The sequence below is a fragment of the Syngnathus leptorhynchus genome, chromosome 12 (genome assembly GCF_054491065.1).
Source record: "Syngnathus leptorhynchus isolate UIUO chromosome 12, UIUO_Slep, whole genome shotgun sequence".
Lineage (NCBI taxonomy): Eukaryota > Metazoa > Chordata > Actinopteri > Syngnathiformes > Syngnathidae > Syngnathus > Syngnathus leptorhynchus.
In genome coordinates this window covers 1395431-1683788 of record NC_141206.1, presented here as the reverse complement: position 1 = coordinate 1683788, position 288358 = coordinate 1395431, and the positions used below count along the sequence as shown (strand labels likewise).

Below are 288358 nucleotides of genomic sequence, written 5' to 3'. Positions count from 1 at the left end.
ACAACTGGAATTATAGTCACATGCTCTCAGTAGTGGGAATTTGGCTTTGGTCAGAATAAGTGAGTGAGTGAGTGAGTGAGTGAGTGAGTGAGTGAGTGAGTGAGTGAGTGAGTGAGTGAGTGAGTGAGTGAGTGAGTGAGTGAGTGAGTGAGTGAGTGAGTGAGTGAGTGAGTGAGTGAGAGTTTATTTAGGATCAGTGACCCATCAGTCACATGACTGATAAATTGAGACCAAAATTCAGGTCCATTGCATTAGCAATTTCCTAATTGCATTAGCAATATCCCCCTTCTCGTCGACCTCTTTCCTCCTTGGAATGGTGTTAGCCACTTAAATCAATGCAGTCATTGTGTGCAATATGTTATGCCATTTGTGCAGTATATCGTTTATGTAACTAATTTTTAGAGCTAGAAATGAGCAGATTTTAAAACCAACAGTATTTTAATGTGTTTGCTTGTTTTTTTCCATGGTCTCAGTGTGAATGTCTGAATAAGTAGTCTTGTGTCAATATTGTGACTTTACTTCACTGTACCTCACCCCAACGTTTGCTCGGATAGGCTCCTGTCCATGACCAAAAAAACAATGAAGTGAACCTCAGGAACCTCTAAACCTTAATATCCAGGCAAAAATCACAGTTTAAGGGTGTATTCAGATATGACTGTTTGGTCCACTTTAAAAGGACTAGGTTTCGTTTGAACGCCTTTTGTGCAGGTGTGAATACACGCAAACGAATCCTGGTCCGGATTAAAGAACCGGTTCGGTTCCTAACGGACTCTGGTGCGGTTCGCTTCAGGTGTGAATACAAACAGCGTAGATCCGAACCAACTCCATGTTGTGCAGCATGTGGGTCAGGGCACGCAGACCGCATCGTCTCCTTTGGATTGCTGCGCGCTTTCGCCGACGCTGTTCCAAAATTTGAAACAGAGCGTTGCGAACCCTGCGTTGAATGAGCTGCTCTTGACACTGAAAATGATTTTACAGCTCTAATAACAGCACAAATATGCAGAGCGGGAATGCAGCACGTGGGACTCGCATGTTTTCCTCCATTTCCAGGTCTGTGCTCTGTGCCACCCGGGTCATTGCTGTCCAATGGGAGCACAGATCGTCACAAGCGTGGATGTGTTTACAAAATGTACTTCACTTGCAAAATGTAGTTAATTGGGAACTGCACCAAACGAAAGAAATTAGGTCCGCTTTTGGCCCGGACCAAACAAACGGACTAAAGGACTTGATCTGAATACACCCTAAAATGTCTTTTTTCATATAGATGAGACTTGGGATTATGTTTCTTTTATAGAACACCAATGACATTTAACAGAAACCCAAATTAGCACACAATTTGATAATGGTGCGAATATGTTGAAAAACAGCCTTATTGTGATGTTTTGTTGACATCAAACAAATAAATCTGTAGGTTCCCAAGAACACGGTTTTAATATATCCAGCACGCAACTTCACATACACCGACGGCCATTAAATATCCCCCTTCTCGTCGACCCAAAAACTCTTAACATTTCCCATACTCGCGATAATTAACTGTGCGTGTACTTCAGGTACCATAGAAATTTCCATACATTACATCTCCCCCTTTTAAAGTCATGACATGCTTTCAGTACAGACCGTATAACAAAAATCCCTCGACTTACTCCATGCATCAAAATCAATCCTATTACTTATGTTGAGTTTACATCCAGAGCAGATAAATGTAACTATTTTCTTTTCATATTCTGGAAAAATGTTTCAAAACATATTTTCAATCATTCATTGTACAACCAGTTCTGAACATTTTTTTTCTTTTTTTTTTTTTTCCAACATCAACAACGTTCTCATAAATCCAGTCTGTTGGCTGGTTTACTCACTCTTCCTGAACAAGTGATGGTGACTGTCTCTCGAGTGGGTGAAACTGATGATCCAGTGGCAGGTGTCTCTACCTGGCTGGGATTCATACTTACATTTGTCCCAAAGTCACCAGTCCCTTCAGCTGTGAATTGTTGTTGTTGTTACGCAGAGATAATGTAGGTGCTTTCTGTAGATGACGTCTGTTCCATCTATACTGTCCTCCATCAGTAGACTCCACCAAGGAGGACCTTGGAGTAGAACTGACTTGTACCACCGTACCATGGGTTGTCCATTGTCTCTCATCATCCAGTTTCATGAGGACCTTGTCCCCTGGACTCAGCTGCGTAAGATTCCTCACTCCATTCCTGCGGTTGTAGTAATAAGCTTGCATTTGCTTAGCAGCTGCATCCCTTCGTCGAACTTTGTCTTTGTCCGGCCATCCTGGATCTAGGTTCTTGGACAAGGTTGGGACAGTTGTTCTGATCTTTCGACCCATCAACAGCTTGGCAGGACTCACTCCTGTGGATAATGATGGTGTAGCTCTGTATGTCATCAAGGTCAGGAGAGGATCTTCCTGTTTAAGAATAGCTTTTGCTACCTGCACAGTTCTCTCTGCCTGTCCATTACGTTGAGCATAATGTGGACTAGATGTCAAATGGATAAAGTCATGTTCTTTACTGAACTGCTTGAACTCCTCTGACACTAATTGACGTCCATCATCGCTGAATAATACTTCTGGATTACCATAGCATGCAAATATGGCTTTCATCTTACCAATGACTTGCTTGCTTGTGATCAACGGCACATGTAAAATCTCAATGTGCCTTGAATAGTAGTCAGTCACAACCGAATATGACTCCTTCCTATGCTCACACAGATTGTTAGGATACGGATTTTAGCTATTGATCTGACTCCAAATTGCGATCAACACTTAACACAAGTTTCTATGTCCCAATCCACACACTGGCGCACCTAACAATTTTGCGAGTTCGTTCTGTCAAAGAGAAGACCAGTAGATCAATCAGACCAAATTTACCAATTGTTTATTCCTAACAAAGCGCACTAATACAGGCCTGGGTCCCGGGTCCCTCACACTAAAACTCGTGCGTTTTTGTGACCACCAAAAGACGACACATTCTTCCGGGTTGCCCAGTTTTAAAGAAACACAATATGAATATTAAAGCATGCAAAATATTGTGCGATGATTGGTCGATGGTCATCTCCTCCCCGTCGAGGTGTCATCACTCTGGTCAGGGGGTTGGGTTTTTCCTCTCGAAGCCCAACCACCTGGACGTGGTGTTGTTCTTTGTTCTCGTTCCTCACCGACCTTGAGGTGTTATCGTCCGGTACTCCCTTCGTCCCGTACCATCCCGTACTCCCTGTCTGGTACTCCCTTCCTGGGCCTCCCTGTTCCACAACTCTTAGAAGAAAACAAGTTCATGCAGTGTGCCTGCACATTCCTCACCCCCCACCAATCCACACAAGCACTCCAATACTAGATATTATATTGATATGATTATATGTTTCACACAACCTTAAAAAATATGTTTGCAAACCGCTGAAAGCACATTTCCCTTTATTCCCTCTCATGACCTCATTTATGAGGTCATCACCCGCTACTCTAGCAAATAGCTACCAGCGCGCTATCGGTCCTTCCTTCCTCCCGCGGCTCATGTTGAGCCACCAGGGTATATTGGCCCATCGGTGGCAACGGGCCAACGGTTTTCTCGATCAACCGGACAGTGAGTGATCTAATACATGGAACACAACAACAACCGCATAACATCATAATTGTAGTAAAAATAGCCACAGCAACAAGCACAGACATGATGAGCCCTTTCCAGTTTCCGAACAATTTCATTCAATCAAACCAAATATCGGTGTGTACACCTGAATGATCTTTCATCTTTTTATTCAGTGTTCTTAATCCTTCCAACGCCTTGGTCAGTCGTCCCCCTGGTGCCGTGTTGTTTGGGATGAAAGTACAACATGCATCACCAAACGTTCCACAAACACCATGTTCCTTAGCCAATAGCATTTCCAACGCAATTCTATTTTGGAACGCCATTAATGACGTTACGGCCAATTGTTCATGAACTGCGGCAAATGATTCAGCTGTATAATTACACAGTCGTTGGACATTGTAATGAACGTAATTAATACGGTCTACATTTTTATTGGGGGTGATCCATAGGAAGATACTTTCGAATCCCGAGGCCACTTGATTAACAAGTTCATACTCATCTGGTACACCTCGGGGCACTCCTATAGCGTCAATATATGTTGGATCGTCGTCACTCAACCACGGGGGCAAAACGTCTCTTTTGGCTCGCTTCAGGAGCTCCGCCAATGGGGACTCCAAGTCCCAATTGAGATTCTGTATTTCAATGGGGACAACCACCACAGGCATTATCAAAGACACAAGGGCACAGATACCTGATGCATTCTTTGGCAAGCGATCATATAATTTGTCTTCACCACACCACAACCAGATGTCTGCACGAGAGAGAGGAGAGGTTACAGTCAGTGACAAATTGAATTTGCACCATGTGGAATCTATTGTCCCAATACTTATGCCGGTCCCCTTTAACTTTAAACATGTCATATTTTGTTGAGTCACATGGTTGTCAAAAACGGGCTTTCTTTTTTAGTGAATAATTGTATGCCGTGACTCTCCAATGCCCTCTCAACCAAGGACAAACCAAACTCATTCCCTAAGCATTGAAAAACCATAAATAAAATAAACAACCACATTTTTCCATATGTTAACTTCTTTTGTCCTTGATATGAAGCAACTACAAACCGTCCATCCTCTTTACATTGGTGAATACATGTCCCTTCTCTGTCTGGTGGGGCTAAATCCAATACTTCCCTTACCTGTTCAATTTGCTTCCTCCACTCCCTTCTCTGGTACTTTTCCAATTTGTCCTGTAACGTTTGGTTTGTCTCTGTCCAATTAAACAACGTGACATGCATTTGCCAATTTCCGCTGTCACATCTCTGTCTCAAACCTCCCTGTTCTGTTGTGTTCACCTCAGCCTCATAAACTACTTCTCCTTTGCATCGGTATTGTTTATAGGTGGGTAAAATTTGAATCTGGGACGTTTTCTGCTGGATAATCTCATCAATTGTCATCAATGTCCACACAAAAAGACAACTTAATAAAAATAGCACTACTAAAATTAATTCTGAAAAATCCGAAAAACGTTTCGAGCCCTCCCCTTTACTTTTCCGTATTGCTGCTCCTTCTCCTTCTGTCTCCCCCCTCTTGGCCGGGTCCGGGACACGGCCAAACAAGAATACCTTCATCCTGACGGAACAAACTCTGGGGGCGGACGTAGGTGTGAGTAGTGATACCACCGGCGTCCTTTGAAGTCGCTCTGGGCCGCGTGAGACGTCCTGGCCAAGACACGAAAGGGGCCCTTCCACCTGGGCTCCGTCCACTTTCTGGAGACGACTCGTACGGTGTGAGCTGTTTATCCACCGACGCCTTCCTCCGCCACAGCTGCAGCGGTTTTCTCTCCAATCTGTGCAGAAACACTGGACACCAAAGCAGACAAATAGGACCAGTATGCTGCATGAGACAAATTGGGTACCGTAACATCCTCCGGCGGGACGAGCGTTGTCGCTGGTCCCGGCATTAGACGACCTGTCATCAATTCAAACGGTGCGAATCCAGTGTGCCTGTTAACGGATTGGCGCACAGACAACAAGGCAAGCGGAAGCGCTTGGAGCCAATTCATTTTCGTTTGAGCCATAATTTTGGCCAGTTTTTCCTTCAACGTCCGGTTCATTCGTTCAACTTTGCCCTGGCTCTGAGGATGGTAGACACAGCCGAATCGATGCTTCAAACCCAGAATTGATTCCACCTTGGCCAAGGCTTTGTTGTTAAAGTGTGTACCATTGTCAGAGCGGATCAGGGCGGGAAAACCATGCGTGGGGATGTAATGGGTGATCAAAGCCTTGATCACAGCAGTAGAATCTTCCTTCGAGCACGGATATGCCTCAGGCCAGCCTGAGTAAGCGTCAACCAACACAAGCAAAAAGCGTTTACCATTCACTCTTGTATTCATGTCGGTGAAATCAATGATCACCTCGGCCCCCGGCCACGGGGCCAGCTGAAACAGGCCGGGCTTAGGCTTCAACGTAGGACGTGCATTAAATTTCTGGCAGGACTCACAATCCTCAACGAATCTCCAGACCACGTCCGAAAGTCTGGGATGCCACCAACTTTGGAGATGGACCATCATGGCATGGGGACCCACATGGGAAGGTGTGTGTGCCTGTGATAGGACCTCTGCCATTAGCCTTCCTTCCGGAAGAGCGGGCTGGCCTTTGGGTCCTACCCACAAGCCATCCGATCGTTTGACAGCCTTTGCTGCCAGCCAGACTGATTTTTGTTCCTGGGACGTGGCATCCTGGGCGGCACACAGATCGGCATGTGAGAGCGACAGAGGCAAACAGGAGTCGGGGTGTTCCCCGTCCAGGATTACTGGACCGCGGGACACCATCATGTCCGCTGCCCCGCCATACCCGGCCGTCTGTTTGGCCAATTCATCAGCCGCTTGGTTTCCCCTGGCCACTAAGGTGTCAGCTTTGGAGTGACCAGGCACTTTGACAACGGCTACCTCGCTCGGGTATTTCAACGTCTCGAACAGCTGCATCATCAAGTCCTTGTGTGCAATCTCTGAGCCTCTGGCCGTTGTGAACCCATTCTGTAGCCACCCTACCAGATCGATTAAGGCCGCCGACACCGCATAGGCGGAGTCAGAGTAGATGGTCACGGCCTCCCCCTTACACTGCTCTAAGGCTAATACCAATGCAAAAACTTCCGCCGCCTGGGCCGATGGGCGGGCGGTGAGCTTCATCACTTTAAGGGGTTGGAAGGAACCATCCCTCCACTCGACCGCAGCCGCGGCCGCATGGAGGGAGCCTTCTTTGTCTCTCCAACAGCAGCCATCTGTGAACACCACCCGACCGTGCCCGAGCGGAGTGGAATAGAGGTCAGGTCGGACTTTCGCCACTGTCTGGACCTTCAATGCACACTCATGTGAACCCACCAACAATTGATCGGCCATGTTCACTCCGGAATGGACATAGTTGACATTTGGAGCAGTCAATATTTTCAACAACCGTGTTTGTCGCAGCGGAGTCAACGTGAATGCTGCTGACGCGACAAATGAGGATACCGCATGATCAGTCAACACATAAATGGGATGGCCCATGACTGTGTGGGCTGTTTTGAGTAAGATCTTTGCCAGGCCAGCAGCATATCTGGAACAGTCGGGTTGTCGTTGCTCAATGTTGTCCAAGGGGACGCTGCAATACATCAGCACTGCACGTCCATGCTGCATTTTCTGGTACAGAGCTCCATTCACAACTTTTCCTGAAATGGAGACATCTAAATGGAAAGGCAGAGTGTAATCAGGAGTGGCCAAAGCCGCAGCAGAGGCCAGCTCCTGCACCAGTGATACAAAGACCTCGGCAGCCTCCGGTGTCCAAACCAGGCAAGCCTTGAGATTCCTGGCTCCCTGTTCACGGATCAGGGTTCGGAGGACACCGGTTTTGTCGGCAAAGCAGGGTATGTAGTGTCTGCTATAGCCGCACAACCCCAGGAATGATAGCATCTCCTGCACAGTGGCGGGCCGTGGATGGCGGAGGATGGAGTTTCTATGCTCAGGCGACATGGCGAGGCCACTAGGGGTCAGCACTCGACCCAGAAAAGTGACCTGTTGGCGACAGCATTGCAGTTTCTTCCTTGACACCTTGAATCCTTTCTCTCCTAACCACAACAACACTTTCTTTGTTCCTGCAAGACACGCCTGCTCATCCTTCGCTGCAATCAACAAATCATCAACATACTGCAACAACAAAGTTTCATCCGGCATTTGGCATGGTTCGAGGAGTCCCTTGAGAACCTGATTGAACAAACCTGGCGAGTTTTTGAATCCCTGCGGCATGCGAGTGTATTGCAATTTTATCCCATTGTAGGTTAATGCGAACACGTGCCGCACTGAGGGGGAAAGCGGAAGACAAAAGAAAGCATTGGCCAAATCAATCACTGTGAACCACTGGTAGGCAGGATTCAATGACGCTAGGATCCGGTGCGGGTCCAGCACAGGAAGAACAGGAGTGTTAGTGACATCATTTACTGCTCTCAGATCATGTGCCATGCGCCATGTTCTCCCATCTGCTTTCCGCACTGGCCTCAGCGGGGTGTTCCATTCGGAACACGACACTTCCAACACCCCTGCGTCCCAGAGGCCACACAGAGTGTCTTCCATGCCTTCCGGCCAACGATATTGAGGCCGTTTGATAAGCTGCGTCTCATCCATTTGGAGATCAATAGGGGCCACCGAGTGACAAAATCCGACATCAAATGGACCCTGGGACCAAAGTGTGTCGGGCAAGGCCGCCAGCATTACTTCAGCGTCCTCATGGTCAGTTAATTCCCTACCGTGTGTGCGGGACACTATCGTCATCTCCAGCAATCCTGTATCTGACATGGGTTGTTTAATTTGGTATGCATGCTGAGACCTAGACCAGTATAAATTAGGAATGTGAGTTTCCCGCCAATCGGTCTGTTGCAACAACCGCTTGACCATTGAACCCAATTGTCTGGCCTCGTGTCCTGGGGCAAGAGCTAGGGAAATGTGTGGCACCCCTTTTTCTGTCATTTTGAACCACTGCATTTGTTCATGTGTCAGTTCAGTTGCCGCTGCAACTCCCTCTTTACCAATCAAAATGCATGATGAAGTTAAATCCCACATGTGCCCTTCAACTTCTTCAAACAAATCCCGATATACATCATCACTTTTTCGGTCATAATATAGAGTGCAATGCAAAGGATCAACAGGTGGGTGGTATGGCGTCAGTGAGCAGATCCAGGGTTTCCACAGTAGGTAGGTCGAGAACACACCACCACCAGTCTCTGGCTCCAGCCTGGCCCAGTAGATGGTTGCAGTTTCTGCTTCTGTCGGTAGGGGCGCCATCAGCCACTGACCATGTTGTTGTAGTTGTTGTGAGCACTGGATGCTGACGCCATCTGGAAATTGAATAATCACTCCCTCTGGCCCACACAGAATTCTGGCTTCAACGGCTGACAACAAGTCCCTCCCCATCAAATTGATCGGAGTGTCTGTGGAATGGATGTATTTGTGCCACAGTCTACACCCCGTCCGGGTGATCACAGTTTCAAGTGGTTTGGTAAAAGGCAGAGTTTGTGGTTTTCCCGAGAAGCCGACTAAAGTTGTTGTTTTCTTTGACAGTGAGGATACAGGAAGGGCAGTGTTTATTGATGAATACGTTGCTCCTGTGTCCACCAGCATCTGCACAGGTTTTCCCTCCACTGTCACATGAAGCACTGGCTCCGCCGGGCCGCTGCTTCTCTGGCTCCCCGGGCATCCCTATTCGAATTGTCCACACCAGAGATCATCATGTTGATAGTACTGACCTCCGTGTGCTTGTGGCTGTTGCCAGGGCCATTCACCAGAGGGAGCTGTTCCTGCTTGTTGCATCGGCGCCTCGGGTTGACGTGGCGGGCCTCCGGCTGGGCGGGCGGCTCCGTGCGGTCGATGCTGCGGGCATTCTCTTGCCCAGTGATCGGTTTCGCCGCAGATGAAGCATGCGTTGGGCGAATGGTTTTTGTATGTTGCCCTCCCCGGGTAAGCACTCCCTCCCCGGCCTCTGTATCCGCCCCGGAACTGGCCCCTTCCGCGTCCCACCACCTGAGGAGCCTGTGAGATTTGCATTTCCTTTTTCTGTGATTTAGACTGTCTAGCTTCACCATGCATTTTTGCCAACTGTAATTTCGACAACTGTTTGGATAATGCGTCTGTCTCGTTATCAACTTTAGCTTGTGACTCAGTAAACATTCTGCAGTGATGCAAAAGATGACGTTTAAATCGTTCCTCGGCACAAACCAGAATGTCAGGGTCTGACATTAGCTGCTTCTTCACATCTGGCGGAAGTCCATCCACCAGCGCCGTCCGGAAGAGCACCTCTGCCTCGTGCGTGAGAGCCGGATGGCGACCTGTGGTTTCAATCCAACTCTCCACACATGTTACATAATGTTGGGCAGGTGACATTTTCACATCATAAGGAAACATAGTGGGGGCCAGATCGGTGGGTTGTGGGAAAGTCATTTTAATGTTTTCAAACAGGGGCGCTGCTACTTGTGGCAAGGGCACCTCCCTCCCCAGTCTCGCTGTGCCTGCTGCTTCCTCAATCGCCTGCAATTGCACTAGGGAGCATGCTCCTGCCAACATCTGTCGCATGTCACCAAGTGTACAACTCTGTCCACTCATTAGTGCCAAAAACTTGTTCAGCCACACCTTGCCTCCTCTGTGTAGTGGGGGCATCTTTTCCATCATCGCAGTCACATCACGGAGCACCATGGGCTCGTAACGCTGACCGTCCGCTGTGGTCACCAGCGGACACATCAACTCATTTTTCTGCACCTCTGCTTGTATCATCTGTCCATGACCACTCTGCAAATTATATTCTCTCCGTGTCTGTCTCTCTCCCTGCCCGCCCTTTTTTCTACCATTCAGATTCGCGTACTCCAACATTTTCCTCTGTTGCATCACAACATCATCTTCCTCCTCACCTCCGCTGCCGTCCCGCTGTGAATGCTCTTTCTGTCTCCACTCGCTCTTCGCGTCTTGTCTTATTTTCTCCGTTACCCATTTTAACATCTGCGCTTCCTGTCTACGCTGCTCATCAACTTGATCAACTTTCTTCTTTAGCTCCTCGTTCTCGGCACTTAGTCTATGCCCACCTACTCCTTTCGTTATGTTGGACGTTTGAGGGCTCGGAGCGGGGGTGGAAGTGTCCACGCGGGACGTTTCCTCCTCCCTGATCCGTCGCCTCTCTCTATTTACTGCTTGTTCAATCAGTTGTACAATACTTTGATCCGCCCTTTCGCCTTCCCCTTCGACATCCACTACCAGTCGGCCACCCAACGTCACCACTGGAGCCATCACTCCGGGGTCGCCGTATGGCGGCGGTCCAACAGCAGTCACTCCGAGTGTGGGGGCACTCGGGGGTGTTACATCATGCAAAGATGGATAAATGCCCTTGTATTCAACTCCTTTCTTATCTATTTTCACCGCTTTCTCTACCTCCTCCGCTTTTCTCACATTAACAACACTTTCTACGGGCAGTTTCTTCTGAGTGGCAAACAAAGCTGTTGCAGCTGTTGCCATATTGTGCAAAGAGCGTCGCTCTTCCTCTCTCTCCCAAATGTGCTTCTCGAGCACCTTGCGCTTACGCCAGCCGGCCCCTTTCTGCTCGTCTTCTAAGGAGAGCTTTCCTTTCAGCACCTGACTCTCTTTTTGCTGCAATTGCCGTGAGAGACGTTCCATGTCCCAAATTGTTGAAAAACCCTGAAACAATTTGTCAGCTTCCAATTTCGCCAAGACTTTTCGGTGTCTCACACGCTCCTTTGCCACTTTCTTTCTGTCAATGCCACTCACAATTTGCGCTTCCACATCAACATACATCCTTTCAATCTCACTCCATTCATTCCTCTCAGCACACACACTTCTATCAATTTGGTGCATTTTGGATGTTTTAGCGGTCTGATCTCTCACAGAAGGAACTGTTACCACCGGATGTTTTCGGGAGGCTTCACTTCTCCCAGGATCTCAAAAAAAACCTGGCTATTTGAATACGCTCGTCAACGTACCCTTGTCCGCCACGACTAAGCTAGGTCCCGGACCTATTCGTAATACGCGTAAGTCCCTGACTTTACCGTACACGTCACACACGTAAGTTCCAAACTTATTCGCCGTATGTATCTCTTGCACACTTTATTTGATCTGAACAACAGTCTCCTCTTAAATTTCCTCTTTCAATTTGCAGAATTTCGACTTATAGTAACAGGTATTCTGCTTACCTTATCAGTGATGAGCGCTCAGGGTTGAAGAGACGTTGTACCAGCTCAACGTTGTGCACTTTATTCTAAACGGTTCGCCGACCGAGAGACAGCGTCCCAGACGCTGTCCGGTGTCCTGGATACAGACCACGAGTTGTCAATTACCCTTCTCTTGACATCACGTCAGGGTCACCAAGAAATTGTTAGGATACGGATTTTAGCTATTGATCTGACTCCAAATTGCGATCAACACTTAACACAAGTTTCTATGTCCCAATCCACACACTGGCGCACCTAACAATTTTGCGAGTTCGTTCTGTCAAAGAGAAGACCAGTAGATCAATCAGACCAAATTTACCAATTGTTTATTCCTAACAAAGCGCACTAATACAGGCCTGGGTCCCGGGTCCCTCACACTAAAACTTGTGCGTTTTTGTGACCACCAAAAGACGACACATTCTTCCGGGTTGCCCAGTTTTAAAGAAACACAATATGAATATTAAAGCATGCAAAATATTGTGCGATGATTGGTCGATGGTCATCTCCTCCCCGTCGAGGTGTCATCACTCTGGTCAGGGGGTTGGGTTTTTCCTCTCGAAGCCCGACCACCTGGACGTGGTGTTGTTCTTTGTTCTCGTTCCTCACCGACTTTGAGGTGTTATCGTCCGGTACTCCCTTCGTCCCGTACCATCCCGTACTCCCTGTCTGGTACTCCCTTCCTGGGCCTCCCTGTTCCACAACTCTTAGAAGAAAACAAGTTCATGCAGTGTGCCTGCACATTCCTCACCCCCCACCAATCCACACAAGCACCCAATACTAGATATTACATTGATATGATTATATGTTTCACACAACCTTAAAAAATATGTTTGCAAACCGCTGAAAGCACATTTCCCTTTATTATCTACGCCTACCTTTTGCCATGGCCTGGATGGTAACTCACTTGGAATTAAAGGCTCTTCTCTCTGTGTGGCTGTTTTCTCTGCAAAAGTTACATTGAATTACTTTACTTTTGTCCTGTGAGATTCTCGGCCACCATACTGACTGATTCGCTCTTTCTCTACATTTTACCAATCCTTGGTGCCCATCGTGAATCTTGTCTAAGATCTCATTCCTCATTGATTTGGGAATAACAATACGATTTCCTCTGGTGATCAGTCCTTCTACCAGTGACAGTTCTCCTCTCACTTGGTAAAATTCTTTCAGTGACTCCGGTATCTGCTTCTCATACTCAGGCCACCCCCTTTTTATAAACTCTCTCACCAGCTGAAGGTGGGAGTCCTCACCAGTGTGTTCCTTTATCTCATCCATTCTTTGTGGGGGGAGCTGGGAGATGCCTCAAGATGGAGTCGATGTGTGCAGCAACATCATCATTGTACGCATTATCACCCTCACCTTGAATAGGGCCTCTGGAAAGAGCATCTGCCACAGCTAGTCTTTTTCCCAGAGCATATACAGCTTCTGCATTAAATCGCATCAATCTCATGAGAAGCCTCTGACATTATGGGAACGTTATCTAAGTCTTTGCTGTTCATGAGTGGTACTAAGGGCTTGTGATCCATGATAAGCTTGAAATGGTCCAATCCAAACAAGTATTTATCAAAATGTTCGCATGCCCACACACTGGCAAGGCATTCTTTCTCTATTTGTGCGTATCGCGTTTCAGCATCTCTGAGTGTCCTGGAACAATATGCAACAGGTTTCCAATCCTCACCTTGTTGAAGCAGAACTCCCCCCAGCCCATAACTGCTGGCATCGGCTGACACCACTGTCGGTCAGGTTGCATCATACAAGGTGAGTACAGGTGCTGACGTTAAAACCATCTTCAAATTTTGGAAGGCTGACTGTTGTGTGGGCCCCCACTACCATTCAACTGTCCCTTTTAGCAGCCCATACAGTGGTTGACCTCTGGTGGATAAGTCTGGGATAAACTTGGCCACATAGTTCACCATTCCCAAGAACCTCTTGAGCTCTGACACATTTTGAGGTTGTGGAAAGTCATTAATGCCAGCTATCCTTTTCCGATCAGGTCTGACACCATTCTCGTTGAAAATGTGTCCCAGAAAACAAATCTGCCGCTGTTTAAACTTGCACTTGGCTTTGTTCAATTTAAGACCTGATTCCTCAATCCTCTTCAGCACCTGCTCCAGGCGTCTGTCATGGACCTCCTCGGTTTCACCATGAACGAGGATGTCATCCATGTAGACTTCAGTTCCAGCTAACCCCTGCAGGGTCTCTGCCATTTTCTGTCGAACATTTTCAGGAGCACTTGTTATCCCAAGTGGGAGTCTTCGAAAGGCGTAATGAAGGTGGTCAATTTGCGGCTTTCCTCATGCAACGGGATCTGATAAAACCCACTTGCAGCATCCAATGACGAGAACACCTTTGAACCTGAGAGCCTTGGCATAATTTCCTCGACTGTAGGCAGCACGTACTTTTCACGCTTTCCGGTTCGATTCAATCTTCTCAAATCTGCACAACATCAAACCTCCTTTTTGTTTGGCTTTAGGACTGGAACCATGGTAGCATACCACTCTGTAGGCTGTGTTACCTTCTCTATGACATCTTCTGTTTCAAGTCGGTGCAGCTCCTTTTTCACGAGCGGTACTAATGGCAGTGGTACTCGTCTTGCGCAATGGACTGCTTAAAGCTGGGCATCCTCATTTAGTATGATTTTCATAGGTTCCGTCTTTAATAGGCCACTTGTTCCAAAAACTGTCTTCACTTGGTCTACTCTTTGAACAAGACCCATTTCCACAGCTTCTCCCTGGCTGAGCAGACAACAGCAGTTACCTTTCATTACATACACAGGAAAAGTGTATTCTTTACCCTTGTATACTGTTTTGGCTATGAACCACCCCCTACATCTGAGTCACCCGCCTGGACCGACAAATGGTCTCTCTGCTTTATTTAATTTCAGGGATGTGGGGAGCTTCACGAAAGTAACTTCATTTATAACAGTCCCATCAGCCCCTGTATCAATTTTAAATGAAAGTGGCATCTTCTCTATTTCAAGTGTTAACAGTCCAATTGTCTGAGTTGGCCTCCTTGCTGACCTCACCCAAATACTGGAACTGTCCCGTTTTCTCAGTGGCTTCATTCACTTCTTTAGTATGACACACTTGTGCCCAATGTCCTCTTGTGTTGCACTTTCTACATGCACTTATGTAAGCAGGACATTATCTTTTATCCTGATGCTGAGTGCCACATCTGCCACAGCTCTTGTCCCTTTTCTGGCCTGTGGCGCCACCTTGTGGTCTTTTCTGTGCCTTTTGCTGCGTCCCCCTCCGACTACCGTCAACAGAGACTGGAAGCCAATTTGTATTGCCACCTCCTCCACTTGACGCACCTGCTGGATGACTTGTAATAGCGTCAGGTCTGCCGTGGGCTGAAACTTCTGATATAATTCCTTATCTCGAATGCCAACAACTAGTTTATCCCGGATGTGTTCATCTCTCTTGTCACCGAACTCACAGTTCTCCGCCAAATCGAATAAAACTCTAATGTATGCTTCTGCCTTTTCCCCGGCCAGCTGACTTCGCTGATAAAAGCAGGCTCGTTCGCCTATTAAGTTCCATCTTGGAATGGAGTAATCATCAAACTTCCTTAGCACGACGTCATAGTCTTTCTTATGTCCTTCTTCCTCAAACCCGGAGGAGCTGAATATTTTCTCCGCCTCACGTCCGATGGCGTGAATGAGCGAACTGACCTGGACCTCGCCGTCCTCCTTGTTCAGCTTTGTCACCGTCTGAAAGCGCGAAAATCTCTGTTTCCACTCCGGCCACTCTCCTGGGCTTGTGAACTTTAACTCCTCCGGTGGACTAAAGTTCGACATTTTAATCGCGTTCTTCCAGTCGAGTCACTTCTGACACCATGTGATGTTTTCCTGACATCAAACAAATCTGTTGGTTCCCAAGAACACGTTTTTAATACACTGCTCAAAAAAATTAAAGGAACACTTTGAAAACACATCAGATTTCAATGGTGAAAAATAAAAGTTGGATGTCTTTCCTGATATGGACAGTTTAATGTCTCAGGAACAAAAGGATGCCACATCTTTTGATGGAAATAAAAGTTTTCAGCCTACAAAAGGCTCAGTATATAGACACCCCAAAAATCAAAGTGAAAAAATGATGTGGCAGGCTCGTCCATTCTGCCTAAATTCAATTTCTGCAATTCAAAACTCTTTTCAATATCTTGTGTAGCCTCCACATGCTTGTATGCATGCTTGACAACGTCGCGGCATGCTCCTAATGAGACGACGGATGGTGTCTTGTGGGATGTCCTTCCAGATCTGTCTAAGGGCATCAGTGAGATCCTGTAAAGTCTAACGAGCAACCTGGCGGCGTCTGATGGACCGAAACATTATGTCCCAAAGATGTTCTATCGGGTTTAGATCAGGTGATCTTGAGGGCCATTCAATTGTGTCAATTCCTTCATCCTCCAGATATTGTCTGCATACTCTTGCCACATGAGGCCGGGAATGTCGTGGATCAGGAGGAACCCAGGACCTACTGCATCAGCGTAGGGTCTGACCATGGGTGCAAGGATTCCATCCCGATACCTAATGGCAGTCAGACTGCCGTTCTCAAGCCTGTAGAGGTCTGTTCATCCTTCCATGGAAATCCCTCCCCAGACCATCACTGACCCACCACCGAACTGGTCATGCTGAATGATGTTGCAGGCAGCATAGCGCTCTCCTTGGCTTCTCCAGACCCTTTCACGTCTATCACAGGTGCTCAGGGTAAACCTGCTCTCATCTGTGAAAAGCACAGGGGGCCAGTGGCGGACTTGCCAATTCTGGTGTTCTATGGCAAATGGCAATCGAGCTTCACGGTGCTGAGTAGTGAGCATAGGGCACACTACAGGACATCGTGCCCTGAGGCCACCCTCGTGAAGTCTGACTGTTTGGGCAAAAACATTCACACCAGTAGCCTGCTGAAGGTCATTCTGTAGGGCTCGGGCAGTGCTCAACCTGTTCCTCCTTGCACAAAGCAGCGGATATCGGTCCTGCTGATGGGATGAGGACCATCTACGGCCCTGTGCAGCTCTCCTAGAGTAATGCCTGTCTCCTGGAATCTCCTCCATGCTCTGGAGATTGTACTGGGAGACACATCAAATCTTCTTGCAACAGCACGCATGGATGTGTCATCCTGGAGGAGTTGGACAATCTGTGAAACTTCAGGAGGGTTAAGAAATCGCCTCATGCTCCCAGTCGTGATAATGACTCTAGCTAAAGCTAACGCTTGTGGAAAAACAGTTAAAAAACATCAATAGGGAGGAACTTGAAATGGCCTCCACCTGCAAAACCAGTCCTGTTTTGGGGACCATCTTGTTGTTGACCCTCTAGTGTACCTGTTGTCAATTCCATCAACACCAATTCAGCTGAAAGTGATTAACAACCCCCTCTGCCTGACCAAAACCTTATCAGAAAAGTGTAATTGAATTCATGCCATACCCTGATAAAAAACTGTTCCTTTAAAATTTTTTGAGCAGTGTATATCCAGCACGCAACTTCACATACACCGACGGCCATTAACTATCCCCCATCTCGTTGTCCCAAAAACATTTCTTATACTCGCGAGAGTTAACTGTGTGTGTACTTCAGGTACCATAGACATTTCCATACATTACAATTATTCTCATAAAATGTTCCTTTTTCCTTAAAAAAAAAAAAAAAAAAAATATATATATATATATATATATATATATATATATATATATATATATATATATATATATATATATATATATATACACATTACATAAGGACTAACACCGTGGGGCTTGTATGCAAACCACACTTTAAGACAGATGGATTTAACTGGTGTAAAAGCAACTTGAGGAAGTGAAGGTTTTTTTCACTGAGGGTTGGCGATTGACATAGATACATATAGTTTTAAATGTCACAGAATGATTGGAGTCTGTGCCAGTTTATGTGGGCAGCAACACTTAGAAACAATGTTTGAGCCCCCACAGATATACATACACTGTATGCATTCTTGGGGTAAATGTAGCAAACTACTTCAGTAAAACAATGCACCATTCTGATGTACAAATTCTTATAGCATTGTAATGGTGTAGGATGAAAAAGCCTTCAAATGGAATAATTGACAGCTCCTCTGATCTCAGAGCATCATTCCTGTCTGAATTTAAACCTAAGTAGAGAGTACTCGTTAAACATACTTTACAAGAAGAGAGAAATGAAGATTGTGAAACGAAATAAAGTCATCTGGCACTTCCTGAATACTAAGCATGATTTGGTCACGACATGACTGACTGACAGGATCATGGTTTATTCGAATGTTTAATTTATGTAAAATGCATAATTTTATTCCGTTTTCTGTCAGAAAGTAAGGACACAATCTTATGTACGTACTGAACGTCACTTTATTTTTTAATTTTCTCCACAGTAAAAGTCATCTTTTCGAACTGCTTATCCTCATAAGGGTCATGAGCATGCTGAAACCTAACCCAGTTGGTACACCCTGAACTAGTCGCCAGTCAATCACAAAGCAAACAAAGACAAACAAGCATTCACACTCAAAATTGCGCCTACTACGGACACTCTGGAGTGATCAATCGGCCTATCATGCCTGTTTTCGAAATGTGAGAAAAAAACTGGGTGCCCGGAGGAAACCCACGCAGGCACGGGGACAACATGCAAATTCCACACAGGAATCAAAGCCTGAACCTCTGAACTGTGAGGCAGACGTGCTAAGCAGTCAGGGATACATGTAAAATTGTCGCCTACCCCCATTTGATAACCACTGCTCTACAAAACTAGTGAATTACAATTAAATAGCAAAGTAGGTTTGATTTATGGATTTTGGAAAATGTATTGCACTAATATCAAAGACAGATCTTTCTGATTGTAGTTGTGGAAAGAGGTCATCTCCCAAGCCTCAATTTCATCAAACATCTCACAGTATCCTTGAGCAAGATACTGAACTGTCATTTGCTTTCAGCATTGATTAGGAATTATTCTAAATTGAGGGAACATGCAAATAAATAGAAAAGTGCTGTATATAGTGCATTAAATCTATTGATTGCTGCGTCTTAGTTTTCTTTGATCCAGTCGATCTTTACTTTTTACTGCCATAATGTGTTTCTTTTTTTTCAGTTGTTCTATTGCTCCCTGATTGGTCGTGACATGTTGTTCAGTGTTATCAGAAAAGGGGGAAGTTAAAGCATCCATTTGTCAAGGAAGTCTCTGAAATAAGGAAGCTTCAGAGTGCCTGTGGTCTTGTTTCAACTGCAAAGATCTTGGTTGTTACTAGCCGAATTGGACCAGTGTTGGTGTTGGATTGCCTGAAAAAGTGAAGAGGATCCATTCTTATTGAAATTCCTCACAACTGGACATAGTGTAAGTAAAAAAAAAAATCTGTTTATTCTATGTTTATATGATTCAAGCTTGTCTTCATCAGTTTCATACACCATATACCAATCATTCTGCGCAATGCTGGGTAGGAGATATCATTATACTTCCTTTTAACCATTTGTTTCTGTTATTACTGTGTTAGAAAACTACAAAACTATATTGATATTTAACTGTTATTGATGTTTCTTTTGCTAACCACAAATGCATTGAATTTCTCTCCATTATAAGAAAGCCAATGATTGTCCAGCTTTTTTTGCTTAACTGTCTTTACTTCCCATGACAAATATTGTTTTGATTCATAATTCTTGTAATGTTTTACGTTACGTTATACGGACACATTTAAGAAATGATTGTTTTATTAAGGAAATCCAATCTGGATTTTGCAACCTGCTATGGGCTGCTTAAATTGGATTGGATGCTATTAGTCGGGCCCTTTTGTAAACAATAACTTCTGCTCACAAGTTTAGTGACCCTTTTGTTAGGCCTCAAAGATGTCATGAAGTCACCCACAGGAAACAAGCTTTGTGTTCACCTGTGCTGGAGACACGTGTTCTTTTTCTTGAACGTTTATTGTTTCGGATAGGTTGCACAACAAAATAAATCTTTTGCGACTGTATTATAATAATAATAATAATAATAATAATAATCGTAAGAAATAAGAAATTATTGTTTTACCAAGGAAATCCAATCTGGATTTTGCAACCTGCTATGGGCTGCTCAAATTGGATTGGATGTTATTAGTCGGGCCCTTTTGTAAACAATAACTTCTGCTCACAAGTTTAGTGACCCTTTTGTAAGGCGTCAAAGATGTCATGAAGTCACCCACAGGAAACAAGCTTTGTGTTCACCTGTGCTGGAGACACGTGTTCTTTTTCTTGAACGTTTATTGTTTCAGATAGGTTGCACAACAAAAATAAATCTTTTGTGAATGTATTATAATAATAATAATAATAATAATACCCCAGCCCTGCACATACTCTATGCCCGTGACTTGTCAACTTGGCTCGGTAGGACAGCCACGGTTCCCACTGATGACATTCCTTTCCTTTGCCAGCTCCATCTGGCTTTGTTTGAAGGGCCAGGGACTTATAGTCCTTGTCATGCATTTGGTCAAAATTGATGATTTTCTTTTTTGAATGGCATGAGGGCAGGGACATTCAATGGAGACTCTGCATTAATGTCAAAATATCCAGTACAGAAATTTTAATGTGTGAATTTTTTGTGAGTATGAAGCCAGTAGCTCTCGGTAATTAATTTAATTACCAGCAGCATCTAATTTTGTTTAGTTTGGCATTTGTTTTCTTCATTTGATATAAATTTCAATTACCACCTATAAAACAAACTGTATTGCAATGACATTTATTTTTATTTTAGGTGAATTATTTTGGGAGTGGACCTTTTAAAGGCACCCGCCATCATTGAGCCAAGATGGCAGACCGAGTGACTAGCCTGCCATTCTTCTATGGCAACATTACCAGAGAGGAGGCAGAGGAGTATCTGCAGCAGCCGGGTACAGCTAGTGGCTTGTATTTGCTACGGCAAAGTCGAAACCATTTTGGAGGTTTTGCCCTGTCTGTATTACATTCTGGCCGCTGCTACCACTACACAATTGAAAGAGAATCCAATCAAACGTATGCTATTGCCGGTGGTAAAAGCCACAGCAGCCCTATAGATGTGATTGACTACCACTCCCAGGAGATGGACGGCCTTGTGTGTCGGCTGAAGAAGCCTTGCAACAGGCCTATGAACATGCAGCCTAAGATGGGGCCATTTGAGGATTTAAAGGAAAAACTGATCCAGGACTATGTAAAGCAGACCTGGAACTTACAGGTGAGAATACATTCATGTGAATATTTTTTTATTAAGGCACCATTTCTTTCATTAAAAAGAGGGTCTAAATCTTAACTTCTATGAGCAGGGGACAGCTCTGGAACAAGCCATTATCAGCCAAAGGCCGCATTTGGAGAAGTTGATTGCGACCATTGCTCATGAACGAATGCCCTGGTTCCATGGAAAAATAACTCGAGAGGAGTCCGAGCCAAGGCTTCAAAATGGCTCCCGTACGAATGGAAAATTTCTGTGAGTATTTTACTTATGTCTGTCCTGTTTGCTGTAAATGTGGAGAGAATATTTGATTTAAAAAAACAATCCAATTGGAAAATACAATCCTCTTGCCATCTAAAAGGGGGTTCAGAGTGTAAAATACAATATTGTGGTGAGTTATTATACTACGTAATTTGGTAAATGTTTGATCAACACTTGTTATCCTGTGACAGATGCAAACAGAAAGGCATTAACTTGGCCAATGTAGACAGACTTTAACTCCCTCAGAAAATCTCAACAGGATACTGCTTGAGATTTAGAGTATTTGGGGGGGGGGACATTGCTTACTTTGGACACTGGCATCATGGTTCAAATCCTGGTCAGGGCAGATGGCCCTATAGGTGGGTTGTGTCAAGAAAGGCATCTGGTATAAAAACTGTATCCATATATTACGTGAGTGACTTGCTCTGGGGAAATTTGTTTCTTCTTCCAAGAAAATGTTGGTCATAAAATTATTATTATTATTATTAGACAGACAGACAGACATATATTTTATTGCGCCCAGCGCTGTTATTATTAATTATTATCAACCACAGCTAAACTGATCATATGGTATTCAATTTCATGGTAGCTTTAATTCATCAGAATGGGAAGTTTTCCGCCTTGTTTGATCCAAATATTTATTGGTCAACTCCTCAACCCAAACGTTGGGTATAAATAATCAAGATGTCCCGTTTGAACCCAGAGTTGAATTAGTTATTTCACACAATTTCAGCTAGTTTTGACCCACCAGTTTTAAGAGTGCCATATTCTATTTGCAATATGATGTCATAACATCTCCAACAGCAACTAACCATTTCAAACTCAGTGTGATTGTAAATAGTTGTTTGTCCATATTTTGGACATTATATCAGCTGGCAACCACTCAAGGGTATATGCTGCCTATCGCCCAACAACAATAGTCACTGATGGTGGTGTGGTATATACGCCTGACTTCGGCGCAAGCAATTGACACTTGATGACGGCATGAATGTGAGTGAGAATAACTGTCTTTCTCTAAATGTGCCCTTTGATGGACTTGGGTTAAGTCAAGGGCGTCTGTGTGTGTACCACAACACCATCATTGACAGTTATTGTCATTGACAGTTGTTTTATATATTTGCCAACTGCAAGGTAATGTATCCTTGATTGGGTCCTAAGAATGCCGCAAATTTACATCTTGAAATTGTTCTTGGATTGACAAAGCACAAACTTCAGTATAACACGCTGTTGCATGTAATGGAGTACATTGCTTCCTTTTTTCAAGAACACAATGAGAAGTATTTTTTGCTGCTTGTGCTTTAGTTGAGGAAAAGGTTGTGGTTGGCTGAAGAAACATCACACAAACACATACAGGCGGACAGGCGGTTTCCGCTTAGTGCTTCCTGAAATAGCCATAAAAGAAGAAGAATGACGCTACGCAAAGATGTGACTGTTAGATCGTTTGTCACCCACTATGCAAAGCATTTTACTAATCTTTACTTTACCTATCCTAAATATACGATTTGTTTGAAACACATATGTCTTAATCCGACCGGCAATAGATTCAGACCAGAGATGTCATACTTATTTTTGCTGTGAGCCACTTTATAGTTCGGGGCCTCCAGCTTCCCTCCTTGAGTAATTATGAAGGTGAAACCAAATGAATGTTTAATTATCTCATCTTATTATTTTCAACAAATTGGTGGCTTACTCATTTTTAAATCAGAGGTCAAGGATTATAGTTTGCTTAATTTTTGTTCAGGTTAAAAGGCTAACAACCCGTTTTTGCATTATCTCAATGTTATCAAATTATTACACTCAAATTCCTAGGCATAGTGTCAAATAATTTGACGGGCGCTTATAACGTGCCATGGGTTACTTTTTGTATGTTGGAAATTGCTTATGGAAGTGAATGTGTGTGAACATTAAAAAAAAAATAGGGTGAAGAAAGAGGTTTTAGTCTGGGTTTTCAAAACATGCTTTACTATAACATTAATAGTCATATCTCCTTCCAAACTGTTTTATACAGAACCAAAAAAAACAAGACTATAAATTTGACATTTGAAACTGCTATCAAATAAAAGCTCTTTGGAGCAGGACAATACAAGTTTGCATGACATCCTAAATCTATTTGTAGATTTCACCCAAAAAAAAAGAAATCAGGAAAATTAATGACTTGCACTTGGAAGCCTTGGTCTAGTTGGTATGGAATTACCCCAAAGCTTATTTTGATTTCTTGTTCCATTTCTTCTCTTGATTTTATTCTATCTTCAGCATACGGCAGAGGGATGTCAATGGATCCTATGCTCTTTGTTTATTACATGAAGGAGAAGTGATGCATTACCGCATTGACCAGGACAGAGCTGACAAGCTCTCCATTCCAGACGGCAAGAAGTTTGACACCCTTTGGCAGGTTAAAACTAACTTTCTGATTTTGTATAATATTCTCGTCGATATGAAGGTTTTTAAATGTCAAAGTATTTCATCAATTCACAAATGAATGTAATGGAAATTGCATATTTTTTCATTAACATAAGAAATGTTATATTCCTTTTCAAAAACAGATGACTTTATTGTTAAGTGTTAGCCATCATGGAATCATACCAGTGGGAAATGTTTCAACATGCGAAAGCAAGCATTTGTTTTTATTACTTTGAAGAACCCAACAAATGTCATGCTCTTGTTGTATAAAATGGTCATTAGACTCTTTATTTACACCAGCTGGTGGAACACTACTCATATAAGCCAGATGGCCTGCTGCAAGTTCTCACGGAACCATGTCCACAACCTGATAGAGATACAGGTACAAACATACATATACAAACCTACTCTAAACACATCTAACAAATCATGATATACTGTTTACAAGTACCCCTGTTCCCAGATCTTTTAGAACAGCCGCTGCTACCACAGGATACATCTGGTTTTGCTTCTATATTTGTAAGTTTTATTTGTGTGCTGTGCATGCTTTTGGTGCCAAAGGGATACCAACTCAAAATGTTTCTTTCGAACAAAATAGTCGATGTGGCCCCCGCCAGTCTAAACACTGTTGTTAATTGATATTGTGTTTGTGGAATATAAATTAAGCAGCAAAACTCACCTGTTTTCTTTTGAAGTCATTTTAAAGGGCGGCCATTTTGCTGTTATGTCAACTGAAAATGACATTGCAGTGGCTTGGCGCAGGTAATGAACAATTATAGCTCAGCTTGCAGATGTCACATGACTGAATTTAGAAAACAGATGAGCAATAAATCGATTGTTACGTGAGCACCTTAAGCAATTTGACGTCATTTTCAGTTAACTCCAATTCTGGCCTCCCTTCACTGGCTCCCTGTTTATTTTAGAGTTCATTTTAAGATTCTTTTGTCTTTAAAAGTGTATATGGTCTTGACCCACCTACCTCTGACCGACTCAACCTTTATGAAACTGTCCCGTGCCCCGGGTCAGTGAATCAGACGCTACTGAATGTATTGAGGACTAACAAAGACTCAGTATTGAGCTTTTTCCATTGCCAGTCCACCCTTTTGGAATGACCTCCTGTTTAATGATAAGCCCCTGCGCTGTCCATCTTTTTGTCATTAAACACATTTTTATTCTTTGGCTTTTTTCCCAGCATGGGTGTCCTGTATAGTCAGTGACCAGCAGATGAATGTCAGCTTCAGTGCCGTTCTAAACGAAGGATCTGAAGAGATCCAGTATCTGCCACTGTGTTTTATCTGTTGATTACTCTGATGGGTTAAATGCAGAAGAAGAAAAAAAAAATCACGAAAATGTATGTGTTGATAACTTTGACTTTATGACACGCACTCTTTGTGTTTCAGCAAAATGCAGCAGGAGGATTTCTTGCCAAAATCAAAACTGTTTCCATACCTGGCCGACAAAAGGTGACACTAACCTCTCCTTGTGTACCTTTGTATGTGGAAAATTACTATACAATTAAAGCCTATCTACGATTTACAGAGCAAACATGAAGTGTTGACGTAATATTGTCGATCAAGCAATAACATTGGCTCAAAACTTTTAACATACTTTTTATTTGTTAAAGTATGCTTTGCCAGTAAATTGGAACCATACATAACAAATTCTGATACATTCATTGATCTGTATGAGATACAGAATCCAACTCTAGAAGTTCGAAAAGAAACCTGACAGAACAGTTAACTCTTTTCTTCACATACCAGAACATGTAATTTTTTTGTTTGTTTTTGTTTTATCTGTGCATATCATTCAAATCATATCTCATGACCTCAGAGCCGCGGATCTCGACATGAAAACAAGGAATTGAATAATTCCAATCCCTATGAAGCACAAGTGCCAATCAACAATTGGGTAGTCACCAAAGGTTTGTGTTTGTGTCTGTAAATTGATGCTTAGCTATTTGAAAAATGACAGCATATCATTGTACTGGTTATTTATACTGGTTATTTTGTTGTGGGGGGGGACTAAACATTTATTAAAAAACACAAAATGATTCCCGGGCACTGGGTAGCACGTCCGCCTCACAGTTAGGAGGATGTGGGTTCGATTCCACACCTCCCTGTGTGGAATTTGCATGTTCTCCCCGTGTCCGCGTGGGTTTTCTCCGGGCACTCCGGTTTCCTCCCACATCCCCAAAACATGCTTGGTAGGCCGATTGAGCACTCCAAATTGCCCCTAGGTGTGAGTGCGGATGGTTGTTCGTCTCTGTGTGCCCTGCGATTGGCTGGCAACCAGTTCAGGGTGTCCCCCGCCTGCTGCCCGATGACGGCGGGGATAGGCTCCAGCATGCCCGCGACCCCCGTGGGGACAAAGCGGCTCAGAAAATGGATGGATGAAAATGATTCCCTTGCTTTTATCAGTGCAAGTTACAATTCTGACTGTTCAATTGTTAATAGTTAATGTTTTTTTCTGTTAAGAGTCCTTGCCGATGGACACACCGGTATATGACAGAACGTATGCAGACCCAGATGAGCTGAGGAGTTCCACCGTGAATAAAGAACAGCTCATCTTGGAAAATGAAGAATTAGGTTCAGGAAACTTTGGTACAGTCAGGAAGGGCATCTACCAGACAAAAATGCAAGCAACATTTTTAATACACAATTGCTTTTCTTCTTTTGCTGTATCTCTGTGGCACTTCTGTGATGTATTTAACAATATGAAGATTATTAAGTTTTCAAATCTTAATAATTTAAAAATGTACTTACTGGAATATGTGGGACAAATCAAGGAATATTTTATTTTATATATTCTGTGTATGAAGGCACATGGACATCAAAGACAGGTGAAACAAAAAACAGCTTCCTAGACACTATTTTCTGCAAAAGGCTTCAACATACTTGTGAGCTTCGAGGATAAAGTGGTTCAGAAAATGGATGGATGAATTACCAAATGAAAATTATTCAATCCAAATCTAAAACGTATTGGCTGAGCTAGGATATTTTTTGCTTGGTGGGGCCATGAGGTAGTGAAGGAGCCACACGAATAAAAAAAATTACAAACCCTAAAAAAAATTCTTTTGAGAATGCTAATAAACAATCAATGTTCAGTACAGGGGATGGGATAAATAAGAAAAACGATTCTCAGAAATAAAAAAGTAAACTATCTGGGCATCTGGGGGGGTTCAAACTGAATTTTTTGAGGGGGGGTATTTGATTGGTAGAGGAAAGAGTCTCATTGCTAATGTATTTTTAATTACATCAGTCCTTACGATTTGATTTCTAAAGACCCTGGGCAGATTAGATTGACATGGCAATACAGAAGCTGAACTCTCATTGGAAGAAAAATAATAATAGTCACATACAGTAGTGAAAGCAGTCTTGCCAAGAGAAAATCCACTAAATTAATATTATTTCATGGAACAAATATTATAACTTAGGTCACAAATGTAGGCCAGTGATTCTGCTAGTATTAAGTAGACCAATCTTTCTTGTGTATTAGGACACAGGAGCCAGTTGCTGTCAAAATCCTCAAGAACGATGACAACAGCACATCACTGCGGGAGGAAATGCTGCGAGAAGCAAATGTCATGCAGCAGCTGGATAATCCTTATATTGTGAGAATGATCGGTATCTGTGATGTAGAGAGCCTCATGCTTGTAATGGAGCTAGCTGAGCTGGGACCACTTCACAAGTTCCTACAGAAAAACAAGTGGGTTTTCTTCTTTGTATTTTCATCTTGCTCATTCTGTAGACAAACCAGAGTAAGAATAAGTTCAACAGTTTATTTTCACATTTTGTTTTCATACAACATGATGAGCAGAAGAAACAGTTTACCCAGTGGCGAGCCGTGCATTTCACATCTAGGCCTTCAGTAGCACTCCGTCTGAATCAATCCAACCCTCAATAACTATTTTATGGCTATAAAACTTCTACTGCAGGTACAGCTGCAACACACATTAAAAAAAAGCTGAAAAAAATAACCTGATAAAATTGCAATAGTATTAAGGGATATAGCAACATTTTACTCACCAAAAATCCTGATTATTTGTACACAAAATCCATCCTCCTTTCTTTCTTCAAGAAAATTTCAATTACTCTGTTGTGCAGATTATCTGTGCATTTTCAGTTTCAACAAGAAGTCCTTTTCTATCGACAACAAAGTTAATGCTGAAAGTTGAGCCTGCCCTGTTGTGTTTCTGGCATAAGTGTAAATCCGTGTTGCTCTCAGCAATGAGAAAAAGAAGCTCCACATAGTTTCCTCTGTTTTTGGATCCGGCGCTTTCATCGTGCCCCCCAAAATGAAAGTTCCTGCTTGCCTAAAAAAATTACAGTCTATCAGTCTTTTTAAGATTTCCATATTTTTTCTTCACCTTTTCGATGTGGAGCTCCGTTTCCCTGCACACTTGCTTGCTCAGCTGTAGCTCCACTCTGGTTTCCCCAAAGATTTGGGAAAGCACCGTTACCCGACCTTACTTAACAATGTCCAGCTTTTCTTGAAAAGTCCGTCTTAAAAATGGCTTTGATAGTAAATCTGCAACCAAATCCATTTCTTTTCCTCATTCAGCCATGGTGGGTTGACAAAGCAGCTATTAAATCAAAATGCAGCTCTACAGATGCAGTTTGCTCGCTCTGGCTAGTACACTCTCGGACTATCCAATCATAGCGTGTGAATGTGCTGACGTTTCAATACGCCTGCTAGAAGGCCTTAGTGTCGCCAACTCAAAATCTGATTGGTTGAAGCAACAGTCTGATCGACATTTATTTTATGCTACAGGACCCGCAGAACTAATTGTGAAGGCCTCCAGGCAGATTTCGTTGACCCTGGCAACAAATAGTGGCTGAAATGTGATTGGTTAAATGATTAAATATGAAAATACACGTCTGGAAGCAGCGCAACCGGAGGTTTGCATTGAAAGGAAGCGGACAGACCATTTGGAATTATTTAATACGTATTCAATAAATTTTAAATACATTTTGAAAACATAGAATTAACATCAGTCAGTGATTCAGATATTTTTAGGCCAGCAGAGAAGGCCTTGCAGGCCCTGACGGCCCACCACTGAGTTTACCAGTACCTATTCCAAAAGATGAATAATCCTTAACATCGAGATCTCTTTGCAATTATTTTGGCAGACATACTAACCTCTATTTTCCCATGTTGCCCCCCCCACCACCCTCTGCAATCAAATCAAACCTGATGAATGAATGAATTTACCAATTAAACCTCATTTTGCAACTGTAATAAGTTTTGATTGTTCTTACACAGGCAAACAACCATTGCCAACATCACTGAGCTCGTGCACCAGGTGTCCATGGGGATGAAATACCTTGAGGAGCATAACTTTGTCCATAGGGACCTTGCTGCCAGGAACGTGCTGCTTGTAACACAGCACTATGCCAAAATCAGTGACTTTGGTCTCTCCAAAGTGGTTGCAGAGGACCAGAACTACTACAAGGTAACTGCTGACTATGAGGGAAATGAAAAAGAATTGTCTCACTTATATTGACTTGACTGACAACTATTTTTTATATTTTAAACAGCATTTAAATGATGGTGATCTTGGCGGGGAGGTTACTAGAAAAAAACTATGTACTTCATGCACACAATAACAATGCAATTTTTTTTAAATGTACCGTTTTACTATATTTTGTATGCATTTTTCAATCATTTGAAGTCATAACTAATAATAGTAATATTAACTATATTTCTATATTTTAATAGCACCATAGTATCAGATGCGCTACCCTGGCATGATTCAGGGATTCAGATTTTAAATAAATCTGGATACAAGAGAATAGCAAAATGCAAGGATTACAAATCTAGAGACACAACTCCAACATCTAAGTTAATCTTTTACTGTACTATAAAACCCACAAAGACAGGTAAGATAGGCTAACTTCAAAATTGGTCAAATGTAATGTAGCATCATAAGCAATAGAGAATGGTTTCTCAACTATTCATAAAAAAAAAAAAAACAATGACAATGATGTGTATGTTTCTCCAGGCAAAGGGACATGGGAAGTGGCCGGTGAAATGGTACGCTCCCGAGTGTATAAATTACTTCAAATTCTCAACCAAAAGTGACGTGTGGAGCTTCGGGGTGCTCATGTGGGAAGCGTACTCATACGGCGAGAAGCCATACAGGGTATGAACTATTGTATATTCATATTCCAGGTGCGAGGTGTGACATTTCTTCCCTGCTCACAGCAAGCCTGAAATCAATTCACAATTGCTTGTAATTCTGAAGTTTATTTTGCACAAGCATTCTGCTCCAAGTCACCGTTAGTCGACTTGATTTTCCCCCTTATAATCTGATTGTCATATTTTTCACAGGGAATGAGAGGAAATTGCGTTTTGCAATTAATTGAGAGTGGAATGCGGATGGATCCCCCATCAAATTGTCCAGAGGAAATGTACAGCCTCATGATGACTTGCTGGACATACGAGTAAGTGACAAAAAACTAATTTGACAGGTAATTTGAAGGTTGGAGTATCAAGAAAATGTGACAATGAAAATGCAGTAATTGTATTATGTCCACAAGCCCAATTTGTGCGCATCATGTGCAACTAAGAAACAAATTGTCTTAACAATTTTAAGAAGTTCCATGAAAAAAAAAAATCTTTTTTTTTTTACAGGGTGGAGAAAAGACCTGCATTTGCTGTCATTGAGCAAAGACTGCGGCGGTATTATTATGACATTGCAGAATGAAGAGAAACACAAATGTGCTAATATAGAAATTTCATCGACTTAATTTCAATTAATTTCTGTTGATTTCATACTGAACTATTTTATAGTAAAATGAGTAAGAAATAGATTTTCTGCTTCTGCAATAAAATTGAATAAAATCACAGCACACCTCAAATTTACCGTATTTTTCGGACTAAAAGTCATTAAATCCATAGATTGTTCTTTATGTAAACAATGCTGTGTATGCGCCGCATATGCGCCGCGCCTCTGACGTCAGACTGTAAATTGCATTTCTAATTATTCCACAGACCCATATAACGATATATAAAGTATATTTCAAATAACTATCATATTACAAAAATATTATCAAACCATCTGTGTCACTCCAAATCATTAAATCCATTGATCTCCGTCCCTGCCGATCGGTGTTTTTGTTCATTTAATGAGTGTTTGTCAGACAGTTTTATGTGTTTGTCTGCTCGCACCACGTAGCGCTACGAGTACGGCAGGCAGGTTCTGTTCGACGTTGGCAAAAGCGAGTTTTGCGGCGTTTCGGATTTTGATGCGGGGACATTAAAGTCACTGGGACTACAATGCCTGCATCATCGCTGGACTCGTCTGCTACTCCTTCCCCGGACCAGCAGCGTCTGAAGCGGTGTGCGAGGAGGCAGAAGAGGGGGAAGCGCGGAGGCGTCCGGGCCAGGCTAGCGGCGTGCCCAACTCGCCCGGCCGTGCCTACCATTCTTCTGGCGACTGTCCGGTCGCTGGACACCGGACTCTGCTGTGCTACTGGAGCGGCTGGCGTGCTGTCGAGCGGACCGGGCACTTATTACTTCTTCGTTGCTCTTGTCTGTTCGTTTTTACTCTTTGTGCTATTTGGTGCGAGTTTTGTGTACTGTCTAGTCACCGTGGGACGGTGGGGAACGTAATTTCGATCTCTTTGTGTGCCTGGCATGTGGAGAAATTGACAATAAAGCGGACTTTGACTTTTGACTTTGAAATTCCTCGTCCTTTGTCAACAACGCCGCACGTGTGCCCTGACGTCAGCCTCGTCGTTATTCCACAAATCTAGTATATAACTATATTGTAGCGTCAACAAAGTCGACTTCCAGGCGTGCGGCAGCGTGAACTTCCATCCCCGGAGGTGGCATTTCCAGCCACGGAGGTGGAAGAGAGCTCCATAGAATAGGACTGGGCGTGCATAAAAGCCATGTCCGAGCCCCATCCACCGTCCCCGGACAGCCAACCTGCCGAGCGCCGACCCCCGACTTCCATCCACGGAGGTGAAAGAGAGCTCCGTCGAGTCGGACCGGGCGTGTGTAAAAGCCATTATAGCTTTTCAAACCTGCTGTGTCACTCCAAATCATTAAATCCTTCAAACTCTTTGTCCTCCGTGTCACTTACAAACAAAGCCGCTAATGATGCCGGTAGTACGTGGGGCCCTTCGTCATCTTGTGATTGAATCTTTGTCCTTTATGTAAACAACCGCCGCGCTGCTGACGTCACTTGAAATTCAAATTACAGCAATCCCTTGCTACATCACGGTTCGTTTATCGCAGCTTCCTTTGTTTTTTTTACATTTTGAAAATTTGTGAAAAAATTCACATATAAGTCGGTCCTCAGTATAAGTCGCCCCCCCCTCCACCCAAACTAAGAAAAAAACGCGACTTATAGTCCGAAAATTACGGTAATTATTTATCTCTATTATCGCCAGAATGTAGCAGAAAAGCACAACAAATTCCATGCATTCTAAGCTTCATTTATTTAAAGGAGACATCTCATGGAAAATTAAAGTTTTATGCTTTTAAAATAATTTTCTTGTGTATTTGGAGTTTTCAGGAGTGTAGAAAAGTGTAATATTTCCCTCCAGATGCTGCAGAGATACTTTTATGATCTGTTTGGAGGGCTATTTTTTACACCGTTCTGATTTCTCTGTTTTCCATTATGTATTTCTATCTATTACATCACATTCGTTGATGGTTCAGTTCCTTCAATCTATAGACACGACGGACTCAGTAATGCGGTAAACTTGAGATGACACAAAAATAATAAACTGCATTTCACTTTGTCTATGCACTCATTCTTTCTGCTGATTTTGGAGTTGTGTGGTCTGTTTTTACTTCTTGTGAGTGTATTTTGAGTAGCTGTATCAGACGAATTGCATTGAAAGTGCTGTATTATTTGTAGGGAACACAATAATGTGTTAAATGCTTTGGTTAGCTTCTTGCTAACGCTCGTAGCTTGACTGCTGTTCGGGTTGATAGATTAGTTTGATCCTAAGCTTATGTTGGAATGTAACCTGTAATAATTAACCAAACGTGTCCTGTTTTAACAAAGTAGCAAAACAAAGTGCTAAGATCCCTTGAACTGATAGACCAGCTGCAGAGGAAGCAATCTAAGTTGTTCTGTTTACACAACATCGTAAAATACCCCCTGCTATGATTGACCTGAGGCCAGGGGTTCACCCCCACCCTCTCCACTCTCACCCTGCTTTCTCTCAATATTATCTTGCAAGAATCCAAAGTCAGACTGTATGCAAAGTGACGAACGAATTCTCCACTTGCAAGTGTTCAAAAGGCATACTGTCTCACGTGTGGTTCTTGCGAATAAGTTAGAGTGAGCACCACTCTACCAACTGCAGTGGTTTTTTGCAAGACGTTCATAAATATTGTGAGGGGATTTATTTTATTACGTGTTTTGTATGTATGGTCTTGTCTTCTGTCGACATCTTTTAATCAATCAAAAAGTTTGCGCTGCAAGTAAACACTACCTCGGCTAAAATAACGACAAATATGTCGATCGGAAAGGGAGACTCACATTTTACGGATTGGAGGGTGTGAAGTATCTCATTTGCATTTAAAGAGACTGCACCAAAACAGCTTGCTCTGAGCCGCACCTCAGAACAAGTAGAAAAGAGGGGCCTGTGATGGTATCAAAATGAGGAATTCAGACAAAAGCATCGCTGTCCCACTTTATGTAGACCGCAAACGAGTTAAACATAAAACAGATATGTGGGCTTTAATTGAAGTGCAAATCACAACATGAAAAGAAAAAAGCAACAACAAACGAAAAAAAAAAAGAATACAATAAAAACTACCAAATCATCCAGACTGCTAATAAACAAAAACAAATGGAAAAACACGAATGTACCAAAGGTCAATATGTGGGGGAGATGAGATTCATCGCTAATTGGTGTTTTAGTTTTTTGTTGTTTTGTTTAGATTTGTTTTTATAGTCTTTAATTTGCTGTAGTGAGATGTTTGTTTTGTTCTAGAGCCCCCTGTGGCTTTTTTTATCCTTCTGTCTCTGAGACTGTGGAAAACAAATGAATATTTAATTATCATTAATGACTGTCAAATTTACTCATGAATTAAAAGATGATGGTATTTTGTAATATTAAAATAACTTTTTTTTTCTTTACAATTGTTTCACTGAGTGTGCATCGCAGGTGCTTGATGTGTAACCAATATTTATTGAGCAATTCAGTAGGCAAACCAGTTTGCTGAACGCCACGTATACAGCCAAAGTTAGCTTGGGGAACGCTGGCTTCTGTCCAGCCAAAAACAGAGCTCCGCATTCATGCGGATTGCGCTCACTGAAATGACCGCTTTGAGTGTGTCAACTTCTGATAGACCTTGAAAATTTCAACGCACCCACAAACCTAGTGAAAATATGCAGTGTAGAAAATAAATAATGGCTGAATGGATGACCGTTGAAAATTTATCTGAGCTCCATTTCGGGAGCTGACCCTCTAACCCAGTGTTTCCCAACAACTGTGCCGCGGCACACTGGTGTGCCGTGAGAGATGTTCAGCTGTGCCGTGAGATTGTCCAATATTAATTACGGAGCGCATTGTAAACAGGATCACCAAACCACTGGTCAATTCGCACAAGGCCTGGTCAGCCACTTGCTAATCTTGCATGCGTGGAGAATCGGAGAATCTTGAGATTTCATGTTGTGTCGGTCTGATTGTATTGCATCGGCACATATTCTATTTATGTGTGTGTTACTGTGTGCTTTTGCTAACAGTGACAGACACTATGACGGTTGTGATGCGTTTGTGGTCCAATGGAAATCAGAGCATGCAGTTCAACCAGAGAACCTGGATTGTTAATTTTTTACCAACATAAAATACACAGTCGAGTTGAGACACCTCGACTGTGATAGCCACTCAGCTGCTGTCAGAACAGCAGAGCGTCTTTAAAAGTGACTGTTTTTATTTTCGTAATATTTATAGCGATAGTCTAAAACGGTAAACAAAGTCATGTTGATTCTTTTGGATTTTAATCACAATCACTTTCAATAGTTTATTCTTTACACTGTCTAAAACATTAAAAAAAACTCACTTTTATTTAAAAAAGAAATACAATTAGAAAAATATTCAATGTAATTTTCAGACTAAAAGTCGCGTTTTTTTTTCTAAGTTTAGGTGAGAGGATGACTTATACTGAGGAGCGACTTATGTGAATTTTTTCACAAATTTTCAAAATTCCAAAAAAAAAAAGGGGGAAACCGCGATAAACCGCGATGTAGCAAGGGATTGCTGTAGTTTGAATTTCAAGTGACGTCAGCGGCGCGGCGAATGACGAAGATGACGAAGCCACGTACTACCGGCATCATTCGCGGCTTTGTTTGTAAGTGACACGGACGACGAAGAGTTTGAAGGATTTAATCATTTGGAGTGACACAGAAGGTTTGAAAAACTATTATGGCTTTTACGCACGCCCGGTCCGACTCGACGGAGCTCTCTTTCACCTCCGTGGATGGAAGTCTGGGGCCGGCGCTCGGCCGGGTGGTTGTTCGGGGACGGTGGATGGGGTCGGACATTGCTTTTACGCACGCCCGGTCCTACTCTACGGAGCTCTCTTTCACCTCCGTGGATGGAAGTCGGGGGCCGGCGCTCGGCCGGGTGGCTGTCCGGGGACGATGGATGGGGCTCGGACATGGCTTTTACGCACGCCCGGTGCTATTCTATGGAGCTCTCTTCCACCTCCGGGGCTATAAATGCCACCTCCGGGGATGGAAGTCCACGCCGCCGCACGCCTGGAAGTCCACGCCGGTGCTTGGGGCCGCGTGGCGGTGAACTATTTATGTTAGTTATTTGATATATTTTATTTCGTGTAGCAACTTGTATATGTTTTTATCGTTACAGTTCAGTAGCCTCGTTGAACTCTTGTTTTGTTAAATAAAGAGCCGTTTACCAAACCCACGTCTTTGCTTGTACTTTGTTAACACTACAATATAGTTATATACTAGATCTGTGGAATAACGACGTGGCTGACGTCAGGGCGCACGCGCGGCGTTGTGGACAAAGGACGAGAAATTTGATCGATGGATTTAATGATTTGGAGTGACACAGATGGTTTAATAATATTGTTGTAATATGATAGTAGCATTAGAAATGCAACTTACGAGTCCGAAATCAGTATTGTTTACATAAAGGACGATCGATGGATTTAATGAATTGAAGTGACACAGATGGTTTTATAAACGTTTTATTTATGTAATAGTTATTAGAATAACTCTGAATGTTATGTCAGGCCCGTTCTCAGCTCTTCGTTTGTGTTTATGTCACGTTAGCATACCTATCGTTTAGCCTGTTGTTGCTCGTTCATGTCTGTTCTTGGTGTTGGATTTTGTCGAATAAATTTCCCCCAAAATGCGACCTATACTCCAGAGCGACTTGTGTTTTTTTTTCTTCACGTTATTGTGCATTTTATGGCTAATGCGACCTATATTCCGGAGCGACTTTCAGTCAGAAAAAGAGAGTAATATTTCTTTTTATTCAACTATTTGACTCTTCATACATATCTAGGAATGAGACTTCTCGTCGTAATATAACAGAATTTAATATAGAAGCTGGTGTAACACAACAGATTTTTGTTGGTGGTGTGCCTCGAGATTTTTTCCAATGAAAAGGTGTGCCGTGAATGAAAAAAGGTTGGGAAATACTGCTCGAACCAACTGTGGAGGCATAAGTTAAGGTGCATCATCTTTGGATACATGTTGGCGAGTTTACCCCTTGGAGGTGGACTTGAGAAAAAGATAAGTCACGCGTCGTACATAATTTCCTATAGACTGAAATTAAATACATAACGACCTACAAACAATGCAGCTTCCTCACTCCCTCATAAGTGAGCAATGCAGAGGCTCACCATCAAGATACTGTATATTCAAAGATTTCAGTGGGCATAAGTAGAGATGTCCACATACATTTTGGTGCTGACAGAGCTGTTTTTGGATATAATGAGCAATGTATGTACGTACAATGATCTTGAATGGACAAATTGCTTCACGTTCCTCTGCTGACTACCACCAAAACATGGGAAGACAGAATGGGTGAGGCCATATTGCTGAGAAGCTGAAGAAAACAATATATTTGAATTATCAAGAAAACTGTATCCAAGTATGTTTTTGTTTCACACTGGTTTGTATTAAAGCAAGTTTATAACTCTAAAAAACAATTTGTTGAAATGCCCCAGGGCGCAGTCATTTTGCCTGAAAGAGGGGGAGCCAGACGCAGGCGCTTTCTTCCACACTAAAAAGGACTGATAAATTCTAGAAGAAAATTATGAGCAAAATTAGCACGACGAATATTTTCAAGAGTACTTTGTTGAAAATGCATTGATTGGTATTTTACGTTAACGGCAGAAGTAAAAATAATCACCTTTATCAACCAATTATTAACATTGGGGCTAACACTGGAGTCCAGAAAACCGAGTGGCAGCCTTGCTACTGATGCTTTCTCGCAGACTGGTTAGCTGCCGTGCTTGTTAGTAATGATCAAGCGTTAAAACGTGTCATCTCACAGTACACAAGTGGTCGATTTCATCACAACTGTATGTGTCAGACCTTTATCCATCTGGGAAGTGGCACACTACAGAAGGATTACAATAGTAAACAGTCCAGATAAGTTTGAGATTTATTTACAGTAGTTATGAACAAAAACACTGCTACATACATAAATTAATAGATAGCACATAATAAAATATATTTTTTAACACGTTGAGTCGAAACCTAAATGTCCATGTGCACCCTTTCAAGTATAAACTAGTATCGTATTTTTCGGACTATAAATCAAATTTTTTTTCATAGTTTGGGTGGGGGCGGGCGACTTATACTCCGGAGCGACTTATATGTGAAATTATTCACACATTTTCAAAATTCTGCGATGTAGCGAAACTGCGAGAAACGAAACGCGATGTAGCAAGGGATTGCTGTAATTTGAACTGCACCCGACGTCAGCGGCGCACACGCGGCATTGTTTACATAAAGGACAAAGGATTCGATCATGGGATTTAATGACTGAGTGACAGAGATTGTTTGATAAAATTGTTTATAATTATATGGGCCTGTAAAATAATAACTGCAACTGATGACGACCGTCGTCCGCCGTCAGCGGTGCGGCGCACACGTGGCGTTGTTTACATAAAGGATGAGCAATTCGATCGGTGGATTTAATGATTTGGAGTGTCACAGATGGTTTGATAATATTGTTGTTTATATGATAGTTATTTGATATACACTTTATATATCATTATATGGGCCTGTGGAATAATTTGAACTGCAACTGACAACAAGTCCGCTGTCAGCGGCGCGCCGCACATGCGATGTTGTATACAGAAAGGACGACGAATTCGATCGATGGAATTAATGATTTGGAGCGACACAGATGGTTTAACAAACGTGTTATTTATGTTGTAGTTATTTGGATAACTGTTAATGTTACCTCAGGCCTGTTCTCAGCTTTTCGTTTGTGTTTGTCACGTAAGCATACCGTATCGTTTAGCCTGTTGTTGCTCGTTCATGTCTGTTCTTGGTGTTGGATTTTGTCAAATAAATTTCCCCCAAAATGCTATGTATACTCCGGTGCGACTTATCAAAGTCAAAGTCCGCTTTATTATCAATTTCTTCACATGTTAAGACACACAAAGAGATCGAAATTACGTTTCCCACCGTCCCACGGTGACTTGACACAGTACACAACACTTACAATCAAATAGCACAAAGAGTAAAAACGAACAGACAAGAGCAATGAATAAGTAATAAGTAAAAAAGTAAAAAAATAAATAAACAATAAATAAATAGACAAATAAGAGCAGCAAAATGGAGCAAGCGTGCTAATCGCAGACAGCCAAACCATAGCGTAAAAGAACAGGACGTTATGCAGCCGAGGGTGGAGGGAATTCAGGATTCTGACAGCTTGGAGTATGAAGCTGTTTTTGAGTCTGGTGGTGCGGGAGCGCAGGCATCTATCTGTACCTCTTCCCAGAGGGCAGAAGTTCAAACAAAGAGTGAGCGGGGTGACTCACATCACACACAATCGCGGTCGCCTTGCCGGTGAGACGGGAGGCGTAAACTTCCTTCAGGGAGGGGAGTGGAGCGCCGATGATCTTACTGGCAGTGTTCACTATGCGCTGCAGGGCCTTCATGTTGTACTCAGAGCAGCCCCCACCCCACACAGCGATACAACTGGAGAGGACGCTCTCAACGGTGCCACGGTAGAATGTGGTCATGATGGCGGGAGGAGCACTTGCTCGCCTGAGTTTCCGCAGAAAGTACAGGCGGCGCTGAGCTTTCTTCGCCAGCGACGCAGCGTTGGTGGTCCAGGAGAGGTCCTCACTGATGTGCACCCCCAGGAATCTGGTGCTGCTCACTATCTCTACCACAGCACCGTCGACGGTCAGCGGCAGGTGGTGGGTGTGACCCTTCCAGAGGTCAATGACATTCGCCTTGGTCTTGTTGACGTTCAGCAGAAGGTTGTTGTCCCTGCACCACGCGGCCAAAAGGTCGACCTCCGATCTGTATTGAGTCTCGTCGCCACCGGTGATCAGACCCACCACAGTCGTGTCGTCGGCATATTTCAGCACGCGGTTGCTGCTGTAGGTCGCAGTGCAGTCATGCGTCAGCAGGGTGAAGAGCAGCGGACTGAGCACGCAGCCTTGAGGGGCCCTCGTGCTCAGCGTGATGCTGCCGGAGACATTGTCGCCCACACGTACTACTTGAGGCCTCTGACAGAGGAAGTCCAGTAGCCAGTTGCAAAGGGAGGTACTGAGGCCTAGCTTGTCGAGTTTGCAAATGAGACGCTGTGGAAGTAGTACGTGTCGGCGACAATGTCTCCGGCAGCATCACGCTGAGCACGGGGGCCCCTCAAGGCTGCGTGCTCAGTCCGCTGCTCTTCACCCTGCTGACGCATGACTGCACTGCGACCTACAGCAGCAACCACGTGCTGAAATATGCCGACGACACATGTTTTTTTTTCCACTTATTGTGCATTTTATGGCCGATACGACGTATATTTCGGTGCGACTTTTATTCCGGAAACTACGGTAAATGTAATATAAACAACAATTTTAACGAACCATCAGTGTCACTTTAAATCATTAAATCCATCGGAATCTTCATCCGCTGTGTCATTTACAAAAAAAAAAAAAACAGCTGTTAACTCCGGAACTACGTGCGCCACTGACGTCAGCCTCGTCGTCAGCCTCGTCGTCAGCCTCGTCGTCAGCCTCGTCGTCAGCCTCGTCGTCAGCTGTGGCTCCAATTATTCCACAGATCTACGTATATAACTATTTTGTAGCGTTACCAAAATACTAGGCAAAACGTGGGTTTGGTAACCGGCTCTATATTTAAAAAAACTAGAGCTCAACATGTGTGTGTGCTCCAAGCAGGCGCCCTGTATGTGAGATTGCTGTTTGTGGAATTCAGTTCTGCATTAAACACCATTGTTCCACAGTGTCTCATTTGCAAGCTCGACAAGCTGGGCCTCAGTACCTTCCTTTGCAACTGGCTACTGGACTTCCTCTGTCAGAGGGCTCAAGTAGTCCGTGTGGGCGACAAGGTCTCCGGCAGCATCACGCTGAGCACGGGGGCCCCTCAAGGCTGCGTGCTCAGTCCGCTGCTCTTCACCCTGTTGACGCATGACTGCACTGCGACCTACAGCAGCAACCGCGTGCTGGAATATGCCGACGACACGACTGTGGTGGGTCTGATCACCGGTGGCCACGAGACTCACTACAGATCGGAGGTCGACCTTTTGGCCGCATGGTGCAGGGACAACAACCTTCTGCTGAACGTCAAAGAGACCAAGGAGATTATCATTGACTTCCGGAAGGGTCGCACCCACCACCAGCCGCTGACCGTCGACGGTGCTGTGGTGGAGAGAGTGAGCAGCACCAGATTCCTGGGGGTGCACATCAGTGAGGACCTCTTCTGGACCACCAACGCTGCATCGCTGGCGAAGAAAGCTCAGCGCCGCCTATACTTTCTGCGGAAACTCAGGCGAGCAAGTGCTCCTCCCGCCATCATGACCACATTTTACCGTGGCACCATTGAGAGCGTCCTCTCCAGTTGTATCGCTGTGTGGGGTGGTGGCTGCTCTGAGTACAACATGAAGGCCCTGCAGCGCATAGTGAACACTGCCAGTAAAATTATCGGGGCTCCACTCCCCTCCCTGAAGGAAATTTACGCCTCCCGTCTCACCCGCAAAGCGGCCGCGATTGTGTGTGATGTGAGTCTCACCGCTCATTCTTTGTTTGTACTTTTGCCCTCTAGGAAGAGGTACAGATGCCTGTGCTCCCGCACCACCAGACTCAGAATCAGCTTCGTACTCCAAGCTGTCAGGATCCTGATTTCCCTCCCCCCTCCACCCTCTGCTGCATGACGTCCTGTTCTTTTGCGCTATGATTTGGCTGTCTGCTATTAGCACGCTTGCTCCATTTTGCTGCTCTTGTCTATTTATTTATTTATTGTTTATTTATTTTGGTTATTTGCTTATTACTTATTCGTTGCTCTTGTCTGTTCGTTTTTACTCTTTGTGCTATTTGATTGTGAGTGTTGTGTACTGTGTCTAGTCACCGTGGGACGGTGGGAAACGTAATTTCGATCTCTTTGTGTGCCTTAACGTGAAGAAATTGACAATAAAGCGGACTTTGACTTTGGATCATTCTCCCCACCGCTGCCTTCACGGCCTCGCTAGACAATCAGAAACTACTGAAGTCTAACAACATACACGTTGCTACTCTAAATAAACTACATGTCAACTAACTATGACATAAATAAGTTTATCGAACCATCTGTGTCACTCCAAATCATTAAATCTCCTGACTCTAGAAGTTAGTGAATGGAACTCATTGTCATTGAGGCTCCAATTATTCAAGATTCATGAATTTTTATTGGCCATGTTTGAGCATGCCAAACAAGAAATTTGACTTCAGTACATCTCAGCCTCTGTTCAACATTTAGGTGACAATAATACTCAGAACATGTGTGAAAACTGACATGTATTCTCAAACATCCCCTGATCTTAAACTCCCAGGAGTTTCCACAGCCATGATGCGCCCTCATGCGGTTTAAAGTGAAAATAACATGTGAAGTGATCAACTACACTAGGAAGTAATGTGTTAATGATCAAGTAAAAAATTGCGAATAATTTCACATATGAATCGCTCCTGAGTATATATATATAGGTTATATATAGTTAAATAGGCCTGCGGAATAATTGGAACTCCAACTGACAATGAGCCACGTAGAAGAGGATGCGCCTCATCTCCTTCCGGAGTCAGTCAGAGTTGTTTATAAGTGACACAGAGGACAAAGAGTTCGATGGATTTCATGATTTGGAGTGACACGGATGGTTCAATAGTTATTTATGTTATAGTTTTTTGAATAACTCTTAATGTTACATCAGGCACTTTCTCAGCTCCTCGTTTATGTGTTTATGCGTTCAGCCTGTTGCCTATTCATGTCTGTTCTTGGTGTTGGATTTTGTCAAATAAATTTCCCCCAAAAATCTAACCTATACTCTGGTGTGATTTACGTCTTTTTTCTTCATTTTTATGAATTTCATGGCTGGTGTGACTTATACTCTGGAGCCTCCGGAAAATACGGTAAATACACGTTAGAGCTACACTGTTTAAATATGCCATGCAATAGTACAAAATAATCTTTTGTCAAAAAACATTCACGGACGAACGCACATGCGGAGGTGGTTGGGTGACACCCAAGCTGACGACGGCTATCTAGATTCTCATGGACCAATTCAGCATGAGGGAACTGCAGCGGATTACCCTCCTAGAGGACACTGCCAGGACAATAGAAGGCACCTCGGACAGCTCTTCACTTTGGCCTGGACAACCACTTTTTGATTTCCATATTATGTATTTTATGTGCCCTCTTTGCATCCATTGCAGCCTGGTGATCCTGAAAGGGGGATCCTTCCATCTGTGGTCCCTTCTCAAGGTTTCTCATTTTTCCCCTCGTAGGGGTTTTTGAGTTTTTCCTTGCCCTTTTGGGAGCCCAAGATCAGGGGATGCTTTGAGAATAATTGTCAATTTATTGTCTATGTGAAGCCCTTTGAGACTGCTTGTGATTTAGGGCTATACAAATAAATTTGACTTGACTTGACTTGCGCACATATTGAGGAAAAACTGCATCACAAAATGTTGGCTTTTTTGTTTCATGTCTTTTTTTTAATGCAGATAGTCAGTGACTGTGACAAAAAGTGTGGCACAAACTTTAAAACAGGTTACAGACAAAACAATTTTAACTTCCTATGACTCCATGCAAACGACATGCAAACTGTAAGGGATATGGTATGGTATGAGCTTACTCCAATACTTCTCTCTCTGTAGTGTGTTTGAGAGGAAACGTTGCATGAGTGATACCACAGTCATTTAGCAATCATTGTGATAACGTAGGCTTTGGTTTGCAAAATGGCTATGGTAATTCTCAGGTCACAGTGTTCTTGATAGCAGGGATGAGAATGGCAAATGTGAAAAAGCACGGAAAAGTAGCGGGCGGGGTGTGTGTGTGTGTGTGTGTGTGTGTGTAAATAATTTGTTCGAATACCTAATTGGCTCCACTGTATGTATGTACGTGCACGCACACACGCACGCACACACGCATACACGTACACACGCTCAAAAAACGGATTCGGTTGAAGTTGGGACATTCTGTAAAATGTAAATAAAAACAAAATACAATGATTTGAAAATAAATTTCAACCTGTATTCAATTGAATATATTACAAAGACAACATATTTAATGCTCAAACTCAAACTTTATTTTATTTTTCAAATCATAATTAACTTAAAATTTCATGGCTGCAACACTTGCAGTAGAAGTTGGGAAAGGGCATGTTTACCACTTCGTTACATAACCTTTCCTTTCAATAACACTCAAACGTTTTGGAAGAGATGAGACAAATTCTATTAGCTTCTCATGTGGAATTCTTTCTCATTCTTGCTTGATGAACCGCTTCAGTTGTTCAACAGTCCAAGGTCTTCCCTGTCATATTTTACGTTTCATAATGTGCCACATTTTCAATGGGAGACAGGTCTGGACTGCAAGCAGGCCAGGGGAGAACCTGGACTCTTTTACTTCGAAGCCACTCTGTTGTAAGAATGTGGCTTGGCATTATCTTGCAGAAATAAGCAGCGGCGTCCATGAAAAAGACGTTGCTTTGATGGCAGCATATGTTGCTCCAAAATCTGCATGTACTTTTCAGCATTTATGTTGCCTTCACAGAAATGTGAGTCACCCATGCCATGGAAACTAATGCACCCTCATACCATCACAGATGCTGGCTTTTGAACTTTGCGTTGATACCAGTCCGAATGGTCCGCTTCCTCTTTGGTTCAGAGGACACAACGTCCAATGTTTCCAAAAACAAAAAGTGGACTCATCAGATCACAAAACACTTTGCCATTGAGCATCAGTCCATCTTACATGAGCTCAGGCCCAGAGAACCCGGCGGCGTTTCTGGATGTTGTTCATAAATGGCTTTTGCTTTGCATCGTAGTTTTAACCCGCACTTACTGATGTAGTGACAAACTCTATTTACTGACAGTGGTTTTCTGAAGTTTTCCTGAGCCCATTTGGTGATATTCTTTACACACTCATGTCGGTCTTTAAGGCAGTGCCGTCTGAGGGATCAAAGGTCACAGTCATTCAGTCTTGGTTTCTGGCCGTGGCGCTCACGTGCAATGATTTCACCAGATTCTCGGAACCTTTTGGTGATATTATGGACTGTAGATGTTGAAATCCCTAAATTCGTTGCAATTTTGCTTTGAGAAATGTTGTTCTTAAACAGTTCAACTATTTTCTCACGCAGTTGTGGACAAAGTGGTGAACCTCGCCCCATCCTTGCTTGTGAATGACCGAGCATGATTGGGGAGGCTCCTTTTATACCCAATCATGGTACCCACCTGTTCCCAATTAGCCTGATGACGTGTGGAATGTTCCAAATAGGTGTTTGATGAGCTTTTCCCAGCTTTCTCAGTATTTCTTGCCACCTTTCCCAACTTCCACTGGACGTGTCGCAGCCATGAAATTCTCAGTTAATTATTATTTGGCAAACAATTAAGTTTATCAGTTAGAACATTAAATATGTTGTCTTTGTAGTGTATTCAATTGAATCTGGGTTCAGAAGGATGTTCAAATTGTTGTATTTTGTTTTTATTTACATTTTACACAATTTCCCAACTTCATCCGAATCCAGTTTGTATGCCGTCGCAGCGGGTGGACGAATGCTCGCGAGTCACCGAGGCTAACGTTGCCTGGCCAGCTGGCCGGCCGCTCCCCCCATATATAAAAAAATAATTTTCTCAACGAATTCACACGATTCACGAAAATGATCATTTCGATGGAAAAAAACACGAAAATCCGCAGATCCACGGAAAATTCTCATCTCTATGATAGACAGAAACCCAAGTAAAGAAAAAAAAATCCTATCAATACAACATTCAAGAAGCAATAACTAAATCATACAAATTTATGGCTTTTTGCATTGGGGAACTAAAATAAATCACTGGACATTATTTGAATAATATGCTATGGTCACTAAAACAAGGATCAAACAGTATCAAACATAATCCTGCCCTTTAAGTACTGTGCAGGCAAATGCACTGAAGTGTACAATTTCACCTCTAAGCATGTCGGAAGCAGTGGTACAAGGAATTAAGGCAAACGTCTTGAACATTCTGAGGGGCACAATGACTCACTCTCCCTTGAACTGAGGACGCCTCTTTTCCTGAAATGCAGCTAAACCCTCCAGTCGATCTTTGGTTGGTATCACCTTAGAAACAAAATTGCAACAATAATACTCTTCACTTATTGATACCTAGTGGCTTGTTTTGTTTTTAACATGGTGACAAGACATTCAACAAGATACAGACAATTGCAGAGGTTTTCAGCCCATTTGAAAATTGTTTACATTAACAAAAATGTATTTGAACAAGGGTGTATAGACTTGATATCCACACACCATGTTTCTGGCTATTTTTACAAAAAAAAAAAGAAAAGCACTTTAGTAGTTTACATTTAGTACAGAATTAAATATTAAAATCAACAGTAATTGTCCTTGATATAACAAACTATTCTCTCCCTGCTTTGCCTATTTTAACGTTATGAGTTATCCCTTGAAAAAGATCACCTTTCATCTTGTTTTACTTCCTCAGCCATTTATACCACTACAGGCCAAAGGAATTGTCTGTATAAGAATGTTAAAACAAAATAATTTTCCTTAAATAATTTTATATAAGTAATTCCCCTCCGTGAGTCGTCACCTTATCGTGGTGGAGGGGTTTGCGTACCCCTATGATCCTAGGAGCCATGTTGTCTGGGGCTTCATGCCCCTGGTAGGGTCACCCATGGCAAAAGGGTCCTAGGTGAGGGGCCAGACAAAGCACGGCTCAGAAGACCCCTCATGATGAAAAAGACAAACTGATCTAGTTTTCCCTCGCCCGGACGCGGGTCACCGGGCCCCCCCCCTGGAGCCAGGGCTGGAGGTGGGGCTCAAAGGCGAGCACCTGGTGGCCAGGCCTTTGCCAATGGCGTCTGGCCGGGCATAGCCCGAATAGAAAACATGGGTCCCCCTTCCCATGGGCTCACCACCTGTAGGAGGGGCCAAAGGGGTTGGGTGCAAAGTGGGCGCCTGCACATTGGGGTTCACCCTGGTGAGCGAGAGGGTACCCTCCCTCTGCCTTCGGGTGTGGGGGACGGGTCCTGACTCTTGTTTGTGTCTATGCACCGAACGGCAGCTCAGAGTAACCACCCTTCTTGGAGTCCCTGGAGGAGGTGGTGGAGAGTGCTCCTTTTGGGGACTCCATTGTCCTACTGGGTGACTTCAATGCTCACGTGAGCAATGACAGTGAGACCTGGAAGGCCGTGATTGGGAGGAACGGCCCTCTCGATCTGAACCCGAGCAGTGATCTATTGTTGGACCTATGCGCTCGACACAGATTTTCTATAATGAACACCATGTTCAAACATAAGGGTGTCCATGTGTGCACTTGGCACCAGGACACCTTAGGCCGCGGTTCGATGATCGACTTTGTAGTCGTGTCATCGGATTTGCGGCCGCATGTTTTGGACACCCGGGTGAAGAGAGGGGCGGTGCTGTCAACTGATCACCACCTACATGTATTGGCATCTTCCCCCACCATCGGAGCCAACCCACCATTGATGATGGTGGGTTGGCTCCGATGGTGGGGGAAGATGCCGGTTCGACCTGGCAGACCCAAACGCTCTGTGAGGGTCCGCTGGGAACGTTTGGCAGAATCCCCTGTAAGGAAGAGCTTCAACTCACACCTCGGGCAGAGCTTTTCCCATGTCCCGGGGGAGGCGGGGGACATTGAGTCCGAGTGGACCATGTTCCGCGCCTCCATTGTTGAGGCAGCCGACCGGAGCTGTGGCCGTAAGGTCGTTGGTGCCTGTCGTGGCAGCAATCCCCGAACCCGCTGGCTGGCCATCACACGATGGCGGCGCGTGCACACTGTCTCTCTGTCCCAACCGATCGGTGTTCATTTAATAAGTCTTTGTCCGACAGTTTTACGTGTTCGTCTAATCTTACCACGTCGTGCTACAAGTACAGCAGGCAGGTTCTGCTCGACATCAGCGGAAGCGGGTTTTGCGGCGTTCTGAACTTTGAAATGGGGACATTAAAGGCACTCTGACTACTCCAACCTGAAACAACGCCAGACTGGTCTGCTACTGCTTCCCCGGATGGAAAGTGTCGGAAGCGGTGTGCGAGGAGTTAGAAGAGGGGCAAGCGCGGAGGCGTCCGGGCCAGGCTAGTGACGAACCCAACTCGCCTGGCCGTGGCTTCCATTCTTCTGGCGAACGTTCAGTCGCTGCACAACAAAATGGATTACTTTCGACTGCTGAGATCTACGAACCGGACAGTGAGTAACTGCTGTGTGTTCGTGTTCACTGAGACTTGGTTGAATGTCAACATTCCGGACTCTGCTGTGCAACTGGAGCAGCTAGCGTGCTATCGAGCGGACCGGGCCATTGTAAATGGGGGAAAATCACGTGAAGGAGGAATGTGTGTCTACATCCGTGAGGAATGGTGCCGGGACGCTGTAGTTGTATGCAGACACTGCTCGTCACTGGCGAAGTTTGTGATCATTAAGTGCCGTCCTTTTTACCTGCCAAGGGAATTTACTGCGATTGTGCTTGTCGCGGTCTACATCCCGCCTTCCAACGATGGAAGCGACAGGATCACGGCCCTTAGTTAACTGTACCAGTCTGTCAGTGATCAGCAGACGGCGCACCCTGACGGTTTCACCATCTTCGGGATTTTAATCATGCTGACCTGAAGTCTGTCTTTCCAAAGCTTCACCAGCATGTTAATTTTCCAACACGTGGTGACAGCTTCCTGGACCTGGTCTACACTGCACATAAAGGAGCTTTCAAGACCACCCCCCTGCCCCACATTGGGCTCTCTGACCACATCACCGTTATGCTTACGCCCACGTACAGACAGAGTGAGAGCTTCCAGGCCGGTTCCCAAGCGGGTAAGAGTGTGGCCTGAGGGGGCCTCTGATGCTCTTCGAGACTGTTTTGGCACTACAGACTGGGAAATGTTTAAGCAGGCAGCCACTTGCAACAATCAGACCCTGTGCCTCTCTGCCATTAGCGTGAGGACGACGCTTGCTGCTGTCAACACCCGTAAGGCGGCGGGCCCGGACAACATACCGGGTCCGGCGCTGAAAGACTGCGCCGAGGAGCTGATGGATGTCTTCACGGACATCTTAAACATTTCCCTGCAGCAGGCCATCGTCCCGTCATGTTTCAAGGCTGCCACCATCATACCTGTGCCGAAAAATCCTGCTCCTTCCTGCTTCAATGACTACCGCCCTGTGGCACTGACACTCATCGTCATGAAGTGCTTTGAGCGGCTTGTCTTGGCGCACGTCAGATCTGTTTTTCCCCCCACCATAGACCCCTTCCAGTTTGTCTTCCGAGCCAATCGGTCCTCTGAGGATGCCATCTGCTCTGCCCTCCACTCTGCCCTCACCCACCTGGAGAACATTGACTCGTATGTGAGTCTTGCTGTTTGTGGACTTCAGTTCTGCATTCAACACCATTGTTCCATCTGCTCCCTCCTGCTTCAATGACTACCGCCACATGGCACTGACACCCATCATCATGAAGTGCTTTGAGCGGCTTTTCATGGCACACATCAGATCCACCCCCGACCCCACCCTTGACCCCTTCCAATTTGCGTACCCAGCCAAACGGTCCTCTGAGAATGCAATCTGCTCTGCCATCAACTCAGCCCTCACCCACCTGTAAAAAAGAGACTCGTATGTGAGATTGCTGTTTGTGGACTTCAGTTCTACATTCAACACCATTGTTCCACAGCGTCTCATCTGCAAACTTGACCAGCTGGGCCTCAGTACCTCCCTTTGAAACTGCCTACTGGACTTCCTCTGTCAGAGGCCTCAGGTAGTGCGTGTTGGCAGCAATGTCTCCGGCAGCATCACGCTGAGCACGGGGGCCCCTCAAGGCTGCGTGCTCACTCCGCTGCTCTTCACCCTGCTGATGCATGACTGCACCGCAACCTACAGCAGCAACCGCGTGCTGAAATATGCAGACGACACGACTGTGGTGGGTGTCATCACCGGGGGAGACGAGACCCAATACAGGTCATTGGTTGACCTTCTGGCCACGTGGTGCAGGGACAAAAACCTCCTGCTGAACGTCAGCAAGACCAAGGCGATTGTTGTTGACTTCCGGAAGGGTCATGCCCAACACCTGCAGCTGACCATCGACGGTGGTGGTGGAGAGAGTGAGCAGCACCCGATTCCTGGGGGTGCACATCACTGAGGACCTCTCCTGGACCACCAACGCTGCGTCGCTGGCGAAGAAAGCTCAGCGCCGCCTATACTTTCTGCGGAAACTCAGGCGAGCAAGTGCTCCTCCTGCCATCATGACCACATTCTACCGTGGCACCATTGAGAGTGTCCTCTCCAGTTGTATCGCTGTGTGGGGTGGTGGCTGCACTGAATACAACATGAAGGCTCTGCAGCGCATAGTGAACACTGCTAGTAAGATCGTTGGGGCTCCGCTCCCCTCCCTGAAGGACATTTACACCTCCCGTCTCACTGGCAAGGCGACCGCGATTGTGTGTGATGTGAGTCACCCCGCTCACTCTTTGTTTGATCTTCTGCCCTCTGGGAAGAGGTACAGATGCCTGCGCTCCCGCACCACCAGACTCGCCAACAGCTTCATACTCCAAGCGGTCAGGATCCTGAATTCTCTCCCCCTTCCACCCTCGGCTGCATAACGTCCTGTTCTTTTGCACTATATTCTGGCTGTGTGCTGTATGCACGCTTGCTCCATTTTGCTCCTCTTATTTATCTATTTCTTTATTTATTGTTTATTTATTTGGGTTTTTCTTATTTAATTATTACTTATTCATCGCTCTTGTCTATTCATTCTTACTCTTTGTGCTATTTGCTTGTATGTGTTGTGTAATGTGTCTAGTCACCGTGGTACGGTGGGAACCGTAATTTCGATCTCTTTGTGTGTCTTAACATGTGAAGAAATTGACAATAAAGCTGACTTTGACACCGGCGGTAAGGGATGCCGTCAAGCTGAAGAAGAAGTCCTATCGGGCCGTTTTGGCCTGCGAAACTCCGGAGGCAGCCGACAGGTACCGGATGGCCAAGCGGAACGCGGCTTCGGCGGTTGCTGAGGCAAAAACCCGGGCGTGGGAGGAGTTTGGTGAGACCATGGAGAATGACTTCCGGACGGTTTCGAGGAGATTCTGGTCCCCCATCCGGCGTCTCAGGAGGGGGAAGCAGTGCACGGTCCACACTGTTTACAGGGGAGATGGTGTGCTGCTGACCTCGACTCGGGACGTCGTGAGTCGGTGGGGAGAATATTTCGAAGACCTCCTCAATTCCACTGACACGCCTTCCATTGTGGAAGCAGTCCTGGAGACTGAGGCTTACTCTCCAATCTCTGGTGTCGAAGTCACTGAGGTAGTTAAAAAACTCCTCGATGGCAGGGCCCCGGGGGTGGATGAGATGCGCCCGGAGTTCTTAAAGGCTCTGGATGTTGTGGGGCTGTCATGGCTGACACGCCTCTACAACATTGCGCGGACATCGGGGACGATGCCTCTGGATTGCCAGACTAGGGTGGTGGTTCCCCTCTTTAAGAAAGGGGACCGGAGGGTGTGTTTCAATTACAGGAGAATTACACTCCTCAGCCTCCCTGGTAAGGTCTATTCTAAGGGTTCGTCGGGAGGTCGAACCTTGGATTCAAGAGGAGCAGTGTGGCTTTTGTCCTGGCCGTGGAACGGTGGACCAGCTCTACACCCTCGGCAGGATCCTCGAGGGTGCATGGGAGTTCGCCCAAGCAGTCCACATGTGTTTTGTGGACTTGGAGAAGGCGTTCGACCGCGTCCCTCGGGAGATTCTGTGGCGGGGTGCCAAGCCAACTGATAAGGGCGGTTCGGTCCCTGTATCACCGATCCCAGAGTTTAGTCCGCATTTCCGTCAGTAAGTCGGATTCGTTCCCAGTAAGGGTTGGACTCCGCCAAGGCTGCCCTTTGACACTGATTCTGTTCAGAATTTCTAGGCACAGCCAAGGCGTTGTGGGGGTCCGGTTTGGGGACCTCAGCATCGCGTCTCTGCTTGGAGTGGTTCGCAGCCGGGTGTGAAGCGGTCGGGATGAGGGTCTGCACCTCCAAATCAGAGTCCAAGGTCCTCAGTCAGAAAAAGGTGGAATGCACTCTCCGGATCGGGGATGAGATCCTGCCCCAAGTGGAGAAGTTCAAGTAGCTTGGGGTCTTGTTCACGAGCGAGGGCAGGATGGAGCACGAGATCGACAGGCGAATTGGTGCAGCGTCGGCAGTAATGCGGACTCTCTTCACCACGACGGACTGGTGAGCTGAGCCAAAAGGCAAAGCTCTCAATTTACCGGTCGATCTATGTTCCTACCCTCACCTATGGTCACGAGCTATGGGTCGTGACCGAAAGAACAAGATCCAGGATACAAGCGGCCGAAATGAGTTTCCTCCGCAGGGTATCCGGGCTCCCTCTTAGAGATAGGGTGAAGAGCTCGGTCATCCGGGAGAGATTCAGAGTAGAGCCGCTGCTCCTCCACGTGGAGAGGAGCCAGATGAGATGGCCCGGGCATCTCATCAGGATGCCTCCTGTACGCCTCCCTGGGAAGGTGTTCTGGGCATGTCCCACAGGTAGGAGACCCCGGGGATGACCCAGGATGCGCTGAAGAGACTATGTCTCTCGGCTGGCCTGGGAACGCCTTGGGATCCCCCGGGATGAGCTAGATGAAGTGGCTGGGGAGAGGGAAGTCAGGGAGTCCCTCCTAAAGCTGCTGCCCCCGCGACCCGACCTCGGATAAGTGGAAGAAGATGGATGGACAATTTTTTAAGACAAGGGCCTTTTTGGAAAACAGTATGTTGATTTCACAATATTTAATATGGTGCCCATTTTGGTAACATTTCAACATGAAAGGATTTTACATGTACTCACTTGGGCATAGCATGCTTCTTCAATAGCCAAGCCAGTAGACAGATCCACCTGAAAGACACCACACCAAATCTTGTAATCTATAATCTGAGTGTGATTTTAAGCAAATTCTATTTCATCCCTGTTGACCGCCAGGAGGCGTTATTTAAAGCACTGAATAATTCCTTTGCTCATGCGCAGTCCGAGTTTGCATACCAAATTAGCCACCTGTGACCCCTGGATGACTCGAGATGGGTATAAAATCCGGTCTCACCAGATGTTCGTTTCTGCTTTTCTTCTCACGTGGGTTGCATACGTGGGTGTTTTCGGCCCTGAAGAAAGTTGGATTAGTCTTCCGACGTCTTTTCCCCGCCGCTGTGGAGGCTTGTGACCTTTGGTCGGAGCAGCATATTTTCGCCCTCCTAGGCTGCGGCTATGCTTGACTTTGTGTATGGTGTTTCGGCGCAGTACTTGTTTGTGTCCCGGTGTGGTCACGTACTGGCCTAACCCTAACCTCTTTTCCCTTTGTTTCGTGCGTTTTGCACTTGCTGTGTGTCGGAAGCATTTGCGCTACCTTCTCTTAGCTTGTTGCTGCTTGGCCAGTCGCCCGCGACGTGCTTGCTGTTCAGGTAACGTTCATGTTGCCTTCCTTCAGCTTGGTCTGTCGCCCCGCGACGTGCATTTGCGCTTTCTGTGCAGGTAGCGTTCGCGCCACCTTCTCTCGGCTTTTCACTGGTCTGTCGCCCCGCGACGTGCATTTGAGCTTTCTCTGCAGGTAGCGTTCGCGTCACCTTCTCTCAGCTTTTCACTGGGCTGTCGCCCCACGACGTGAATTTGTGCTTGACGTCCAGGTAGCGTTCGCACCGCCTTCCCTCGGCTTGTCACTGCTTGTACTGTTGCGCCGCGGATTTGCGCTTGCTGAGCAGGTGGTGTTCGCGCCGCCTTCCCTCGGCTCATCGCTGCTGAGGCTGTCGCTTGCGATGTGCGTTAGCACTTGCTGTGTAAGTGGCGTTCGCTCCACCTACCCTCGGCTGCCCCGCTTGAGCTTGTTGCCGTTTTCTTTGGGATTGTCCTTTTTTCACAATGGAGGACTCCCATTGTTGTGTGGACTGCAGTGCCCTCTTTATGCCTCTGACATAAGTGCTGAGCGCTGTACGAGGTTCCTTGAAGCTGACGCCGTGGACATGGAAGGTACCCGCACTCGGGATCAGCTGTCTACACGCTCTCAGCGTTGTGCTTCGCCGGCTGCTGTGGCCCGTCCCCCCTGTAAGAGGGCGGCCCCAGATCAGCAACTTGCTTCTGAGGTGGGGCGCTTGCAGGCGGAGATGAGGTCGCTCTTGCACAGGTGCCACTCTACTGCCTCCGCGGGTTTGGGCGGCCCATTCAATGCGGGTGCTTTCTTATACTACTCTGGGCCGCCCTCCTGCAAGGGGGCGACTCTGCCTAGCCTGTGTGATAATGTGTGACCTTGTAGTCTTAACTGAGAGCGACTCCTACGTATGTGCAAAGTGTCATAGAGAAGGGAAAGCCAATCAAGCAAGAGAAATGTTACAGCGATATAACGGCATAGCTCAAGCTACCCAGCTAATCACAAGTAGTTCCTCCCCCTTAAAATACACATGTATATCAAATTTTCATCATAATATGACATGACATTGTGTGCCCGACAATTGGCTGGGGGACCAGTTCAGAGTGTATCCCGCCAACTGCCTGAAGACAGTTGGGATGGGTATGCTGTCATAGGGTTCTGCCATTTACTTGTGCCAGAACAGTGCTTTCACCTGTTTTGCATAATGCAAGAGTTGGTAGCACATATAGTGGATTGTTGTGCATTGCTGGCTTACCTCTATACCCTGATTGATGGCCAATTTCACCATTCTCACTGCAATTGGACCCTGTGGGAACAAAGGTCTAACAGGAGTATGACAGTATGAATAGAAAAAGAAAGAATGACAATCTTGCTTTCCTTGATAGCTTCTTGTAACTAGCACCCTCTCACCTGAGGGTTAATCTCACGTGCAAGCTCCAAAGCTCGCAGATAGGCAGCATCTCCACTCTTATTCTGCTCCACAGAATGACTGACCAGGCCCAAACGACAAGCCTCTGCTCCATCCACCACCCGGGCAGTGTACATCAGCTCTTTAGCATGGGACACACCAATCACCCTGGGGAGACGCTGAGTGCCACCTGCATTGGAAAAGGGCAAGATAAGAACATCCTTCAAAAAAATCCTTTCCAATAGCAACATTTAATGAGAAATTAAAATAAAGAATACATTCACCATCATCTAGATTCTAGATGAGTGTGCGGATAAAGCCTCTCAACCAAAGGTTTTTAAATTTTTTACAAGCCAAAAAATCTATTGTTCACCGCAACAGAAGACAATCTTACCTGCCCCAGGAATAATTGCAAGTTTAGTCTCAACAAGTCCCATTTTTGCAGAATTTGCTGTAGGGAGAGATAACATGACAATGAAACTTTTGAAGGTCCCACATCAATGAAGAACAAATGTGCAAAGGGACAAAAGAGTGAACTCATGCACAAAATGGCCAGAAAGTCATATGCATGTAACAGCAATAAAAATATAAAAGCAACCTCTTGCTATTATTCTCAAAAGCTAAAAGAATCTTACAGGCAACTCTGATGTCACATGCCAAAGCCATTTCCAAGCCTCCTCCTAAGGCAGCTCCATCAAGTGCAGCAATTGTGGGCATTGGTAGGTTGCCTATTAGTGGAAATACATTTCAGCAGAAACACAAGTACAAGTTAGGGATGTCACAATACCAGAATTTCAGTAGGCAGTACCAATACCTGTGATTTTCCACCATTCTCAATTCGGTACCACTGTAAAAAACAACAAAATCACTTACTTTTAAAATCACTAAATCATCTGCTATACACCCTCAACATGTGCCCAAACGTAATTTTGCATATTTGAGCCTTTGTCTGTGCACTTTGTCAAAATGTTTGACATGAAAAAAATTTGGTAACCGTATCGCCCCAGCTGACTCATGCCAACATGACGGCACATAGGCATATTCATACATTCATAACATATTTATAACTTAACGCGGCAAAACAGTGATAGTAAAAGGACGAATCTATAATTGGTCCGGTTGCATCAGCCTCGAATGCAAAATATTTCCGCACACGACTCTTTGAGCGACCTGGCTTCTTAACAAGACGTGTTGGACTTCCACTCTCACTTGGTGAAGCCATTGTTTTGAAAGACCGAAAGTTTTCTTCTTGTTCAGCGCCACTGATTACTTCTCCCTAATGCTCGCTTGCATATACTGCCCCCTTCAGTTCCGGCAGGAATCAATATAGCTCGCTGAGTGAAAAGTTAAATATTCGGTATTGCAAAAAGCAGGTATCAACGTATTTTTTGTGTGTTGGTACCGAATTGGTACCGAAAGTATCGGTTCTTGTGACATCTAGTACTATCTAGTACAACACACAATAATGTTGAGTAAATATGGGATAACTTATATACGATTACATCAACACTATAAGTCCGTTTTTTTTCATAGTTTGGCTGGTGGTACGACTTATAATCAGAGCGACTTATATGTGAAATTATTCACACATTATTAATAACTTGATCCTCAACACATTACTTACTTACTAGTACAGTGGAGCCTCGGTTTTCAAACGTCCCGGTTCTTGAACAATTCGGTATTCGAACAAAAAAAAAAGAAATTGAGATTTTTTTGTTTCGGATGTCGGACAAAATTTGGTTGTCGAACCTCACGAGATGAGCCAAGAGGACCCGCATGCCAACTGACTCCGTTCGTTATTACATTCTCCCTACTTTGAGGATTGTATTAACCTCTAATCATGCCTCCAAATGAAGCAAGTGGGAGCAGTAAAGCCATCCTAAAACACAAAGACGCTCCAGACTCGCCAACAGCGTCATACTCCAAGCTGTCAGGATCCTGAATTCTCTCCCCCCGCCACCCTCGGCTGCATAACGTCCTGTTCTTTTGCGCCATATTCTGGCTGTCTGCTGTATGCACGCTTGCTTCATTTTGCTCCTCTTATTTATCTATCTATTTATTTATTTATTGTTTACTTATTTGGGTTTTGCTTATTTGCTTATTACTTATCGCTCTTGTCGATTCGTTTTTACTCTTTGTGCTATTTGCTTTTATGTGTTGTGTAATGTGTCTAGTCACCGTGGGACGGAGGGAAACGTAATTTCGATCTTTTTGTGTGTCTTAACATGGGAAGAAATTGACAATAAAGCTGACTTTGACTTTGAAAGCAATGAGACAGAGTGCCCAGCCGTCGCGCTGCGGGCCGATGCGCGATCGGACCAAATTAAGCTCCCTGCGCACCGAGGTCCACATCTATTTTGGAAAGTCCATCAGGACTTTAAAAATATTTTCTAAATTTAAGCGACCGCTGTCACAATAATGCGACCAGTGCGGTGCAGTTGCGCCGTCGGCGGCGCGCTACGGTTGCGCGTTCGGCGGAGCTCTGCAGTTGCGCGATCGGACAAAATTAAGCTCCCTGCGAACTGAGGTCCACTTAAATTTTGGAAAGTACATCAGGACTTTCAAAATATTTTCTAAATTTGAGTGGCCGCTCTGTCACAATAATGCGACCAGCACGTGCAGTTACGTGGTCGGTGACGCGCTACGGTTGCGCGTTCGACGGTGCACTTCAGTTGCGCGATCGGACAAAAATGCGCAAATGAAAAAAATTACAGTTTTTTTTTTTGCTTGGAACGGATTACATTTTTTTCCATTGTTTGTAATAGGAAAACATGATTCGTAATTCGAATGATTCACTTCTCGAACAGCCTTCTGGAACGGATTGTGTTCGAAAACCAAGGCTCCACTATATAGTTGATCACTTCACATGTTATTTTCACTTTAAACCGCATGAGGGCCCACTAGGCCTGTGGAATAATTGGAACCGCAACTGACAATAAGTCTGACCTCAACCCCGCATGTACTTCCGGAGTCAGCAGCGGTGTTGTTCATAAGTGACACGGAGAACGATGATTCCGATAGATTTAATGATTTGGAGTGCCACGGATGGAAAGATGAAATTGTTAAGTTATAGTTATTTGATATATAGTTTATATATAGTTATATAGGCCTGTGGAAGAACTGGAACCACAACTGACGATGAGTCAGCGCCGCATGCACTTCCGGAGTCAGCAGCGGCGTTGATAGACACAAAGGACGAAGATTTTGATGGATTTAATGATTTGGAGTGACACAGATGGTTTGATAAACGTGTTATTTATGTGATAGTTATTTGAATAACTGTTAATGTTATGTCAGGCACGTTCTCAGTTCCTTGTTTGTGTTTATGTAACGGTTAGCATACCGTAACGTTTAGCCTGTTGTTCATGTCTGTTCTTGGTGTTGGATTTTGTCAAATAAAGTTCCCCAAAAATGCGACTTGTACTCCGGTGTTTTTTTCTTCTTTATTATGCATTTTATGGCTGGTGCGACTTGTACTCCAAAGCGACTCATAGTCCGAAAAATACAGTAATTCTATGAAAAATAATGAATACAAGATTGGTCGATATGTAAAACTAGACCCACATGGGGACAAACCAAATGTATTAAATTGAAGAAAATATGAACTTGACCAAATTTGGACCAGTTTTCACCAGACAGTGCCAATAGGTGACATCAATAGCCTCCAATTAAAATGGACAAATGTTTACCCAGTTCAGTGATTAGTGCTCTTGCTTTGGACACAAATGGCCCCACTTCACTTTGATGCATCTTGGCCCTTTCCTTAAGGTCTGCTCCTGTACACAAGACAAAGCAGTAAACCTTAAACCTCTTTAAACTTGCATTTCTTCATTTGAGAAATGGACAAAATGAAGACTGACCTGCACAGAAGATTCCTGGAACCAGACTGCAAAAAATTACACTGCGGACTTTGTTATTCTTTTTTATATCCCCTACAGCGTCAGACATCTGAAAGAAAGAATATATACCATATTTATTCTAATTATCACCCAGGGCCATAATTAGAGAAGGTTTATGTCCAACAGGGGGGTGGGCGATTAATAGAGAACACTTTTTGTCCGATCGCCAAGGGGCACTGAAATTAACAATAAAAAATTAATATTCAAAAAGCCATTCACCCCTCCGTGAGTCGTCACCTTATCGTGGTGGAGGGGTTTGCGTGCCCCTATGATCCTAGGAGCCATGTTGTCTGGGGCTTCATGCCCCTGGTAGGGTCACCCATGGCAGAAGGGTCCTAGGTGAAGGGCCAGACAAAGCACGGCTCAGAAGAGCCCTTATGACGAGTAAAATATATGGACCTAGTCTTCCCTCGACCGGACGCGGGTCACCCTCTCTGGAGCCAGGCCTGGAGGTGGGGATCGAAGGCGAGCGCCTGGTGGCCTGGCCTTCGCTCATGGGGTCCGGTCGGGCATAGCCCGAAAAGAAAATGTGGGTCCCCCTTCCCATTGGCTCACCACCTGTAGGAGGGGCCAAAGGGGTTGGGTGCAAAGTGACCTGGGCGCCGGCCAAAGGCGGGGAGAACCTTGGCGGTCCGAACCCCGGCTGCAGAGGCTGGTTCTAGGGACATGGAATGTCACCTCTCTGGCTGGAAAGGAGCCCGAGCTGATGTGTGAAGCAGAAAAGTTCCGACTAGACATAGTCGGACTTGCTTCCACACAGTTTGGGCTCTGGTACAAGCCCTCTCGAGAGGGGCTGGACTCTCTTCCACTCTGGAGTTACCCACCGTGAGAGGCGTCGAGCAGGTGTTGGCATACTTATTGCCCCCCGGCTGAGCGTCTGCACATTGGGGTTCACCCCGGTGAGCGGGAGGGTAGCCTCCCTCCGCCTTCGGGTGGGGGGACGGGTCCTGACTGTTGTTTGTGTCTATGCACCGAACGGCAGCTCAGAGTACCCACCCTTCTTGGAGTCCCTGGAAGAAGTGCTGGAGAGCGCTCCTTCTGGGGACTTCAATGCTCACGTGGACAATGACAGTGAGATCTGAAAGGGCGTGATTGGGAGGAACGGCCCCCCCGATCTGAACCCGAGCGGTGTTCTATTATGGGACTTCTGTGCTCGACACGGATTTTCTATAATGACCACCATGTTCAAGCATAAGTGTGTCCATGTGTGCACTTGGCACCAGGACACCCTAGGCCGCAGTTTATTGATCGACTTTGTAGTTGTGTCATCGGATTTGCGGCCGCATGTTTTGGACACTCAGGTGAAGAGAGGGGCGGAGCTGTCAACTGATCACCACCTGGTAGTGGGTTGTCTCCGATGGTGGGGGAAGAGATGCCGGTCCGACCTGGCAGACCAAAACGCTCTGTGAGGGTCTGCTGGGAACGTCTGGCAGAATCCCCTGTCAGGAAGACCTTCAACTCCCACCTCCGGCAGTGCTTTTCCCACGTCCCGGGGGAGGCGGGGGACATTGAGTCCGAGTGGACCATGTTCCGCACCTCCATTGTTGAGGCAGCCGACCGGAGCTGTGGCCGTAAGGTTGTTGGTGCCTGTCGTAGCAGCAATCCCCGAACCCGCTGGTGGACACCGGCGGTAAGAGATGCCGTCAAGCTGAAGGAGTCCTATAAGGCCGTTTTGGCCTGCGGGACTCCGGAGGCAGCTGACAGGTACCGGATGGCCAGGCGGAACGTGGCTTCGGCGGTTGCTGAGGCAAAAACCCGGACGCGGGAGGCCGTGGAGAATGACTTCCGTACGGCTTCGAGGAAATTCTGGTCCACCATCCGGCGTCTCAGGAGGGGGAAGCAGTGCACAGTCAACACTGTTTACAGTGGAGATGGTGTGCTGCTGACCTCGACTCGGGATGTCGTGAGTCGGTGGAGGGAATACTTCGAAGACCTCAATTCCACAGACACGCCTTCCATTGTGGAAGCAGGGCCTGAAGACTCTGAGGCGGACTCTCCAATCTCGGAGGTCGAAGTCACTGAGGTAGTTAAAAAACTCATCGGTAGCAGGGCCCCGGGGGTGGATGAGATCCGCCCGGAGTTCTTAAAGGCTCTGGATGTTGTGGGGCTGTCATGGCTGCCACGCCTCTACAGCATTGCGTGGACATCGGGGACGGTGCCTCTGGATTGGCAGACTGGGGTGGTGGTTCCCCTCTTTAAGAAGGGGGACCGGAGGGTGTGTTCCAATTACAGGGGAATCACACTCCTCAGCCTCCCTGGCAAGGTCTATTCAGGGGTGCTGGAGAGGAGGATGCGTTGGGAGGTCGAGCCTCAGATTCAGGAGGAGCAGTGTGGCTTTCGTCCTGGCCGTGGAACAATGGACCAGCTCTACACACTCGGCAGGATCCTTGAGGGAGCATGGGAGTTCGCCCAACCAGTCCACATGTGTTTTGTGGACTTGGGGAAGGCGTTCGACCGTGTCCCTCGGGAGGTTCTGTGGAGAACGCTTCGGGAGTACGGGGTGCCGAGCCAACTGATAAGGGCGGTTCGGTCCCTGTATCACCGATGCCAGAGTTTGGTCCGCATTTCCGGCAGTAAGTCGGATTCGATCCCAGTGAGGGTTGGACTCCGCCAAGGCTGCCCTTTGACACCGATTCTGTTCATAATTTTTATGGACAGAATTTCTAGGCGCAGCCAAGGCGATGAGGGGGTCCGGTTTGGGGACCTCAGCATTCCGTCACTGCTTTTTGCAGATGACGTGGTGCTGTTGGCTTCTTTAGGTTGTGATCTCCAGCTCTCACTCGAGCGGTTCGCAGAAGAGTGTGAAGCGGTCGGGATGAGGGTCAGCACCTCCAAATCAGAGTCCATGGTCCTCGGTCGGAAAAGGGTGGAATGCCCTCTCCGGATCGGGGATGAGATACTGCCCAAAGTGGAGGAGTTCAAGTATCTTGGGGTCTTGTTCACGAGTGAGGGCAGGATGGAGCGCGAGATCGACAGGCGGATCGGTGCAGCGTCGGCAGTAATGCGGACTCTCTACCGGTCCGTCGTGGTGAAGAGAGAGGTGAGCCAAATGGCAAAGCTCTCAATTTACCGGTCGATCTACACTCCTACCCTCACCTATGGCCACGGGCTATGGGTCGTGACCGAAAGAACGAGATCCAGGATACAAGTGGCTGAAATGAGTTTCCTGTGCAGGGTGTCGGCCTCTCCCTTAGAGATAGGGTGAGAACCTCGTTCATCCGGGAGAGACTCTGAGTACAGCCGCTGCTCCTCCACGTTGAGAGGAGCCAGATGAGGTGGCTCGGGCATCTCATCAGGATGCCTCCTGGACGCCTCCCTGGGGAGGTGTTCCGGGCGTGTCCCACCGGTAGGAGACCCCGGGGACGACCCAGGACGCGCTGGAGACACTATGTCTTTCGGCTGGCCTGGGAACGCCTTGGGATCCCCCGGATGAGCTGGATGAAGTGGCTGGGGAGAGGGAGGTCTGGGAGTCCCTCCTAAAGCTGCTGCCCCCGCGACCCGACCCCGGCTAAGCGGAAGAAGATGGATGGATGAAAAAGCCATTCATACAAGGCGTCGTCAACTTCCTCACTGTTCACTTTAAGACCAGCTCCCGGCAGCCTTGAAGAAGTTCGAGGAACCAGATCAAAGGAACCTGAAGCATTCTGGTCCCCCAACTCTCTGATTCTTTTACAATCGACGTTATATTCTTTAGAAGCTGCATTAATAGAAGTTGCATCGGCAGCAGCTGCAATTGCTAGCTTCTCTTCGACGATATATTTTGGCATTTTTTTAGTCGATCATTCAAATCCGTATGAAATCAAATATTTCCAGGAAAGCTTCGCGTGGTTTTGGGACAAGAAACAATTGGGCATGTTCCTGAGGGATTATGTCGGGATTACATTTTAGATTAAGTCAGGATAAAAAAAAAAAAATTCTGAATTGAGGCTGTAGTTACTGGCAAGCCAAAAGGAGCCAGCCAAGGAACATGGACAGTCGGGAGAATTATTGAAATACCCTGCAAATATATAGTTTATGGAGAAAAACAATTTAAAAGGGACATTCTACGTGCTGTCAAATCAGTCATATTTAAACTTGCGCAATGACGTCGACATGCGGTTTTGGGGGGAATTTTTAGCAAAATGGGCGATGATAATTAGAGGTATCAATGATTTTTATTTATGTCATTGATAACACACTGGGCGATTATTAGAATATGGGCGATAATTAGAATAAATACGGTATATATAGATATATACACTGCTCAAAAAAATTAAAGGAACAATTTTTTATCAGTCAGACAGAGTATGGCATGAATTCAATTGCACTTTTCTGATAAGGTTTTGGTCAGGCACGTAGCAGAGCGGGTTGTTAATCACTTTCAGCTGCATTGGTGTTGATGGAATTAACAACAGGTACACTAGAGGGGCAACAACGAGATGGTCCCCAAAACAGGACTGGTTTTGCAGGTGGAGGCCATTTCAAGCTCCTCCCTCTTGATCTTTTTTAACTGTTTTTCCACAAGTGTTGGCTTTAGCGAGAGTCATTATCAGGACTGGAAGTATGAGGTGATTTCTTAACACTTCTGAAGTTGCGCAGATTGTTCAACTCCTCCAGGATGACACATCCATGCGTGCTGTTGCAATAAGATTTGATGTGTCTCCCAGTACAATCTCCAGAGCATGGAGGAGATTCCAGGACACAGGCAGTTACTCTAGGAGAGCTGCACTAGTATTCATTATAATAAACGTATCGTATTTTTCAGACTAAAAATCCCTCCAGAATATAGGTCGCATTAGCCATAAAATGCACAATAATGTGAAAAAAAAACATATATAAGTCGCTCCGGAGTACAGGTCGCATTTTGGGGCAAATATATTCGACAAAATCCAACACCAAGAACAGACATGAACGAGCAACAACAGGCTAAACGATACGTATGCTAACGTGACATAAACACAAACGAGGAGCTGAGAACGGGCCTGACGTAACATTCAGAGTTATTCTAATAACACGTTTATAAAACCATCTGTGTCACTTCAATTCATTAAATCCATTGATCGTCCTTTATGTAAACAATGCCGCGTATGCGCCATGCCGCTAACGTCGGACTCGTAAGTTGCATTTCTAATTATTTCACAGACCCATATAACGATATGTAAAGTATATTTCAAATAACCATCATATTACAACATTATCAAACCATCTGTGCCACTCCAAATCATTAAATCCATCAATCAAATTTCTCGTTCTTTGTTCACAACGCCGCGCGTGCGCCCTGACATCAGCCGCGTCGTTATTCCACAGATCTAATATATAACTATATTGTAGCGTTAACAAAGTACAAGCCAAGACGTGGGTTTGGTAAACGGCTCTTTATTTAAGAAAACAAGAGTTCAACGAGGCAGCAACTACTGAACTGTAACCATAAAAACATATACAAGTTGCTACACGAAATAAAATATATCAAATAACTATAACGTAAATAGTTCACCGCCACGCGGCCCCAAGCACTGGCGTAGACTTCCAGGCGTGCGGCGGCGTGGACTTCCATCCCCGGTGGTGGCATTTACAGCCACGGAGGTGGAAGAGAGCTCCATAGAATAGGACCGGGCGTGCGTAAAAGCCATGTCCGAGCCCCATCCACCGTCCCCGAACAGCCCCCTGGCCGAGCGCCAGCCCCCGACTTCCATCCACGGAGGTGAAAGAGAGCTCCGTAGAGTAGGACCGGGCGTGCGTAAAAGCAATGTCCGAGCCCCATCCACCATCCCCGGACAGCCACCCGGCCGAGCACCGGCTCCCGACTTCCATCCACGGAGGTGAAGGAGAGCTCCGTCGAGTCGGACCGGGCGTGCGTAAAAGCCATAATAGTTTTTCAAACCTTCTGTGTCACTCCAAATCATTAAATCCTTCAAACTCTTCGCCCTCCGTGTCACTTACAAACAAAGCCGCTAATGATGCCGGTAGTACGTGGGGCCTTTCATCATCTTCGTCATCCCGTGATCTAATCTTTGTCCTTTATGTAAACAACCGCCGTGCCGCTGAAATCATTTACAATTCTAATTACAGCAATCTACATCGCAGTTTGTTTCTCGCGGTTTCCCTTTTTTTATTTTGAAAATTTGTGAAAAAATATATAAGTCACTCCTCAGTATAAGTCGCCCCCCCACCCATACTAAGAAAAAAAAAAAAACGCCACTTATAGTCCGAAAATTACGGTACATACATTATGCATTTAGGCGAAATGCAGTTCGGTTGACAAGCACACTAATTTACAGACATTTGAGAAATACAAGAGGCGAACATAAAGAATAACATACCATTTTTACCAGATTTTTGCTTATAGCATTTTGGGCTTTTGGTCGGTTTATCCCAACAACCACTATACCTGAAACACAAGGTTAAATGATGATTGAATGTGTTACTAACCAGAACAACACAGAAAATTCACAAATAAAAAACACAAAATCTGTGAACAGACATGCCAACAAAGACAGTATAACAAACTATTAAAATCAAACATTAAGATCACCATATAGAAAAAAACACTGTAAAACCAATTCAAAAAAAGTCACACCAAACATGGCTTTTAACTATTAGCAAACATTGGAGCAATTTTGGCACAAGTCAACATGTGTATTCCTACATAATTAGATGATTGTTGATCACCAATGCAAAATAAAACTTGAATGGGCATGCAAAAAGGTAAAGATCACATGCCTTGAATATACAATCAAAGGTTAATTTTATGACCCACTGCATATGAATTACTAAAGTACCCGATGTAGACTGATCGGAGCATTTTTTGTATGTTGTATATTTTGATGGTGTAAAGTAGTCACATTAAAGATGTGCTTGTGTTCTTTCATACAAGGATGATTTAATTTCTTTTTATCTCTAGTTGGGCGACTAGAGAAACTGTAAACAGCTCCACCATTGTTTGAAACACGAAACCAATTTGGTGACTATTTTGCCTTTGTCGTCTCATGAGAAAACGGCTTAATTCGCCTACTTTTATATCCAGCATTTTTTTCCCATTCATTCAAATTTGACAGGGTCATTAACTACTTTGTATGGTGTGCCAAATTTAAAAGGCATATTTAATATCCACTTTCCAGTGACCTTTACTATGACCACTTTAGTAAACTAAATACATAAAGACAAAATGAAAAATTTAAAACAATCAAAACCTTACCAACTAAAATACTTTTTCTATGTGTACATTTATTATGAGAAAATTACATTTATTGCTTTCACTTTGTGATACTTCATGACTAATATTCTCCGGGGTGAGTAAATGTCTAACTTTTACCTATTCATTAGCAAAAACCTTTTCCAGTATGTTACGTGAACTTTCACTGAAGAATTGCTTTCGAGTACACGACGGTCATGTTTCGACTAAATCTATGCACGATCCAGCCACTGTAGTTTAGCTCTCAGCGGAACTCTACTTCATATTTGCAGGCGTAATGCGACAACTATGCATGCATCGCATACCGGAGGTTAGCCAGAGTCTTTCACGGTCGCTATTGGGAGAGGAAAACATACCGTAATCTTCTCCGTCAAGGTACCTCACGAGCAAGTCGTCCTTTGCCTCTGAGCTATACTGTCGTGCAAGGGCACCAAAGCCAAACCGCGGGCAAAAGGATATAGCGGAGCCGGCATACTTTCTTGAAGAGAAGAAGGACGAACCGAGCTTGCATGCGTTGTCACTGTCTGTAATATGCAAGCGGCAAGCTTGTAAAAGCGCCCTACGTCCGACCAGGGCCGCCATATTTACGAAGCGTACCGTATGACTTTCAACTCTGACCTTAGTCAGGTGACATTATCACGTGACCCTTGTCACCAGTTCAGAAGTGATAACTAAACGAGTTGCAACAATGTAAGTGTAAAAAGAGAATAGGCTGTACCAAAACTCACTCGGCTACTTCTTTTCAAGCGTTAATGTTGTTGGAGCTGCCCACCAGCACAGACAATAATCTTGAGATTCCAGACAGATATGGAAAAATTAGCATTAACGAATAAAAGTGCAATAATTCGTATGCTTTATTAATTGTACAAGAAAACACGAAGGTAAAATATAAAATACTTATAGAAAAAAAGCTGGTGGGTAAGCATGGGGATTTTATACTGCATACAACTCCTTATATATACTCCAATTAGAGATGGGTCCATGAAGTGTACGGAAGAGTACGGATTAGGGCCAGTGAAGAAAAAAAAAGGAGGGGGTGACAGGATTCTGACCTTTTTTCTCAGAATTCTGACTTTAAAGTCAATAGAGTCAGAATTCTGACTTTATTATAAGAATTCTGACTTTAAAGTCGGAATTCTGACTTTAAACTTCTTTACGTCAACTTTAAAGTCAGAATTCTGAGAAAAAAAGTCAGAATCCTGTCACCCCTCGTTTTTTTTTTCTTCACTGGCCAGAAATTGGGAATTCTGACTTTAAAGTCAGCAGTCAGCCCTAATCCTCTTCCGTAATGAAGCGTCGTGTGTCGTCCCGACGCATTGGCAAACTGTATTGATACTGTGTCGCTACTGTGTCGCTGACTGCTGACACCCGGCGACACCCGCTGGACCTTAAAAATACTACAGGCATCGTAGTTGACAAACTCAACTGACACTGATTAGATGACCTAGTATTTACATTAATTCATTGAAGTAATTATATATTATATTGTAAAATATTAAATATATATATATATATATATATATATATATATATATATATATAGAGAGAGAGAGAGAGAGAGAGAGAGAGAGAGAGAGAGAGAGAGAGAGAGAGAGAGAGAGAGAGAGAGAGATAGATAGATAGAATTCATTTCTTTAAATTTAAAATATATTTTATTTCTTTGTTACAGTCAATCAAGCAAATGATCCTACCAGCAGACTAAATTTCGAGAGACGACGCCTGAGAGCCAAGTCAAAGAATCCTAGTCACAGTCCCAAAGCCGATAGCAAACAGCTTCAAGAGCACCTTGCGGTGGGACCTGCCCTTCGAATACTACAACTAAATGTCGAAGGCCTTTCTGCAGCCAAGTGAAGCCTCATTGAAGTCCTCACCTTCCAACACTCGATTGACGTTATCTGCCTTCAAGAGACTCACATTGGCACAGAGGAAGCAGGCCGCCTCACCATCAAAGGCTTTGACCTCCTGTGCCACACCCCACATGCCAAACATGGATGGGCCACCTATGTGCGCTCTGACATAGTTGAAGCAAACCACTTGACAACAACACATTTCTCTGACACCATAAATATCAGTGGTTTCAATATTGTCAATGTGTACAAGCCCTATCAACTGGGATCTGCAGGTCCTACCCACACTACCCCACCCTGCCATCTACGTGGGAGACTTTAACAGCCACCACCCTGACTGGGGATACCCAGCAGTGGATAGCGATGGAGAGGGACTTTCAGATTGGGCATCTAGAAATGACCATGCCCTGATACATGATCCCAAACAAAGAGGAACCTTCCACTCCGCCAGGTGGAAGAAAGACTATTCTCCTGACCTGTCTTGGGTCAGCTCCTTGAATGGAACGCCCTATCCTGTTCAGATCCTCATCCTTGACAACTTTCCACACAGTCAACATCGCCCCTTACTCGTACACGTTGGCCTACAGCTCCCAGTCATAAACAGCCCATGGAAGATGCGCTGGAACTTCCGCAAAGCCAACTGGAAGAAATACAGTGAAACTCTGGATAGGAGTGTTGTCACCATCCCACTCCACACCATCACTGTAGATGAAGCCTACAATCGCTTCTGCAACGCCATCTACAAAGCTACCCACTCAGCCATCCCACGAGGCTACCGACCCCTGTACGTCCCATGCCTGGACGAAGAAAGCGCTGCACTCCTACAAGCCTACAAAACAGCAGGGGACCCTGAGATAGCAGACCATCTCATTGAATTGCTAACTACAGCTCGGCGAAGGAAATGGGAGGAGACAGTTGCTGACCTGAACTTTACACACACTAGCAGGAAATGCTGGAGCCTCATCCGCCGTCTAGGAGCTGCACAAAACCCCCCTAGCCAAAACCGAGCACCCTTCACACCCAATCAAGTTGTATCACACCTACTGTCTATTGCAAAAGTAACTCAAGACAAACCCACCAGGAGTAGTTTCATCTGAGATAAAGAAACACCAACCAAGTGCTCAGAAAGGATAGAATTCCAGAGCCTTTTGAAGTTGCTGAACTGGAGAAAGTCCTGCAGGGCCTGAAATGTGGGAAGGCAGTAGGATATGACAACATCTCTCCAGAGTTCATGAAAGACCTCGGCCCCCGAGCCCAAACCTGGCTGACACAATTCTACACTAGGATTGTAAAAACAAACTTGATCCCAAAGAAATGGCGGACAGAAAAAGTCATTGCCATACCAAAACCTGGCAAAGACCACAAACTGCCAGCTAGCTACCGCCCAATCTCCCTACTCAGCATTCCTTTCAAAATCTTGGAACGACTACTTTTACGTGTTTTGCCAGGAGTAGAGGAACTTCTTTGTGTGGATCAGGCAGGTTTCCGCAAGGACCGCAGCACAGGAGAACATTTACTGGCCCTATCCACCTTTATCGAAAATAGTTTCCAGAGCAGACTGAAGACAGGGACTGTGTTCCTCGATCTCACTGCCGCCTATGATACTGTCTGCCACAAAGGCCTACTACTCAAACTCACAAAAGCACTCCCTGCGTGGGCAACGGCAATAATACAAACTCTGCTGACAAACAGAAGGTTCAGAGTTCACCTCGGTCAGAACACGAGCGCATGGAGAAGGCAGACAAATGTGCTACCACAAGGCTCAGTCCTAGCTCCAACGCTGTTCAACCTCTACATAAATGACCTACCCACTACCAAATCCAGGAAATGCGTCAATGCAGATGACATCTGACTGGCATTTCAAGCACCAGACTTTGACCAACTGGAACAGGTGTTCACAGAAGATCTTGTCAAACTGGACCAGTTCTGTAAAAGTCTGACTACATCACGGAAGGATGTGATCACAACTTCCCCATTGCATTGGAATTCATTGTAAATGCTATTGCGTAAAATAAACAAAAACAGTTATCAATTAGCACCAAAATCTACATGGACATGTCTACTAAAGACTACTTCAGCTTATCCCTCGGTGCAGCTGAAGTGCCGTCGTCTATTTCCTTTCACCAGTCACCAACATACGCAAACACAACACGTTTTCATTGCCCTGTTGTGAACAAAGGTTTTCCAGTAAGAATGCAGAAAATGCATCAATCACATCAATTACTGACAATTCTTTTTCTGCACAAAGTCCATGAGAAAAATCTGCAAAACTGACATTTGCTTTTTTACAAATTCAAAGATGTTGAAGTAGTCTGCTTTTAGGCTTAAATGACCGAGGACTTGGGCAGTTTAAAGTTCAACACAGTGACAGGTGACAATCAAAGTAGTTTATTTTTTTATTTCGGAAGCCCGCTGAGCAGCGTCAAGCCCATCGAATCCACGCTCTCCTCCAAACTTGCCGCGCTGTCGATCTCCACTGTGTAATCGTTGGCCTGCAAAACGCAAGGTGAGGTCAAGGTGACGTCACAGCGACAGCGTCCCACTTACCAGGTGAAGGGAGGCCAGCAGGAACCTGCAGGCTTCAGCGCTGTCCAAGCCGTGCACAATGGCCGAGAAGGTAAGACGCCGACCTGAGCCGCCCAATGCTGACACAATCTTGCTACCATACTCATGGATGTCTAATGGCGCACGCGCTTCCTATCGGGGGGGAAATAGCATCAGGCAGGGAAAGGAGTGGGAAGAGCAGCAGCAGGAGGAGGAGGAAGAAGAAGCGGCTAACCTGCCAAAGGAGCTTGGGACGGATCTGCTCCTCCCACTTTTGGACACGGTGGGACAAGGCAGTCTCTTGCGTGTATTCTCGACAGTTCCCCATCATCTGTTCCTAAACATGCAAGCACGCACATGATACTCATTTCATGGGAGGCGAGGGGAGGCATCATCACTTACCACTCGCAGCTTGACCAAATCCTCGTAAGTCAGCTCAGCTTCTGCAAGCCAACGTTTGCAAGTCACCAAGTCAGAAATCCGTCCATCGGTCCTTTCAACTCACCTCCAGACAAGTCATCTCCTGCCGCAGACGCTTCCTGCTCCATGTTGTCTTCATCTGCATCTATACACACATGTGCATAATGTACCACTCAGGTGTGCGTGTGTGCATGTGTGAGTGCTTGCGCATGTTACCCAGAAGGTCACACTCCCTCAGTCCATCCATAGGATCCTGGCGCTTTTCTTGGGTCTCTGCTTCCTCAGGCTCTAGAAGGTCCTCCTCTAAAGCATGATCTTCAACTTCTTCCCTGTTGGTTCTCTTGAAACAGCTCAGCTTTCTTTTTAGGCAATGAATGTAGCCAAGGTCTGCGGTAAAACAACGGCTCCTTGTTCAGATTTGATGTGACTTGAAGCTAAACTGCCATGTTAGCACATCAGTGGTACCAATGCAGGCGGGTCCTTCTCTGAGCTTGCATTCTGGAAGGTCATCTGCAAGAAGAAGTAGCAGTGTTGATGTGATGAAAAGACAAAAGATGACAGTTGAAGCCTCTGGGAAGTGCGTGAGTCTGACATATTTGTTTGAACCAGGTCCTGAAGTCCTGAAGGGGCAACGCAGCCTGACGCTTCCTCTTGCCTTTGTCGTCCAAACCGGCTGGAACCTTGAAGTTTTTTCCTGCAGCCAGCATAGGAGTAGTCAAGTCCACCTCTGAACTGAGCTAAATACCCCCATCCCCACCCCCTTGAAGGCATACCTAGCTGGAAAGGTGTGTATGCTCCCAGTGTGGCATACGGGTCATGAAGTGGCCACAAGTTGTGCTGAAACAGGACATGGAATAAAGGGAGGGGGGAGTTTGGGCACCATACAGCAGGGCGCCCTGCCGCATCCTTGGACACAACCTGCTGCTGTTCTCGACTTGGAGCCTGAACACAAAATGCCACACAGAGTAAAAAACAAAACACACACACTACTACATGCGGGGCGACCTGCTGCCTGTCGATGTGGTCGTCTACTTCCTGTTGTGCTTCCACTGCGGCGGCAGGAAGAAAGCTCTGCTCGGGGATGTCAACCATGCTCTCGTGATCGTCAGCCATGACTTTGTAATCACCAGTCACGGAATAAACCCCACCTGATGCTTGCATGTACAATTGTACATGGGATGGAGAAACATCTGAGGGTATGTATGTACAAAATAAGTGTGTGCGTGTTTGTGTTTGTGTGCGTGCATGCTTGTTACCAGCATCCTGGCGAGGCGTGCTCATGGCAGAGGACAGCATCAGATTGATCAAGTCCTCATGTCCTGGCAGGAAAATATTGATGCGAAAGTCCTTTTGGCTACACACCACCTCTCCTTTGGCACTGACAGCCACATATGCATATTAAGACCTGGAGGCCATGTGTTGTTATGAGGTTAAGACTTGCTGGCCCACCTGATGAGAGGATACTTGTGCTTGTCTTGACTTTCAGGAGGAATCAGAGACACCGGAGGGAGAGGAATCACCTTCACCGGCTACAATAACACCAACAGCCACTTTGACTGACAGCTCACACAAAAGCCACAGGAGTGCGTGTGTGCGTCTGCCATTTGTGCCCAGTTGGCTTTCTGTACAGGTTGTCTTTGAATATGTTCATGTACTGTAGATGCGTGTGTGTGTGTGTGTGTGTGTGTGTGTGTGTGTGTGTGCGTGCGTGCGTGCGTGCGTGCGTTCTGACCGCGCTGGCTTCCGGCTTGTCCACCCAGTCAGTTGTTTTATTGTCCAGTTCGCAAAACTGCAACGACGACAGCAGGTAAGAAACTAGATGCAGTTGTTGACATTCACGGGGTGCACTTCTTACGTCATCGTCGTCGCTGTCATCATTATGCCTTTGCACCACTGCTGTGCCGACATCCCCACGCCCTGCTTCTTTGCTTCGCCTATCACCAGAATTTAAAAAACAAACAAAAGCAAAACAATCAGAGGAAGTTGAAAAGCAGACTTGATGCGATGCTTACTTATTCTTCCTGTCTCGAATGTAGTCCAACGTTTGAAAGACCAGATTATGCAGCATCTCCACCTGCAACCACATCATCGTCGTCGTCATCAGAGTTGAGTCACATACAGGATAGTGCAAATTGTTTATTTCCTTGTCCAAGAAAGAGTGAGACGGCGGACATTTGCTAAAAAAAACCTACAATCCCATGCGGCGGACCAGACTGGATGTCAACTCCGTCTTCCTTGCCAATGCATACGCAGATACGCTGGTTAGTTGGATTTGCAACTACACTATATTCATAGTCTCTGACAGTGTAGTGATGGAGAGACTGTAAGCGAGTTTGATTTGAACATACAAACTTCAACAAAGAGAACTGGATTGCTGACTCTCAAGCACCGCAAATGTAAATGAATCCAACTGACCAGCGTATACAAGGAAAAGACAGAGTTGACGTCCAGTATTGTCTGCTACATGCGATTGCAGAATCTTTAGCAGAAGAAATGTCAAAACGGCCGATTGGTCAGGCTTGATTAATACAGGACTATTTCTTAACCGAATGTTTGTTGGTCTTTCTCATTGAAGAACACCTTGAAGAAAAGTTGGAGCCTGGGTGGACATTTTAAATATAACATCTCCAGCTTTCTGTTAACCTTCTTGCTGTAGATGCAGGCAGAACCTTGGATCAGCAACGCCGCCTCCGCAAAGTTGAGTTGGGTTTCCCCTTTGTCCAGCGTGATGCACATATCGTCCAGCTGAAACACAGACGCAGCTTTAGAACCACATTGTGCTTGTTTGTTTTGTTGGCCTGCGGTCAAACGTTTTCGACCTCTTCCAGGTAGTCGTTGAGCTCCGCTGCCAAATCCATGTCCCAGTTTTTGATGAGCTCCCTGATAGGCTGCAGCAGGTGAGCGAATCGGCCCTCCATGACAGCGGGACCACCAACTGACCACACCCACACCTGCGCGCGCACTCACACACGCACACACGCACGCACGCACACACGCACACACGCATGTACACACGAATTTCAAGACAGCTCGAAAAGAGGACTGATTGCCAGAGTAAAAAGAATATAATTGGTTGACCATGTAAATGATACATTGGAAAATGTCCATGCAAACCTACAACCCAGAGCCGAGGTTTTAACCGCAAACAAACGGATTAGTAAATGTTCAATGAAAGCCAACACTACTCGGATTTATACTACTATCACTGTACTAGTGTGCTGATATTGTATATTGTATATTGTCGTTGTGCCAAAGGTTGACGGATCCAGAGAAATGATAGAAAGAAGAGTCATTCGACCGACATTGTAGCTTATTTAAACCCAAACCTCGTGAGACTTTAAGACTAAACAATCATAAAGGCAAACCGCAACTCACCAACGGGACATATGTAAGATCTAAGGAGAAATTGAAGCGTCTACGACAGCGTCGAAGTTCCCGGGCGAATCTTCCTCGATACTATGAAGACGACTTCCGTTTCAAACATTGATATTGAGAAGTGCTGCCGCACAGCGGTCATTGTTGCGATGTCTGCGGAACAAATGAGTGATTGCAGAACGCAGAAGCAACTGTTTTGATTTGCTGCCATCCGTCAGGCAAATGCACACATATCCAGAAACCTGCACAACACACTCATAATACAAGCAGGATCAAGCTGAAATTAAATCATGGTTTCGCTCAGCTCAGTTTGCTCGATGAGGTCATTGGTTGAGCTCTCATCGTCTACTTCTATCTCACACGCTGATCCCCCTAGTTAACAACCAATTAGAGTGATCGAATTTTGCATACTGCAACTGGTGGCCCATTTATTCAAGCCCTATTAAAAAAAATCACAATGACACCAGAAATATTTTCGCAATTCTAAACATGAACTTTGACTTAGGTTTAATGCTTCTTCCAATACGTGCATTTGATGCCATCTAACTGATTGTGGATGGCAGGCAGATCAATCAGTTCTCAGCACTGTAACTTTTCTGACAAATACAATTATGCATTGAGTCATGGAATGAATTACTCCTGTATATTTTGGAAATATACACTTTAAAAGAAGATGGCAAAAAATCAAGTGAGCAATTGCATCCATGTCAAACTTTCAGGAAAGTCAGGCATCAGAATTAACCCTTGGTAGGTGGTGACCAGAACGGTGGCTCCACCCTGCCCTGTAAGGTCGCACCAAGCAAACAAAAGGTGACCAACCACTATGCTGGACTTGTTCAGCGTCTTTCATGAAACATTTCGATTCTGTCAATCATTATTAAGATTAGGAAGTCATCCTAAATGGAGGGCAGAGCGAGCCCAACATTGCCACTTATGTGATAGACCTCTATTAAAACATTATGTCAGTGCTCCAATTCCCCCCTGAAAAAAGCTTACATTTAACGTATTTTGTTAGAGAAATACACTTAGTCACGGCCACTTTGTCTCAGTAATTATAGGCCAGTTTCAAAATTCTTGAAAAAGTAGTAGTGCAGCAGCTTATTGAGTACATGTCACGTGCCGTGCCAGAGACGCTCGGCCGGCAATTTCGCTTAGCCACACCCTTTCATTACCGGTATGTCTCTCACCTGCTCCTTCTTGTTGTCTCATGTATTTAAGCTCTGCCCATGTGTTTCTCCCAGTGTCTACTGTTGTTTTCGGTTCCTGGCCGCGCCCGGTGTTCCTGTCGGCTGGGTTTCCCCCGGTCTTGTCTGGAGGTTTACGGTCAGAATTTTAACCTTGTCCAAGTGGACTTCGGTCGGTCGGTCGGTCTGTTTGCTGGTCGTGAGTCTCTCTCCCGTCTGTGTCGTCGGTTCCCCACCTGGCTCCCTTCCAACTCCCTTTACCTTCAATAAATCCTGGTTCAAGCTGCATTTGGTCGGCCTGGCTCAACCCATTCTTGACAGAAGACACCGACCATCACAGCGACCAGCACTTGGACCAACCCCACCGCCAGCGCCTATCAGCGATGCCGGACGCACGTGCGCCATCGGCATCCACCCCAGCGTCGCCGGATCTGTGGCTGCCATCAGAGTTCCTCCCGGCGCCATCGGACTCACAGCCGCCATCGGGATCCACCCCAACGTCGCCGGATCCGCGGCTGCCATTTGAGTTCCATCGGACTCGCGGCAGCTATCGGGCCCTGCCCCGCCGTTGCCGGACCTGCGGGCGCTGTTGGACCTCGATCCAGCGGCGCCGGACCAGGACCAATACCAGCTCCCACGGCTGCAGCACGTCTTGACTCCTCTGACCGCACGTCCCTGTTCAACACATTACAGTAAATATTGAAATTGCGTTGCGTCTTGCGTTGCAGGAGCCCAGCTCTGTGGCGACCATGCCGCAACTGCGGGAGCTGGTAACTGTTGGTCCAAGTGCTGGTCGCTGAATTGGTCAGATTGTTCTGTCAAGGAGTAAATGGAGCTGGGCGACCAAATGCAGCTAGGACCAGGGTTTATCAAACGAACTCAAATAACAAAGTATAGAGGCTCGACTAGGGACGAGAATAACTGAACACAAAGACAAGAAAGACGAAACAAGACGAGAACAGACAAGCGACTAGAAAAACAATAACAATCCAATGGGAAGTGACACGCAGACATTTTTTTTTTCTCTCCTTCCGCGGGACGCATTGTAGTCATAGCTTCTTTCAGAGGGCCATTATGACAGTCAACCCAAATAAATGTATGTCCACCTCATATATGCAATAAAAGCTGCAAAACAAACTGACAACTAGTTTACAAATCAGACGAGTAAAAACTTGTCAAATATTAAAAAAAATATATATTAAAAGTGAAGACAATTTGCAATTTTAGTAATGACCCGAATTTGACGCACAATTTGTCTTCGCGGGCCATATAAAATGATGTGGCGGGCCGTATCTGGCCCCCGGGTCTTAGTGTGACATGACTTAAATACATGACAGGTAATGAGAGGCAGGTGACGGCGATTACATAGATTGTGAGCAGACAGGAGGGGAGGGGCGATGCGAACAGAAACCATGGCAACATTATAACAAGGAAACGAACGGAGACGCACCGTGACAAACAAAAACCATGATGTACCTTAGACACACATAGAGATACTTACGTTCTGTAATTTACTGTATGCAAACTTCAAACTAACTTATTGGGGTTTTTTTTTTTACATTTTACATTTCCTCCCACATCCCAAAAACATGCTTGGTAGGCCGATTGAAGACTCTAAATTGTCCCTAGGTATGAGTGCGAGTGCGGATGGTTGTTCGTCTCTTGACTGGCAACCGGTTCAGGGTGTCCCCCGCCTACTGCCCGATGACGGCTGGGATAGGCTCCAGCACGCCCGCGACCCCCGTGGGGACAAAGCGGTTCAGAAAATGAATGAATGAATGAATGAATGAATGAATGAATGAATGAATGAATATTGAGGCTATGCACTAACGTCACAGATTGGGGCGGCCATTTTTGTTTGGGTGGCAAAAAGCCTCGTCCGTTGCCACAGGACTCATGAGGATGGCGGCCTGGGTGGGTGTCGTGAGTGATTATTTTGTCCAGTTGGACCAAGAAAGCCGCAAGAGATACATTAAAAAGTTGAAAAAATATAACATTTGTGTTGATTCGCTGATAAGGCGACTTTTCCGCCAGTAACATATCCAGACATTTACAACTACAGTGGAGCCGCGGTTTTCGACCACAATCCGTTCCAGAAAGCGGTTCGAGAAGTGAATCTGTTGATTTCCGAATCTATTTTTCCCATTACAAATAATGGAAAAATGTTTAATCCCTTCCAAGACTAAAAATACGCCTTTTTTAAAGCATTTTTTCATTTGCTCATTTTCGTCCAATCGCGCAACTGCAGCGCACCACCGAATGCGCAACCGTAGCGCACCGCCGACCGCGCAACTGCACCGCGCTGGTCGCATTATTGTGACAGAGCCGTCGCTGAAATTTAGAAAATATTTTTAAAGTCCTGGGGACTTTCCAAAATTTAAGTGGACCTCAGTGCGCAGGGAGCTGAATTTGGTCCGATCGCGCAACCGCAGCTCGCCGGACGCTCACTGTCGCATTGCTTTAAGAGCGTCTTTGTGTTTGAGGATGGCTTTACTGCTCCCACTTGCTTTCTTTGGAGGCATGAGTAGAGGTTAATACAGTCCTCAAAGTAACGAAAATACAATAACGAACAGAGTCAGTCGTCATCCGGGCCGCGTGGTGGGGTTTTCTCGGGTCCTCTTGGCTCATCTGGCAAGGTTCGACAACCAGAATTTTGTCCCTCATCCAAAAAAATCTCGAATTTTTTGTTCGAATACCGATTTGTTCGAGAACTGGGACGTTCGAAAACCGAGGCTCCACTATCTTTGATAGATCGTTCAAGTCCATATACCAAGGAAGACCTCAGAGCCTACAAGAGTTTGCAAGGATATCACTACCTGACTGCTGGTTATGTCCATTCCGTGGAGTACCAGCCAGTGGAGCGAAATGGAGAAGATGCCAGCCATGGCAGTACAGGCAAGAAGACAGAAAAAATAGTCATCCGTGGGAAGGTAAGCTTATTCTGAGGTTTGTCAGTTTCTGTAACAACCTGCAACATCACTTTTTGGTTCTTTTATCACAAACAGGGTATTTTAGGTTGCATTACCTGACATGTTTCGGCATGAACGCCTTCATCTGATGAAGTATGTGAGTGTATTTGCACAAAGGTTATTTGTGGTTACCTCACCACCAAAGAAGGGATGCTGAACTTTGGCCTTTTTTTTTTTTTTAAATAAACTCAAAAAATATACTTAGTAATTAATAGGAATGATCTGTGTTGAGTGTTTGAAGGTGACATTATGGTGTGACAAGGAAGCTCAAGACACGTCGTCTTTATTTCTTTTGCAAGATATGACACTTTGTCAAGTCACATTTGCCAATGGTCATTGAAAAGAGAGAGAAGAGTAACATAAAAGAACTGCAAACGAGAAATACACCGGTCTCACTTCATCTGATGAAGGCGGAAGTTCATGCCGAAACATGTCAGGTAATGCAACCTAAAATACCCTGTTTGTGATAAAAGAACCAAAAAGTGATTGAAAAAGGAAACAGAATGAACTTAGTACAACCTGCAACATGTGGATCTATGGATGTGACCCTTCGGAAGTCTTTGATCTCGTTACTTGTGCTGTCAAGTATGAGTAGGTACCTAATCTACGTAAGCCAATATCTTAAATGGTTTTCATGACAAGTTTTTAAATATTATCAAACGTTTATGTGACAATTTCATGAATTAAAACAGGCATCAGATTAATAATAGTTACCATTATCATGTGTACCTATCATTGCTTGTGCCAAATGCCACTACATTCATTCCAATTATATTTACATTCTGTTTACAGGTACACCATGGCCAGAAGCAGAGTGCACCACCTCTGGAATCATGGGATCTGGGGGATGAAGATGGCTGTATCCATACAGCCCATTGCACATGTATAGTGGGCCTTGGAAAAGCATGTTCTCACATCGCTGCACTGCTCTTCTATCTCATGGCATGCAAGGAGGAGCGAGAAGGCGTAGCATGCACCTCCATGCCACGCACATGGGCTGCTCCTGTAGGGAAAGGTTCCGTGGGAAAACCAATCAAGGATATCACATTCAAATCAGGTGAGAGCTGCTTCTGATGATTTCAGGACATAATAACAATTACTTTGGACATGGTGCCTGCATGTTGAGCTACATAATGAGGTTGTTCCTTGAAAATGGCACAAATTTTACATGTTGAAATGTTGTCACATTATCGCACATGTATTCAAAATCACAACACAAACTATGCATTAGTTAAGATATGAACAGTCCAGTCTTTTATAACAGTGTGTCACGCATGCTTTACTTAGCAACCCGCACTGCAATTCACATCAATGATTTCCTACTGTTTCCTCTTTCACAGGATGCGACTCCAAGCGGCTGAAGCCAGCCAACCCTCCCAGCGAACTGGAGCAGGAGGCATTCCTGAGGGGACTGGGAGATGCCTGTCCTGACGCTGCAGCTCTCAGGATTTCTCCTGGATACCAGCCACCACCAGCACCTGTTCTGCCTGTTTCTTTTCTTTGCTTCACTTTCTTCCTCACCATCTCTCGACTGCTTTGCAGAATTTTTAAAGAAAGGCGTTCCATCTCTTCCAGGGTGGAACCAATTCTGGACCAGAGCAGCCCGATGGAATGGGTGCTGCATTTTGAAATTAGCATATGCTTGCTTCCACACCTGGTGGATGCGGTTATTGAAGAGGGAGCAACAGCAATGTGTACATACTCTTATTAGTTTGTACAAGTTACTCTATCATTTCAATCAATGTGTAAATATTCCTATTAATTTTAATACTTTTTATGTCAATCAATGTGTAAATACACTTATTAGTTTATACAAACATAGTTGCTCAATCAGAGCACTGACACAGCACACAGAGCTCAGTTAATTTCCATGACAGACACAAAACATTCCGTGGATGAGTGATTTTCAACCTTTTTTGAGCCGCGGCACATATTTTACATTTACAAAATCTTGGGGCACACCACCAACCAAAATGACACAAAATCTCAATGCTCAATGCTCAAACACAGTAATACATATTGTTGGAGTAACCTCGGGAAAGCCTTGGCCTGCCAGACCAGGGGGGCTTATGTTTTACGAGTTGACGACTCTCCTTTGAACTAAGTACTCTGTATTTAGTTCAAAGAAGGTCTATTGATCCCCGTCAGCTTTATGGTTCCTTCCTGTCCTTTTGTGTTTGTTTTGTAAGAAGTTTTCAATGACAATGAGCAGGTCTTCTTTGCTTGCGAGATGTTCTTTGTTTAGGGACTTCATTCCTTTTAGTTAACTGTAGCTTTGATTCATAGATTGTAGATGATAGAAACTGGAGATATACAGTTTGAAGTAGTGACATTAAAGTTATCCCATATTTACTCAATGTTTCGTTTAAGGAACTGTATACCAGTTACCTTACATTTACTTAATATGTGTTGAAATGTTTAAGTAGGGTTAGATATTATTATGTGTTGTGTTAGTTTACTAAGAAGATAAACTTAGCAAGGGTTTAGTTGCATTGTTCCACAGGTAAGCGACATTCAACGTGCTTCAAGTTATCTGATCACAGTCAGGAGGAGTCGGCCACCCATGGAGAGGACAACTGGTTGGGGGAAGAAAGCAGACTCTGCAGTCCCAATGCGGGGGTCGACAAGTGCTAGATCACACTACACTACATTCCTTAGCTAATCAGCGTTGCTACAGCCACTATCTCCCCTCCCTTTAGTGTAGCAACGCCTCTGTAACCAGGGCAACCAAGACATTAAAAAGAGGAGCACGTGGAGGAAGAATTCAGAATTGGTGGAGATTGTAACTGAGCTTCCTTTCTCTATCGTTCTCCTCGCGAGTAAACTCATCCTGGTTGTCTTCTCCTCTTTGTTCTAGCATGAAATGTTGTCTGATGGTATTTAGACCCAACACATATAATTAATGTGTTTTTTAATGTATTTATACCCTCACTTAGTGTGAAACCTGGGCCTGTTTCGATGAACACAAAATGGATATCCTGGCAGGAGTGGTAGAAAGACACACACAAAGCTCTTGCTCAAGCGCGGTCAATCTCTGTTTTTAGTTTTTATCGCAGTCAAGTTTGAGGTTAGCTCACACAGATATGTGGTTGAAAACGGGAGCAAGAATGGGGAACTCCTTGGCAACAGATAACCAAAAACTGTCCAAAGGAACATCAGCAAATTTTAGCTTTAAACTACAATCTTGTTTCAGTTCAATGAATTCATCTTGCTCCTTTAAAGTTATGTCCTTTCCAGCAATAGATGCTGAGCTGTAAGGGTCTCTAACAGTCCAGACATTCTGTGAAGGCTTAATGGAAATAAAATGACAATGTCTCCTCAAGAGTTTTCAAATATGTGCCAATCACCTCGCACATTGCAGCAGTGTTGCCTTCATGCAGCTTTACGGTGAGTGGGAACAGCTCAAGGCTCCCAAGCTGCACATGTTGCTAGAGCTGCAACTTTAAACAGAATATGTTCATTTTATCAGTGCTTGTAAGCAGGTTTTCATTTCTTCCTTGCATCTGTGTGTTAAGTTCATTCAGATGATGGAATATCATCCCGGGGTGAGCGCTGAAGGACTGTGCTGAGGAGCTGATGGATGTCTTCACGGACATCTTTAACATTTCCCTGCGGCGGGCCGTCGTCCCGTCATGTTTCAAGGCTGCCACCATCATACCTGTGCCATAAAATCCTGCTCCTTCCTGCTTCAATGACTACCGCCCTGTGGCACTGACGCCCGTCGTCATGAAGTGCTTTGAGCGGCTTGTCATGGCGCACGTCAGATCTGTTCTTTCCCCCACCATAGACCCCTTCTAGTTTGCCTTCCGAGCCAATCGGTCCTCTGAGGATGCCATCTGCTCTGCCCTCCACTCTGCCCTCACCCACCTGGAGAACAGAGACTCGTATGTGAGATTGCTGTTTGTAGACTTCAGTTCTGCCTTCAACACCATTGTTCCACAGCGTCTCATCTGCAAACTCAACAAGCTGGGCCTCAGTACCTGCCTTTGCAACTGGCTACTGGACTTCCTCTGTCAGCGGCCTCAGGTAGTACGTGTTGGCGACAATGTCTCCGGCAGCATCACGCTGAGCACGGGGGCCCCTCAGGGTTGCGTGCTCAGTCCGCTGCTCTTCACCCTGCTGATGCATGACTGCACCGCAACCTACAGCAGCAACCGCGTGCTGAAGTATGCCGACGACACGACTGTGGTGGGTCTCATCACCGGGGGAGACGAGACTCAATCCAGGTCGGAGGTCGACCTTCTGGCCACGTGGTGCAGGGACAAAAACCTCCTGCTGAACGTCAGCAAGACCAAGGAGATTGTTGTTGACTTCCGGAAGGGTCATGCCCAACACGTGCAGCTGACCATCGACGGTGCTGTGGTGGAGAGAGTGAGCAGCACCAGATTCCTGAGGGTGCACATCAGTGATGACCTCTCCTGGACCACCAATGCTGCATCGCTGGCGAAGAAGGCTCAGCGCCGCCTGTACTTTCTGCGGAAACTCAGGCGAGCAAGTGCTCCTCCTGCCATCATGACCACATTCTACCGTGGCACCATTGAGAGCGTCCTCTCCAGTTGTATCGCTGTGTGGGGTGGTGGCTGCACTGAATACAACATGAAGGCTCTGCAACGCATAGTGAACACTGCTAGTAAGATCGTTGGGGCTCCGCTCCCCTCCCTGAAGGACATTTACACCTCCCGTCTCACTGGCAAGGCGACCGCGATTGTGTGTGATGTGAGTCACCCCGCTCACTTTTTGTTTTATCTTCTGCCCTCTTCGAAGAGGTACAGATGCCTGCGCTCCCGCACCACCAGACTCGCCAACAGCTTTGTACTCCAAGCTGTCAGGATCCTGAATTCTCTCCACCCTCGGCTGCATGACGTCCTGTTCTTTTGCACTTTTTTCTGGCCGTCTGCTGTATGCACGCTTGCTCCATTTTGCTCCTCTTATTTATCTATTTATTTATTTATTGTTTATTTATTTGGGTTATTTGCTTATTACTTATTCATCGCTCTTGTCTATTCATTTTTACTCTTTGTGCTATTTGCTTGTATGTGTTGTGTAATGTGTCTAGTCACCGTGGGACGGTTGGAAACGTAATTTCGATCTCTTTGTGTGTCTTAACGTGAAGAAATTGACAATAAAGCTGACTTTGACTTTGATATCAGCCAGGTATGCCAGCTTTGCACACCACTCATCACTTGTAAGCAGCTTTGAGTAATCGGACCTCTCGTTTGTCAGAAAAACCTTCCTCTCGCAGCTCATACACTCGGGCCAGTACTTTGCCTCCCTGTGGAGCAATAAGACTTTATGTTCCACTCCCATTTCCTCACACAAAGACGCAAATAACATTTCATCATCCAACACGGGAGCTAAATCTGTTGGTAGGGGCTTTGGCATGAGGGCTTCACGGTGCAAAAAACAGTGCATAACAGTAATATCTGGGGGTTTTTCTTTGACTGTACTTACGAAGCCTTTGATGTGCCCGACCATGGCTGCTTCTCCATCAGTGCAGACCCCTGTGCAGTTTTTCCCACGTAAGTCCGCTTTGGTCAAGATATTCCGACGTGACCCAAAATACTTCCTCTCCTGTTGATTTTTTTGGCAGTGCCTTGCAAAATAGGAAGTTTTCTCTAATGGCTTCTCCATCCACAAAACGCACGTTGGCCAAGAGCTGACAATGTCCACCAATATCCATCGACTCATCAAGTTGCAAGGCAAATTTCTGACTGATGCGTATCTTTTTTTAATACAACAGTTTCGATATCTGCTGACATGTCATCAATACGAAGGGCAATTGTGTTATCTGAGAGAGGCACTTTAGCTATCTCTTTGGCTGCATCAAGGCCGAGCATCTCATTTACATTGGCTTTACAAGCTGGCAGTATTAATGTTTCTGCCACAGTGTGGGACCTTTTTGATTTAGCTACGAGATCAGCGACAAGGTAGCTAGCTTTGAGGGCTCTCCCATTTACCTTTGTGTTTTTTCTCCCAAAATTTCCCTGTTTCTCATTGTTTGTACATAAGCGTACAAAATAGTCGGCTTGTTTTGAATGGAAGGGTGTTTTGTTTGGAGATGGGGTTTAAGATTGCTTGGCACCATGGCGCTATTGGACATCTCACCACACACATCATGCACAACGGAGTCGGTGCTGTGGCATCTCCGCTGAAAGTGAATCCAAATGAAAGACAGCATTCACTATATTGCCTCCATCTCACCGTCTTTTCTTTTTTCTTTTGTCCACCACTCATATTAGAGCCTTCATTTGTGTCATAATTTTGTCTAGGGTCCTGTTCGGCATTTGGATTTTCTCTTCTCCATCACGGTCACTCGCTTGTCTTGCTGTGATTCCAAATTGCCACTGTCACTTGGCGCGCACCTGCAGCACGAACTCTAACTTTGTTTAGTGACTGAGCAAATCCAAGATGGTGCGACCAAGGTGTGAAAATGTGTGTAGAGTTTTACAAATCACTGTGTAATGTTTTGCAAAAAGGGTGAAGTAGATATTGTGTGTAATGTTGTGCATATCTGTGGAGGAGTTTTGTACGTTGAAGTAGAGTTTTGCAAATTCTGTGGAAATTTTATTTTAGTGTTAGTGTGTCTGAAGTTGAGGCAGGAAAACAAAGATGTGGAGTGTAGAGTTGGTCCTTTATTGGCAGGATTTTGGGTTGTTCAATGGCAATCAGTACACATGGCAAGGCGGCACATTAACAACAGCTTTCGTGTCCAGGTCAGCTTGTTTTATACTGTCCGGAAAGGCGGGAACTTGTCACATGACCATTTGGTATCTGTGAGTGTGGGGGTGTGTGTGCCTATGTGTGTGTGTTTATACAGTTCTATGTGTTGTATTCATGTTCTGATTGAGCAGTCATGTTTATATATATTAAGGAAAATAATTGCATACATATTGTTGCGTGTTGTACGGGATGTCCGTTGTTGAGCCAGGAAAGCAAGGATGTGGGGTATGGAGTTGGTTCTTTATTGGCAAGATCTTGGGTTGTTTAATGGCGGTCAATACACAAGGCACGGCAGCAGATGAAACACCAACTTCTGTCTCCAGGTCAGCTTGTTTTATACTGTCCGGAATGGTGGGAACTTGTCACATGACCATTTCTTACCTGAGGCGGGAACTTATGTGACCATATCGTACCTGAGTGTGGGGGCGTCACCCCCCTGTGTGTGTTCATCCAGTTGTGTGTGTCGTATACGTGTTCTGATTGTGCAGTTATGTTTACATAAAATAAAAGAATTGTACATATAAGCATCACATCAGCTCAGTGGCCTAGTTGTAGAGTGTCTGCCCTGAGACTGGAAGGTTGTGGGTTCAAACCCCTGCCGGGTCATACCAAAGACTATAAAAATGGAACCCATTGCATTCCTGCTTGGCACTCAGCATTAAGGGTTGGAATTGGGGGGGTTAGATCACCAAATGATTCCCGAGCGCGGCACTGCTGCTGCTCACTGCTCCCCTCTCCCCCAGGGGATGGATCAAAATCACATGAGAATGGATTAAATGCAGAGGACAAATTTCACCACACCCAGATGTGTGTGTGTGTGACGATGATCATTGGGACTTTTTTTTTACTTTAACATTGTACAGACATTGTCTCCCCTAATAAAATATGTAGACATTGCTGTTGCTCCCTCTTCAATATGAACATTAAAACGTACATGAGATTGTCTAACCAAATAGAATATGTACACATTGCTGTTGCTCTCTCTTCAGTGTGTAACCAATCATGAAAAACTGGAAAAGGATTAGCCTCTCTGTGGCTGATTTAAAAGAATTGTGCAACCTCTCTGCAGCTGAAGTCCACTGTCACGTCTATTTCTTTTCAACAGTCACCAATATATGTTTGCCATATGGGTGCCAAAGCGCGTAATGTTCAAAGTAGAAAACGTCATAGAAAGAACGATGAGACAGCTCGCTTCGGTGTATGCACCACATCTACTCGAGTATTCAGTTTTGATGACTTCACACTATATGATTGGCTGGAAGGACAGTACAGCGATATTTAAGATATTGCTCTGTGTCAGGCTAGGAACAAGGAGAGGACTCGGATGCAGAGTGACCAAAAAACAGGAATTTATTTTGACAGGTGAGAGCCGGCAAAAATCAAAAACACCTCGAAAGGGAAATCAAGGTGGCAAAAACAAACTAAATAGTTCTCTGGGTAAAGCGAGAATAAAAGGGTTCTTCAAAAAATAGACAAGATATTCAAAAAGTATCTTTCAGCTTACGTGATCGCTAGTACTGGCACAAGACAAGGGGAAGACGCTGACTAAATACACACAGAAGGGTAAGGGCACAGGTGCACACAATTAGGAGCAGGGAAGCCAATTAGACTGTCACACAGAGGAAGGGCCCACGATTTGAAATGAGAGGAGAGTAGCTTGCCCAAATCCCAGGCGGACCTGGAGCATCAAGGTGATCAGCACAAAAATCGGTAATCAGATCAGTGTCCAAAATAAAACTCGTAGGCACCCATTCCCGCTTCTCCGGTCCATAACTCTCCCAGTCCACAAGAAATTGCCAGCCCCGACCTCTCCTGCGCACCGCCAATAGTTTCCTTATGGTGTAAGCCTGCCCCCCCTCCACTGTACGCGCAGCCGGAGGCAGTACGGGGTCTGGCACCATTCTACTGTCCTTGGCCGGTTTGATCTTTCCGACATGAAAGGTGGGATGCACGGAAAGGGACCTGGGCATCCTCTTGACCCTGTCCCCTTGGTGGATCAAAGTGGCTTGTGCCGCAGACCAAATGCGATGACAGCGGCGTACCAAGGCGTGCGCCGAGGGAACGGTGGACACAGGATCCAGATTGAACATGCGTGAAAGCGTGTCTGGTTTGCTGTTTTTGGCCCCCGGGCTGTAAGACAGAGAAATTGAATCGATTAAAAAACAGGGACCAACGAGCCTGGCGAGAATTCAGTCTTTTAGCTTTCTTAATATACTGTAGATTTTTGTGATCAGTCCAAACCACAAAAGGTTGCTGTGCTCCCTCCAGCCAGTGTCTCCATTCTTCCAGGGCCAATTTGACAGCCAACAACTCCTGATCCCCTACATCGTAGATCTGCTCTGAGGATGTCAGCTGCCGGGACAGGAATGCACATGGATGGAGCCTGTTGTCGGTCTGGGCCCTCTGCGACAGGATGGCTCCGATTCCCTGATTGGATGTGTCAACCTCCAGCACAAACTGGCGGGATGGGTCAGGGAGTGTGAGGATGGGAGCGGAGGTAAAGCGCCTCTTAGGCTCCTGGAATGCTGTCTCCGCCTTCGCCGTCCAACAGAATGGAAGCTTAGAGGATGTTAGAGCATGTAATGGAGCCGCTGAAGCCTCTGATGAACCGCCTATAAAAGTTAGCAAAGCTGAGGAACTGCTGCACCTTCTTGCGGCTATCAGGTGTAGGTCAGTTAGTCACCACACTTACTTTTGCCGGGTCCATCTGCACTTTACCAGGGGCTAGGATAAAGCCTCGGAAAGATACAGTATTGGCTTGGAACTCGCTCTTTTCGGCCTTGACATAAAGTTGGTGATCGAGGAGGCGTTGCAATGCGTCTCTAAATTGGGTGAATAGACGAGAATGTCATCCAAATATACATTAACGAAACTATCCAAAAATTCTCACAATACGTCATTAATCATAGCCTGGAATACAGTGGGTGATTGGTGAGGCCAAACGGAATCACAAAATTTTCAAAGTGTCCTCTGGGAGTATTAAATCCGTTTTCCATTCATCCTCCTCCCGGATGCGCAATAGGTGGTATGCGTTGCGCAAATCTAGCTTGGTAAACACTTGAGCTTGTTGCAGTTGGCCAAAAACTGTTGTCATGAGAGGAAGGGGGTATCTGTTCTTAATCGTGATTTGATTGGGTGGGCTATAGTCTATGCAGGCGCGTAGGGTTAGGGTTAGGATTTTCTTGCCCACGAAAAAGAATCCTGCCCCTGCAGGGGACAATGATGGTCTAATTAGACTGGCTATAAGAGACGCATCAATGTAGTCATGCAGGGCCTGTTTTTCGAGTGCCGAAAGAGAATAAAGCCGCCCCTTGGGTATGGTAGAGCAAGGTAAAAGCTCAATAGCGCAATCATATGGACGATGGGGCAGTAGAGAGGTGAACTTCACCTTACTGAATACCTCTGTGAATTGGTGATAACACTCTGGCACTCCGGTCAAACCTGGGGTTTCTGGGTCTATGGCGGAGGAAGTATAAACATGGTCATGTTCACTTTTAGAGTCCATCAGGAGGTTAGATTCAAGACATGAAATTTTGCAATGTAATCCCCATCCCCTTATCTCTCCGGTTTTCCAGTCTATGGTTGGGTTGTGCCATTTTAGTCATGGGTATCCGAGGATGAGGGGGTTCACAGGGGAGATTACTACATACAGTTTTAATTTCTCATGATGGTTGCCAAAAAACAGGGTTATGTGAGTAATATCAAAAAGCACTTTGCCATTGAGCGCCTTAGCTTTCACGGTAGTGTTTAACAGTTCGTCTTGACCCCTTGACCTCCAATTTTTGAGCAAATAACCAGTCAATCAAACTCTCATCTGCCCCAGAGTCTATTAGCAGCCCAATTTCAGTCTTTTCCTAGGTGAGTAATTGTGCCGATGGGTAGGTCCCGAACTTTCTGATTGGTGGCAGAAAAATTACTCACCATTAGGTCTTCCTTCACCGGGCAGGAGGGGAGGATACGTCCTTGCGCACCGCAATAATAACATCTACCCTCCTGGCATCAGCGCTGCCTTTCCTCCTCGGTTAACTTAGCTCTGCCCAACTGCATGGGTTCGATCCCGGGGGATGGTGGAGTCTGGTTCGGCGTGAGGTGGTACGCCCCGAGGAGCGAAGATCCGGCCACTGATGTGTGAGAGAGCGCAGGTGCGCTCCTGAATGCGCGCTGCCTCTTCCATTCCTGTAGGCGATTATCCGTGCAAATAGCTAGGACGATGAGAGTGTTGAGGTCGGTGGGGAGGTCGAGGGGGATGAGTTAGTCTTGAATGGGGCCCCAAAAGGCCCCTGAGAAAGACATCATACAAGGCCGTGGGGTTCCACCCGCTTTCCGCGGCCAGAGTGCGGAAGTGGATCTCATAGTCCCCAACAGACTCATGACCCTGGGTCCGCGGGCATAGCTCACGAACCTTCTCCCAGTCTGAGGAGATTGGATCGAACACCATATGCAGGGCCTCGATGAAAGCGTGGAGGGAATGACGTGTTGGAATCTCTACCCCATTCGTCGGTCGCCCATGCCCGGGCCCTTCCCGTTAGGTAGAAGATCATAAAGGCCACCCGGGAGCGATCCGTAGGGAATTCACCTGGAGAACACTCAAAATGCATTTCGCACTCAGTAATGAAAGATCTACTGAGCCCAGTTTTCCCAGAGTAGCGTTCAGGAGGAGCCAGTCTGGAGCCTACGGCAATGGGAGCGATGGTAGAATGGGCCGCAGGGGAGGAAGCTGGTGGACTGGGTGCCTCCGCCGATCCCACGGTCAAAAGCGAGAGAACGTCCTGCATCTGTTTGCTCAGTAGGCCCACCTGAGTAGCCACCACCCCTCTGAAGTCTTCCTGACTCTTCGCGAGCCCTTGGACTCCAAGACACAGAGCCTCCACCTGTTCCTGGTGTTGGGCGAGCCGCGATGCCTGGGAGCATAATGCAGCGGTCAGCTGCTCCGACTCTGCCGAGTCCATGCCTGGCCAGTGCGTACTGTCAGGCTCGGAACAAGGAGAGGACTTGGATGCAGAGTGACCAAAAAACAAGAATTTATTTTGACAGCCAAGAGCCGGCAAAAATAAAAAACACCTCGAAGAGGGAAATCAAGGCAGCAAAATCAAACTAAATCGTTCTCTGGGTAAAGTGAGAATAAAAGCGTTCTTCAACAAATAGACAAGGTATTCAAAAAGTATCTTTCAGCTTACGTGATCGCTAGTACCCCTGACGAGACAAGACGCACTGGCACAAGACAAGGGGAAGACGCTGACTAAATACACACAGAAGGGTAAGGGCACAGGTGCACACAATTAGGAGCAGGGAAGGCCATCAGACTGACGCAAAGTGGAAGGGCCCACGATCTGAAACGAGAGGAGAGTAGCTTATCAAAATAAAAGAGGAAGTGACAATACTACAAAAAAGACACGACAACAACAACCCACGAATTATAACGGCATGACTTTCTGTTTTGCATAAATGGGATTGTAGTTCAAACACCGACAATTTTTTGGAAGAAAACTTCTAAAGACAATGTGCACTTTTCAGGCCCGTGGGCCTTAAGTTCGACACCCATGGTTAAGAGCAAGAACAGCATCGAGATGGCACGCTGTCTACACCAGCTACGAGTGTTTGGAGCTGCACACAGTGGGGTATTGAAGCCCTTGAAAGCTGTGCGTCCGGCTTGAATCTACATTCCAGCGGGCTACTGGAGCTGTTGGGACAAAGTGTGTTGTATGAGGAGGAGTATTTCACTGTATGCTATTGGAGCCACCTGGACAGCGCGAAGTGGGCTTGTTATTGCTTCAGTGCAAGCATGGAGCTGCCTGGACACGGTGCGCGTGGTCTAAAGCTGCAGCTCAGAGGTGGTTTCTATCAAGGGCCATATACATAAATGATGTCCACACCTGGTATACATTGGTAGCTGACTCGCAATTGTCAAACAAACTGTGCATCAAGGTGTACTGTCCTACATATAAAAATAAATATCGAAGTGGAGAACCAATAAAAGAGTTGTTGACTTTCGGCCAACATGGCAGAAGCAGAAAAGCAAGAGGTAGAATTATTAGCCATAGACCAAGGAGATTATCATTGACTTCCGGAAGGGTCACACCACCAACTGCCGCTGACCGTCGACAGTGCTGTGGTGGAGAGAGTGAGCAGCACCAGATTCCTGGGGGTGCACATCAGTGAGGTCCTCTCCTGGACCACCAACGCTGCGTCGCTGGCGAAGAAAGCTCAGCGCCCCCTGTACTTTCTGCGGAAACTCAGGCGAGCAAGTGCTCCTCCCGCCATCATGACCACATTCTACCGTGGTACCGTTGAGAGCGTCCTCTCCAGTTGTTTCGCTGTGTGGGGTGGTGGCTGCTCTGAGTACAACATGAAGGCCCTGCAGCGCATAGTGAACACTGCAAGTAAAATCATCGGGGCTCCACTCCCCTCCCTGAAGGAAGTTTACGCCTCCCGTCTCACCCGCAAAGCGGCCGCGATTGTGTGTGATGTGAGTCACCCCGCTCACTCTTTGTTTGTACTTCTGCCCTCTAGGAAGAGGTACAGATGCCTGCGCTCCCGCACCACCAGACTCAGAGACAGCTTCGTACTCCAAGCTGTCCGGATCCTGAATTCCCTCCAACCTCTGCTGCATGACGTCCTGTTCTTTTGCGCTTTGATCTGGCTGTCTACTATTAGCGCGCTTGCTCTATTTTGCTGCTCTTATTTGTCTATTTATTTATTTATTTATTGTTTATTTATTTGGGTTATTTGCTTATTACTTATTCGTTGCTCTTGTCTGTTTGTTTTTACTCTTTGTGCTATTTGATTGTGAGTGTTGTGTAGCTGAAGAAGCTGGCATTGTTCGCATCAGTGGTAGGTTTTGACAAGCTACTGATCTCGAAGCTGAAACCATCGTTCTGGACCCCAGGCACCCTCTCAGGAAGTTGTTCATTGAAGACTGCAATAAAAGGCTTCCCTATTCTCAGAACACATCCGAGCAGAGCTGCAATGCCAATTCTGGATTTTGAGAGTAGAACTGTGTCACCATTTGGCTTTGACTTTAATAAGTGTCAGTTCTGGTGGGCAAAACCTCAAAATCCAAGAATGGCAGATCTTCCTTAAGCTTCTACTCAGTCGGTGTTAAGAATACTTCATGTTAGTTATGTTATTCAGCCGTGCTTTAATTTGAAGTAAGGTGCGTTATTCTGTAGGCTGTTTTCAGGCGATACCACTTCCTGGTTCACGTTGGCGTACATACGTACATGTTGGTTACAGTGGTACAGCAGTCATTGACGATAAATCGCTTGCTGGATTGCTTGTTGGCTTGCTTGCTTGCGGCTTGCTTGCTTGCTTGCTTGTTTGCATTCCTAAATGATTAGCTCCACTGCATAACTGAATGGCATTCTACCGGAGCGCATCATTCCAAATTAAACCGACAAATCTTCACTGATGTCCAGCGTGCTTTCTGACAATGGTCAATCACGTTAAAGTCCAGCATTAGAGGTCGCTATCCTCAACAGTCGGCGTTGAGTGTTTTGGCCCATTTCAACTACAGTAGTTGAACAGAGATACAGTTCCAACTGCTCCGCTCTCACTGAGAGTTGTCTTAAAAGAACAAGTCATTCTGTAGCCTGTCCTGCACATCCTATTCATCAAGTGGAAGGTATTCTGAACCTCAAGCCACTTGGATATGTCTCAACTGACATCGCCGGCTGATCGTGACCCCATAATCCCATAATGCAGCATATGATGCTCATGGAACGCAGAGATTTAACACTTCCACAAGCTATCTTTGACAGTTAAGACCTTCTGGGGCGACATCTGTGTAGACACAGCCAAGTGCTTGCCGACTACTTTTGGTCATCCTTAGTCTGCCAATACCTATAGGGTTTTCAAGAACGTCCGAAGTGACAGTGCAACTCTAAGGAGCTCTGTACTTATCAGGTGGTCCTTATTGTAGATCATTGGTTACCGAAAGTATCCTGGGCAGTGGGCACCATGACAGACATTTTTCCTGCTCCAGATGGTGTAGTACAAACAGCTGCCATGAAGGTGAAGTAGATATACATTCATTCGGTCGTCCGTTTGATTCCTCTTCCTTGATTAAGTGAAGAAGATACCCGCGCTCCCAGCAATGAATATTGACAATTATCCTGACAGACAATTGGGAGTGGCTGTTTCAAAAAGACTGGAGTGAATGAAAGTTTGGTTTCGTCTGTGGTTTTGGAGTATCTTCTTTTGAGGTGTTTTTTCCCGTCACTTCCAGGGGTCCCTTCTTTTCATTTGGTGTGCGTTGATTGACAAAGTAATCAGGTTGTGTAAAATATCACACGTGTATTTGATTGATAGAACTTTATTCATCCCACAGCGGGGAAATTCACTTGTCACAGCAGCGCATATGAGTGCAAGAATAATACGAGTGCAAGAATAAAACAAGTGCCAAAATAAAAAAAAGGGTAAATAACAGACAAGGACAAACACAAGAGCCGCTAGTAGAGACAAAACATATTAATTTTATCAGGTGCCACGCATGTTGTAAAGTCTGACAGCAGAGGGAATGAAGGACCTGTGGAACTGTTCCTTCCTACACAGGGGGTGCAAAAGTCTGCTAAAGAGTGCTAAAGGAGCTGCTCAGGGACCGCACAATCTCATGGAGGGGATGAGAGGTGTTGTCCATGATGGATTTAAGCTTAATCAACATCCTCCTCTCACCAACAACCTCAATGGAGTCCAGTGGACAGCCCAGGACAGAGCTCGCTCGACTGACCATCTTATTCAGTCTCCCCCGGTCAGTACTGCCCCCACCCTAGCAGACCACAGCGTAGAGGATGGCTGAGGCCACCACAGAGTCATAGAAGGTCCGGAGGAGAGCCCCGCACACACTGAATGACCTCAGTCTCTTCAGCAGGTGGAGGCGACTCTGGCCGTTTTTGTACAGGGCGTAGGTGAGATCAGTCCAGTCCAGTTTGTTGTTAAGGCGAACACCCAGGAATTTGTAGTTCCCCACAACCTCAATGTCCGATCCCTGGATGTTCACTGGAGTCAAGATGGGTGCTATCCTCCCGAAGCTCACAATCAACTACTACTCAAATACTATTTAATTACTTCCCCAACGTAATTCAATCACTCCCTCCATACATTCCTATCGTAACATGCTGGTCGCCTTTATCGTGCTATTAATAAATGTACTCTTGTCAAAGTCTGCTTTATTGTCAATTTATTCACGAGACACACGGATTGAAATTTCGTTTCCTACTATCCCACAGTGACAAGACATATTACACACACACATATATATATATATATATATATATATATATATATATATATATATATATATATATATATATATATATATATATATATATATAGGTCCACGGACAAACAAAACATTCAAGTACACTAAACAAAAAGTAAAAACAAGAAGGCACATACAATGAATAAATAAGAGCGACGAATAAATAAATAAATAAATAAATAAATAAATAAATAAATAAATAAGAGGAGCAAAAATGGAGCAAGCGTGTATACAGCAGACAGTCAGAATACAGGAGTAGTGCAAGTCAGCCAACGTGACCCAAAAGGCCAGGACGTTATGCAGCCGAGGGTGGAGGGGGGGAAAGGGTTCAGGATCCTAACAGCCTGGAGTATGAAGCTGTTGGTGAGTCTGGTGGTGCGGGAGCGCAGGCTTCTGTACCTCCTCCCAGAGGGCAGAAGATCAAACAAAGTGTGAACGAGGTGACTCACATCACACACAATTGTGGTCGCCTTGCGGGTGAGATGGGAGGTGTAAATGTCCTTCAGGGAGGGGAGTGAAGCACCAATAATCCTACCAGCTGTGTTCACTATGTGCTGCAGGGCCTTCATGTTGTAATCAGTGCAGCCACCACCCCACACAGCGATACAACTGGAGAGGACGCTCTCAATGGTGCCACAGTAGAATGTGGTCATGATGGCTGGTGGAGCACCTGCTCGCCTGAGTTTCCGCAGGAAGTACAGGCGGCGCTGAGCTTTCTTCGCCAGTGATGCAGTGTTGGTGGTCCAGGAGAGGTCCTCACTGATGTGCACCCCCAGGAATCTGGTGCTGCTCACTCTCTCCACTACAGCACCGTCGATGGTCAGTGGCAGGTGTTGGGCATGACCCTTCCGGAAGTCAACAACAATCGCCTTGGTCTTGCTGACGTTCAGCAGGAGGTTTTTGTCCCTGCACCACGTGGCCAGAAGGTCAACCAATGACCTGTATTGAGCCCTTGGTGATGAGACCCACCAGAGTCGTGTCGTCAACAAATTTCAGCACGTGGTTGTTGCTGTAGGTCGCAGTGCAGTCATGCGTCAGCAGGGTGAAGAGCAGTGGACTGAGCACGCAGCCTTGGCAGGCCCCCGTGCTCAGAGTGATGCTGCTTGCGATACTGTCGCCAACACGTACTACCTGAGGCCTCTGACAGAGCCAAGTTGCAGAGGTAGGTACTGAGTCCCAGTCTGACGAGTTTGCAGATAAGTCGCTGTGGTACAATGGTGTTGAATGTAGAACTGAAGTCCACAAACAGCAATCTCACATACGAGTCTCTTTTTTACAGGTGGGTGAGGGCTGAGTTGATGGCAGAGCAGATTGCATCCTCAGAGGACCGTTAGGCTGGGTACGCAAATTGGAAGGGGTCAAGGGTGGGGTCGGGGGTGGATCTGATGTGTGCCATGACAAGCCGCTCAAAGCACTTCATGATGATGGGTGTCAGTGCCATGTGGCGGTAGTCATTGAAGCAGGAGGGAGCAGATTTCTTCGGCACAGGTATGATAGTGGTAGCCTTGAAACATGATGGGATGATGGCTTGCTGCAGGGAAATGTTAAAGATGTCTGTGAAGACACCCTTAAGCTCCTCAACGGAGTCCTTCAGTGCTCGACCTGGGATGTTGTCTGGGCCCGCCGCCTTACGGGTGTTGATAGCAGCAAGTGTCCTTCTCACGCTATCGGCAGAGAGGCACAGGGGCTACTCGTGTGGAGGGGGAGGGGTCTTCAGCGGGCAAGTGCTGTTCTGAGCGTCTGAGCGTCAAAGCGAGCAAAGAAGCGGTTAAGATAGTTGAGCAGAGGGATGTTGCCCTCACGACTCTGCTTGTAGTCCGTGATGGTCTGAATGCCTTGCCATCGGCTTCATGCGTAACCTGCTGTGATAGCAGTTACACAGTGAGGTTTCCCAACTTTAAAGTGCTTAGTTCTGTGGGAAGTAAAGCAAGTGACAAACTAAAAAATGTCTGTCTACACTGTAGATAAACCCAAACACGTTCACAGAACTGAAAGTCTTTGTAACATGCAGTATTACACAAAAACCTTATTGAGATGTTGTTAGAGTGTTGCTCACTCTAACTTATTTTTGCAAGAACCACAACGCGAGACAGTATGCCCTTTTTAAGCACTTGCAAGTGGAGAGTCATTCGTCGCTGTGCATACAGCGATGATCGAATGAGGTCTGACTCAGGCCTCTTGCAAAAGCCTTTTTATTGAGAAAAACAGGGTAGAGGTGTGGGTGGACAGGATTGGGGTGAAACCCCTGGCCTCTGATCAAATCATAGCAGGGGTTGTTTTACGATGTTGAGTAGACAGAACATTTTTGATTGCGTCCTCTGCAGCTGGTCAATCAGTTCAAAGGATCTTAGCACTTTGTTCTACTACTTTGTTAAGACAGGACAAGCTAGGGTAATTATTACAGGTTACATTCCAACATAATAATATGATCAACCTAATCTCTCAACCCTAACAGATGTTCTTACTTTTAGTAGTAGTGTCGAAAATTTTACACAACATTGTGGATTTTAAAATACCCACAAAAAATAATAATCAAAAATTCTTCTTTCATGTCTAAATTTTTTCACTGATTCTAACTGTTCCAACTTTACACTTTTTAGTTTATGCCTACTGATTCCCAAAAATTCCCACTTAGCAAAAATTCAACATTTTCTCCATTACAACACGCGCGCGCACACGCACACGCACACACACACATTCTTCTTATGAATTTTTTTTTTTTTTAACCGAATCTAACCATCCAACCAACTTCAACATTTTTTGCTCATTTCCAGTCATTCACATCATTTATTATCATTCCATAAGTTTTCATTTCTCCTCTCAGTCTTCACACACAATTTCTTCCGAAATTGGATTCTCTAGTTGCCATTGAATTGAAGCAAAACGTGTGACAAATGGTTTGTTTTATTAAGTACGATATTTTAGATCTCTATTGTATTTTTGCCTCCTTAAAATACATCTGACCTTTTTTTGCTTTTAAGGTGGGCGGGGGAGAAGTCTGGGAGCAATTAATAACATTTCTAAATTTTACAATGCAAATGAAAATATGATTTCTAGTGAGAGTTTTAGCTACAAGTATTGTTACAGAACAAATTAAAATTGTCTACCAACTGGAGTTGATTGACTGGTTTACACTTGATTTGTCTAAAAGATAAAACCAGCTATAAAGTCAGTCATTGAAACAATCCTGTTGAATACATTTATGTAAGAAAGTAGCATGAAAGCCATGGCAAATACAATGCACAAAAATACACAAATGTTCTTGACATGACAAGATCAACTACAAATTCACTGCATTTAATTTATTCCTCATATATTTTGTTTATTTATCACATTAAGGTATTTTTGCGGAAGTGCTATATACAATTTCTATAAAATATTACAATTCTATTAAATGTGACCACCAGTTTATTAAAGTTCTAAATACCATACTATTATGTCTAAATTTTTACATTACAAGTACATACATAGTTTTGAGTGTCTCTAACATACCTATCTCGTTGATCAAAACCTTTATGGATTCTAGCTTTAAGGCAAAATGGCCAGTTCAAAACCTTTGTCAACATTTGCCAAACTGCCATTGATTGGGCTAGCAAGAATGCAACGGCTGTTAACTTTTTACCTGTGCATCAAAGCGGAATGGTGGTTGAAAGGACTATGACGAGAGGACTAACACTATAAGGAAAAGAAAAACACCACACATACACTGTACATGTTCCAGATTATGCATGTTTTACCAGTGAAGCGCGTTTCTGTGTCGATTACTGTTATCAACGTCAGACATGTTGATGATTCGTTTCCCAACTAAAACTAAACATGAAAGAAAATTACATTCTTATATAAGAAATGTATATGGTATCATAGTTCTCTTTACCACATAGTACGTAAAGGAAAAATTCATGGTGTAACCACCGTCCCCTCATGACCTCAACCCTATTGGAACCTGTGGCACAATCCTTAAAATGTCTGAGGGCGAATGGCAGTATTCCTCAAAACGAAAGCTTTTGGTAACAATTCTTACATCCTCCATTGTGTCTTATGTGACAGGCAGACATCATCCACTGTAAAACTTCAATGGATGAGTGAGATAATGTGAGATTGAAGACCGCTCCTTTAGTTAACATAAAACATAAATCTATCATGGAATGACTATTCATTTCCAATGTTTATTTGCTCACGAATGCGACGAATTTCCCCAATATAGACATTTTCATTACAGTGGAGCCTCGGTCTTCGAACGTCCCGGTTCTCGAACAATTCGGTATTCGAAAATAAAATTCTAGATTTCTTTGCTTCGCATGTCGGACGAAATTTGGTAGTCGAACCTCGCAAGATGAGCCGAGAGGACCCGCATACCAACTGACTCCGTTCATTATTACATTCTCATTACTCTGAGGATTGCATAAACTCTAATCATGCCTCCAAATAAAGCAAGTGGGAGCAGTAAAGCGATCCTAAAACAAAGACGCTCCTAAAGCAATGCGACAGTGAGCGCCCGGCCGGCACGCTGCGGTTGCGCGATCGGACCAAATTAAGCTCCCTGGGCACTGAGGTCCACTTAAATTTTGGAAAAAATATTTTCTAAATTTTAGCGACCACTCTGTCACAATAATGGGACCAGTGCGGTGCAGTTGCGCGGTCGGCAGCGCGCTAGGGTTGCGATCGGACAAAAATGCGCAAATGAAAAAAATGAACAACCTTCTGGAACGGATTGTGTTCGAAAACCGAGGCTCCACTGTATTTCTAAAAGATGACAATCCCTCGTTATTAACAGTACTGTGGTTTTATGTGAACAAGTATACACTGTAATAGCAACTGATGAAAACACAGTTGAGACAGTTGACAATGAGGACCGTACTTTCCGAACTATAAGTCGCTTTTTGTTTTTAGCTTGGGTGCGGTTGATACTCAGGAGCGACTTATATGTGAAATTATTAACATATTATTACTTCATCATTAACACATTACTTACTTACTTGTATATTATTTTACATGTTATTTTCACACTACCGCATGAGGGCGCTCTAGGCCTGTGGAACAATCGGAACTGCAATTGACGATGAGTCTGATGTCAGCGAAGGGCCGCATCTACCTCCGGAGTCAGCGGAGGGAGTTGTTTATAAGTGACATAGAGGATGAAGATTTCGATCGATTTAATGATTTGGAGTGACACGGATGGTTCGATAAACTTATTTTTGTAACTTATTTATGTATATTTATGTCCTGCCCCTTGAAGACCTTACCACCCTCGAAGACATTGCCAGGACAATTGAGGGCACCTTCCTGCAGCTCTTCACTTTGAATATGGACATCCACTTTTTCTTTGGATTGTTTTACATTATGTGTTCTATGTGCCCTCTCTGCATTCATTGCAGCCTGGTTATGCTGGAAGGGGGATCCTCCCATCTTTGGTCTCTTCTCAAGGTTTAAGTAGGGGTTTTTTGAGTTTTTGCCTTGCCCTCCTGGGAGTTTAAGATCAGTGGATGAGAATAATTGCCAATCGTTGTATATGCCTCTGAGACTTGTCTGTGGTTTAGGGCTATATAAATAAACTTGACATGTCATAGTTATTTGAACAAGCCTTAAGATGTTACGTCAGGCACGATCTCAGTTCCTTGTTTATTTACGTTAGCATACCGTACCATTCCACTTGTTGTTGCCTATTCATGTCTGTTCTTGGTGTTGGATTTTGTCAAATAAATTTCCCCCAAAAATGCAACTCATACTCCGGTGCGACTTATGTTTTTTTCTTTTTTATTATGTATTCTATGGCTGGTGCAACTTATACGCCGGAGCGACAGAAAATACAGTATATCAAAATTTAAAAGAATGGACTCTACAGGTCTGATCAGCAATGTAAAATTGTACATTATACTTCTGTTTGAAGTATAACTAATCTTCAGGCTTTGTTTTGTGCTTATTAATTACGACTTTCAATTTCAGAATCTTTTATTTGAAAATGTACAGTGACCAGAAAAGTTGCTCAAAGCCAAACATCAACCACACAGCGTAATACCAAATAAGTGAAGATGAAAATAGTAATAGGTTATTCAGGCAGGCAAGCTATTAGTAGGGACTCATTGTGATGAACGAATGTTTCCCTTGCTGCGTTTTCTCAGAGGCCACTTTTATACTCCTTTCCATCTGAGTGTGCATAGGATGGCTGTTTTATATCCACAGCTGGTTTGTCTGAGAAGCTATGGTTTTGCCTGTTACTCATACAGCTATCCTTAAGTGTTTTTGTGCTGCTTTTATGCCACTGCTCAGACCGCTGAGTCCAGTCCTGCATGGTGGTGACCTGTCGCGACAAAGGGAACAGCAAGGACTGAGAGCACACTGAGGTGTCTGAGAAGGCTTGAAAGGATCCGTTGACAGGTGAGAACTTTGCCGCCGTTTCATATTCTGGGTCGATGGCTTCTACTTTGATTTGGATGGTCTTTGCTTTGATTCGCAATTTATGAGGCAGAGCCGAAGAATTGGCCTCAGGCACTTTGTGTGTGGATACAATAACACACTTTGGGTCAGCCGCAGATGTCATCAACCCTTTGGGGACCTGCTGCTCATCTTCACCATCTGATGATTTGCTCACAGCACCATCGTCTGAGCTGGGCGAGTTACTGGAAGACCTGGTGATCTGTAAGAATGGAACAGATTGAGCGTAGACTCTTGACAAAGGGCTGGCCATGTAGTTCCTAAAGAGTTCATACGGACTACTCTCATGTGGAAAGGTGCCATTCTCTGCTGGTTCCCGTTTGACCTCGGTGCTTCTGCACATACTTAAACTACCCTGAGTTGGAGCACATGCCTTGGTTATATTTGGTGAATGTTTGATGACTGAAATACAGCTACTGCGCAGGTGATGAGGCTCAGTTTCCTTGCTGGAGAAACTGCTTTGATCAGCACTGGCTGTGACAAATTGCTGATAGAGATGAGCACTCTTGTGGCTGGACAACTTCTCAACTTCTTGGGCATATGCTGCTGAGCTCAAAAGGCCAAACTTGAGTTTAAGCGACAACAGTTCAGCTTTGAGGGAGGCATTTTCCTCTCCCAGGGTCATCACCTTGTTCTCCAGCACCATGTCATTTATACGCCGCTTCTCCCTCGAGCGTTTAGCTGCCTCGTTGTTTTTGCGCCGTCTCTCCCAATAAACAGTGTCTTTCTTCTCCTCTGGGATAAACTCCCTTTTCCTGCGACAGGTAGTTTTAGCTAAAAATGGTATACCAGAGACATTACCTATCAGGTCGCGGTTAGACCCTTGTAAGGCCACAGCCAGTAGCAGGGAATCGTCTCCACTGTAGGGCTCACTAGCGTAAATTTCTTCCTTGACTGATTGCATATTTACATCTGATTGTATCCTCTGTATTTAACAGTTCCTCATAATGCTTTCAAGAACTGACGATATCTTCCATGAGGGACAACCCTCCTCCTCATCACAAAAACTGTGGGATTACAGAAAGAGAGTCATCAATTAGTTTACATTAACTAATTACATAAAAAATAACATTTTGCAAAAGGAACTTTTCCCAGGAAGGTAATCCTGGCACATTAAAAGAAGGATAAACCGAGAATGGCTAAAAGCGAAGGTTCATTTTTCACTTACTAGCCCAGTTTATGTATTTTTTTAAATGAGGAAAATGAAAAAAGTTAGAAAAAAAAATCTAAATTATGTGTAAAATTCCATCAATTGAGCAGCTTTACATCAATATCATATGGAGAGGCAGGCAGAAGCAGAGGCTAAGGTCATACAGTGTCCTTTGTTTGCACACACCTTTGCTTTCAGATACAATGTGAACATATTTTGCAGATTTTTTATTGTTAATTTTGTTCACATGCCATGTACTGTATTATAAACAGGCTTAAATAAAACCTCTGATCTAATGGTGACTTTTACAGAATTTTGTATTGTTTTTAAATCTGTCCATCTCCTGGGATTCTCCATAAAACCTAGTGACGCCACTGCAACATGGACGTGTCCTAAATTTAGATTTTGCTGGGTTCCTTTAAAATGACACAAAAGATTACTTTTCAAAACAAACTGCAAGAATAACTAAAATTTGCAATTTCTGGAGAAATTGCGTGGGAAGGCGAAATGTTTGAATAACTTTTTGGGGGAATGCTGCCGAATGATATTGAAACGGGTTGAATTACTGGAGAAATGTAGAAATTAGAGGTGAAAAACGGAATTTTGGAGAATTTGGTGGAATTTCAAACTTGAAAATGTGGAATTTATGGAAAGTGGGAATTTGGGGAATAGGGAGGAAGAATGTGAAGAGTTGAAAGTTGGAATGGGTTGAATCGGTCAAAAAATGTGGAAACTAGAGGTGAAAAACGGAATTTTGGGGAATTTGAGGATACTTCAACCGATTCAACTCGTTCCAACTTTCAACTGTTCATCTTTTGCCTACCTATTCCACACCTTCCCATTTAGCAAAAATTTCACATTTTTCAAATTCGAACTTCAACCAAATTTTCCAAAATTTTCTTTTAATTACAGTAAGTCACTGTTTAGCTCAGTAAGTAGAGCATCAGATTTCCAACCTCATCGTCATTTTTATTTCATTTAATCATTATTTCGAGTCCCACAATAGTGTGAAGTGCCTCCGCCTTCACACGCCATTTCTCCAGAAATTGCCAATTCTAGTTATTAAAATGATGTGTTAAAATTGAATGAATAAATGAGGCACGAGGCCTTCGCCTTCACACTAATAAAGTTGAATAACAATAGTGTGAAGGCCTTCGCCTTCACACTAATAAAGTAGAATAACAATAGTGTGAAGGCCTTCGCCTTCACACTAACTAGAATTGGCAATTTCTGGAGAAATTGCGTGTGAAGGCGAAGACATCTCACACTATTGTGGGTCTCGAAATAATGATTAAATGAAATAAAAATGGTAAATTAATTATGATGATGATGTTGAAATAAATAAATTATTAAAAGCATGTGTTAAAATTAAATGAATAAATAAAAAATCACGATCAAGTGAGATTCGATTCCACTCTGTAAAGTGGCTCGTGTTGATAGTGCCATTCTCTACTTACTGAGCTAAACAGTGACATACAGTTAAAGCGGTGGACTGATGTTCATTTGAAATAAAATGATTAAATCAAAAATGGTAAATTAATTATGATGATGATGTTGAATGAAATAAATTATTAAAATGATATGTTAAAATTAAATGAATGAATAAAAAATAATGGCCAAGTGAGATAAAATGATTAAATTAGAAATAAAAATGGTAAATTAATTATGATGATGATGTTGAATATAATAAATGATTAAAATGATGAATAAAAATAACGGCCAATGTGTGATTCGAAACCACTCGGGAAAATGGCTCAGACTCACGACGTTGAGGGTGGAAGCCTGAATGGAGTAGAATAACAAGTGTGAAGGCCTTCACCTTCACACAATAATAATAATAGAGAATAGATGAGAATAACATAAGTGTGAAGGCCTTTGCCTTCACACAATTACCAAACAATAAAAATCTATAAAGTTTGTTTTCATTCAATAGCAAGATTTCCTTAGTGTTTTAGGAATTTGATGTGTCATAATTGAAAGATACTCATTAAATATGTTAAAAAAAAAAGTGGTTACAGGAGTTGGTATGTGTTTTGTCAGAATCTTGATGATCGAGGCAGGGAATCAATCAGAGCCAGACAGGACCAGTCAACGCGCCGTATTGCCCCAGAATTCCTTCATTGTGGCAGAATTACACAATAACCACCCCTCGCCTCCCTCAGCCTGTGACAGCCAGAAATTTCTGTTGCTACAGACATTATGCAATGTTTGCTGGTGTAGCAAAAAGGAAATAGACGCATGTTTTTTCTGCCTTGTTTGAGTGTAAATATATAACACTGGTTAAAGAGTGGATCCAGATAAAAGCGAGATAATCGACCCAGTAATCTGAATGAAGACGATGTGGGCATTGATTCTAGTACATGACATCATTGCCTCGCTTACTCAGATCGACGCCCTAAAACGTCCACACTTTAACAGTGTGAGACGCAACAGTAAATCAAACGATACCGTTGATAAAAAAAAAACTTCCTGTCTGGTTACAATAGAATAAAACACCATCTGCCACCATTAGTGTGACATAGTGAGCCCAAACCAGTTTTTTGGTTGTCGCTATCTGTAAACTCCTGTCACTGGTAACAAGGCCTACGAGACTTTACAGAACCAATACGTGACCCAATCACTCTCAATTCCCAGCCACCCCAGAGCGCTGCATAATTAGAAACATTAGTAAGGAACCATTCTTTGTTAATAAAACTTGCTGATGGTGGCCTGACGATACAGTACGACGTACTTGCGCGACGCGGGCTAATGCTTGGATAACAATTAGGTTACTTTAAGTTTTAAAAAAGTGTTACACATCAAATTGGGTCACACACACTAACCAGCACCCACCCTTTGGGCATACATCGACGCACTTAAATATTCTGTATAAACTATTGGCAGGGACGGTTTAAAATTCGATACTCACATCTTCACCATGCCTTGTCGCTAGTTGAAGACGAGTGGCGATATTAGAGTCGCTGTCCTTAACGAAGAAATCATACATCAGCGGTGAATTTGTCCTCCCAAACATGAGGAAATATCTGGGTCGACTAAATTTTACAAAAGGAAAAGAACCACATTTTTCTCTGATTTTTTGCACACCAATGTGGCTTCTGACTCATGGATCTGTGTTAGTAGGTCAGGAGTTAAGTGCATTGGCAGTGTACGGTTGACTGAGAACCGCCTTAGCCAATCACATGGCTGTATTTCACAATTCTAGCCAATGACTTTAGAGAAGGGCTGAGGGCTCAACTTGTCGTCACAATACTTGCAATGGAGCGACCAAATCATCATGAGTAAATTCTTACCTTCAAGCAAATTCAAGTGCGGACGGCTGTTCTTCTATGTGTGCCCTACGATTGGCTGGCAACCAGTTCAGTGTGTCCCCCGCCTACTGCCCGATGACGGCTGGGATAGACTCCAGCAATGCCCGCGACCCCCATGGGGACAAAGCGGTAAAGAAAATGGATGGATTTATACCGACCCCACGGTACGCTATGTATTTGGAAGTTTATTTTTATCTTTACTTGTCTTGGCCCGTAGAGGTCACTGTTGTATAACACGTGTCAACTTAAACGCCGTTTGTATTTACCGCAATCATTCAGGAAAGTTTTTGGCAGTTTCACACAGGAAAAATATAGCAAGCCATGTGTGTAGACTAGGGTTGGGAAGATTCACCGATATGCATCGGAAAATCGATACGACCAATAAAATGCAGTTGCATCGTATCGCCCTGGATTGCATTGTTTTAAAATTAAATCGTACTGTTGCACCGTATCGCAGGAGATGGGAGAATCAGATCACATCTTATCATTGGCCATTCCATGAATCGTTGACAGTGTGTCGAGATGTGTATTGTATAGCTTTGATGGTGAAGATTCCCATCCCTAGTGTAGATGTATGGATTTTGTTAACATTCAAGTATAGGAAAATAAATTCTTGTTTTACACATGTTTAGCATTGCTGTAATATTCAGAAATATCAATAATTCAGTAATTAGATTTGAATATGGCTGAATGTTAAGTCTAAGTTGTGATAGTGATTTTTTTATGGCAATAGAAGTGTTGTCAAATCTTCTGCTATGATGAACTTTGATCAACAAATAACTTATTTAAGAAGAATTTATTGAACATTCTACAGTTGAATGCACACAATTATGTAGTAAGTGAAAAAAAGCTTATAAAAATCATACAACTGGTGGGGGACATTAAATCAACACCAGGTTAGCAATGTTCAATAAAGGGGAAATAATCAAACTAAAGAATATAAATTACAAATCTGTGCAATGTGGTGAAAAAAAAACTATGTTACAAACGCTGGTAGAAAAATAAGGCAAAAGTGTGGAGAAAAAATATTTCATGAGCTTGAGTACCAGTATTGAAAATTGTAAAATACATCACTGAATTAAAACACAATTTGTTCATTTGAAAACAATACTTCTTTTGTATTGTGTTTCGATTCATCATACATTCTTTGTTTCTATGGCTGTGGCCAATGTACATGTATACCAATGGATAATAACATCCCAAATAATATAAAATTATCTTCAAGACACAAAGGAATGCATAAGCAAATTCTTCAAAGTCTTTCTCTGTAAAACATAGTTTGGCTCTGCTCTTTCGAAAGTAGACATTTTCTACTCTTAGTTGAGAGGATAATTCCTTTATGATATTAACGTAGTATGAAGATTCACCAACTAGCTATCCTAGCTTGCATAAACCCATGTTTGTTGATCAAAGATAATGAGACGTTCAGTAAAACAAGTAAAACCCCACACAAAAGATCTTGAGGTTGAATCATTGTTTGTGTATGTTGCACAGCAACATTGGATAAACATCTGAATGGAAACACCAACTGTAGCGTACTCAAGTTTAAAAAGCGAGATTGGGAAGCACAAATTTCAAACCTACTTGAGAAAGTATTTTTGAACATTCATCCACTGTCACTTGAAATTGCTCCTTTCACTTCAGGCACACATAGTTAGCAGAATATTTCACACAATACCCCCCCCCCCACTAACACCATCACCACCACCTATGTATCTGACAATTGAATCACCAGCTCGCCAGTCTGTTGCTCACTGTCACCCAGTAATTCTGTTTCAGGCACTACCAAGTGCTCATTTTGTTCTAGCTCGATCTGGGATGCCCTGTCAAACAAGTCCTCATTGTTGGTCTTAGAGTCCTCAGTGAGTAAGGCTGCTTGCTCTGCCATAGAATTGTTGGAAGGAGCCGTGGTGACATAGCCTGTTGATGTGGAACCACTGCCACTGTGGTGAGAACTAGCTTTTGGAACCATCTGTGCTGGGTGGTGGTGCATGGACATGGGTATTTGCATGGGATAAAAATTCTGCATGTACTGGTAGGCTGGCATAGGGTGATAGCCATTGACAGGGATGTAGAGCTGTGGAGGGACCATTGGCCTATGCATTTGACTCTTCATTGGCATAAACTGAGTTTGATGGAAGGGGGGGGTCTTTTTTGGGCTAGTGTAGCGTGATGCATTCACTGTACTTATGCTTATATTGCTAATGGGGCTGGTGCTGAGAGAGCTTGTCTGGGTAGTGTTGCTGGTACCTGACGTTTGAGCAGAGTTATTATAATTTGAAAGACTCTCCCAGGAGCGCAGACGTGTGTGGATATCCTTAAAGCGAGGCCGCCTTGCTTGGAATTCATTCCAGCACTCCAGCATAAGGGTGTATATCCAAACTGGGCAGTCATCAGGACACTGCAATACCTGGTGGCTGCGCACCATCTCGATCACGTCGTGGTTGGAGAAGCCACAATAAGGCTGTAGACCATAACTGAAGGTCTCCCAAAGCAAAACACCATAAGACCAGATGTCAGAGTCTGTGGAGAACTTGCCATACATCAGCGCCTCTGGTGACATCCATCGAATAGGCAAAGGGCTTGGACCCATCAGAGTGTAGTAGTCAGCTGAGTAGACATCTCTGAAGAGGCCCAGATCTAGGATCTTTATATTTAGCTTGTCAAAAACCAGAATGTTCCGGGCTGCAAGATCTTTATGTACAACCTGGTGGCTAGAAAGATACTCCATTCCGGCGGCAATCTGGGTAATGATATGAAGGAAATCTAACAGCTCCAATGTCGATTTGACTGTTTTGTCGTCATCTGAGCTAGCAAGATCTGAGTTTGGAGAGCGCACCACAAGGTACTCGTGCAGATCACCAATGCTTGAATAAGTGAATAGAATGCATTGTGGCTGCTCTTTGGTGATGGTACCCAAAAGACAAACAATATTTTGATGCTGAAGGTGAGAGCGAAGCATGGCCTCATGGCGAAATTCTTCACCGAGGGCGGGATCAACCTTGTCCTTCAGTGTCCTGACGGCCACCACTTGGGTCTGCTCACCAAGTGTAGTGCCATACAGATGCCCTTTGTAAACTTTGCCGAAGCGATCCTCACCAAGCTCCTCTAAAAATCTTAGAGCTGATAAATTGATCTCCCTCAGCTTTGCCTGTGTACACAGAAAAACAACAACAAAAATCAAATTCAAGTCCTCGAAAAATATGGCCAACGGTCAAATAAGTCAGACAAAGATAGATGGGTTCAGTATTTCTTCTGAATTTAAAATAGTTTTCAGGTGTCTAAATAAACAGTCTCTGACATTCTTTAATCAAAATACACAAAGGATAAGGAATAAAAATATACTTCACATCTGCTCTGGTAAATGACTTGGTTTCTATTATGTGTTTATGCACAGCAAATGTTGGTATTTCGTTGGGGTCTCTAAAAGGTTGCAGTCGCAAACGGTTGTAAACAGTTTTTCTTGTCGCAAACCAATTTTGAACATGTCAACTGGTCGGCACGTGGGCCTCACCATCCCGAGGTTGTGGGCTCAATTCCGGGCCCGCCCGGCCTTCCTGCATGGAGTTTGCATGTTCGCTCCGTGCCTATGTGGGGTTTCAAGGGTGTGTTTGTTTTGTGGGACGTTTTGCTCATTTGGTAGTGTTTTAAATCCATTTGACCAACTAGTTAGCTAGTTTTCAAACTCATTTTGTTCATTGCTAGAATGGCGAGTGAGGCCAACAGCAAAGTGAGGACAGAGGCGTTGACACACTGCTAAACTGGGCTTTATTGACTGACAGTTAAACAGTTGAATTTAATGCTCACTAGCTGTCTAAATATTCCCATAAACGCGCCAACACTTGCAGATGTCCCACTTGAACGCAACGTATGGCACGTGGACACGCTGCACATACTGTACACACGTCCCACATACTCGGATGCAAATGTGCCCTTTTTGTGTGCCTCATTCGTTTTGATTTGAATCGCTAAATTATAATTCCATGTTGATTTTCACCTTCTTCATTCACCTTCATCTTCTTCCGCTTATCCGGGGTCGGGTCGCGGGGGCAGCAGCTTTAGGAGGGACTCCCAGACCTCCCTCTTCCCAGCCACTTTCTCCAGCTCATCCCGGGGGATCCCAAGGCGTTCCCAGGCCAGCCGAGAGACGTAGTCTCTCCAGCGCGTCCTGGGTCGACCCCGGGGTCTCCTACCGGTGGGACATGCCCGGAACACCTCCCCAGGGAGGCGTCCAGGAAGCATCCTGATGAGATGCCTGAGCCACCTCATCTGGCTCCTCTCAACGTGGAGGAGCAGCGGCTCTACACCGAGTCTCTCCCGGATGACCGAGCTTCTCACCCTATCTCTAAGGGAGAGCCCGGACACCCAGCGGAGGAAACTCATTTCAGCCGCTTGTATCCTGGATCTCGTTCTTTTGGTCAGGACCCATAGCTCATGACCATAGGTGAGGGTAGGAGCGTAGATCGACCGGTAAATCGAGAGCTTTGCCATTTGGCTCAGCTCTCTCTTCACCACGACGGACCGGTACAGAGTCCGCATTACTGCCGACGCTGCACCGATCCGCCTGTCGATCTCGCGCTCCATCCTGCCCTCACTCGTGAACAAGACCCCAAGATACTTGAACTCCTCCACTTGGGGCAGAATCTCATCCCCGATCCAGAGAGGGCATTCCACCCTTTTCCGACCGAGGACCATGGACTCGGATTTGGAGGTGCTGACCCTCATCCCGACCGCTTCACACGGCTGCGAACCGCTCCAGTGAGAGCTGGAGATCACGGACTGAAGAAGCCAACAGCACCACGTCATCTGCAAAAAGCAGTGACGCGATGCTGAGGTCCCCAAACCGGACCCCCTCAACGCCTCGGCTGCGCCTAGAAATTCTATCCATAAAAATTATGAACAGAATCGGTGACAAAGGGCAGCCTTGGCGGAGTCCAACCCTCACTGGGAACGAATCCGACTTACTGCCGGAAATGCGGACCAAACTCTGGCATCGGTGATACAGGGACCGAACCTCCCTCATCAGTTGGCTCGGCACCCCGTACTCCCGAAGCACCCTCCAGAGAACCTCCCGAGGGACACGGACGAACGCCTTCTCCAAGTCCACAAAACACATGTGGACTGGTTGGGCGAACTCCCATGCACCCTCGAGGATCCTGCCGAGGGTGTAGAGCTGGTCCACTGTTCCACGGCCAGGACGAAAGCCACACTGCTCCTCCTGAATCCGAGGTTCGACCTCCCGACGGATCCTCCTCTCCAGCACCCCTGAATAGACCTTACCAGGGAGGCTGAGGAGTGTGATTCCCCTGTAATTGGAACACACCCTCCGGTCCCCCTTCTTAAAGAGGGGAACCACCACCCCAGTCTGCCAATCCAGAGGCACCGTCCCCGATGTCCACGCAATGCTGTAGAGGCGTGTCAGCCATGACAGCCCCACAACATCCAGAGCCTTTAAGAACTCCGGCCGGATCTCATCCACCCCCGGGGCCTTGCCACCGAGGAGTTTTTTAACTACCTCAGTGACTTCGACCTCCGAGATTGGGGAGTCCGCCTCAGAGTCCCCAGGCCGCGCTTCCACAATGGAAGGCGTGTTGGTGGAATTGAGGAGGTCTTCGAAGTATTCCCCCCACCGACTCACGACATCCCGAGTCGAGGTCAGCAGCACACCATCTCCACTGTAAACAGTGTTGACCGTGCACTGCTTCCCCCTCCTGAGACGCCGGATGGTGGATCAGAATTTCCTCGAAGCTGTCCGGAAGTCATTCTCCATGGCCTCGCCAAACTCCTCCCACGCCCGAGGTTTTGCCTCAGCAACCGCCGAAGCCGCGTTCTGCTTGGCCATCCGGTATCTGAACAAGGTCCACTCGGACTCAATGTCCCCCGCCTCCCCCGGGACGTGGAAAAAGCTCTGCCGGAGGTGGGAGTTGAAGCTCTTCCTGACAGGGGATTCTGACAGACGTTCCCAGCAGACCCTCACAGAGCGTTTGGGCCTGCCAGGTCGGACCGGCATCTTCCCCCACCATCGGAGCCAACCCACCACCAGGTGGTGATCAGTTGACAGCTCCGCCCCTCTCTTCACCCGAGTGTCCAAAACATGCGGCCGCAAATCCGATGACACGACTACAAGGTCGATCAACGAACTGCGGCCTAGGGTGTCCTGGTGCCAAGTGCACACATGGACACCCTTATGCTTGAACATGGTGTTCATTATAGAGAATCCGTGTCGAGCACAGAATTCCAATAATAGAACACCGCTCGGGTTCAGATCGGGGGGGCCGTTCCTCCCAATCACGGCCTTCCAGGTCTCACTGTCATTGCCTACGTGAGCATTGAAGTCACCCAGTAGAGCGATGGAGTCCCCAGAAGGAGCGCTCTCCAGCACTTCCTCCAGGGACTCTAAGAAGGGTGGGTACTCTGAGCTGCCGTTCGGTGCATAGACACAAACAACAGTCAGGACCCGTCCCCCCACCCGAAGGCGGAGGGAGGCTACCCTCTCGCTCACCAGAGTGAACCCCAATGTGCAGGCGCCCACTGACCCCTTCGTGAGTCGTCACCTTATCGTGGTGGAGGGGTTTGCGTGCCCCTATGATCCTAGGAGCCATGTTGTCTGGGGCTTCATGCCCCTGGTAGGGTCACCCATGGCAGAAGGGTCCTAGGTGAGGGGCCAGACAAAGCACGGCTCAGAAGACCCCCTTATGATGAATACAATAAATGGATGTCGTTTTCCCTCGCCCAGACACGGGTCACCGGGGCACCTCTCTGGAGCCAGGCCTGGAGGTGGGGCTCGAAGGCGAGCGCCTGGTGGCCGGGCCTTCGCTCATGGGGTCCGGTCGGGCATAGCCCGAAAAGAAAACGTGGGTCCCCCTTCCAATGGGCTCACCACCTATAGGAGGGGCCAAAGGGGTCGGGTGCATAGTGAGCTGGGCGGCGGCCAAAGGCAGGGACCTTGGCGGTCCGATCCCCGGCTGCAGAGGCTGGCTCTAGGGACATGGAATGTCACCTCTCTGGCTGGAAAGGAGCCCGAGCTGGTGTGTGAGGCAGAAAAGTTCCGACTAGACATAGTCGGACTTGCCTCCACACATAGTTTGGGCTCTGGTACAAGTCCTCTCGAGAGGGGCTGGACTCTCTTCCACTCTGGAGTTGCCCACGGTGAGAGGCGTCGAGCAGGTGTTGGCATGTTGATTTTTAATTGCCAATTTGAATCTCAATTTGAGTCACCACCAATTCGTGCACCGTCCAAGTTCTAACACCGCACCTTTTGGCTTTAACATGATCTCTGTCTCGGGTGGTAAATCCCCTTATCGTGACATCACAGTTCAGCAAAGTCAAAGTCAAAAAGTCAAAGTCAGCTTTATTGTCAATTTCTTCACATGCAAAATGCACAAAGGCTTGCTCAGACAACATTCAAAATATCTTTGCTCAAAATGCAGTGTGCTGTGGGATTTTGGAAATTGTTTTGTCTTTATTCAAGTCTTGCCAATTTGAATCTCAATTTGAGTCACCACCAATTTGTGCACCGCCCAAGTTCTAACACCGCACCTTTTGGCTTTAACATGATCTCTGTCTCGGGTGGTAAATCCCCTTATCGTGACATCACAGTTCAGCAAAATGCTCAAAGGCTTGCTCAGACAACATTCAAAATATCTTTGCTCAAAATGCAGTGTGCTGTGGGATTTTGGAAATTGTTTCGTCTTTATTCAAGTCTTGCTATGTTTTCTCTCAATCAATTAAAGTATCTGCGACAAGGTGTGGGAGGACGGGACTGCTCAGTCCTGGAGGCTCACACGCACACTACCCGCAGTTTACCATGGATGCCAGTACATTTCCGCCCTGCACATTCTGTATGCCACGGCGAACCATGAAAGTAAATTAAGCATGACTCAGCTTCAGTAAAGATGTCGGCAGCGAGTGTAAGAGGCGTACTGCTTCCAAGTAGAGATAGGCCCTATTCCATACTGTCAGGTCTATTTCTATTCACAGTGTTTTACTACGGCACTGACTGTTTCTCATTGCCACCCTAACTCCCATAATGTTTTGGTTAAAGTTTACACTATGTTCCTGGTGACAACTGCAGCAGGGAAGTGGGATTGACAAAGGTGACACTTGATTGCTATGAATGTCCAGCGAGCCTTTTCAACTGTAAGTAAAACAATTGTTGATAACTATATCAACTACCGTATTTTCCGAACGATAAGGCGCACCTAAAAACCTCAAATTTTCTCATTAGCCGACAGTGCGCCTTATAGTCCAGTGCGCCTTATATATGGACCAAATTCTAGCCCGCGGGCCGCATTTGGCCCGCGTCTAAATTTAAACTGGCCTGAAGCATTGTGTCATAAAATCAATCATAAGTGGCCCGCTGAAGACTATGAATCATGAATCAAAAAGACTATGGATCATTATTTTGTGATTATAAAGGAATTTGTTGCTTCTGAAGTTGTAATAAAAAAGATAAAATGGAGAATGATTTGATTTGGATTAAAAATCTGAGATGATGCAACCTGGCCTGTTTACTGCAGTCACAAACACCAATATCACCCTTCTTATTCATACAACAATAACAACAATAAAACAAACTTAATACATCCATCCATCCATCCATTTTCTGAACCGCTTAGTCCCCACGGGGGTCGCGGGCGTGTTGGAGCCTATCCCAGCCATCATCGGGCAGTAGGTGGGAAACACCCTGAACTGGTTGCTAGCCAATCGCAGGGCACACAGAGACGAACAACCATTCGCACTCGCACTCACACCTAGGGACAATTTGGAGTGCTCAATCGGCCTATCAAGCATGTTTTTGGGATGTGTGAGGAAACCGGAGTGCCCGGAGAAAACCCACGCGGACACGGGGAGAACATGCAAACTTCACACAGGGAGGGCCGGTGGTGGAATCGAACCCGCACCCTCCTAACTGCGAGGCGGACATGCTACCCAGTGCCCCACCGAGCTGCCCTCTGAAACTTTCATAAAATTGTTAATTTGTTATTATTTTAATGTTTAACTTTTCTGGTAGTGCAATTGACAACAGATTCTCATTTGCAATATGAACCTATCTGCAAAGGATATAGTAAAGGATATAGTTACATATTCACAAGTTCATTCACAATGGTAATGGTTTGTGGAATGTCTGTGCGAATGGTCGGCCCCTATACAGGACTGTCTCCGAAAATTAATGCATTAATGATACGCCTTATATATGGACAAAGTTTTCAAATGGGCCATTTATTAAAGGTGCGCCTTATAGTCCTTGAATCCAAATTGGAACATATCAGAGGTTTAACAGCAGCAACCCTAACCAGAATTTGTCCAATCTTAGATGATCCACTGTCCTGGAAATGTTGTACTCCTTTGTACAACAGATATCCCACCTGGTGTTTGTGCTGGTTTAGGAGAGACATCTCCATGTCTTGGTTTGGTGAGCTGTTGAGCTGGCTGCGAGGAGGCGTGTCACTTGGTGCTTTTTGCTTATTTCGACACATGCAAACCAAAAAAAAGAGGCAAGCAATCACCAAAGGGATGGCAATTGCAGGGATTAAAATGAACAGAATCTCCTTTCTGAGGTTGTCTGGAGGCTCTGTGAATAGAAAGATGATAGCAAAGTAAGTTAAATGGACGTCATATTCAAAATACATATTCGGCGAGCGTCAAACAATTAACGTATTGGCCCGAATATAAGACGACCCTGATTATAAGACGACCCCCTCTTTTTCAAGACTCAAGACTCTTCTACGTCGCTTACGTCAGCCTTATCGTCAGTTGCGGTTCCAATTATTCCACAGGCCTAAGTGCCCTCTTGCGGTTTAGTGTGAAAATAACATGTGAAATGATATAATAATGCCGGCTCAGTGGCGCACTGGGTAGCACGTCCGCCTCACAGTTAGGAGGGTGCGGGTTCTATTCCACCCCCGGCCCTCCCTGTGTGGAGTTTGCATGTTCTCCCCGAGCCCATGTGGGTTTCCTCCAGGCACTCCGTTTTCCTCCCACATCCTAAAAACATGCTTAGTAGGCCGATTGAGCACTCCAAATTGTCCTTAGCTGTGAGTGCGAGTGCGAATGGTTGTTCGTCTCTGTGTGCCCTGCGATTGGCTGGCAACCAGTTCAGGGTGTCCTCCGCCTACTGCCCGATGACGGCTGGGATAGGCTCCAGCACGCCCGCGACCCCCGTGGGGACTAAGCGGTTCAGAAAATGGATGGAAGTTTGAAAATGTACTTTTTGAACACCAAATTAAATTTTTATACTGAGAATAATTACATCTGAAACAAATGATTAAACAATATATTTGAGAGAAAAAGCATGTTATTTTGCCTTATTCAAATCATGCAAAAACAGTATCACGTCTTAATATCTGAACATTTAAATATGTAAACTAAAGTGCAATCACATTTGTAAATTAATGGCTTCTGGGTTTTTAAATGTAGATACAGTAATCCCTTGTTTATCGCGGATAATTGGTACCAACAACCACCCGCGATAAGTGAAATCTGCGAAGTACGGTTACCCTCTCATCTGTACATTTTTTGTGTCAATAAATGTATATGAAACCATTTAAGTACATATTTTATTATTAGAACATTAAATAATTGTTTCAAACATGTAAATAATACATTAATAGTTTAAATAACACAGAAAATTTGGTAAAAATATTGAAAATATAAATATTATACGTGTATGCGTGTAACATGTTAACAAGAAGTACTGGGCAGGCTAACCAGTTAGCGGAAACATGCTAATTCGGGATCGTGCTAACACGCGAAAACGGACCTCTAAAGGAATGTAAACGAACATTTGGAGCAATACTATATTGTCCTAAAAGTTAGACACCACATGTGATCGTTCATTTCTCGTTAGGAGACCCACTTACATCGTCAATGACTCCTGTACCACTGTAACCAACATTTGTACACGAACGTAAGACAGGAAGTCGTATCACCTGAAAACGGCCTTCAAAATAAATCATGCTACGTCAAATCAAAGCACGGCTGAATAACATACATAACACATACTGTAAATATGTTTTTAGAACAACTTTTATTATCTTTTTTTATAACACGGTACAAGTGTGCATACTGTAAATATGTTTTTAGAACTCTTATTATTATAACAATTCTTGGTGCTTACGTATTATCGGGAGGACCTTTAAAAAAACGACTCAAAAATTAAAGTAAATTATTTTTTGAAACGATAACATTACATTTGTAATTCCGGAGGCCAGAACGACCCCGAGCACCAGCGGTCAGCCACGGAGGGTGCTGGATCATCCATACTTCCATAGCTCCAGAGCTCCAGAGATCCATAGTTCCATAGCTCCATAGCCCCGGAGCTCCATAGCCCCGGAGCTCCATAGCCCCGGAGCTCCATAGCTCCATAGCCCCGGAGCTCCATAGCCCCGGAGCTCCATAGCCCCGGAGCTCCATAGCCCCGGAGCGCCATAGCTCCATAGCCCCGGAGAAAAAGTAAAAATCAAAGGTCCTCCCAATAATACGTAAGGATCCTGAAGGAACACAACAGCCTCTTCCTCAGTGCGCGGTAAATCAAAGATCTTCATACTAACCAACAAACCATGTGAAAAAAAAGAAAAAGTAAAAATCAAAGGTCCTCCCGATAATACGTAAGCACCCAATTCTTTTATAAAATGGTATAAGTGTACGCACTGCAATTGTGTGGGCACTTCTTGCCTTCTGCTGGCGCGTGGGCAAGTTTCATGCCATAATTCCTCAATTTAGAAGTTTTATTTTGACATTTAATTTTTTTTTAATTTGGAAAAAAAAATCCACGATGTCGTGAAACCGCAGTAAACGAACCGCGATGTAGCGAGGGATTACTGTAAACCCACTGTTTCTCCATTTTCCGTTATCTCTTCTCTTATTTTCTTACTGCTATTTTCTTCTTCGTGACAGGGGTTCGCTTTGGCCTGGTGAGTTAAGTTCAGCATTTGCTTTAAAGATATCTGGCGCCATCTACCGTTGTGAATGGGTATAATATCTAGACCACAAATGTAAGATGACCCCCATTTTTTCAGTCTTATTTCAATGTAAAAAAACAACGTCTTATATTCGGGCCAATACGGTAGTGGTGAATAATTTGCATGCAGTAAATACAAATCATCGGGGCTCCACTCCCCTCCCTGAAGGACGTTTCAAAGTCAAAGTCCGCTTTATATTTCTTTACGTTAAGGCACACAAAGAGATCGAAATTACGTTTCCCACTGTCCCACGGTGACTAGACACAGTACACAACACTCACAATCAAATAGCACAAGGAGTAAAAACAAACAGACAAGAGCAACGAATAAGTAATAAGCAAATAACCCAAATAAATAAACAATAAATAAATAAATAGACAAAGAAGAGCAGCAAAATGGAGCAAGCGTGCTAATAGCAGACAGCCAGATCATAGCGCAAAAGAACAGGACGTCATGCAGCAGAGGGTGGAGGGCGGAGGGAATTCAGGATCCGGACAGCTTGGAGTACGAAGCTGTTTCTGAGTCTGGTGGTGCGGGAGCACAGGCATCTGTACCTCTTCCTAGAGGACAGAAGTACAAACAAAGAGAGAGCGGGGTGACTCACATCACACACAACAGCGGCCGCTTTGCGGGTGAGACGGGAGGCGTAAACTTCCTTCAGAGAGGGGAGTGGAGCCCCGATGATTTTAATGGCAGTGTTCACTATGTGCTGCAGGGCCTTCATGTTGTACTCAAAGCAGCCACCACCCCACACAGCGATACAACTGGAGAGGACGCTCTCAATGGTGCCACGGTAGAATGTGGTCATGAAGGCGGGAGGAGCACTTGCTCGCCTGAGTTTCCACAGAAAGTACAGGCGGCGCTGAGCTTTCTTCGCCAGCGACGCAGCGTTGGTGGTCCAGGAGAGGTCCTCACTGATGTGCACCCCCAGGAATCTGGTGCTGCTCACTCTCTCCACCACAGCACCGTCGACGGTCAGCGGCAGGTGGTGGGTGTGACCCTTCCGGAAGTCAATGATAATCTCCTTGGTCTTGTTGACGTTCAGCAGAAGGTTGTTGTCCCTGCACCATGCGGCCAAAAGGTCGACCTCCGATCTGTAGTGAGTCTCGTCGCCACCGGTGATCAGACCCACCACAGTCGTGTCGTCGGCATATTTCAGCACGCGGTTGCTGCTGTAAGTCGCAGCGCAGTCATGCGTCAGCAGGGTGAAGAGCAGCGGACTGAGCACGCAGCCTTGAGGGGCCCCCGTGCTCAGCGTGATGCTGCCGGAGACATTGTCGCCCACACGGACTACTTGAGGCCTCTGACAGAGGAAGTCCAGTAGCCAGTTGCAAAGGGAGGTACTGAGGCCCAGGTTGTCGAGCTTGCAAATGAGACGCTGTGGAACAATGGCGTTGAATGCAGAACTGAAGTCCACAAACAGCAATCTCACATACGAGTCCCTGTTCTCCAGGTGGGTGAGGGCAGAGTGGAGGGCAGAGCAGACGGCATCCTCAGAGGACCGATTGGGTCGGAAGGCAAACTGGAAGTGGTCAACGGTGGGGGGAAGAACAGATCTGACGTGTGCCAAGACAAGCCGCTCAAAGCACTTCATGACGATGGGGGTCAGTGCCACAGGGCGGGAGCCATTGAAGCAGGAAGGAGCAGGATTTTTTGGCACAGGTATGATGGTGGCAGCCTTGAAGCATGACGGGGCGATGGCCTGCTGCAGGGAAATGTTAAAGATGTCCGTGAAGACATCATCAGCTCCTCAGCGCAGTCCTTCAGCGCCCATCCCGGGATGTTGTCCGGGCCCGCCGCCTTACGGGTGTTGATAGCAGCAAGCGCCCTCCTCACGCTAATGGCAGAGAGGCACAGGGGCTGCTCGTCCGGAGGGGGAGGGGTCTTCAGCGGGCAAGTGTCGTTCTGAGCGTCGAAGCGAGAAAAGAAGCGGTTCAGTTCGTTGAGCAGAGGGACGTCGCCCTCACAGCTCCGTAGGTCTGTATGCCTCGCCACAGGCCCCGAGCATCCCTGCTGTCCTTGAAGTGGGCAGTGATCTTGGAAGTGAACGCCTTTTCCGCTTCCTCGATGCCCCGGGACAGGTTCGCCCTAGTTGATCTCACGCCCGCTTCATCCCCAGCCCTGTAGGCTTTGTCTCTGGCCCTCAGCAGCCCGTGGCTTCCAGTTAGCCCGAGCGACGACGTACTTAGTGAGGGTCACATCATCAATGCACTTTGCGATGTACGAGGTCACAGAGTCAGCATACTCCTCAATGTCCGTCCGATCGTTGCATGTGGCCGCCCGCTTAAACATTTCCCAGTCGGTAGTGCCAAAGCAGTCTCGAAGAGCATCAGAGGCCCCCTCAGGCCACACTCTAACTCGCTTGCGAACCGGCCTGGAAGTTCTCACTCTCTGTCTGTACGCCGGCGTAAGCAGAACGGTGACGTGGTCAGAAAGCCCGATGTGGGGGAGGGGGGTGGCCTTGAAAGCTCCTTTATGTGCAGTGTAGACAAGGTCCAGGAAGCTGTCACCACGAGTTGGAAAATTAACATTACATTAAAATTACGCCTCCCGTCTCACCCGCAAGGCGGCCACGATTGTGTGTGATGTGAGTCACCCCGCTCACTCTTTGTTTGCCTGTACAGATGCCTGCGCTCCCGCACCACCAGACTCAGAAACCGCTTCATACTCCAAACTGTCAGGATCCTGAATTCCCTCCCCCCTCGCCTGCGTGTCGTCCTGTTCTTTTGCGCTGTGATCTGGCTGTCTGCTATTAGCACGCTTGCTCCATTTTGCTGCTCTTATTTGTCTATTCATTTAATTTATTTATTTATTTATTTATTGTTTATTTATTTGGGTTATTTGCTTATTACTTATTCATTGCTCGTCTGTTCGTTTTTACTCTTTATGCTATTAGATTGTAAGTGTTGTGTACTGTGTCTTGTCATTGTGGGACGGTGGAAAACGTAATTTCGATCTCTTTGTGTGTCTTAACGTGAAGAAATTGACAATAAAGCGGACTTTGACTTTTTGACTTTGAAAGTATCCCATACACCTGCAGTCAACCATCTCTTTGAAAATGAGAGCTACTGCTTGGGGACTGATTAATACAAAGGGTTACCAATTTCATGCACACTTCTGAGGTGACAAATTTGCTGAAAGGACCTTTAATTGTAAGTTAATAACTCATTATATTAATATATGTTAAGCCAATGATAATGTTCACGATTAACCTACTAACTAAAGCTACTTGCAATGTCTGATATATGGCAATTTCAAGAGGAGGTAGCAGCAGAGCTACATCTAACACCACAAAATTAATTTGTCATCTGAGGACAAAACATCACAATGTGTCTGCAGATGGAAAGGTTGCGAACCCAAAGCAACAAACGCTGGACGTTATGAGGAGAGACAAATACTCCAAGGAAAACAAAAGGGCAAAAAAGATCACAGAAAGGTTGGTCGAGTTTATTGCTCTTGACAACCAGCCCATCTAAGTAAGTGGATAGCACTTTCTTTTTGATCATACTGTACCAAGTCAGTGTTTTTCTTTTTACTTTTGACTAAAATATTAAATTGAAGCTGACCTTTAATTCTCAGTAAGATTTTGATTTCATGGGATTTACAATAATAATAGTGCTTATTGATGGAATTTTAGTCTAATAAAAAGTTGAGTCACTTGCTCAAAATATATTTCAGTTTTACAAATTTCAATACTAATGGGAAAATATCGGATTGGGACTCGCAATCGGATCGGATTTCGGGTTAAAAGATCGGATCGGGATCGGAGGCCTAAAATGCTGATCCCTAGTTTTTGATGGTGCAAAATGTTTGACTTAGTTGACAGCATGGTACTTACTGCAAGGTTGAATATCACAAAGGTCCACCCTGACTCGAGGGTCCAAAGTGAAGCACCACGGAGCCTGCATCTGGCCTCCTGGGTTCCGGCAGTAGTTGTGGCTTGCCCATAGTTCAGGGTAGTCTTGAGACAGATAGTGAGTATGGGGGTATTGACTGCTCCATGGCTGGCAGTAGAGACCGGATTTAGTGATGCTGACAGTGCCCCTGTAATCAGCCCCGCTTCCATTGTAGCAGCTTTGGTCTGTGGGGGAATCTGTAAAACACATTATGGGTAGGACACTATTTTGCCACAATGCCTCCCTATCTTCTTGAATGACTATTTTTCATCTTATCAGCTTACATGGGCCGAGTTTTTCTGGTGGCACTCCGATTCGCATACATGAAGCAGCATCACGTGTTCCTGGGTGAGGTAGGAGGTGACAGCTGGGAAGCTCTAACTGCATGAGGATCATGGGATTGGATCGGGCAATAGTGTACTCAGCATGGCACAGGTCGTTCTCCAGGGCCTCACACTCGTCTCGACAGAGTTGACGTCGCCGAGGACTCCGGGAGCTCTCGTCACACAGAGGAAAGACGTAGTAGCAGAAAGAGGGGATGGCAAATTTGGAGCACTGATCCGACAGATGAGTAGAGGTGCCAATCATTGTGAAGGCAGCTTAGAAGAAAAAAGAGATGTGCTTTCATAGTTTTACTGACCAAATGATTACCAAAACAGAAACAACGGGTGCTTGGATGTTTAGAATTGTAATAAAAAAAAATATTCTTTTCTACCGGTGATGCGATTTTCACTCTCGCCCTGCATCTGCAGAGATTCCACATAAATGCTCTGGTTGCCAATGAAGCGAGCACAGGCAATGCCACGGTATGGCTGGCAAAATCCTTTTTCATGTGACCTTAAAAACACAGCACAAATGATTACTTAGTTAACTGTTTTTTTTATCATGTTAAGAGTGATTTAAAGCAAATCTGACAGAATCAAAGTTTCTGAAGAATTCGGTAGTGGTCCTGAGGAACTGCTAAAATATCAATGAACAATTATTTTTACATCATCATTTATGAAGTGACAAAGAATTCTGGGGAATATTTTTAGGAAAACATACAGTGGAGAACTGTCACGGTTGGAATGGAGCAGGGCGACCAAGTGCAGCTTGGACCAGGGTTTATTGGAGGAACCAAAGACAGACTCTGCAAACTGACATGACTAAACAAAACGATAACATGACTGACTAACCGAAAACAGACTTGAAAACGACAGGGACCAAAAAAGACATGAAGACGACACGACAACAAAACAACAGCAACCGCAACAACACGACAATGATCCGACCGGGCATGAGGGGCAGACAGGACTTATATACATGACAGGTAACAAGAGGCAGGTGAGAATAATCAAACTAATCAGGGGCACACAGGAGGGGAGGGGCGAGCACACAGACAGAAACCATGACAACAGACACATGGTGGAACGGCTGGGTACGAGACGTGACAAGAAGTCTATACATTTCAGCGAAAATGTTAGTTTTTTCCCATCCATCCAGCCGCCTGTTCAAACGCCCGCCCGTCCATCCATCAATCCAAACCACCCCACCCACCCAAAAAGTTATGTAAAAGGGCAGCTTGGCAGAGTCGAACCATTACCTGTAGAACTCGTAGTTAGCTCCAAGAATAACACGACAACCGACAGGTCAGTTCTAAAAATAGCTCACCAATAATGGGACATTTTAACTTGCTATGAAAAATTACACAGTAATACAGTAAAGTGTAATCATTAACTAGCAGACACGTAGACAAAAATAGTCTCTTCTAATAGAATAAGCATTATTCTCCATCCAGAACAGCTATGTCCTTGTATCTAGTGAATGTATTTTTGAGTCTTTGGTTCCTTTTTTTAAACCCACTATTGATTACAAGAAGATAGCATAGACATTGAAGTACAGTATTGGCCCGAATATAAGACAATGTTTTTTGTATTGAAATAAGACTGAAAAAGTGGGGGTCGTCTAACATTCAAGGTCTAGACATTATACCCATTCACTTGTGCGCAGAGGTAAGTTAAAGGTTGCTGGTATGGACTGAGTATGTTGCTGTGATCGTGTGCGTCTTTGACACAAAGTGAGTACCGTATTTTTCGGACTAAAAGTCGCATCAGCCATAAAATGCACAATAAAGGAGAAAAAAAAAACATACCGTAATTTTCGGACTATAAGTCGCTCCGGAGTACAAAACGCACCAGCCATAAAATGCACAATAAAGTGAAAAAAAACATATATAAATCGCACCGGAGTATAAGTCGCACTTTGTCAAAATCCAACACCAAAAACAGACATGAACCAGCAACAACAGGGTAAACGATACGGTATGCTAACGTGACATATACACAAACGAGGAGCTGAGAACGGGCCTGACGTAACATTCTGAGTTATTAAAGTAAGTATTACATAAATAACACGTTTATCAAACCATCTGTGTAACTCCAATTCATTAAATCCATCAATCGTGCTTTATGTAAACAATGCCGCGTATGCGCCGCATATGCAGACGTTGGAGCTGTTGTAAGTTGCATTTTTAATTATTCCATAGACCCATATAACGATATATAAAGTATATTTCAAATAACAATCATATTAAAACAATATTATCAAACCATCTGTGTCACTCCAAATCATTAAATCCATCGATCAAATTCCTCGTTCTTTATGTCAACAACGCCGCGCATGCGCAGCAGAGATCCAGTATATAACTATATAGTAGCTGTATATTGTGAGTTCAACTAGTCAACAACTACTGAACTTCCATCCACGGAGGTGGAAGAGAGCTCCATAGAATAGGAGCGGGCGTGCGTAAAAGCCATGTCCGAGCCCCATCCACCGTCTCCGGACAGCCACCTGGCCGAGTGCCGGCCCCCAACTTCCATCCACAGAAGTGAAAGAGAGCTCCCGTCGAGAAGGACCGGGCGTGCGTAAAAACCATAATAGTTTTTCAAACCTTCTGTGTCACTCCAAATCATTAAATCCTTCTAACTCTTCGTCCTCCGTGTCACTTACAAACAAAGCCGCTAATGATGCCCGTAGTACGTGGGGCCCTTCGTCATCTTCGTCATCCCGAGATCGAATCCTTTGCCCTTTATGTAAACAACCGCCGCGCAGCACGGGTGACGTCTCTTGCAGTTCAGATGACAGTAATCTACATCGCGGTTCGTTTATCGCGGTTTTACTACATCGCAGATTTTTGAATTTTGAAAATTTGTGAAAAAAATTACATATAAGTCGCTCCTGAGTATAAGTCTCCCCCCCCACCCAAACTATGACAAAAAACGTGACTTATAGTCTGAAAATTACTAGTCGTACTAAAACGTACTGAAACATTTTGGCAGAGCACTGTGTACAACCAGTATGTAACAACAAATTCATCGATTGATCCATATATAAGGCGCACCGGACTATAAGGCGCACCGGACTATAAGGCGCACTGCCGGCTTTTGAGAAATTTGTAGGTTTTTAAGTGCGCCTTATAGTCCGGAAAATACGGTAATATAAACTACAATTTTATCAAACCATCTGTATCACTCCAAATCATTAAATCCATCGATCGAATTGTTCGTCCTTTATGTAAACAACGGCGCGTGTGGGGCGTGCCGCTGACGTCTGACTCGTCATCAGTTGCAGTTCAAATTATTCCACAGGCCCATATAACAATATATTAACTATATATCAAATAACAATAATATAAACAACAATTTTATCGAACCATCCGTGTCACTCCAAATCATTAAATCCATTGTAATCTTCGTCTTGTGTCACTTAAAAAAAAAAAAAAAAACACTGCTGTTGACTACATATATCAAATAAAGGTAATTTAAACAACAATTTTAACTAATCATCCGTGTCACTCCAAATCATTAAATTCATCGGAATCTTCATCCGCTGTGTCACTTAAAACAAAAAAAACAAAACAAAAAAAACAACAACAAAAAAACAGCTGTTGAAGTCCGCCTCGTCGTCAGTTGCGGCTCCCATTATTCCACAGATCTTCGTATAAAACTACATTGTAGCGTTACCAAAGTACCAGGCATCGTACGAGCAGCGTACACACACGACTACAGCCATGACGCAGCGGCACGGTGACTAACGGTTGTATTTTGTATTTTGTTGTCTCGATGACTTATGTTTGGTGTGTTGCTGAGAGTATTTCATTTATGTTTATTTAGTATAGCGGAACTGTTACGCGCAGTTAGTTATGTAATGTGTGCAGTCTACTAGTGTTGTGTGACGTCAGAAGTTGAGCGTTGACTTACGTGCTGTATTTCTGTCTGTTGCAGAACCACACAAACACACACACACACACACACACACACACACACACACACACACACACACACACACACACACACACACACACACACACCACTCTTCATACAATAATCACACAAGAATCACATTCACGCACCCAAATACTCACCCATGTACACTACACACACACACACCTGCTCTCACATCCTTACGACCAAACGTGCCTATGCCCTTTTGCCTATTTGGCCCTATGAGCCACAGTGCCTGTTACTTTTTTGCCAATAACTCAGTAAAGCAATCAAAACTGAACCATGTCTTCCCTCCTGTGTTCTGACCAACACCCGGGGGCGAAAAGAGCATAACCATCCGAGCCAACCCCCTATATAGTCCTCAGGCTCCCCAACAATAGCGGTAGCAGTTTGCATTATTTTATTGCAGTGTTTTGTCTTATTAAGCTTTGTTTCAAGACTACAGTTACAGTTAGACGTCACTTTGATGGTTAATGCAGTTATTGCAATTTTGTTGTTTTATCACAGTAGACGGTTTATTTACATTTCAAAAACTAGAAGCCATTCGTTAACAAATGTGGTTGCACTTTAGTTTACATATTTAAATGTTCAGATATTAAGACGTGATAGACAGATTTTGCATGACTTGAATGAGGCAAAATAACATGCTTTTTCTCTTGAATGTACTGTTATAATCATTTGTTTCTGATGTAATCATTTTCTGTATAAAAATTTAATTTGGTGTTCAAAAAGTCTTTTTTCAAACTTGAGTCTTGAAAAAGAGGGGGTTGTCTTATAATCAGGGCTGTCTTATATTCGGGCCAATAGGGTCGTATGAATTTTCCAACAGTATTTCTTAACTAATGCAACGTTTTGGAAAGTTCAAGTATACAAAGTCGCCATCACTACAAAAACATGACCAAACTTGAGGAAGTAATGGTTATCAATCTGTTTCACAAAAAGAAAGAGTTCACTTACGTATGATCTGGCCCATGAGTAGGTATTTGCCCTGTTGATTAACATGATCAAACATGAATTCACCTTTTACAAAAATGCATCAGTGATTGACACGATTATGCATGCTCCTTAAAAAGTTGTGAAAAAGACCACTAGAGATACTGATTCACTGTGTAAACAAACCTTACCCAGTTTGACATAAAGGACGCCTGTGGCATAGATCACTTTGTAAGCATTGGAGGCAACACACTGATAATACCCAGTGTCCGTAGTGTCAAGGTCGGTGATCCTAAGCTTGGATCCAGCCTCAGTTTTGCGGACAGTGATACGTCCCTGCTCCTGGACAACAGGGGCATCATTTTTAAGCCAGCGAATCATTGGTCGAGGATTACCAGACACTTTGCAGTGCAGTGTTGCTGCCTGGCCCTGGAAGTGTGTGATATTGTTGACTGGCTCCAAGAACTCAAGGAAGTAACCTTGACAAAGCGAAATACAAAAAAATATCAGTTTAAGTAATGCAGAAAAAAATCTTTGCATAAGGACATCATCCAAAGTTTATGTTTTGTGGTTTTGTGGGAACATAATCATTCCCTTTGATAAATTGATTGATTGATTAATTGATTGCTTGGTCATGTAAACATATTACAAGTACAAACAAAACAACATAGAATAAAGAAACAATAAATTAACAGATATCCTAGTTGGGGTGGCTGTGGATTAGTCGTCTAGAAGGTTGGTTGTTGGATTAGTGCTCTGCCCGAATCATGGGTCGTTGTATCCTTGGGCAAGACACTTCCCCCACATTGCCTCCGGTGCCACTCACACTGGTGTATAAATGTTTGGTTGTGGTCAGAAGGGCTGTAGGAGTGCACTGGCAGTCACTGTTAGCCTACCCCAGGGCTGCTCTGGCTACTTAGGTCGTTTATCATTACCAGAGTGTGAATAGGTGAGTCGTGTATGAATAATACATCTAATATGAGCGCTTTGAGAATACTATAGAAAAGTGTGATATAAATCAAATGCATTATTATTTTTTATGCATACGTAAATCAGGATCAATTTTTGTTGACTAATGTCGATGAGACAAAAATGTAGTTTATGAATTAAAGACTGGGCTAAAAGCAATAGACATTTTAGTTCACGAGCAAAGATGAGATGAAAATGAATGAATGTCTTTTCTTAGCGTTGATTAGCTTGACTCAGTTCTCACACGATTCACGTTAAAACAATGCCAGAAGGTGAGTTCTCGTGTGATTCTCTGCAAAATCATGTTTGGTGGTGAGTTCTCACGCTATTCACGGCAAAATCACACTTGGTGGCAAGTTCTCACGCTAGTCATGGTAAAATCACGCTTGATGGTAATTTTTGATTCATGTGAAACTAACCATAGGTCAGTAAGTGAGTCACAGTTCACAGTTGGTGGTTGTTTATAATGTAACAAAACCAATGGCGATAATGTGCTACATTTAGCCTAATTCTTCCTCACACAAACATTAAGAATTCTTGTAACTTTCAAAAATTTTGCTATACAATTGTGACCAACGAAAATATGACAACAAACATCCGGAATGATTTAATCATTACCCTCAGATGGTATAAATGAAGGGCAACAAAGAGTACATTTTTACCTTCAAGTGTCGGAGCAGCTCCACTCTGAGAATCAGCCAGACCTTCTGCATCAATTGAGAGCCTGGGGTCACCTGCAATATAGTCACAGACACTTGTTAGTCCATCCATCCATCCATCCATCCATCCATCCATCCATCCATCCATCCATCCATCCATCCATCTTCTTCCGCTTATCCGGGGTCGTGTCGAAGGGGCAGCAGCTTTAGGAGGGACTCCCAGACTTCCCTCTCCCCAGCCACTTCATCCAGCTCATCCCGGGGGATCCCAAGGCGTTCCCAGGCCAGCCGAGAGACGTAGTCTCTCCAGCGCGTCCTGGGTCGTCCCTGAGGTCTCCTACCGGTGGGACATGCCCGGAACACCTCCCCAGGGAGGCGTCCAGAAGGCATCCTGATGAGATGCCCGAGCCACCTCATCTGGCTCCTCTCAACGTGGAGGAGCAGCTGCTCTACTCCGAGTCTCTCCCGGATGACCGAGCTTCTCACCCTGTCTCTAAGGGAGAGCCCGGACACCCTGCGGAGGAAACTCATTTCGGCCGCTTGTATCCTGGATCTCGTTCTTTCGGTCACGACCCATAGCTCGTGACCATAGGTGAGGGTAGGAGCGTAGATCGACCGGTAAATTGAGAGCTTTGTCATTTGGCTCAGCTCTCTCTTCACCACGACGGACCGGTACAGAGTCCGCATTACTGCCGACGCTGCACCGATCCGCCTGTCTATCTCGCGCTCCATCATGCCCTCACTCGTGAACAAGACCCCAAGATACTTGAACTCCTTTACTTGGAGCAGGATCTCATCCCCGATCCGGAGAGGGCATTCCACCCTTTTCCGACCGAGGACCATGGACTCGGATTTGGAGGTGCTGACCCTCATCCCGACCGCAAACCGCTCCAGTAAGAGCTAGAGATCACGGCCTGAAGAAGCCAACAGCACCACGTCATCTGCAAAAAGCAGTGACGCGATGCTGAGGTCCCCAAACCGGACCCCCTCAACGCCTCGGCTGCGCCTAGAAATTCTGTCCATAAAAATTATGAACAGAATCGGTGACAAAGGGCAGCCTTGGCGGAGTCCAACCCTCACTGGGAACGAATCCGACTTACTGCCGGAAATGCAGACCAAACTCTGGCATCGGTGATAAAGGGACCGAACCGCCCTTATCAGTTGGTTCGGCACCCTGTCCTCCCGAAGCACCCTCCACAGAACCTCCCGAGGGACACGGTCGAATGCCTTCTCCAAGTCCACAAAACACATGTGGACGGGTTGGGCGAAATCCCATGCACTCTCGAGGATCCTGCCGAGGGTGTAGAGCTGGTCCACTGTTCCACGGCTAGGACGAAAGCCACACTGCTCCTCCTGAATCCGAGGCTCGACCTCCCAACGGATCCTCCTCTCCAGCACCCCTGAATAGACCTTACCAGGGAGGCTGAGGAGTGTGATTCCCCTGTAATTGGAACACACCCTCCAGTCCCCCTTCTTAAAGAGGGGAACCACCACCCCAGTCTGCCAATCCAGAGGCACCGTCCCCGATGTCCACACAATGCTGTAAAGGCGTGTCAGCCATGACAGCCCCACAACATCCAGGGCCTTTACGAACTCCGGGCGGATCTCATCCACCCCTGGGGCCCTGCCACTGAGGAATTTTTTGACTACCTCAGTGACTTCGACCCCAGAGATGGGAGAGTCCGCCTCCAAGTCTCCAGGCCCTGCTTCCATAATGGAAGGCGTGCCGGTGGAATTGAGGAGGTCTTTGAAGTATTCTCCCCACCGACTCGCGACGTCCCGAGTCGAGGTCAGCAGCACACCATCTCCACTGTGAACAGTGTTGACTGTGCACTGCTTCCCCTTCCTGAGACGCCGGATGGTGGACCAGAATTTCCTTGAAGCCATCCGGGAGTCATTCTCCATGGCCTCGCCAAACTCCTCCCACGCCCGGGTTTTAGCCTCAGCAACCACTGAAGCCGCGTTCCGCTTGGCCATCCGGTACCCGTCAGCTGCCTCCGGAGTCCCGCAGGCCAAAACGGCCCGATAGGACTCCTTCAGCTTGACGGCATCCCTTACCGCCGGTGTCCACCAGCGGGTTCGGGGATTGCCGCCACGACAGGCACCAACAACCTTACGGCCACAGCTCCGGTCGGCTGCCTCAACAATGGAGGCGCGGAACATGGTCCACTCGGACTCAATGTCCCCTGCCTCCCCAGGGACTTTGGAAAAGCTCTGCCGGAGGTGGGAGTTGAAGCTCTTCCTGACAGGGGATTCTGCCAGACGTTCCCAGCAGACCCTCACAGAGACCAGGCCAGGTCAGACCAGGTCAGACCGGCATCTTCCCCCACCATCGGAGCCAACTCACCACCAGGTGGTGATCAGGTGACAGCTCCGCCCCTCTCTTCACCCGAGTGTCCAAAACATGTGGCCGCAAATCCGATGACACGACTACAAAGTCGATCAACGAACTGCAGCCTAGGGTGTCCTGGTGCCAAGTGCACACATGGACACCCTATGCTTGAACATGTTGTTCGTTATAGAAAATCCGTGTCGAGCAGAGAAGTCCAACAATAGAACACGCTCGGGTTCCGATCGGGGGGGGGGGGGGGGGCGTTCCTCCCAATCACGTCCTTCCAGGTCTCACTGTCATTGCCCATGTGAGCATTGAAGTCACCCAGTAGAACGATGGAGTCCCGAGAAGGAGCGCTCTCCAGCACTTCCTCCAGGGACTCCAAAAAGGGTGGGTACTCTGAGCTGCCGTTCGGTGCATAGACACAAACAACAGTCAGGACCCGTCCCCCCACACGAAGGCGGAGGGAGGCTACCCTCTCGCTCACCGGGGTGAACCCCAATGTGCAGGCACCCAGCCGGGGGGCAATAAGTAAGCCAACACCTGCTCGACGCCTCTCACCATGGGCAACTCCAGAGTGGAAGAGAGTCCAGCCCCTGTCTTGTCTAGTCGGAACTTTTCTGCCTCACACACCAGCTCAGGCTCCTTTCCACCCAGAGAGGTGACATTCCATGTCCCTAGAGCAGGGGTCGGGAACCTATGGCTCGCGAGCCAGATGTGGCTCTTTTGATGATTGCATATGGCTCGCAGATAAAACAAAATATTCTCACTTGTTTTAATCCATCCATCGATTTTTCACTGCGCATGTCCTGTTCAGGGCTGCAGGAGCAATTGTCCATTATTTTAATTGGATGATACTGGCCTACGTTTGCCGTTACTGGGTAAAACAGGTAAACGCCCCCTTTTGAATCAGTCTGAGACTGCGTCTGCTCGGTCATTAGCTCAAAGCTAACCCTGCGACGAAGAAGATGGCGAAAAGAAAAAAAGACGATCAGTATCGTACATTTCAGGACGAATGGCCGAAGAATTTGCCTTTGTGGAGAGAGCGGGTTCTGCGGTGTGTCAAATTTGCAATGACAAAATTACATCGTTTAAACGGTCGAATGTAAAGCGGCACTTCGACACGCGCCACGCTACCTTTGCATCAAAATACCCTGCGGGAGACAACAGAAAGAAGCGTGCCAAGAGCTTCTGAGCAGGGTGCAAGCTAGCCAGCAGCAACTCCGCGTATGGACCCGGCAAGGTGACTATAATTCGGCTTTGCTGGTTCTTTAGCAATAGTGAGGAACGGAAAACCATTCACAGATGGCGAGTATGCTAAAACGTTCATGCTGGATGTAGCCAATGAACTTTTTGCTGATTCTCAAAACTTGGAATGCGCTTCCTGTCACATACCACACACTGCAGCTTGTGAGTATTGCTGTATTGACCATGTTTGGATCTACGTATGCACGTGAGCAGTCATTCTCACCTCTTAAAAACAACCTAGGATCACGTTTAACGGATGAAAGCCTCAACGCTTGCATGAAGCTTAACCTCACCAAGTACCAACCCGACTACAAAGACATCAGCAAATCCATGCAGCACCAGAAGTCGCATTAATGGTGAGTGTTATAACAACAATATTTAAAAGAATAAATTCAGAGGCTTATTATACTGACATTTAGTTGAATTCACTTTTAAAATATATTATATGGCTCTCACTGAAATAAATTTCCAAATTTTTTGCTTTTATGGCTCTCTTAGTCAAAAAGGTTCCCGACCCCTGCCCTAGAGCCAGCCTCTGCAGCCGGGGATCGGACCGCCAAGGTGCCCGCCTTTGGCCGCCGCCCAGCTCACGCACCCGACCCCTTTGGCCCCTCCTATAGGTGGTGAGCCCATGGGAAGGGGGACCCACGTATCCCCAACGTACTGATTATTAAAGGCTACACTCCTCCCTCCCAAAAGTATTGATGATTTACAGGTAAGTAATCTTTCCTTATGGTATTTTCTGAATCTCATTAATAACCTTTAGCCACTGGCCCCAGGGAGTAACATATTGGTCATATTGGTCTTTAATGGATGAAAGCCTCAACGCTTGCATGAAGCTTAACCTCACCAAGTACCAACCCGACTACAAAGACATCAGCAAATCCATGCAGCACCAGAAGTCGCATTAATGGTGAGTGTTATAACAACAATATTTAAAAGAATCAATTCAGAGGCTTATTATACTGACATTTAGTTGAATTCACTTTTAAAATATATTATATGGCTCTCACTGAAATAAATTTCCAAATTTTTTGCTTTTATGGCTCTCTTAGTCAAAAAGGTTCCCGACCCCTGCCCTAGAGCCAGCCTCTGCAGCCGGGGATCGGACCGCCAAGGTGCCCGCCTTTGGCCGCCGCCCAGCTCACGCACCCGACCCCTTTAGCCCCTCCTATAGGTGGTGAGCCCATGGGAAGGGGGACCCACGTATCCCCAACGTACTGATTATTAAAGGCTACACTCCTCCCTCCCAAAAGTATTGATGATTTACAGGTAAGTAATCTTTCCTTATGGTATTTTCTGAATCTCATTAATAACCTTTAGCCACTGGCCCCAGGGAGTAACATATTGGTCTAGAAAGTTTATCCATTTGAAAAACATAAACCTAAAAGTGCATCAGGAGTGCGGCGTCAGAAAATGAACCGAAACTTGGACCATTCAGCCCAATCATTGTAATTTACCCGCCTAATTAAAGTGAACAGAAAGAATTTTTGAGGCCTTGTGTAAAGTGTATGCATGGTATGTGGCCTCGGGGCAGATGAGTTTCTTTTCACCTTGAGGTCATCAGATATACTGGCCCTTAGGTTTTATGGTGGGGGTCATAATTGCACACGGTATAGAAATTGTGGGCTTCATTCCGGCTTTAGCCTTCGTGTGTTCGCCTATAGTTTGTGCTATTGGCTGGCAACCAGTTCAAGGTGTCCCCTGCCTGCAGATTAGGATGCAGCTGATTTCGTACTCAAACCAATTGATTCAGGCAATTGTCTTTATTAAATACAGACTAATAGCCACCCCCATCTACAAACCGGATTCGGTTGTAGTTGAGAAGTTGTGTAAAATGTAAATAAAAACAAAATACAATGATTTGAAAATCCTTTTCAACCTATATTCAATTGAATACACGACGAAGACAACATATTTAATGCCCAAACTTAAAAACCTTCTTTTATTTTTCAAATAATAATTAACACAGAATTTCATGGCTGCAACACGTGCAGTAGAAGTTGGGAAAGGGCATGTTTACCACTTCGTTACATCACCTTTCCTTTTAATAACAACTGAAGCGGTTCATCAAGCAAGAATGAGAAAGAATTCTACATGAGAAGCTAAGAAAATTAGACTCTCTTCCAAAACGTTTATTGAATGTTATTTAAAGGAAAGGTGATGTAACGAAGTGGTAAACATGCCCTTTCTCAACTTCTACTGCACGTGTTGCAGCCATGAAATTCCAAGTTCATTATTACCGTATTTTCCAGACTATAAGGCGCACCAGATTATAAGGCGCACCTTCAATGAATGGCCCATTTTAAAACTTTGTCCATATATAAGGCACACCGGATTATAGGGCGCATAAAATAGAAGCTATACTGCAACAAACCGAGGTTAACGAGGGTTGTGGTATGCATCTACTAGCCAATAACCAATGAACCCTCTGTAAACAATCGCGTTTGACTCTCAAACTATCTCCTATAAAATGATCAGAACTGACTAAAGTTTCATCTAACGCATTGGTACTGCTCACCTATGTTTCCCTTCCATATCGATCCGTAAATTTACTTGAAGCATTAACAGAGCAGCCTATTTTGACATGAAATAGCCTCGTGCGTATAGCACCTATCATTATAGCATTAGCCACCCGCAAACTCCCATGAGCCTCAGCTCGCAGACTCCCATGAGCCTCAGCAAAGTGTAAACAATCGCGTTTCTCAAACGAGCTCCTATAAAATTATCAGAACTGACTAAAGTTCGATCTAACACAGTGTTACTGCTTACCTGTGTTTCTCTTCCATATCGATCTGTAAATTTACTCGAAACTTTTAGTGACACCGAGGGCCAAGAAAATGTCTGCATGGGCTAGAGCATTTTCTATTCGGGCTCCAGAGCTCTGGAATGCCCTACCAATGGATATTAGAACTGCTACCTCAGTAGAAACATTTAAGACACGTTTAAAGACGTATTTCTATGATATGGCCTTTAATTAACCTGTAGTAGCCGATTCGGCTGGAGTTCGTTTTGTTTGTTTGTCCCCGACCCCACTCCCCCCACCCCTCCCCGGTACTAAAAAGTACGATATTTGAAAAATAAAATAAAGTTTATGGGTTTGAGCATTAAATGTTGTCTTTGTAGTGTATTCAATTGAATATAGGTTGAAAAGGATTTTCAAATCATTGTATTTTGTTTTTATTTATATTTTACACAATTTCCCAACTTCAACCAAATCCGGTTTGTAAGTATAAAACAAAAAATCACGAATTTTAGCTGGTGCGGCTTATAGCCCAAAGTTCACAGTACATTTTACACAATTTCCCAACTTGAATCCGGTTTGTACATCACAGGCTTTTTCTTTCCCCAAATAATCTAGTCTCCCTAGGAGACCGGTGCCCACGGGACAGTTGCCACTTGAGTGCCAGTCCATCCCTGCTTATTGTGTGTGTGTGTGTGTGTGTGTGTGTGTGTGTGTGCATGCGTTACACATCTCAAGTGATCAAATGGAAGCAAAAACATCATAATTGAGTACCGTATTGGCCCGAATATAAGACGACCCCGATTATAAACCAACCCTCTCTTTTTCAAGACTCAAGTTTGAAAATAGGCTTTATGATTCGAGTTTGAAAAAAAACTTTTTGAACACCAAATTTAATCTTTATACAGAAAATAATTCCAGTACTTCTGAAACAAATGATTGTAACAATATATTCGAGAGAAAAAGCATGAAATTTTGCCTCATTCAAATCATGCAAAAACTGTCAAGCACATCTTAATATCTTAACATTTAAATATGTAAACTAAAGTGCAATCACATTTGTAAATGAATGGCTTCTTGTTTTTGAAATGTAAATAAACCAATCTACTGTGATAAAAAAACAACATTGCAATAACTGCATTGACCATCTAAGTGAAGTTTAATTGTAACTGTAGTCTTGAAACAAATCTGAATAAGGAAAATCATTGCAACAAAATAATGTAAACTGCTACTGCTATTGTTGGGGAGCCTGAGGACTGTATAGGGGGGTTGGCTCGGATGGTTCTGCTCTTTTCTTCCTCGGGTTTTGGTCAAAACACAGGAGGGAAGACGTGGTTCAGTTTTGATTGCTTTATTGAATTATTGTCTAAAAGGTAACAGGCACTGTGGCTCATAGGGGCATACAGGCAAATTGGAAAAAGGGTATTGTGTGAAGCGTGTGAAGGGTGTGTGTGGTTTGTGGGGTGTGTGTGTGTGGTTCTGCAACAGACAGAAATACAACATGTAAGTCAATGCTCAACCTCTGATGTCACACAACACTCATAGACGGCACACTTTACATGACTAACTGTGCGTAACGGTTCGGCTACACTAAATAACCATAAATGAAACACTCTCAGAAACACACCCAACATAAGTCATTGAGACAACAAAATACATTTGCTGGCGATTGTTAGTTGCCGTGCCGCTGCGTAACGGCTACTCGTACGATGCAAGGAAAACTTAAAGGAGCGCGCCGGAGCTGTCAATCAAATGGCGTGCACACGAAGCAAACCGCGATCGGACAAACGGCACAACAGTGGAGAGTAGTAACAATGTATGTACTCACTTTGTGTCAAAGACTTACACGATCACAGCAACATACTAAACCTTTAACTTATCACTGCACACAACCTCAAACAATCGCGATAAGGTAACTCACGTGAGACTTAAGGCGCGGTGACGTAACTTCACTTTAAAGATATGTGGCGCCATCTAGTGTTGTGAATGGTTATTATGTCTAGATCCCGAATCTAAGACGACCCCCACTTTTTCAGTCTTATTTCAATGCAAAAAACATCGTCTTAAATTCGGGCCAATACGGTATGTATATCTTCTTGAGCTGCATAGACATTCTCAAAATACTTGAATCAAAATGGCATTTTACATTTCAAATGTCGAACGAAGGACAACATGTACGTTTATAAAGCTTAACTGAATTTGTTTGTATTTAGTTCCCTGATTTCTTTCAGTTCTGATTGGTTCATTGTCTCTGTCAAATCTTGCTATGTATATCTCAAGTCCAAGTCCTTTTTCTAGTGTTTATTTTTAATACCTTGTTCCCTGTTGAATTTCTATTTATTTAGTATTCCGTGCTCACCAGCGCCTTGTATGTTTTGTTTTGTTTCCTTATATTAATTAATTAATTAATTAATTGATTAATCAAACAGTTTTCATTTTAATGCCCATATAAATTTATACTGACTTAATTGTATTCTCATAAGCAAAAAAATTATCTGTATGACTTAATTGTATTCTCATAAGCAAAACAAGAAGGCTATAAGTTGGGTTGTTTGAAAAAGACTGCAATATAATTGATAGTAAAGAAATTAAAGTGTGTCAAGTAAACAAAGAAAGAGAAAAGCAGATGGGAATTGCTTGCTCTGTCCTCAGTTCAGTAAAAAGAAAAAAAAAAAGAGTTGAGACAGTTGCTGGGTTAAGGATGTGGAGCAGAAACAAATGTTTTGAGGTTTTAGCGGCAGCGGGGGACACACACACACACACACACACACACACACACACACACACACACACACACACACACACACACACACACACACACACACACACACACACACACACACACACACACACACACACACACACACTTTGAACTGGAGAAGGAAAGTGTTGAAGTGTGCCAGAAGGCCCTCCCTCCGTAGAAAGCCCATGTCTTGGCCTCTCAGCTCTCAAAGGGCTCTTTCATGGCAGAGGAAGCGGGCTGCCGGAATGCAAGAGCAGAGCTTAGATGGAGCCCGGGAAGAGAGATTCAAGAGGTCTAATCACCATTTTCCAAAACTTTGACTACGAGTAATCAATCACAGTTGCTCACAGTTTTGACACTAGCAACCAGGTTAATTGAATGTCATGTCTGTTCAGTCAAATTATGTGAGGTTCATTGTACAGTTGGTCTGGCAGACATCTGGAAGAAGTCACTAACAAGCATTTGCATCACAAAGAAACTGTTGTATCGTTATTGTGAGTGTGCATGATAAATCGGTGGTCAGAAAACCTTTTTTATGCCACGGACCGGCTTTAAATGAACAAAAAAATGGCCAGTCGGCATGGAAACAAATCAAAACTAATATTTACATATATTGTTCACCTCACCATTACATCCAAAGTAAATACTATTGTCAGTCGGTGCCCTGGAGTTGTTTCTCTTTAACGTGCCGGTCCAATCATGAGTTAAAAAGAAAAAGGCCTAATTGTCTTCATGTGGGGCATTTGGGCTCCATGTGACACATTTTTTTGGGATGACTTTAATTCCCTATCCCACTGAGGGCTAAACTCTTGTGTGTTTTCAAAGGCTGCGAATGTTTCATTCTCGTCAGAGGTCTTCGGGGTGCGTCCAAGGTCGCAAATCATGTTCCAAGTCTTGCAAAAACAAAAATTAAATTTGATTTAAGAACAGGTTTCAAATTCTCAGCCTATAAATATTTTTTTGTCTTAAGACTTAAGGTTTGGCATTGGAAGATGCCCAGCCAGAGTTGTGTACCTCCTTTTCTTATAGAGCAGGGGTTCTTAACCTTGTTGCGCATTCACCAAACCCCTCGTTAGTGAAAACTAAAATTAATTTTTTCAAATTCAAGACATCTACAGTATTTTTCGGGCTAAATGTTGCTCGGAGTACAAGTTGCATCAGCCATAAAATGCACAATAAAGTGAAAAAAAACAAATATAAGTCGCTCCAAAGTATAAGTCACACTTCTGGGGCAAATTTATTTGTCAAAATCCAACACCAAGAACAGACATGAACAAGCAAATACATTAAACTTCCTGCGCACTGAGGTCCACTTAAATTTTGGAAAGTACATCACGACTTTAAAAATATTTTCTAAATTTCAGCGACTGTTCTGTCACAATAATGCGACCAGCGCGGTGCAGTTGTCGGTGACGCGCTACGGTTGCACGTTCGGCGTTGCGATGCGGTTGCGCGATCGGACAGAAATGCGCAAATGAAAATAATGCTTAAAAAAGGTGTTTTTCTTGCTTGGAACGGATTCATTTTTTTCCCATTATTTGTAATGGGAAAACATGATTTGGAATTCGAACGATTCACTTCTCGAACAGCCTTCTGGAACGGATTGTGCTCGAAAACCGAGACTCCACTGTATATGTACATCAAATACGTTTTTCAAACCTTGTGTCACTCCAAATCATTGAATCCTTCAAACGTGGGGCCCTTCGTCATCTTGGTCATCCCGTGATTGAATCCTTTGTCCTTTATGTAAACAACCACCGCGCCACTGACGTCACTTGCAGTTCAAATTACAGTAATCCCTTGCTACATCGCGGTTTGTTTATCGCGATTTTACTACATCACGGATTTTTGAATTTTGAAAATTTGTGAAAAAAATTACATATAAATCGCTCCTGAGTATAAGTCGACCCCTCACCCAAACTATGAAAAAAACCCGCGATTTATAGTCCGTAAAATATGGTATGTTTTTTACTGGTGCACAAAATGAGCCATGCATAAACATCACCTGAAACAAAGAATAAAACCAACATACTGCATGAACTCAGCAAATTGCACACCTGCAAATCAGTGTGACTTCTGCTGTTGCCTTGTTGAGACCAGTTCAGATATGCTATCGCTATTAGCCCTCCCGGGGGCTGTTGGTGGGAGTGGGCGACAGCAGTCAAACAAATAATCCCGGACAATTTTGAAATTCCCTCCGGGAAATTATTAGGTCTCAATAGTAGGACATGTCCGGGAAAAAGAGGATGTCTGGTCACCTTCCAACTGTGTTGCCTTGCTCTCTGGACATTTCGCTGCCCTACAGAGCGCCATGGTCCACCATTACGTCGCCGACCTCTGTGGTTTGGCCAGCCTGTGTAAATTTGCCGTCTTGGAAGAGGAAATGATTGGGGATCAGCTGGCGGAGCATACGACCGACCCTAGGCTGCGGGAGAAGCTCTTTTTGTCACCAGATGATACAACTCTACCCAAGGCGGTGGACATAGCTCTCCGGCTCAAGTCGGCTGCCTTGTTAGCATCCCGGCTAGCGGCTCCGGACGTGAGTCCCTCCCACCCCACTCCACTGGCTCAGACAGTGGCTTTAACTGCTCCGCTCTCCGAGCCCACCTCCCACTCCGACAAGCTCAAGGTTAACATTGCGGAGCAACAAGCCATCACGCCATGTCAGCACTGTGGGAATGGTTGGGACTGCCACCTTTGCGGTGCGCTACGGCTCCAGAACTCTCCCTGCATTCGCCTTTCAGGTGTCTCGCCATGAAACCAACCTCCTCGGATTCGATCTGTTTTGTGCCCTGGGCTTCTCTATCACAGTCACCTTGGGCGCCACAATACTGACGGTGCCCTTTCCCTGGCTGCACTGCTGGCTGGGCTGCTTCACTGCCTTTGACCACCAGCCGCTCCTAGATCCAGCTGTGGCCCCAGTCATCCAGCCTCTACGCCGCCTGCCCCTCGCCCAACGCGACAATATCACGACAGAGCTGCAGAAACTTCTGGACGCAGGCGTCTTTGAGCAGGTGGACGCATCACTGTGGATCAACCTGTCACAGAAGAAGACGGGCGGCCTACGCCCCTGCATCGATCTCAGGCAGGTGAACAAAGCAGTGATTCCGGATAATTACCCGCTGCCAATGACAGAGAAAGCTTTCGGCCAAGTTTCACAACTCAGTGGTCTTCTCAAAGCTTGATCTCTGCCAGGGCTACCTGTAGGTTCCCCTGCGCCCGAGAGTCGCAGCCTCATCGCTTTTGTTACACACATGGGGGTTTTCAGGTACACACGCATGCATTTCGGACAGCTCCACCCCCAGCTGTTTCTAAAAGATCATGACTACACTATCTTCGCCAGCATACCGAGCATGGTCGTGTACCTGGATGATATTGTGGTTCATGGAGCGACGTCAGCCTTATACGACGACCGCCTTTCCAATGTGTTTGATGTTCTCTCCCACTACAACCTCACGTTGTCGAAATGCACCTTTGTGGGCGAGTTCATGGGCTTCCGTCTGACCGCAGTTAATCCCACCTGCCTGGCGCAACTGTCCTTGTTCTTGGGAATGACTGCATTCTACCTGCGTTTCCTCCCCCACTACTCCAAAACCACTGCACCACTGCGCGCCATCCTCAAATAGGATGCGTTGTAGTCTTGGACTCCTGCCTGCTCTGCTGCAGTCCGTTGGCTGAAGGCCCAGCTCACCTCTCCTCCTGTGCTCGCCCACTTTGATCCGCAGAGCCCCACAATAGTGATCTGTGACACGTTGAATACCGCGGTGGGTGCCGTTCTGTCCCAGCTCCATGGTGGGACGAAATGTCCTGTGGCGTTTGCCTCGAGGTTCCTCACCTCAACTGAACTGAAACACTCAGTGGGAGAGAGAGAGGCGCTGGCATGCGTTTGGGCGTGCGCTAGGTGGCACACGTATCTCTACGGCAGGGGTCGGCAATTACTTTTGGACGAGGGCCAAAAAAAATTCAGACAATGGCATCGCGGGCCATTGCTTTTTTTTTTTGGGGGGGGGGGCGGTCCCTACTATTTAAGTTATTATACAGGACACTTTGTTTTTTTTTGCATGAGATTACGCGCACCGCGTTCCGACCTGTGCGTCATGGATAAGTGAAACAGGATGTTCCACCTGTTGTTGTCACTAAGGACTATCATACCTCAATAAATGTTTCGAATTTAGTGTGTCATACAACAGTCCCATCAAATGTATGCCCTTTTTTTCTTTTAAAAAATATGGGGTTGGATTTTTATTTTTTTTTAATACATCACATTAACATCATCTCGCGGGCCAGATAGAATAAATGGCGGGCCAAAATTGGCCCGCGGGCTCCTATTTGCCGACCACTGCTCTATGGGCACCACTTCACACTCCGGACTGACCACCAGGCATTAACCGCCCTCGTGACAACAGCTGGATCAGGACACAAACCACTACGCCTGTACCGGTGGTCGGAGAGGTTGCAGGCGTACGATTTTACCACCATGTTTACACCTGGCAGGAACAATGTTGTGGCCAACCTGCTCTCCAGGGCCACACCCTCCACCGTGCCAGACACCACCCAAGATTGCTTAAAACCAGAACTAATTTGTGCGTTGCACCGGCCCCTCCAAACAGTTGACTCCCTACAGGAGCTCAGGGCAGCATCTGCACAGGACCCTTTGTTCAGTCAGCTTCACATGTTCATCCAGGAGGGTTAGCTGGCCTTTCCACCGTGTTAAAGGCGACCTCTCTTGCTGGAATGACTACTGCATTGCAAGAGGGCTGTGTAGCGTGAATCCTGTGGCCTTAAGACCCCACATCCTAGCCATGTTTCAACAAGATCCTCAAGAATGGTTTGAGAGCACACTTGGCTGATGGCCTCCCATTCACGGCAGCCTTAGAGAACACCTTGCTACACCACAACCAATACCTCCCCGGCCTTCCAGATGCTGGGACGTGAACTCCAGCTTCCCCTGGATCGACTAAAACCTCCTAGGGAAGACACTCTGGCCGAAAAGCTCTCTGCCAGAAACACGGAAGCAGGGAACCAGCAACGCATAAAGCAGCGCTACAACAGGGTGCATAGGGTGAGACGGCCCGCACTTGCAGTGTCAGACTGGGTCCGCATCCATTGGCTCAATTGGTCCCACAAGCTGCTCTCCTTCTGGCCCTCACCGCAGCAGATCACAGTACAGTTGGGACCAGCTAGCATGCCACCGGGAGCCATTAGCCCTTCTGGTGGCATGCTAGCCACCTTAGACGGGTCACACCTCTATCGGGCCAGGACCAGGCAGCTGCAGATGACTCACGTCACATAGACTAGGATTGGGGCCTCACTTCCCTGCATAATCCAGTAGGGCACCCACAAGAGGTTGAGGCACCGGATAACGGTCTGGAACCTGGGTCCCGCACTGTCCGAGCTCGCCAGAGGCCCTCTTACCTTAAAAAACATGTCTTGGTTTCAACACCTGTGCTAGAATACCTCATAGCCCGTCACGTGGCACAATATCCACAAGGCTATGTGGGTAAACTGGTAGTCTACCCGGTTTACCTAGATAGGTTGACTATGTTCGAATCTCAGTTATATTATACTGCACTTGTTATTGTAGGTTGGCATTCTGAGAAGGGGGGGTTGGCGGGGGTGGGGGGGTGAATGTAGTATGTGACCTTAAGTCACAGTACAAAAGGGTGATGTCACTGCTGTAAAGCAGTTGGTTTTGTCAGGAAAAAGTGTTGATTTCTGATGCAAAATAAACAACAGTGAGCACGTAGCCATTGTCCGTGTATTTCTAACTACCGTAATTTTCGGACTATTAGTCGCTCTGGAGTATAAGTCGCACCAGCCATAAAATGCACAATAAAGTGAAAAAAAACGGAATATAAGTCGCACTTTTAGGGCGAATGTATTTGTCAAAATCCGACACCGAAAACCAGCAACAACATGCTAAACGATACGGTATGCTAACGTAACATATACACAAACGAGGAGCTGAGTAAGTATTAAATAAATAACACGTTTATCAAACCATCTGTGTCACTCCAATTCATTAAATCCATCGATGTGCTTTATGTAAACAATGCTGCAGTACGCGTATGCGCCGCATATGTTGACGTCGGACTATTTGTTCATTTGTTTGCATTTCTAATTATACCAAAGATCCATATAACGATATATAAAGTATATTTCGAATAACTATCATATTACAACAAGATTATCAAACCACTCACTCCATATCATTAAATCCATCGATCGTCATCGTCTATTAGGTAAACAATGCAGAGTACGCTCGTCCTCTGATTCGTAATGATTTGCATTTCTAATTATTTCACAGACCCATATAACGATATATAAAGTATATTTGAAATAACTATCATATAGTAACTATTGTCAAACCATATGTGTTGCTCCAATTCATTAAATCTATGGATCGTGCTTTATGTAATCAATGCTGCCTGCCACATATGCTGACGTCGGACCCGTTGCAAATTGCATTTCTAATTATACCACAGACTCATATAATGGTATATATAGTATATTTTAAATAACAATCATATTACAACAACATTATCAAACTATCTGTGTCACTCGAAATCATTAAATCCATCGATCAAATTCCTCATTCTTCATATCAACAACGGCGCGCGTGGGCTGCAGCGATCTAGTACATAACTATGTTGTAGCGTTAACAAAATACCAAGAAAGACGTGGGTTTGGTAAACGGGTCTTTATTTAACAAAACAAGAGTTCAACGAGCCAACAACTACTGAACATACAGCCACGGAGGTGGAAGAGCGCTCCATAAATAGGACCGGGTGTGCGTAAACGCCATGTCCGAGCCCCATCCACCGTCCCTGGACAGCCACCCGGCCGAGCGCCGGCCCCCGACTTCCATCCACGGAGGTGAAAGACAGCTCCGTAGAGTATGACCGGGCTTGCGTAAAAGCCATATCCGAGCCCGATCCACCGTCACCGGACAGCCACCCGGCCGAGCGCCGGCCCCCGACTTCCATCCACGGAGGTGAAAGACAGCTCCGTAGAGTATGACCGGGCGTGCGTAAAAGCCATGTCCGAGCCCCATCCACCGTCCCCGGACAGCCAACCGGCCGAGCGCCGGCCCCCAACTTTCATCCACGAAAGTGAAAGAGAGCTCCCGTCAAGAAGGACCGGGCGTGCGTAAAAGCCATAATAGTTTTTCAAACTTTCTGTGTCACTCCAAATCATTAAATCCTTCAAACTCTTTGTCCATAGTGTCACTTACAAACAAAGCCGCTAATGATGCCGGTAGTACGTGGGGCCCTTCGTCATCTTTGTCATCCCGGGATCGAATCCTTTGGCCTCTATGCAAACAACCGCTGCGCGGCACGCGTGAAGTCACTTGCAGTTCAAATGACAGTAATCCTTTGCTACAGCGCGGTTTGTTTATCGCGGTTTCACTACATCGCGGATTTTTGAATTTTGAATATTTGTGAAAAAAATCACATATAAATCGCTCCTGAGTATAAGTCGCGCCCCCACCCAAACTATGACAAAAAACGCGACTTATCGTCCGAAAATTATTGTATATATGTGTGTGTCTCGTCACCATGGGATAGTGGGAAACGAAATTTCTATCTCTTTGTGTGTCTTGACGTGAAGAAATTCACAATAAAGCAGACTTTGACCTTTGATTCGGAATTCGAACGATTCACTTCTTGAACAGCCTTCTGGAACGGATTGTGGTCGAAAACCGAGGCTCCACTGTGTGTGTGTGTGTGTGTGTGTGTGTGTGTGTGTGTGTGTGTGTGTGTGTGTGTGTGTGTGTGTGTGTGCAGCCTTTCGAGGGACACGCTTTTAAAATTTGAGAGGGTTATTGCATGATCGTCAGCGGCGGTAATCGGCGGTCCTGAATGAGCGATCGGAATGGTAATCTTGATCTCATCCCTAATGGATTCTATCTTTCGAGCAAAGAATTTCATGAACTGGTCAGGCGAGTGAAAGGAGCTATCGGGGGTCGGCTGGCGTAGTGTTAGCTTTGCCACTGTATCAAATAGGTATTTAGGATTGTTTTTATTGAGATTAATGACCTGCGAAAAACAATGAGTTTTTGCTAAGATAAGCGCATCTTTATATTTCAGGAGGCTGACGCGCCATGCCTGATGGAAAACCTCAAGTTTGGTTAAACGCCATTTGCGCTCATGCTTTCTACTTAATTGCTTAAGCGAACGTGTTTCATCTGTGAACCACGGAGTAGGCAATCTACGGCGAGTTTTCAGACGTAGCGGCGCCACAGAGTCGATGGCATTTAACAATGTAGCATTGAATTCATTTGTAAGATTATCAATAGAGCCGGTATATGGGGGAAATACGGCAGTTGCTGGTGGCAGTAGCTCAGATAGCGCAGTTGCAGTCATGGAGTTAATATTACAGCTGCCATAATTCTGATTGCTCTCTTGTCTTTGACTAAGAACTAAAATTTTAAATTTCATTAAGTAGTGATCAGACAAAACAGTAGTGTATGGCGGTACTGTTATATTAGAGGTTGCCAGTCCTCGGGATAATACCAGATCTAAGGTATTACCATTCTTATGCGCTGCTACCTGTACGGCTTGCGTAAAACCAAACGTATCAATTAGAGTCTGAAACGCCGACGTAAGTGGGTCTGACGGTAAATTCATATGGATGTTGAACAGAGACTGTGATGTAACAAAGTCAAATTCCTTGTTTGGCACGCTCAAACATGGCGAATAAATTCTTCTTGAATCTTGAATATTAAAATCGCCCATAATTATTATATTATCCGCGTTTGTCACTAGATCAGCCACGAATTCTGAAAATTCTTCCAGGAAGCTAGCGTAAGCCCCAGGTGGACGGTAAATAACAGCAAGATAAAATGACGGTAAAGCGGTGGATCGGACAGTGAGAACTTCAAATGTTTTAAATATGTTAATCGAACGAGGCGTAAATCTAAGATCGGAATTTGAGATGAGGGCAACATCCCCACCCTTTTTTCAAGGACGCGCCACATGCGAGCTCACAAAATTTGGAGGCGAGGCCTCATTAAGCGGTAGCAGTTCATTAGGTTTTAACCAGGTCTCGCAAAGACCAAATATATTTAGATTATGTTCCGTGATGAGGTCATTAACGAGAACTGCTTTTGTATGAAGCGATCTAATATTCATAAAACCAAGTTTAAGTGTAATCGGTTGGTCAGTGTTTGTATTTATCAGAGGATTTTTGAACGAAATGAAAGTAAGATTGTGTTCTCTCGGCCTGACATCACCTCTCAATTGTTTATTCGCGCGGTGGGACGATACGACCGTAGGAATTTGATAGTAAATATTTGGTACACACGTAATATTATCTGAAACAGGCACCATATCATCGGCTATACCGGTCGGGGTGGAGCGTTTGGATTTGTCTGCCACGTCAGTAGAAAGTGTGTTCATGTGTACTGTAGCACTATTCAAACTGTGACGCTCTAGTCTACACAAGGAGCTATGTGCATGCTGGAAGTCTATCCTAGCGCTAGGTAACTCGAACTTAACTGACTCCAAACCCATCCTGACAGGTGGTCTAGTCACCTGTGCTCCGGCCTGCTCTAAGGTGACCTGTCATGAGTGGCTCAAACAGTAATCTATATTTCTAGAAAGAGTGAAGGCGCCTTCATGGTTAGGATGAAGGCCGTCCTTCCTCAGCAGGTCGGGGCGGCCCCAGAAGGAGGACCAGTTATCTATGAAATACAGTCCCTGCTTTTTACAGAACCCAGCCACCCATCGATTAAGGGAGACTAATCGACTAAACCTCTCATCAGAGCCTCTCCCAGGCAGGGGGCCAGAGACAAATACTCGATGCCGACTCATCTTTCTGGCGAGATCACAAGTCCTCGCTATGTTTCTCTTTGTGATCTCAGATTGCCTCATCCTAACATAATTGGCGCCGACGTGTATCACTATATCAGAGTAGCTAGTGTTGTTGGAACTACGCTGTTGACTAGTCCTATTGCAAGTCAGCTCCCTAAGATTAGCTTCTATGTCGGGTGCTCTGCCCCCAGGAATACACATTACCGTGGCTGGATTTTTAAGCGTGATTTTTCGGGTAATGGAGTCACCTATGACCAAGGTGCGAGGGCCAGTAGACCGAGATGACTTTGGACGGCTATGCGTCTTACCTGGCTCATCGCGATTAGCAAGCCGCTTGGGGCTAATGCTAACGGGGCTAGCGGGCTGACTACAGTCCGCGACTGTGTCCGCCACATCTACTGTTATCGCACTATTCTGCTCTAACTGGCGGACACGTCTCTCTAGCAGGGACAACCTCTCTAACAGAAGGGTGCAGTTGGTGCACGAAGCCGTACAAACCTCTTGTTCCGCAGCCATACATACGTGTCCGATGATCGAGGGTAGACAAACGGCCACCACAGTCAATTTATTTATTTATTTTCATAGTTTGAGTGGGGGGCGACTTATACTCACTCAGGAGCGACTTATATGTGATTTTTTTCACAAATTTTCAAAATTCAAAAATCCGCGATGTAATGAAACCGCGATAAACGAACAGCGATGTAGCAAGGGATTACTGTCACCGGTGACGTCACCGGTGACACGTGGCGGTTGTTTACATGAAGGACAAAGGATTCGATCACGGGCTGACGAAGATGACGAAGGGCCCCACGTTTGAAGGATTTAATGATTTGGAGTGACACAAGGTTTGAAAAACTTATTTCTGTTATAGTTATTTGATATATTTTATTTCGTGTAGTAACTTGTATATGGTTTTATCGTTACAGTTCAGTAGTTGTTGGCTCGTTGAACTCTTGTTTTGTTAAATAAAGAGCCGTTTACCATACCCACGTCTTTCCTGGTACTTTGTTAACGCTACAATATAGTTACATACTAGATCTGTGCGGCTCACGCGCGGCAGTGTTGTCATAAAGGATGAAGAATTTGATCGATGGATTTCATGATTTGGAGTGACACAGATGGTTTGATAATATTGTTGTAATATGTTATTTGAAATATACTTTATATATCGTTATATGAGCCTGTGGAATATTTTGAAGTGCAAGTGCCGTCAGCAACTAGACCCGGCCGGCATTGTTGACAGAAAGGACGATCGATGGATTTAATGATTTGGAGTGACACAGATGGTGATAAATTATTGTGTGAAGGCGAAGGCCTTCACACTTATGTTATTCTACTCCATTCACTTTATTGTGTGAAGGCGAAGGCCTTCACACTTATGTTATTCTACTCCTTTTACTTTATTATTATTGTGTGAAGGCGAAGGCCTTCACACTTATGTTATTCTACTCCATTCACTTTATTGTGTGAAGGCGAAGGTAATAAATTACCCAAATTCCGCATTTTCAAATTTGAAATTCCACCAAATTCCACCATATTCCACCAAATTCCGTTTTTCACCTCTAAATTCCACATTTTTCAACCGATTCAACCCATTCCAGATTTCAACTCTTCATATTATTCCTCCCTATTCCCCAAATTCCCACTTCCCAAAAATTCCGCATTTTCAAATTTGAAATTCCACCAAATTCCACCAAATTCCCCAAAATTTTGTTTTTACCTCTAAATTCCATGTTTTTCAACCGATTCAACCCATTCCAGCTTTCAACTCTTCATATTCTTCCACGCTATTCCCCAAATTCCCACTTCCCAAAAATTCCGCATTTTCAAATTTTAAATTCCACCAAATTCCCCCAAATTCCGTTTTTCACCTCTAAATTCCACATTTTTCAACCGATTCAACCCATTCCAACTTTATTCACCTTATGCTTCCCATATTCACCCCCTTGACCCCCACCACTTCCACTATGTGGCGGCCATCTTGGATTGACCCTAAAGTGACCCCAATGAGCCCTGATTGGACTGGAAGTGACCCCAGGTACCCCGGAAGTGACCCCCAAATGAACCGGAAGTGACCCCCAATGAACCGGAAGTGACCTCCGGCAAACCAGAAGTGACTCCAAATAGACCGGAAGTGACCTCAGGCAAACCGGAAGTGACCCCAAATAGACTGGAAGTGACCTCAGGCAAACCGGAAGTGACCCAAAATGAACCGGGAGTGACTCCAGCTAAACCGGAAGTGGCCCAAATTGAACCGGAAGTGACCCAAATAAACCGGAAGTGACCTCAGCTAAACCGGAAGTGGCCAAAATTCAACCGGAAGTGACCCTAATAAACCGGAAGTGACCTCAGCTAAACCGGAAGCTGCCTACATTAAACCGGAAGTGACCTCAGCTAAACCGGAAGTGGCCTTAATTTAACCGGAAGTGACCCAAATAAACCGGAAGTGGCCTAAATTGAACCAAAAGTGACCCAAATAAACCGGAAGTGACCCAAATTGAACCGAAATATTTATATTTTTTCGAAATTCCACCAAATTCTCCGAAATTCCGTTTTTCACCTCTATTTTCCATATTTTTCAACTGATTCAACCCATCCAACTTTCAACTCTTCATCTTTTTCTTTCCTATTCCCCAAATTCCCATTTCGCATAAATTCCACATTTTCAAATTTGAAATTCCACCAAATTCTCCAAAATTCCGTTTTTCACCTCTAATTTCCACATTTTTCCACCGATTGAACCCATTCTGACTTTCAACTCTTCATCTTTTTCCTCCCTATTCCGTGAATTCCCATCTCCCATAGATTCCACATTTTCAAATTCGAAATTCCACCAAATTCTTAAAAATTCCGTTTTTCACCTCTAAATTCTACGTTTCTCGAGAAATTCAACTCATTCCAAAATCATTCCGCAATATTCCCCCCAAAAAAATATTCAGCTTCTTCGCCTTCACACGCAATTTCTCCAGAAATTGCAAATTCTAGTTGGTTATATAATAGTTATTGTGTGAAGGGGAAGGCCTTCACTTATGTTACTCTAGTCCATTCTCTTTTATTATTGTGTGAATGCGAAGATAATAATAATAATAATATTCTATTCTATTCTCCTCACTTTTCTGTCCTTCTTCCACACAATTCAACCCATTCACTCCATTCCACCTTTCACGCATTCCAAATATTCACAAGATGAGCGCTTCCATTTTTCTTATTCCGAAAATTCTCAGTTTTCCGACAAATTTTCCCCCATTCATTCTTCATGGCACATTCAACATTTCACATTTACGGCATTCCAGTTTGAAATTCACATCATTCAGCACATTCACATCACATTGGGAAAGATTCTCGACATTCCCCAACTTCTCACTTACCATAAATTCCACATTTTTCAAATTTGAAATTCCACCAAATTCTCAAAAATTCTGTTTTTCACCTCTAATTTCCACATTTTTAACCGATTCAACCCATTCCAACTTTCAACTTTTCATCCTTTTCCTCCCTATTCCCCAAATTCCCACTCAACACAAATTCCACATTTTCAAATTTGAAATTCCACCAAATTCTCCAAAATTCCGTTTTTCACCTTTAATTTCTACATTTCTCAAGTAATTTAACTCGTTTCAACATCATTCGGCAGCATACCCCAAGAAGTTATTCAAAGATTTCGCCTTCACACGCAATTTCTCCAAAGATTGCAAATTCTAGTTTGTTATATTATTTATATATCGTTATATGGGCCTGTGGAATATTTTGAAGTGCAAGCGCATACGCGGCATTGTTGACATAAAGGACGACCGATGGATTTAATGAATTGGGAGTGACACAGATGGTTTTATAAACGTGTTATTTATGTAATAGTTATTTGAATAACTCTGAATGTTACGTCAGGCCCGTTCTCAGCTCCTCGTTTGTGTATATGTCACGTTAGCATACCGTATCGTTTAGCCTGTCTGTTCTTGGTGTCTGTTTAGCATGTCTGTTCTTGGTGTTGGATTTTGACAAATAAATTTGCCCCAAAAGTGCGACTTATACTCCGGAGTGACCTATAAATGTTTTTTTTCCACTTCATTGTGCATTTTATGGCTGGTGCGACTTATACTCCGGAGCGATTTATAGTCCGAAAAGTACGGTATATAAATTGCACCAGAGTATAAGTCGCAGTTTTGGGGTAAATTTGTTTGACAAAATCCAACGCCAAGAACAGACATGAATAGGCTGAACAGTACAGAATGCTTACGTTACATAAACACAAACGAGGAACTGAGAACATGTCTAACGTAACATATTAAGAGTTATTCAAATAACTACAACATAAATAACAAGTTTACCGAACCATCCACAATGATTCAAACCTTTCTTGGTTGTCCAATTGGTCCAACTATGAATAAACATTCATAGTTGGACCAAAACGTGCTCAGTAAAACTCCCCATTTTGCAAAATTTCTGGACATTTACAGACACTTTATAACTAACATTTACCATGCCACAAATGTTGAACAAAAAGGTTGGTCAGCGTCAAATGATGTCCTCACACTTAGAAACTTCAAAGTGAAGGTCCATTAAGACATGGTTATTGTGAAGTTCCCCTTCTAAACAAATGGTGTCCAGATGGGACTCTTTTTCTCACACAGGCTCCATTGCTTCTTATCATCTAGACACAAACACTCATGTAAAGCAGTCTTTCTGAAAATACTGTCTCTGTCATGGCACTTTCTAGCTTGTCAGATGGTTTCACTTGCAAGCACGGGAATTTCCCCTTTACTGGTCTGATGCTATCTCCCCACTATGTTAGTTTTAATCTACAGACATCTTACACAAGGGTAACTCCATCTCCATGACTGAGTTAAAACAACAATACCCATCCCATAAAAAGGAACCACTTCCCTTTAAATATTTGCCCATTTGGCAGCTCAAAGACAAGACAATAAATGAGACGGAGAGGGCTGTGATGAGCTAGAACTCGATTTGCATTTTATTGCTTTCCTGATAAGGCTGTACCAAACTAAGGTGAGTTGTGAAGCATAGACTTGTGCCACTAACAATCTACCCCAAGTATTTTGGCCATTCTCTTCAGTGTACTGTTTTGCTCAAAGGTACCATGTGAATAGATAACTTGTTCACATCATAGTAAGACAAGGATCAGTAAGAAAAAGCCACCGTTTTACTTCCAACCTTTCTTTCTTTCCTCTACTATTCTAGAGCTGTGATTAACTTGGCAAATGCAACTTTACAAGGGAGAGGAAATTAGTTTGTCAAGTCTGCTGTTAACATATTTTCTTTTCACAGACTCATGACAAACCGTATTAACTGAAGGCTTTCTGCCTGTCTTACCAACCTTAAAATCACAGAATGATTAGTCCTTATAATGCCACAAAACATTGTACTCTCCAGTACGAAGACCTGTTTTCCCATGCTTTCCAGTACCGTTTTCTTTTTTCCTGTAGATTCAAGAGCGCTGTTAAGTAGGCCTGCCTGCACCTGGACCTGATACCCAAATGGTTTGGCCCACTTTTTGCTTAACACAAGATCACAAGACATTTGAATCAAAGAAATATTGTTCACATCAGTCTTGTTTAGTGAATGTTTGTTTAGTATGCTTGCAGATACTCTAATGTGGTGAACTTACTAACAGTGCTCAGCATCTCGAGTTCTGTGCTGGACTCAAACTCAAATAAATAGATGATGTGTTTTGTTATTCTGCATCCGGATGAGTGTCTTTTTTGAGGGGGTTGTTACTTATTGATGTTCACCTTTAGAAGAGTTACACTTTGTGTACATGTGTGCAAGTTTTACTACTACTGCTATTAAATTAACCTGGTTGATCCACAGCCTAACCGATTTACAGCTCAAATTGAAATTCACAGGTTTATGCTGATTTTAAGGAATACATTCTAGTAATGGTATAATGTAAATAAAATGAAATAGATGAGAATGCTGCAACTAGCTGGCAACCAGTTCAGGGTGTCCCCCGCCTACTGCCCGATGACTGCTTGGATAGGAGATAAGTGGTACAGAAGATGGATGGATGAAAATACTAACAAAACGAACTGTGCCATGATTTTTTTTAAAATAAATTCTGATATTTTCAACATGTCTGTCTGTCTGTCTGTCTATCTATCTGGATGTTGGATTTTTTTGGGTCAGTAGGCATTCACAAATCCACCCCTTGTTTTTTTTTGGGGGGGGGGGGGCTATCTGGATATCCTTGGGAACTCTCACTATTTGTATTTTTCCTTTATCTGATTCTGCCTAATTTAGATTGGAGGGCCCGGGAATTTCATTGTACAGTAATCCCTCGCTACATCGCGGTTCATTTATCGCGGCTATAGTACATCGCGGATCCCCTCCTAAAATCTAATATTCTAAATAAAACTTCTAAATTGAAGAATTATGACATGAAAGTTGCCCACACGCCAGCAGAAGGCAGGGAGTGCCCACACAATCTAGTACACCTGTACCTTTTTATATAAAAAGTTGTTATCACAAGAGTTCTAAAAACACATTTTGTGTTGTAACAAATGTTATAATAATAATAACAGTTCTAAAAATTTTTTTACAGTATGTACACTTGTACCTTGTTATAAAAAGTTGTTATAATAAAAGAGTTCTAAAAACATATTCACAGTATACTTTAGCTACATCTAAGTTACACACACACACACACACACACACACACACACACACACACACACACACACACACACACACACACACACACACACACACACACACACACACACACACACACACACACACACACACACACACACACACACACACACACACACACACACACGTATCATATTTATATTATTTATACATTATTTTCTGTATGTCTTTTGTACTTTGTACTACGTATTAATATAGTATTTTATATTTATTTGAAAAAAATCCAATACCCAGAACAACCATGAACGAGCAACAACAGGCTAAACGATAGGTATGCTAACGTGACATAAACACAAACGAAGAGCTGAGAACGGGCCTGACGTAACATTAACAGTTATTCAAATAAGTCTAATATAAATAACACGTTTATAAAACCATATGTGTCACTCCAATTCATTAAATTCATCGATTGTCCTTTATGTAACCAATGCCGCATATGCGCCGCGTATGCGCCGCATATGTGCCGCGCTGCTGACGTCGGACTCGTAAGTTGGATTTCAAATTATTCCACAGACCCATATAATGACATATAAAGTATATTTCAAATAACTATCATATTACAACAATATTATCAAACCATCTGTGTCACTCCAAATCTTTAAATCCATCGATCAAATTCCTCGTCCTTTGTCAACAACGCCGCACGTGTGCCCTGACGTCAGCCTTGTCGTTATTCCGCAGATCTAGTATATAACTATAATGTAGCATTAACAAAGTCGACTTCCAGGCGTGCGGCAGCGAGGACTTCCATCCCCGGAGGTGGCATTTCCAGCCACGGAGGTGGAAGAGAGCTCCATAGAATAGGATCGGGCGTAAAATCCATGTACGAGCCCCATCCACCATTCCCGGACAGCCACCTGGCCGAGACCTGGCCCTCGACTTCCATCCACGGAGGTGAAAGAGAGCTCCCGGTCGAGTAGGACCGGGCGTGCGCAAAAGCCATAATAGTTTTTCAAACCTTCTGTGTCACTCCAAATCATTAAATCCTTAAAACTCTTAGTCCTCCGTGTCATACAAGTCGCTCCTCAGTATAAGTGCCCCCCCCACCCAGACTAAGAAAAAACAAAAACGTGACTTATAGTCCGAAAATTACGGTAATTCAAGGTAACATTGTGTTTGCCTGGGTCTTCCTTACTGATTTACATGAACACTTCAACTTCTTTTGTACTACAAATAAGAATTCTTTTTGACTGGGAGGAAGGGCAGATTTGTACAAATTGAGCACAAGTCATACAGAGTTTGCTGCTCAACTTTCCACTGTGTGGTATTGATATTTCAGCATGAAGGGCATGAGGTAATTATTTTTCCACTGCTGTTCAGAATTTATGGACCCTGTTGTATGAGTGGTTCAGTCAACAATTCAAAGCATATGTGTTTGCCTTTGCGCTCGAAATATTTTTTTTAAATATGGTTCTAAATATACAAAAGCAGAAAGTGTTTACAAACAGGCAGGTTTTAAGGAAGGGGCTCAGTGTCAGTTTCTTTGATTAGTAGTACCCTAAGAGGTTTCCTTTTAAGGTAGGTTTTATGCCCTCATGCCAATTGTGTACTCAACAAACACCAAGTGAAAATTGCATTTTCAAGATGAAGAATCTGTTTTCATTTGTGGCTAAAACACCTGAGAAAAGCAGCATCAAGACTAACTGCACCGAAGTGCACTTTTTTGGAAGTTAATATTAATTAGGTTAAAATGGAATGTGTGAGGGGTCGGCATCTAATCATATCCAAAATATAAAGCATTTCATAGCTCTGTTACACAGGTAGGTAAGTATGTGCCGTAAAACATGAGCACACATCCTGGGACGCTTAAACAGGATAATTATGAACAGACTCAACAACATTGCCCATGGCTCCAAATATCTTCTGATGGGAACGATGGCCAGACACATGTTGGAGCCCGGCCAAAACAAAGAGTCTCTTCTTCCTCTGAGAAACAAACATTCAAATGAACTTGATCAATAACTATTGTGACATTTCTGTCTAAATTGTGATATTTTTACATGAGCTTTAACTGAACTTTGACCTTGAAAGCATATGAATGGAGTTCAGAGAAATGGGCCCCCATCTTTCACCTCATGGAACTTATGTACAACATCTTGAGAAATAGTCCAGGCAATTTATTAATCAAACAGCTTTTAAACATTTGACAACATATCAAGCAAGCATTTTCATTTCATGAAAGAAATGAATCAGACTTTAACTAAGACCTCATGGATAGCACGTCTGCCTATATTTCTTTGACATTCGTATATCAGCTCTGGCCCATCTGTTTGAAGAAGGACTGTCTCTATTGTAGATTTCTGATTATTCTATCGATAATTCCATCAATTAATCTGATACAGTTTTATTTGCATTAAAGTATATTAAAACATTTCCCCGACTGCAGTTTATTATCCAAACATTTTATTGTTGCTTTACCTGAATAGAGATTTTATGTTCACACTGTGTGTTTGCATCCTCTGTACTTGAGTTGATGAAGTCTTCTTCCAACAGTAGATTGTGATATAACTTCACTCCCACCGTCTGGATGTTGTTGCTGATGTGTGTCACTGACCATTTTGGTGCATTGTGCCTCTTTTTTGTTTTTTATATACAACGAGAGTGCATCGTGGGGTGAAAGCTGACAGGCTCTTTAACATTACAGATACAGTATGTTATGCGATTGGTACTGAAACAAAACACCGACGTATAAAGAGACTTCTTAAACCCCAAACTAATCCTCAATATAGATTATGTCTTGTTAGTGTGCTCACACAGGCTATTCTGTCACAGTTCATTCACACTGAGCCCAACCCATGGGTACACTATGCTTTGCTCTAATTATTCCCAGAACCAGGGCTATAATGATTAACAGACCCAAGACATGTTAACATACAGCAGTTTATCACAATAGAGGCTACTCGTACCAACAGGAAAAACTTTGCTGTGATTTTTGTTTGTAGATACATGTACAACTATTTTATGTTCATTTACTAAGATATTTAGAAATGTCACCACTTGAAGCGACCAGACCTTCTTGCAATACTGTGTGATAGAGTCAATCTTAGGTTTGAACAGACTAGAGATAAATTAAAGAGATAAAAACAAAGTAAAGGGTCCTGTTTGATAGCACTACAGACACCCTTCTATAATGCTATCAATGTTCAATTACTCTATTCCTCTATCTCATGAAAGATGACTCCCACGATCATGCAGGATGTACTGTATGAATACTATCAGGAAAGGACTGAAATGGGGGACTCTGCTAAAAGTACGGTGGATGATGTATAAATGTGAGTTTGTGCAGATTTGGGCAGATTGTACAATACAGGTGAAACAGCAGCAGGTTATCAAAGCCAATGCACTCCAAGTCAAAACCAAAGGAAACATTGAAATCAGATGCTCAAGCTTTGGTGCAACTAGCTAGTGCAATGAGAATCTCAAAAGATTAGCATAGATGGTTCCAAAGCAGTAGTGTTTTCATAACCGGATGATATATCTTCATTAAAATAATGCACTGTAAACTTTAAAAAAAAATAGTTTGGCAAGAGATATTGTTTGCTTAAAAGCATGAAAAGTCTGTTTGCAGCAGTTGTGGTTCAATAGACTTTCTTGTAATCAATGTGCCAGAACGAGTATAACTTTTACAATCACCGGCCAGGTTTATTTTGGAAACTGCTAGCCCTCTTCTCTCATGAATTTGTGACACAATGCACTGGTGTTGTATCAAAGAAACGCATCCATTTTGTAGTGGACGTTTACCAAATTTTGATTATTAGAAATCATTAGAAATCAATTCAAAGTTAGACACCATACAAACTCAGACTAAAAAGGTACTTCTGATTTTTTACCTTGAATGATGGCTAACGCCCGGTCATGATTAACAACCAGTGAACAGTACTTTAATTCATGTTGTATTTTTCAGACAATTTTTTACTTTTACGCTTTTTAACAGATAGCTGTATGTTTCACTCCTAACTCTGTCAAATTTCGACAAAGTTGCTACGTTTTTCAATTCCACGATTATGGAGTGGCATGTGTGGCCGTTATGCCTGTGACCTAACGGCAGTGAATGAATTGTACTTCATAAAGCGACAAAATTGCATAACATTAATGCCTCTAATTCCTCTATTTAAACACATGGCCCCCCACACATACACAAATGAAATGAAACTTACAGCATTTACAGCCGAACTTAATTTCAAGAAATGTAGTTTTCAGAACATCATCTTTTCAACGGACACTTCAAAGTGCAGCGATAGAGAAAAAGGTAAAATCATCAATTTACTCTTTTTTTTCCAACACTAAACCCCACACTGCCACAGTAAAAAAAAAATATATATTTTTTTTTAAATAAGTAGTCTGACCACTTTGCCTTCAGCCACCTGACATCATGTGAAATTTCATAGTGTAGTACAATAAAGATTCTTCAGGAGTTAAGCAATAAGTACTTAAATGAATGGCACAGCAACACATGTAGACCAACAATATAACAACAGTCATATATTCTTTATCCTCTGCCAGCATTTTACTGAGACACTTAGATGCGAAACAAGTTTCCATGTATCATCTACTGAAGGTGCCAGTCCACTTACAACACCCCTTTGTACAGTAATGATCAAAGTCTGTTAGTTCCAGAATTGGTCGCTGTTGTTTACTGGTGCTGTGGCACAAACAACAGACAGAGACTCGTACCCGTACTCGCTGGTTCTGCCACTGTTGCCAGAGATTTACTGTAAGACTAGAGCAAACTAAGAGACATGCCACTCCCATCATAGCGAATGAATGATTGGACACATGTAGCAGCCATGTTGGCAGGGGCCAAAGTCCCATAAATAGGTCATGGAAAGCATGGCCATTAACATGAAGCCCGGAGATGCCAATACATGCCTTAAGAGAACATTTGTGATGACAGCGATGGAAAGGGAACCTCAATCTCTGTCTCCTAAATTGCCCACTTGAAATGCTTTAAACATTTGGAAATTGCAATTCTGTTCCAGTGTTGTTGATTGAATTAACCTGTCCCTAGCTTTGCCTTGAGCCTTCATATAGAACTTGAACATATAGAAATGGCTGTCTTCTACTTCTGATGCTTCTTAACCTCTGCTACATTTCCAGATTGACAACACAGTCTGTACTAAAGCACCATTTTTTGTTTGCTCCCAACTTCCTTCTATGTTTTAAGGGCTTTAGATTTATTTCCCTCGTAGCACGACTTGTTTCACAAATCAAAATGATTATTCATGCCTGAAAAAAAGGTGTAATTTATGGTAAACTGTAACAATATTATTTGCCTTGTTGTTAGTTCTCGATAGTTTTGATTTCTTTCTATGGCATTCATTCATTCGTTCATTCATTCATTCATTCATTCCCTTTCAGACCCCTTTAACAGTTATTTCCTCCTTTCTCAAAATGGACCACTCGTTCTAGGTTTCTGAGATGCCTGTCAAAAGCCCATGTTCAACCGCTCTTTGACTCATTCATTGCACGCTGCTGCATGGACCTATTTCATAGTTCGCGAGAATGTTTTTTTATTTATATTGCGGTTTGGTTGTAGGACAACCCCAGTAATGCAGTCTTTCTTGTCTGTGATGACTATGAAAAAAAAGTGGTACAGTTCTCGTTCCACTCAAATACTTAGATCAGTGGTCCCCAACCTTTTTTGCGCCACGTACCGGTTACGTGTCAGAAATATTTTTGCGGACCGCCTTTATATAAATAAATAATACATTTATATAAATAAATAAAACATTTATAATAAATATATAAATACGATGAAATAAAATGGTACGACTTGCATCAAAACAAGTATAAACGACATAAAAATAAAACTCACCATTACGTTGAATTACTGGGAGCACTGACCTTATTTCTCAGAAACGAGCCGGTCCCATCTAGGCGTAATCGGAGACAATGACACAATGACATAATGCAGGATGCTAGGTCTCCATGTGCCGAAGCAGTTTTAAAGGCTTCATTGCCTCGTTAGCAAGCCTGTCGCCACATATTATGCAGAGTGGGCTTGGCACGTCAGAGTCACTTGTGGCGATAAATCTTTATTTTAAGTAGGACTCCAGAAATGTTCCTTTAAATGCAGCTTTCCGATTCTTAGAAGTCGTAGCCTCTTCTTCTTCTGTCTCCTCATTGGGCTCTTTCCCTTTCCGAAGAAGCTTTCCAAACATATCTGTTTCTTGCTCATTTTTGCTTGCTTCGCAGGCTTGACTGAGGTGACGTCATGTGACCGAGACGAGCGTCTTGACCTGAACCGACAGATGTAATTGGGGGAGAATCGCCAATTTTTTTTTTATATTTATCAAAATAAATTCTTACTCATTTTTGCTAGTTTTGCGGGCTCGACGGGGGAAACATGCCACGTGACTGGGACGAGCGTCTTGACTTGAATTAATTGATCGTTGATGAAAAAATATTTTTTTTGTGGCTTGGCGGCCCGGTACCAAGTGACCCACGGACCGGTACCGGTCTGCGGCCCGGTGGTTGGGGACCACTGACTTAGATGACCAGGAGCTTTAATTACCTCCTGATTGCTTTAGTTACAAGGAGGTTATGTTTCTGGGACATCTATCCATCAAAATATTGGGGCAAAAATACTGGGATGGGCTGTACAGTCATTATTAGAAATACCATATTTTTCAGACTAAAAGTCGCTCCGGAGTATACGTCGCACCACTCATAACATGCACAATAAAATAGAAAAACACCCATATATAAGTCGCACCGGAGTATAAGTTGCACTTTTGCGGCAAATTCATTTGTCAAAATCCAAAACCAAGAACAGACATGAACCAGCAACAACAGGCTAAACGATAGGGTATGCTAACGTGAAGAATCTTTATTGTACTCGTATGCGCGCGGCGTGCGCCGCGTGTATGCGCGCCGCGTGTATGCGCGCCACGCCGCTGACGTCAAAATCGTTGTGAGTTGCAGTTCTAAATATTCCACAGACCCATATAACGATGTATAAAGTATATATCAAATAACTATCATATAAACAACAATGTTATCAAACCATCTGTGTCACTCCAAATCATTAAATTCATCGATCAAATTCATTGTCCTTTGTCAACAACGCCGCGCGTGCGCCCTGACGTCAGCCTCGTCGTTATTCAACAGATCTTGTGAATAACTATATTGTAGCGTTGACAAAGTACCAGGAAAGACATGGGTTTGGTAAACGGCTCTTTATTTAACAAGAGTTCAACGACCCAACAACTACTGAACTGTAAATATAAAAACATGTACAAGTTGCTACACGAAATAAAATATATCAAATAACTATAACATAAATAGTTCACCGTCACACGGCCCCAAGCACCAGCGTCGACTTCCAGGCGTGTGGCTGTGTGGATTTCCATAACCAGAGGTGGCACTTCCAGCCATGGAGGTGGCTGGGACCTACGTAGAGTAGGACCGGGCATGCGAAGGAGCAGTGTCTGAGCCCCATCCACCGTCCACGGACAGCCACCTGGCCAAGCGCTGGCTCTCGACTTCCATCCACGGAGGTGAAAGAGAGCTCCGTAGAGTAGGACCGGGCGTGCCTAAAAGCCATAATAGTTTTTCAAACCTTCTGTGTCACTCCAAATCATTAAATTCTTCAAACTCTTCGTCCTCCGTGTCACTTACAAACAAAGCCACTAATGATTCCGGTAGTACGTGGGGCGCTTTGTCATCCCGTGATCGAATCCTTTGTTCTTTATGTAAACAACCGCTGCACCGCGCCGCTGACGTCACTTGCAGTTCAAATGACAGTAATCCCTTGCTACATTGCGATTCGTTTAACGCAGTTTCACATCTTTTTTATTTTTTTTTATTTTTAAAATTTGTGAAAAAATTCACATACAAGTCACTCCTGAGTACAGGTCTCACCACCTCACCCAAACTATGAAAAAAAACTGCGACTTATAGTCCGAAAAATACAGTAATCACATTTTAGATTTTATGAACATTTTTATGTTATTCATTTGAAACAAAAAACTTTGGGTTTTAGACTGTCTCCTGCCCACAAATCAAACGTAAAATTATACAAACAAGTCAATGTTTTGCAAGCTCCCTATTACCTAATTGTTCTTTATTATCAGTATTTGTATGCAAGGTGTTCAGATTTTGGCCTCATTGAAAATCGAATGTACATATTTACATACTACATAGGTATACAGGTATCTCATTAATGAAAGTAATGCTTTTTTTCCTGCAAACATACTATTCTCTTCCAAAATAAAATTCATATTGAGGGCGCAGTGGCTCATTCTCATGAGAAAGAACAGTTCACTCAAAATGGGTTTGCTTCAAAAAGAAGGAACTGAAAACTGTTTTGTACTGTTGCCGTTTGGAATCCAAATTCTGGAATGCATTCACCTGAGGGTGGGCCTCCAGTACAGCTCACCAGCACCCCCCACTCTGTTGACAAAGGTATTTATTGGTTTCCCGTACTATGGAAGGGGGCATCCAGTCTAATAGACGGGCGCTAGATCTCAAAAGTAAGTTTTAATCACACACAAGAACTTCCATGAATGAATGAATGCTTGTCAAAGTCTGGATTTTAACCTGATTAAAATACATGACCTTAAAAGGATTCCTGATGCTCTAAAAGCCTCCAATATTGCTGAACGAAAGCAATTCTGGGCCAAAAGCACGGGCCAAAATATTTCCAGGGTGATATGAAAGACTCGTTGCCAGTACTAATAGAAAACTCGATTGCTGTGGTGAACAACCTGTTTTTAGGTTTAGGTGGCTAATACTTTTTCTTATTGGTAGCTTTTATTTATTTTTTCATCTTTTATGTACGATTGGTTTATCTTTTAGCTATTATTTAATGGATATATGCTCAGTTGTGACAGGACTGTCAATATATCATAAACAATGAAAAACATGCCACACATACATAAGAGGTTGGAAAGAGAATATGTGCTACACCAGCTCATCTGATAGAAGAGCAGCAGTGCCCCCCTCGACTCGTGAGCATGAGTTATCATTTGTTTACATATACAAGGAACGTTGTGTGTGTATGTACGTATGTATATAGCCTTGGTGATAGGCCACATGCCACTTCACCAAGTCTCAAGACAAACACATTATAATCCAAACACATACAGCAGTCTGCGGGAGTAACTTTTCACTCCATGGTAACATTAAACGAAAATCATAACCTGCAAACAGCAATTTGTTCTCAATTAGAGACACATTTGAAAAGAGTGTACCGTAATTTTCGGACTATAAGTCAAGTTTTTTTTCCATAGTTTGGGGGGGGCGACTTATACTCAGGAGCGATTTATGTGATTTTTTTCACAAATTCTCAAAATTCAAAAATCTGCGATGTAGTGAAACCGCGATAAACGAACCACAATGTAGCAAGGGATTACTGTCATTTGAACTGCAAGTGACTTCACCGGTGCCACGCGGCGGTTGTTTACATAAAGGACAAAGGATTCATTCACGGGATGATGAAGGGCCCCACGTTTGAAGGATTTAATGATTTGGAGTGACACAGGGTTTGAAAAACTGATTTATGGTATAGTTATTTGATATTTTTTATTTCGTGTAGCAACTTCAGACTAAAAGTCGCTCCGGAGTATACGTCGCACCACTCATAACATGCACAATAAAATAGAAAAACTTTTGCGGCAAATTTATTTGTCAAAATCCAAAACCAAGAACAGACATGAACCAGCGACAACAGGCTAAACGATAGGGTATGCTAACGTGAAGAATCTTTATTGTACTCGTATGCGCGCCGAAAATATTTTATTTCGTGTAGCAACTTGTATATGTTTTTATCGTTACAGTTCAGTAGTTGTTGGCTCGTTGAACTCTTGTTTTGTTAAATAAAGAGCCGTTTACCAAACCCACGTCTTTCCTGGTACTTTGTTAACGCTACAATATAGTTATATACTAGATCTGTGCGCGCACGTCGTTGTTGACATAAAAGACGAGGAATTTGATCGATGGATTTAATGATTAGGAGTGACACAGATGGTTTGATAATATTGTTGTTATATGATAGTTATTTGAAATATACTTTACATATCGTTATATGGGTCTGTGGAATAATTAGAGATGCAATTTACAACGGGTCCGACGTCAGCATATGCGGCGCATACGCGGCAATGTTTACATAAAGCACGATCGATGGATTTTATGAATTGGAGTGACACAGATGGTTTGATAAACGTGTTACGTCAGGCCCGTTCTCAGCTCCTCGTTTGTGTATATGTCACGTTAGCATATTGTATCATTTAGTCTGTTGTTGCTGGTTCATGTCTGTTCTTGGTGTTGGATTTTGACAAATAAACTTGCCCTAAAAGTGCGACTTATACTCCGGTGCGACTTATATATGTTTTTTTTTCACTTTATTGTGCATTTTATGGCTGGTGTGACTTATACTCCGGAGCGACTTATAGTCCGAAAATTACGGTATAGACTTCTTGCGTAAGTCAGATTTGACCAAGCATGTAAGATCGCTATCCCATGCCAGAACTGTGTGGAAACTTGATAGAGTGTTTGAATTGATGCCATGGGATCCTCCTCTCAAACACATTTGTATTTAATAGCATAAATATAGATTTTTTGGGGGGGCTATGACAAGCTGTAATCATATCGTTTATACTCCGTATGTATGTAGAATGGCGCTCTGTATGCAAACTTTACAGGTTGCATACAGAGCGCCATTGTTTTGCCAGACCTCTGGTGGCAACATGTATGTCAACGCAAAAGGACTCTCAGGCTTGGCAGGCTTGTCATCAGCAAGCAACCAGAGCAACAAAGAACAAAGTCTTGGCTGTTGTAGCCAAAATGACGATGCTCTGCCACTAATGATAATGAAACCTTGTGAGCAAGACACCCTGTAGCTGAAAAGGAGCAGCAACGGTCACATCAGACGAACCCCTAAATAAAAAAGAAAAACTCAAATGATGAGTGTTGAGTTTACAAAGTTATTCATTTTTTCTTTTTCTTTTTAACAAATTCAGCTCATGTGTAAGTTGGAATCATGGAATTATGGCATGTCATAAAAGAGGCCTTGGTAGCAGATTCCATTCATCATTTGATCCAGTTAAAAAACTGAAAAGGCAAGTAGAGTCACGTTGAGCCAGTGACATTCTGCTGGAAATGCCAGTAATATTATAGCAGCACAGATTCTTTGTTATATTGAGCTCAGAATGAATCTATTTTATTGCCTTGTCCAAAGAGGTTATGTTTTCGCCCATGACTTGTTTCTTTGTCTGTCTGGAACTCAGTTGGACAACCCCATTCATGCACCACATTGAAAAATGTTCAACATTAAGTCAAACTACCCAAGACTTGTGTAGTGAAGGAGGAGGACAACTTATGAGTTTAAAAGAAAAAAAAACCTTGAGGGGAAAAAAAAACCCCTGAAGGTTTGACTGTTTCTACAAGACCTATGGACTCACTTACATTTGCTTCTCTGCTTTGTACCATTGAACAAATACTCCCCAGTTGTGAGGACAAATTTAATACCAGGATGTGGAAACTAGATTTAACATGTAACTAGAAAGCATTTCCAAATGTCCAAGTGTTTATGACATGATAATTGTTAAAAGAGAGGCAATCCTCCTTGAAAGAATGCATGTGACGTCACTCAGTTTAACAAGAGACAGACACTTTAACAAGATGATTGTGACTTGCTTTTTTTTTTTTCCGTACTGCCAGGATGCATCTTTGGCAAAGTAACATGTTAGTTATTTCCCTTTTTGTTAATTTAACAATGATATGCAGCTTTTTCTTATTATGTATAAAGCATAAATACTGTGTCCAGGGGCTGGTTTATTCCCGAAAGGGTTTGGTTCCATATGATTACAGGGATAGTAGTGTTCTCTCTCCTTAAACACCCTCTACAGTAAAGGAAGGGCCTTATTTCAACCACCAGCAGCTCTCCCCAACTCAGAAAGCCAATTAGGTGAGTCATATTGTAGTGACTACTTATTAATTATCTTCCACTTTTTTGCCACAGCGGCTTCTTTGACTTTTAACTCGTCAGTTTATGTACTTGACATTCAAATCATTCTCACAGATTTACTTGAGGATTTTGAGCACAAGTAAATGTAAATTTCTTTAAAATTAACATTTCCACAAATCTCACAGTGCCTCAATTTAACTAGGGAGAGGTTAAATGTCAACACCAAAAGAGATCACGCTTTAGAGTGGTACATCTACTTAGGAACTTAATTGGTTCCGCAAACTCTCATGTTTTCTGTAAGGGAGTTTCTGCGTAGATTAGAAATCTTGGCAGGTACAAGATCCGGAAATTTGGCCAATAAGGACTGCCGCATGGAGGGGCATGGTTGCTGACGTGACGTCATTCTCTTCATCAAGCTAAAGTTTTTGAGTTATCACGTAAATAAATCCACTGACCATCCTGACTGAGTGGCGGCTCGGTGGCACATTGGTTAGCACGTCTGCCTCACATTTAGGAGGGTGCCAGTTCGATTCCACCTCCGACCCTCCCTGTGTAGAGTTTGCATGTTCTTCCCGTGCCCACGTGGGTTTTCCCCGGGCACTCTGGTTTCCTTCCACATCCCAAAAACATGCTTGGTAGGCCAATTGAGCACTCCAAATTGCCCCTTGGTGTGAGTGTGACTGCGGATGGTTGTTTGTCTCTGTATGCACTGCGATCGGCTGGCAACTGGTTCAGGGTGTCCCCCGCCTACTGCCCGATGACTGCTGGGACAGGCTCCAGCACGCCCGCTACCCCCGTAGGGACAAGCAGTATAGAAACTGAATGGATGGATCCTGACTGATGCGTTCAAAAGGAAAAGACAAATGTGACATCACCTATGGTCCGCCGCATGGGATTGTGGTGTTTTTAGCAAGTGTCAAAATAGTATATAGGCCAGCGAGGGTAACTATTTGATATAAAAGAGGGTAGGTGAGATCTTGTTATCTCCCTGACTCTTTGGTATTGAGACCTTCCTACTTGTCGAATCTCAGTCCTCTGTGTTCATCTTCATAGTAGGTTAGTGGGAGATGCCTTATTTGATCTGCTCAGCGTTTTTGCAATAAATGTTGCTGTTGCAGATCATACATGTTAGTTGGTCAGTTTTCCTTGCTTTCTGCTTTGCGAGGTGGTGCCTGAGTGGTAGGTTTTCCTCTCATGCTAGCGCTGAGAGGTTGCAAAAAAAGTAGATTTTCCATGATACGTGTCCTCATGGAAAATCAACTTTTTTTTGCTTTTGAATTCATTTTCTTGTGTATCTGGAGTATCCAGGAGTGTCGAAAAGTGTAATCTATCCCACCAGGTGCTGCAGAGATTTTGTTATGTTAGTTTTGGGGAACATTTTATACTCTGTTCAGGTTTTTCTGTTTTCTATTACTTTTTTTTAATCTATTACATCACATCCGTTGGGGCAGGACGAACCAAACAAGGTAATAGGTGTTACCAAAGGGAAATCCGAGTCATAGACATGGCAGATTCTTCCATGTTTAAGACAAATCCGCTTTGTTTATTACTCTGTGCGACTTTTGTAGTCCAAACAACTCAAGGATGCCGAAGTGGAGCGATCAAAATGTTCAAACAAGGCAGATTCGTTTTAAACATGGCAGATTACTCAGATCTTTGTTTGGCAACACCCATTACCTTGTTTGGTTTGTCCTGCCCCTACGGATGTGATGTAGTAGATACAAAAAACTTCATAGAAAACTGAGAAATCTTTACAGAGTAAAAAATAGCCCCCCAAAACGATCTTAACAGTATCTCTGCAGCACCTGGAGGGATATATTACACTTTTCTACAGATACACAAGAAAATTATTTTAAAAGCAAAAAAAAAAAGTCAATTTTCTATGATGTGTCCTTTAAGTCAATTATTTTCTTTGTGCAAAACCAAAATTCAAATAAAACAGGTCAACCACCATCAGAGTATGGATTATACTGGTACTGTGAAGTGATGAATGTGGTCAACTTTGCGAAGACCAAGTCTTAATTTGAACTTCTAACTTTGTGCACCTTAATATCCACTCTTTGAAGTCAGTAAACCTCAGCTCAGCTCATTGAGATATATGGTCATTGACAGAACTGCCACTTTCACAACTAAAAGGGCATAAAGGGGGAGGGGTGCTATTGGTTTAGACCGCCAAGCCCTGCTCCCATCCCATGCTCCTTTCACTTCGTCCTTAAAACCTAAAACAGAACATTTCTGCACGACAAGAATAAACGAATTAACATGGCAGGACAAAGAATAGAAATCACCTGGAGCTATGCGTGCAATTAACATGACAACACAGTGCCCTTCCCAGGCCGAAACAAGAATATCCTTAAAAAAAAAAAAAAAAAAAGCGCTAGAAACGCGTGTCAACAATAAAAGCATTTACTTGGTAAAGGACCGCGGTAGAGAACACATCCCACTCGGTAGAATTTGTATTTCAAACTTGAAATATTTTTTGACGGTAGGAGAAACATTTTAAACTGTTCTAACGTTTTCCCAAGTAAAGAGGAATCACATTTAAGAAAGTATTGAGTCTCTTATAGAAGGAACCTATTATTATTCTACTAGATGCAGAGACCATCAGTTTTTCTTCAAATAAATTGTAAATGGTGGCCTACCGTAGCATCTCAGGTTTGGACAGAAAAAAAATATCCATAGCAAATTCATCATTAACATCGTCATAGCGCCAGATGTTCCACGGGAAAGAAAAAAAATATTTGAAAAAGTGACTCGACTAATATCCAGTTTTAGAAGCCTTGTGTTCGTCTTGTCCGATCCTCGCGTCTGCGGCTCCGAATCAGCGACTGGGCAAGGACAGAGCGCACAATCTCCGGACGTGAAGGTGGTGAGGAGGCATGGAGTTCCTTCCACAAGAGATGCACACGGGTGCAGGGCGAACAAAGCCGCGTCTGGAGCTACGCTGCGCTTCTATCCAACCACAGCTTGAGTGGGCTCCATGCGCCGAAGTCTGCAACAGGGATTCATGCGCCACGCAACGTGTTAGTGTGAGTGCGTCCGTGTGTAGTGTGCGTGCTTGGGAGGCAGGGACGGAGTTGAGGAAAGTGTGGGTGTCAGTGAATATTACAGCCCAATCACAGCAGGAGGGCTGTAACAGAAATGGAGTTGAGCAACAAATGCCTGTTTCAATGCGAGCGGCGCGAACTTGGTGCAAAACACCAGGGGGACAATTACTTGACTCACTTCTGTCAAATCTCGTCCCATAGACTTCAACATTACAAGGCCGTATCAGGGGAAAAACTGAAAAGTTCCACGATATAGTCAGTCTAAAAGAATGATAATTTTAGAGGAAACTGTGTAATATTGACTACTGAATTCAATAATTGATGTTAGTACTTCTCTATGTAGATCACCTGACTCTCAAGTCGTTTTTATTGATGACCGAACTGCAAATACACATTGGAGCCATGTCGACGTCCCTTTTCACAAATCCCTGTTGATTAAAATCAAACACTGCCCTCTGCTGGGATAAAATGTTATAAGACAGCTGTACAAATTTAACAAAACGTAAAAATGTAATTAAATATACGAATGTGTTTTGGTTGACAAATTTGAAAGTGATCAACAGACATTCAGCTCAAGGAAGTGTCATTTCACATTTCTGTCAGACACAAAGATTTATTTTACATATTAGTGATTAGTGAAGATGATGAAGATGATATTAGTGATTGATTATTCTATAATTGGCTTAGTAAAAAACACTTGTTGAAGGTACAATAACTAATAAAGTGGCAAGCTGGTCCATGTATGTGCTTAACATGACAAAATGTCAGTGTTGCAATCCGGATGTTGCAACATTTTAATCTGCAACAAAAGATATAAAATTACAATCAGATAGCTGTCAAGTTCTCTGAAGAATGACGTAAGCACTGTAGCCTCAGGAGTGTTTTTCCTTTCCTTAGTCACAGCTGTCAACATTCATGACATGGATGTACAGGGTCTGGCAAAACACATTTGTAGGTTTAATAAAATGCAAATGAATTAAAGAAACAAACTTTTTTTCTACAAGTACATAAAATGCCATTTTGTTTTGTTTTGTTTCAATTCATTTTTGTTTTGTTTTCGAATAATGTTATTTTGTTTCGTTTCAGTTGCTAACATGAATTGGATCAATGAGCATCGCGCTTTCATTGTGGAAACGTTTATCAAGAACGAATCTGTAACTGCAACACGAGTGTTGTTTGCGCTTCAGACTTGGTAGACATGATCCATCCCGTACCTGCTCGAAACACAATCTTGTTATGGGTTACTAACTTCAGAGCCAGTGGATCAGCATTGAAACAAAAATCAACCGGCCAACCTCGCACCGCCAGAACTCCAGAAAATGTGGCAGTGGTAAGACAAAAATAACATTATTCGAAAACGAAACGAAACAAACATTATATGTACTTTTCGAAAATAAAAAACACGTTTTGTTTCTTTAATCTATTTGCATTTTATTAACCCAACAAATGTGTCAGATCATTTTGCCGGACCCTGTACAAGACACTGAGAGGGAAGGGGAAGAAATTAAAATCAGGGATAGGCTATAAAAAGCCTTGCAATATAAGTGTACTCATAATGTGGGTGTGTCTTTGTCAACCATACTACTCAGAAATAGTACAAAGGAACAGATAAGAAGTTCATTGACATTGTATTCACATTCATTTAAGTAACGTTAAAGCAGCATCCTGGATACACAACTTGGCTTTCAGGATGTCCTCCTCCGTCTGATCGATGGTCACCACCAGTCTGATGCTGAGGACACATGGAATAACAGTTATTTAAACCCTGCCACCCCACTGATGGAAAGAGATTGTGGATTTTACCTGGGTGGAGGGGGATAGCGTTCCTCTTTTTCGAGGTATCGGGCGAGAGTCAGTGCCACTTGCCTCTCCATACACTAACAACCAAAATATGGAAATGAGGAAGAGTTACAGAATGTCTGTCTCTTAATTTGTCATCTATGCTGTAGAAAGCACATCTTCAACATCAACATTCGCAGTCCCATTCAAATATTCCGTACAAATATCCTTCAAATTAAATAAAATTGGACATTGAACTGTTATGCATGCAGGACAAAACCCAAACTGGAGTCCACAGCAACAAAGATGAACTCAGTGTATTGCATTTATCATTTTGCTATTGCAAAATTTTAACTCGCCTTGCACATGTCTTAATTTGTCAGAGGTCTCGGATTGAAGGGATGAAAAGATGAAGTTGTTGTTCAGTATCATGGAAGGGAAGTGTATATGTTTTATCCGTCTATAAGCTAAAGCACTTATCCTCACGAGAGTCGCAGGCGTGCTGGAGCCTATCCCAGCAGTCTATGGTTGGTAGGTGAGGTACACGCTAAACTGGTTGTCAACCAATTGCAGGGCACAATAGACAAACAACCATTCACACTCACAATCACACCTACGGACAGGTCTAAATTTTGAATGTGGGAGGAAAATGAAGTTGCCAGAGAAAACCCACACAGACACGGGGAGAACATGCAGATACTACAGAGGAAGTGCCAGAGTTGAACCACACATCTCTAAACTGTGAGGTGGACTTGCTAACCAGTGTACCATCATCCCACCTGTATATGAGGTAATGTGAAACAAAAGAGAACTCACATAATCAACAATCGAACGCAGCATCTGCATGTCAGACTCTCGAGAGCCTGAACTTCTCTCCAGCTGCAGGTGAAGAGCAGGAGCAAACTGCATTCCCACCAACTTCAGCCCAGGAATTCTACAACAGGGATGAGAATGGCAAATGTGAAAAACACTGAAAAGTAGCCAGGGGTCGGATGGGCCGATCGGGGGTCTGATGATGATGATGTGCGCGCGCACGCACGCACGCGCACACGCGCGCACGCACGCACGCACGCACGCACGCACGCACGCACGCACGCACGCACGCACGCACGCACGCACGCACGCACGCACGCACGCACGCACACACGCACACACACACACACACACACACACACACACACACACACACACACACACACACACACACACACACACACACAGCCTCGGTTTTCCACCACAATCCGTTCCAGAAGGCTGTTCGAGGTGAATCGTTCGAATTCCGAATCAAATGTCAAAGTCTGCTTTATTGTGAATTTCTTCACGTCAAGACACACAAAGAGATAGAAATTTCGTTTCCCACTATCCCATGATGACGAGACACACACATATATACAATAATTTTCGGACGATAAGTCGCCCGGTCATACTCTACAGAGCTTTCTTTCACCTCCGTGGATGGAAGTCGGGGGCCGGCGCTCGGCCGGGTGGCTGTCCGGGGACGGTGGATGGGGCTCGGACTTGGCTTTTACGCACGCCCGCTCCTATTCTATGGAGCTCTCTTCCACCTCCGTGGATGGAAGTTCAGTAGTTGTTGGCTCGGTGAACTCACAATATACAGCTACTATATAGTTATATACTAGATCTCTGCTGCGCACGCGCGGCGTTGTTGACATAAAGAACGAGGAATTTGATCGATGGACTTAATGATTTGGAGTGACACAGATGGTTTGATAATGGTTGCAACTTACAAAGGGTCCGACGTCAGCATATGCGGCATTGTTTACATAAAGCAAGATCGATGGATTTAATGAATTGGAATGACACAGATGGTTTGATAAACGTGTTATTTATGTAATACTTGAATAACTCTGAATGTTACGTCAGGCCCGTTCTCAGCTCCTCGTTTGTGTATATGTCACGTTAGCATATTGTATCATTTAGTCTGTTGTTGCTGGTTCATGTCTGTTCTTGGTGTTGGATTTTGACAAATAAACTTGCCCCAAAAGTGCGACTTATACTCCGGTGCGACTTATATATGTTTTTTTTCACTTTATTGTGCATTTTATGGCTGGTGTGACTTATACTCCGGAGCGACTTAAAGTCCGAAAATTACGGTGTGTATGTGTGTGTGTGTGTGTATAAATAAATAAATAAATAAATATATATATATATATATATATATATATATATATATATATATATATATATATATATATATGTATGTATACCCCTCCGTGAGTCGTCACCTTATCGTGGTGGAGGGGTTTGCGTGCCCCTATGATCCTAGGAGCCATGTTGTCTGGGCTTCATGCCCCTGGTAGGGTCACCCATGGCAGAAGGGTCCTAGGTGAGGGGCCAGACAAAGCACGGCTCAGAAGACCCCTTATGATGAATAAAACATATGTCGTTTTCCCTCGCCCGGACACGGGTCACCGGGGCCCCTCTCTGGAGCCAGGCCTGGAGGTGGGGCTCGAAGGCGAGCGCCTGGTGGCCGGGCCTTCGCTCATGGGGTCCGGTCGGGCATAGCCCAAAAAGAAAACGTGGGTCCCCCTTCCAATGGGCTCACCACCTATAGGAGGGGCCAAAGGGGTCGGGTGCATAGTGAGCTGGGCGGCGGCCAAAGGCGGGGACCTTGGCGGTCCAATCCCCGGCTGCAGAGGCTGGCTCTAGGGACATGGAATGTCACCTCTCTGGCTGGAAAGGAGCCCAAGCTGGTGTGTGAGGCAGAAAGGTTCCGACTAGACAAAGTCGGACGTGCCTCCACACATAGTTGCGGCCGCATGTTTTGGACACTCGGGTGAAGAGAGGGGCGGAGCTGTCAACTGATCACCACCTGATGGTGGGTTGGCTCCGATGGTGGGGGAAGATGCCGGTCCGACCTGGCAGACCCAAACGCTCTGTGAGGGTCTGCTGGGAACATCTGGCAGAATCCCCTGTCAGGAAGAGCTTCAACTCCCACCTCCGGCAGAGCTTTTCCCACGTCCCGGGGGAGGCGGGGGACATTGAGTCCGAGTGGACCATGTTCCGCGCCTCCACTGTTGAGGCAGCCGACCGGAGCTGTGGCCGTAAGGTTGTTGGTGCCTGTCGTGGCGGCAATCCCCGAACCCGCTGGTGGACACCGGCGGTAAGGGATGCCGTCAAGCTGAAGAAGGAGTCCTATAGGGCCGTTTTGGCCTGCGGGACTCCGGAGGCAGCTGACAGGTACCGGATGGCCAAGCGGAACGCAGCGTCGGCGGTTGCTGAGGCAAAAACCTGGGCGTGGGAGGAGTTTGGCGAGGCCATGGAGAATAACTTCCGGACGGCTTCGAGGAAATTCTGGTCCACCATCCGGCGTCTCAGGAGGGGGAAGCAGTGCACGGTCAACACTGTTTACTGTGGAGATGGTGTGCTGCTGACCTCGACTCGGGATGTCGTGAGTCGGTGGGGGGAATACTTCGAAGACCTCCTCAATTCCACCGACACGCCTTCCATTGTGGAAGCAGGGCCTGATGACTCTGAGGCAGACTGACCAATCTTGGAGGTCGAAGTCACTGAGGTAGTGAAAAAACTCCTCGGTGGCAAGGCCCCGGGGGTGGATGAGATCCGCCCGGAGTTCTTAAAGGCTCTGGATGTTGTGGGGCTGTCATGGCTGACACGCCTCTACAGCATTGTGTGGACATCGGGGACGGTGCCTCTGGATTGGCAGACTGGGGTGGTGGTTCCCCGCTTTAAGAAGGGGGACCGGAGGGTGTGTTCCAATTACAGGGGAATCACACTCCTCAGCCTCCCTGGTAAGGTCTATTCAGGGGTGCTGGAGAGGAGGATCCGTCGGGAGGTCGAGCCTCTGATTCAGGAGGAGCAGTGTGGCTTTCGTCCTGGCCGTGGAACAGTGGACCAGCTCTACACCCTCGGCAGGATCCTCGAGGGTGCATGGGAGTTCGCCCAACCAGTCCACATGTGTTTTGTGGACTTGGAGAAGGCGTTCGACCGTGTCCCTCGGGAGGTCGTCTGGAGGGTGCTTCGGGAGTACGGGGTGCCGAGCCAACTGATGAGGGCGGTTCGGTCCCTGTATCACCGATGCCAGAGTTTGGTCCGCATTTCTGGCAGTAAGTCGGATTCGTTCCCAGTGAGGGTCTGACTCCGCCAAGGCTGCCTTTTGTCACCGATTCTGTTCATAATTTTTATGGACAGAATTTCTAGGCGCAGCCGAGGCGTTGAGGGGATCCGGTTTGGGGACCTCAGCATCGCGTCACTGCTTTTTGCAGATGACGTGGTGCTGTTGGCTTCTTCAGTCCGTGATCTCCAGCTCTCACTGGAGCGGTTCGCAGCCGAATGTGAAGCGGTCGGGATGAGGGTCAGCACCTCCAAATCCGAGTCCATGGTCCTCGGTCGGAAAAGGGTGGAATGCCCTCTCCGGATCGGGGATGAGATCCTGCCCCAAGTGGAGGAGTTCAAGTATCTTGGGGTCTTGTTCACGAGTGACGGCATGATGGAGCGCGAGATAGACAGGCGGATCGGTGCAGCGTCGGCAGTAATGCGGACTCTGTACTGGTCCGTCGTGGTGAAAAGAGAGCTGAGCCAAATGGCAAAGCTCTCGATTTACCGGTCGATCTACGCTCCTACCCTCACCTATGGTCACGAGCTATGGGTCGTGACCGAAAGAACGAGATCCAGGATACAAGCGGCCGAAATGAGTTTTCTCCGCAGGGTGTCCGGGCTCTCCCTTAGAGATAGGGTGAGAAGCTCGGTCATTCGGGAGAGACTCGGAGTAGAGCCACTGCTCCTCCACGTTGAGAGGAGCCAGATGAGGTGGCTCGGGCATCTCATCAGGATGCCTCCTGGACGCCTCCCTGGGGAGGTGTTCCGGGCATGTCCCACCGGTAGGAGACCCCGGGGACGACCCAGGACGTGTTGGAGAGACTTACGTCTCTCGGCTGGCCTGGGAACGCCTTGGGATCCCCTGGGATGAGCTGGATGAAGTGGCTGGGGAGAGGGAAGTCTGGGAGTCCCTCCTAAAGCTGTTGCCCCCGCGACCTGACCCCGGATAAGCGGAAGATGGATGGAAATGTGTGTATATATATATATATATATATATATATATATATATATATATATATATATATATATTTATATACACACACACACACACACACACACACACACACACACACACACACACACACACACACACACACACACACACACACACACACACACACACACTGTATTTTTTTCGGACTAAAAGTCGCTCCCTAATATAGGTCGCATTAGCCATAAAATCCACAATAACGTGAAAAAAACATATATAAGTCGCTCCAGACTATAGGTCGCATTTTGGGGGAAATTTATTCGACAAAATCCTACACCAAGAACAGACATGAATGGGCAACAACAGGCTAAACGATAGGTATGCTAACGTGACGTAAACACAAACGAAGAGCTCAGAATGGGCCTGACGTAACATTCAAAGTTATTCTAATAACTACTACATAAATAACACATTTATAAAACCATTTGTGTCACTCCAATTCCTTAAATCCATTGATCGACCTTGATGTAAACAATGCCGCGCAAGCGCCGCATGTATAGGTCGCAATTTGGGGGATATTTATTCGACAAAATCCTACACCAAGAACAGACATGAACGGGCAAGAACAGGCTAAACGATAGGTATGCTCACGTGACGTAAACACAAACGAAGAGCTCAGAATGGGCGTAATATTCAAAGTTATTCTCATAATTATTACATAAATAACACGTTTATAAAACCATCTGTGTCACTCCAATTCATTAAATTCATTGATCGTCCTTTATGTAAACAATGCCGCGCATGCGCGGCACGCCGCCGGACTCGCAAGTTGCATTTCTATTTCTTCCACAGACCCGGCTGAGCGCCGGCCCCCGACTTCCATCCAATGAGGTGAAAGAGAGCTCCGTAGAGTAGGACCGGGCGTGCGTAAAAGCCGTAATAGTTTTTCAAACCTTCTGTGTCAATCCAAATTATTAAATCCTTCAAACTCTTCTTTCTCCGTGTCACTTACAAACAAAGCCGCTAATGATGCCGGTAGTACGTGGGGCCCTTCGTCATCTTCGTCATCGAATCTTTGTCCTTTATGTAAACAACCGCCGCGCCGCTGACGTCACTTGAAATTCTAATTTATATAATATAATATTTCACGGACAAACAAAATATTCAAGTAAACAACACAAAAAGTAAAAAACAATAATGCACATACAATGAATAAATAAGAGCGATGAATAAATAAATAAAGAACTAAATAAATAAATAAATAAATAAGAGCGATGAATAAATAAATAAATAAATAAATAAATAAATAAGAGCAAAAATGGAGCCAGTGTGCATACAGCAGACAGTCAGAATATATCGCAAATGTACAGGGGGAGTAGTGCAAGGCAGCCAACGTGGCCCAAAAGGCGCAGGACGTTATGCAGCCAAGGGTGGAGGGGGGAGCAGAGAGTTCAGGATCCTAACAGCCTGGAGTATGAAGCTGTTTGTGAGTCTGGTGGTGCGGGACCGCAGGCTTCTGTACCTCTTCCCCGAGGGCAGTAGGTCAAACAAAGTGTGAGCGGGGTGACTCACATCACACACAATCGTGGTTGCCTTGCGGGTGAGATGGGAGGTGTAAATGTCCTTCAGGGAGGGGAGTGAAGCACCAATAATCCTACCAGCTGTGTTCACTATACGCTGCAGGGCCTTCATGTTGTATTCAGTGCAGCTACCACCCCACAACAACAACTGGTGAGGACGCTCTCAATGGTGCCACGGTAGAATGTGGTCATGATGGCTGGTGGAGAACTTGCTCGCCTGAGTTTCCGCAAGACGTACAGGCAGCGCTGAGCTTTCTTCACCAGTGATGCAGTGTTGGTGGTCCAGGAGATGTCTTCACTGATGTGCACCCCCAGGAATCTGGTGCTGCTCACTCTCTCCACCACAGCACCGTCAATGGTCAGTGGCAGGTGTTGGGTGTGACAGAGCGGTTGCTAAAATTTAGAAAATATTTTTAAAGTCCTAATGGACTTTCCAAAATTTAAGTGGACCTCAGTGCGCAGTGAGCTTAATTTGGTCCGATCGCGAAACCGCAGCGTGCCGGGCGCTCACAGTCGCATTGCTTCAGGAGCGTCTTTGTGTTTTAGAATGCTTTAATGCTCCCACTTGCTTCCTTTGGAGGCATGATTAGAGTTGATGCAATCCTCAGAGTAACGGGAATGTAATAACGAACGGGGTCAGTTGTGCGGGTTCTCTCGGCTCATCTAGCGAGGTTCGACAACCGAATTTCGTCCGACGTCCGAAGCAAAAAAACTCGAATTTTTTGTTCGAATACCGAAATGTTCAAGAACCGGGACGTTAGAAAACCGAGGCTCCATTGTATTAGAACATGTCGGAGATTTTTATTTATTTATTGCCATTTGCATTTATGACCAGTGGCTATTTTGGTGTAGCTCACGTTATAATTTCAAGGTATACGCGCAGAATCTACTAAAACAACTCTCTGCTTCGCTTCCTCCAATCTATGACGTGTGCTTACAGCACAGTGACTACTTTACCCTTTAAAGAGGCCAACTGACAGCTTTCAAGTTTGAAGACACCCGTGAAGCTAATTCCAAGACACGACTATGTTAAATATAGGGTTAGGATCCCCATGGTCAAATTATCTTTTCTAGGGGTACCATAATTTTTTCAGGCATATTTCAGGAAATATTACTGTTGAACAACAAAGCAATGTCTGATTTTCATTGGTTAATCCATCCATCCATTTTCTAACTTGCTTTGTCCTAACAAGGGTCTTACGGGTGGTTGGGCGTGCCAGAGACAGATGTTCAAAAATTCTTTGCAACAAGAAAAACGATTAAAAATATTGGTGAATGTCTGGGAAATATCTTTGTGACCGTTTGCAAACCCTGACAAAAAAAAAAAAAAAAAAAAAAAAATAATAATAATTACAGTATTTTCTGGACTATAAGGCGCACCTAAAAACCTAAAATGTTCTCAAAAGCCGACAGTGTGCCTTATAGTCCGGTGTGCCTTATATATGGATCAATTGATGAATTTGTTGATCTATACTGGTTGTACACAGTGCTTTGCCAAAATGTTTCAGTACGTTTTAGCACGACTAGTAAATGGTTTGAGAGATGGTTTGAGAAATGCGATTCTTTACAGAGGGCTCATTGGCAATTTGCTAGTGGATGCATACGGCAACCCTAGGCAACCTCAGTTTGTTGCAGTATAGCTTCTATTTTATGCGCCTTATAATCCGGTCCGCCTTATATACGGACAAAGTTTTAAAATGGGCCATTCATTGAAGGGGCGCTTTACAATCTGGTGCGCCTTATAGTCCGGAAAATATGGTACATTTAGGCATGCACAAATCTTCGTTGACCTTTGCTGCTCAGTGAGACAGAGCAGTTATAAGCAATTTTGCAAGAACATCCATCAGGCAAACACCTATTGTTGCAGAGTAGTTTCATAGAACAGAGTGAACTGGTGTAATGAATTACAATTAATATATGTAGAATAATGGTAGAATACTTACCCTTGTAGTTCTTTGTAAACATATGTGCATTTCTCCCTCAGAACAGTGAATAGTTCTAAAAACAGAGCACAACCGCTTTGTAATAAAATAGGAATTATAAGATTAGAAATGTCTGTGGGCATGCATGTCTCAAGTAGCATTCAGATTTTTTAAGACGAGCCACCCCAACCATCTTGGCCATTAGTTTGACTGTTGTTCTGATGACGTGACTGTTTGAAATGTGACGAAGAATATGTATGGATACAATCCTTTATCCACAAAGACCTGCACACACTGAGCTATTTGAGAGATTCAATCAAAGATAAACGGTCAGATTTTTTAATGTATGTTTTTATGACCTAGTGTGACTTGCCAACCTCTCTAAAGGTATTGGAACAGTCAGACCAAAGTCAAACATTCTATTACCAAATGACAACACTCACAAGGATCAGACATTATCTCAAACCAACAACTCCAGATGTCGTCCAATAGGCCAAGCCCTTTAAAGGTGCACAACACTCAAACATACTACTGTGTGTGTGCGTACGTGTGTGTGTGTGCGTGTGTGTGCGTGTGTGAGAGAGACTTGGCACTTGTGCATTTTATAGTCATTTCTTTGCTGATGTTTTTCTTATATTTAAACATTTATATAAAGTGCTACTATCTCTAGAGCCACGTACAACTGCCGCAGTTTCTGCCTGATTTAAGATCATAAATGTTCCAGGGTCCCCTGCTGCTATTTGAATGCAAAATAACAATGGGCCGGCTATGTGAACTCCTTGTTTTAGAATCTGATGTGATTTTGCCTGATGACAACAGAAAGAAATTAAGAACATGTACCTGGATTCTCTTGCATCATGCTGAGGGCCTCAATAGCTGCAGCCGCTAGCAAGGGAGGCAGAGACGCAGAGAAACAGTAGCCTTGTCCTGACAGGCGCTGCAAAACAATGACACATGAATTCTTATGACTGAATCACAAAATGTCAGTGGAGACTTTGCCAAAACTGAACAAAAATGAGTAAACAGGTTGAAAACAGGAAAATAAATAAATAAATGAATGAATGAACGAACAAACTAATGAATAAATAAATGATGAATAAAGAATATGCTGTGGTAGATTATTCTCTGCACCTTGCAAAATTCACCTAAACCCTCTGGTTCCTTCCAAGAACGCCCACCAGAGAGGCAGTCCAAGGAGGCCAGGAAACATTCTTGACCGAGGACAATGGTGGATTCTGTTGCAGTGTGGGAGTTGTAGGATAATTTATCTGCCGCTCAACTGCATTCTCAGTTCAATGGGCTGTTAGCCTACACATGGTAAACCGTGGATAGTCACAGCGCAATGAGACAGGACCTCCCCGGCTCCTCCTTTTTTTCTGCCAACCCTACCCTGAGTTCTGTCTCTCGCATGAGGTTGACCAGGTTTTTGCACCCAAATTGCTTATACGCTTTTTTCTAGAGTCATCTTGAGTGAAGCGGCGAGACGCCTTGATTGTTCAACTAGTGCCTTAGAAGATGTTTGGTTCCATATTTGTAGTTTTCCTGTCGACGTTTGGTGCCATTACTGTTGTACTCTTCTCTGTATCAGGACCATCCTGTATCAGCTGTAATGTTTTGGTGAAAAAACTCAAAATGCACCTAAGGCTCATTTTCAGTAAATTTTTGGTGATTAGTTATTTTTTAATCTCAGTTTAAGAGGAATATTTACCTATATTTAGATCCTTTCATTTTCCTTTCTGTCTGTGGCATGGATAATGAAAAGTAACTCTTGATGCAAAATATGCTGAATATCTCTAGGAACGTTGCGAAACAATTTTTCATTTAACTTTGGTACTATGCTTACCTGGTGGTCTATAACAAAAGAGCGTCCGCAGCAAAAGCCTCCAATGGAGGCCAAAGAATTCTCCATGTTAGCACTGATCAAATCGATGTCTTCTATCTGCACAAACATGAAAGAGACACAAATGTTATCAGTCCTCACAGGAAATATTAAATACAGCCTAAAAGAAAATTGAGTATAGTCTGGACTGTCATGCAAATTGGAACAGAGCCTTTCCGCTGACCTGTGACCACTGGTTGCATTTGCAGTCAACTTTGATCAAATTGAAAGTACCTACATTGACTCCAAAGTGCTCTGTAACCCCTCGGCCATGCTCTCCCAGCACACCAAAAGACATGCTCTCCTCCAGGAAAATCCGCACCTTATACTTGTACTTTAGTTTCACCTGGATGACAATAAATGTTATTCATACATGACATCAATATTATATTAAAAATAGTTATTAATTAATTCTCTTAAAACAAATACAAAACAAACAAACTTGGCTAAAACACTGGAGAGAGAAAGTATTTTCAACACAATTGAATGTGTTTCACTTCAAGGTTTCTCTTTATTAACGACAACAAAGGCCAATACACACAAAAAAAGATATTGTGTGATTTGAGAATTTGTGCAAGCAGACGCTATTGAAATATCAAAACCAAGGTATGATAGGGTTTCTTCCCATTTTCACAAGACCAATAGTCAAACGGGGCAGATTAAAAGAATAGAAAAAGATTTGTAATGAGCTGTCTTTCCATGAAGTGCTCTATCATAATATAATGTTGGGCATTATTTTAAACTTTTCTATTCGGACTCCAAAGCTCTGGAATGCCCTACCAATGGATATTAGAACTGCTACCTCAGTAGAAACATTTGACATGTTTAAAGACATATTTCTATAATATGGCCTTTAATTAACCTGTAGTAGCCGATTCGGCTGGAGTTTGTTTTTGCTCCCTCTCCCCGACCCCATTCCCCCCACCCCTCCCCGGCTGGGGAGGCGGTTAGGTGACACCCAAGCTGACGGCGGCAATCTAGATTCTCGTGGGCCAATTCAGCATGAGGGAACTGCAGCGGATTACCGTCCTAGAGGACACTGCCAGGACAATCGAAGGCACCTCCGACAGCTCTTCGCTTTGGCCTGGACATCCACTTTTTGATTTCCATATTATGTATTTTATGTGCCCTCTTTGCATCCATTGCAGCCTGGTGATCCTGAATGGGGGATCCTTCCATCTGTGGTCCCTTCTCAAGGTTTCTCATTTTTCCCCTGGTAGGGTTTTTTGAGTTTTTCCTTGCCCTTTTGGGAGCCCAAGATCAGGGGATGCTTTGAGAATAATTGTCAATTGATTGTCTATGTGAAGCCCTTTGAGACTGCTTGTGATTTAGGGCTATACAAATAAACTTGACTTGACTAAACTGTAATCCCCAGTTATTTGACAAAATAATATCCATCCAACCATCCATTTTTTGAACAGCTCATCCTTACATCACAAGGGTCGCGAGTGTACTGGATCTCAAAGTCAAAAGTCAAAGTCTCAGCTGTCTTTTACAGGGAAAAATCGTGTACTGGTCGGCATCCAATTGCAGACATTTAGACAAACAAGCTTTCACACAATCACAGCTACAGACAATTTGGAGAGGCCAATCAGCTTACCATGCATGGATTGTGGGAGGGAACAGGAGCAGCCGGAGGAAACCCACGCAAGCACGGGGAGAACATGCAAATTCCACACAGGAAGGCCGGAGCTGGAATCCAAACCTGCACCTCCCAACTGTGAGGTGGAAATGCTAACCAGTGTCATCCAATTTAGGTTTATTTCTTATAAATGACATGGAAGGATACTTGTTCCTCTGTTCACAGTACATTGTTTGCAGACACAACATTAGCTTGTTAAGATTTCTGCCAAGAATCATCTCGGAGTGAATTTAGGTGACGGTGCCGCAACCACACCCAAATGAGGAGTTTCCGAGACAACCCACTAAATCCAGCATCAGCTACAAAACAGTGGACATCCATCCATCTATCCAGCTTTGTCCCCACGGGTGTCGCGGGCGTGCTGGAGGCTATCCCAGCCGTCATCGGGCAGTAGGCGGGGGACACCCTGAACCGGTTGCCAGCCAATCGCAGGGCACACAGAGACGAACAACCATCCGCACTCGCACTCATACCTAGGGACAATTTAGAGTCTTCAATCGGCCTACCAAGCATGTTTTTGGGATGTGGGAGGAAACCGGAGTTCCCGGAGAAAACCCACGCGGACACGGGGAGAACATGCAAACTCCACACAGGGAGGGCCGGAGGTGGACTCGAACACGCAGCCTCCTAACTGTGAGGCGGACGTGCTACCCAGCGCGCCACCGAGCCGCCCAAACAGTGGACATTGTTTTGTAAATCTTTGTACAATTTGTACAAATACTCTGGCAGGCCTTTTGAAGTTTTGCTTGCAAAGAAATCAATCTTTCAATCTAGCTAAAGTTCTGAAGATACAGTGTTTACATTCAGTCTCCAACACCCAAAACACAACAGCCTTTAAAACTGCTATCATTAAACCGCTACTTAAGCGACCAAATTTTGACCCGGACTGTCTCAGTAACTATAGGCCAGTTTCAAATCTCCCATTCATAGCAAAAATGCTTGAAAAGGTAGTAGCGCAGCAGCTTATTGATTACATGGTCGCTAATAATCGATATGAATCTTTTCAGTCTGGTTTTAGAGCTAATCATTCCACTGACACAGCACTTGCTAAAGTGACTAATGATCTACTCATAGCTATGGATTCAAACACTTCATCGGTATTGTTACTACTCGATCTTAGTGCTGCCTTCGACACTGTTGACTTCGATATTTTATTAGAGCGTCTTAAAGGTTGTGTTGGTATTTCGGGGTCAGCACTAGGCTGGTTTCATTCGTATCTAACAGACAGGATGCACCGAGTGGTCCATGGCAATGCGTCCTCTGAGCTCTATAAAGTTACGTGTGGTGTCCACAGGGATCGGTACAAGGACCAATTCTATTTAATATTTATATGACTGCTTGGGGACATAATACGTAAATATAATATTAGTTTTCAATGTTACGCGGATGACACCCAATTATATATGCCGTTATCAATGACAGATCCGCGGGACTGTTGTAATCTTGAGGCATGCCTTGCGGAGATCAAGCAATGGATGTCTCTCAATACCTTCGTCTGAACCCAGATAAAACTGAGATGTTGATAATTGGTCCGGCTCGTTATCAACATTTATTTAAGGAAACCACTATAACTATAGATAACCGTACTATCACTCAGAGTGATACTGTAACTAATCTCGGGGTAATATATGACCAAATGATCTCCTTTGAAAAGCACATTAAGAATATAACCAGAATAGCATTTTTTCACCTTCGTAATATTGCTAAGATTCGCCCAATCCTCTCGACCGGTGATGCGGAAATTATTATACATGCATTTATCACGTTGCGCCTGGACTACTGTAATGCATTATTCTCTGGTCTTCCCAAGTCCAGCATCAAAAGTCTACAGTTAGTACAAAATGCTGCTGCAAGGCTGCTCTCACGGACAAGAACATTTGATCACATTACCCCAATATTAGCCAATTTACACAGGCTCCCGGTCCATTTAAGATGTGACTTCAAGGTTCTTCTATTAACCTATAAATCATTGCATGGCTTAGCGCCTTCATATCTCGTCGACTTAGTTGTTCCTTATGTTCCGTCTCGTAACCTTCGCTCGCAAAACGCTAGTCTTTTAGTGACACAGAGGGCCAAGAAAATATCTGCAGGGGCTAGAGCATTTTCTATTCGGGCTCCAGAGCTCTGGAATGCCCTACCAATGGATATTAGAACTGCTACCTCAGTAGAAACATTTAAGACACGTTTAAAGACATATTTCTATGATATGGCCTTTAATTAACCTGTAGTAGCCGATTCGGCTGGAGTTTGTTTTTGCTCCCTCTCCCCGACCCCATTCCCCCCACCCCTCCCCGGCTGGGGAGGCGGTTAGGTGACACCCAAGCTGACGGCGGCTATCTAGATTCTCGTGGGCCAATTCAGCATGAGGGAACTGCAGCGGATTACCGTCCTAGAGGACACTGCCAGGACAATCGAAGGCACCTCCGACAGCTCTTCGCTTTGGCCTGGACATCCACTTTTTGATTTCCATATTATGTATTTTATGTGCCCTCTTTGCATCCATTGCAGCCTGGTGATCCTGAAAGGGGAATCCTTCCATCTGTGGTCCCTTCTCAAGGTTTCTCATTTTTCCCATGGTAGGGGTTTTGGAGTTTTTCCTTGCCCTTTTGGGAGCCCAAGATCAGGGGATGCTTTGAGAATAATTGTCAATTGATTGTCTATGTGAAGCCCTTTGAGACTGCTTGTGATTTAGGGGTATACAAATAAACTTGACTTGAATTAAGAAATGACTTTCTACTTTAAAATGATGTGCCCAAACATCTATATTTAAGTAATGTAACTTACAATGTGTTTTTAGAAATAAAGAGCCATAATGTGCAGTCAGCTTTGCAGTAGCTTATTGTGCACACACTTTTGTTGGAAGCAAAGCTGCCCATCTGGGTAATGGAAGGCAAAACACGCAGATGAAAATGGGACATTCTCACCTGAATGTGAGGTATTGTGCTTTTACTGCAGAGCGAAAATGCTACGATAAGTCTTGTGACATGCAAGGGCCACAGTCAACAATGTATGGGTCAGAAGACAGTACAATAAAATAAGAACTTATGCCATATTGTGTATGGTATTGATACATAAGGTTTGTCAGTCCCTACACACACTCTGAATTTGGGCCTTTTTAATGAATAATTGACAAGTGATTCTAATCTTGAATTACCAGTTCAGGAAGTGGACATATATCAGCAGTGTTGATGTACAGCCCCTCCACTACAATGAATTTGCGAGTCACCCGAGCCTTACGAGGGTTCTGCAACAAAAGCAGGCAGTAAAGTTCATAAGATGTACATTGTGGCAAATGATGTACATTCTGTTCAACAAAATGGATGTTTCTGAAGCTCTTCCAAGTGTACTTTTCTTCTGCCCGCATAACCTCCAGCAACAGCAGTAGAAACATCCTACTTGTGTTGTAGAAATTGTGACCCCCCCACACACACACACACACACTACCGTATTTTCCGCACCATAAGGCGCTTCGGGTTAAAAGGCGCATTCAATTGCGGGGGCTCTTCTGTACTTAATTCACACAAAGGGCGCACTGCATTATAGCAAGCATGCATGTCATGACTTGCAGTTAAAACGTAAAAAAAATAAAAAACGTCATGGAAGCATGACAATGAGTTTGGTTGTATGAGTTGAGTTGTACTTTATTCTACTATTTAACCGTGTACAGTACTGTACTCACATTATTGTTAATCGATTTTGATACGCAAATTAATCAAAGTTCTCATCTTCTGTATCCAAAATAAACAATTGGGCAAGTTCCCCATTAAACATGCCAAGTTCCCTCTCGTCATTGTCTCGTTGTCACTTCAGCGATGATCCCAGCTTTCTAGCTAGCTTGAATTGTGCCTTGTAAGGACGTCTTTTTGTCAATGCCATTTTAGAGGGTCTAAATGCAGTTGGCTTTAGACAAACTCATCAAGAGAGGCGGAGGTATGTACTCTACGCATTACGTACAGTTCTCTGATTTTGTTTACCTCCCCGGTCTATGTATTTTACGTACAACGTAATGTCCTCTGATTGGTTCATCGGGTCTGCGTATTACGTCTACGTATTGGACTCACGCTAAACACGGCAGCAACACAACATATACAGATTTTGGAATTCGGTCCACATAAAAGGTACACTTTATTAAAAAGGTGCACCTTCAGTTTTTGAAAAAAATAAAGGCTTTTCAATGCGCCTCCTGGTACAGAATATACGGTACTCTTTCCTTCAGCTTAAAGTAACTGAGAACGACCTATCCAAATATTACTGTAGCCAATATTTACCAACCTGCTGGTCCTCCAACTCTTGCTCCTTTAAAAGCCTCTCCAAGTCATCCATGTCATTGTGCTTGAAGTATTTAAGAAAGCTGCGGGAAGCTTGTAGACCTTTTTGGATGGAAAAGCAGGCTGCCTCATCCCTGAATGCAAGCCCAAGAGACAAAATATGAAAATGATATTAAAGCAACAATTATCTACGTTTTACTTCAGTAAGTCAAATTAAAGCTCTGCCCAAAATAATATGTCAAAGGTTTTGAACAAAATCACAATATAAATAGCATTTGAATATATTTTTAGGCATAGTCTGCAGCGATGGCACTTACACAAATATGATGTCTCCCCTCTTGGCGTAGGCAGGAATGGCACTAGCAATGGTAGCAAAGCCATATGAGTAGATGATAGCTTCCTCTGTTTTCATGAATTTGGCAAGCCGGCTCTCCAGCTCCAGGTGAACATCTGAAAACAAAAGTAAGGTGGGAAAAAAAGCCTTAAATTAAAATTACACAAGAGAATAGAAACTTTGAGTTTGTGTTCCTGTTGAATTTTGTTTTGACACCTGTTCGGAAAACCGATATTAATAATTATAATATACAGCGGAGCCTCGGTTTTCGAAACACAATCTGTTCCGGAAGGCTGTTCGAGAAGTGAATGGTTTGAATTCCGAATCATGTTTACCCATTACATATAATGGAAAAAAAAAAATTGCACTTGTTCGATCACACAACTGCAGCGCAGCGCCGAACGCGCAACCGTAGCGCGTCACCGACCGCTCAGAAGCATCGCGCTGGTCGCATTATTGTGACAGAGCCATCGCTGAAATTTAGAAAATATTTTTAAAGTCCTGATGTCCTTTCCAAAATTTAAGTGGACCTCAGTGCGCAGGAAGTTTAATTTTGTCCGATCGCGCAACTGCAGCGCACCGCCGAACAAGCAACCCTAGCGCGTCACCGACCGCTCAACTGCACTGTGCTGGTTGCGTTATTGTGACAGAGCCGTCACTGAAATTTAGAAAATATTTTTATAGTCCTGATGTACTTTCCATAATTTAAGTAGACCTCAGTGCGCAGGGAGCTTGATTTTGTCCGATTGCGCAACTGCAGCGCACAGCTGAACGCACAACCGTAGCGCTCTACCGACTGCGCAACTGCACCGCGCTGGTCACATTATTGTGACAGAGCCGTCGCTGAAATTTAGAAAATATTTTTAAAGTCCTGATGTACTTTTCAAAATTTAAGTGGACCTCAGTGCGCAGGGAGCTTAATTTTGTACGATCGCACAACTGCAGCGCACCGCCGAACGCGCACCCATCGCACGCAGCCGACCGCGCAACTGCACTGCGCTGGTCGCATTAATGTGATAGAGCGGTCCTAAAATTTAGAAAATATTTTTAAAGTCCTATTGGACTTTCCAAAATTTAAGTGGACCTCATTGCGCAGGGAGCTTGATTTGGTCCGATCGCGCAATCGCAGCGCGCCGGCCGGGCGCTCAATGTCACATTGCTTGAGGAGCGTCTTTGTGTTTTAGGATGGCTTTACTGCTCCCACTTGCTTCATTCGCAGGCATGATTAGAGTTGATGCAATCCTCAGAGTAACGAGAATGTAATAACAAACGGAGTCAGTTGGCATGCGGGTCCTCTCGGCTCATCTCGCGAGGTTATACGAGAACCGGGACGTTCGAAAACCGAGGCTCCACTCTATATTATATTATTATATATCATAATTAATTCTTATTAAAACAGAATAGAAACGGAGTTTGTGTTCCTGTTGAATTTTTTTGTGACACCTATTCGGAAAACAGATAAGAATTATAATATATCCATCCATCCATCTTCTTCCGCTTATCCGGGGTCGGGTCGCGAGGGCAGCAGCTTTAGGAGGGACTCCCAGACTTCCCTCTCCCCAGCCACTTCATCCAGCTCATCCCGGGGATCCCAAGGCGTTCCCCGGCCAGACGAGAGACATAGTCTCTTCAGCGTGTCCTGGGTTGTCCCCGGGGTCTCCTACCGGTGGGACGTGGCCGGAACACCTCCCCAGGGAGGCGTCCAGGAGGCATCCTGATGAGATGCCCGAACCACCTCATCTGGCTCCTCTCAACGTGGAGGAGCAGCGGCTCTACTCCGAGTCTCTTCCGGTTGATCGAGCTTCTGACCTTATCTCTAAGTGAGAGCAGCAGCTTTAGGAGGGACTTCCAGACTTCCCTCTCCCCAGCAACTTCATCCGGACACCCTGCGGAAGAAACTCATTTCGGCCGCTTGTATCCTGGATCTCGTTCTTTCGGTCACGACCCATAGCTCGTGACCATAGGTGAGGGTAGGAGCGTAGATCGACCGGTAAATCGAGAGCTTTGCCATTTGGCTCAGCTCTCTCTTCACCACGACGGACCGGTCCAGAGTCCGCATTACTGCAGACGCTGCACCGATCCGCTTGTCGATCTCGCGCTCCATTCTGCCCTCACTCGTGAACAAGACCCCAAGATACTTGAACTCCTCCACTTGGGGCAGGATCTCGTCCCCGATCCGGAGAGGGCATTCCACCCTTTTCCGACCGAGGACCATGGACTCGGATTTGGAGGTGCTGACCCTCATCCCGACCGCTTCACACTCGGCTGCAAATCGCTCCAGTGAGAGCTGGAGATCACGGACTGAAGAAGCCAACAGCACCACGTCATCTGCAAAAAGCAGTGACGCGATGCTGAGGTCCCCAAACCGGACCCCCCCAACGCCTCGGCTGCGCCTAGAAATTCTGTCCATAAAAATTATGAACAGAATCGGTGACAAAGGGCAGCCTTGGTGGAGTCCAACCCTCACTGGGAACGAATCCGACTTACTGCCGGAAATGCGGACCAAACTCTGGCATCTGTGATACAGGGACCGAACTGCCCTTATCAGTTGGCTGGGCACCCCGTACTCCCGAAGCACCCTCCAGAGAACCTCCCGAGGGACACGGTCGAACGCCTTCTCCAAGTCCACAAAACACATGTGGACTGGTTGGGCGAACTCCCATGCACCCTCGAGGATCCTGCCGAGGGTGTAGAGCTGGTCCACTGTTCCACGGCCAGGACGAAAGCCACACTGCTCCTCCTGAATCAGAGGCTCGACCTCTCGACGGATCCTCCTCTCCAGCACCCCTGAATAGACCTTACCAGGGAGGCTGAGGAGTGTGATTCCTCTGTAGTTGGAACACACCCTCCGGTCCCCATTCTTAAAGAGGGGAACCACCACCCTAGTCTGGCAATCCAGAGGCACCGTCCCCGATGTCCACGCAATGCTGTAGAGGCGTGTCAGCCATGACAGCCCCACAACATCCAGAGCCTTTAAGAACTCTGGGCGGATCTCATCTACCCCCGGGGCCTTGCCACCGAGTAGTTTTTTAACTACCTCAGTGACTTCGACCTCCGAGATTGGAGAGTCCGCCTCAGAGTCCTCAGGCCCTGCTTCCACAATGGAAGGCGTGTCGGTGGAATTGAGGAGGTCTTCGAAGTATTCCCCCCACCGACTCACGACATCCCGAGTCGAGGTCAGCAGCACACCATCTCCACTGTAAACAGTGTTGACTGTGCACTGCTTCCCCCTCCTGAGACGCCAGATGGTGGACCAGAATTTCCGCGAAGCCGTCCGGAAGTCATTCTCCATGGCCTCGCCAAACTCCTCCCACGCCTCAGCAACCGCCGAAGCCGCGTTCCGCTTGGCCATCCGGTATCTGTCAGCTGCCTCCGGAGTCCCGCAGGCCAAAACGGCCCTATAGGACTCCTTCTTCAGCTTGATGGCATCCCTTACCGCCGGTGTCCACCAGCGGGTTCGGGGATTGCCGCCACGACAGGCACCAACAACCTGACGGCCACAGCTCCGGTCGGCTGCCTCAACAATGGAGGCGCGGAACATGGTCCACTCGGACTCAATATCCCCCGCCTCCCCCGGGACGTGGGAGAAGCTCTGCCGGAGGTGGGAGTTGAAGCTCTTCCTGACAGGGGATTCTGCCAGACGTTCCCAGCAGACCCTCACAGAGCGTTTGGGTCTGCCAGGTCGGACCGGCATCTTTCCCACCATCGGAGCCAACCCACCACCAGGTGGTGATCAGTTGACAGCTCCGCCCCTCTCTTCACAGAGTGTCCAAAACATGCGGCCGCAAATCCGATGACACGACTACAAGGTTGATCAACGAACTGCGGCCTAGGGTGTCCTGGTTCCAAGTGCACACATGGACACCATTATGCTTGAACATGGTGTTCATTATAGAAAATCCGTGTCGAGCACAGAAGTCCAATAATAGAACACCGCTCGGGTTCAGATCGGGGGGGCCGTTGGTCCCAATCACGCCCTTCCAGGTCTCACTGTCATTGCCCACGTGAGCATTGAAGTCACCCAGTAGAATGATGGAGTCCCCAGAAGGAGCGCTCTCCAGCACTTCCTCCAGGGACTCTAAGAAGGGTGCGTACTCTGAGCTGCCGTTCGGTGCATAGACACAAACAACAGTCTGGACCCGTCAACCCACCCGAAGGCGGAGGGAGGCTACCCTCTCGCTCACCGGTGTGAACCCCAATGTGCAGGCGCCCAGCCGGGGGGGCAATAAGTATGCCAACACCTGCTCGACGCCTCCCACCGTGGGCAACTCCAGAGTGGAAGAGAGTCCAGCCCCTCTCGAGAGGGCTTGTACCAGAGCCCAAACTATGTGTGGACTATGTCTAGTCGGAACCTTTCTGCCTCACACACCAGCTCGGGCTCCTTTCCAGCCTGAGAGGTGACATTCCATGTCCCTAGAGCCAGCCTCTGCAGCCGGGGATCCGGGGATCTGCAGTGAGCTGGGCGGCGGCCAAGGTCCCCGCCTTTGGCCGCCGCCCAGCTCACTATGCACCCGACCCCTTTGGCCCCTCCTATAGGTGGTGAGCCCATTGGAAGGGGGACCCACGTTTTCTTTTCGGGCTATGCCCGACCGGACCCCATGAGCGAAGGCCCGGCCACCAGGCGCTCGCCTTCGAGCCCCACCTCCAGGCCTGGCTCCAGAGAGGTGCCCCGTTGACCCGCGTCCGGGCGAGGGAAAACGACATCCATATATTTTATTCATCATAAGGGGTCTTCTGAGCCGTGCTTTGTCTGGCCCCTCACCTAGGACCCTTCTGCCATGGGTGACCCTACCAGGGGCATGAAGCCCCAGACAACATGGCTCCTAGGATCATAGGGGCACGCAAACCCCTCCACCACGATAAGGTGACGACTCACTGATACCATATATTAATTACCATATATTCCAGACAATGAGTTGCTCCAGAGTACAAATCGCACCAGCCATAAAGTGCATTATCAAGAGGAAAAAAAGTCGCATTTTGGGGGGAACTTTATTTGACAAAATCCATCAAGAACAGACATGAATAGGCAGCAACAGGCTAAAAAATACGGTATCCTAACGTGACAAACACAAACGAGGAACTGAGAACGTGCGTGATGTAACATATTAACAGTTATTCAAATAACTATAACATAAATAACACGTTTATCAAACTATCCGTGTCACTCCAAATCATTAATTCCATCGAAATCTTTGTCTTTTGTGTCACTTAAAAAAAAAAAAAAAAACGCCGCTGACGTTGGACTGATGGTCAGTTGCGGTTTCAATTATTCCAAAATCTATATAACTATATATATGAACTACATGTCAAATAACGATAACATATATAACAATTTTATCGAACCATCCATGTCACTCCAAATCATTAAATCCATCAAAATCTTCGTCGTCCGTGTCACTTATACACAACACCCGCTGCTGACTCCGGAATTACCGTATTTTTCGGACTAAAAGTCGCCCCGGAGTATACGTCGCATTAGCCATAAAATGCACAATAAAGTGAAAAAAAACATATATAAGTCGCACTGGGGTATCAGTCGCATTTTGGGGGAAATTTATTCGACAAAATCCAACACCAAGAACAGACATGAATGAGCAACAACAGGCTAAAGGATACGGTATGCTAACTTGACATAAACACAAACGAAGAGCTTAGAACGGGCCTGACGTAACATTGACAGTTATCCAAATAACCATAACATAAATAACACCTTTATTAAATCATCTGTGTCGCTCCAAATCATTAAATTCATTGATCGTCCTTTATGTCAACAATGCCGCACTTCTGACGTCGACTGCAGTTCGAATTATTCCACAGGCCCATATAACGATATATAAATTATATATCAAATAACTATTACATAAGCAACAATATTATCAAACCATCTGTGTCACTCCAAATCATTAAATCCATCGATCGTCCTTTATGTCAACAATGCTGGGTGTGCCCCGCGCCGCTGACGGCGGTTGCAGTTCAAATTATTCCACAGGCCCATATAATTATAAACAACAATTTTATCAGACAATCTCTGTCACTCCAAGTCATTAAATCCCATGATCGAATCCATTGTCCTTTATGTAAACACCGCCGCGTATGCGCCGCGCCACTGATGTCAGTTGCAGTTCCTAATTACAGTAATCCCCTGCTACATCGCGGTTCCACTACATCGCAGATTTTTTAATTTTGAAAATTTGTGAATAATTTCACATATTAGTTGCTCCAGAGTAAAAGTTGCCCCCCCCCACCCAAACTATGAAAAAAACAGCGACTTATAGTCCGAAAAATACGGTACATACGGCGCTGAGGTCAGACTCATTGTCAGTTGTGGTTCCAATTATTCCACAGGCCTAGTGTGCCCTCATGCGGTTTAAAGTGAAAATAACATGTGAAGTGATCAATTATACTCTTAAGTAATTTGTTAATGATCAAGTCATGTGTTATTAATTTCACATCTAAGTCGCTCCTGATTATAATTCGCACCACCGGCCAAACTATGAAAAAAGACTGCGACTTATAGTTGGTAATTAAACAAAAATACGGTAACAGGCGCTAAATGTCCATTGGTGAGCCATAAGCAGATATTAGAAGTTACTGGTGTGTTCTGAGTCCCAACAACACTTGATCCAGCGTCTCAAAAAGCCTTGCAGTCAGCCAACTCTAACAATTGCTCATAAAGGCATTTGTAGTGGGCTTAGCAGTTGATAAAGCCTTCTCTTCAAACTGTTTTAATCACAGATGAATATAATCACTCACTCTGTCACTTTGGCTCGCTTGTTCATAGAGAAAATGCAGTGGCTTGAAAAAGTATTCATACCCCCTTGTGCCGCATTGTAACATTGGAAATATGCTACCAGACAAAAAAAATCATCATGCCTCAGACTATCCATCCATCCATCCATCCATCCATCCATCCATCCATCCATCCATCCATCCATCCATCCATCCATCCATCCATCCATCCATCCATCCATCCATCCATCCATCCATCCATCCATCCATCCATCCATCCATTTTCTGAACAGCTTAGTCCCCACAGGGGTCGCGGGCGTGCTGGAGCCTATCCCAGCCGTCATCGGGCAGTAGGCGGGGGACACCCTGAACTGGTTGCCAACCAATCGCAGGGCTGCCTCAAACTAGTAAGACTATATTTCCCATAATTCGTAGACCCAGGAGGATGTCTTGCTGCATTCGTGTAAGGTGTTTGCATCGATTTATGTAAATAGTACATAAAAGCTAAATCTGAGTGATTTCCATCATCTACATTCAGACCAATGTTCTTGTTCTGTTATGATAAAACAATAACCCCTTAAAGTTCAAATTGATTTGTTTGGAAAGATTTACGAGAACAATACCACACAAATGGGGATCTTAAACCTTCCTGGACTTCAGAAAATAATTAGTAATAAAAAAAAATATGATGATAAAAAGGTACAAAGCAGTTTAAAAGGAAATCGCCTACCAAACGTTCCATAGAAGCCCCTGGGACCACATGTTCCAACCCCATATTTCTTCAGCGATGACAGTGCCTTTTGCTGCAATGATGAAATGTAATGAGACATTAATAAACAAACATTCTTTTACTCAAAAGAAAAATATGCTCAAATCTAGTGTAACAGTAGTAAGAAGTTGTACAATGATGAAAGTAGTTGAAACACTGACCTTTACTCGTTCATTGTCAAGGAGACCCAGAAAGTTAAATGATGCAAAGTTGATGCACTCTTTTCCATTGATTATGATTTTGTGGCTCGGGGGTCTGTCATTCAAGATATGAAATAAGATATGACTTGCATACATCTGAAGATAGCATATATAAGAGATAATTGCTATGTGGTAAAAAAAAAATAATTTTAGACATGACAAAACATATTGCAATTACAGTTTAGTGTACAGCATCAAACGTTTGTCCTCCTATTCAACACAAAGTTCATGATCTTTGTTAATGTTGGGTAAAAATGACTCTTTTATGAAGCTCATATTATGGGAAGCTATGAATACACAGCTGCCATATTTCGCCCAACCAGAAAAGGGATCAACTTTATCTGCGACTGATGTGATGTCAAAGCATTGAGCGAAAAGAGCACGATTCAATTTATATTGGGGGGGACTTGCTTATAGGATCAAGTTTGAGCTTGGCAAATAATTACCCTGTGACAACATCGTAGGTTATGTATGACGAATCTGTGGAAAAAGTGGGAGCAAGAGGTTCAGGCTGCCACTCCTCAATAAGATCTTCTTTTTCCTGTTAAGGGCATCAAAAAAGGAAGCCCAACGTTCAAGTGTGGTCACGTATGCGCACGCACAATACACACACACATTTGTTACCTTTTCAGTCAGTTTATTTGTCTCATGGAGCCTGTATGTTTTAGAGAAGAGAAGCCTGATTATCCATAAAATGAGGATGCCTTCCAAAATGAGGTGATAAGATGGGGCCTGTGGAAGACAACAAAAGATTATTTTGCAGAAGCTGTACCATCTCCATTTTCTGATTTCCGAGTGGATAGGCCATACACGAGCTACTTTGACTGGAATGGGGCAGTGTTGCCAGTTAGCTATGATAAAACTTTCCTCCCACTGGTTGAGGTGCCACTGAGCTAGGCACAATTGCATCAATAGATCACTGGATGTAAAGGCAGATTTTAATATTCCTAATTAACAGTGTGTTTGCAGATATGTTTCACAAAACAAAATATGGGATCTTTAGCTCATTCACGCGTCCAGTCACATTGGGTTTTCCTCATAAGATGAAGTGATTAAAAGTTTTTATTTCTCCGCACTCTTAAAATAGAAGCAATGCAGTTTTCTGTTTCAAACCATTTTCTATATTCACTCAAATTTTGCTAGTGGGAAATTGCCACCCTCTTTCAAGATACTGAAACCTTACGATCCTGTGCAGGGCTCAATAAATCTTTTTTTAAATTAACTGTTTGGAAACTTGAAAAACTGCACTCAAGTGTTTTCTGTTTTTTATTCCATACAAATATTTTAACCACATATCAATATGTATCTGGCTAGTGTTACATAAACCATTCACCTTTGTACTTGGATTCAAAATAAAAAATTATTTGGCTACGAACAATAGAATCCGGGGAAAGACATACAGCACTTACAATTTTGGTGTGTGCGTGTGTGTGTGTGTTTGGGGGGGGGGGGGGGGGGGCGCAGTCATTCCCTCAAATAAATTCAAGCGGCAATGCTACATTTCACGATAGACAAGAATGCATGTGTGTATCTTTTGTTTTTGTTTTGTTTTTCAAAATACTGCAACAAATGGCAGTTGTCCATACAAACTGGACAGACAGCAGACCGCAATTTCAACATCACGTTAAATTACGTCTTGACCGACACGTAACGTCACACACTCGATGAACTACATTGATACCGTTTCCAGACACGTCGATACAAAGCATTGGACAGGCTGCTTCGATCTACTTTTGGAGTTGACAGGATTGGACATGACAAAGCACGGATGCCAAGACACAATACGATTGGTTGAGAGTACGTCAATGCCAATACATCAGGTATTTCTTGACTCCAGAAGTTACCATATGGCGCAACATTTTAAAACATATCAATATCATTATGTTGAAAAGTACACGAATTTAGTACTTTCCGTTACACAAACCGCATTCTTATGAGAAAGAACGTACCTCGTACAATGCTTGCACCATTTCCACCAACACCCATTGCTGTCCAGACGCCATGTTTACTTCCCTTCCCTCCTGCAACGTCATTTCCGCGCGCGCGCGCGCGTGTGTGTGTACTATTGAAATTAAGACTATTTTAGAGACTACATTATGAAGCAATTAATGACTTTTGTTCATTTTATGTATTTGATTTGGGGGGGGGGGGGGGGCTTTTAGTCCTGTCCACATACTGGAATGCTTATTTAAGCAACCCATCATCGTTTTCTGGAAAACAAAATTCCCCATGTTTCCCATTATTACAACAAATAAAGCGATTAAGTTTTGGTGTTCACCCATTCTCCTCGCAACTGCGACTGACTGGATCTGGAAGTTAACTGGCTTGAGTTTGTGTTCTTCTTTCTATTGGTGGTAGGCATCTAATTTCCAAAGTCCTTTGCTGGCACCTACTGTAGTGTAGTATGTGTCTGGAGGATAAATGATTCGCTTCTTTTTACTAGTGATGGGAATTCCAGTTCTTTTAGGTGAACTAAATCTTTAGAATCAGTTCACTCAAAAGATTCGTTCAAACGAGTCGTTCAACGAATAGTCTCCCCTGATCAAATTTCTCTCTCTTTTTTTTTTTTTTACATCCCGTGGAAACAACCCATACACTTCAAACAATACTACACCCCCCCACACACACACACACACACACCACCACCACCAATTATCTATAATGATAATTGGCTCGGGGAATTAACACATTTCTTTCTATAATACGACACCTACACACTGAACCGTTGGCAACAGTCTCTCACCTGATCGCGAACGGGAAGTTGCGTCACTGACTCGTTCGTGAACGGAAAATTACGTCACTGACTCGTAAAGTCCCTCCTCCATCTATCACTCGCTGCTGATTGGGTCGTTTGCGAAGATTCACGAATGCGTGACAGAGCATTGCCGCTATGCCATTTCCAGCCGACACACTTTCTGCCGACATTGATGTTTTAATTTTGTATTTGTTGGCTTGTAGTTGATGGTGTTAATATACCAAATGTGTTTGAATATAGGGGTTGAAAAAAACCCCGTTATGCCGAAATTTGTTAATTTTGGGGACACCAACTCATAACAACGTAAAACACGTATACATATTGCCATATAAAGCAGTTAACCAAATGCCTGATTTTTGTTTTGTTTGGCAAATATAAAAACAAGGAATAAAACACCAGACAATCTATAACATAAATGTAATATTAATAAAAGTACATCTCAAACCAGCAATCTAATCTGAAACTGCAGTCAATATATTGGATAACAGTATTTAGGCATATATATGCATACACTTATATAAAACCTACTATAAGTAAATCGTAAATCTACATTCTTGCTTACATAATTCACGCAAGGAGACGCAACACGTTCACTGACTGATCCGTTGATGCACGGGAAGGCAGTTCACCCATTGACTCGTTCGTGAACGGGAAAGTCAGGATTCGTTCCCTCACTGATCCGTTCTCGCGATGAACCGGAAATGCAAATCACTCACTGATTCGTTCACTCACTGATTCGTTCAGTGCAATCCACGACTCGTTCGTGAACGGGAAATTAAGTCATTTTCTTCGTTTTGTTTTACGGCGAGGTGGCACCAGCTTCAATGTGCATTACTTATACCTACTGGTTGAAGTCATCCATCCATCCATCCATCCATCCATCCATCCATCCATCCATTTTCTGAACCGCTTAGTCCCTACGGGGGTCGCGGGCGTGCTGGAGCCTATCCCAGCCGTCATCGGGCAGTAGGCGGGGGACACCCTGAACTGGTTGCCAACCAATCGCAGGGCACACAGAGACGAACAACCATTCGCACTCGCACTCACACCTAGGGACAATTTGGAGTGCTCAATCGGCCTATCAAGCATGTTTTTGGGGATGTGGGAGGAAACCGGAGTGCCCGGAGAAAACCCACGCGGACACGGGGAGAACATGCAAAATCCACACAGGGAGGGCCGGAGGTGGAATCGAACCTGCACCCTCCTAACTGTGAGGCGGACGTGCTACCCATGCGCCACAGAGCCGCCCTGGTTGAGGTCATATGAACTGAAAAAAGAACAAATCACTTTCAGAAGTGATTCGCTCACTCGTTCACCGAAAAGATTCGTTCTTTTGACAAATCGTTTGCTCAGGAGCCAACACTACTTTTTACCACCATGCCCCCATCTCGCGGCCTACAGACAGACCCTACTCATCTGTCGCGGCGTGTACGTATTTTCATTTTTTCCCCAAGGCGACGTGCTGACAGTCGGGCACATTTGACCGACGTCGGATCAGTTTATCTATAGGCCTACGAAAACACACACTTGAAACAATTATTCATTAGATAAGTTATATTGGTGTATATTACAATATGCATGTTTTGTTTTAAAAATAGTGTGATTTTTTTTTTTCAGTGAAAATGATCCACAACAACAACCTGTAGGAGTACACTGAGAAAGCCACTGAAAGGAGAAGTTCTTATTCTTTTATATACCTCTTAGGAACAATGCAAAAATACATTTCAGTTGTTTTTAAAATTTTTCATATCATAAAGATCTCATTATTTTAGTTACCAATGGCTGTATTTTGATATTGTTATTTGAGTAAAATGTTTGGTTAGTCTATCCACCTCTGTGCTCGTTTCGTTAAGTCCTGAAGAATGACAAAATCTTTCTAAACCAGAAAACACTAAGCTGCATTGTGGTAATGCGGGATGACTAAACAGTCCTCATCACATATATAAAGACACAACATTGCAACATAAACTGAAGGGTGGGTGAAATTTTGATGCATACACCAATTCCATTTCTTTGACAATGAGCAGTATGTTGGAGTGGGTTGTTTCAGGTTTCTATTCCCCTTTGCATGCTTTCACACTGATTTCGAACACTGTCCACTAAATGTAACATCATACAAATTCAATGAAAAAAATAGTGATAATTTTTATTCTTAAACTAATGTAACCTATAAATTATGTGTCACAATCAATAAGTTTCTAGTTTCATTTTAAGGAGAAAGAAATGGCTGCTGCTACTTAAATATTCCATTCATCTGATACGGAATGTGTGGTAAATCCTAAATAGATATTATAATGTAGCTTCTGTGTACAGTGAAATGCAAAAGAATTAACTGTAGTGGAAATAAGTTTGAAGTATCCTAGATTTATTTACCCCAAAACTCAAACCCCAAATGAATGTAAGCCAATAAAAGTCTGCAACAATGACGATGACGGGAAATAGACACTGCCTCAATAGCTAGAAAAGTAATTTTTTTGTTTTGAGTTGGTTCCATCTTATTGCAAAAGCCATATTAAGCATGTGTGCCAGGGCAGCACTATGAGCATGTCAGCGAGAACCAGTCATCTAGCTATGCGGGTAAGCAGACACTAGTACTAGCCATGTTCCCTGAGCTGCTCTTTGAAATGTATGGTGTGTCTATGTTGTGTTATATACATACGGGTGCTGGACAGTAAATTAGAGTATCATCAAATTGTGGAATTACTTTAATAATTCCATTCAAAAAGTTTAACTTGCATACTGTATACTTTCCTTCCACGGAGACTGATATATTTCAAGTGTTTATTCATTTTAGTTTTGATTATTATAACTGACAGCTAATGAAACCACCAAATTCACAAACTCGCCTGACCTTAACTCCACAGAAAATCTATGGGGTATTGTGAAGAGGAATATGCAATAAGCTAGACTCAACAATGCCTGGGCTCTCATAACACCTGAGCAGTGCCACAGACTGATCGACTTCATGCCCCAACCAAGTATTGAGTACTGTACATACTTATACTTTTCATGTTCATGCTTTTCAGTTGGCCAACATTTCCAAAAAGTAATATTCTAACTCTTTGAGGTACCATATTCAAATTTTTTTGAAGTACCGAATTTGGAGTTTTCATGAGTTGTCACTTATAAATAAATATTTGAAATACATCGGTCTGTGTGCAATGCATGAATATATTGTACAAGTTTCACTTTTTGAATGCAATTACTGAAATAATTGAACTTTTTGATGATATTCTAATTTACTGGCCAGCACCTGTATATCCACATATACAAACAGGTACATACACATATGAAATACATGTGAAATGTATGTGTATATATTGTGTTACATATACATATATGCATATACAAACATGTACATAAACATGTACATACGTACGTACATACATGCACACATATGTAAAGTATATGCACACATGCACATATAGTACACAACACGATACATATACACAATACATACATAGCGTTGTATATACTATTACCAAAAAGGGATGTAAAATATGAACTAATAATTCTACTGCTACAATATGGAAAATAAATTGGGGAGTCACAATAAATCTACACTTCTCATTGCTAATTATATAATTGACTCGCTGACAACAACTTTCATATCATCCTACAATATAAAAATCTACACTGACAAACACTTTTTGAATTGTTTCTAAATAGGTCCTTTTAAAGATAATAAAATAACACTGGTGTAGAGGTAGACCCACAAAAGTATGAATCATTGAAATTGATTTTTAACATTGGGTCATCAACATTGTCTGTCCAAAGTTACATAAGAAAAAGTAGATTCCAACTGGACAGTTAATGCACAAATTAATGTTCAATTGGAATGGGTCTCAAATTACATTAAATTTAAAAGTCCCACTTCCTTTTACATATTGTATTACTTGCTGCTCGCAACTGCAACTGGTCTGCTTCTTTTAATTTTGCTTTGAAGAAAATCGTCCTAGATTCTTTGGGATAATTGTCCAGAGAATAGCTTCAAAACCAACACATACAATCTACCGTATTGTCCATTGCTGATTGTGTTCTTGAAAAGAGGTCAACTTGTATGGTTGTATCCGCAGACAGAAACATCAGGATAAAGTTTTATTATACACTGTCATGTGTTTTTCCATCCACAGCTCTGCTAACTGCATTGTTGAAGCATAAGTGCTTGCTTTTGACCCAAGGCACATTTTGAGTTGCTTTTGATCAAGACTTGAGTTGCAATGGACAGGATGATAAATATGTATTATTCCCGGCTCTTGACTTCGCAACACTTTTAAGCCAGAGTTAATAACCTTTGTGAAAAGGTCTACATCTTCCAAACCCCAACCAAGAATGGAAGTATCAAATCCACCAGCTTTTAACAAATCACTCTTCACAATACAGGCTATTCCAAAGCCGTACGCACGCCAAAAGCCACTTTTCTTGGTTAGAACAAAATTGTTTTCTCTTGGGGCCTTTTCAGCATACACTATCTTAGGGTCATACTGGCTAAATATGATGGGAAAATAGACCTGGCTCCCTTGAACAGTGTTATCTCTGCAGCGCTGCAGAGCATCTGCATTAAAGATAAGATCAACATCACAAAAGAAAAGTAGGGTGTCATTATCTGACAGTGAGGAGCCAAGCTCTAGAGCAAACCCTCGGGAAAAATTCCCAGTCATGGGAATCACTGACAGATCCGCTTTGGGATATTTCTTGTTGTAATCTTTGATTAAGTCAACATGTTTTCCTTTGTTATCATTGCTCTCGTTGTCCACCAGAATCACAGAGAGTTTAACATTTTGCTTTGGTATCAAACACACTTTTTCAAAGTTCTCCATAAAACGGACAAATGTGTCATAACGACCTGACAAGGGGACGAGAATGTTAACTTTCCTTTGGCTTTTCTCCCATATCTCCCTGGTTGACTCATAGAACTGGAAACGAGACAAGAACTTCAGAGAGTTGGGTAGAAAAGACAAGGACTGGGATTCAGAGTTGATAGCAGTCACAAGGTCCGCCACAGTTAACACCTCAGTTTCATGAAAGAAGAGCCGACTAAAAGATTGCTGAAGGTATGCGTGACGTCTCACAGGAACAGTTATTTTGCGTCCCTTGTGTTTTTTGTACAGAAGCAGTAAGTCTAAGATGTATTCAGCCCCATGAATTGGATCCACTCTGTGGTAGCCATATTGAATCTCTTTGAAATCTATGACACGGCCACGAGTTTTTGAATTTTCATTAATCATTTCCATGACCTGGAGTACAATATCATCCAGTGCAGTTCGAAGAGCGTTTCCAAGGTTTTGGCGGGGCATCTTGTTTTCAAAAGCTGAATAAATATGGCGGCCTGTGAGGAACTCCCACTCAATAACGTCATTTCGGTCACTGGGCTGATAGCGCATGTAAGACGGTGGTCCTCCCAGCTGTTGGTCCTCCCACAACATTTCTGTGTTGCTGAGGTGAGTCATAGTCAGGCCTTCCCGATGAAGCAGAATGGTGTGGTAGCGAAGTCTTGAGATCTCGCGGGTCAACATGTAGTTATGGAGCCTGTACTGGTAAGCAGGCCATTTGTTGGGATGGAGTGTGATGGCATTGTGGATCTTGCTACTGTGGAGCTCATCGATGAAACCTTTCTTGTGCTCGTAATTCTCATAGAACAATTGCTGCATCTGTGGAAAGAATTTCCAAATGATAAGAACTTGTGCTCTACAAATTCAGCAATTCACACACCCAATGAGTTCTGCAGCAGCTCGTGTTTAAACGGTTTCCATTTGGACTGCCTGACGCACCGTGACCCGTCTGGAGAACCTACAGTGCGCACCAGCGCTCTGTTTTTGGAGTACCGTATTTTCCAGACTATAAGGCGCACAGAAAAACCAAAAATTTTCTCAAAAGGCAACAGTGCGCCTTATAGTCTGGTGTGCCTTATATATGGATCAATGATGAATTTGTTGATCCATACTGCTTGTACACAGTGCTCTGCCAAAATTTTCAGTACGTTTTAGTACGACTATTAAATTAGAAGGTCGCATTGCTTACCAGCATTACGGCAACCGTGGTCAGGGGGCGTCACTGAATAGCTGTTGTACCCGTGAGGCTATTTCATTTCAAAATTGGCTGCTCCGTTAATGTTTCGAGTAAATTTACGGATCAATATGGAAGGGAAACATAGGTAAGCAGTATCAATGTGTTAGCTCGAACTTTAGTCAGTTCCGATCATTTAATAGGTGCTCGTTTGAGAAACGCGATTGTTTACACTTTGCCGAGGCTCATGGGAGTCTGCGAGCTGAGGCTCATGGGAGTTTACGGGTGGCTAATGCTATAATGATAGCTGCTATACGCACAAGGGTATTTCAAGTCAAAATAGGCTGCTATGTTAATGTTTTGAGTAATTAATGGATAGATATGGGAGGGAAATGTAGGTTAGCAGTACCAAGGTGTTAGATCGAACTTTAGTCAGTTCCGATCATTTTAGAAGCGCTTGTTTGAGAAACGCGATTGTTTACACTTTGCTGAGGCTCATGGGAGTCTGCGAGCTGAGGCTCATGGGAGTTTGCGGGTGGCTAATGCTATAGTGATAGCTGCTATACGCACGAGGCTATTCCATGTCAAAATAGGCTGCTCTGTTAATGTTTCGAGTTAATTTACGGATCGATATGGAAAAGAAACATAGGTAAGCAGTACCAAGGTGTTAGATCGAACTTTAGTCAGTTCCGATCATCTTATAGTCGCTCATTTGAGAAACGCGATTGTTTACACTTTGCTGAGGCTCATGGGAGTTTGCAGGTGGCTAATGCTATGGTGATAGCTGCTATACGCACGTTCATGTCAAAATAAGCTGCTCTGTTAATGTTTCGAGTGAATTTACGGATCGATATGGAAGGGAAACATAGGTAAGCAGTACCAATGCGTTAAATCGAACTTTAGTCAGTTCTGATCATTTTATAGATTAGTTTGAGAAACGTGATTGTTTACAGAGGGCTTATTGGTTACAGGCTAGTGGATGCATACCACAACCCTAGTCAACCTCAGTTTGTTGCAGTATAGCTCCTATTTTATGCGCCTTATAATCCGATGCGTCTCATATATGGACAGTTTTAAAATGGGCCATTCATTGAAGGTGCGCCTTATAATCCGGTGCACCTTTTAGTCCGGAAATACTAGTACTCTGAAATCTCCAATTTCCTATCACTATGAGTTATTTTTAGAACAAGCCTATGTGACCTCATGTGGTCCCAGGGGGAGCCACATCACAAGGTCAGATGACCCCCTGGGTTTGTGCCTATGTGGTCAGAAGAATCAAATCTTCAATCAAAGGTCGGCATGTGCACATGGCCAATCAAAAATTATATGATCCCAATCTCGATACATGGGGTGCAATACGATTGAAAGACAATTTATTTGAAATTTATTTTGGTTCTAATCAATGGGTTTACATTCGATTCCATATGGTACAGCTCAGTTTGAGAGGATATGAGACAATGAGTTTTTTGTTGTAATTTGACAATATGAATTTACTTGTCAGTAGGTTACTGTAAATGTGGCATTACTTTTGAAAGTATCACTCAAATAAAATAACAAGCAATACGTATCTCAATATATTTTAAAGTCGAACAGTTTTATTTGGTGTGTTCACTTTTTAATCAAAATCCATTTCTGCCTTATTCATTCATTCATTCATTTATTCATTTTGGCTCTGCTCCTACTCATAGGTGAAACTTTTAATCCCTGGTTCATTGCGTCCATTTTAACGACTATATTACGTAAATACACAGTGTAGTCAACATTTATTAGAGTTATAAGATGAATTTTCTACCAATGTTTACACTGTAGCAGCCTCATTTAAATCTGTGGTCAATGTTACAGTGGCAATTCATTTCATTGGAGTACATACATTTGAAGATTAAAGTCCCAATGATCGTCACACACACATCTGGGCGTGGTGAAATTTGTCCTCTGCATTTAACCCATCCCCATGTGATTTAAATCCATCCCCTGGGGGAGAGGGGAGCAGTAAGCAGCAGCGGTGCCTCGCTCGGGAATCACTTGGTGATCTATCCCCCCAATTCCAACCCTTAATGCTGAGTGCCAAGCAGGGAGGCAATGGGTCCCATTTTTATAGTCTTCGAACCCAGAGTTTGAACCCATAACCTTCCAGTCGCAGGGCAGACACTCTACCACTAGGCCACTGAGCAGGCATTGTATTGAAAACAGTTGAATACCTCATAGGACCACACACACTGTGTCCCTCCAAAGCGTCGCACACACCGGCCCACTTCCACATCTTCATGGGTTGTGTACAGCTCCCTGAGACAAGTACCAATGTGTGGAATCATCCTGCGTAGAACCTCCCTGCTGAAGATCATCCCAGGTCCGCCCATGCAGAAGTTTTCCCCAGGCTCAAGCGCGAGTCTGCCCAATTCCTCTGCCATGCCGAGGCCAGTCTGGCCAAGATAAAGAGGCTTACTGCTATTCAAAGAACGCAGAAACAACTCCAGCTTCTCGCCTAAAGGGGGTGAAGGCAAGTAGAAGGATAAATTAATGAAGTTACAAGAAAAATATGAAAACAACATGGTTCAAATAGTTTATGATCAAATGCGTGAACACTTCAGTCTGTTGTACATGCAAATGCCTCACATGTAAGGACTGTGGTTTACTTTACTGCGGTTAGTGCAACTTTTCCATGTCAGTGTTGGTTCTTAAAGCCCATAGCTCACTGAGCCGCGAGTGCATGCAAACACAGCGAATGTTGCTATTTCGTCAGTGTTCCCAAAAGGTTGAAGTTACAAATGATTGGAAACCGTTTTACTTGTTGCAGAGGTTTTGAACATGCTCAAAAACATCTTTGTGACCGTTTGAGATCTTGAACAATCCTTACCGAAAAATCAATATTCAGGTCGTGCACAAACCCTCATATAACCATTGCGTCTTAACGAGATACAGGCTTAAACATGGCTTACTCTACATAAGTGATGTGATCAAACCGCACAATCATGATTGTGATGAGGTTACATACGGTCCTTCGGTGTGGTTCAACTTCATCAAACTTGTTCAAATCAACTTGTTTACTTCAGCTGTTGTTACAGGGTACATGCTCACACAAAAGAAATGGCTGCATCTATTATGAACTATTTTACTCACATAAAATTATATGGTAATCACAGGGAAACTCCCAACAGGTTAAATGTCATTACAATATTAATGGTGGTTGTGTTTTAGTTTATATGCTAAAAAAAAAAAACGTGTTACTCCTGACATTTGGTTGGAGAAAAAAATACTTGAAACATCATTTCAGTCTTCTGGCACATTAAGAACACATCATATTTAAGTATTCAAAAAAGCAGGGGTGTTTCGAGCAGTTTTCTGCCGCTGATTCAGATACCAATCATCGTGAAATGGGCCGATACTGACTCCTATGCCAATCACATGCGTTGGGTGCACATTATTCGATTTTAGAGCTGCTCACGAACAATTATACGGTTGATCGAATTTTTCAATTTTAATTCTATTTTTTCCTATCTATTTTATCCTTTCCTACCAAAACAAAACATTTCAATTTGACTACAGAAAATGCATAGACACAGTGTTAACGAAAGTGATAGGGGATCCCACGGTACACAGGCTGGTCTCTAGTTGTGTTCGTTTTTATGAACGGAAATGAAAACCATTTACCATGTACTTTTCCATGCAAATTGGCCGATCTCGATCGATGGGAGATTCATCGAAGCACCACTGGAAATAAGTGATTGGACGTTCTCAGTCCAATGCAGTTTATTTGCTAAATTATTTTTAAAGAAATGTGCGTGTGTTGGGTGTAAGTCTGTATTCCATACAAACAAACGGCGATTGTGCCAAATTTGTCTTGCCCCACAGAGAAAAAAAAAACATAGCAAAAGCATAATTACCTCTTATATATACATCATCGTCTGCTCGCATGAACCACTGGTATTTATCCAGATAATGATCGTGGATATATTTCAGCATCATAAATGATTTCTTCTGTGGAGGATAAGAATCGTCCACGCCTGGAAGTGAAACAACTGGTATAGGTACAGGGACGTTGTTGGAGCCAGCACTAGAGAAGAACTCCACCTTTCCAGGAATTGAATGCGCCCAGGTATTGAACGCTACCACGGCACGAGAGGCCAGATACTTTTTCGCTGTCATCACGCCCACAAAGAGGAACTGCTTCGGTCGGCTCAAGGGCCTCCCGTTGTCTGCACTACTGTTCGCCCGGCTGTATGGTCTGTTCTCTTCCTTTTTGAAAACATGACTGCCCCGGTCGTAGACGGCCGCAGAGTCCGCAAGGTTTCCCGATATTTTTCCGACTGTAGACTCACTTTTCCATGAACACTGGGGCGATTCATTACGTTTACTCTCCAGAACTTGGGGTACAATTAACCAAGAACACGCGGTGAATCCGAGAATGACACCAAATAGGACGGTTGTCCACTGTTTCCTTGATTTCAAATGCATGGCTATTTTAAGATTGTAAACCTGTGGTGAATGGAGTGTTGCTGTATGAATGCTGTCGTTGTCTCGAGACCTGCTGACGTGTATGGACATCCAACATCTCCGGGGGGCAATAGTGGTGTCCTACCAAATGTGGAAAGACACACTTTCCGCTGCTGCTAGCATTGTTCAAAGAGATTACATATCACGTTCGTCTTGTGGTCAATCCATCCTCAGTTCACCTGCCTAAAGCCATTTGTTTATTTGCCATAAGGTCCGAAATACAGCACTCCCAAGCCGTAATCAATTCTAAATACGTCGTTCAATGTTCCACCGCTAATAGCTACGACGAAGTCGTGGGAAGATTAATCACTTCTATCGGATAAACAACCTGATCACCGATGCACCTTCCAGTTCAAAGTCAACTGCAGTGTAGTCGATTATAATCAAATCCTTTCCATAGGATCTTGATTCCATGACTGGAGGAAGAAGGCAACTTGCCAATGCCATCTTTTTGTTCCGCGATCCACATCAAGCAAGACTTCCAGGAAAATGTTTGCCTTTTCAAAATAAAACACCATTTTCGCAACATTGCTCAAACTTCCACTTTAGAAAACTTGTTTTGAATGAGTAACACGGAGATTTGTGAAAACTAAAAGAAAACAATAATAGTTGTCTCTGTAAGTATTACGTGTATGGTGTATGACGTTTATTCTTTTGAAATCGCCCATTTATTGATCTCTCCACTGACGATTTTATTTACATTTTTGTTACGTATTAAAACTGATTAAAAAAAACACTCACAAATAACCGCCCCCCCCCCCCCTCCCCCCCCCAAAAAAAAGCCTTATCGCATCAATGAACATCATACTCTATGCACTTGGCCTGTTTCGATCTAGCAAGGATTAGGAAATTGGTTTCCGGTTTAATTCCGACTTCATCCACATTACAGTGAACTTCATAGAGGTGGGCGGTAGGCCTATTGCAGCAGACGAAATTCAGAGTTAACTTCGTCGTCAATTGTCAAAAGTAGGTAGAAATACTCCGGTATTGCGGTAGTCCAGTATTTTATAGGATTGTATCTGACCAGTATGTACGGAAGAGGATTAGGGCCAGTGAAGAAAAAAAACGAGGGTTGACAGGATTCTGACTTTTTTTCTCAGAATTATGACTTTAAAGTCAGAAATCCGACTTTAAAGTCAGAATTCTGAGAATAAAGTCAGAATGACTTTAAAGTCAGAATTCTGAGAATAAAGTCAGAATTCTGAGTTTAAGGTCAGAATTCCGACTTTAAAGTCAGAATTCTGACTTTATTCTCAGAATTCTGACTTTAAAGAATTCTGACTTTAAAGTCGGAATTCTGACCTTAAACTCAGAATTCTGACTTTATTCTCAGATTTCTGAAGTCAGAATTCCCAATTTCTGACTTTAAACTCAGAATTCTGACTTTATTCTCAGAATTCTGACTTTAAAGTCGGAATTCTGACTTTATTCTCAGAATTCTGACTTTAAAGTCAGTAATGATACTTTTGCTTTAATTTGAAATTTTGGGCATCGTGGCGCCTGGCCGCATTTAAAGTCAGAATTCTGTCACCCCTCGTTTTTTTTTCCTCACTGGCCCTAATCCTCTTCCGTAAAAGTATTTATAGTTTCCAAAAAAAGAAAAAAAGTATGTATAGTTTCTGAAGCTGCACTAAATAAGTCACCCAAAAGGTGGCAGGAGAGCCAACAAGATGACCAACGATGCCATTTTGTACTAGTTAGACCTCTGACTACAGAATCCTATGTGAAAAACCAACTGTGACATTTTAGTAACTTGATTTAATTCACTGATACCATATGATAAATTCACGTGTTTAGCACACCGAAATGGGATCATATCTTACACTACTGTAGATGCTGGACTAAGGAGATATGTCGTTTTGTCCTCACATTACGAGCGCCATCTATAATTAGATTTTTTAGAGCCAAAGTTTAAACTTGTGAACCAACTATGCCTTTAAAACCCAGTAATGATACTTTTGCTTTAATTTGAAATTTTGGGCATCGTGGCGCCTGGCCGCATTTAGAAGAAGTAGAGAATCTCAGTGGTTGAGAAACTAGTGACGTCACATCCATAGTATGCAAGTGTTTTGGGTGCAGAAAAGACCCTTGCTGTACTCCAGAGACGTTTAGTTTTCGCATCCGAAGGGGAATTTTCAAGTTGTGTCTTTCATAACCCCGACTTGTATTTTCAAGCTTTTCAGAGAACCAGCAACAGAATTTGTTGTTGCTTACTTAAGGACACCACCACTTGTATTTAAAGACGGACTCATGAGGCAGGACAGGATTGATGTTCTGTCATAGAGAAGGTAATTTTATTTATTTATATCTGGATTTGTTTTTAGAATTATTCTCAAATGCATTGGCACATAGACACTCAGGTTTTTAATAGATTTACCTTACCTCAATTTTTAAGTCATACGGTTTGTTGTTTACAGAGAAAAATAAAGCAATTGGGCAGAGACTGTATTTGTATCATAGTAAAAACATATACATGTCTAATAATTTGCGCGCAGTTTTGTTATACGCTTGCCGTTTTTACATCTTTGTTCATAAACATCTAAAACTGCCATATTTACGACCAATACGATATCAATACTTAGGGCACGTTGTTTAGACTTGGGTTTGTGCATTGAGTTAAAGATTTTTTTTTTTTTGACTTTTATTACAATTTCTAAAAGTTTTTTGGTCATATAAGCATTTTTCAATGTGGCAAGGTTATCAAAAGGAGGAAAATATTATTTGTGCTCACAGTTTGTAAAGTGCTTAAAAAAACAAATTAATCTCAAAATAACCAAAAAAGCAAAAACGTTACTCTGAATAATAAAAACTACAAAATCAACAAAAGTCCAAAATAACATGGTTCAGAGTAACAAACGCAAGGCAAAAAGACTTGATTTGACTAGAATTGATTTGGCATCAGACCGCTAGCACTAACACCAACAATGAACCTATGACAATATGAAGCCAGGAGTCGGCACATTGATGCACTGGTTATCTTATATGTCTCACAGTGCCGAGGTTGTGGATTTGATTCATGCAAAAATGTATTGTCATTTATGCATCACAGCGCAGAGGTCGTGGGTTCGATTTCGGGTTCAGCCTTCCTGTGTGGAGTTTGCATGTTGCCCCATGTCAGCATGGGTTTCCTCCGGTTTCCTCCCACATTATGGGAGGCCGTGTGAACACTCTAAATTGCCCATAAGTGTGATTGTGTGTACAGATGGTTGTTTCGTCTCTTGAGTGCCCTGCGATTGGCTGGCAACCATTTCTGTCCCCTGCCTACTTCCCAAAGTCAGCACGCCCGAGACCCACATGAGGACGAGCGGTTCAGAAAATGGATGGATGAATGTATGGGTGGACGGATGGATGAAAAAATGCCATGTTTTTTAACATAGGCTTGGAAATTAAAATGTCTCTAAAAATCTGATTACCGTAATTTTCGGACTATAAATCGCGTTTTTTGTCATAGTTTGGGTGGGGGGGCGACTTATACTCAGGAGCGACTTATATGTGATTTTTTTCACAAATTTTCAAAATTCAAAACTCCGCGATGTGGTGGAACCGCGATAAACAAACCGCGATGTACCAAGGGATTACTGTCATTTGAACTGCAAGTGACGACACCCGTGCCGCGGTTGTTTACATAAAAGACAAAGGATTTGATCACGTGATGACGAAGATGACGAAGGACCCCACGTACTACCGGCATCATTAGCGGCTTTGTTTGTAAGTGACACGGAGGAGGAAGGGTTTGAAGGATTTAATGATTTGGAGTGACACAGAAGGTTTGAAAAACTATTATGGCTTTTACGCACGCCGGGGTGCTGTCTTTCACCTCCGTGAATGGAAGTCGGGGGCCGGCGCTCAGCCGGGTGGCTGTCCGTGGACGGTGGATGGGGCTCGGACATGGCTTTTACGCACGCCCGCTCCTATTCTATGGAGCTCTCTTCCACCTCCGTGGCTGGAAGTTCAGTAGTTGTTGGCTCGTTGAACTCTTGTTTTGTTAAATAAAGAGCCGTTGACCAAACCCACGTCTTTCCTGGTACTTTGTTAACGCTACAATATAGTTATATACTAGATCTCTGCAGCGCACGCGCGGCGTTGTTGACATAAAGAACGAGGAATTTGATCGATGGATTTCATGATTTGGAGTGACACAGATGGTTTGATAATATTGTTTTCATATGATAGTTATTTGAAATATACTTTATATATCGTTATGGGTCTGTGGAATAATTAGAAATGCAACTTACAACGAGTCCAACGTCAGCGGCGTGGCGCATATGCGGCGCATACGCGGCATTGTTTACATAAAGCACGATCGATGGATTTAATGAATTGGAGTGACACAGATGGTTTGATAAACGTATTATTTATGTAATACTTGAATAACTCTGAATGTTACGTCAGTCCTGTTCTGAGCTCCTCGTTTGTCTATATGTCACGTTAGCATACCGTATCGTTTAGCCTGTTGTTGCTGATTCATGTCTGTTTTTGGTGTTGGATTTTGACAAATAAATTTGCCCCAAAAGTGCGACTTATACTCCGGTTTGACTTATATATGTTTTTTTACACTATATTGTGCATTTTATGGCTGGTGCAACTTATAGTCCGAAAATTACGGTAATCAATTAAATAATCAACAGATCAGTCAATTATCAAAATAATTGTTAACTGCAGCCCTACTGTAGATCAACATTGGAGCTAAATCTTTTATCACTGGTTGCTCATATTTCATTGCACAATGACAGTAGGTTATACATTGAGAGAATACGTGTGTTACAGTTGTTGCAAAAATCGTTACTGGTGACCTCTTTTGTTGTCAAAAGGAATTTTAAGCTTCTGTGAAATGAGGTGAAAATAGAATACAATAATCCAACATTACTCTAGGCGGCTCGGTGGAACACTGGGTAGCACTTCCACCTCACAGTTAGGATGGTGCGGGTTCGATTACACCTCCGGCCCTCCCTGTGTGGAGTTTGCATGTTCTCCCTGAGCCCGCGTGGGTTTTCTGCGGGCACTCTGGTTTCCTCCCAGATCCCAAAAACATGCTTGGTAGGCCGATTAAGCACTCCAAATTGCCCCTAGGTGTGAATGCAAGTGCGGATGGTTGTTCGTCTCTGTGTGCCCTGCGATTGGCTGGCAACCAGTTCAGGCTGTCCAGCACGCCCGCAACCACTGTGGGGACAAAGCGGTTCAGAAAATGAATGAATGAATGAACATTAAAGAAGTGACTCTCAACTGGAAGGTTGGACCCAAAAGTTGGTTGCTGACAACTACTACTACTACTACTAATAGATTGGTTTTACATAACGCTTTTCGAAACACTCATAGCCGCTTTAGATAGAAAATTCACACGCACACGCACACACACACACACACACACACACACACACACACACACACACACACACACACACACACACACACACACACACACATACACAAAGAGTTAGGGGTTATATGCAGAGTTGAAGAGGTGGGTCTTGAGATGGTGTTTGAAGGACTGCAGGGAGTCAGCATTACGGATGGTCAGGGGGAGAGAGTTCCAAAGAATGGGGGCAGCAATGGCAAAGGCTCTATCCTCAATGGTCCGGTATTTGGTCGAGGTAAAGGGGGTGAGCAAGTTGGCGTCAGCAGAGCGGAGTCGGCGGGTGGTGGTATAGCGGTGCAGGAGTTCAAATAGGTAGGTAGAGGCAAGGTTGTTTAGGGCCTTATAGGTGGTGACAAGGATCTTGAAATGTATGTGCTGTTTTATGGGGAGCCAGTGACGATAACGGAGGACAGGGGTGATGTGCTGTCTGCTGGGTGAGCGGGTGAGCAGTCGGGCAGCAGAGTTTTGAACATATTGCAGTTTGTGAAGGACAGTTGAGGGGAGGCCGTACAGGATAATGTTGCAGTAATCCAGTCTGGAGGTAATAAATGCATGAACTAATGCTGCAGGGGTGGAAAGAAAGGGACGTAGGCATGCAATGTTTCGTAGATGGAAGAAGGATGTTTTGGTGACGTAGTTGATATGTGGTTTGAAGGAGAGTGTGAGATCCATATAAAACCAAAGATTTCTGACTAGAGGGGAGGGAGTGACAGAGTGGCTGTCAATGCAGAGTGTGAAGTTGTGGTAGGTGGAGAGGCTGGATTTAGTCAAAGTCAGCTTTATTGTCAATTTCTTCACGTTAAGACACACAAAGAGATCAAAATTACGTTTCCCTCCGTCCCACGGTGTCTAGACATATTACACAACACATACAAGCAAATAGCACAAAGAGTAAAAATGAATAGACAAGAGCGATGAATAAGTAATAAGCAAATAACCCAAATAAATAAACAATAAATAAATAAATAGATAAATAAGAGGAGCAAAATGGAGCAAGCGTGCATACACCAGACGGCCAGAAAAAAGCGCAAAAGAACAGGACGTCATGCAGCCGAGGGTGGAGAGAATTCAGGATCCTGACAGCTTGGAGTACGAAGCTGTTGGCGAGTCTGGTGGTGCGGGAGCGCAGGCATCTGTACCTCTTCCCAGAGGGCAGAAGATAAAACAAAGAGTGAGCGGGGTGACTCACATCACACACAATCGCGGTCGCCTTGCCAGTGAGACGGGAGGTGTAAATGTCCTTCAGGGAGGGAAGCGGAGCCCCAACGATCTTACTAGCAGTGTTCACTATGCGTTGCAGAGCCTTCATGTTGTATTCAGTGCAGCCACCACCCCACACAGCGATACAACTGGAGAGGACGCTCTCAATGGTGCCACGGTAGAATGTGGTCATGATGGCAAGAGGAGCACTTGCTCGCCTGAGTTTCCGCAGAAAGTACAGGCGGCGCTGAGCCTTCTTCGCCAGCGATGCAGCATTGGTGGTCCAGGAGAGGTCATCACTGATGTGCACCCCCAGGAATCTGGTGCTGCTCACTCTCTCCACCACAGCACCGTCGATGGTCAGCTGCACGTGTTGGGCATGACCCTTCCGCAAGTCAACAACAATCTCCTTGGTCTTGCTGACGTTCAGCAGGAGGTTTTTGTCCCTGCACCACGTGGCCAGAAGGTCGACCTCCGACCTGTATTGAGTCTCGTCTCCCCCGGTGATGAGACCCACCACAGTCGTGTCGTCGGCATACTTCAGCACGCGGTTGCTGCTGTAGGTTGCGGTGCAGTCATGCATCAGCAGGGTGAAGAGCAGCGGACTGAGCACGCAGCCCTGAGGGGCCCCCGTGCTCAGCGTGATGCTGCCGGAGACATTGTCGCCAACACGTACTACCTGAGGCCGCTGACAGAGGAAGTCCAGTAGCCAGTTGCAAAGGCAGGTACTGAGGCCCAGCTTGTCGAGTTTGCAGATGAGACGCTGTGGAACAATGGTGTTGAAGGCAGAACTGAAGTCTACAAACAGCAATCTCACATACGAGTCTCTGTTCTCCAGGTGGGTGAGGGCAGAGTGGAGGGCAGAGCAGATGGCATCCTCAGAGGACCGATTGGCTCGGAAGGCAAACTGGAAGGGGTCTATGGTGGGGGGAAGAACAGATCTGACGTGCGCCATCACAAGCCGCTCAAAGCACTTCATGACGATGGGCGTCAGTGCCACAGGGCGGTAGTCATTGAAAACCGAAGATGATGAATTACGTTTTGTTACTGTTTAGTTTGAAATTTTTGGGTCATCCAGTCTTTAATGTCTGTGAGGCAGCGAGTGAGGGTGGAGAGAATGGCAGGGGAGATGGTTTTAGTGGAGATGTAGAGTTGAATATCATCAGTGTAACAGTGGAAACTGAAACCATGGCGGCGGATGATATGACCAATGGGAAACATGTACAGAGTGAAAAGAATGGGGCCCAGAACTGATCCTTGAGGGACTCCGTGTGCAACATGGGTGGTGTGGGATTTGTGTTGGTCAATGATGATGTAGTGAGATCTGTCAGACAGGTAGGATTTGAACCAGAAGAGTCACACCAGCCATAAAATGCATAATAAAAAAGACATATATAAGTCGCACTGGAGTATCCATCCATCCATCCATCCATCCATCCATCCATCCATCCATCCATCCATCTAGCTATCCATTTTCGATTCCATTTGTCCCCACAAGGGTCACGGGTGTGCTGGAGCCTGTGGCAGCAGTCATCAGGCAGTAAGCGGGGGACACGGTGAACCGGTTGCCAACCATCCGCAGGGCACACAGAGACGAACAACCATTCGCACTCGCACTCACACCTAAGGGCAATTTGGAGTGCCAGTGCATGTTTTTGGGATGTGGGAGGAAACCGGAGTTTCCGGAGAAAACCTATGCGGGCACGGGGGGAACATGCAAACTCCACACAGGGAGGGCCGGAGGTGGAATTGGACCCACACCCTCCTAACTGTGAGGCGGACGTGCTAACCTGTGTGCCACGGTGCCGCCCCTGCACTGGAGTATAAGTCACATTTTGGGGGGAAATTTATTTGATAAAATCCAACACCAAGACAGACATGTCATCTTGAAAGGCATATTTAAAATAAAAATAGAATAGAGGCAACAACAGGCTGAATAATGGTACCGTATGCTAACGTTACATTCCACTTAAACAACGGACTGAGAACGTGCTTGACGTAACATATTAAGAGTTATTCAGATAACTATAGCGTAAATAACATGCTACCAAGTTTACCAAACCATCCGTGTCACTCCAAATCACTAAATCCAATGAAATCTTCATCCTCTGTGTCACTTTTAAACAACTCCGCTAACTCCGGAGGTAGAAAATGCAGCGCTTCCTCTTCTACGTGGCTTACATCCGACTCATCGTCAGTTGCAGTTCCAATTATTCCACAGGCTTAGTCCGGAAAATACAGTAGCTAAAATTTAAGAATTCAAAGTAAGCTCATGCATTAGGTCATCCAAAGTAGAGATCTCTGATTCTGAAGATTATCAATCAAATTTGATCAAATGTTGCTTACAGAGCTGAGTCGTTTATCCAAGATAGGATCAGATACATTTTCATGAACATGGTCTCTGCATACAAGTGAAGTTCCTTAGGAATTTCTTTTCATATCAATCTGATCTGTTGTAACTTTAACCTCTATCTATGATGACGAGGGTGTTTTCTCGGTGGAAGTGAAAGTCAACGTGAGACTGCACAAGACAACTGGCTGGTAGTTGAGAATGGAAGGCTAAACACAGCATAGTCAATCAAATTAGACAGGACACACACATGCACATTGTACACACATGCACATGCTACACATGACACAAACACACAGACAGGGACAGCTCTGAGTTATCAGTCAGTCAGTGGTAGCACATATCAGCAGTGATTCAAATTTGTCTGCCTGTACCTCAGTTCAATCCATTAAAATGTCATTACACCACCTGCGCCACAACTTAGAACTCCTCCAAGCTGGTCTAAGGTCTAGTCTACTTTCAGTCACCTGACTGTCAGGTGTTGCAGGGGCGTAAAAAAAAGAAAATACCCTCAGTCTGCCGCAACCCCTAGTATGGCACAGCATAGTCTATCCAAAACACAGTGAACTAGACTTGACCTGCCACAAAAGTCAAGATGCGCCACTTTTTACACTGAGCCCGTGTCAGCTCCCACCAGTCCATTTCAACTGAGACTGAAAGGCGTCAGTATCATGCTACTTGGAACGCAGATCTGCAAAGTCTGCTCCTTTTGGGGTATCTGGAGCCTTTCACACGCACAGCACGGCTCTTGTTTGTGCAGTTGTGCAGTTGTCTTTGGGTGGTTTGTGTGTGTGTGTGTGTGTGTGTGGGGGGGGGGGGGGGTCCAGCATTGGTGGCTGCAGCTGTGCCTCTTCAGCCAAATGAAACCAGAGAAGATGGGTTCTGCTTCCCTCAAAAAATGCATATAAAGGCACAATACAAACAACCTACAGTACCCCGATTTATTTCTTATAAAATCATACTCATTGATAATCACCAATTTATTAAAAAAGTGATTAAGTCAGTCTAACAAGGCTCTCATAAAGACAAATACTGCAACTTAAATGTGTGTGTGTGTGTGTGTGTGTGTGTGTGTGTGTGTGTGTGTGTGTGTGTGTGTGTGTGTGTGTATACATGTTTACATTTACATGTCTACATTTTAACTGTGCAATATGGGAGTGTGTAATTGCATGTCTTTTTCACAAAAATATGGGGGTGTGCAATTGCATGTCACTTGTTTGTCTATGTTCTTTTGTGTGGTTTTTAGTTGTATAGACTTTTGGCTTGTATTTTTTATTATTTTAGCAGATGCACTGATCGGTTGGCACTTTTAATTTCGTTGTACATGTGGCAATGACAATAAAGATCTATTCTATTCTATTCTATTCTGTTCTACTGGCCAAAAAGTTCTTATCTGATCAAACCTACCTGGTATTGGACCTTTTAACTTTGCAGTATTTATTTGAGATTCATCTCTCACGACAGAACTATTGCTTTTTTTAGACAAAAAGGTCATTATCGGGTTGATCATACTAATCCTCTTAAAAGCTTTGAAAAAAGTTAAATTAGACTCCTTTTGTGTCATCAAGTCTTTCTAAAGCTCTATCACTCATTGTAGTCATAAAAATACCTCTGCTGCATCCCCGGTTTCAGTACCAAACATACAGGTGTGAATTGTGTTGAAAATTTGTATTATTTTACCCAATTTTGTTTTATTCAAACAAAAGCAAAAATCATTTCTGAATGTTGAGTGAAGTAAAAAAAAAAAGTCTGCTTTTCCAGGTGTCAAAGTGTGTCAAGGGTGAGATGGCCATGCGGCTACAATGCCACGGGACGGTCTTGTTGGCTGTGGCCTTTTTTTTTCTTCCTTGCATCACTTCCTCCCTGAACCTGGAAGATCCAAATGTCTGCAGCCACTGGGAGAGGTTTGTCTGCTCAATTGCTGTATGTGTTTAAGCCAGGGGTGTCAAATGACACAACACGACTTCAGCCCCATCTACCGTTCCACTCCACTCCTCTGCAAAAAATGCTATGCCGATACGTAGCCACTCACCATAATGTGCTGAGCATATGGACACTGTATAGTGTTTACATACTAAACATATTCTCCAAATTGGTCTCATTGAATGGTCACAAAAAGATTCCTTATACCCCTCCATCTAATAGTGTATAACAAAGCCTGTCCTACCAGTGGGCAAGGGTAGAGCAGAGGTATAGTTAATCCCAAAGAACCACAAAACCACATTCCTTTTGGATAAACTTGGGTGATAGAATGTCATGCATGAAAGCTCTACACACACACAGGGATTCTGACAGTCATTTATGTCTGATCTCTTGTCTCCTTCTCTTCCTGTCGTTTCAGATATTCAGTGACTGTTCAAGAGTCCTATGCCCATCCTTTTGACCAGATTTTTTACACCAGCTGCACAGACATCCTCAACTGGTTCAAGTGTACCAGACACAGGTGAGTATCACATCAGCGGCAATCATTTTCTAGAATATTTCTCGTTTTTACATTATTCTCATTATTGCATTCCTTTTTCACAAATGTTAAGATTCCTACCTCTATTTTCATGAAAGATGAAAGTTTGACGTGGGGCTCGTGAATCTGCACAGAGGGAGGTTAGACCGGGTGTTTGTAATTTCGCAAACATGTGCAAGCAGGCAGGTATGGCTTGCATGGAGACACATACATACGTATGTTCAAAAATGGAAGTAGCGATTCTAATGTGACCAGGGCATTGCCAGAGTTTTTGATGAAGTGGCAACAGACAACATAAGCAGTAGTGCTGTGCACCAATGAGTCGCAATTCATTTACTCATTCGATTGGACATGGCATCATGAATATCGATTTGTAATTTTGTGCACACGGATAAGGCGGTGTGACATCTCCACGATTGTCGTTCTGTTGTTAGCGCTCGTCTGACAGGTCAGACCAGGTGCAAGAAAAGTGAATGGGATGGATGGATTGTCATGGGAAAGAGCGAGCAGGATGACCAAGTGCGAGCGCTGTGTTTATTCAAACATACCTCTCTCCTCCTTATTCTTCTCACTTGTCTCTAGTGACCAGCTCAGTGGCCTAGTAGTAGAGTGTCCGCCCTGAAACTGGAAGGTTGTGGGTTCAAACCCCGGCCGGGTCATACCAAAGACTATAAAAATGCAACCCATTGCCTCCCTGCTTGGCACTCAGCATTAAGGGTTGGAATTGGGGGGTTAGATCACCAAAAATGATTCCCGAGCGCGGTGCCGCTGCTGCTCACTGCTCCCCTCTCCCCCAGGGGATGGATCAAAATCACATGGGGATGGGTTAAATGCAGAGGACAGAGCCCTTTGAGACTGCTTGTGATTTAGGGCTATATAAAAACTTGACTTGTCTCTAGTGCCCCCATGTCCAAGTCCTTAATTCTATTGCTTCCACCCACCACAACGTTTTTTTATTATTATTTTTTTTTATGAAGCTAGATCCACAGAAATGCGTCTTAGTACAAAGAAGTAGTAAATGTTTTTTTCCGGGGAAGGGGAAAGTGAAGAACTTGGTCGGTCAGTACACGGAAGACGGGTTGGCAACTAGGACAAAGCAAGGCAAAGGGCAAGGAACAAGGCACAAGCATTTGGGGTCGTACGAACAATGACTGTAGTGCGGTGTTTAAATAGTGACTGGCTAACTGGTCGTGACAGGTGCAAGTGCTTGTCTTGATGAGAGCAGCGTGTCTGTGAGTGCATGAAAAGTTCCCGGCTGGAAGGAGTGTGGCATGAGCACGATGGATGGATGGATGGATGGATGGATGGATGGATGGATGGATGGATGGATGGATGGATGGATGGATGGATGGATGGATGGATGGATGGATGGATGGATGGATGGATTATTCATTAATCAGAACAATTTAGTCAACATTCCAAGTCTGAGGAATACAAACGCTGTCTTTTCATTGAAGTATAATTGTGAAAACTGATCATTGATATATGTAACAGTATAATGTATATAGCCTGCTGGACAAGCAGGGGTTTTTGCAAATACAGTGGAGCCCCGGTTTTCGACCACAATCTGTTCGACAAGTGAATCGTTCGAATTCTAAATCATGATTTCCCATTACAAATAATGGAATTTTTTTTAATCCGTAAAAATAAAAAAAGCCTTTTTTAAGCATTTTTTCATTTGCGCATTTTTGTCCGATTGCGCAACCGTAGCGCGTCGCCAACCGCGCAACTGCACCGTGCTGTTCGCAGTATTGCGACAGAGCCGTCGCTGAAATTTAGAAAGTATTTTTAAAGTCCTGATGTACTTTCCAAAATTTAAGTGGACCGATGTGCGCAGGGAGTTTAATTTTGTCCGATCGCGCAACTGCAGCGCACCGCCGAACGCGCAATCATAGCGCGCCGCCGACCGCGCAACTGCACCGCGCTGGTCGCATTATTGTGACAGATAGGTCATATAGGTTGTCGAACCTCGCGAGATGAACCGAGAGGACCCGCATGCCAACTGACTCCGTTCGTCATTACATTCTCGTTACTCTGAGGATTACATCAACTCTAATCATGCCTCCGAATGAAGCAAATGGGAGCAGTAAAGCCATCCTAAAACACAAAGACGCTCCTCAAGCAATGCGACAGTGAGCGCCCGGCCGGCGCGCTGCGATTGCGCGATCGGACCAAATTAAGCTCCTTGCGCACTGAGGTCCACTTAAAATTTGGAAAGTACATCAGGACTTTAAAAATATTTTCTAAATTTCAGTGATGGCTCTCTCACACTATGCGACCAACGTGGTGCAGTTGAGCGGTCGGTGACGCGCTAGGGTTGCGCGTTCGACGGTGCGCTGCAGTTGCGCGATCGGACAGAAATGTGCAAATGAAAAAATGCTTAAAAAAGGCAGGTTTTTTTTCCCTTGGAACGGATTATTTTTATCCCATTATTTGTAATGGGAAAACATGATTCGGAATTGGAACGATTCACTTCTCGAACAACCTTCTGGAACGGATTGTGTTCAAAAACCAAGGCTCCACTGTATGTGTGTGTATATATATAGGTCAGACTCATTGTCAATTGCGGTTCCAATTATTACACAGGCCTAGTGCACCCTCATCCGGTTTAAAGTGAAAATAACATGTGAAGTGATCAACTATATTAGTAAGTCAGTAATGTGTTAATGATCAAGTAACATATAACATATATAACATATAAGTCGCTCCTGATGATAAGTCGCACCCCGGCCAAACTATAAAAAAAACCTGACTTATAGGTAGTCCGGAAAATACGGTATATATGTGTATATACTAGATAAACAGATAGATCGATAGAGATACATAGATATGAAATATATATCATATATTTAATGTTTATATAATATTTCAAAAATATTTAAAATCCCCAAAATACCTATGAAAATCGACCAGTTCAGGGTGTAGTCTGCCTTTCGCCCAATGTCAGCTGGGATAGGCACGTACACAACCCTGAACATGATAGGAGGTGTTGAAAATGGATGAATGGAGCTATGAAAAATATGCAAGTCTGCAGGTGCTGAGCCAAAGATATTCGGGGGTCGACTGTATAATAACAGCGGAATCTAATCTAACTGGTCTTGATCTCATTGGACAACTGGCCTTCCTGTTTGTGTGAAGGGTAAGCTACCGGACTGCGTATCGCAGAGGAGAGAAGACTATGTATCATAGGAAATCCCAGTGCTGTCCAGGCTTCTTTGAAAATGGAGAAATTTGTGTTCGTGAGTATCTTCACAAATTTACAGCTGTGTAAAAAGCCTGGTTTGTCTGCTATAATGGACAATGTGCTTTAAAATCACCACCACCAAAGCTGAAACAATGATCACATGAAACACGTTTTGCATTATTTGACATAATTCAAGCCTGAGTCAAAATATTCTATATCATTGCACACATAGAGAAACACTTACAAAAATGATTATATATGTATAAATATAGTAAATTCACCACCACCAAAACTGAAACAATAATCACATGAAACACAACGTTTTGCATTATTTGATATGATTCAAGCCTGAGTCAAAATATTCTGTATCATTACAAACATAGAGACCCACTTACAAAAATGGTTATATATGTATACATACACTCACCATCCCACAGTGGCTACATTTACATGGACACTTTTATTTGGATTAAAAGCCTGATCAAAATAAATAAATAAAATAAAAAAATAAAATAATAATAATTGGCAGCATGATGAGACACTGGTTAGCATGTCCGCCTCACAGTTCAGAGGGTGTGGGTTTGATTCCACCTCCTGCCCCACCCTGTGTGGAGTTTGCATGTTCCTCCATGTTTTATTTGAAGAAACTTATATCCAAATTTAGCAAGACAAATTACCCTTCAGCACCTTATAGTAGCTCATAGACTCTTCCAGGTTTTGATTCTAGACGGTGAGCATACATTTTAGACTCAGAATTAACTGAAGGGTATCCAGACATTTTTCTGCTTCTAAATGACACAGCAACATTTTAGCTTCTCATGCATTTCATTTAATAAAATATGTAATTTCTCTTATATAATGGAAGAAGTGGAGCAACATGGGGTACTGATACTTAAGTCAAGTCAAATCGTTGTGCTTCCAAACCAGTATCCACGTCCCTTCAACAAGCAAAGTAGATGTTCTCTGATTCACACATTGCCTTACATACTTCTCTCTCCTTTTTTAGCTCATTGTGCAGAGAGCTGTGTTCACGGCCGCTGTCTGGCCCCCAACACCTGCCAGTGTGAGCCTGGATGGGGGGGGTCCAATTGCTCCAGCAGTAAGTCCTCCAGCTGTTGCTATCTGTGAGGTGACAAATCTTTGTTTGGGAGAGCCTCATGTTCTGTTAAGCTTGAAAAGAGGAAAAACAGATAAACTTTATTATTGGTTTTAGTTCACTGGTGTCAAAATCAAGGCCCGGGGGCCAGATACGGCCCGCCACATCATTTTATGTGGCCCGCGAAGACAAATTGTGCATCAAATTCGTGTGTCATTACGAGAATTGCAAATTGTCTTCACTTATAACTTAATATCTTTTTTTATATATTTGACCAGTTTTTACTCGTCTGATTTGAAAACAATTTTTTTTATCAGTTTGTTTTGTAGCTTTTACTGTATATAATATGAGGTCCTCATACATTTATTTGGGTTGACAGTCATAATGGCCCTCTGAAAGAAGCTATGACTACAATGCGTCCCGCGCAAAAAATGAGTTTGACACCGACACCCCTGGTTTAGGTTATTCCTAATGATTTCAGAAAACTGTTGCCAAGCCTTTACTAACTCTTTGTCAAAATTAGACGTTGTCTGTACATTTCAAAAGGAGCTAGGAGTTAAATTTTTCTCCACTTAAGCTCCGCATTTGAGTACTTTGATTTCAAACTAATGACCCTCATAGTCAACCTCCAAACCGTTTTAGGTCAATATAAATGGATCTTAGTTTTCATAGGAGCTACAGCATCCAGGACAGTTGAAATTTTCACTTCTACTCTAAATTGTTCTAAGGTGTGATTGTTTGTGTGAATGGTTGCTTGCCGTTGCCCTGTGATTGGCTGGCAACCAGTTCAGGCTGTAAGCTGCCTGAGAGATAGAGATAGGCTCCACCGCACCCGCGACCCCTGGGAAAATAAGCAGTTCAGAAAATCGATGGATGGATGGATGGATGGTTGCTATAAGTGGGGAATTCAATGCGTTGCATTTAAAAGTAAATTAGAAAAAAAAAAAAAGATGGTTGTTTCAGTTATAGTTGCTAACAGCAGGCCTTTTTCACTGACTGTTTGCTGATTGAAGGGCATTCATGTAAATGGAAGTATAGTGAGTGGTTGCATTTGAGAAACATCCCACACTATGACAAATACACCCAGGTGTTGCGACTCGCACGGCAATAGACCCGACAATTCCAGTTCAGGTTATTGGGCACAACTGCTAAATAACTGAAAAACATTTTAGAATACAATGAATCTGAATAAACACCCAATTTACACAGCCATTTGACTAGACATGAATAAGAGCCAATAGTGTCAAGTGAAGGGATGTTATAATTGAAAAACATTTTCAATACACACTCCCAAAAATGTGAATGATATGAACCATGTTAAATGAAGAAAGCTGAAATTAAGCATCATAACATGCTTTTTAAAAACGATTTGTATTTGCATTAATAGCCATCTTTCCAGACCTATGAGCAGTATCTCGAAACTGATCAGCGAATTGTATTTATTAGATACTTATTGGGACATTTTGAACTTCAGAAGAGATCACATATTCCCACACAGTTTGGGAAAGAAATAGAACACAGTAGGTGTTTTTTTTCTCTTTTTTTGTGAATCCTTCAGCTAGTTAGAACACTCTTTTCCATGAGTACGATATGCTTGGTAGACTGCGTAATCACCAGAGTTGGGGGAAAAATATACTTTCAGTCCTGTTCTCCATTTAGCGGACCCTCATTTTACTGCTTTTGGGGACTGTCACTGAGGAGACATTTGACCCTTAAACCATTGTCAGCAATATGGTGTTCTGTGGCCATTTTAAGTAGTCAGATGAATTAGAACAATTTGCTGTCAAGCAAGTAGATAAGTTATATATTGCTAAGTCATTGAAACATAATTTGAACACAGCGACCAAACCTATATATTGTGCAGTTTTAGAATCTACAAGATCCCAACTTTAGATTGCTCTGTGCAGTGAAGAAATACAACATTATGCACGTATGCTCTTCATGGCCCTTTTTCTTCTTTTCCTTTTTTGCAGTATAAGCATGCACTGCTTTAACCATGGTGGTAATGGTAGCGCTTGCAAGTGTTTCCCCAGACGTCTGACCAGTAATTTAAATATGGTAACAGTGCAGAATGTGAAGTGACTTCTGGTTGAGTGTACGTTTTGCTTTTGCCAGGACACAAACGCTTCATGAAAGTTTTGTTTGGAAGCGTTATGGATTATGCGAGGTTTCCGGCAGATTTTGTTGTCAGTTATTAAGCATAGCGTCACCGTGTATAACTTTTCAATCAAACCTTTCATTTTCTCAAAATAGACCACAAGATGTGAGGTATTGACTGTGTTTTTCAGGTCAACAGCCCTTAACAATACGTCTGAACATCAGTTTAGGGAGCAATAACAGGAAATGGGGGTAGCTGGGTTCAAAGGGGAGCACGAATAATAGCAGAAAATTGTGTGGCGGGAAATGTCTTGGGGCAGTGGAGCTTGTGACTAAGGACATGACAACAGGCCAAAATACGTATTTTGAAGTTTGCTTTTGAGACCTTAGCTTTAGCATGCATACTGTAAATACTAAATAAAGTATTTTTTATAGAAAATAGATAGATCGATAGATAGATACTACTTTATTGAGCCCAGGGGGAAATTTAGTTGCCATCAGTTAAATACATGAATAAACAGATAGACAATATAAATCTCGGACACAACAAAAACGATAACAAGAGAGGACAAGAATACATCTGATTAAATTAAATAGATAGGTTACTAATTAGTAATTAATAATACTTAATAATTGTAATCATTCTATTTGTCATACATTGAGATGAGTAAAATGTAAATATTTACTTTACTACAGCTTTTTATTCCTATCTAAAAACAAATAACACAATTAGTCATGATTACATTTTCCATTGTCAATTGAAAATGGAACAAACAAATGACACTGAGTTGTTTTCATTTGTTTGGTTTGCTTGTATGTTATTTTTGTCTTGTACACCATGGAATCACCACAGAACACTGCATACTGATGAAACAGTTCTAATGTGATCTCAGTAGGAATCCAGAGGAGAACACACATTCCAAAACAGTTCAGGGAAGCAGTAGGATTATTTTTTTTCACTCCTTGTGAATCTTCTGTATCAGTGAAAAAAACGGTTTCCTGTGAGTGTGCCATGCTTGGTAGACTGTGAATCATTAAATTGATGGGAAGAAAACACTTGCATTCCCATTCTCCACTTAGCCCACCCCCCTTCCATCTCTTTTGTGGACTGTCCGTCGCTGAGGGGAAAAAACAGCTGAACTTGAATTTCTAAAACTTGACATCAGCAGTTTGCAACATTTTCCTAATGATAATTTTGACAACCATGTTGTAGTTTTATCCAATTCTTTGTCCATCGTCAGCAATACAGCTATGTTTTTCATAGCCGTCCCGAATAGACAGATGAATAAGAACCAGTCGTTGTCAAGCGAGTGGATAGGGACCCTCAAGCTCCTGGAGTTTGGCCTTTCTTTAATCCAGGTCAGGTTTCATAAGGGTTCTGGGCTGGTGGATGTGAATGCACAAGGGTTTCATGTGTGCATCTTAGTATCGCTAATCCCCTTTGTCTGTCCCTGAATCCTCAACACACAACTAGACTGCCTGAGAAAAAGGAAGTATGTTTTTTTTTTTTTATCAGGTCAGTCTGAAGCAGGCTAATGCAGGCAGAAGAAAAGGAGCTTGTTAATCACTTGAACAGCTTACGAATGTTGAACTGGCATAGTGTTAATTAGCATTCTGGGCATACAGTATTCACTTTCAAGCTGAGTTTATTTGGTGAAAAGAGGATCTGCCCCCCAAAGAAAATCCACGATTATTCATGTAAAAGCAGTTTTGAAGAATACTGTTGTTTTTTTATTTGTGTTCTGGTTGTACACGTTTTTATAATTGTTTCATTTGTGTGTATTATCAATACACACAGGCGCACCGGGTAGCACGTCTGCCTGCGGGTTCGGTTCCACCACCAGCCCTATTTTTAATTACTTTTAGATGACCAAATATGCTAATTACAACTAAAAATATATGTCACATCTTATTTGGGGGTGGTGCACTGGTTATTACGTCTGCCTCACAGTTAGGAGGGTTCGATCCCACCCTGTGTGGAGTTTGCATGTTCTCCCTGTGCCCGCGTGGGTTTTCTTCAGACACTCCGGTTTCCTCCCACATCCCAAAACATGCTTGGTAGGTCGATTGAACCCTCCAAATTTCCCCGAGGTGTCAGTGCGAGTGCGGATGGTTGTTTGTCTCTGTGTGCCCTGCGATCGGCTGGCAACCGGTTCAGGGTGTCCCCCGCCTACTGCCCGATGACTGCTAGGATAGGCTCCAGCACACCCTTGATCCCTGTGGGGACAAGCGGTATAGAAAATGAATGGGTGGATTAATAAACACACACACACACACACACTTAAACACACACACACATCTGACGTAATCTTTAAAAAATTCACATAATACTTTGTAGACATTGTGCACTATTTTGCAAACAGTTGATTCACGCACACCACTCAAATCTGCTGTTTTACTGTGGAAAATTCTACATCTCAAAACCCTCAAGGTTATACTGTAAGTACTTGTATGGGTTACGTCACTTTGAGAAATCGTTCTCTTTTTTGGTGGTCTCAGTGTCATTGATGTATTCAAAGTTCTCTTTCACCATGGACAGTGCGAAGCATTTAACCTCTGCTCTGAAGCTGAACCTTCAGGCTTAATTAAATAGGCGTTGATTCACTCCATAGTCTTTTTTCAAGACAGGAGATGATTTAACTTGACTAGGGACTGAGACTATTTTAATCCATATTTCAGAAAGTTAATTCAACAGAATCCTGGATTAAAAAAAAAAATTAATCTTCACCTATTGTCAAACCTGGTTTGGGAAATTGGACCCAGAATTTTAAGGACTGGTCTGATTAAAGTTTAATAATGGACAGAAGTAAATTAAATGTCACTGATTGGGAGAAAAAATATTTTAAAATGGATAGATTTTACCATAGATTGCCCTGCCTTGCTTTTAATGCTAACTCCACAGCTGCAACACTGAAACTAATGGTTTGTGGGTCATGGCAGATTGTGATAAAAATAAACACATTTACTCTCTCAACATAATACACTGTTTCAAATGGTTTAGTTCGAGATATTATGTTCGATTAAAGATGTAGTATGATCAGTTTGGACACCAAAGGCTAGATTTTCATCTACCCCTTAAACTGTTAACTGCCTCCATGGACAAGCTCATTAGAAAACAAGCAGTCTTTTATTTGGCATGTCATGTGTCCAGCGAAGTAAGACTTGATTACATGTGCCTTTGGCTTTGAAGAAGACCTAACATCACACACAATTAAAGAAACTTGTAGTGATACTATGGGTTGCAAATGTACATTTTGTGTGTCTAATACACCGTGGATAAACGATGAAAGGCGACTTTTCACTAGTGTGCAAATTAGTCACGATCAATTTTGGTCATCAGTTAAGTATGTTTGAAGATAAGACTCAATACCACTGTGGGAAATTGACTGATTAGAGCAGCAAAAGACAATAGAATGGACAAGCACATCAAATTAAAAGAAAATCATATTTACAGAAAGTCTCCTAAGCAATTGGATAAAACTGCAAAGATTTGTATCTCAATATATTTTAAGGTGGAACATTCCATTTGATTTGATGCACTCATATCTTTTAAATAAAAAAATGATTTTCCAATTCAGATTGTTTTTTTTATTACCCCTATTAGATGTCTTTTTTCTGATTATTGTGATGCATTTAAGCAATGCAAGATAAGGTTAAATGATATTTAAAAAGGACAGATCTAATGTTGCATATCAGTTTTATACATTATAACCCTTTGTTTGTTTGTTTGTTTGTTTGTTTGTTTGTTTGTTTGTTTTTTTATGCTATTTTCTTCAGCTTGTGACAGTGGCCACTGGGGTCCCCACTGCAGTAACAGATGTCAGTGCCAGAACAAAGCTCTATGTAACCCCATTACTGGAGCCTGTATCTGCACTCCTGGATACAAGGGATGGCGTTGTGAGGAAGTATGTGAGGTGGGCACCTATGGTAATGGTTGCCAGCAGAAATGCCAGTGCCGAAATGGGGCTAATTGTCACCATGTGACTGGAGAATGCAAGTGCTCACCAGGATACACTGGAGCTTTGTAAGTTCAAGTGTAAAATTAACTTTTTTTGCCTCTAACCCAAAAAATCGATCGAGACACGCTCATGGAGTGTTGTTCTCCTCAATGTGGGGGAAAGGTCAAATATGTCCAAAATGGTTTCTATTCTTTATACTACCTGAGCCAAGCCCACGCAGGGCAGTCAGTGACTCGACCTCGTAGCCAATGTGACAATCTTAACTGCTTCCAACTATGATATGACGTGTGCAAGGGTGCAGGTAAATAGGAAGATGGAACTGCAGGAGATATGCTTATCCTGATTCAGTGACACAACAACCTAGAAGTCCCCTTAATTACCAAAGAGCCGGAGTCTAACTGGAGTAAAACCCAAAAGGGTTTTGTCATTGTACAGTAATCCCTCGCTAATAAAATAGTTCTAAAAACATATTTATAGTACCGTAATTTTCGGACTATAAGTCGCTCCGGAGTATAAGTCGCACCAGCCATAAAATGCACAATAAAGTGAAAAAGAAAACATATATAAGTCGCACCAGAGTATAAATCGCACTTTTGGGGCATATTTATTTGTCAAAATCCAACACCAAGAACAGACATGAACGAGCAACAACAGGCTAAACGATAGGTATGCTAACGTGACATAAACACAAACGTAGAGCTGAGAATGGGCCTGACATAACATTCACAGTTATTCTAATAACTATTACATAAATAACACGTTTATAAAACCATCTGTGTCACTCCAATTCATTAAATCAATCGATCGTCCTTTATGTAAACAATGCCGCGTACGCACGCCGTCAGACTCGTTGTGATTTTCATTTCTAATTATTCCACAGACCCATATAACGATATATAAAGTATATTTCAAATAACTATCATATTACAACAATATTATCAAACCATCTGTGCCACTCCAAATCATTAAATCCATTGATTAAATTCCTTGTCCTTTGTCAACAAAGCCGCGCATGCTCCTTGACGTCAGCCTCGTCGTTATTCCACAGATCTAGTACGTAACTGTATTGTAGCGTTAACGAAGTACAAGCAAAGACGTGGGTTTGGTAAACGGCTCTTTATTTAACAACTACTGAACATCCAGCCACGGAGCTCCATGGAATAGGACCGGGCGTGCGTAAAAGCCATGTCCGAGCCCCATCCACCGTCCCCGGACAGCCACCCGGCCAAGCGCCGACCCCCGACTTCCATCTACGGAGGTGAAAGAAAGCTCCGTAGAATATGACCGGGCGTGCGTAAAAGCCATGTCCGAGCCCTATCCACCGTTCCCGGACAGCCACCCAGCCGAGCGGCAGCCCCCGACTTCCATCCACGGAGGTGAAAGAGAGCTCCCTTCGAGAAGGACCGGGCGTGCGTAAAAGCCATAATAGTTTTTCAAACCTTCTGTGTCACTCCAAATCATTAAATCCTTCAAACTCTTCATCCTCCGTGTCACTTACAAACAAAGCCGCTAAAGATGCCGGTTAGTACGTGGGGCCTTTCGTCCTCTTCGTCATCCCGTGATTGAATCTTTGTCCTTTATGTAAACAACTGCCGCGCCGCTGACGTCACTTGAAATTCAAATTACAGCAATTCCTTGCTACATCGCGGTTCGTTTCTCGCGGCTTCCCTTTTTTTGGGGGTTTATTTTTTTGAATTTTGAAAATTTGTGAAAAAAATTGACATATAAGTCGCTCCTCAGTATAAGTCGCCCTCCCACCCAAACTAAGAAAAAAAAACGCGAATTATAGTCCGAAAGTTACGGTATGTACACTTGTACCTTGTTATAAAAAATGTTATAATAACAACAAAAGCTGTTCTAAAAACATATTTACAGTATGTGTTAAGAATGTTACAGTGGTACAGCAGCAGTGTTCCCTCTAAGTTGCGCAGCCGCGCAATTGCGCACTGGTCACGCAGTCTCTGCGCACAAGAAACTCCATGCTGCACACATAATAAAATTCAGGAAAAACTGATTGATTAATATCTAATGTTAGACGTAATCTAATCTAATTAAGTGGACCAGTGATTTTCTTTCTGTGCCTTTTTATAGTTTAAATCAGTGATTAACAGGTGTCCAGCCAATCATATGATATGGTTCACTTGCGCTACATAGCCAATCATAGCATTAACAGTGCCTGAAAATGTGTCCTGCCCATTCGCGCTGTGCAGGTTAGCTAGCTAAAAACAGTGCGGCGGGGTCAAGAGATGCAAATGCTAAGTAAGCTAACCCCTTATCATGGCAAAACGAAAGAGCAGCGGCACGTCCACTCGCCTAGCCAAAGTAAATAAGAGATGCGGCAGTTCTTTTAAGATGGAATGGCTGTTCGAGTGTGTGCAAATAAAAGAACAAAGGGTGAAACTGAGTGTGATTTTCTCTTTTTCGAATGCGAAAGGTCTACTATGCAAAACATGCAGTGAAGCCAAAGTGGCAGGCGAGTTTACGGAGGGGAAAAAATGGACTGAAAAGTTTGGCTACCTCAAGCGTCACATTTAGCAGAAATGTCATTTGAAAACTGTTGGAATTGTACAAAGACTCAAGATGGGACGAGATCAGTGCATTATTGCGAGGGAGCGCAAAAGACAGACAGAAAAGGAACAAGCTGCCACACAAAACAAAATCCGACCCTGAGCACGTTCTCATTGACAATATTTTGTTTATTTATTCATTTTTTATTTAATCTGGTGTTGCACACAGTCGTCCACAGTGTGCACACAGAGCTTGTGTGTTTGCACAGACACTTGAAAAATTAGAGGGAACACTGTACAGCAGTCATTGACGATGTAAGTGGGTCTCCTAACAAGAGAAATGAACGATCACGTGTCTAATCTTTAGGACAATGTAGTATTGCTCCAAATGTTGGTTTACATTCCTTTAGAGGTCCGTTTTCACGTGTTAGCACGATCGCGAATTAGGATCTTTCCACTAACTCGTTAGCCTGCTAGGTACTTCTTAACATGTTACACACACGCGCACACACACACACACACACACACACACACACACACACACACACACACACACACACACACGGGTATAATATTTATATTTTTAATACTTATACACAATTTTCTGTATGTTATTTATACTAATGTATTATTTACATGTTTGAAACAATTATCTAATGTTCTAATCATAAAATATGCACTTAAATGGTTTCATATACATTTATTGACACAACTAATGTACAGATAAGCGGGTGACCTTATTTCGCGGCTTTCACTTATCGCGGGTGGTTTTTGGAACCAATTATCAGCAATAAACGAAGGATTACTGTAATTACAACAGATTATTACTGCCTGTAGAGTCCCAATGTTATTTTGGACATTGTTGTGCTACAAGTAAAAACAAACAATAGTGTGTTTTCCCAATGTTTGTTTCACTAATGTAGAAAATGTTCACCACAATGAGGCAATGATGTAGCAGTCACATATTTCCATGACTTCATGCAGCCTGATGCAGCGTTACCATTGACAATGTCGTTAGAGCAAGACAGCTGCTGTTTTCAAAGCCAGAATCTGCAGCTGCATTTCACTATCTGAAGGCTCCACAGTATAGTTGTAAAATTTACTGTCAATTGATTATCACCCCCTTATCTAAAGCCATATTGGAGACAGCAATGTAATATTTTAAGAAAGTCTTCAGGCGTTGGGCCTCTAGAACAAACTATTAGCACCATAGAGAGCCTATCAAATTTTATTTGAAGTGAGTATGACAAGATGACTCTTGTAACAGCATCTTCACACAATGCCTTGTTGGTTTAATAATGCCAAACAGAACAAATGGATTTGGCAACGGTATCTATTGAATGACTGCTTAGTGTGGCATGTGGTTTAGTTGTCTGTCATACAGTCAAAGCCTCAGTTTTTTTTACTGTGTACTCCGATTACTTCCCTTTCACACAGCATAAATAACCTGATCATTTATTTAAATAATGAATTAAAAAAAAAAAAAATTGTTTGTGATTGTACCTTTTGATCTTCCAAGGAGAAACTGTCTGAACACTATATGTTTGCATGTGAATATTGTTGGGTTTTCTCTGCAGTTGTGAGGATGTATGTCCTCCGGGTAAGCATGGACAGCACTGTGAAGAGAGGTGTCCCTGCCAGAACGGCGGCATATGTCACCATGTGAGTGGAAAGTGCTCTTGTCCGGCAGGATGGATGGTATGCACACATCTCTAACATTCTTTCTCCAGAAAAAAGCATTTTTTTTTTACTTATTGTATTATAAAATGTGTACTTTTACGGGTTGTTATAACGGCAACAAACAAAAATGATTGAGACACCTTCAAGGAATTGCACTTGGTAAGCAAAAGCATTGGGACGACTAGTCATTGCACATCAGAGAACTGATAGTGGGGAAAAAATACATATGTCGTTATTGAATGATAACTTCCCCTCTCATGGAAATACTGTCTGAAATATTTAAAAGTGTGTTTGTGGAAGATTTTCTCAATTCCAGAAAAACATTCATAAGGTGTAACATTGAATGTTGGAGGAGATGTCATGATTCACTATGAATATGACAATGAACTGTTTTAGCATAGCATCCATCACGCATTTACTCATGTCATGGCGCAGAATTTATTACCATATGTCGTCCTTATGTCATTTATTATAGACTTTTGGGGTAGGAATAAAATCCATCCATCCATCTTCCACTTATCCGGGGTCGGGTCGCGGGGGCAGCAGCTTTAGGAGGGACTCACAGACTTCCCTCTCCTCAGCCTCTTCATCCAGCTCATCCCGGGGGATCCCAAGGCGTTCCCAGGCCAGCCGAGAGACATAATCTCTCCAGTGCCTCCTGGGTCGTCCCCGGGGTCTCCTACCAGTGGGACATGCCCGGAACACCTCCCCAGGGAGGCGTCCAGGAGGCATCCTGATGAGATGCCCGAGCCACCTCATCTGGCTCCTCTCAATGTGGAGGAGCAGCGGCTCTACTCCGAGTCTCTTCCAGTTGACCGAGCTTCTGACCTTATCTCTAAGGGAGAGCAGCAGCTTTAGGAGGGACTCCCAGACTTCCCTCTCCCTAGCAACCTCATCCGGACACCCTGCGGAGGAAACTAATTTCGGCCGCTTGTATCCTGGATCTCGTTCTTTCGGTCACGACCCATAGCTCGTAACCATAGGTGAGGGTCGGAGCATAGATCGACCGGTAAATCGAGAGCTTTGCCTTTTGGCTCAGCTCTCTCTTCACCACGACGGATCGGTGCAGCATCAGCAGTAATGCGGACTCTGTACCGATCTCATCCCCGATCCGGAGAGGGCATTCCACCCTTTTCCGACCAAGGACCATCGACTCGGATTTGGAGGTGCGGACCCTCATCCCGACCGCTTCACACTCGGCTGCGAACCGCTCCAGTGAGAGGTGGAGATCACGGCCTGAAGAAGCCAACAGCACCACGTCATCTGCAAAAAGCAGAGACGCGATGCTGAGGTCCCCAAATCGGACCCCCTCAACGCCTCGGCTGCGCCTAGAAATTCAGTCCATAAAAATTATGAACGGAATCGGTGACAAAGGGCAGCCTTGGTGGAGTCCAACCCTCACTGGGAACAAATCCGACTTACTGCTGGAAATGCGGACCAAACTCTGGCATCGGTGATACAGGGACCGAACCGCCCTTATCAGTTGGCTCCGCACTCCATACTCCTGAAGCACCCACCAAAGAACCTCCCGAGGGACACGGTTTAACGCCTTCTCCAAGTCCACATAACACGTGGACTGGTTGGGCGAACTCCCATGCCCCCTCGAGGATTCTGCCGAGTGTGTAGAGCTGGTCCACTGTTCCATGGCCAGGACGAAAGCCACACTGCTCCTCCTGAATCCGAGGTTCGACCTCCCGACGGACCCTCCTCTCCAGCACCCCTGAATAGACCTTACCAGGGAGTCTGAAGAGTGTGATTCCCCTGTAATTGGAACACACCCTCCAGTCCCCTTTCTTAAAGAGGGGAACCACCACCCCACTCTGCCAATCCACAGGCACCGTCCCCGATGTCCACACAATGCTGTAGAGGCGTGTCAGCCATGACAGCCCCACAACATCCAGAGCCTTTAAGAACTCCGGGCAGATCTCATCCACCCCTGGGACCTTGTCACCGAGGAGTTTTTTAACTCCCTCAGTAACTTCGACCCCAGAGATCGGAGAGTCCGCCTCAGAGTCTCCAGGCCCTGCTTCCACAATGGAAGGTGTGTCGGTGGAATTGAGGAGGTCTTCGAAGTATTCCCCCCACCGACTCACGACGTCCCGAATCGAGGTCAGCAGCACACCATCTCCACTGTAAACAGTGTTGACTGTGCTCTGCTTCCCCCTCCTGAGACGCCGGATGGTGGACCAGAATTTCTTCGAAGCTGTCCAGCAGTCATTCTCCATGGCCTCGCCAAACTCCTCCCATGCCCGGGTTTTTGCCTCAGCAACCGCCGAAGCCGCGTTCCGCTTGGCCATTCGGTACCCGTCAGCTGCCTCCGGAGTCCCGCAGGCCAAAACGGCCCGATAGAACTCCTTCAGCTTGACGGCATCCCTTACCGCCTGTGTCCACCAGCGGGTTCGGGGATTTCCGCCACGACAGGCACCAACGACCTTTTGGCCACAGCTCCGATCGGCTGCCTCAACAATGGAGGCGCGGAACATGGTCCACTTGGACTCAATGTCCCCCGCCTCCCCCGGGATGTGGGAAAAGCTCTGCCGGATGTGGGAGTTGAAGTTCTTCCTGACAGGGGGTTCTGCCAGATGTTCCCAGCAGACCCTCACAGAGCGTTTGGGTCTGCCAAGTTGGACCGGAATCTTCCCCCACCATCGGAGCCAACCCAGCACCAGGTGGTGATCAGTTGACAGCTCCGCCCCTCTCTTCACCCGAGTGTCCAAAACATGCGGCCGCATATCCGATGACACGACTACAAAGTCGATCAACGAACTGCGGCCTAGGATGTCCTGGTGCCAAGTGCACACATGGACACCCTTATGCTTGAACATGGTGTTCATTATAGAAAATCCGTGTCGAGCACAGAAGTCCAACAATAGAACACCGCTCGGGTTTGTATCTGGGGGGGGGGGGGGGGGGGCGTTCCTCCCAATCACGCCCTTTCAGGTCTCACTGTCATTGCCCACTTGAGCATTGAAGTCACCCAGTAGAATGATGGAGTCCCCAGAAGGAGCGCTCTCCAGCACTTCCTCCAGGGACTCTAAGAAGGGTGCGTACTCTGAGCTGCCGTTCGGTGCATAGACACAAACAACAGTCAGGACCCGTCCCCCCACCCGAAGGCGGAGGGAGGCTACTTTCTCGCTCACCGGGGTGAACCCCAATTTGCAGGCGCCCAGCCGGGGGGCAATAAGAATGCCAACACCTGCTCGACGCCTCTCACCGTGGGCAACTCCAGAGTGGAAGAGAGTCCAGTCCCTCTCGAGAGGGCTTGTACCAGAGCCCAAACTATGTGTGGAGGCAAGTCCGACTATGTCTAGTCGGAACTTTTGTGCCTCACACACCAGCTCAGGCTCCTTTCCAGCCAGAGAGGTGACATTCCATGTCCCCAGAGCCAGCCTCTGCAGCCGGGGATCGGATCGCTAAGGTCCCCGCCTTTGGCCGCCGCCCAGCTCACTTTGCACCCGACCCCTTTGGCCCCTCCTACAGGTGGTGAGCCTATGGGAAGGGGGACCCACGTTTTCTTTTCGGGCTATGCCCGACCGGACCCCAATGGGCGAAGACCCGGCCACCAGGCGCTCGCCTTCGAGCCCCACCTTCAGGCCTGGCTCCAGAGAGGGGCCCCGGTGACCCGCGTCCGGGCGAGGGAAAACTAGGTCCATATATTGTACTCGTCATAGGGGTCTTCTGAGCCGTGCTTTGTCTGGCCCCTCACCTAGGACCCTTCTGCCATGGGTGACCCTACCAGGGGCATGAAGCCCCAGACAACATAGCTCCTAGGATCATAGGGGCACGCAAACCCCTCCACCACAATAAGGTGACGACTCACGGAGGGGCATGTCCAAAACATGCGGCCGCAAATCCGATGACACGACTACAAAGTCGATCATCGAACCGCGGCCTAGGGTGTCCTGGTGCCAAGTGCACACATGGACACCCTTACGTTTGAACATCGTGTTCATCATAGAAAATCCGTGTCGAGCACAGAAGTCCAACAATAGAACACCGCTCGGGTTTGTATCTGGGGGGGGGGGGCGTTCCTCCCAATCACGCCCTTCCAGGTCTCACTGTCATTGCCCATGTGAGCATTGAAGTCACCCAGTAGAACGATGGAGTCCCCAGAAGGAGCGCTCTCCAGCACTTACTCCAGGGACTCTTAGAAGGGTGGGTACTCTGAGTTGCAGTTTGGTGCATAGGCACAAACAACAGTCAGGACCCGTTCCCCCACCCGAAGGCGGAGGGAGGCTACCCTCTCGTTCACCGGGGTGAACCCCAATGTGCAGGAGCCCAGCCGGGGGGCAATAAGTGTCCCCACACCTGCTCGACGCCTCTCACCGTGGGCAACTCCAGAGTGGAAGAGTCCAGCCTCTCTCAAGAGGGCTTGTACCAGAGCCCTAACTATGTGTGGAGGCAAGTCTGACTATGTCTAGTCGGAACTTTTCTGCCTCACACACCAGCTCGGGCTCCTTTCCAGCCAGAGAGGTGACAATCCATGTCCCTAGAGCCAGCCTCTGCAGCCGGGGATCGGACCGCCTAGGTCCCCACCTTTGGCCGCCGCCCAGCTCACTTTGCACCCGACCCCTTGGCCCCTCCTACAGGTGGTGAGCCCATAGGAAGGGGGACCCACGTTTTCTTTTCGGGCTATGCCCGGCCGGGCCCCATAGGTTAGAAATAAAATGCAACAGAAAATAATAGAATTGTGATCCCATATTATAAAAGCCAATAGGACCCAGTCATGAGGGCAATGGGAAGAGACAGTGTTGTGAATCTGATCAGTCTGTGGTCTGTTTGTCAGGAAGTTCAGGACTCATTTTGCTCCTCGGGTGTTGTGGGTGCTGTCAGGTGCTGTATGCTTAGATGGCATCATCAGTGTCAGTGTCCTTCTTCTAGGTGTACTACTGAGCGTTACCGGTGGCATCAGTGAAGTTTTCAATTCAAATCACGATCATCTTCTCAAAGCCTTTCATGACTATCAGCATAAGGGCTATTGGCCGATAGCCATTCATAGCAGTGTCTGTGGAGCTCTTGGGTTAAAGGATAATACTGTAGGTGTAGAGGCTTGGTTGTTAAAAAAGACCATTTGCATTTCAGGCAGCTGGTAGGCACAAATCTTCAGTACCTGACCCCTGCACATTGGTATGCAGGAATTAATCTTTTGCACAGTCTTCCTCACATCTGTTGGGGTGAATGGCGTGTAATCAGTTGGTGGTGTGTGTCTCAAGTCAAGTCAAGTCAAGTCTGGGTGTCTCAACTTGGTGTGTGTCTCCTATTGGGGGCGTTGTTACTTGTCTCTTCAAACAGAGCAAAGAAGTAGTGGAGGACATCTGACAGTGCATTATGCATCCTTGGTGTTCTAGTTAATAAAGCACTTGATGCCTTTCCTCAGTTATTTGAGGTTAAGTGACCCTGGGTGTTCTGTGCCCACCTTATGGGAAAACGAGAGTGACAGAGAGTGCCCACAAAATCACAAGGACAACAAGCTAAAATGAAGGGCTAGTAGACATTGGAGCAAGACAGCAGTACTAACACAATCCCATTAAAGTTCATGCTAAATATGTTCTTTTAAGAAGCCAAATTCCTCTACACCAACCTCAGCCTAACAAGCCTTATAACTCAGACGCACATGAAATTAGAATCATTGAGCATAGTAGGTGAACCCAAACAATTTAATTACATCTATTCCATCGTTTGGCACAATTTGCATACTTGAAGATCAAGCGCTAAAGCAGGGGTCCCCAAACCTTTTCCAGTGAGAGCCACATAACCTTTCCCTTCCCTGATGGGGGGCCGGGGTCAGTTTCTAACAGAAAAAGTGTGACAATTGCAGGGGTCCCTAAATGTAATCATTTATTGTTTTCCAGAAAACATGCTGACACTCCAGCACACCACACATATCCAAATAATAACCCTTTCTGAGATCAAATAACCTTCTCTGGGTTCTTCACAGAATAAAATGATGCAGAAAATATATAGGCCAACAACACTGTTTATGAACTTGATAAAGAATCAAATAACCCTCTCTAGGTTCTTAATAGAAAGAAAGTTATGTTGTGCCGTGCACAATCCTGGGTAAAAGTTCAACTTCACGTGTCAGAGTAGAAACTCAATTGTCTCTCAAAGTTCTTGTGTTCTCTTCTTATAATCCAGTTTTATAGGTTCCATAGGCTAGCCCAGTAGACACCACTGTAGCTCTCATCAACGTCCGTGCTCTCATCCAGTGCTAATAAAAAAAAATCAAAATCTTTAGTCTTCTGCTGCAGCTGGGCATACACATTACCCCCAATTTCTTCAACGCGTCTGGTAATTGTACTTGCCGACAGACTCACGGCATTAAAGAGATCTTTCTTTTCGGGACAGACCTCCTCCACGACAACATTCAAACATTTCTTGACAAACTCTCCTTCGGTGAAAGGCTTACCGCAGCTTGCTATCAGCTGAGCAACACGGAAGCTGGCCTGAACTAATGCTTGATTCAGCTGAGTTTGACGTACAAATGTAGTTTGCTGAACTAACAGTCCAGTTTTTAGCTTTGAGATTTTTTCTGTCGCATTTGGCCTTGCAAGCTAGTGTACTTGTCTTTGTGATGGGATTCATAATGTCGGTGCAGGTTGTATTCTTTGAATACCGCCACCGTCTATTGACAAGCAGCCTTTTCTTTGAATTGAATAAAAAAAATAATCGTGTGTCCACTGCGGGTTAAATACCCTGCATTCGAAATCAATTTTTCTCTTACCCAACCTTTTTGCCATTACTCCGTTCTTTCACGTTCTATGACTGGGGTATGGGTGGCCATAAGGGTAAAAACGTGCTGGGGCAAAGTGAGGTTGTAGTAGCATTTTTTTTCCGTCTCTGATATGGTTTAGATTTTTTTTCTGTCTCTGGTATTATTCAGGGGGTCTGGTATTGTTTAGTATTTTTATTTCTGTCTCTGGTATTGTTCAGGGGGCCAAGTCCAATGTGGAGGGGGCCATATATGGCCCGCGGGCCATAGTTTGGGGACTGCTGCACTAAAGTGTTGTGCAGTTGGGAATTTGAAATGATGAATAAGTGAAATGGGGAATAAGATATGGAGACAGTCCTATTCTCTTCTTAAAAATGGGCATCTCACGAGTAAATAGAGAAAGTGAAAGTGAGTCCTGTAGGAAGAAAGCAAGACTTCAAGAAAATATTAGGAAACTTCCTCATTGAGTTCTGGCCAGTGCGTCATTGAGGTTTGTATGACTATTTCTGTAGCTTGGAAAGAGACAGGCATTCTGTTTTCTCTTGCTTGGAGTTTTTATCCTAACATTGGCAAACCACATCCTGTCTAGAAGTCTACATTAACACAAGCACATAACATTGACATTCATTTTGTCGTCTCACAAATTCTTTATTCATTTTGTTGTCTCACAAACTTTTTATTGCAATATTAGTATTATCCAATCTGTTAAAATAGTCCTGACCTGTAACACGAATTTGTGGATAACACACCATACATTTTAGGATAGATAAAGCTAAAGCGGAGGGATACAAACCAAGGGAGACATTCATCATGTTTTCACCGAGTTAGGTGGAAAATATTAAACATGTGCACAGTGTGTGTATACCTACCTACCTACCTACCTACCTACCTACCTACCTACCTACCTACCTACCTACCTGTCCGCCCGTCCGTCCGTCTATCCGTCCGTCTGTCATCTATCAGATAATTCTCTAATATATAGTATATAAATCATTATTTATTGTATGAATGTATTGTTTTGTTTGATAGGGTACAGTATGTGGACAACCATGTCCAAAAGGAAGATTTGGTCCAAACTGTTCCAAGGAATGCCAATGCCACAACAATGCCTTATGTAGTTCATCCACTGGACTGTGTCTCTGCAGCCCCGGATACATGGGAGAACGGTAAGTGTTAGGGTTGACAAATTATTTTGATCGTATGATTATGTTGGGATGTAGACTAGAATCACTAACTTTGTTAAAACCTTCCACCGTTCCTTGACTCGTGGAAAGTTTCCACATTCAGTTGTTGAAAATTTCCAAATGATGTGGAAACATTCTTGCGGAGTTAGTTATCTAACATGCTCCACCAGTATCTGTTTCCACAACCTTGTAAAACAAAGAGCTAAGACCCTCTGCACTGATTAACCAGGTTGCAGAGGTGACTGCCACAAACGGTTCACTCTCACCCCCACCCTGCTTTCTCTCAATAAATATTCCCATGCAAGAGCAAGCACCTCTATACCACACACGGTGCTGATGGCTTTCTCCGCTTGCAAGCGTAAAATGGGCAAATTGTCTCCAGTGTGGTTCTTGCATAAAAGGCAGAGTGGGCAAAACTATCAGTAAGAGACACATTTCGCTCCAACAGAAAAAAAGAGCTTTATGCTATGATTTGTAATTCTATCAATCAGAATTGCCTTTATTGTTACTATACACAGTACATCGAAATTTGAGCGCTACTCTCTTTGGTGTAAACAGCAAATTAAAACAATCAAACATTTGTCTTTCTGTTCGATCCACCTGTAAACTCCATCTAGCCATCCATTTTCTGTACCGCTTCGTCCCCACGGGGGTTGCGGGCGTGCTGGAGCCTATCCCAGCGGTCATCGGGCAGTAGGCAGGGGACACCCTGAACTGGTAGCCAGCCAATCGCAGGGCACACAGAGACGAACAACCATCCGCACTCACACCTAGGGGCAATTTGGAGTGCTCAATCGGCCTACCAAGCATGTTTCTGGGATGTGGGAGGAAACCGGAGTGCCCGGAGGAAACCCACGCGGGCCCGGGGAGAACATGCAAACTCCACACAGGGAGGGTCGGAGGTGGAATCAAACCGGCACCCTCCTAACTGTGAGGCGGACGTGCTAACCAGTGCGCCACCGAGCCGCGCTAACTGTAAACTATCAGACATAATATTAACTGTTCGTTTGTTTCATTCATCTTTGATTCATACTTTTGAGCTTGGGTCTAAGTCTTCTGTGTGTTTTTCATAGTTACTATTGGTACATATGATCTGTCCTCAATTACACTAGAGTATATAGTTAAGTGAGCAAACTTTACAGCTTGTTAATAACGGTGCAAAGTTTAACTCAAATATCTTCCTATCCCTTCACATTGTTTGGACAATCACAGAAAGAAAACAAAACCAACAGACCTAGTTAGTATTTTCTTGGACAAACCTCGCTGAGATCCCACCACATTTTGAATTCCATGTAATTAGCAATATCAGAGGGCATGCACCATATACTTAAGCAAGCCAGTGATGAGACAGAAATAGCCTGTCCATGTGCCCATTAAGAGTAAATAAGGGTTTGAGTGAACATCATGGTGTAACGCTGCTTGGAAATCAGCAGCACATGCCGCGCCCTAACCTTCTGGAAACCATTAACAACCCAGTGAGGGCACCTTGACAATATGGAACAAATATGAAAGAGGGATTAATTGGACTGGTTGTTTGCAGTGCTTTGCCAGGAACGTGTTAAATTTGAGGAATCTGACTTATAGGCTTTGGTGTAGTTAAAGATCTCGTACGAGTGTGTGCGTGCATCCATCCATGCATCCATCCATCCATCCATCCATCCATCCATCCATGCATCCATCCATCCATCCATCCATCCATCCATCCATCCATCCATCCATCCATCCATCCATCCATCCATCCATCCATCCATCCATCCATGACTATAAAGTGTTGTCTATGTTCCCATGCTCTCACAATATAGACTGAAAAAACAAGCCCTAATCATTTTTAGGTACTTGAGTGCTACCAATGCAAGTTCCTGAAGATTAAACTTGATGTGCAGTATGTTCTAATGTTAAAAACTTTAAAATGTGTACCGTATTTTTCGGGCTATAAGTCGCTCCGGAGTACAAGTCGCACCAGCCATAAAATGCACAATAAAATGAAAAAAACATATATAAGTCGCACCGGAGTATAAATCGCACTTTTGGGGCAAATTTATTTGTCAAAATCCAACACCAAGAACAGACATGAACCAGCAACAACAGGCTAAACGATACGGTATGCTAACATGACATATACGAAAACGAGGAGCTGAGAACGGGCCTGAGTAACATTCAGAGTTATTCAAATAAGTATTACATAAATAACACGTTTATCAAACCATCTGTGTCCCTCCAATTCATTAAATCCATCGATCGTCCTTTATGTAAACAATGCCGCGTATGCGCCGCATATGCGCCACGCCGCTGACGTTGGACTCGTTGTAAGTTGCATTTCTAATTATTCCACAGACCCATATAACGATATATAAAGTATATTTCAAATAACTATCATATAACAATATTATCAAACCATCTGTGTTCAATGAGCCAACAACTACTGAACTGTAACAATAAAAACATATCCAAGTTGCTACACGAAATAAAATATATCAAATAGCTAGTTATAGTTATTTATCATTATTATTATTATTTATTATTTATTTTTTTTTCAAACCTTGTTTCACTCCAAATCCTTAAACCCTTCAAACATGGGGCCCTTTGTCATCTACGTCATCCCGTGATCAAATCCTTTGTCCTTATGTAAACAACCGCCGCGCTGCTGATGTCACTTGCAGTTCAAATGACAGTAATGCCTTGCTACATTGCGGTTCGTTTATTGCGGTTTCACTACATCGCGAATTTTGGAAATTTGTGAAAAAATTCACATATAAGTCGCTCCTGAGTATAAGTCACCCCCCCCCCCCACTCAAACTATGAAAAAAAACGTGATTTATAGTCCAAAAATTACGGTACATTTTTGTCGAATAATTGTCACTGAAAAGTCATTTATTGCCAAGAATTCAAGATTCAAGAAGAATTTATTCGCCATGTTTGAGCGTGCCAAACAAGGAATTTGACTTTGTTACATCAGAGTCTCTGTTCAACATTTAGGTGACTAACAACACTCAGGACATGTGAAAATGACAAATGACAATATTCTCAGCCATCCCCTGATCTTAAACTCCTATGAGGGCAAGGAATAACTCAAATCTCCGAGCCATATACTAAATTAACATGTGAAGAAATTGACAATAAAGCAGACTTTGACTTTGACTTTGGAAGTGTGATATATGTTGTGCAAGCTAGTATAAATAAAACTATTTTCTATGATAATTTTTTACAAAATAAATCTGTTTGAGAAGATGCATAATCACATCTTTTGGAATATGTAAACTTAGTGTGACCTTGTGCATTTCTGTGGACAGGTGTCAGGATCAATGTCCAGTTGGTACTTATGGTGCTGGCTGTACAAAGAGATGTCTCTGTAAAAACAACAGCAAATGCCACCATAACTATGGAAATTGCTTGTGTGAGCCAGGCTACACAGGCGAGTTGTGTGACGTTCAACTGTGTCCCAAAGGAAACTATGGCCTACTGTGTGACAGGAAGTGTCCATGCAATGCCCAAAATACGCAGAGGTACAGTATTTAGTACTTCACATCAAGTTGTTCTAATGTTCGATTGTGGAACTTCTAATGTCACGATGCGACTTTTGCAACGATTACTTACATTGGAAGAAAAATTGCAGGAAACTATTTCAGAGTCAAACTGTTGGATTCCTTAGGACTTTATGGGGAAATTCAAGTCAAACATTTTCTTGACAATAAAATGCACCCCCGAAACACAGTATTCAAGTTAATATTGCATTTGTGGAACATGAATTAAGATGAAAAATCCACCCATCAAGGGGCAGCCATTTTGCTTTGTACTGACACATACTGGCAGGTAAAAATGACATCTCAATTCCTAACGGCTCAGTTTGCAAAAATGTCACATGACCAAACCCAGAAAACACAAGAGTCATGGTCGTTACCTGAGCCCTTAGGCACTCTCATGTCATTTTCAGTCAACAGAAAGTTGATGTACAAGGCAAAATAGCCACCCTCTGAGATGGATCAAAACAGGTGGATTTTTCTGCTAAATTATTGTAATATTTTTAATTGGGTCAATCAGAATATAAAACTGGTAGATGAATAAAGAATCTAAATATCAAGCAAACAGAAAACATTTTCAATCCTTAATAATGCTGTATTTTTCTGTTTCCAGCTGCCATCCAATGTCTGGGGAATGTACGTGTCTGTCAGGTTGGTCTGGACTCTACTGCAATGAGACGTGTACCCCAGGATTCTATGGAGAGTCCTGTCAGCAGGTGTGCCAGTGCCAGAATGGTGCAGATTGCCACAGTGTTACAGGAAAATGTATTTGTGCTCCAGGCTTCTTGGTAATCTTTTTCAATAGTTCTCATTTTAGTGAAGTGTTAAAGCCAGATGTGTCATTCTGTTCATCAAGATTATTTGCTTTATTTGAGTCTAAATGCTGGCATGGCGCTGTGCTTGAGATTAGCACATCAGTTCTGAGGTTCAACTCTTGGTTGTGGTTTTCTAGTTTTGGTTTTCTCTGGGCACTCTGGTTCCTTACTGCTTCACAAAAACATGCATGTTAGGTTCATTGAAGACTGTCCATTTAACAGGGACAGACGAACGGGGCGACCAAATGCTGCACACTGTTTATTGAGGGATTGAGGAAGATCGAACTTGGGGAACTCCGAGAGCGAAGCTGAGACGTGGTTGATGATCGTCCATCAGGGCAGGCGGCGTTTGGGCTTGGTTGATAAACGGGCAGCTGGTCAGGACAGAAGGCATTCAGGCGTAGTCGGTCAGCACACAAAGCGAGGTCGGCAACTGGGAATCAGCTGGTATGCTACCCACTCGTTCCTATGGCATGGTACGCATGCCACAGGAACGAGTGGGTAGCGGATCAATACTCCGCAGTGGATCAGTACGCTGTAGAGGTGTCTGATTCCACAACGTCAGAAGCCAAATCCAGGAGCGATGGCACCAGCGAGAGACAACAGAAGGCGTAGTGTGTGACCGGGTGCCACAGCCCTCCCGGTACCCCTCGGACGCCCCCGCCAGCGAGCCAGTTGGTCAGGATGCAGGCGGTGGAACGCCTCGATGAGGGACAGGTCGAGAAGCCATCGAGCCGGAACTCTCAAGCAGTGGGAGTCGTCATACCCTCCCTGGTTAACCAGGTACTGGATTCCTCTGCCACACCGACGGGACTGAAGCAAGGAGCTGACAGTGTACATGGGGTTCCCGTTGACAAGCCAGGGAGGTGCGCAGGAGTCAGCGAACATTCATGGACCAGCTTCACCCGGCAAAACGTGAAATATAGGATGGACCCTCATGGAGCTCGGAAGACGAAGCCGGACTGCTAACTTTGCAGACAGGGTACGGACCGACGAATGAGACAATTTGCGTGACTCCACCCAAAAAGGAAGGTCCCTAGCTGACAAACACACCGTCTCGCAGACCCGGAGTGGTGACACGACACTGGTGTCCGATGTTTGTTGGCCTGGCGGGCGTAGCTGGTGACTGGCGCGGGCCCGGAGCCACACCCGGTGGCACCAAAGGACACACGCCAACGCAGACGAACAGGCAGCACTTCTCTCTTGGGAGATGAAGAGCGGCGGCTGATATCCGTAAACGCAGATGGTGACAGGCCTGTGGCAGAGCTCGGGAGCGCGTTGTGGGCATACTCCACCTAGGGCTTTTGTTGAGCCCATCCTTGTTGATTGCTGGAAGACATGCAGCGGAGGGACTTACATAGCTCCTGTTTGAGACGTTCTGCCAGCCTCTTGGACGGGGTGGAACCGTAAGGTAAAGCTGGCCGTGGCCCCCAGGAGGCGACAAAACTCTATGGCAAACCCAAATGTAGTCCCGGATATTTTCCCCCCATCGTTGGCTACCAGAAGTGTTGAGCCACAGAGAACGTGGTGCGAGCAATTCCAGGATGGGAGGCGAGGTGACAGTCGTGCGTCTATTGCAGGATGGGCACGCACAGATTATTGGGGACAAACAGGCGATCATCTGGGCAAGTGCTTAACTGGGCTGGTCTTAAGTGTCTAACTTCACTCGCTCTTCGATGTACTAGGAGACGGCCTGACCACAACTAACTCCTGGAGAATAGTCGCTGATGCCTCCCGAGGGCGTTTGTCTCCTTGTGCCAGTCTCGATAGGGCGTCAGCCTTGGCGTTACAGGACCCCAGTCTGTGAGACAAATTAAAATTGAACCGGCCAAAGAACAAGGACCACTGAGCCTGGCGGGAGTCCAGCCTTTTAGCTGAGCATAGATATTTCAAGTTGCGGTGGTCGATCCACACAATGAAAAGGGTGGCTACGCGCTCCAGCTAATGCCGCCACTCCTCCAGGGCTAATTTTAACGTGAGAAGCTCGCGGTTGCCAATGTCGTAGTTCCTGGCCGGCGCGAAAGAAAGCACAAGGGTATAGCTTGTAGTCCGGACTGGAGCACTGACAAAGGATGCCCACGTCCCTTCACCCTAAGCCCACGTCCAATGCGTCGACTTCGACCATGAACTGTAGTCCTGTCTCATGCATTCGAAGAATTGGGGTAGAGGTGAAACGTGTCTTGTCGGCAGCCATATTCCAATGATAGTGGACGCAGGTGCTGGTGAGGGTGGTGTGTGGTGAAGCGACCAAACTGTAGTTTCTGATGAAACGTCTATAGAAATTTGCGAACCCGAAGAATTGTTGTAGCTTCTTTCTAGTGGTAGGAGCCGGCCAGGACGTGACGACCTTCACTTTTGTCGGGTTTATCTGGATGCGCCCTTCGGCTACTATGTAGCTCTACCACCTTCACATGGAATTCACACTTTTCCGCCTTGACAAACAGGGACTTCTCAAGGAGGCAACGGAGGGCGGACTGGACATGGGTGGTGTTCGGACATCGTACGGGAGAAGATGAGGATGTCATTGAGGTAGACAAGTATGAAGCGGTTGAGCATGTCTCGGAGGACATCGTTGACCAAAGTATGGAAGACAGCGGGTGCGTTGGTGAGGCCAAACAGGACCACCAAGTACTCATAGTGGCCCCTGGGGGTGTTGAAAGCCATCCTCCACTCGTCTCCTTCTCTGATGCGGAAAAGATGATAGGCGTTCCTCAAATCCAGTTTTGTGAATATTGTGGCTCGTTCGAGAAGCTCAAGTGCCGAGGACAAGAGAGGGAAGGGATAGCGGTTCTTCACAGTGACGTCATTTTGACCACAATAGTCTGCATGGATTGAGCATGCCGTCCTTCTTCCTTACAAAGAAGAATCCGGCCCAAGCTGGAATCTATTAAGGCGGTTAGTGTGTGGGTGTCTTTGTCGAGCTGGAGATGCGGTGGCAACACGGTCTTACGGGAGGTGGGAGAGTAGAGATTGGCAGAACTCATGCAGATTCCCCAAAGCCGCGTGAGCCCCCCCCCCCCACACACACACACACACTTTTGACGGGCACATTACCACTTGATGACCCTCTCCTCCGCAGTATAGGCCGGCACAAAGCCTTCGGGGAGAGAGAAGCCCAACCGATTCCATCGGCTCCATTATGTTCGGTCTGTTCGGGACGGTCCTGCCTCAGGGTTCGAGTTCAGTTCGTACTATCGGGGACAGACGAGCAGGGCGACCAAATGATGCACACTGTTTATTGAGGGATCGGGGAAGATCGAGCTTGGGGAACTCCAGGGGCGAAGCTGAGACATGGTCGGTGATTGTGCACTCGCTCGGGGCAGGTGCCGTTTGGGCTTGGTCGATGGACGGGCAGTTTGTCAGAACAGGCGGGGTTTGGGCTTAGTCGGTCAGCACACAAAGCGAGGTCGGCAACTGGGACTCAGAGCAGGTAACAAGGCACACGGCATAGGAACAAGCGGATAGCATACGGGGACGAACTGACAGGGAAGTGATGGGTGTGTGGTGTTTAAGTATTCATCAGCTGATGAGCAGAGGCAGGCACAGGTGATTGAAGTGATGAGTGGGCGTGATTTCAACTGGCTATTTGGTGGTAGGTTACCAGCAGAGTGACAGGTGGCAAGGCGTGTGACACCATTTTACCCATTTGGAAGAGGTCTGATTTTGTGGCTATCCAATTTTAGATGTGTCTTTCTCTCTCGCTGTCAAAACAAGTATGTGAAACAGGCCACTTGAACGCTAATGGAAATGGAGCACTTGAACCTTTTAAAGTAAATCTAGCCTTGGAGTAGAGTCCTCTAATCTTGCCTAACCGTTCATTTTTCCAGGGTTTAGACTGTTCAGTCCCGTGCCCAGCAGGCTCTCATGGTGTGAATTGCTCCTCCGTCTGTAATTGCAAAAATGGAGCTCAGTGTTCACCTGCGGATGGAACCTGCTTTTGTAAACCAGGTGAGCTGTAGAAGACGAATATAAGTACTGTGGAACCTCCCTTTATCTGACTCATTTGGGAAAGGGGTCATCGGTTACAGTCAATTGTTTATGACATTGAAATACTTTTTTGGTCGCCTAAAAAAAATGAAACAAAAACATATTGACTATCCACTGCTCCTTAGAAATAGTGAAATGATGTGATTCATGTAAATAATTAATATAATAATAATCTTTTAATCAGGGTGGCATGGAGTAGATTGTTCCATCAACTGCCCAAGCGGTACGTGGGGTCTTGGCTGTAACATGACCTGTCTGTGTGGGAATGAAGGCACTTGTGATGCAGTGACTGGTCACTGTACTTGTGCTGCAGGTTGGAGAGGCATTAAATGTGACCTGCAATGCCAGGTGAAAAATCTTGTGTGTTATAATATTCCTCACATACCTGCATTGTTATATTAATATTATTACTGGGCCGATGGGTGATGGGTAATATTTCCGTTTCGCTAGGACGGTACCTACGGCCTTGAGTGTAAAGAGCGTTGTGATTGTAGTCATGCTGACGGATGTCATCACGCCACTGGGTACTGCCACTGCCTGGCTGGATGGACTGGTAAGGGAAAATGCATGGGGTCTTCTCATCAGTGAAAAATCACAATTCAAGAGAGTGTGTGTGCGTGTGTGTGTGTGCGGGGGGGGGGGCGTGTGTGCGTATGCATGTATGTACAGGTATCCACTGTGACAGCGTATGTGCAGAGGGCCACTGGGGCCCAAACTGCTCCTTAGCCTGTAACTGTAAGAATGGGGGCTCCTGCTCTCCTGATGAAGGGACATGTGAGTGTGCACCAGGATACAGAGGCAGCACCTGTAAGAGGAGTAAGTGATGATGTTTTGATGAAGTGCTTTATTTCAAAATCAGACACTGTACTAGCAATACACTGTGCACGTCGTGATGTTTTAAAAGCACAGAAACAAAGATGTCCATCATTTAACATGGCAAAAGCGATGACACTAAGTTGGAGATACTAAGTCAAGTCAAGTCAAGTTTATTTGTATAGCCCTAAATCACAAGCAGTCTCAAAGGGCTTCACATAGACAATCAATTGACAATAATTCTCAAAGCATCCCTTGATCTTGGGCTCCCAAAAGGGCAAGGAAAAACTCAAAAAACCCTACCAGGGGAAAAATGAGAAACCTTGAGAAGGGACCACAGATGGAAGGATCCCCCTTTCAGGATCACCAGGCTGCAATGGATGCAAAGAGGGCACATAAAATACATAATATGGAAATCAAAAAGGCCAAAGCGAAGAGCTGTCGGAGGTGCCATTCGATTGTCCTGGCAGTGTCCTCTAGGAGGGTATTCCGCTGCAGTTCCCTCATGCTGAATTGGTCCACGAGAATCTAGATAGCCGTCGTCAGCTTGGGTGTCACCTAACCACCTCCCCAGCCGGGGAGGGGTGGGGGGAGTGGGGTCGGGGAGAGGGAGCAAAAACAAACTCCAGCCGAATCAGCTACTACAGGTTAATTAAAGGCCATATCATAGAAATACGTCTTTAAACGTGTCTTAAATGTTTCTACTGAGGTAGCAGTTCTAATATCCATTGGCAGGGCATTCCAGAGCTCTGGAGCCCGAATAGAAAATGCTCTAGCTCCTGCAGACATTTTCTTGGCCCTCTGTGTCACTAAAAGACTAGCGTTTTGCGAACGAAGGTTACGAGACGGAACATAAGGAACAACTAAGTCGACGACATATGAAGGCGCTAAGCCATGCAATGATTTATAGGTTAATAGAAGAACCTTGAAGTCACATCTTAAATGGACCGGGAGCCAGTGTAAATTGGCTAATATTGGGGTAATGTGATCAAATTTTCTTGTCCGTGAGAGTAGCCTTGCAGCAGCATTTTGTACTACCTGTAGACTTTTGATGCTGGACTTGGGAAGACCAGAGAATAATGCATTACAGTAGTCCAGGCGCGACGTGATAAATGCATGTATAATAATTTCGGCATCACCGGTCGAGAGGATTGGCCGAATCTTAGCAATATTACGAAGGTGAAAAAATGCTATTCTGGTTATATTCTTAATGTGCTTTTGAAAGGAGAGCGTTTGGTCAAATATTACCCCGAGATTAGTTACAGTATCACTCTGAGTGATAGTACAGCTATCTAGAGTTATAGCGGTTTCCTTAAATAAATGTTGATAACGAGCTGGAGCAATTATCAACATCTCAGTTTTATCTGGGTTCAGACGAAGGAAGTTGAGAGACATCCATTGCTTGATCTCTGCAAGGCATGCCTCAAGTCCCGCGGATCTGTCATTGATAATGGCATATATAATTGGGTGTCATCCGCATAACATTGAAAACTAATATTATATTTACGTATTATGTTCCCAAGCGGAGTCATATAAATATTAAATAGAATTGGTCCTAGTACCGATCCCTGTGGGACACCACACGTAACTTTATAGAGCTCAGAAGACGCATTGCCATGGACCACTCGGTGCGTCCTGTCTGATAGATACGAATGAAACCAGCCTAGTGCTGACCCCGAAATACCAACACAACCTTTAAGACGCTCTCATAAAATATTGAAGTCAACAGTGTCAAAGGCAGCACTAAGATCGAGTAGTAACAATACCGATGAAGTATTTGAATCCATAGCTAAGAGGAGCTCTAAACCCAGACTGAAAAGATTCATATCGATTATTAGCGACCATGTAATCAATAAGCTGCTGCGCTACTACTTTTTCAAGCAGTTTTGCTATGAATGGGAGATTTGAAACTGGCCTATAGTAGCGGTTTAATGATAGCGGTTTTAAAGGCTGTTGGCACTATCCCAGAGGAGATAGACAAATTAATTATATTTAGAACGGACGGTCCTAAGATTTGAAATAATTCTTTAAATAGTTTGGTTGGAAGCGGGTCAAGTAAACATGTTGTTTGTTTAGCCGCACTAACTAATTGTGTAAGCCTTTCGAGGGACACGCTTTTAAAATTTGAAAGGGTTATTGCATGTTCGTCGGCGCCGGTAATCGGCGGTCCCGACTGAGTTATCGGAATGGTCATCTTGATCTCATCCCTAATGGATTCAATCTTTCGAGCAAAAAATGTCATGAACTCGTCAGCCGAGTGAAAGGAGCTATCGGGGGTTGGCTGGCGTAGTGTTAGCTTTGCCACCGTATCAAATAGGTATTTAGGATTGTTCTTATTGAGATTAATGACCTGCGAAAAATAACGAGTTTTTGCTAAGATAAGCGCATCTTTATATTTCAGGAGGCTGGCGCGCCATGCCTGATGGAAAACCTCAAGTTTGGTTAAACGCCATTTGCGCTCATGCTTTCTACTTAATTGTTTAAGCGAACGTGTTTCATCTGTGAACCACGGAGTAGGCAGTCTACGGCGAGTTTTTAGACGTAGCGGCGCCACAGAATCAATGGCATTTAACAATGTAGCATTGAATTCATTTGTAAGATTATCAATAGAGCCGGTATATGAGGGCAATACGGCAGTTGCTGGTGGCAGTAGCCCAGATAGCGCAGTCGCAGTCATGGAGTTAATATTACGGCTGCTATAATTCTGATTGCTCTCTTGTCTTTGACTAAGAACTAAAATTTCAAATTTTATTAAGTAGTGATCAGACAAAACAGTAGTGTATGGCAGTACTGTTATATTAGAGGTTGCCAGTCCTCGGGATAATACCAAATCTAAGGTATTACCATTCTTATGCGTTGCTACCTGTACGGCTTGCGTAAAACCAAACGTATCAATTAGAGTCTGAAACGCCGAAGTAAGTGGCTCTGACGGTAAATTCATGTGGACTTTAAAATCGCCCATGATTATTATATTATCCGCGTTTGTCACTAGATCAGCCACGAATTCTAAAAATTCATCCAGGAAGCTAGCGTAAGCCCCAGGTGGACGGTAAATAGCAGCAAGATAAAATGACGGTAAAGCGGTGGATCGGACAGTGAGAACTTCAAATGTTTTAAATATGTTAATCGAACGAGGCGTAAATCTAAGATCGGAATTTGAGATGAGGGCAACATCCCCACCCTTTTTTCAAGGACGCGCCACATGCGAGCTCACAAAATTTGGAGGCGAGGCCTCATTAAGCGGTAGCAGTTCATTAGGTTTTAACCAGGTCTCGCAAAGACCAAATATATTTAGATTATGTTCCGTGATGAGGTCATTAACGAGAACTGCTTTTGTATGAAGCGATCTAATATTCATTAAACCAAGTTTAAGTGTAATCGGTTGGTCAGGGTTTGTATTTATCAGAGGATTTTTGAACGAAATGAAAGTAAGATTGTGTTCTCTCGGCCTGACATCACCTCTCAATTGTTTATTCGCGCGGTGGGACGATACGACCGTAGGAATTTGATAGTAAATATTTGGTACACACGTAATATTATCTGAAACAGGCACCATATCATCAGCTATACCGGTCGGGGTGGAGCGTTTGGATTTGTCTGCCACCTCAGTAGAAAGTGTGTTCATGTGTACTGTAGCACTATTCAAACTGTGACGCTCTAGTCTACACAAGGAGCTATGTGCATGCTGGAAGTCTAGCCTAGCGCTAGTTAACTCGAACTTAACTGACTCCAAACCCATCCTGACAGGTGGTCTAGTCACCTGTGCTCCGGCCTGCTCTAAGGTGACCTGTCATGAGTGGCTCAAACAGTAATCTATATTTCTAGAAAGAGTGAAGGCGCCTTCATGGTTAGGATGAAGGCCGTCCTTCCTCAGCAGGTCGGGGCGGCCCCAGAAGGAGGACCAGTTATCTATGAAATACAGTCCCTGCTTTTTACAGAACCCAGCCATCCATCGATTAAGGGAGACTAATCGACTAAACCTCTCATCAGAGCCTCTCCCAGGCAGGGGGCCAGAGACAAATACTCGATGCCGACTCATCTTTCTGGCGAGATCACAAGTCCTCGCTATGTTTCTCTTTGTGATCTCAGATTGCCTCATCCTAACATAATTGGCGCCGACGTGTATCACTATATCAGAGTAGCTAGTGTTGTTGGAACTACGCTGTTGACTAGTCCTATTGCAAGTCAGCTCCCTAAGATTAGCTTCTATGTCGGGTGCTCTGCCCCCAGGAATACACATTACCGTGGCTGGATTTTTAAGCGTGATTTTTCGGGTAATGGAGTCACCTATGACCAAGGTGCGAGGGCCAGTAGACCGAGATGACTTTGGACGGCTATGCGTCTTACCTGGCTCATCGCGATTAGCAAGCCGCTTGGGGCTAATGCTAACGGGGCTAGCGGGCTGACTACAGTCCGCGACTGTGTCCGCCACATCTACTGTTATCGCACTATTCTGCTCTAACTGGCAGACACGTCCCTCTAGCAGGGACAACCTCTCTAACAGAAGGGTGCAGTTGGTGCACGCAGCAGTACAAACCTCTTGTTCCGCAGCCATACTTACGTGTCCGATGATCGACGGTCGATAAACGGCCACCACAGTAGCAACCCGGAAGTGATCAATCTAATATGGTCAACAAATCCAGTACAGTACTGATGACACGGTACATCAGATCCCTTCAAGGTCAGAGATGCCAGTGAACTTCTAAGTTGGAGATACATAAACAGATCCCTTTAAGGTCAGAGATGCCAGTGAACGTCTTGTTAATATTTCCATCCATCCATTTTCTGATCTGCTCTATCTATCCTTATGAGGGTCGCGTGCATGCTGGAGCTTCTGCCAGCAGTTTTTTGAAAGACCGTGTGCTGAACGGGCACACGGAGATGAATTACTATCTGCACTCACACTCACGGGCAATTTGGAGTGGTCAATCGGCCTACCATACATGTCTTTGGAATGTGGGTGGAAACCGGACACAGGCAAAACATGCTCTACACAGGCCGGATGCAGAATCCAACCCTGCACTTCTGAACTGTGAGGTGGACGTGCTAACCAGTCGACCACCGTGGACACCGTCCTTGTTACTATTTGTAAAAACTAATTTACTATAGCAAACAATAGTCATTGAATCCGTTTCAATTTGTGGTCATTTTTTAACTTTGAAGAACGGTCACTCACTGTGTTACAATATAAAAGCTGAGCAAACATGATGAGTACGATTTAGATTCCCCTTTGAAGTGGAGACTTTTTGCTGCTGTCATTTAGGATTTACAAAGCTCTTTTAGAGGTGTATTTGACCTGGAAATTGGGATCAACTCTCCATGATATGACTTCAAGGGCATTCAACGATTTTACTACAGTAAAGATTCAAGTTGGCACATTTCTTTGGGGGTGTGGGGCTGACCGTTGCTGTGGTAATTAACACGAAGTGAGCATTAGACATGAGTCTACCAAATCTTTGGGTTCCCTTTTTCTTTTTCAGTATGCTCTCCAGGTTACTTTGGTCACCGTTGCAGTCAGACGTGTCCCCAGTGTGTCCACAGTAATGGACCATGCCACCATGTGAGTGGACAGTGTGACTGTCTCCCAGGCTTTAAGGGGGGACTTTGCAATGAGGGTGAGCATATTGATGGTCCCGACCAAATAGTCAACTTGCAACTTCACTGCAGCATAAATGTTATTTAAAAACACATATCTTGTGTAGTTTGTCCCAGTGGTTACTACGGGAGGAAGTGTGCCTTGAGCTGCACTTGCACGAACAATGGCACATGCAACCCCATTGATGGCTCCTGTCAGTGTTTTCCAGGATGGATCGGCAGTGACTGCTCTCAGCGTCAGTTCACTCACTCGAATTCTATATGATGTGGTGCTGCTGTGATGCATTATGTTGCTTTCATTGTACCTCATAGCACACTTGATCAAGTTGTCTTTGTGTTGCAGCATGTCCTCCTGCTCAATGGGGACCCAACTGCATCCACACATGTAACTGTCACAACGGAGCCCATTGCAGTGCCTATGATGGCGAATGCAAGTGCACACCAGGATGGACCGGCCTTTACTGCACACAACGTCAGTCGACTACCTATAGACTTTGTTTCTTCTTTCCTCAATCGTCACAGCAGATTACCATTGTTCCCTTCCTTAAATCGGTGTTTTGGCTTGACATGTCTTGACTCCTTCTCAGGTTGTCCATTAGGATTTTATGGGAAGGATTGTTCTCAGACATGCCAGTGCATGAATGGAGCAGACTGTGACCACATCTATGGACAATGCACCTGCCGTACTGGCTTCATGGGCCAACACTGTCAACAAAGTATGTAAACGACCAAATAATTCCCTTGATTTGTCGCAACTGTCCCTAAAAATACGTCATTAATTTTACTTATGGATTGATGATCATATCGTTCGATTAAAGGGAGACTAAACTGAGAATGGTTAATTTTTCACTAACTAGCCCAGTTTAGGTATTTTTTATCAGGAAAATGAAAAACGTTAGCAATTATTCTTATCTATTAATTTCAGAGAAATATTGAAACAGCAAATATGTTAGGCAAAATCATGTATATCCAATGATTTACCGTGTTTTCCGGACCGTAACTCACAGTTTTTTTCAGTTTGGCCGGGGGTGTGACTTATACGCAGGAGCGACTTATGTGTGAAATTATTAACACATTATATAATTTGACATGTTATTTTCACACTAAACCACATGAGGGTGCTCTAAGCCTGTGGAATAATTGGAACTGCAACTGACGATGAGTCAGACATTAGCCACATAGAAGAGGAAGCACCACCACGTTTTCTACTTCCGGGGTTAACGGAGTTGTTTATGTGACACAGAGAATGAAGATTTCATTGGATTTAATGATTTGGAGTGACGCGGATGGTTCAATAAACTTGTTATTTATGCTGTAGTTATTTGAATAACTCTTAATATGTTTCATTAGGCACGTTCTCAGTTCCTTGTTTATGTGTTTATGTAACGTTAGCATAGCGTACCTTCAGCCTGATTTTATCAAATAGATTTACCCCAAAAATGCAACTTATACTCCGGTGCGACTTATATATGTCTTTTTCTTCTTTATTATGCATTTTATGGCTTATACTCCGGAGCGATTTATAGTCTGGAAAATACAGTAATTATCGCCTTCAGAAACTACCTAGCAAATCATGAAATTTCATTTGGGACAAATAACGGTACTGCCGTTTTGGCATTGACCATAACATGTTACTTTTTTGTTTTTTATTTTTTTTTCAAATCGAACAATTTGAGTAATAACAATGCAAAATGAAATCTGATATGATTATTTGATTGAATAATCGGTACAATGATCGATTCTAAAAATATTTGCTCGTGACCGTCCTACTTCAGAGTGATCATAACCTAGGAATTACATTTTATGTCGAGAACAGAGCCGAACAGTCAAGTGCAGCATGACAGAGTTTATTGTTTGGGGTAGGGGAAACAAGGAGAGCTGGAATAGCGGAACGGCTGGAGTGGCGACTCTGCCGGGCGGGATCAGTGAGCAAGGATGTCGCTCTTGGTTACTCCCCACAGAGTGACTGGGTGGTGGATGCCTGGCAATCACCTGGGGAAAAGAGGCGCGGAGAAAGCGCACAGCACAGCGGAGCACAGTAGTGAGTCGTGGTCAGGGACAAGCAAGGGATCAGGACAGGCGGTGAGCAAGACGTGGTCAGAAACTAGCGAGAGGTCAGGGCAGGCGGCAGACAAGACAAGACGGGTCAAGGTCGGCAGTGGGAGTCAGACGGAGAGAGAGCAGTGAGCAACTGGGTAGCATCACGAGACAGACTGACAAGGAAGGACGGGGATCATGGGGTTTAACTGCATGTTGTCAGACAGATACAGGCAGGTGTAGTTTGACAGGTGGCCAAAACGCAGGAGCGTGACATTTTAATTTCTTTTAAAAAAGGTTGTTGACCCCTGGTGTAGTTCTTTAATCGCCTGACTTAAGAATAGTATAAAATTGAGTGGTAAATCTAATATTTCTTTGATTGGCAACCAGTCAGGGGAAAGGCTATAGGGCAACGTTTGCCCAAATTCAGATGGCATAGGATCCAGCTCCCTGCAACCCTGAGCAGGATAACCAATACAAACATTTAAATGGACAAATGAATGGATTTTTACTTACTGAATTGAACATCAACAGAAAGATTTGTGACATTTATCTTCCTATTAGGTATGATTAGTTAATTTGTTTACCATGTCTTTTTTAACTGGGTTTGGGACCGGCTCCTGGAGTAGCCTCCTGAGGCCATGAATTGAAATTCTGATGTGATGAAGTTTGCGCTAACATTTGCGTGTTACTTGTTATTATAGCGTGTCCTCCTGGTTCATATGGTTATGGCTGCCGGCAGGTGTGTAACTGTCTCAATAACTCCACCTGTGATCACATCACTGGTACATGCTACTGTCACAACGGCTGGAAGGGAGCCCGCTGTGACCAAGGTGAGGACGTAGACTTGTGTGCATATATGATTCTATTGTACACCGTAGTATTCATTTAATACTGTATGTCTACACACACAAGAAGCTTAACTACTAATACTGCTTTCTCATCTCCTGTCTGTAGCTGGTGTTGTCGTTGACAGCCTCAACACCTTCACCAGTGCTGCGGTGCAGGCTGACACCTATCAAATTGGTGCCATTGCAGGAATTATTGTACTGGTCCTCCTTGTGCTCTTTCTCCTCCTCCTCCTCATCATCTACAAGAAAAAGCAGAAAGGAAAAGAACCTCCAATGCCAGTAGTGACATACACTCCTGCCATGAGGGTGACCACTGACTATACCACCACAGGTACCATCACATGTAGTTTGGACATTCGTATAAAAATGTATGGACTGGATCTGGACTGTTTTTTTCCTTCTCCAGTCCTTTGTTTTACTAATATAATAATATGATGATGAATTAATGATTTCAAAATTTTACTCTTTTCAGATGATAATCTACCACGTGACGTGCACCCCAGTAACTACTTCTCCAATCCCAGCTATCACACTCTGACCCAGTGCACTACCCCACAACATAACTCTCCATATGGAAAAGTATCTATTTTTTATTTATACCGTATTTTCCGGACTATAAGGCGCACCCAAAAACCTAAGGTTTTCTCAAAAGCCGACAGTGCACCTTATGGTCCGGTGCACCTTATATATGGATGAATTTGTTGATCCATACTGGTTGTACACAGTGCTCTGCCAAAATGTTTCAGTACGTTTTAGTATGACTAGTAAATTACAAGGTCGCATCGCTTCCCAGCATTACGGCAACCGTGGTCAGGGGGCGTCACTGAATAGCTGTTGTACCCGTTAGGCTATTTCATTTCAAAATAGGCTGCTCTGTTAATGTTTCGAGTAAATTTACAGATCGATATGGAAGGGAAACATAAGTAAGCAGTACCAATGTGTTCGATCAAACTTTAGTCAATTCCGATCATTTTATAGGAGCTCGTTTGAGAAACGCGATTGTTTACACTTTTCTGAGGCTCACGGGAGTTTGCAGGTGGCTAATGCTATAGTGATAGCTGCTATATGCACTATTTCATGTCAAAATAGGCTGCTATGTTAATATTCAGAGTAAATTTACGGATCGATATGGAAGGGAAACATAGGTAAGCAGTACCAATGCGTTAGATCGAACTTTAGCCAGTTTTAGCCAGATAGTTTGAGAAATGCGATTGTTTACAGAGGGCTCATTGGTTATTGCCTAGTGGATGAATACCGCAACCCTAGTCAACCTCAGTTTGTTGCAATATAGCTTCTATTTTATGCGCCTTTTACTACGGTGCGCCCTATTTATGAAATAATTTCTAAAATAAAAAAATCAATGAGGGTGCGCCTTATAATCCAGTGCACCTTTTGGTGCCAAAAATATGGTGCATAAGTACATACTTTGGATAACTGTTGACACTTTAATTGTATTTATTTGTACTTTGTTGGGCAAGAACAACATGTTTATGAACTTGAAGAATGTGGAAGAACAAAAGAGATATGCGCTTGCTGCTGCCACTGGCACATTGCCGGCCGGCTGGAAACAAAGGGACTGCTTCAATGAACTCGGTGAGCTACAAACTATAAGTCGGGTCGATGGTATTGTTGAGTTAAAATGAAAGTGAAAGAATTTCCATTGCACTGCTATGAGATTGCAAAAACTTGATCACACTGGCGACAGACAATTTGATTTCTTCCATTCACTGACTTTGCTTTCAATTTCTGTATTTCTCCAAACCAGGAGTTTGCGGAGTTGACAGAAGATTCATGGGGAAGTCTTTGCGAGGTAAGTTGTATTGTCCAGAATTGACCAATTTTGCCCGTTTAATTCAAAATGTTTTTTACAATGGCTCTATTTCTTTGTACAGGCCTGATGAAAGATGGCATACCATATCATGGAAGCTCCAGCTCCCTGAACAGTTCTGAAAACCCCTACGCCACTATCAAGGACCCTCCAATACTGACAACAAAAAACACTGAATGTGGCTATGTGGAAATGAAGTCACCTGCCAAACGGGATTCACCCTACGCTGAAATCTCCAATAGCAGCAGTCGTCAGACTGCTATGAACAAGAATGTCTATGAAATTGGTAAGGAGCAAGTGTTGAAAAAATTCATTTTGGTCATTACCGTAATTTCCGGACTATAAGGCGCACCTAAAAACCTAACATTTTCTCAAAAGCCGACATTGCACCTTATAGTCCGTTGCGCCTTATATATGGATCAATTTATGAATTTGTTGATCCATACTGGTTGTACACAGTGCTCTGCCAAAATGTTTCAGTACGTTTTAGTACGACGAGTAAATTACAAGGTCGCATCGCTTCCCAGCATTACGGCAACCGTGGTCAGGGGGCGTCACTGAATAGCTGTTGTACCCGTGAGGCTATTTCATTTCAAAATAGGCTGCTCCGTTAATGTTGCGAGAAAATCTACGGATCGATATGGAAGCAGTACCAATGTGTTAGATTGAACTTTAGTCAGTTCCGATCATTTTATCGTAGCTTGTTTGAGAAACGTGATTGTTTACACTTTGCCGAGGCTCATGGGAGTCGGCGAGCTGAGGCTCATGGGAGTTTGCGGGTGGCTAATGCTATAATGATAGCTGCTATACGCATGAGGCTATTTCATGGCAAAATTGGCTGCTCTATGTTTCGAGTAATTATACGGATTGATATGGAAGGGAAACATAGGTAAGCAGTACCAATGTGTTAGATCAAACTTTAGTCAGTTCCGATCATTTTATAGTAGGTCGTTTGAGAGCTCATGGGAGTCTGCGAGCTGAGGCTCATGGGAGTTTGCGGGTGGCTAATGCTATAGTGATAGCTGCTATACGCACAAGGCTATTTCATGTCAAAATAGCCTGCTCTGTTAATGTTTCGAGAAAATGTACGGATCGATATGGAAAGGAAACATAGGTAAGCAGTACCAATGCGTTAGCTCGAACTTTAGTCAGTTCTGATCATTTCATAGGTGTTCGTTTGAGAAACGGGATTGTTTATACTTTGCTGAGGCTCATGGGAGTTTGCGGGTGGCTAATGCTATCGTGATAGCTGCTATATGCACGAGGCTATTTCATGTCAAAATATGCTGCTCTGTTAATGTTTCAAGTAAATTTACGGATCGATATGGAAAGAAAAAAAAGGTAAGCAGTACCAATGCGTTAGATCGAACTTTAGTCAGTTCTGATCATTTTATAGGAGAGAGTTTGAGAAACGCGATTGTTTACAGAGGGCTCATTGGTTATTGGCTAGTGGATGCGTACCGCAACCCTAGTCAACCTATTTGTTGCAGTATAGCTTCTATTTTATGGGCCTTATAATCCGGTGCGCCTTATATATAGACAAAGATTTAAAATGGGCCATTCATTGAAGATGCGCCTTATAATCCGGTGCGCCTAACTAACTAACTAACTAACTAACTAACTAACTAACTAACTAGAGAGAGAGACAGAGAGACAGAGAGACAGAGAGAGAGATATTATATGTGTGTGTGTATGTATATATATATATAAGTTAGTTAGTTAGTTAGTTAGTTAGTTAGTTAGTTAGTTAGTTAGTTAGTTAGTTAGTTAGTTAGGAAGCACCCGAACTCGAAATTGTAAGCTCAGAATTTTTAAGAAGTAATACCAACCACGATGGATGGATGGATAGATAGATAGATAGATAGATAGATAGATAGATAGATAGATAGATAGATAGATAGATAGATAGATGGACGGACGGACGGACGGACGGACGGACGGACGGACGGACGGACGGACGGACGGACGGACGGACGGACGGACGGACGGATGGATGGATGGACAGACAGATGGATTGCCAGCATTTACCACATGTTATATTTTTATAGGACATGTGAATTACTCTTTGATTAAAGGACCATCTTACTTTGTACTATAATGTATAAACTGAAAGTACTGTAAGTACATTACAGTTCTAATTTTTTTCAGATATATTCTTAATTTGCTTACATTTACTTCAAAGCCTGTACGTACCCCAAACTTTAGCATTTTTTTTTGTGATTTTTTTGATACTTTGGCTCCCTATCAGTTATGGGTAATAAGAATGATCCGTTTTCCTTTAGATGGAGCAGACTGATAATTATTGTAATAGTTATACAATAAATTAATGTCACGTAATCTTCTGTGTCTTTCATTCAGAGCCAACTGTAAGCACTATTCATGGGACTGGACAAAGTAGCGACTGCATGCAGCCAGGCCAGGACCCATATGATCTACCAAAAAACAGCCACATCCCTTGTCACTATGATGTACTACCAACCCGAGAAAGTACAACGTCAGAGCCAAATGTACTGGAGAGTGACTGACGAGAGACTCACAGGAGGAATACGTTTTGCACCTCCACAAGTGGAAGCATCAAAAGTTTTCATTTTTTCATTTTTGTCATGTTGTTTTCACACGTTTGTTTTATAATATCTATAAATATAGTGGGTACAAAACATAATTTTACAGTTTTTATTTTCAACTGAAACCATGTTTAATATGTAGCACCTCAGACTATTTTATAAAATTGTTTTCCGGCCGGGCACGTCTAACAGTTGAGAAGTTGCGGTTCGCTCCACCATTCCAAAACACAGATAGTACTTTAATTCAGTGATTCCCAACCACGTTGCTGTAGCATGTACCGTATTTTTCGGACTAAAATTCGCTCCGGAGTACAAGTCACACCAGCCATAAAATGCACAATAAAGTGGAAAAAAACATATATGTCACACCGGAGTATAAGTGACACTTTTGGGGCAAATTTATTTGTCAAACACCAAGAACAGACATGAACCAGCAACAACAGGCTAAACGATACAGTATGCTAGCGTGACATACACACAAACGAGGAGCTGAAAACGGGCCTGACATAACATTCAGAGTTATTCAAATAAGTATTACATAAATAACACATTTATCAAACCATCTGTGTCACTCCAATTAATTAAATCCATCTATCGTCCTTTATGTAAACAATGCCGCGTACGCGCGCTGACGGACTCGTCGTGAGTTGCATTTCTAATTATTCCACAGACCCATATAACGATATATAAAGTACATATATAGATATCAAATAACTATCATATAACAACAATATTATCAAACCATCTGTCACTCCAAACCATTAAATCCATCGATCAAATTCCTCGTCCTTTATGTCAACAACACCGCGTGTGCGCCGCACAGATCTAGTATATAACTATATTGTAGTGTTAACAAAGTACCAGGAAAGACATGGGTTTGGTAAACGGCTCTTGATTTAACAAAACAAGAGTTCAACTTGTAGCCAACAACTACTGGACTGTAATGATAAAAACATATACAAGTTGCTACACGAAATAAAATATATCAAATAACTATAACATAAATAAGTTTTTCAAACCTTGTGTCACTCCAAATCATTAAATCCTTCAAACGTGGGGCCCTTCGTCACCTTCGTCATCCCGTGATCAAATCCTTTGTCCTTTATGTAAACACTCACCGCGCGGTGCTGGTGACGTCACTTGCAGTTCAAATTACAGTAATCCCTTGCTACATCGCGGTTCGTTTATCGCGGTTTCACTACATCATGGATCTTTGAATTTTGAAAATTTGTGAAAAAATTCACATATAAGTCGCTCCTGAACATAAGTCGCCCCCACCCACCCAAACTATGAAAAAAACCCGAGACTTATAGTCCGAAAAATACGGTAGTGTCGTGAAAGCTCATCAGCAGTAGTACTGCAGGAAATTTTAAAATGTTAACTCCAAATTTATCATAACAGTGACACTCAGAACAATTCAACACTTTTCTATTAGATTGCAGAAGTTATCCACTTGGTACCATTCACACAACAGAATATGTAATGGCTTCCTGCAAGTATATTAGGTTTGTTTACTATTAGACAGACTCAGATTTCACACTAACTTAAGTAAATCTAGGAGTAAATTGAGACAAGATCATCATTATTTTGGCATGTTTTGTGATATTTGCTTTGTTTGAGTGATATGAGATTTTTGTAATGGATAAAAATGGCTCAGTAAAGGTTGGGAAACACTGACTAAATTGAATAAAATAAATTCCCACTCGGGTGAATGGGAAAAGTTGTCTATCAGTGTAAGTCAACATTTGTTGTGCTTCATCACCATCATCAATGTTAACAGTTTGACATAAGTATTGTATTTGTCCCAGTGAAAGAGGTACAAGTACTAATACAGGGTCTGGCAAAATGATCTGACACATTTGTAGGTTTAATAAAATGCAAATAATTAAAGAAACAAAAAAGTTTTTTTTATTTATTTTCGAAAAGTACATAAAATGCCATTTCGTTTTGTTTCGTTTCGTTTTCAAATAATGTTATTTTGTTTCGTTTCAGCTGCGAACATGAATTGGACCGGTGAGCATCACGCTTTTATGGAAACGTTTATCAAGAAAGAATCTGTAACTGCCACACAACTAGTGTTCCGTTTGCGCTTCAGACTTGGTACTGCTCGAAACATGATCTTGTTATGGGTTACTAACTTCAGAGCCAGTGGATCAGCATTGAAACAAAAATCAACCGGCCAACCTCGCACCACCAGAACTGCAGAAATTGTGGCAGCAGTAAGACCAAAATAACATGATTCAAAAACGAAACGAAAATGAAAAAAGAAAAAGGCATTATACTATATACTTTTCGAAAATAAAAAAAAACACTTTTTTGTTTCTTTAATTTATTTGCATTTTATTAGACCTACAAATGTGTCAGATCATTTTGCCGGACTCTGTATAATAGCTTTTGTTGGGGTGTTTGATCATCAACTAAAAGTGCTTTTAATTTTTTTAAATATTACCTGATACAGTACTGTATGGTGGTAAGCAGATGGGTAGGGGGAGGTGCTTTTCTCACTACAATACTAATTATTATAACTTTTTCTCATTTTGTAACTTTATTGTTGTAAATTAGCAGTGTTTTTCTTTTTACTTTGACTTGGATGCTTTTTATTACCTTTGAGGTACTAACTGCTAAAGGGAAAATTCATTACGGTTTGGTGTGGGAAGGAGGAACCAAGAGCAAACCAGGGACAGGCAGATTTACTTTGTGATTAGAATTGATTTTCTTTTATCCAGATAGTGCTACAAAAGAGAACAGAAAAAGAAACTCTGAGAGGAATATAAATGCAGATTTAGATGAAGGCAAAAGTTTATCTACAGTACCAGTAAAAAGTGTTTTACCCTTTTTCTTTTAATTTTCCCCCACGTGAGGGTAGGAGCGTAGATCGACCGGTAAATCGAGCGCTTTGCCATTTGGCTCAGCTCTCTCTTCACCACGATGGACCGGTACAGAGTCCGCATTACTGCCGACGCTGCACCGATCCGCCTGTCGATCTCGCGCTCCATCCTGCGCACACTCGTGAACAAGACCCCAAGATACTTGAACTCCTCCTCCACTTGGGGCAGGATCTCATCCCCGATCCGGAGAGGGCATTCCACCCTTTTCCGACCGAGGACCATGAACTCGGATTCGGAGGTGCTGACCCTCATCCCGACCGCTTCACACTCGGCTGCGAACCGCTCCGGTGAGAGCTGGAGATCACGGCCTGAAGAAGCCAACAGCACCACGTCATCTGCAAAAAGCAGTGACGCGATGTTGAGGTCCCCAAACCGGACCCCCTCAACGCCTCAGCTGCGCCTAGAAATTCTGTCCACAAAAATTATGAACAGAATAGGTGACAAACGGCAGCCTTGGCGGAGTCCAACCCTCACTGGGAACGAATCTGACTTACTGCCGGAAATGTGGACCAAACTCGCATCGGTGATACAGGGACCGAACCGCCCTTATCAGTTGGCTCAGCAACCCGTACTCCCGAAGCACCCTCCACAGAACCTCCCGAGGGACACGGTCGAACACCTTCTCCAAGTCCACAAAACACATGTGGACTGGTTGGGCGAACTCCCATGCACCCTCGAGGATCCTGCCGAGGGTGTAGAGCTGGTCCACTGTTCCATGGCCAGGACGAAAGCCACACTGCTCCTCCTGAATCCGAGGCTCGACCTCTCGACGGATCCTCCTCTCCAGCACCCCTGAGTAGACCTTACCAGGGAGGCTGAGGAGTGTGATTCTCCTGTAATTGGAACACACCCTCCGATCCAGTCTGCCAATCCAGAGGCACCGTCCCCGATGTCCACACAATGCTGTAGAGGCGTGTCAGCCATGACAGCCCCACAACCAGAGCCTTTAAGAACTCCGGGCGGATCTCATCCACCCCCGGGGCCCCACCACCGAGGAGTTTTCTACCTCAGTGACTTCGACCTCCGAGATTGGAGAGTCCGCCTCAGAGTCTCCAGGCCCTGCTTCCACAATGGAAGGCGTTTCGGAATTGAGGAGGTCTTCGAAGTATTTCCCCCACCAACTCACGACGTCCCGAGTCCAGGTCAGCAGCACACCATCTCCCCTGTAAACAGTGTTGACTGTGCATTGCTTCCCCCTCCTGAGACGCCGGATGGTGGACCAGAATTTCCTCGAAGCCGTCCGGAAGTCATTCTCCATGGCCTCGCCAAACTCCTCCCACGCCCGGGTTTTTGCCTAAGCAACCGCCGAAGCCGCGTTCCGCTTGGCCATCCGGTACCCGTCAGCTGCCTCTGGAGTCCCGCAGGCCAAAACGGCCCGATAGAACTCCTTCAGCTTGACGGCATCCCTTACCGCCGGTGTCCACCAGTGGGTTTGTGGATTGCCGCCACGACAGGCACCAACAACCTTACGGCCACAGCTCCGGTCGGCTGCCTCAACAATGGAGGCGCGGAACATGGTCCACTCGGACTCAATGTCCCCCGCTTCCCCCGGGACGTGGGAAAAGCTCTGCCGGAGGTGGGAGTTGAAGCTCTTCCTGACAGGGGATTCTGCCAGACGTTCCCCCAGCAGACCCTCACAGAGCGTTTGGGCCTGCCTGGACAGACCAGCATCTTCCCCCACCATCGGATCCAACCCACCCCCAGGTGGTGATCAGTTGACAGCTCCGCCCCTCTCTTCACCCGAGTGTCCAAAACATGCGGCCGCAAATCCGATGACACGACTACAAAGTCGATCATCGAACCGCGGCCTAGGGTGTCCCGGTGCCAAGTGCACACATGGACACCATTATGCTTGAACATGGTGTTCATTATAGAAAATCCGTGTCGAGCACAGAAGTCCAACAATAGAACACCGCTTGTGTTCAGATCGGGGGGGGCGTTCCTTCCAATCACGCCCTTCCAGGTCTCACTGTCATTGCCCACGTGAGCATTGAAGTCACCCAGTAGAACGATAGAGTCCCCAGAAGGAGCGCTCCCCAGCACTTCCTCCAGGGACTCCAAAAAGGGTGGGTACTCTGAGCTGCCATTCGGTGCATAGACACAAACAACAGTCAGGACCCGTCCGCCCACCCGAAGGCAGAGGGAGGCTACCCTCTCGCTCACTGGGGTGAACCCCAATGTGCAGGCGCCCAGCCGGCGGGTAATAAGTATGCCAACACCTGCTCGACGCCTCTCACCATGGTCAACTCCAGAGTGGAAGAGAGTCCAGCCCCTCTCGAGAGGGCTTGTGCCAGAAAATACAGAAAATACAGTTTTTAAATGATGATGATATTTTTTATGACATAAAACTATTCAAAGCTATATGTGAATAAGCTCTGCGAATATAGTTGCCCTCACTTGTTAAAGCATGACTTTACTGTGTTTAAATTCATTTTCATAGACCAAACCGAAGCTTGATCATCCCCAGACACTGATCAGTCAAGAATTTGCCTGAAGGGAACCTCTTTGACAAAATATATAGTCGGGCCAAAAGATCTCAAAAAGTTTAAACAAAATGCCATGTTCTAAAGAAATTCAAGAAAAAGGAAAAGGGTGGAATGCCCTCTCCGGATCGGGGATGAGATCCTGCCCCAAGTGGAGGAGTTCAAGTATCTTGGGGTCTTGTTCATGAGTGAGGGCAGGATGGAGCGCGAGATCGACAGGCGGATCGGTGCAGCGTCGGCAGTAACGCGGACTCTGTACCGGTCCGTCGTGGTGAAGAGAGAGCTGAGCCAAATGGCAAAGCTCTCGATTTACCGGTCGATCTACGCTCCTACCCTCACCTATGGTCACGAGCTATGGGTCGTGACCGAAAGAACGAGATCCAGGATACAAGCGGCCGAAATGAGTTTCCTCCGCAGGGTGTCCGCGCTCTCCCTTAGAGATAGGGTGAGAAGTTCGGTCATCCGGGAGAGACTCGGAGTAGAGCGGCTGCTCCTCCACGTTGAGAGGAGCCAGATGAGGTGGCTCGGGCATCTCATCAGGATGCCTCCTTGACGCCTCCCTGGGGAGGTGTTCCGGGCATGTCCCACCGGTAGGAGACCCCGGGGACGACCCAGGACGCGCTGGAGAGACTACGTCTCTCGGCTGGCCTGGGAACGTCTTGGAATCCCCCGGGATGAGTTGGATGAAGTGGCTGGGGAGAGGGAGGTCTGGGAGTCCCTCCTAAAGCTGCTGCCCCCGTGTCCCGACCCCGGATAAGCGGAAGAAGATGGATGGATGGATGGATGGATGGATGGATGGATGGATGGATGGATGGATGGATGGATGGATGGATGGATGGATGACTTGGCGGCTCGTTGGGGCACTGGTTAGCACGTCTGCTTTACAGTTCAGAGGATGCGGGTTAGATTCCATCTCTGGCCCTAGTAGAATAAAGTACAACCAAACACTTTCCCTCCCGTGATTTATTTATTTTATTTTTTTAACCGCAAGTCATGGCATGCATAATATAATGCAGTGCGGCCTAAGTGGATTAAGTACATACATATATCATGATTGTTGGACGTTATTAATGTCATTCATCTTAACATGGGATAGAAAACCAATTTCAAGATACTGTATTTTGAATTTGCTAAAAATGTTGTAAATAAAGTGCATACTCTGATCTGGTCTGATGTAATAAAAAAAAAAAACACTGTCTTGTTTCTGAGTACTGTTTACTGTTTTTTATATTATTGTATTGGCCTGAATATAAGACGATGTTATTAGCATTGAAATAAGACTGAAAAAGTGGGGGTCGTCTTACATTCAGGGTCTAGACATTATACCCATTTTCACTTGTGTGCAGCGGTAACTTAAAGGTTGCTGGTTAGTATGTTGCTGTGATCGTGTGCGTCTTTGACCCAAAGTGAGTATATACATTTCATTGTTACTGCTGTCCACTGTTGTGCCGTTTGTCCGATCGCGGTTTGCCTCATGTGCATGCCGTTTGATTGACAGCTCCGGCCCGCTCATAATCGACTATGTTGCTGTGATCGTGTGTGTCTTTGACACAAAGTGTGTACCGTAATTTTCGGACTACAAGTCTCGGTTTTTGTCATAGTTTGGGTGGGGGGGCGACTTATACTCAGGAGCGACTTATATGTGATTTTTTTCACAAATTTTCAAAATTCAAAAATCCGCGACGTAGTGAAACCGCAATAAATGAACCGCGATGTAGCAAGGGATTGCTGTCATTTGAACTGCAAGTGACGTCACCCGTGCCGTGCGGCGATTGTTTACACAAGGGGCAAAGGATTCGATCATGAGATGACGAAGGGCCCCACGTACTACCGGCATCATTAGCGGCTTTGTTTGTAAGTGACACGGAGGACGAAGAGTTTGAAAGATTTAATGATTTGGAGTGACACAGAAGGTTTGAAAAACTATTATGGCTTTTACGCACGCCCGGTCCTTCTCGACGGGAGCTCTCTTTTACCTCCGTGAATGAAAGTGGGGGGCCGGCGCTCGGCCGGGTGGCTGTCCGGGGACGGTGGATGGGGCTTGGACATGGCTTTTACGCACGCCCGCTCCTATTCTATGGAGCTCTCTTCCACCTCCGTGGCTGGAAGTTCAGTAGTTGTTGGCTCGTTGAACTCTTGTTTTGTTAAATAAAGAGTAGTTTACCAAACCCACGTCTTTCCTGGTGCTTTGTTAACGCTACAATATCGTTATATTCTAGATCTCTGCAGCGCACGTGTGGCGTTGTTGACATAAAGAACGAGGAATTTGATCGATGGATTTAATGATTTGGAGTGACACAGATGGTTTGATAATATTGTTATTATATAAACCCACGTCTTTCCTGCTACTTTGTTAACACTCCAATATAGTTATATACTAGATCTGTGCAGCGCGCATGCGCGGCTTTGTTGACATGAAGGAGGAGGAATTTGATCGGTGGATTTAATGATTTGGACACACAGATGGTTTGATAATATTGTTGTTATATAAACCCACGTCTTTCCTGGTACTTTGTTAACGCTCCAATATAGTTATATACTAGATCTCTGCAGCGCACGCGCGGCGTTGTTGACATAAAGAACAAGGAATTTGATCGATGGATTTGATGATTTGGAGTGACACAGATGGTTTGATAATATTGTTGTAATGATAGTTATTTGAAATATACTTTATATATTGTTAGATGGGTCTGTGGAATAATTAGAAATGCAACTTACAACGGGTCCGACGTGAGCATATGCGACGCATACGCGGCATTGTTTACACAAAGCACGATCGATGGATTTAATGAATTGGAGTGACACAGATGGTTAGATAAACTTGTTATTTATGTAATACTTGAATAACTCTGAATGTTACGTCAGGCCCGTTCTGAGCTCCTCGTTTGTGTATATGTCACGTTAGCATACCGTATCGTTTAGCCGGTTGTTGCTGGTTCATGTCTGTTCTTGGTGTTGGATTTTGACAAATAAATTTGCCCCAAAAGTGCGACTTATACTCCGGTGCGACTTATATATGTTTTGTTTTTTTTCATTTTATTGTGCATTTTATGGCTGGTGCGACTTATACTCCGGAGCGACTAATAGTCCGAAAATTACGGTCCTTATTCGTTGCTCTTGTCTGTTCGTTTTTACTCTTTGTGCTATTTAATTGTAAGTGTACTGTGTCTAGTCACCGTGGGACGGTGGGAAACGTAATTTCGATCTCTTTCTGTCTTAACGTGAAGAAATTGACAATAAAGCGGACTTTGACTTTGAAGACCCCTCCCCTTCCGAACGAGCAGCCCCTGTACCTGTCTCCCGTTAGCGTGAGGAGGCCGCTTGCCGCTATCAACACCCGTAAGGCGGCGGGCCCGGACAACATCCAGGGTTGAGCGCTGAAGGACTGTGCTGAGGAGCTGATGGATGTCTTCACAGACATCTTTAACATTTCCCTGTGGCAGGCCGTCGTCCCGTCATGTTTCAAGGCTGCCACCATCATACCTGTGCCGAAAAATCCTGCTCCTTCCTGCTTCAATGACTACCGCCCTGTGGCAGTGACGCGCATCGTCATGAAGTGCTTTGAGCGGCTTGTCATGGCGCTCGACAGATCTGTTCTTCCCCCCACCATAGACACCTTCCAGTTTGCCTTCCGAGCCAATCGGTCCTCTGAGGATGCCATCTGCTCTGCCCTCCACTCTGCCCTCACCCACCTGTTGGATTTTGCCCCAAAAGTGCGACTTATACTCCGGTGTGACTTATATGGGTTTTTTTTTTCACTTTATTGTGCATTATGGCTGGTGCGACTTATACTCCGGAGCGACTTATAGTTTGAAAATTACTGTATATACATTTCATTGTTACTACTGTTCACTGTTGTGCCGTTTGTCCGATCGCGGTTTGCTTCGTGTGTGCACCGTTTGATTGACAGCTCCGATGCACTTGTTTATGTTGCCTCGCATCGTACGAGTAGCCGTTACCCGGCGGCAAGGCGACTAACAGTCGCCAGCAAATGTATTTTGTTGTCTCGATCGATGACTTGTGTTTGGTGTGTTGCCAAGAGTATTTCATTTATGGTTATTTATGATTATTTTTTGCCAATAATTCAGTAAAGCAATCAAAATTGAACCACGTCTTCCCTCCTGTGTTCTGACCGACACTCGGGGGCGAAAAGAGCATAACCATCCGAGCCAACCCCCTATACAGTCCTCAGGTTCCCCAACAATAGCGGTAGCAGTTTGCAGTATTTTATTGCAATGTTTTTCCTTATTCAGATTTGTTTTAAGACTACTGTTAAAGTTAGACTTCACTTTGATGCAGTTATTGCAATTTTGTTGTTTTATCACAGTAGATTGGTTTATTTACATTTCAAAAACCAGAAGCCATTCATTTACAAATGGGATTGCACTTTAGTTTACATATTTAAATGTTCAGATATTAAGATGTGATAGACAGTTTTTGCATGATTTGAATGAGGCAAAATATCATGCTTTTTCTCTCAAACATGTTATAATCATTTGTTTCAGATGTACTGTAATTATTTTCTGTATAAAAATTAAATTTGGTGTTCAAAAAGTCTTTTTTCAAACTTGAGTCAAAAAGTCTTTTTTCAAACTTGAGTCTTGAAAAAGAGGGGGTCGTCTTATAATCGGGGTTGTCATATATTCGGGCCAATAAGGTATCTAAATTGGAAAGCCATTTTGTTTTCCAATCTGCTTTTATTTTGCTTGTATTTTTGTTCCAACTCTTATTTTGTTCATCATTGTAATCACATTGAACATAGATAGTGTCTACGCAAACGAATTCAAATGATGGCTTTTTTTTCATGACCTAAAATATGAGACCAAGATGAATTTCAAAACGTTATCCACTATTCTTGTGACCTGTCAACCGTATAACTGAATTTGGGGATAAAAAAGATCTTTTACAGAGAAGCTGAAACAAACAACTGAGATAAAGTGGTTGCACAATTGCCCACACCCTCCAATAACTGGGGATGTGGCTATTTAGAATTAACCAGTCACATTCACACTCATATTAAACTGTAGTTTTACACCTGCAACCACTTAAAGTGCCTCTGATTAACCTTAAATTCAGATGTTTGAGTAGGATTTTCCCGACATTTTTGTAGTTACAGTTTACTTCCTGTGTCAGAGGGATGTAATTGTTCAAAGGTTTCATTTCAGCAGCCACAAAAGAATTTCTAAAGCATACACAAGTACACATCATGCACTTGTTTAAATATTTATTATTACTCAAGACAGGCTCAAAACAGCACATTTACCTCGTCTGGGAAAGTCAGTTAAAAACATGCACTTGTAGTAACAGATTAAATTTGTTTTGCTCATAAGTACAGCCACCAGCAGCCAAAAAGGTTCCAAGGCGCGCAAGACAATTGTCAATGTATTGATGGGTAATGATTGCTTGGAAAAGGGGGTCCAGTCTCTTACTGGAAGGCCCATCCACTTTTGTTAACCTAGTACAGACACCGGGAATACCGTGGATATGAAAATCTATAATAAAAAAATAATGTAATTCGTCATCATTTTATGTTATGTGATCTCGATATGTTGTTACTGTTACCCTAATTTAAACCCTGTTGCCATATCATTTAATTAGAAATAATCCTAAATTACTTTCTCTGCTCAAAAGGTTTTTAGCCATTTTATTTTATAGAGTTCATGCAATCACATGCAAACAGTTTTAGAGCAGTGGTTCTTAGCCTGGGTTCGATCAAACCCTAGGGCAGGTGTCGGGAACCTATGGCTCGCAAGTCCGATATGGCTCTTTTGGTGACGTTATTAAAAGGATACATTAGTACACTCAAAAAATCGTTGGTTTTAATTAAAATACATGCATTTTATTGTATCTAGCCTATTGTTTTTTTAAACAAAGTGGACTTCAGGTGAGACCCTTCACCACTTTCACCCCTCACTATCCGCAGTAATGCTATTCTCTCCACAGAAACCTTCAAGTTCCCAGGAACCACAATCTCTTGGGACCTGAAATGGACCGGCCACATAGACTCTGTCCGGAAGAAGGCCCAGCAGAGGCTGTACTTCCTGAGACAGCTCAAGTAGTTCAACCTGCCGCGGGAGCTGCTGAAGACCTTCTACACTGCCATCATCCAGTCTGTCCTCTGCACCTCCATCACTATCTGGTTTGGATCGGCCTCCAAACAAGACAAGCACAGACTGCAACAGACAATCAGGACTGCAGAAAAGATAATTGGAATCAACCTCCCATCTATCCAAGACTTGTACCTGTCCAGGACCAGGAAACGTGCAAGAAACATCTCTATAGACCCTTCTCATCCAGGTTGCAGTCTGTTTGAAGTACTCCCCTCCAGACGGCGTTATAGAGCTCTGTACGCCAAAACCAGCAGACAAAGAGACAGCTTCTTCCCCCAGGCTGTTGCGCTGATGAACTCACACCACTCTTAGAGTCTCAGAGTCAATGCTGTGCAATAACATCCTGCTCTCCACACCTTTTGTGAATTGTCTACACTGTTTGTACTATGTGTCCTCTCTTCATCCATTGCAGCCTGGTCATCCTGGAAGAGGGACCCTCCCATCTGTGGTCTCTTCTCAAGGTTTCTCATTTCCCCTAGTTGGAGTTTTGAGTTTTTCCTTGCCCTCCTGGGAGTTTAAGATCAGGGGATGTTTGATAATCTTTGTCATTTTTCACGTCCTGAGTGTTGTTAGTCACCTAAATGTTGAACAGAGGCTGTGATGTACCGAAGTCAAATTCCTTGTTTGGCACGATCAAACCTGGCGAATAAAAACTCTTGAATCTTGAAATGGTATGGGTCTCACGGGAAATTATTTGTAAAATATGGGCATGTATGGCTCTGTCCGCCAAAAAGGTTCCCGACCCCTGCCCTAGGGGTTCGGTGAGTTGGTCCCTGGGCTTCGGCAAAGCCTCCACTGCGGAGGTTCGAACACAGCTGATTTATCATATAAATTTGTGATGACGCATATCTGAACTGGTCTCGCAAAGGCAATAGCAGAAGTCACACTGATTTGCAGGTATATGTAATTTGAGTTCATGAATTGTGTTGGTTTTGTTCTTTGAACAAGGTGATGCTCATGCATGGCTCATTTTGTGCACCAGTAAAAGACATCTTTGTCTTGAATTTAAAAAATAATAATAATTTCATATTTCACCAAAGAGGGGTTTGGTGAATGTGCATATGGAACTAGTGGGGTTCGGTACCTTCAACAAGGTTAAGAACCACTGTGTTAGAGTAAATGTTATCTACTGCTTAACCAGGGTCGGGTCGTAGAGGTAGCAGAGTGCCCAAACCTCCCTGGAAAATAAACTATCCGTCAAAAATATATAATGTACAGTGATCCCTTGGTGCATCGCAGGTTTTTAATAATATTAAATATTGCAGATATTTTGGTGCATTGCGACTTTTTGTGGCATCACTTGGAGCACAGAGCTTTGTCTGCCCATATGACTTTACAGCACACTATCTGTATTCTTGCCGCTTAGAGCTGTAAGAGCAGTTCTAACCATGATTTATCTCAGCCTCCTGCAGTCGCACTACTAGCCGCACTCTTCCACTTAGTTTGCGTCAGTAGAATCAGCAGCATCTCTGATTTCCGCTTCGTTTTGTCACGAACAAGGCAGTACAACCAAATGCAACACCGGCCGGCTCTTTATTTGGGGATTAAAGGAGACAAGGACACATTACATATTTTCACCTATCGCGGGGATATTGGAATTTTCAGCAATAAATGAGGGATCACTGTAATTTCTTCAGGTTTCTTAGTGTTGGTAAGAGATTTGCAACCAGTACTAAATAAATAAATAAATGACACTCATCTGTAATTAGAGCTAATCAAGCCTTTGGTTTATTCATTAACTATTATTAATAAACATGCAAATCAGAAAGGGGTTTACCCCAAGAATTTTCAAGCCTGAATGTTCTCCAATTCTTGAATGATTTTCTGAGCCTTTCGAATTTTGCAACCATGGAGTTAAAATTTTAAAACACATGGTGGTCCACCTAAACGTGCTTAAATTCAATTGATATTTTAACACCCCTGTATTGATTGATTGGATTGATTGAATTGATTGAAACTTTATTGATCCGGGGGGTGGGGAAATTCAGGGCCCAGCAGTATTCATACCACAGAGCGGGTATATAAAAGACACAAATGACGAGCGCAACTCACTAGGCTCCTATAAGGCTGCCACACAACGGCGCCACAAAGAAAGCCAAAGTGTTAGATCCAAGTATGATCAGACACTACATCACATGCTAGAACAAAGAGGAGAAGACAACCAGGATGAGTTTACTCGCGAGGAGAACGATAGAGAAAGGAAGCTCAGTTACAATCTCCATCAATTCTGAGTTCTTACTCCACGTGTTCCTCTTTTTAATGTTTTAGTTGCCCTGGTTACAGAGGCGTTGCTACACTAAAGGGAGGGGAGATCGTGGCTGTAGCAAGGCTGATTAGCTAAGGAATGTCGTGTGGGGTGATTTAGCACTTGTCGGCCCATGCCCCCCGCAGTGGAGTTGCAGAGTCTGATTTCTTCACCCAACCAGTTGTCTTCTCCATGGGCAGCCGACACCTCGACGGTGATCAGATAACTTTGAAGCACGTTGAATGCCGCTTACCTGTGGAACAATGCAACTAAACCCTTGCTAAGTTTATCTTCTTAGTAAACTAACACAACACATAATAATAATGAATATTAAAGGGAAATGTGCTTTTAGCAGTTTGCAAACATATTTTTTAAGGTTGTGTGAAACATATAATCATATCAATGTAATATCTAGTATTGGAGTGCTTGTGTGGATTGGTGGGGGGTGAGGAATGTGCAGGCACACTGCATGAACTTGTTTTCTTCTAAGAGTTGTGGAACAGGGAGGCCCAGGAAGGGAGTACCAGACAAAGAGAGTACGGGATGGTACGGGACGAGGGGAGTACCGGACGATAACACCTCAAGGTCGGTGAGGAACGAGAACAAAGAACAACACCACGTCCAGGTGGTTGGGCTTCAAGAGGAAAAAACTCAACCCCCTGACCACAGTGATGACACCTCGACGGGGAGGAGATGGCCATCGACCAATCATCACACAATATTTTGCATGCTTTAATATTCATATTGTGTTTCTTTAAAACTGGGCAACCCGGAAGAATGTGTCGTCTTTTGGTGGTCACAAAAACGCACGAGTTTTAGTGTGAGGGACCCAGGACCCAGGCCTGTATTAGTGCGCTTTGTTAGGAATAAACAATTGGTAAATTTGGTCTGAATGATCTACTGGTCTTCTCTTTGACAGACGAACTCGCAAAATTGTTAGGTGCGCCAGTGTGTGGATTGGAACATAGAAACTTGTGTTAAGTGTTGATCGCAATTTGGAGTCAGATCAATAGCTAAATATCCGTATCCTAACAATATCTAGCCCTACTTAAACATTTCAACACATATTAAGTAAATGTAAGGTAACTGGTATACAGGTCCTTAAACGAACATTGAGTAAATATGGGATAACTTTAATGTGACTACTTCAAACTGTATATAACCAGTTTCGATCATCTACAATCTATGAATCAAAGCTACAGTTAACTAAAAGGAATGTCCCTTTAAACTAAACAAAGGACATCTTGCCTAAACAAAGAAGCCCTGCTCATTGTTAGTGAAGACTTACAAAACAAACACAAAAGTAACATAAGGACAGGAAGGAAATATAAGGCTGACCGGGATCAAAAGACATTCCTTGAACCAAATAGAAAGCATTTAGTTTAAAGGAGAGTCGTAAACTCGGAAAAGATAAGGCCCCCTGGTCTGGCAGGCCAAGGCTTTCATTACTCCAACACAAAGTGCGAAAGTTAAAAGCCATCAAAGCAAAGCAAAAAGACAAAGGAAAAAAGTAACACCGGCCAACCAGCCCCGCTCAATACCAAAGAACACCCCAAAACACACAAAATAGCCTCCACGGGGTGCATAAACAGCTGTAAGGGCAGTCAAATTCAACGACGCCAAATGGACCGTGGTCTTGAACCAGTAAAACATTACAAAACAGGCAAACGTGTGAGCAGCGTCCTGGGCACCCAGTCGGGGCACGTGCAGATGGTCACCATGGGGCTGGCACGGCGAAGTTCGTTGGTTCCGACGAGCACGAGGGAGCGGAACCTCCCACAGGAGATTGTTGTTGACTTCCGGAAGGGTCATGCCCAACACCTGCCGCTGACCATCGACGGAGCTGTGGTGGAGAGAGTGAGCAGCACCAGATTCCTGGGGGTGCACATCAGTGAGGACCTCTCCTGGGCCACCAACGCTGCGTCGCTGGTGAAGAAAGCTCAGCGCCACCTGTACTTTCTGCGGAAACTCAGGCGAGCAAGTACTCCTCTTCCCATCATGACCACATTCTAACGTGGCACCATTGAGAGCGTCCTCTCCAGTTGTATCGCTGTGTGGGGTAGTGGCTGCACTGAATACAACATGAAGGCTCTGCAGCGCATAGTGAACACTGCTAGTAAGATCGTTGGGGCCCCGCACCCCTCCCTGAAGGACATTTACACCTCCCGTCTCACCCGCAAGGCGACCGCGATTGTGTGTGATGTGAGTCACCCCGCTCACTCTTTGTTTGATCTTCTGCTCTCTGGGAAGATGTACAGATGCCTGCACTCCCGCACCACCAGACTCGCCAACAGCTTCGTACTCCAAGCTGTCAGGATCCTGAATTCTCTCCACCCTCGGCTGCTTGACGTCTTTTGCGCTTTATTCTGGCTGTCTGCTGTATGCACGCTTGCTCCATTTTGCTCCTCTTATTTATCTATTTATTTATTTATTGTTTATTTATTTGGGTTATTTGCTTATTACTTATTCATCGCTCTTGTCTATTCGTTTTTACTCTTTGTGCTATTTGCTTGTATGTGTTGTGTAATGTGTCTAGTCACCGTGGGACGGTGGGAAACGTAATTTCGATCTATTTGTGTGTCTTAACGTGAAGACATTGAAAGTAAAGCTGACTTTGACTTTTGACTTTGAGCTGCGAGGCCAAGGCGAGGGACCCAGTCAGCGCCGGCCGGATGAGCAGGATGGCGGTCGTGGAGTCACGCCGGTCCCGACCGATGTGCGCAGCCATCCCGGCTCCCAGGGAAATAAAATATCAGATCCGTAACTATCTGCACATGTCGAGGTGCGGTTTAAGGCACCAGCATCGCTGGATGGACAAATAGAAATACAGAAAAAGAAGAAAAGAAGGAAATAAAGTGGAAAAGAGAAAACACTGCTCGGAGGCTGCCACTCACAGCGGCGCCATACCAAAAAAAAAAAAGTATTTTACGTATGTTGCCCGTGTGAGTTGTTAATGCATTTTAAACCAAAATAATGTAATCCTAATTCTGGTCAGGTGTCCTGAAATATGTGTCGAGATAATAGCCTTTCCGTTCAGGCGTCTGATAGGTTGTTGTAGTTGTGGCTTCTCTGTGACGTTCCCCCTGCACCCATTGAATTTGCCACTGCTTGTCAAGCATTTTGCTGCAGGTCGGATTTTAACGCGACGATGTTTATTGTTCTGTTCAGTAGTGTTTTAGCGGCTTCGCTGGCTCTTCTTTTCTATCAGAAACTGTATCATCCCTTTTTCTGGGTGGATTTGAGGTATTATTTGAAACTCCAGATGTACAAAAAGTCGTTGAACGCTCGCATGAAGCAAGGAATCATCACATATTTGGACTGCTTTCTCCTTCAGACGAGTAGGAACCCGAACAAGCCCTTCATTCTCTTTGAAAATCAGAGGCTGACGTATCAAGATGTGGACAGAAGAAGTAACCAGTTTGCGAACGCGTTCAGGGAGAGTTCTTTAAAACAAGGAAGCATTGTCGCTCTGTTGATGTACAACCACCCGGATTTTGTTTGCGTATGGCTGGGACTTAGTAAACTGGGATGTGAAGTAGCGTTTCTTAACACCAACATTAAAGCCAAATCGTTGCTTCGCTGCATTGAGAGTTGTGGAGCCAAGACGCTTGTTGTGGGCAGAGGTATGTGGGCACACTCCCTTTCACCTTGTACTCCACATTATGTTTCACCGAATCAAACAAATAATTCGGAGGACTTTTTACTTATTTTGTTGAATGATGGCTCATTGTGTCTGCAGGTTTGGATAATTTGGTGGAGCCCATTCTGCCTGACCTACAGAAAGACAACATATCTGTGTGTGTGATGCATCACTCACCACTTTCTGAGGGTTTCATCAGTTTACTCGATAAAGTGGAAAATATGTCAACAGGAAACAAAAGTGGCCCACCCCAAGTTAACATCATGTCCAACTTCCTCTTCATATTTACTTCTGGAACCACAGGTATTGCATAAGTATTGTATCACCATATGTTTATTTTTAATAGTGTCAATAACAACTCTTTATTTATGACCTCATTACTCACACATCAATGGCTTACAAACGTATTCATGATGGATGGATGGATGGATGGATGGATGGATGGATGGATGGATGGATGGATGGATGGATGGATGGATGGAAATTGCTATCCAGAGATGCCTGAATAACATTCAATCTGACAACAAATACGTATTTTATTTGCAACCTCAAAATACCAACAGGTCTTAAGTTGACTTAAAAGACACATATCATGGAAAATTGACTTTTTTTGCTTTTAAAATCATTTTCTTGTGTATTTGGAGACTCCAGGAGTGTAGAAAAGTGAGATCTATTCCTCCAGGTGCTGCAGAGATGCTTTTATGATCTATTTGGGGGGCTATCATTTACTCCGTTCAGATTTCTCAGTTTTTTTTATATATTACATCACATCCGCTGGGGAGGGACAAACCAAACAAGGTAATGGGTGTTGCCAAACGGAAATCAGAGTAATAAACATGGCAGATTCTCAAATCTGCCATGTTTATTACCAATCCGCCATGTTTATTACTTGGAGAGACTTTTCTAGTCCAAACAACTCAATGATGTCGAAGTGGAGAGATCAACATGTTTCGTTGTTGGATGCATCAATCCACACAAATCATTGCACCATCCCACAACATCAGAACCTCAAAGAAGTGCCTGGTCAAATTTCATTTTTCAAGCATTGTTCCCACATTTGTGGGCAAAGTCCTGCTTGTTGAAGGAGTGTTTAAGAAACTTTTGTCAGTATAGAGAACGATTCGCCGAAAGACTTCGTTTCATTTATAGTTCAGTTCCTTCAATCTATGGAAACGACGGACTCAGTAAAGCGGTAAACTTGAGATGACACAAAAATAATAAACTGTGTTTAACTTTGTCTAGGAACTCATTCTTTCTGCTAATTTTGGAGCTGTGAGCTCTGTTTTCACTTCTTGTGGGTGTATTTGGAGTAGTTGTATCAGATGAATTGCATTGAATGTGCTATATTATTGTTGGGGAACACAATAATGTGGTAAATTTATCCGTTAGCTTCTTGCTAACGCTAGTGCTACCATTAGGTTACCGTATTTTCTGGACTATTGATGAATTTGTTGATCCATACTGGTTGTACACAGTGCTCTGCCAAAATGTTTCAGTACGTTTTAGTACGACTAGTAAATTACAAGGTCGCATTGCTTCCCAGCAACCGTGGTCAGGGGGCGTCACTGAATAGCTGTTGTACCCGAGAGGCTATTTCATTTCAAGATAGGCTGCTCCGTTAAAGTTTCGACTAAATTTACGGATCGATATAGAAGGGAAACATAGGTAAGCAGTACCAATGTGTTAGATCGAACTTTAGTCTTCATTTTCTACATGCTACCCCTTGGCAATATAATCAGGAAGTTCGGCATCTCATATCATTGTTACGCGGACGACACCCAGCTATACCTAAAACTCAACCCCCCACCCTCTGCAACCCAGCCTCATCCATCTCCCTCATCCATCCTCTCACTGTGTCTGGAGGAGATAAAGGCGTGGATGAATCTCAGCTTCCTACAAGTCAACAGCGATAAAACCCAAGCCATGTTATTTGGCACTCCCCATCAGATCCATACCTGCCCAATCACAAGCATCTCATTCGCCAGTCACACAATCCCCCTCTCAGCCACTGTCACCGACCTGGGTGTGATACTGGACTCTCAACCTAGAGTCACACATAAAACACATCTGCAAAACCTCCTTCTTCCACCTCAGGAACATTTCCAAACTCCGCCCCACACTTACCCTGACAGATGCTGAGAAACTTGTCCACGCCTTTGTCTCCTCCAGGCGAGACTACTGTAACGCACTCCTCATCGGGATCCCTAGCAAGAGCCTCCAGAGGCTCCAGTACATCCAAAACTGCGCTGCTAGGATCCTGATGAGGGTGCGGAAAAGCGACCACATCACACCCATCCTCCGTTCTCTGCACTGGCTCCCCATCAAATTTCGAATAAATTATAAGATCGCCCTCCTCACTCACCAGTGCATCCTCGGACATGCTCCCCCATACCTCAAAGAACTCCTTGCCCCCAAATCTGACACCCGAAACCTCCGCTCAGCCAATTCTCACCTTCTCCGTGTCCCCAACACCAAGCTGCGCACCATGGGCGATCGGGCCTTCTGCCATGCAGCCCCCACACTGTGGAACTCCCTCCCCGACCACTTAAGAGCACCCCAATCCACTGACTCTTTCAAAACCGGACTTAAAACTCACCTCTTTACTTTGGTATTTCTGTAATTCCTGTTTTTATATCCTGGTTGTCGTCCAGTTGTTTTATACTTGTCCTTGCTTTTTATTCTTGTTTTTACTTGCCATGTAGCACTTTGAGATTCCTCCGAATATAAAGTGCGTTATAAATATAATTTATTATTATTATTATTATTATTAATTCCGATCAATTTATCGGAGCTCGTTTGAGAAAAGCGATTGTTTACACTTTGCCGAGGGTCATGGGAGTCTGCGAGCTGAGGCTCATGGGAGTTTGCGGGTGGCTAATGCTATAATGATAGCTGCTATACACACGAGGTTATTTCATGTCAAAATAGGCTGCTCTGTTAATGTTTCGAGAAAATTTACGGATCAATATGGAAAGGAAACATAGGTAAGCAGTACCAATGCGTTAGATCAAACTTTAGTCAGTTCCAATCATTTTATAGGTGCTTGTTTGAGAAACGCGATTGTTTACACTTTGCTGAAGCTCATGGGAATCTGCGAGCTGAGGCTCATGGGAGTTTGTGGGTGGCTAATCCTATAGTGATAGCTGCTATATGCACGAGGCTGTTTCATGTCAAAATAGGCTGCTCTGTTAATGTTTCAAGTAAATTTACGGATCGATATGGAAGGGAAACATAGGTAAGCAGTACCAATGCGTTAGATCAAACTGAGAATAATTGTCAATTGATTGTCTATGTGAAGCCCTTTGAGACTGCTTGTGATTTAGGGGTATACAAATAAACTTGACTTGACTTGACTTTAGTCAGTTCTGATCATTTTACAGGAGATAGTTTGAGAAACGCGATTGTTTACAGAGGGCTCATTGGTTATTGGCTAGTGGATGCATACCGCAACCCTTGTCAACTTCAGTTTGTTGCAGTATAACTTCTATTTTATGCGCCTTTTACTCCGGTGCGCCCTATATATGAAATAATTTCTAAAATAAAAAATTCTATGAGGGTGCGCCTTATAATCCAGTGCGCCTTTTGGTGTAAAAAATACAGTACTTGGTAGGTTGAATTCAGTGCTTGTTTACATGACGTTCATAAATATTGTGAGGGGATTTATTTTATTACGTGTTATGTATGGTTGTATGGACAAGTGTTCTGCTGTTGATATCTTTAAATCAATAAAAGGTTTGCTGTAAACGCTACCTCTTTTAAATAAAAAAAAAAAAAAAGTAAACACTACCTCAGCTAAAAAACCCTACAAATTAGTCAACCAGACAGGGAGGCACACATAATGCGGCCGGGGGATGGGGGGGAGAGATGTGAAGTATCTCTTTTGTATTTAAAGAGACCGCACTAAACTGGCTTGCTCTGAGCCCCACATCAGAACAAGTAGTAAAGAGGGTCCTGTGATGGTATCAAAACGAGGTATTCAGACAAAAGCAACGCTATTCCACTTTATATAGACCACAACTAAATGAGTAAAACATTAAACAGTAGAATTTATTAGCGTGATACGTGGGCTTTAACCAATGTGTGTTACACACGCAAGACAAAGAAGCGTGTTTCCGACAGTTGTCAGTGAAATAGGCGTTTGTCAGTGATGGACGACGAGGTTTGTTGGCACTTGACCTAGATAGGGATGATTACATGGATGTACGAAAAAACACTTGCTCCTGTCCTCACTGTCCGTCCCTTTTTTTAACTTTCTTATCCTTCATCCTAAAATGGGTGTCCATCAGTGACAGATGGACAGACCAATACGTCCCTGGGACAGAATGCCCACCTCTGCTCTATTATGAATTGAATCATTAGAAATTAATCTGTTAAAATGTTGTCTAGAAATGATGTTCCTTTCTGTGTCAGGTTTCCCAAAGGCAGCACGTGTGAGTCACCTTAAAGCCATAATGAGTATGGCATTCTTTCAGATGTGCGGCGCTACATCTGATGACATCGTCTATATCCCTCTTCCTCTTTACCACATGTCTGCTTCCCTGTTAGGCATTGGAGGATGCATACAGCTTGGTAAGAACGTCTGAGAAGAGTAGACAAAGCTCAGCATCACACATTGACATCTTTCCTTGGATGTCTACAAGTATGTAGAATGCTTGCTTCTCTGTGTGATTAAGTATCTCAATGAATCAATCAATCAATCAATCAATCAATCAATCAATCAATCAATCAATCAATCACAACCATTATTTAATTAGTAAATAAAAGGCACTGAGGCAAAAAGGTCTTTTTCACGTGTGCTCTGGCCAAGGGGGCAAAAAACAATAAATGTCATAACTATACCAAGTACAGTACAGTCAAACCTCGACATACGATTGCTTAAGACAAAGGTGTCAAACTCAAGGCCCGGGGGCCAGATACGGCCCGTCACAACATTTTAGGTGGCCCGCGAAGACAAATTGTAGATGGACTTCATATGTCAATACTAAAATTGCAAATTGTCGTCACTTTTAAAAACTACAGATATTGGTTGCAATTTCTATTACTATTCATGTTTTTAAAATATTTAAACGGTTTTTACTAGTCTGATTTCAAAGCTAGTATTTGTTGTGTAGCTTATACTCTATATAATATAAGGCATTGACAGTCATAATGGCTCTGAAGGAAACTATGAGAACAATACGGCCCACGACAAAAATGAGTTTGACACCCCTGGCTTAAGCATATGAATTTTTCAACATACGATATGGAATTTGATCAAATATCTGACTCAACATTCGAAATAATTCCCAACATACGTCATCTTGGTTAGCCCGCTAGACGGCAGCACGTCGGGATGACGTCAGTTAGCGTTCCAAGAAGGCTAACGCAAATGGTAGTAGTGGTGAAAAAAGGAAAAAGGTGATGAGTCGTTCATGATACATCATATGACGTAGGTCCCGGAACGAATTAAATTTTTTTGTAGAGATTTGAATGTATACAAAATAATACATTACAATTACAGTACAATTCTAGTGTCTAATCTAGTCATCAAGCGACCATGCACCTGGAATGGAGAGCAGTAACTACTGTATTTACATCAGAGTATGCAATGTCGTTTTAATAGCCTGGTAGTCATAATCACTGATACTACTTGTACATGTGTTTGTCTTCAATTTGATCAAAGGTGCAACTTGTGTCTTAAAGAAAAAGTTCTCAGCCACTCAGTTTTGGAAGGACTGCGTCAAATACAATGTAACAGTGGTGCAGTACATAGGCGAGCTCTGTCGATATCTGGTCAACCATGCCGTGGTAAGATGAAATTTCCCTTGTGTCATGTTCCACGATAGGGATAGGTTTTCCCATTTATTTACAGTAGTATAATTTCACAGAAAATTGCTTTCCTTGTGATATTTTATGTGCTTCTTGTCAGGTCAGGGGAAAAAAAAAATCATTCTAGATCACTAACTGAATGATGGAATTCTGATTTTATTCTTCACTTATTATTCATGGTTTATCTGAGAATTATCTATTTTATATCAATAACTTCATTTATAACATAACATAGTTTTAAAATATTGGAAATTCCTGATAAGTCTTTTGCTAAAAAGTGATTCCACAGTGGAATGCCATAAGGAGGCATATGATAATGAAATCAAACGAACATTCATATTCTCCTAAATTTTAAAAATAATGTGATGAATAGCTCAGTTTAGTTGAAAATGTCTTCCTATAAATGCAGGTTCCAGAAGAGAACAGTCACAGTGTTTGGCTTGCAGCCGGAAGCGGGCTTCGATCAGATGTGTGGAAGGAATTTGCTGAACGCTTTCGTACACTCAAGGTCAGAGAAGGTTATGGTTTAACTGAGGCCAGCATAGGCTTCCTCAACTATACTGATGAGATTGGACCGATTGGGAGAGCAAGCTACTTCAACAAGGTTAGGATTTTTTTTTTTCTGGTAGTAGTCTTATTATTATCAGTTTATCTATTACCAGTGATTGCATAATGCAGTGTTTCCCAACCACTGTGCTGCGGCACACTGGTCTGAGAGATATTCGGCTGTGCCGTGGGAAATTGTACAATAATAGTTATGGAGTACATTGTAAATCGGATTGCCAAATCACTGGTCAGTACCTTACACTGTCTAAAACCTTTGTAAAAAAACTCACTTTTATTAAAAAAATACAATTTAAAAAATCTATTGTGTTTATTTATTTATTTGTATTCAATTATTCCACTTTCTCTATATATACATACATAGGAATAGGACGTTACTTATATAGCACGCTCACAACGTCCATCCATCCATTCTCTGAAACGCTTTGTCCCTACGGGGGTCGCGAGCATGCTGGAGCCTATCCCAGACGTCATCGGGCAGCAGGCGGCGGACACCCTGAACCGATTGCCAGCCAATCGCAGGGCACACAGAGACGAACAACCATCCGCACTCGCACTCATACCTAGGGACAATTTAGAGTCTTCAATCGACCTAAGCATGTTTTTGGGATGTGGGAGAAAACCGGAGTACCCGGAGAAAACCCACGCGGACACGGGGGGGAACATGCAAACTCCACACAGGAAGCTGGTGTAATGCCTAACAGATTTTTGTTGGTGGTGTGCCTCGAGATTTCTTTCAAATGAAAAGGTGTGCCGTGGATGAAAAAAGGTTGGGAAACACTGGCATAATGTATCTAATATTCTCTTGCAAGAATGAACAAGGTAAAAAAAAAACTTAAAAAACTAGCATAAGGCTACCATATATTTTTAAAACAAATATTAATACAATGTCCTATTTGACTAGAAATGCCCATCGAAAATAATTTTGGAATTCTTCAATGTTTAGTCAATTCATACTCTGATCAGTAACATGATAAATCGAATATTGTGATAAGTTGGATGGTTAGTTCTGAAACAATTCTGATTCTACAGCTGTCAGTGCCGTTTGAACTCCTGAGATATGATGCACAAACATATGAACCATTCAGAACTGTGTCTGGAAGATGTGTACGAGCGCACTTAGGTAATTCCTTGATCTGTATGTACACCATTACAACATATATTCACAAGTTGAAAGACGTTTTATTAGTCTGGCATCACTCTTGAGTACTGTATTTGAGCAGGTGAGGTTGGTATCCTGGTTGCCCCTGTGACGGCTATGAACCAGTTCTTGGGTTACGCTGGAAATAAGGTCCAGTCTGAAAAGAAGTTGATCAAGGATGTGTTTGTGATGGGTGATCTCTATTTTAACACCGGAGACCTCCTGCTGCAGGACCACAGAGGTTTTCTTTACTTCCGTGACCGGATTGGAGACACTTTCAGGTATCCATCAACAATATTTGTGTCAGAACACATTTTCCACATCAAATGATTTTTCATGTGTCCATCGTGAGGCGATTGTGCATATTGGCTTTACAACATTCAGAGAAAATTATAAGGTCCCTTCAATAATTAGGTTTTTTAAAACACATGGTCCTTTTGGGCTCAATGGGCACTATATTCGGTTCTAACCACCAGGTCACCGTGGCTCTATGATTTGTCATGATTATAGTGTATTGTATTGTGGGCAACATGGTAGCCATGTATTTAGCATGTCTGCCTCACAGTCAACAGGTTCTATTTGTACTTTCTGTGTTTGTATGGCTTATGTCTGAGTGCTTTGGCTTCCTCATACTTACATATATTAAAAAAATGCTTGTTAATTGGGCCCTTTATTTTGCGAGGGTGGATTCTTGTTTGTATGTGTTTTACAATTTATTTACAACCAGCCACTAGTCCAAAATCAACTGGAATAGGCTCCAACTTACCCTTGATCCCATTGAGGATACGGAGATGTTCAACTGTTTCTTGTGCCAATGATGGTATTCACATTTT

The 288358-nt window shown here is 44.1% G+C and overlaps 10 protein-coding genes and 1 long non-coding RNA gene across 32 annotated transcripts in view; 3 read left to right on the top strand and 8 right to left on the bottom strand.

Moving 5' to 3' along the window:
• The window catches only part of syk (spleen tyrosine kinase), a 32528-nt gene extending 1271 nt beyond the window's left edge, over positions 1–31257 (top strand). Inside the window, exons 2-15 of one of the 2 annotated variants that reach the window (XM_085926420.1) lie at positions 18837–19079; positions 20469–20924; positions 21013–21173; positions 23433–23571; positions 23880–23961; positions 24043–24098; positions 24980–25042; positions 25410–25500; positions 26054–26213; positions 27075–27284; positions 28842–29031; positions 29581–29721; positions 29910–30022; positions 30213–31257. In XM_085926420.1, the coding sequence (XP_085782546.1) occupies positions 20523–20924; positions 21013–21173; positions 23433–23571; positions 23880–23961; positions 24043–24098; positions 24980–25042; positions 25410–25500; positions 26054–26213; positions 27075–27284; positions 28842–29031; positions 29581–29721; positions 29910–30022; positions 30213–30285 (1881 nt within the window). In that variant the 5' untranslated portion in view covers positions 18837–19079; positions 20469–20522 and the 3' untranslated portion in view covers positions 30286–31257. The remainder of the gene's footprint in view (positions 1–18836; positions 19080–20468; positions 20925–21012; positions 21174–23432; positions 23572–23879; positions 23962–24042; positions 24099–24979; positions 25043–25409; positions 25501–26053; positions 26214–27074; positions 27285–28841; positions 29032–29580; positions 29722–29909; positions 30023–30212) is intronic. The other variant, XM_085926421.1, reaches the window with a different exon arrangement.
• Positions 24967–28387, bottom strand: LOC147047789 (uncharacterized). The gene is made up of 3 exons (XR_015067772.1): positions 27605–28387; positions 27410–27519; positions 24967–27320 (listed from the first exon to the last, which is right to left on the bottom strand). It is a non-coding gene; the product is annotated as an uncharacterized LOC147047789 (long non-coding RNA).
• An 11103-nt stretch (positions 31258–42360) lies between the features above and the next one.
• Positions 42361–65709, bottom strand: auh (AU RNA binding protein/enoyl-CoA hydratase). Of its 2 annotated transcripts, none has more exons than XM_085926282.1 (10): positions 65455–65709; positions 64227–64294; positions 57889–57976; positions 57718–57804; positions 54664–54756; positions 54423–54479; positions 54031–54218; positions 53876–53942; positions 52056–52103; positions 42361–45343 (listed from the first exon to the last, which is right to left on the bottom strand). In XM_085926282.1, exons 1-9 carry the CDS (start codon positions 65678–65680, stop codon positions 52075–52077), a joined length of 903 nt encoding a protein of 300 aa, XP_085782408.1. In that variant the 5' UTR covers positions 65681–65709; the 3' UTR covers positions 42361–45343; positions 52056–52074. The 2 variants fall into 2 exon arrangements, with proteins under 2 accessions (XP_085782408.1, XP_085782407.1); XM_085926281.1 differs by having other exon boundaries at positions 42545–45343; positions 53876–53926.
• Positions 65710–69298: 3589 nt separating this feature from the next.
• On the bottom strand, positions 69299–73425 carry ncaph2 (non-SMC condensin II complex, subunit H2). 4 transcript variants are annotated; one of them, XM_085927064.1, is made up of 18 exons: positions 73285–73425; positions 72729–72860; positions 72553–72654; positions 71922–71983; positions 71765–71843; positions 71642–71698; positions 71359–71438; positions 71166–71287; positions 70915–71099; positions 70683–70851; positions 70502–70603; positions 70375–70419; positions 70126–70296; positions 69995–70054; positions 69892–69932; positions 69725–69826; positions 69493–69642; positions 69299–69437 (listed from the first exon to the last, which is right to left on the bottom strand). In XM_085927064.1, the coding sequence occupies exons 2-18, from the start codon at positions 72825–72827 to the stop codon at positions 69342–69344; spliced, it is 1722 nt and encodes a 573-aa protein (XP_085783190.1). In that variant the 5' UTR covers positions 72828–72860; positions 73285–73425; the 3' UTR covers positions 69299–69341. The 4 variants fall into 4 exon arrangements, with proteins under 4 accessions (XP_085783190.1, XP_085783192.1, XP_085783193.1 ...); XM_085927066.1 differs by having other exon boundaries at positions 70915–71063; XM_085927067.1 differs by having other exon boundaries at positions 70915–71057.
• An 11574-nt stretch (positions 73426–84999) lies between these two features.
• LOC147047785 (uncharacterized) lies at positions 85000–86833 on the bottom strand (the record flags this gene model as incomplete). Its single annotated transcript, XM_085926931.1, has 2 exons — positions 85000–86287; positions 86373–86833. Coding segments are annotated over 2 exons (987 nt in total), but the record flags the coding sequence as incomplete, so codon positions are not given.
• Positions 86834–98057: 11224 nt separating this feature from the next.
• nfil3 (nuclear factor, interleukin 3 regulated) lies at positions 98058–104437 on the bottom strand. Of its 3 annotated transcripts, XM_085926756.1 has the most exons (3): positions 103904–104166; positions 100474–100852; positions 98058–100047 (listed from the first exon to the last, which is right to left on the bottom strand). In XM_085926756.1, the coding sequence occupies exons 2-3, from the start codon at positions 100747–100749 to the stop codon at positions 99529–99531; spliced, it is 795 nt and encodes a 264-aa protein (XP_085782882.1). In that variant the 5' UTR covers positions 100750–100852; positions 103904–104166; the 3' UTR covers positions 98058–99528. The 3 variants fall into 3 exon arrangements, with proteins under 3 accessions (XP_085782882.1, XP_085782880.1, XP_085782879.1); XM_085926754.1 differs by lacking the exon at positions 103904–104166 and adding an exon at positions 104286–104437 and having other exon boundaries at positions 98131–100852; XM_085926753.1 differs by having other exon boundaries at positions 98575–100852.
• Positions 104438–105093: 656 nt separating this feature from the next.
• ror2 (receptor tyrosine kinase-like orphan receptor 2) lies at positions 105094–167556 on the bottom strand. Of its 2 annotated transcripts, none has more exons than XM_085926748.1 (9): positions 167083–167556; positions 126989–127060; positions 125549–125836; positions 125382–125412; positions 120878–120999; positions 120447–120761; positions 120105–120359; positions 113672–113877; positions 105094–107454 (listed from the first exon to the last, which is right to left on the bottom strand). In XM_085926748.1, the coding sequence occupies exons 1-9, from the start codon at positions 167144–167146 to the stop codon at positions 106012–106014; spliced, it is 2796 nt and encodes a 931-aa protein (XP_085782874.1). In that variant the 5' UTR covers positions 167147–167556; the 3' UTR covers positions 105094–106011. The 2 variants fall into 2 exon arrangements, with proteins under 2 accessions (XP_085782874.1, XP_085782875.1); XM_085926749.1 differs by lacking the exon at positions 167083–167556 and adding an exon at positions 158377–159640.
• Positions 167557–169100: 1544 nt separating this feature from the next.
• Positions 169101–196337, bottom strand: sptlc1 (serine palmitoyltransferase, long chain base subunit 1). Of its 3 annotated transcripts, none has more exons than XM_085926751.1 (15): positions 195879–196337; positions 194225–194332; positions 194047–194141; positions 193562–193655; positions 193362–193434; positions 185883–186015; positions 185570–185699; positions 184452–184541; positions 179894–180001; positions 179620–179715; positions 178617–178713; positions 177798–177852; positions 170083–170200; positions 169291–169364; positions 169101–169219 (listed from the first exon to the last, which is right to left on the bottom strand). In XM_085926751.1, exons 1-15 carry the CDS (start codon positions 195960–195962, stop codon positions 169126–169128), a joined length of 1449 nt encoding a protein of 482 aa, XP_085782877.1. In that variant the 5' UTR covers positions 195963–196337; the 3' UTR covers positions 169101–169125. The 3 variants fall into 3 exon arrangements, with proteins under 3 accessions (XP_085782877.1, XP_085782876.1, XP_085782878.1); XM_085926750.1 differs by lacking the exon at positions 195879–196337 and adding an exon at positions 195550–195759; XM_085926752.1 differs by lacking the exons at positions 169101–169219; positions 169291–169364; positions 170083–170200; positions 195879–196337 and adding exons at positions 174320–176247; positions 195550–195762.
• Positions 196338–198029: 1692 nt separating this feature from the next.
• chsy3 (chondroitin sulfate synthase 3) lies at positions 198030–207393 on the bottom strand. The gene is made up of 3 exons (XM_085926446.1): positions 206243–207393; positions 204560–204843; positions 198030–202006 (listed from the first exon to the last, which is right to left on the bottom strand). The coding sequence occupies exons 1-3, from the start codon at positions 206901–206903 to the stop codon at positions 200441–200443; spliced, it is 2511 nt and encodes an 836-aa protein (XP_085782572.1). The 5' UTR covers positions 206904–207393; the 3' UTR covers positions 198030–200440.
• Positions 207394–207654: 261 nt separating this feature from the next.
• On the top strand, positions 207655–264372 carry megf10 (multiple EGF-like-domains 10). 6 transcript variants are annotated; one of them, XM_085925671.1, is made up of 26 exons: positions 207655–207818; positions 209028–209140; positions 217520–217662; positions 218100–218201; positions 221358–221458; positions 222410–222502; positions 228374–228620; positions 232640–232760; positions 240484–240620; positions 243929–244141; positions 244770–244944; positions 248799–248919; positions 249143–249306; positions 249409–249511; positions 249628–249774; positions 255252–255386; positions 255474–255602; positions 255710–255838; positions 255954–256082; positions 258108–258236; positions 258361–258585; positions 258727–258833; positions 259733–259847; positions 260020–260064; positions 260147–260368; positions 262441–264372. In XM_085925671.1, the coding sequence occupies exons 3-26, from the start codon at positions 217544–217546 to the stop codon at positions 262605–262607; spliced, it is 3375 nt and encodes a 1124-aa protein (XP_085781797.1). In that variant the 5' UTR covers positions 207655–207818; positions 209028–209140; positions 217520–217543; the 3' UTR covers positions 262608–264372. The 6 variants fall into 6 exon arrangements, with proteins under 6 accessions (XP_085781797.1, XP_085781800.1, XP_085781798.1 ...); XM_085925674.1 differs by lacking the exon at positions 207655–207818 and having other exon boundaries at positions 208537–209140; positions 249143–249181; positions 249272–249306; XM_085925672.1 differs by lacking the exon at positions 207655–207818 and having other exon boundaries at positions 208537–209140; positions 244770–244872.
• Positions 264373–278532: 14160 nt separating this feature from the next.
• LOC147047779 (long-chain fatty acid transport protein 6) overlaps positions 278533–288358 on the top strand; it is a 19733-nt gene continuing 9907 nt past the window's right edge. The window contains exons 1-8 of one of the 7 annotated variants that reach the window (XM_085925679.1): positions 278533–279995; positions 280112–280167; positions 280244–280315; positions 284558–284651; positions 285675–285799; positions 286230–286424; positions 287417–287507; positions 287608–287806. In XM_085925679.1, the coding sequence (XP_085781805.1) occupies positions 279521–279995; positions 280112–280167; positions 280244–280315; positions 284558–284651; positions 285675–285799; positions 286230–286424; positions 287417–287507; positions 287608–287806 (1307 nt within the window). In that variant the 5' untranslated portion in view covers positions 278533–279520. Of the gene's footprint in view, positions 279996–280111; positions 280316–284422; positions 284652–285674; positions 285800–286229; positions 286425–287416; positions 287508–287607 lie in introns of all 7 variants that reach the window. The other 6 variants (XM_085925678.1, XR_015067710.1, XM_085925680.1 and 3 more) reach the window with 6 other exon arrangements.

What these genes read in the sequence shown, in the direction of transcription:
- auh (XM_085926281.1), bottom strand. Translation starts at nt 65,680, where the DNA reads ATGGCGGCCCTGGTCGGACGTAGGGCGCTTTTACAAGCTTGCCGCTTG. An exon ending in CACGTGAGATTAACCCTCAG is followed by an intron (nt 53,927 to 54,030) that starts GTGAGAGGGTGC and finishes TTGTTCCCACAG; the next exon opens with GGTCCAATTGCAGTGAGAAT. An exon ending in CCATCAATCAGGGTATAGAG is followed by an intron (nt 52,104 to 53,875) that starts GTAAGCCAGCAA and finishes GGTGTCTTTCAG; the next exon opens with GTGGATCTGTCTACTGGCTT.
- ncaph2 (XM_085927064.1), bottom strand. Translation starts at nt 72,827, where the DNA reads ATGGAGGGCCGATTCGCTCACCTGCTGCAGCCTATCAGGGAGCTCATC. An exon ending in ATACACACCTTTCCAGCTAG is followed by an intron (nt 70,604 to 70,682) that starts GTATGCCTTCAA and finishes TGCTGGCTGCAG; the next exon opens with GAAAAAACTTCAAGGTTCCA. An exon ending in AGAAGGACCCGCCTGCATTG is followed by an intron (nt 70,297 to 70,374) that starts GTACCACTGATG and finishes GTTTTACCGCAG; the next exon opens with ACCTTGGCTACATTCATTGC.
- nfil3 (XM_085926754.1), bottom strand. Translation starts at nt 100,749, where the DNA reads ATGCAATCAGTCAAGGAAGAAATTTACGCTAGTGAGCCCTACAGTGGA.
- ror2 (XM_085926748.1), bottom strand. Translation starts at nt 167,146, where the DNA reads ATGACGATGTTAATGATGAATTTGCTATGGATATTTTTTTTCTGTCCA. An exon ending in ACTCATGGGCCAGATCATAC is followed by an intron (nt 121,000 to 125,381) that starts GTAAGTGAACTC and finishes TGTGTTTTTAAG; the next exon opens with GTCACATGAAAAAGGATTTT. An exon ending in TAAACCAGCACAAACACCAG is followed by an intron (nt 107,455 to 113,671) that starts GTGGGATATCTG and finishes CTGTGTACACAG; the next exon opens with GCAAAGCTGAGGGAGATCAA.
- sptlc1 (XM_085926751.1), bottom strand. Translation starts at nt 195,962, where the DNA reads ATGCCTACCACCAATAGAAAGAAGAACACAAACTCAAGCCAGTTAACT. An exon ending in CAGAGCACTTTGGAGTCAAT is followed by an intron (nt 179,716 to 179,893) that starts GTAGGTACTTTC and finishes ATGTTTGTGCAG; the next exon opens with ATAGAAGACATCGATTTGAT. An exon ending in CATGATGCAAGAGAATCCAG is followed by an intron (nt 177,853 to 178,616) that starts GTACATGTTCTT and finishes CTCTGTTTTTAG; the next exon opens with AACTATTCACTGTTCTGAGG.
- chsy3 (XM_085926446.1), bottom strand. Translation starts at nt 206,903, where the DNA reads ATGTCCATACACGTCAGCAGGTCTCGAGACAACGACAGCATTCATACA. An exon ending in CGATGATGTATATATAAGAG is followed by an intron (nt 204,844 to 206,242) that starts GTAATTATGCTT and finishes CACCCCCTTTAG; the next exon opens with GCGAGAAGCTGGAGTTGTTT. An exon ending in AGTGTGTGTGGTCCTATGAG is followed by an intron (nt 202,007 to 204,559) that starts GTATTCAACTGT and finishes TTCTTTCCACAG; the next exon opens with ATGCAGCAATTGTTCTATGA.
- megf10 (XM_085925671.1), top strand. Translation starts at nt 217,544, where the DNA reads ATGGCCATGCGGCTACAATGCCACGGGACGGTCTTGTTGGCTGTGGCC. An exon ending in AAATGGAGAAATTTGTGTTC is followed by an intron (nt 221,459 to 222,409) that starts GTGAGTATCTTC and finishes CTCCTTTTTTAG; the next exon opens with CTCATTGTGCAGAGAGCTGT. An exon ending in AATGCCCAAAATACGCAGAG is followed by an intron (nt 244,142 to 244,769) that starts GTACAGTATTTA and finishes TTCTGTTTCCAG; the next exon opens with CTGCCATCCAATGTCTGGGG.